Source organism: Podarcis tiliguerta, assembly GCF_965153285.1.
Source record: "Podarcis tiliguerta genome assembly, chromosome: 2".
Lineage (NCBI taxonomy): Eukaryota > Metazoa > Chordata > Lepidosauria > Squamata > Lacertidae > Podarcis > Podarcis tiliguerta.
The window spans coordinates 21,085,627-21,350,222 of NC_139535.1; the positions used below are offsets into that span (position 1 = coordinate 21,085,627).

The following is a 264,596-nucleotide window of genomic DNA, read 5'->3' on the forward strand; positions in this document are numbered from 1 at the left end:
CATTGCCCAACATATTAACTGCTCCAAGGGCCTTCCATACCACAAAACAGGTTTGGCAACAGCGGTGAAAGGAAGGGGGGCAAGCAGGGGGAGGGAAAATGGTTCGGGTTTCAGTACATCATTCCCCCCATTGTGTACTAATATGGTTCCTAGGATAGTGATAAGCCCCTGACTTACTTATTTCTGAGACTATTGGCTGACTTTTCACTCAAGAGTCCCAGGACGGGCAGTGCAAAAAATTAAAATCAGCAATATTTAAAACTAAGGTTGTTATATATTAGCTTATAGTTGATGCAATAATAATAATAATAATTTAATATTTATACCCTGCCCATCTGGCTGAGTTTCCCCAGCCTCTCTGGGCGGCTTCCAATCAAGTGTTAAAAACAGTACAGCGTTAAATATTAAAAACTTCCCTGAACAGGGCTGCCTTCAGATGTCTTTTAAAGATAGGATAGCTGCTTATTTCCTTCACATCTGAAGGGAGGGTGTTCCACAGGGCGGGTGCCACTACCGAGAAGGCCCTCTGTCTGGTTCCCTGTAACCTCAGTTCTCGCAATGAGGGAACTGCCAGAAGGCAATCAATATAATTCACTTGTTGTTAAGTCTTCTGCATGTCCATGGTGCATAATAGTAGTGAATTGCACTGGTAAGCAGGGTTTGTCAACGTGTTACTGGATTCCAGCTCCCGTCTCAACCAGCATGGCCAGTGTTCAGGGAAGAGAGGAGTTGCAGTTCTACCTAGAGGGCACCATATTGGCTACACTAGACGTAGAGAGCACTTAATGTAAACAAAAGCATTCAGAAGTTTGATTCAACCCATCTGGGCATGAACAGAGACTACAGTTTCCTGACCCACAATAGTTTGTGAATTAATTACTATTATTTTCTTTTGTGTTTCTATCTGACCTTTTCTTCCAAGCAGCTCAAGGTGGTGTACATGCTTCATTCTACCACTCCCCTCCACCTCCTCATTTGATCCCCTTAGAGATAGATTAAGCCATGGGTAGGCAAACTAAGGCCCGGGGGCTGGATGCGGCCCAATCGCCTTCTAAATCCGGCCCGCGGACAGTCAGGAAATCAGCGTGTTTTTACATGAGTAGAATGTATGCTTTTATTTAAAATGCATCTCTGGGTTATTTGTGGGGCATAGGAATTCGTTCATTCCCCCTGCCCCCCAAAAATGTAGTCCGGCCCCCCACAAGGTCTGATGGGCAGCGGACTGGCCCCCTGCTGAAAAAGCTTGCTGACCCCTGGTCCATGTTTATATCTGATGTTAGACGCCCTGAGCCCGGTCTTGGCCGGGATACAAATAAAAGTTTATTATTATTATTATTATTATTATTATTATTATTATTATTATACATAAATCCGCCCCACTGCCTGGCAGACGGCCATCCAACTGGGAAAGCCTCCGAGGAAGGAGCGCCTTCCAACGAGGGAGGCCGTTTCCACTGTGGATGGGGTTGTTCAAAGCGCAGCGAATCCTACAACCGTCGTCGTAGCACCGGATCCGATGCGGTTTCTGGGAAAGGGGTGGGGCTGGCTCCTGGTCACGCTTCTCCCTCTTTCCTCCTCCTCTTCTCGTAACGCTCCAGCCTCTTTTTTTTTTCCAGGCCGGAGTTGCTGAGGCCGGGAGCCCTTCGGGCTTTAAGACCCAGAGGAGGCCTCGCTGGCCGGCTGCGCTCGCTCCGGTGTTGACGGCGGAACCACCACCACCAGCGGCGGCGGCAGCAGCAAATCCTCCTCGGGGCTTGGCGGGCGAGGCGCCGCTCTCTCCTCCCCGTCTTCCCCACTTCAGCTCGGCATGGCCTTCATGGAGAAGCCGGCGGCGGGCAAAGTGCTGCTGGACGACACGGCGCCGCTGACAGCCGTGATCGAGGCCAGCCAGAGCCTCCATTCGCACACGGTATGCGGCTGGGGCAGGAAGAAGGGGGTCGCCGCGGGCAGCGCACAGGCCGGGCTGGCTGGGGTGGGAGGGTGGGTGGGGGGCGTATGCAGAGCCCGGCCGTGATGGCTGGGGGGCTCAGGGAAAGGGGGCTCGGCGGGTCGTGGGGGTTTGCTGGCTGCAACATGCTCTGGGGCTAAGTGGTCCTTCGAGGTGGCAAGAGCCTCTCTCCGCCTCCCTTCCTCCCCAGGAAGGATTTTGCACGTCGTGGGCTTGGGAGGGAGATGGGGCAGAAAGTGGAGAATAGGTGGAAAGTAAGTCTTAATTAAAATCATCATTATTATTATTTGCACCTCGCCCATCTGACTGGGTTGCCCCCAGTCACTCTACTACTACTACTTCTGCAGCTGCTGCTGTTATTAGGGCTAAGGGGTCAGCCTTGGGGTCTGTTGTCATTGCTAGGGTTGCTGATTTTTTTGGGGGGGGGGATAATTTTAATTTGTTTCACTTCGTAGCTTGCCTAAAACCGAGGGAACAGTTGCAACGGCAGAGGGAAATTGAAAAGATGGGGAAACTATAGAACAGGCATGTAGGATGAGTACATGGGTTAAAATAACAAAGTCCAAGGTTTTTGAGTACAGTGGTGCATGGGTTAAATTACAGGCATCCCCAAACTCGGTCCTCCAGATGTTTTGGGACTACAACTCCCATCATCCCTAGCTAACAGGACCAGTGGTCAGGGATGATGGGAATTGTAGTCCCAGATCATCTGGAGGGCCGAGTTTGGGGGTGCCTGGGTTAAAACAAGCAAGGAAAGGCCTTGGGTGTTATCTGCTTATCAGACTTGGGAGCCACAGTGTGGGGCTTAGGAGTTACAGTGGCTGGAGGAGAACTGGGGAGACGGGTTCGAGTCTCAACTCTGCCATGAACGTCATTGGATGAGGCTAACTGTCCCAAACGTATCTGGTTTTTTGTTGTTTTTGATGAAGATAAAACGTGAGGCAAGGCCATGCCATGTACACTGGCTGATTTGCGTTCTTGCCATAGCAGAATAGTTGGGTGAAATGTTACGGAAAAATACAACTCCAGAGAGTGTGAAGTGTGAATAGTTGGCAGCGCCCCTGAGTAGGTGCAGAGTGTATTTTTTCTGACTGCAGAGTAACGGAGAGTGTCATTGCGCTGTTGTGAATTGGAGGGAAGAGTTTTTCAGGAAAGAGGGTGTTTTGTTTCAAAGTGGATTTCAGCTGTGACTGGAAAATGGAGTACTGTATTGGTGTGAGATAATGTGCTCAGGTGCAGAGTTAGTGTGAATGTTTTTCTTTTAATTTTCATTTCATCCTTAATGAACGCTGCTGTACTCAAGGCAGTTTGTAAACGGAGAGACATGACAGAACATACAGCAAAAACCACACTGCCGTGCTATAGCAGTTCAGAACCACGTGACAACATTCAAGAGTCTCATTTTACATGTAGTGTTACAAAATAATGACAAAGTTAAAAATAAAGCTAAACCACTTTTGCCAATTGTAAGTAAATAATAATAATAATAATAATAATAATAATAATAATAATAAATAAACAGCTAAGAGGATAGATTGGAAAGTGGTGTTAGTGCATGATGGGGAACTGAGGTTATTTAGATTGGTGTGAGGTACTCCTTGGGTTTTGCATTAAAAGAAAACACTTCCATCCAACTAGAAACCATTCATCCAGACTGCCTCTGGGAAGGTCTCAACAGGATATGAAGGCAGTAGCAGTCACCATTTGTTTGCCCCTGGCATTCACAGGTATAATGCCTATGTTGATCGAGTGTAAAGGGCAAAAACAACATCAAAAGCCCAACCCTGCTTTATGTTGTGATCCATTACAGCCTAGATACTGACAAGTTGCTTCCTGGAAATAAAACTGATCAGCGATCATAGTCAGATGAAGTGCATCATGGTGTGATATGCTTAGATTAGCCAGTGTGGTAATTGTAGCTTATAGATGGATTTTTATCATTACTAAGAAATCATAGAAATGCATGTTTCTTTGCCTTCATCTGACTATGATCTCTGAACAGTTTTATTTCCAGGAAACAACTGTTGGTCACTTGCAGTGGGGCTAAGAGCAGGCAGCTTATTATCAAGAGTGATTTACTATATGGAACATACTTTGTTTTAAGTTGTTTGAAGGTCTGTGGGTTGCTGCTGCTTTGTGATCACCCTTCATTAAACTGATTGCATGATAATACGCAAGAATGATTGTTCGGTGATGGGTTATTTTTCTGAATGGGCCCTTATACCTACAGGGTAGGTGACACAATTATTCTGCACTCTGTGTGTGTGTGCACATGGTGCAATGTGAGAAAAGAGTTTTCAGTTTGGGTTTTGAGAGAAGATAAAACTGTGGATTGGATTACTGGTAAATCACCTTTGAGGTTCAGTGCTCTCTTTGGAAATCTAACTCAGGATCAACAGTTGTGCTGCCTGCTTTAGGAGCCTATTTGCATCCTCATGGCTCTGCCTGTGTAGTTATAAATAAAGCATATTTGCAGCAGAGTTCTCTAGTTATGGAAATATGGAACACTTTCTAAGTGTGTAATGAGAGAAATTGTTATATGGTTTATACCCCATAACAAATGAACTGAGAACTGTTGACTAGAAGGGTAGCCATGGCCTTGAATAGAGATTTGGGACTAAGTAGGCCTCATATTGGAATAAACTTGCTTTAGCCCTGGACCTGTTTAATGTTTATCTGCCAAAACTTCTCTGCAGCAGCTTCTGGTATCCTTCGTTGCTATGACCTGACTATCCTTCATGGTCATGTAACACAAAGCCAGGTTTACAACTAAGACATGAACAGTATAAGGAAATCAGAAACTTACCTGCACTAACCATCATCCCATCCCTTCTCCAAACACAGTTTTAAGAAGACTTTGCTAACTATTTACAAGCCAATAACTACTACTCTGTTGGCAAGTAACAATTGCCTCAAAACTAGGAAGGTATTGCCTCAGAACTAGGAAGGTATACTGGAAAATAATCTACTCTGTTTTTCTTTTCGGGCTGTGAGTTCTCCTTAAATGACAAGCACAAATATCATGTGTGGGCAAGTATACGAATGAAAATGTGTGAGGCCTGGTCCTTTTGTGGCCTTAAGTCACATGGCTCACATCTTTTAACATTCCTGCACAGCATTTTCTTGACAAACCAGATTTTATATTAAACCACATCACCTTTGTATCCCTTGGTTGCCTTGACATGCCCATTCTCTTGACTCTCCAACTAGCATGATGATGATAGAAGAAATTCCTCTCATCCTACTGTTCAGGAGTAGGTTTAAAGAAAATTGAAGGATTTTCAGTATTTCCTTGAGGTTTCCAAGTTACAGTATCTTCATTTGTTAACACGAACAAAATAGTTGGGGTCATATTTAGTGTTACAGGGGTACCTCGGGTTACATACGCCTCAGGTTACATACGCTTCCCTCCCTCCCTCCCTCCCTTTCCTTGGCCTACAGATTATAAACCAGAAAATGTGGATTTAAGCTAATGTAGTCCCATTGAAATGAACTGGATATGGTTTACATCGGCCACAGTCATCGGTGATCAGTTGTACAGTAGGTTTTGACTTTAGCTGGGTTGTGGATTGGGTTGTCTTCTAGAAAGACTACAATACTTCATTAAAACTTACACATGCTATATAATTCTTGCCATTATGTATATCTGATACATTTATTTTTATTCTAAAGAGCATAAAAGCAACCCAAAGGTTTTTGTGGTCTTGACATTCTGCCTTGGTTTCTATGGGTCTGTGGGGAGGTTGGCTCAAATTGGCAAAGGAAGAGTCAGGTCTGGCTCCCCATTGACAAACATTTCAAAGCAGGTTTTTCCAGCCAAATAGTGTGTCTTTCATATGTGGGAGTTGAAGAAACCAATTTTGTGAACCTTATCTTTGCATTTCCGTTTTGTTAATGCACACTGAGGAAAGTTCAAATAGAGGTTTGTTCTTTTAATCACATGTGTACTGTGAAGCAAGAGTCCTGCTGGGCTTTCTCAGTGATTTCAGAGCTGTATTTGGCCATTCTTAAACTTCTGTTTCATCTGTTAGGAGGCAGAGACAAAACAGTTGCACAAGGAGGCAAAAAGTGTGTTGACGTATTTTTTAAGAAAGAATATGATACATAGCTGTACTTAGTAGTTTGTCACAATGTTTCATTGGGTTTCCTGTTACATATCTGGAGTGAGAAGTAGGTCCTGTCCTTTGATGTAAGCATTTTCCTTTATAAATTAACATTTTAAAGTAACATCCTCTTGAGCTGGAGCAAGGAAACTCGAAGCTGTTCAGGGAAGTTTTTAATGTGTGACATTTTAGTGTATTTTTGGTCTCTGTGGATGCCGCCCAGAGTGGCTGGGGAAACCCAGCTAGAGGGGCGGGGTACAAATAATAAATTATTATTATTATTATTATTATTATTATTATTATTCGGCAAATCGCATTTTCCCTTTACCACCGCTCTAGCCCTCTTGACTAGACAGAACACTGAGAAAATGTCACAATGCTTCAAGGTGTTCGGAAGTCACTCCAAATCAATTGTTCCCAAATATCATACTTTTCCAACACGCTACCTGGGTGGGCTGGAAGAGGCTCAGTGCAGATAAGGCTGAATAGTTGATGGTGATTGGGCCTGTTAGCCTTGGGGCGGGTTATCCGTCTCTCAAAACAGTCCCAGAAATTTGCAGATTTTGGAGTGCCCTTGGATCCAGCTCTGCTTCTTAACTCTCAAGTGGTCAAAAAGAACAGGACTGCCCTTTCCCAACTTGGATGGTAAATAAGTAAAGGTAAAGGGACCCCTGACCATTAGGTCCAGTCGTGACTGACTCTGGGGTTGCGGCGCTCATCTCGCTTTACTGGCTGAGGGAGCCGGCGTATAACTTCCAGGTCATGTGGCCAGCATGACTAAGCCACTTCTAGCGAACCAGAGCAGCGCACGGAAACGCCGTTTACCTTCCCGCCAGAGCAGTACCTATTTATCTACTTGCACTTTGACGTGCTTTCGAACTGCTAGGTTGGCAGGAGCAGGGACTGAGCAACGGGAGCTCACCCCGTCGAGGGGATTCAAACCGCCGACCTTCTGATCGGCAAGCCCTAGGCTCTGTGGTTTAACCCACAGCGCCACCCGCGTCCCTTTGGATGGTAAATGGCACTGCCCCTTTTTTTGAGTGGGGGAAGTGTAGATCTAACTATTGCAGTATGTGCACCGGTAACCTGTAGGAACCTGAGGCCTTCCAGATGTTGTTGGACTCCAACTCTCATCGGCCCCAGCCAGCATTGCAACTTGTTGGGGATGATGGAGGGTTGCAGATTATAGATTTTCTTATTCTTAATTGGGTCGATTCACATTCTGTGGCCTTTCAAATGTGTTTGTGGGAAGGGAAATATTGGTTTGTTTTTGTTTTTATGGTGTATTTTGTGTTCTCATTTTGTATTTTTACGTTGCGAAACGGCCCTGTGATAGCTGGATGAAGGGCAGTACAAAATGAAAATAAATAAAATAAAATAATCACACTGTCCAGGTCCGTTCTAAATGGTCTGCACTAGTCACTGAACTTCTGAAGGAGCACTTAGTCTCATGTACACCCTCTCATGCCTTATTTCAGTGGTGGCCAAACTCGGCCCTCCAGATGTTTTGGGACTACTATTCCCATCACCCCTGACCACTGGTTCTGTTAGCTAGGGATGGTGGGAGTTGTAGTCTCAAAAACATCTGGAGGGCCGAGTTTGGCCATCACTGCCTTATTTGTAGGAAAGAGCCTGTTATGAGTGCCCTTGTCTTCTGAAGTGTTGAAGGTGTGGCAGCTGATCACAAGGCCTTTCCTCTGTTGTGTCCCTTCTTGCTCTTTGGGATGACTTTGTCCCACAGGGGCTCTGCTTGCCTGTTTCCCTTCTGGAATTTAAAATGCTGATCAAGACCTTGCTCAGTAGGAAAGCATTTTGACTTACCTGTTTCATGACTTGCACTCTTTCGGATTTTGTTGCTTCATTTTGCTGTGTGTGTTTTACTTTTCCTAATTGTCAGCTAGGCTGCCTTGGGGGGGGGGGGGTGGCTTTCTTGGCCTGGAAGCAGGGTGTGAAATGTAGGTTTAATGAAAAGTAGATCTGGGAGTGGCCTCTTCTGAGTGCAGAGAAGGGGAATAAGCATGCTTAAATCTTTCCCTGCCACCTGTTTTTTTCCCTTTCCAAAGGTCCCCCCCCCTTCCAGCTTCCATATGCATGTGTGGAACCTGGTGGTGTGGTATAACAAATGATTTTTATTTCTCTGTGTGGTTTTTTGGGGGTGGGGTGGGGAGTGGGGGGGTTCATTACTTGGGTGGTGGCAGGGATTAGAAAAGCCTGTTGTTCCAGTAGAGGCAAATTCTAGATTTGAATTTGGAATCCAGAGGCCTTTTGGAATTGTAAGAATTCTTGGTAATATATTTATCCCACATCTTTACTGGCAGGTTGACAAATTGGCACTGTAGCCAATTTGTGTGCCAGTGACATATCTTACTCAAAAAAGTTATGGCTAAACTAGTTTTGCTATAGTAATAGTGCATATCAGTATTCTTCAACCTTTCTGTTTCTTCCTTTCCTCTTCTTTCTTCACCTCCCTTTTTCCTGCACACAGAGTCTCTTGCTTTCCATCTGTCACTCTCCTTTGAAAAAACCCCAAAATGAAATATATCTGTGAGTGTGACCCACTTTAGATTAGGATACAACCCAGTTGTGGATCCTAAACCAGCAGTTGAAAAACTGATGAGTCCTAACCTTTAAATAGGGCCTTTTAAAAAAGGAATTTTCAGTGCGGCAGGAGTGAAAAGCATCTAAACCTGCATTTTGTTTTCCCCAAATGGAAACCGGGATCAGGCAAAATAAAAAGTGCACACAACTGGGGAATTTTTAATTGACCGGGTGATGGTGGAGGGTGCATGAGGAATGGAAGGGAATCCCCCCCCCCCATACTTTATATACTTTAAAATGTCCTGCCTTCAAGCACAGGCATTATTGGGCAATGTAATGCTTTCTATCTTGGCAGTTTCGTGTTCTGGGCTTGCAGCAGTGTTGAAACTGTACTTGTAGTTTTGTAAATATTGAAGCGGGGTGTGTGTGAGTGTTGCTTAAGCAATATTTCTGCTGTTCCAAAACATCCTGGGTTTTGTGAGAGCGTTTGGCTTGGGATCAAACAAGGCAGCAAAGACAGAGCTCCAGATACTATCTCACAAAACGATGATGATTGTTTATACTGCTGCACATTACGGTAAACAGGTGCTTTAATATTTCCTGATTTTGCAGGTTACATACATTAAAGTTCGGCTGGCGTTCTGAGGGAAGCATTGCTTTTGTGGGTGAATACTTTTCCCTACAGAGGGAGCGTGCTTGTTTGTTTTGCTTCTTTACACTCATTACATCAGCATTATCAGTGTCAAAGCCCCACAGGAGTAAAGCTGCTTTGGTGTCAGGGTTCATTCAGAGATGAGTGTCAATAAGGGGAGAGGGGAAAGAGAGGTTTTCTGCTAGACTAGAGTCCTTAAGCTGTGCACCACCATTAACCCTGAAGCATGAGGCACTGGAGGAATATGCGTAAACTGCAAATTTGTGTCAAGAGAGTGCAGTGATTAATTTCCAATTGTACCCTTGAGCAGAAGAGCATACCGTGGTACCTCTGGTTACATACGCTTCAGGTTACAGACTCTGCTAACCCAGAAATAGTACCTCGGGATAAGAACTTTGCTTCAGGATGAGAACAGAAATCGTGCTCTGGTGGCGTGGTGGCAGCGGGAGGCCCCATTAGCTAAAGTGGTGCTTCAGGTTAAGAACAGTTTCAGGTTAAGAATGGACCTCCGGAACGAATTAAGTACGTAACCAGAGGTACCACTGTATATGTGGTTGCTGCTCTGCTGCTAGAATCCCTGTGTGTCTACGAGGCTTTAAGGGAGCGGGTGGCCCTGTGGTCTAAACCACTGAGCCTCTTGGGCTTGCCAATCGGAAGGTTGGCGGTTCGAATCCCCGTGACGGGGTGAGCTCCCGTTGCTCTGTCCCTGCTCCTGCCAACCTAGCAGTCCAAAAACATACCAGTGCAAGTAAATAAATAGGTACTGCTGTGACAGTAAGGTAAACAGCGTTTTCGTGCGTTCTGGCTTCCTTCATGGTCCTCCGTGTGCCAGTAACAGCTTAGTCCTGCTGGCCACATGACCTGGAAAGCTGTCTGTGGACAAACGCCGGCTCTCTCAGCCTGAAGCAAGATGAGCCTTTGACTGGACTTAACTGTCCAGGGGTCCTTTACCTTTTTTTTTTTTTTAACCTACTTAGAGACTGTTTTACCATAGAGGTTTATTTTATTTTATTATTTTTTACAATCAAGCACTCTCTCTATATATACATATATAATGAAATAAATAAATGAATACCTCTTTATGACATACAGTAGTACCTCTGGATACGAATGGGATCTGTTCCGGAGCTCCGTTCGCATCCAGAAGCAAACGCAACCCGCGTCTGCGTGTGCACGGGTCGTGATTCGCCGCTTCCGCACATGTGCGTGATGTCATTTTGACCGTCTGCGCATGCGCGAGCAGCGAAACCCAGAAGTAGCGCGTTCCGTTACTTCTGGGTCGCTGCGGAGTGCAACCTGAAAGCGCTCAACCTGAAGCACATTTAACCCGAGGTATGACTGTACTGCTACAGGATTAGCTACCTTGTCCGTTTATTGCTGTTCATGATTTTACACTTTTGTTTGCATCTTCTTGTACGTTGTACGTTGTACCGGTAATTTATATTCTTTCTCTCCCTCCCTCCACTCCCAGTTTCTCCAGAGTTGAGCAGCGTAAACGGCAATGCTTGGTGTACATGTGTGTGCTTCAGAAAGCAAAACTGGTTTTCTTTCTGGTGGCTCTAACAATTTCTTGGGGGGCTTCTGGCTTTCAGCTCCCACAAGCGGTTCCTACAGCCAGCGTGAGCAAGGGCTTGAAGGCATTGTTGTTATTTTCAATGCAGCGGGCTACTACTTCACTTTCAGTAGGATACAGTAAAAACCTGGTTTTTAACAGGCCCAAGAGAGTTTTTGTGGCCCCAAGAGAGCTATTGATAGCTAGCTGAATAAAAGTGTGTTTCCTCAGTGTGTGGAAATCGGAAACTGAAAAGTGGATTCCCTCTTGCACAATACAGCATTTATTGGAAAACAAAGCATCAGGCAATTTTAACCCAGGCAGTCTAGAGCTGGATTAAACCATTACCTAAGTAGACTACATAAAAGGCCTCCAGTCTATGTAAACTGGCAGTTCCTCATGTGTGGATTATTATTATTAATAATATTCAACTTATTAGTTGCTTGTTACCTAAAAGGTATCCAAGCAATTTAGTTTTTTATATAAAAAAAAATGATTATACTATAGAGGTGAAAATTCATATTTCATACTTCTCTCTCTCTCTCTCTCTCTCTCTCTCTCTCTCTCTCACACACACACACACACCATAGAAAACACCCTCCCCAATTCAAGCCACAGCAGTAATTGATTGATTGATTGATTGATTGATTGCATTTATATACTGCCTTTTCTCCCAAGGCTCTCCTCCTCCCCATTCATCCTCACAGCAGCCCTGTGAGGCAGGTTAGGCTAAGAGATGACGGGTGGCCCAGGGTCACCCAGTGAGCTCCATGGCTGAGTGGGAATTCAAACCCTGACCTCCCAGCTCCTAGTCCAGCACTCTAACCATTATGCCACACTGGCCTGTATGCCAGTCTTGCTCCTGCCCCTCCTTTAGCTCTGAATGCAAGGCAACAGATCAGCTGCTTTGCAGCAGGGAGGTTGAGCATGGTGACTGTCACGAAGACTGGAATGCTTTGGAAGACTGAAGGGCAGGGAAGAATAGGATGAGCTGGGGTGTGTGGTTCGTGAGACTACATTTGTGGGAGCTTGCCTCCACTTGTGAAAGAGTACGTTATATAAATATGCTGGTTTACTGATAAGTGTGCCTGTTGTACAGCAGGGGTGGGCAGAAAGTAGATTGGAATCTACTGCTAGATCTCTGGCTGATTTTCAGCAGATTAGGAAGGGTTTCTGACTGCCTGTTTGTTCAGCAAGAAAAATTACTTTTCCCTCCTGAATTAGACTGCTGAAATGAAGTAGGGTAATCAGGAAGTGGATGTTACTAACAAACTAACAAACCCACTCCCCAAGAAATTGCTATACAGTGGTACCTCAGGTTAAGTACTTAATTTGTTCCGGAGGTCCATTCTTAACCTGAAACTGTTCTTAACCTGAAGCACCACTTTAGCTAATGGGGCCTCCCGCTGCTGCTGTGCTGCCGGAGCACAATTTCTGTTCTCATCCTGAAGCAAAGTTCTTAACCCGAGGTACTATTTCTGGGTTAGCGGAGTCTGTAACCTGAAGCGTATGTAATCTGAAGCGTATGTAACCCGAGGTACCATTGTACTGTACTCCTAGCCACTAGCCAGCAGAAAAAAATGAAAACTCAAACCATATTTTTTAATGTTCAGTGGTCTTTTGGTTTAAATCTCCCCCTTCCAGCAAGAAGTCCAGGGTCACACTGCTGTAAAGCAGTGTGTTTGTGTTTGTGTTTTTGTGTGATCCCACAGCTCCCTTCTCTTGCAGAGAAAGCAGCAGCAAATGCATAGCAAGAGAGAGCAAATTTCCCCCTCTGCCTTCAGTTGTTCTAGCTGTGCCTCCTCTTCTGTCTCTGCTTTGGGTCCAGAATAACCATGTGATAAAGCTGCTTTAAAACTTGCTCTAAAAAAACTCATTAATGAGCAATTTTGGGTAGAGATGTACCTTTTTGCGATTAAAGTCTCGAGTGTGCTCCGGGGATCTGTGTTTAAAATCTGAAACGAAAAATAAATGAAATGGGCAACCTGAGATTGCCCTGACGTAAGGAGGAGGCCGTAACATATAGAAATAAATGGCTTCTACAGTGGTACCTCAGGTTACATACGCTTCAGGCTACAGACTCCGCTAACCCAGAAATATTACCTCGGGTTAAGAACTTTGCTTCAGGATGAGAACAGAAATCGTGCTCCGGCGGCGCGACCGCAGCAGGAGGCCCCATTAGCTAAAGTGGTGCTTCAGGTTAAGAACAGTTTCAGGTTAAGAACGGACCTCCGGAACGAATTAAGTACTTAACCCGAGATACCACTGTACTTTAGTTCTCTGGAGAGCACTTTTCTTTCTTTTGCTATTCATGGCTTGGGTAGGATGTGTCTTGCTTTTTGGTTTACTGCGTAAACTTCAAACACTTAAGTAGTTAATAAATGTGTGCAATTCTCTTAGCGTAGAGATACTTGCATAGCTCCACTTCGTGGGAGTATTCTGGTACAGAAGGCGGAAATAACATGGTCCCTTTCTGCAGGACAGTGGCTGAGATAGTTTGGATGACTTGGTTTCTTGTTTTGCTGTTTTCAGCGTTTGTTTGACAAGAGAGGAGTGCAGCCGTCATTGAGTGGGGCGTAATGCAAAACATAAAAGAGTTTGTGAAGCAGGGAAACGAAATAAATCATATGGGGTGAAAGGGAAGCACAGAGAATAGAGAGCAAAATGCAGAGCTCTGCATAGCCTTGAAAAAACCGTATAGGTAATTTGACATGAGCCAACAGTGTGACGCGGCAGCTAAAAAAGCCAATGCAATGCTGGGCTGCATCAATAGGAGTATAGCATCTAGATCAAGGGAAGTAATAGTGCCACTGTATTCTGCTCTGGTCAGACCTCACCTGGAGTACCGTGTCCAGTTCTGGGCACCACAGTTCAAGAAGGACACTGACAAACTGGAACGTGTCCAGAGGAGGGCAACCAAAATGGTCAAAGGCTTGGAAACGATGCCTTATGAGAAACAGCTAAGGGAGCTGGGCATGTTTAGCCTGGAGAAGAGGAGGTTAAGGGGTGATATGATAGCCATGTTCAAATATATAAAAGGATGTCACATAGAGGAGGGAGAAAGGTTGTTTTCTGCTGCTCCAGACAAGCGGACACGGAGCAATGGATCCAAACTACAAGAAAGAAGATTCCACCTAAACATTAGGAAGAACTTCCTGACAGTAAGAGCTGTTCGACAGTGGAATTTGCTGCCAAGGAGTGTGGTGGAGTCTCCTCCTTTGGAGGTCTTTAAGCAGAGGCTTGACAACCATATGTCAGGAGTGCTCTGATGGTGTTTCCTGCTTGGCAGGGGGTTGGACTCGATGGCCCTTGTGGTCTCTTCCAACTCTATGATTCTATGATTCTAACAAGATATCGTTCATGGGGTGGGGGTGGGGGGCAGTGTGGTCTTACAACAAATGGGCCGATTTAGATTACAGTAAAAGCATGAATAGGTTTCAAATGGACAAATTGTCATGTGTGATCTCTGCTTTCTAATTGGGTTTTCTTCTCCTTCCTAGGAATACATCATTCGTGTGCAAAGAGGGATTTCCATGGAAAACAGTTGGCAGGTAACTTGTTCACCTCTGACATAAGGAAATGCATTTTGTTAATTGGATTTTACAGGGAACACAGTGAAAGGCTCCCTCGTCAATTGAGCACTGACAAGATGCTTCTATGCATAACTTTTTTTTTGGACGAAAGAAGCTATTCAGCAGCATGTGGGCTTGGTGAATTGTTCCTGTATGTTCTTTTCTGCATGCAGATTCTTCTTTGGTCTCATCCAGTTGGTTCAAATTAGACACATCAGTGTTTAGATCCTGAAAGTGCATCACTGTGATGCTTTCTTCTTCTTCTTCTTCTTCTTCTTCTTCTTCTTCTTCTTCTTCTTCTTCTTCTTCATGTTCATGAGACTGTAAAAAGGAGCCAAACTCATACTGATTTCCCACACGTACCCCATTTCAATCAATACTAAAGTATGCTGCAAGCGCAGAGAGCAAGTACCCCCATCGCTCAGCCAGCTGAGGTCCAGCGCCAAGGGCCTTCTAGCGGTTCCCTCCCTGTGAGGTTACAGGGAACCAGGCAGAGGGCCTTCTCAGTGGTGGCTCCCACCCTGTGGAATGCCCTCGCATCAGATGTCAAGGAAATAAACAACTATCTGACTTTTAGAAGACATCTGAAGGCAGCCCTGTTTAGGGAAGCTTTTAAGTGTTTGATTCTATTTTTAATATTCTGTTGGGAGCCACCCAGAGTGGCTGGAGAAACCCAGCCAGATGGGCGGGGTATAAATAAAGAAATAATAATAATAATAATTAGAATAGAAGGCACCAGAGATGACTCAAATCTCTTCTGAAGGAAGAGAGAAATGTAGGGGAGAGACCCTAAAACTGTGGCCTAGAAGGACATGGGCAGCTGCCAGATTTCCCCCTTACCAGCTGAAAAAGCTTATATGACTCTTTTCTTCTTTTCAGTCTGCTTGCATACTGTTAGCATGTGCTCTTAGGTGAGCATCCTTAAACATCCCAGTATGCAAGCTGGAGAAGTCTGGTTGGGTGTGACTCCTTAATGTGTGCATACCAAGGGGCTTAAGGACACAAGCCTGTTGTTCACACTCTGAATGTTGGTTGTGCGAAATGCTGTTGTACCCAGAATCGGAAGTGCTATTACCATTTAATGCGTGGAGCCCCTCCTGAAATTCCAAATTCCGTGATGTGAAGATTTCTGGAAAGAGCAATCTGTTTTTCCCTAAACCAGAAGCCGGCAATACTCAAAAGGGAAACACCTGTACGTTGAAACCTTAATAAAATTAGGCTCTTATTTATGTTCCTCCGCTGACAATTTATTTTTATGTAAGCCCAGATATAAGAAATATCACTACAAATCCATGCCGCTGGGACAGCCCAAGCCCCCGTAAACTTGTATACATGTAATGGAAGCAATGCTTTGCTCCTATAGAGTGATTGCAGCATGCCTAGAGAGAGATTTCTCTAGTTCTCCTTGGAGGTTTTGCATCTTTGTGATCCTGGCTCCTGCCACAATTGTACCCATAGACTGGGATTGTCGATACCCAGTTGTATTAGAGTGTGTGGTACTGGCACTAATTCTGTGTTGCTTTTGTAGATTATAAGAAGATACAGTGACTTCGATTTGCTGAATAATAGTTTGCAGGTAAGAGGTTTGTTTGTTTTTTGTTGCTGTATGAAAACTACAGTGGTACCTCGGGTTACATATGCTTCAGGTTACATACGCTTCAGGTTACAGACTCCGCTAACCCAGAAATAGTACCTTGGGTTAAGAACTTTGCTTCAGGATGAGAACAGAAATTGTGCTCTGGCGGCACAGCAGCAGCGGGAGGCCCCATTAGCTAAAGGGGTGCTTCAGGTTAAGAACAGTTTCAGGTTAATAACTGACCTCTGGAACAAATTAAGTACTTAACCCGAGGTACCACTTTGGAATTTAGGGCTAGAGAATTCAGTCTGTGTCTGTTCCCTGTCACCTCTGCTCGTCTCAGCCACAAATCTGTTTTGACATGTTTTCTGCATTAATCTGCATCAAAAGAAGAAGCAGCAGCTCTGCGCCAAAATCTGCATTTCAAAGTCATATTCAATATACGGATCTCGAAGAGTGTTTTGATACTTTTTTGAGCCAAGAAGCATGTTGGAAATTTGGGAAGTGTGAAATCCAGGGCCGGCGCAACCATTAGGTGGGGTAGGGCCACTGCCTCAGGCGGTGGCACCCCTGTGGGAACTCTGCCATCTCCACCAGCAGTGGGGAAGCAGTGCTGATTTTGGGCAGGATCTCAGCGGTCCCCAAACACCAAGATCTCACCCAAAATTGGTGCCGATGGCAGCACTGTTTCTTCCCCAGTAGTGGAGGCAGCAGGGTGGGCAGGTGGTGGTGGTAGTAGTGGCAGGGCAAGCGGCGGGTGCAGGTATGGCAGTGCTGGTGACCGCAGCAACCACGGGGCAGCACTTTCTGTTTTGCCTCAAGCAGCAAAGTGGGCTGGTGTTATCCAATGGACAGCTAAGTTTTTTGATCTTCGCATTAGTCCTGGAAGTGTGGATCAGGACAGTTCATTTGAGAAGTCACAAAGATCAAATTCCTCAAGTATCTGTTAGAATTCCTGCTCCGTGACTACAGTCATGGGATTTTTGTCTATCACATGACGGTGTATGTTTTGACTCCACAGAGTGGGAAGTGACGGAGACAGGATGTTTGTGTTACTGTGTTCCGTGAAGTGGGACTATTGTCCTTTGTTCTTTCTCTTTGCTGTCTGATGCTAGAGAGAGAGGGAGCCATGTTGCAGTGCTCCGTGTGTGTTTATATGTAAATAAAGTAGATTAGCCAAAATGCTGAGTTGCTGAGGTCTGTCATGCAAGCTGCGAAGACTCTGCGAATCCCTAAGTGTGCCGGTGTCTGTTGGCATCGGTCGCTGTGATGTTCAGGCTGAAGAAAGCTTTTGAAGCTCCCAAACGATCGACCAGGAGGGAGGGAACATGCCAGTCGGGCATGTGTCTCTGCCAGGGTCCTACTTGAGTGTAGGATGAGCTCCTGACTGTATCTTTACTGTGTGTTTTGTGAAGTCACTTTTGCATATGTGAATGGATGCCGTGTGTTTGCACGTTTGTTAAACAAGAGTTAATGTTTAACGGTGGTTTAACGGGAGTGAGTGGTATGCTGACGCCTGCTGCTCAGAGTTCCTGCTTTTCTCCTGGCTGCAGCACGCTGGGCGCAACAAAACCTTGGCTTGTCCTGTTGGTGATAGCCAGGTGTGTGGTTTGTTTGGAGAGATGTGAACCTTGCGCCCCAGGTTCAGACGATCTGATAAGCCAAAGCATTGCTGTTTCTGGCGTGGCATAGCCAAGAGCAGGGGAAGTTGAGGATTTTGGAGCAGCATGTTGCCAGCACATTGATCCATTAAACCATAGTTAAACAAGACAAATGAACCCGGCTAACGAAAAGACAAACGTTTGAACAGGCAAAGGTGTACGGACTGAAGAAACAGACCTGCTAATTCAAACTACAGTGGTACCTCGGGTTACAGATGCTTCAGGTTACAGACGCTTCAGGTTACAGACTCCGCTAACCCAGAAATAGTGCCTTGGGTTAAGAGCTTTGCTTCAGGATGAGAACAGAAATCGCACGGTGGCGGGGTGGTGGCAGCAGGAGCCCCCATTAGCTAAAATGGTACCTCAAGTTAAGAACAGTTTCAGGTTAAGAACGGACCTCCGGAACGAATTAAGTTCTTAACCCGAGGTACCACTGTACTAAAGTACTCTATGGAAAAAAACTGTTCCTAGTAATGTTTTGTGCAACCCGTTAAAGATGGGAAGAATGGCAGACACTCATTTTAACTTGATTCGTCTTCTGTGGTCAAAATGTCTATTTCTTACAAAAGCAGAAGTCATAATGTGCTTTAAAAAAAAAATGACGCAGTGTATGCAGTCGTTTTGTTCCTTTCCGAAGTACTTTCTGGTGCTGTCTTATCACGTGATGTATTTCCTTGCCGCTGAGTAGCATTCCTTCATTTTTCGAACACTGCAGCTACTGTGTGCTTGTGCTTTTCCAGAACATTGAATTCTTTTTAAGTGTGCGTGGGAAAGTACAGGGGAAGAGGATGTATGTTAAAGAACTGCTCAGTGACTTCTAGGCAGAAGAGGGAAGTTAGTGATTGCAGAATTTTGTCAAGTGGGTTTCAGCAGACCCTTTGGCTCTTCTCGCATTCTCTGTGAGATACAAATGGAGCAAGAATTCTGTTAAGGCAGTCTCGTGGACGGTAATATGCAAAACAAATGGCGCAGTTAAGTAATTTTGGCAGCATGGCATAATGATCTTATCGGGCCCTCCTCCTTTAGGGGGAAATTAAGTATTATTTTACATTGCTTCAAAACGTAGTAAGCCAGCTGTTCTATGTTTGGGGGTAGTCTTCATTCTGCAAAGTCCTACCCTGATGATTCCAACAAAACAAGCCAGTAGAACTACAATGACTACCTTGTGCCTGTTCTCTGTGTGTGGTGTACCAAATAGTGCAATAGACGATTGGAGAGAAGTCCATTCATTTTAAGTCCTTTAAATGGATTTCATATATATAAAAAATATTGATCCCCCCCCCATACTGATGTGAAGAGATGGTTTGTATTTCAAAAGTACTTCTGTCTCCAGGGTGGTTTTAAAGATCAGCACTGGGCATTTTCAAATTCAAGGATCGCTTTATTTACATTCATATCCTGTCTTTTGACACACTGTGGCTCAAGGCAGTTATAACAACGAACAAGATAAAATACAGCGTGGCTCAGTCCTATAAAACACAAAAGAAGATAAAACCAGCAATTTAACCACTGGTTAAAACAGTAATGGCAGTAGATTAAAAAAAAAGGAAAAAAATCTGTTTGACAAGGCAAAGTCTTCATTGCAAAGCAGACTGTAATATATGTGTCAGTTCAGCAGGATGTTGATAGTAAATCACTGGCTGAGAAGTGAATGAGCTCAGCAAAAGTTTTTCTGGGGAAGGAAGAAGCAATTCTGTGGTACTTACTAATGTTGTGAACCTTCCTTCCTGTTTCCTCCGTATGGACTGATAATTCTTCGAAAAACAGCACATGAAAAAAACAAGTTTAAACAAACAAAAAATAAGGGGGAACCACTTGGGCAACCGTTTAGGGCCCCCCCCCAACACCTTGCACTCCCCAGCAGCTTAAACTTGATGCTGATTCTGCTTAGGTGTCCTATACAAAATTTTGAATTATGTTCATCTTGGAGAGAACTTTTTTTTTTAAGCATCTGAGATACTTCCACTCCATTATAATTATTAGCCCTGACATTGTAAATGTTGCCACTGTCATTTATGCAGGCAGTGAAGTTATTCCTACATATTGCGCAGCATTGGGATGGCATAGATAGGTAGCAGTGCATTCTGACCTTCGCACTTCTTGTTTGCCCCGGGAATTGCCGGATCTTTGACCCTTTGCTTTTTGCACGAAGAGCAAGAATCCAATTCCGTTCAGGCCAGGAAGACGTTTTGTAATTTCCGTTGCAAAATGAAATGACGACTCTCGCAGTCCATCCTCTCTCTGTTTCCCGAGAAAGGTTTTGCCATTGAAATACCATGCTGTCAGTCTTAAAACTGTACTTTCTTTGGCTAGTGGATTATTATAAAGCTTTAATCAGAATCACTGACTTCTGTGTGTTGGGTCATCTTGTGGTGTGGCATTTCTTTTGCTGGACGTGGTTCAAACTCCTAGTAGCAAAGGACTACGAAACAGCAGGTGGTGAAACCTGTCCTCTTTTTTTCAGCCATTCTAGGAGAATTTAATTGTTCCAGCCACTGCTGTTGTCTGTTTGCCATTATGTTTGAGATGCTGATATTTTATCTTGTTGTGCTTATTTATGGATATTGGTAGACCAGTGGTTCTCAACCTGTGGGTCCCCAGATGTTGTTGGACTACAACTCCCTTCATCCCTGAGCTCTGGCCTTGCTAGCTAGGGGTGATGGGAGTTGTAGTTCAACAACATCTGGGGACCCACAGGTTCAGAAAGGCTGTTGTAGACTGTTCTACACTTCTTTGGCGTTATTGAGACTGAAAAGCTTTCTATATGTACACACACACACACACACACACACACACACACACAAAACTATATTTTGAATCCTGGTGGTGGTTGTGTCAGGCGGTTGGAGCAGGTAGCCAAGGTCTGTGCTCGGCTTACTGCTTGTGGTGTGTTTGTATGCAAGAAGCCATAAACCTGGGTTCAGACATCATGGCAAGCCAGAATTTGGCTTGTTTCTCTGCAGTCCTGCAGCAGTACGAGCATGGGACGAGCAGAGCAAGAACGTTTCAACAGCTTGCACAAGTGGGCTGCTCATTCGCATCAAACCATGGTTTGTTTTTAACTGTACTTTGACATCCAAACCAGGCCTTTTAGTGTATTTAGGAATAACATTTTGGAGGTCCCAGGTCGCAAGGTGGTTAGATTGGTCTCAACTAGGGCCAGGGCCTTTTCAGTACTGGCCCCGACTTGGTGGAAAGCTCTGTCACAAGAGACTAGGGCCCTGCGGGACTTGACATCTTTCTGCAGGGCCTGCAAGACAGAGCTGTTCCGCCTGGCCTTTGGTTTGGACTCAGTCTGACCGTTCTGTTTCCCCTCCCCTTATGGTTTTGATCTATGGGCTGCTTTTAAAATGAGGCTGCATTTCAAATTGCATTTTAACCTGTATTTTAAATTGCCCCCCCCTATTATGTTTTTACTGTAATTTTACTGGTGTTAGCCGCCTTGAGCCCGGCTCTGGCCGGGGAGGGCGGGGTATAAATAAAATTTATTATTTATTATTATTAACTAATCTGGGTACATACTCAGGTATTTCTGGGTACATACTCAGGATTGCTTAATTCCCTCTGGTTTGGGTTTGTTAATGACCAAATTTCAGTTACATGTCAGCGGTTGTGTTTGAATGTCATGATAAAAGCATCGCTCACTATAGCATACCACGAAGGGAGATCTTCTTTCCCTTCTTCTCCTCTGGCAATTCTTGGAGAAAAAAGGGCTTTTGCTTCTGTTTTTGACCAGCATTTCATCTGAGCTCAATAAACCCTGGTTAATCTGAATTATGGTTTGCATTAAACAAGCCAACTTCAAACAATGGGTTATGAAGCTGACGTGTTTCAACCAAGTATAGCCAAGATTAGGGTTCATACCTAGCCCTAAGCAGTGGTTAATCAAATATAGAAGTGAAAGTCTCTGTCGCTCCTCTGGGGGAAGGGAAGTACATGAGGCCGTTTAATTGAATGGAAACCGACTGCTTAATGGAATTTTTATAGTAACTACTGCAGTTCTCTTACACTGTACCTCTTCTGCAACTTTTGTTTTTGAAGATATCTGCTCTCAGTCTACCTCTTCCTCCCAAAAAGTTGATTGGAAATATGGATCGTGAATTCATAGCTGAAAGACAGAAAGGACTCCAGAACTATCTCAATGCAATTACTTCCAATCACATTCTGTCCAACTGTGAATCGGTCAAGAAATTTTTGGATCCAAACAATTACTCTGTAAACTACACTGGTAAGTAGGCTATTTTGGAAATTTCTTTGCTTGTTTTCATTGGAAAGTCCTTCAGCCCAACAGTTAAGGCAGGAGGACCTTCACCCTTCTTCTTTTTTGGGGTTGGAGGATCAATCCACATTGCCCACTATAGCTCCTAAGGAGTTATCCTCCTTCCAAAATGGTGCAAGGGCTTGAAACAGTTGTCTTCCGACTGAAATCTGTGTATCCTTGTCGAAGAGAGGAGGGGATAATACGGATGTAGGGAAGCTGAACTTACTGTCATGGACTGCAGTCTAGGGGTCCCAAGCTTGGGACACTGAAATTCTCTTCTTAAGGCTGGTACTTATTTAGTAGACACGCATCGGATTGCCTTGTAAAAGTGTTTAAAGCTGAGTGCAGGATTGCAGCCTCAGAATACTTGAGACATCCTTTGAATTCAGGAGACTGGGAACTTGAAAGTGGTGCATGTCAACAGCCTGGCAATATAGTTTTGATGTATTTCCTGGAGGAAGTGATGAGCAGTTCAAAGCAAAAGCATTTATACCTGCAGCTCTCTGTTTTAAAAAGAAAAGTGGCTTTAAAGTGAGGAGCTCTGTAAACAACAACAACAACCCCATAATGTTAGTACAATTCAGTATTTATTTAGCACATGGTTGCCCTGGATTTCAGCCCCTATTGGACCATAGCACTTTAGCTGATCGTTTTACAAGTCTGTATTTTGACACTGGAGCAGCTGAACCAATGGTTATAGGTCCTTCATGAAGCCATTGTATAAGAGTCTTGCACACCTAGGACCAGAGCGTTCAATAGGCCATTGAAGCAGATCAACCATTTGCATCAAAAAAGAGATGGTGAGGAGGAGGAGGAGGAGGAGGAGGAAGAGGATAATACTGCTGCATATATACTATGGTTTGAAGCTGGCTTATTTCCACCAACTAGAGAACAGATTTACCACAGTTGTTCCATGTAGGGATGACACAACAAGTGGCTGTTCATCTAAAGCATATTCAAAACCACAACTTTTGGCTTCTTGTGTCATCGGTTTGGCTACTGCCTGTCGTTTGTTAGGAGAGGAATAAACTATGAACCCTGGTTTGGACAACATGAAACATGGTTTATCGTAATGATATGTGAACCAGGACATTGTTTTCTTCAGCAAAAAAGGGCCTTCTGCAACACTGAGAAACTTCACCGGCAAATTGTCTTCTAAGTGTTATTGGGAGTCCTGTCTCTGCAACTCTTCTGCCCAAGATTTGCCCATCTTCTGTGGGTGTAAGCAGGCTTTGGGTATGGGTAGTATTTTGCATTTCATGATTAATTAGCCAGACTTTCACAGCTCCCCCCCCCCTCTTATTTATCTGAGGGAATATTAGGACTACAGCAAGAGACCCCCAAACATTTCAAATCTAAACTAAGGAACTGAAAAGCGTCCTGTTCTTTCTTCAGCCCACCAGCTCATGGACATGCCTGCTGCAGTAGCTGCCGTGTCCTTGTTAGGCTGTTCTGCTTAAACATTTCACAGTTCAAGGCCTCATCTCCCACTGCGCACTTCTTTCATCCTTAGAGATGAAACACCTGAGCACAGTGGGGCAACGTGAGAACGGAATGTTGTTTTTAACTTTTGATTTCCTCGGCTTCTCGCTGCCTACTGTGATGCAGCCTTCCGTGCTGATTCACAGAATATTTGTCTTCATAGAAAACTGTAAACTAGGCACATGGCCATTTTGTGCATGTGCACGAAAGGAAATGTAATGAATAGCAAATATTCCAGACAAATGACAGAGAATATCCTTTTTGTAGGCTGAACAATGTCCTTGTAGATGAGAGAGACTTCTAAAGAGATTATAGCATCCTTGGTTGACTCTTACTTCAGAGGTCAAATATTTTTTTTTTATCCAGCACATCTGATTCCACACATTATACAGATGCTTGTGTCCTTTTTTCAGACAAGGGCCAGTCAAGAAGGGTAGGGTTATTTGGCCAGAGCCTCAGATTTAGAAACTTGTTGACTTTGGGGCATTTGATAAGTTTCGCAACTTGTTTTTGTGAGCATCAGACACACACATGTTGTTTAGACCTGCAAATTTAAGCAAAAAAAGATGTGACAAAAAAACACTTTTTTGTTGTTGTTACTTGAAAAAGGTTTTATTAACATTTATGAATATTTAAAATCTATCTGTTCTAGTATTTTGGTGTCTTATTTTATTTCCATATGTCATGTTGTTGTTGTTGCGGCTAAGGACCTTAAAAGCCTGAAATGATCTAGGCCTCTCTGGACCTCTGAGAGGGCCTCACACGGAAAGCTACCAGGGTTGTTAGATGTTGACGATTAGGATTGCCGTTCCTGATTTCAACACCAGGCTACCTTGAGAGAAAAATTATTTTATCTAGGGCAGGGATGGGGAACCTGTGAGTCTCCAGATATTATTGAACTCCAGCTCCCACCATCCCTGTCAATCATCCATTCTCTCTGGGACTGATGGGAGTTGTAGTCCAACAGTAGCTAGAGGACCACAGGTTCCTCACTCCTGATCTAGGGATGCCTCTTCTTAAGTAGAGTGTTTTAGTCTTTGTTGAGTTTTGCCCTCATGGAAGCCTACCAACAGCCTCTTTTTGGTGGTGGGGTTGTCACCTGTTATACCCATATAAAATATTTACTTTGTGGTGCCTAGTACAGTGGTGCCTCGCAAGACGAAAAGAATCCGTTCCGCGAGTCTCTTCGTCTTGCGGTTTTTTCGTCTTGCGAAGCAAGCCCATTAGCGGATTAGCGCTATTAGCAGTTTAAGGGCTATTAACGGCTATTAAAGGCTTAAGGGATTAGCGGATTAGCTGCTAAAAGGCTATTAGCAGTTTAGCGCTTTAGAAAAAGGGGTTAGGGAGCGGAAAAAAACCTCAAGAATCGCAAGACATTTTCGTCTTGCGAAGCAAGCCCATAGGGAAATTCGTCTTGCGAAGCGCCTCTGAAAACGGAAAACCCTTTCGTCTTGTGGGTTTTCCGTCTTGCGAGGCATTCGTCTTGCGTGGCACCACTGTACTCTGATTTTAAATAAAATCCCAGGAAGTGTGTGCATTTAAGTTGAACCAGAGTGGAAAAGAACCCTCTGAGGAGAGGGTTTCGCTCTCTTGTGTGAAACGTTATAAGGTAACAGCTTCACCACTGACACTTGTTAATATGTGTACCTAACGGCCACCCAAAATTCTCTTTGCAGAGATTGCCTTACAGCACGTTTCAATGTTCTTTCGGTCAGAGCCAAAGTGGGAAGTGGTGGAACCTCTAAAGGATATCGGTAAGAGTTTTTTGCTCGCTAGGTAAAGCGATTGCGCCACAAACTACAGAAATGTGCTGTCGGCTTATCCAACCCAATTGAGTGTCCTCTGAATAGAGGCAGCAGCAGACATGATACCTAGACATGATACCTTCATGCAAATATCAGGAACGCAGAGGGATTTTGTTCTCTGCCGTGGTCCGATTGCACTAGTGGAAAAAACATTATTTGCAATGTAAACAAGGGGCAGAGGGCAGGGTTAAATTCCTCTACCCTTCCCTCCTAGTTTGATCCAGATTGCCCTCCTCTGCCTTCTGTTTACTTAAAAAATAATAATCATGCAGTTGCTAATTTAGTCCTCCTCTAGTTTAGCCTTCCATGAAAGCTTTTTCCAGCCTTTTAAGTGGTAATGGCAGAGACTGAATCTGGGCCCTTTTCATGTGCCAAGTCACCTTGACCAATAAGCCTCGACCGTTTAATACTTGTGTCATATATTAAGTTGGCGATGATGATCAAACCATAGCTGTCAACGATTCCCTTTTTTAAAGGGAAATTCCCTTATTCCTAATAGGATTCCTCGCAAGAAAAGGGAAAAGTTGACAGCTATGGATCAAACTGTGGACCCTGATGTGTTTCTGGATTGGTTCCCCCTGTTTACCAGACATTTACCGCTGTGTGTCAGAACACTGCTACAGTTTGAGGCCCTTTTCAAGAGACAGACTCTCCCCCTCCCTCTGTTATGCTTAAATTTTATTCAAATGCACATTCCATGCACACACCTCTATATTGACATTTAAAACTTGAAAATGAATTAGAAAGTTTGTTTCATGTAAACTTCCGGTTCTCTGTGTTTTCTGTTGTAGACAAGGAAAGTAAGGCTTGAAAGATAGTTTCCACAAGTGGCTTTTGAGAGGTGGAAGTGAGTTTATACATAGGCGTGTCCCACGTCAGACTATTTAGCGAGAACCAGTGCTTTTTTTCTTTAAATAAAATGTTTAGGGGTACTCAAGAAAATCACATTTTTTTCAAATCGGGGGGAAAAAATACAATAAATGGGCAGAAGCCCCCCCCCCAAAAGCGCTGGGGAGAACAGTCATGAATCAGCCCGTAACACAAGTAATCAAAATATTAATTTTTAAGGACCACCCACGTCCACACAATTTAATGCAATAGTGCATTTGTACAGTTGATAGTGAAAAGTCCCTTTCCTTTTCATTTGAGACAGTGAAACAATGAGGTCGTATTGGAACAGACTTTCCAAACTAATTGGTGTTTATAGAAAATGCAGAATTGCTGCAGGAGAATTGGGGTCATGTTGGGTGCACGCCTGGCCAATCTGCTTATCTGAAGGTGGCTTGTGTAGAAAATGAAAACCCTAATTTGGCAACTTCAGTCAAACTATTGGTGTGAGCCAGTGTGGTGTAGTGGTTGAGAGCAGTAGTCTTGTAATCTGGGGAACCGGGTTCGCGTCTCTGCTCCTCCACATGCAGCTGCTGGGTGACCTTGGGCCAGTCACACTTCCTTGAAGTCTCTCAGCCCCACTCACCTCACAGAGTGTTTGTTGTGGGGGAGGAAGGGAAAGGAAAATGTTAGCCGCTTTGAGACTCCTTAAAGGGAGTGAAAGGCGGGATATCAAATCCAAACTCTTCTTCTTCTAATCATGTGGCCGTTTTCTTTTTCAGGGTGGAGGATACGGAAGAAATATTTCTTAATGAAGATTAAAAATCAACCAAAGGAGCGGCTAGCGTTGAGCTGGGCAAGTTTCACTTTTGGGGAGTTCTGTCATCTCTTCCAAGCGGGTTGGATTTCTTCATTTTTCACCGCACTTATACATAATGCAGTTTTTAGTAACTGCCCACTTTGTCTGTAGCGAAGATGCTGTGAATCTGTAGGAGTATCACGACGTAAACTGGGCTAGAGCAGACAACCAGCATGAGACCCCAGCAGAGATCTCTACCAAGACTCATGCAATCTGCGACTCACACAGCCCGCCAGCCTCCGGGGGACAGCAAAACAAATCTTATAGGGTTAATACAGAGATTTCTTTCCGCTCTGGCCTTTTGCCTGGAATGTCCATCAATGGCTCAAGCAGCCTTGTAAGACTTTGAATCATGGAAGCAGTTATTCAGCACAGAAGCCAAGATGACACCCACCCACCGCACTCACATATGAAAACAAAGTCCACTGCAGCCAACCACAAATGAACACCCACACCCTAGGCCAACCCCAACCTCTCTCACCCCCAAAGGAACACAAGCAAACAGCAGAGAACCTGCACATCAAACCCTACATATATTAAGTAAAATAGAAACATCGCCACCCGACCCCCACCCCCACCCATCTTACCCCCCTCCCCCTCTTTCCCCCTTTTCTTCCCAATGTCTCAACAAATGAAACTGATTTGTAAAAATGTTACATGGAAAAAAATAATAATACGAGAAACATTGCACACACTTTTGTAAATCAAGAAAAACTTGATAAAAAAGGGGGGGGGAATGAGCAAACCAGTGATATTTTAGGGAGCAGGCTAGCATGCGGGGCCCATTTCTTATATCATAGGAGCCTACACAACACAAAACACTGTTGCTGTATGTAGGCTTTATTTTATTTGTTTTTATCTTATATTTTCTAAATGTACATCCAGCTTTTCCCCCCCTTTAATTTTTTTTGGGGGCCCCCAAGAGAGTGGGGCCCTAAGCTATAGCTTGTTTAGCTTATACTTAAATCTGGCACTGGCTGGGCCACTGGGGTGGAGTGGAGGGCAGGGCAGGGCAGGTGCTGTCGATAGGCCATGATGGATGAAGCTGGCTCGCTGATTTTAGCAAAAATAACCCCCCCCCTAAAAAAACCCCCCAACAACCTTGCAGAGCAGTTCTGACCCTGAATGCTGCCAGTGCCATTGCTATTTTTTGTGGGGCTGGTGGTTTCACATTGCATGGGCTCGTCAAGAGAAGTGGCTCCACTTTTGGAACCAGTGAGGATGCTTATGTAGGGATGCAGGTGGCACTGTGGTCTAAACCCTTGAGCCTAGGGCTTGCCAATCGGAAGGTCGGCGGTTCGAATCCCCGTGGCGGGGTGAGCTCCCGTTGCTCAGTCCCAGCTCCTGACAACTTAGCAGTTTAAAAGCACGCCAAAAAGTGCAAGTAGATAAATAGGTACCGCTCTGGCGGGAAGGTAAACAGCGTTTCCGTGCGCTGCTCTGGTTCGCCAGAAGCAACTTAGTCATGCTGGCCACATGAACCGAAAAAACTAACCGTGGACAATATATGCATAACTTAAGTGAAAAACAAATAACGCTTGTAAGCTTTAATGAAGCTCTGTAAAAATGAAATGTTAGAATTTGAGTGAAATAAGATTTAATTTATAAATAATAATAGGTGAGATTTCAGAAATGTGTAAGAAATTAAGAAGGGAAGGAGTACCAGCCAAGTTGAGGGAAGTAAAAAAAAGAGATTGGATGTTAAAAATTGTATGAACTGTATCAATTTGTTTTATTTGTAAACTGAATAAAATTTATATATATATATATATATATAAAACTGTCTGTGGACAAACGTCAGCTCCCTCAGCCAGTAAAGCGAGATGAGCGCTGCAACCCCAGAGTCGTCCGTGACTGGACTTAACTGTCAGGGGTCCTTTACCTTTATCCCTGCTGGTTAGAGTTCATAGGAGTTGGAAGTCCAATGACATCTGGAGGGTACTGTGTTGGCTGCCATTGTGGTGCTCCAATTACAGTGTGTGCCTGTTCTTTTAATCAGCGTGTGGTGTTTTGTTTGTTTTATTGTCATTTTGAGTAACGTAGTCATTGTATTTCTAGGCTGACCTGGGCCCTGACAAGTACCTGTCTGACAAAGATCTTCAGTGCGCTATGAAACTTCTTTCTTCTTGTTCTGTGAGTAGTTTCTTTAATTGTTACTTTTAATCCACATACTTTCCTTGGTCCAACACAAAACTTCACAAAAGTCAGTAGTGCACAGAGGTGACCGTATCCCATCTTGATTTCAAAGCCTGGCCCTTGGGCTACCTACCACCCATGCATCGTTCTTAAACTGGATGGGCGTTTAAAGTGCTTTTCATTAGCAGTGAATCTCCCTGTCACAGCCGGCTAGGAGTTTATTTTGAGCGTTCTCTTTTTGTTAAGTAAATAAAAGAAATACCGTATTTTTCGCTCTATAGGACACACTTTTTCCCCTTCAAAAATGAAGGGGAAATGTGTGTGCGTCCTATGGAGCGAAGAAGCCATAGCCCCGCGACCCTCTCCCGGCTGGAGAGGTGACGCACGACTATGGCAGCAGCCTCTCCGCTGCGCACCTTTCCGCTTCTCCCCGACCTGCTCTTTGGGGCTGGTGGTGGGCTTCCCCCCGCCAGCCCCAAAGAGCAGGTTGAAAGGAACCTGAAGCCTGGAGAGCGAGAGGGGTCGGTGCACACCGACCCCTCTCGCTCTCCAGACTTCCAAGGTAGCCGCCTGAAGGGCACCTTGTTTTAGAGGGGGAAAACAAAAGGGGGAAAATTCTCCCCCTCTCTGCGCAACACCTCCTGCCGCTTCGCTGAAGGGGTGCTGGGCAGAGAGGGGGAGATTTTTTTTTTCTTGTTTTCCCCCCTCTAAAACAAGGTGCGTCCTATTGTCCGGTGCGTCCTATAGAGCGAAAAATACGGTACATTTTATTGCAGGTTTTGTTTCTTGCGTTTTGTTTTTAAAATATGTTTTTATTGTAATATTTTCTTGGGTAACTGTAGAACAGGCTTCCTCCACCTCGGCCCTCCAGATGTTTTGAGACTACAATTCCCATCATCCCTGACCACTGGTCCTGCAAGCTAGGGATCATGGGAGTTGTAGGCCAAAAACATCTGGAGGGCTGAGGAAGCCTGCAGTAGAACATATAGAGTCTCTGTTTTCAAGTTGTAAACTCCATCATATTCGGAGAGTGAGACGTTTCTTTTATAGGCAATAAGGGGTTGAGGGAAAAGAGAATTCGGAAGAGAGAGGGGAGGAAGCGGGAGGCAGTAGAAGTTCATTGCTCTCCCCGTTTGGGATCCCCAGCAAGTGGCAATTCTGCCTTTCAGCAGTTAAGGTGAAACATAGCCATCTTGGCTAGTAGCCATTAAAAAAAGCTGCATTGAAGACTTGTGCATGCTTATTCAAAAGCAAGCCCCACTGTGTTAATGGGGATTTTAACTGTGTGGATTGGGTAAAATGAGGTGTGCAACCATAAGCTCTGCAGGAACAAAACAAGTTTATTTGTGAGCTAATTTGTGCAAACAAATGAACGACCCTCATGGTTTCATCCCAAACACCATGTGCAATAGTGACCTTGTATGCCCTTCTCTTTTATCGCTTTAGGCATTAGATACTTATTTACAATGCAATAGAAGCTCCTGAGAGTGTCGTTTGGTTTATTCCTGTAAGCAAACACATTTCAGAGTTGCCACAAAAAAACCTGATTGTCATTTTCAAAATTTAAACTATAGTAAAGGTCTCTGCTGGGAAATGCTAATCCTTTAAATGTGAGCAATTGGCCATGCACAAATTTCTCTAGAACACACAGCAGTGTTTTTGCCGGGACATCTCTCACTCTTTTGAGCAGGCTTTGGTGTTTGCTGCATACTGGGGGGAAAACTGACCATGCAACAATCTTCTTGAATTACCGTGTGCAGGTTGTGCCTGGAACTTGGTCATGTGAAGGAGTGAGTCATGTTTGGTACAATGAATGTTCAACAAAAACAGGGGTGTTTTATCGAGCGACAGACTGGCTGAGTAAAGCCCCGTTCGGATTGTCATCTTAATCATCCCTTTCCCTAACTTGGTGCCTTCCAGATGTTCTTAACCATGAGGTTGAAAGGACTCCATATTCCCCGTCACTGGTTTAGATCACTGTGAAGACTGTACTTGCACATTGAACTTGGTGGGAGTTCGGATCAGAATGTTTGAAAACTTAAATGTGTTCTCTCCCTTTTTTAAAAAAACAGCATCCCTATATTTACAAAGTCACTTTTGCAATGGCCAATGAATCTTCTGCACTGGTAATAAGACCCTTCAGCGAAAAAGGAACACTCAAAGACCTGATATATAAGGTAGGGTTAAGTATGCTCTCGGGGCGTAATGTTTTCAAGGTACATAAGTAACGTGGACTTGGTGTATTTGCAGAGCGTATTTTTTAGGTCTGCAACATTGAATAAATATAAAGAACCATTTTGCTTGCATGCTATATATATATCCCTAATAACTGGGCAGCAGATTTTTACAACATAGTATGGTGTATATATTCTTTTTAATGAAGTTCTTATAAGCACCAATCTAAGAGGCATTTTTGGCATTTTCAACTTTTCTTTCTCACACACAAGGTGGGTGGGGTGTTCCTCTTCTAAGATGTTGCCTGCTATAAGACCTGCATCTAAAATCAAGGAAAACGATGCCTTGCTTCAGAACTATTGTTTTACTCACATGCAAATGTGATTACTTAGGATTGTATCCAACTCAAGTTCTACTCGAGAGTGGATCCATTTAAATGATGCACCCAAGTTGGTTATGTCCATTAATTTCATTAGGTCTACTCTTAGCAGGACTTAGCAGGACTATCATTGGACACAACCCATAGACTGCAACTCATGTGATTAATAAAGATTTCTTTAATCAGGGACCTGCCCTAATATTTTCTTAGTGCACGCAAGGAAAAAAAACTTTTTAAGAATTGAAATGTCTTGCGCTGATGTGATAACTTCTGTGATGTTTGGGATTAAAAACAAAATTGCTGTTACGATTATTACAGGCGAAGCCAAAAGATCCATTTCTGAAGAAGTACTGCAACCCGAAGAAAATTCAGGGTCTTGAACTTCAGCAAATTAAAACGTTTGGCAGACAAATTCTAGAGGTACGGGATTTTTAAAAAAATTGTCTAAAATAGATTTGCTGTTAAGGCAGACAATCCACTTGAAGTTCTAAACAGTAACAAAAAGTGTATCTGAAACCCAGTTCAGCTGTGAATGTTTTTCCATGTGTGCTAGAAATGCCACATTGGAATGCAAAATCCGAATGAATTTTCCAGAGGAAAATGGGTGAGGTATGACTGTATGCATACAGGTAGAGGAGACTGTAGCCTTGCTTGCATTTTGTTCCTGTAAAATGTTCCTAGGGTACAAGTGCAAAGCACACCTTACCTGGGAAAGGGACCTATTTTTTGCCATGTGGAAGCCAATCTGTTTTGAAAGAAGCAGTCCCTCAATACATGCCTAAGATCAACGGCTTTCGGCTGTTTTGAGTCCACGACTCCCTTGACCAACTACATTCTTTCTGTGTCACCCTGTGGGGCTCATTCAGGAGCCCTGTTATGTCCCCCCTTGCCTGCAGAGCTGGCAGCCTCTCACCCTTTTTCAGACACCCTCCCTTGTGAGGTGTTCCCTCAGCCTCCTCTCCTTGGGAGTCCTCCGGGCAACTGCTGCTATCATCCCTGGTCTCTGATCTGCCCACCCCAAAGAGAGATGCCTCCTCACACTGCCCCACAGGGGCCTGGGACTTGTCTGTCCATTCCCAACGGCAAGGGTTGGCAGACTGGCTAGCTGCGCTCCCTCATCCACTTGCTTGCTTACTCTAAGGCCATCTCAGCTCCTCGTGACCAGCACCCCCTGGCCAGCCCCAGAGGCACCATTCTCCTGGGGAGCTTGTAGCCAGGGCAGCTGCAACAAACAGTTGTGGAAGCCTTGGGGAGGCAGAGACGCAAGAGGGCATCAGAGGAGGGAAGGAAGGAAAGAGGGCCAGTGTGGTGTAGTGGTTAAGAGCGGTAGACTCGTAATCTGGTGGACTGGGTTCGCTTCCCCGCTCCTCCACATGCAGCTGCTGGGTGACCTTGGGCTAGTCACACTTCTCTGAAGTCTCTCAGCCTCACTCACCTCACAGAGTGTTTGTTGTGGGGGAGGAAGGGAAAGGAGAATGTTAGCCGCTTTGAGACTCCTTCGGGTAGTCATAAAGCTGGATATCAAATCCAAACTCCTCCTCCTCCTCTGACCATCATTCACGGCACACTGATTGGAAACCAGTGCCTAAGATCATTGGAAGTGTGCTAGATGCAGTACGTGGCCAAAAATGCAAAATGTGTGGGAATGTTCAGGTTGGCAGGAGAGGATATATTGTTGATTCATATCCTTCCTAACGTGCGCTAGCAAGTTCCTTATGTAGCAGAGTTACATTCCCCTTTTCGCGCACAGCAGAAAGCTGGTTGCAGGCTCGTTAGAACCTCTTACTATTATGCCATTCAATCTGCCACAGATTGAATTGTACGTTCCTGGTAAGTTCCCTTGAATCCCTCTTAAAAGAATAAAGACACCACAATCCTATTCTTAGTCAACAAAAAGTAAGTTTACTCACATTCAGGCAGTACACAGTATCAATCCTGAAGGCAGACTTAAAGACTTAAACTTTCAAATAGCAACATGTGGATTTACCCCATATGGGGGAAAGTCCCTGCGCTGCTGTTGGCTGCAAGCCAACAGAGCAGTCCTAGCTGGAAGCAGCCTAAAGGAGAAAGAGAAAAAAGGGGGTGGGAACTTCGTGACTCGTCCTTTTGTTACCTGGACAGGTAAGGTCATGCCTACCTCTGGTCACATGCAAGAGGAAGGATGCTCCAGGCCAGGAGGAACAGGATGTTTCAACTGGCTGGACCAAACATTCCCTTGCATGTCCACTCCAGCATTACAGGGAATGTTGTACGTGACTGCTACCCGTGGATCACACCCCACAAAATGCAGGTGTGCAACTTGTGAGTTTGAGGTGGCTTGAGAAGGGAGGGACGGTATTTAAGCAAATTATTGACAGAATGGGAAGAAATTGAGATGTAGCATCTGAAAGGGGAGAGGAAGGGCTACTGGATAGTATTAACAGAAGCATCAAAGGTGTTGGGCAGGGGAAGTGTGAATAGGGCTTGTACCCATCACAGAACGAAAGCCCCCAATTAATGCCCTTTGGGATGTGTGGGAGGGTGTGGGATACATCCTTGGACAGGCATTTAATAGATCTTGGCAAGGGAATTAATTTCCTCAAACTGAAACATCTGTGTGCTTGGTCTCCCAGGTCTTAAAGTTTTTGCACGAAAAAGGATTTCCGTATGGCCACCTCCATGCTTCCAATGTCATGATGGACGGGGACACATGCAGGTTACTGGATCTGGAGAATTCGCTGCTGGGGCTCCCCTCCTTCTACCGGTCCTACTTCACACAGTTCCGCAAAATTAATGTACGTCGAGGCAAGCATCTTTGTGCGTGGGAATCCGTTATAGATGTCATACGTTGCAATAGTTGTTTTATTTAAAAAGAAAAGCTATTCAGTAATGCTACGAGAGAAGCTTAATAGAAAGATGTTTAAAGGATGTTTGGAAACACAGCAGTGTGTTTTTTTGGTTTTGTTACAAGAACTAGTTAACACTTATCTCTTTTTTGGAAGAAAGAGGAGGAGAATTGGAGGGTGGCACCAAAAACCAGAAGGGAGAAACCCCTGACTTGTTCTGGTTTTGTTTTCCTAGAGGGAGGAACGATAAGCCAACTCTGAAATGCCGAAACCTTGCAGTATGTAGTTGGCTTTTTCAGATAAATATTATATTGCACAATGAATGTACAGTTGCTACTCCTTTGCTAGTGTCTTTTCACCAAAGAAGGGCATTTGTGAATACCACATACAGTGGTACCTTGGAAGTCGAATGGAATCCGTTCCGGAAATCCGTTTGACTTCCAAATCGTTCGGAAACCAAGGCGCTGCTTCCGATTGGCTGCAGGAAGCTCCTGCAGCCAATCGGATATCGCGGAAGTCACGTCGGATGTTCGGGTTCCAGAGAACATTCAGAAACTGGAACAATCATGTCCAGTTTTCGATTGTTTGGGAGCCAAAACATTCACGTCCCAAGGCATTTGAAAACCAAGGTATGACTGTATTGTAGTACTGGTGCTGTAAACATGTGAGTAGAGTACCGATGGATTATCCTGGAGGGGGTGGAGTCTTGTTTTATCACTTGGAAAAGCTCCTCTCTCTATTATAATGTCAAACTTAACATCACTTATCTGATGGGATCTCTGCCATATTGGTAGTCCTGAAAATACCTTGTAGAACAAGTTGGATCTTGCTGCTTTCAAAAATTGTTACCTAGTTGTTTTGAGTTTGCTCGAGACGTGAGCTTGCAATATAAGCAGTCAGCAGAGAGGCTGTTTTGGGTCTGTCCCAAATCACAGTTCCCTAAACTTGCTAATCCTCCTGTGGCTCGATCTTAACCCATGCCTGCTGAGAAGTAAGTCCTGTTGCGTTCAATGGGACAGAATCCCAGGTAAGTGTGTAACCTTAATTAATGTAATTCATGCTTGCCCTTGGCTGTTATTCATTTTGCAGCAAGTACACGCAGGGAGTAAACATTTGTTACAAGCACAAGATCACTGATGCCAATCACATTGATATTTTAGCAAGCTGTCTCTCCCTCCCATTTCTTTTCGCAGACTTTAGAAAGTGTCGATGTGCATTGCTTTGGTCACTTACTGTACGAAATGACCTACGGGAGACCCCCAGACTCTGTTCCAGTGGACAGCTTTCCCCCCGCACCATCCGCATCTGTAGGTGAGTGAACTGCTCAAAGCAACATTTCAGCCTAGTTCAAGCGGAAACTTGGGTTGTTTGCATTTCTTTCGTGAGCTTTCTACATTTCTCACCTTCAACTTAACTTCTGTATTTCTCACCCCTTCAGTAACTGTACTGGAATCCATTATTTCTCCTGAAGCCATGAAGAACGGCATGCCAACAGTCTCCCGGCTCTTACAAATGCCGTAAGTCCCGATTTGTTCACCCTGTACAGGCTTGTCACTCCTAACTGGCTTCGAGTGACTCACTTGGTCATGGAAGCACATGTTTGAACATCCGCTGTATGTTTTTGAAAGTTGCTTTGTTCGCTGTGCGTTTGGATGCCATCACCACATTTTGTGTGGTGGTTCCTGGGATCACAGAGCAGGTTTTGTCTATCTGGTTTTTGTCTATACAGCTGGACGCCTTTTTGAGTCAGGGTGGTGGACTGAACCTTTTGAAATGGCACTGGTTTTGACCACTATTTTAAAAACTGCACTATTTTTTTCATTTCGTAGAATTTCTGAGCAACACTGTGTAGGAGGCTGCTGTCGCCTATATCACAACTAAGGCTGGCTCCTTGGAATTGAAGTCTCATGGTTTAGTCATTGCATGGCAAGCTATTTTTGCAAAGCAGCTCCTTACCTAGTTGTACTAGTTTCCGCTAAGCTGCTGAAGACTTGAGTTGAAAGGAGCTGCTTCACCCATATCTACCGTGCCATATGGAGCTTAACCCATTTAGCTGCAGTTCCTATAAGTCCAAGTGCAAAATAAAAAAATCCAGCAGTTAGGTAGGATGGTGCTTTCTGGCTGGCTTTTGAATGTGCATTTTCTGTTTGTTTTTTATTTCAGGTTATTCAGTGATGTCCTTTTAACAAATTCAGAAAAAACACAGTTTAAGGTACAGTTGAATTACATTGATGTCAATTTGCTTTTAATCGTGTATTTTATCTAACCGTCCCTTCCCAATTTTTCAGTCCTCGACACATTGCTAACTCTCCCTCCCCCTAAGCCCGACATACTTTTAGAGAATATCTGCATGAATGTCATGTTAGAAATATTAGTCTCTGTCACCAAGCTGTGGGCCTTTTTCTTTTTGCTTATCAGATCCCCACTAAATTAAAAGAAGCATTGAAGACTGCCAAAGAATGCATAGAGAAAAGACTAGTAGAAGAACAGAAACAGGTAAGTTTCCATTAGTGCTGATGGTTTCTCAGACAAATACTGCTAGTTATTATTATTATTTTGGGTAAATATTTTTATCATTGTTTCATTTTATAATGTATATAAAGCAGAGAGAACAATTACAACAACATCTAATGGGGAAATGGTTTTTGAATTGGTAAACATTTGTAATCCGCTTTGCCCCCTAAGTCCTTTTCTTCTTTCGTTAAAAGATTCATCAGCACAGAAGACTGACGAGAGCCCAATCTCATTATGGTTCAGAGGAAGAGAAAAAAAAGAGGAAGATCTTAGCACGAAAAGTAAGCAGCACTGGGATCTAAGATTAATAATAATAGTTCTCTCAGAATGGGTAAATAGTGTATATGCGACCATCCCATTTCAAACTGTATATAACAGGATACAAATGAGAGGAGCAGCAATATGTTAGACAGCTGTTCATCCCTGTTTAAAAACTTTATTAGTAAATATAATGGGAAAATAGTTGTATTTATTAATAATCTTTTAAAACAGGGATGGATAGCTGCCTAACACATTGTTGTTTATCTCATTTATATCTCTCTCTTCTGCCTAAGAACATAGTGTCTTGGGATCATTCCATTTCTGTACTTGCATCAACTCTGTGAGAGAAGCTAGAACTAGAATAAGAAGTTTTAGCTATACAGTGGTACCTCGGGTTAAGTACTTAATTCGTTCCAGAGGTCCTTTCTTAACCTGAAACTGTTCTTAACCTGAAGCATCACTTCAGTTAAAGGGGCCTCCTGCTGTCGCTGCACCGCCGGAGCATGATTTCTGTTCTTATCCTGAAGCACTATTTCTGGGTTAGCGGAGTCTGTAACCTGAAGCGTATGTAACCTGAGGTACCACTGTACTGAAACTTCCTGGCTAAGGGGATTTCAACCCAGCTGTTCCTGACCCAAGTCTAGCATTTTGTACACTACCTCACAATGTGGTAACTTGTGGTAGATCTGTACCAACTCTGTATGGGTGCTTGTGGAGATGGGTCTATGTCAAAAGACTTTGATGTGCACCCTACCCTCAAAAGTTCAGAATGTGACTGTCTGGCGGAAGACAAACACAGGCTGAAATCTACCTTGCACAAAGGACTACACTACTGGTTCAGTCTACATCCTGTCCACAACTGCGATGGCACATTTCTAAGCCAAATAGTCATTGCTTCTCGAGGTAGTTTCTCATGGGCAAAAATCTAAACTGGTGAGGGGAAGGTTCCGCTCATTTAAAGGACGTTGTTCTCCTCCGTCAGCATGTTGAGGCAGTCAGAAGAATGGTCCCAGCTAACGCAACGAGAGGGGAAGATTCCAGTTCATAGAATCATAGAATCATAGAGTTGGAAGAGACCACAAGGGCCATCGAGTCCAACCCCCTGCCAAGCAGGAAACACCATCAGAGCACTCCTGACATATGGTTGTCAAGCCTCTGCTTAAAGACCTCCAAAGAAGGAGACTCCACCACACTCCTTGGCAGCAAATTCCACTGTCGAACAGCTCTTACTGTCAGGAAGTTCTTCCTAATGTTTAGGTGGAATCTTCTTGTAGTTTGGATCCATTGCTCCATGTCCGCTTCTCTGGAGCAGCAGAAAACAACCTTTCTCCCTCCTCTATGTGACATCCTTTTATATATTTGAACATGGCTATCACCCCTTAACCTCCTCTTCTCCAGGCTAAACATGCCCAGTTCCAGGTCTCAACACTGCCTTTTGAAACTGTTGTCATGTTTCAACGATAGTAGTAGGCTCCAGTTGCCACTGTGCACTGAAGCTGTACCTGCAGTATTCCGAAAGGTGGTAATTGGTGAGGATTTGGGCGCTCTGCGTAAATGCTCTTGGCTCCTGCAGTTAAGATTTGTCCACCAGCGCTGCTGCCTGTCATGCAGTTGCCATGCTAATTCTCATGGGATTAATGCATGTGAAATGTGGAGGCCTGTTTGGAACTAGGAAAAAGAGTTGTGAAACTGCAATCAGCTAACCACTTGTGAACTGTTGAATCTCTTCCTTTTTGTGCCTGCAGAAGTCTAAACGTTCGTCCTTTGAGAGTGGAGAGGAACAAACGATGAAATACAGCAACTCTAACAATTCAGGTAACTAACTACACCCAGGGGTCAGCAAACATTTTCAGCAGGGGGCCAGTCCACTGTCCCTCAGACCTTGTGGGGGGCCATACTATATTTTGGAAAAAATAAATAAAAATGAACGAATTGCTATGCCCCACAAATAACCCAGAGATGCATTTTAGAAGACATCTGAAGGCAGCCCTGTTTAGGGAAGCTTTTAATGTTTAACAGACTATTGTATTTTAATATTTTGTTGGAAGCCGCCCAGAGTGGCTGGGGAAACCCAGCCAGATGGGCGGGGTATAAATAATAAATTATTATTATTACTACTACAACTCATGTAAAAACACCAGGCAGGCCCCACAAATAACCCAGAGATGCATTTTAAATAAAATGACATGTTCTACTCATGTAAAAACACGCGGATTCCTGACCGGGGGCCAGATTTAGAAGATGATTGGGCCGCATCCGGTCCCCGGGCCTTAGTTTGCCTACCCATGAATTACACCAAGATAGGAGCCTTGTTGTGACATATGAGGCACTGGATTTTTCCCCACGGAGTCTAATGAAGTGTATGTACAATTATCTCCTTGTTAAGCCATTTTCCATACGTGCACAAAGATTGGCACACCCTTGGGTTGGCACACCCTTGCCCTGGCTGTGGCAACTCTTTGTGGCAGCAACTGTTTCCTTATGGTGAACCTACGCTGAGACCAGAAGCTGGAGAAAGCACATCATCTCAGCGTGAATTCACCAATATTTCCCTTCTGCTTCTAGAATTGATTCACCAGGAAGGGAAGGGAAGCTGCCTGCATGAGAAGGGCGATAGGCCCTTGATACACCATTCTAAGCAGAGCATTTTAATTTTTTTAAAAGAGAGAGATGTGTTTATTAAGTTTTCAAACACAGCAACATCCAGACGAGACTTAAAGAATAAAGAACGAATATATAGAGCACAGAATAAAATTAATAGAAGGTTCTGCATACTTCTGCAGACCTCGTAATAAATCAGATTTCACCAAGGGAGATTTTGGAAGCATGGCTTATCAATAGCCTCGCCACATGGAGAGATGTGTGTTGCTCTGCAGCACTTAGCGGCCCAAATTAGATTGTGCACAGAGGATACATGAAGAAACCCATTGGGGTTGGTTGCTTTAAAACAGGCAACCCTGAAATTGAGCAATGGGAGGCTGTGGATTTGATCCGAGCAGTGGCTAGGAGGTAGACCGTGCTCCCCAGTGGGCTGTTCTTCAGAATGAAATTGGCCTTGTGTCTTCTTCCCAGTGTGTGGAGAAGAAGCAGGGGTTTGATCAGACAATAGGCCTGTGGAACAAGAGTTAAATGCACACAGACACACTCTGATCTGATCCATGGCCACTGCTGTCTGCTGCATTTCTCTCTCTCAAACCCAGCACTGGGAGACTTTTTGTCCAACTCTCATATATCCCCTAGTTTGGCCCTCAAGGATTTAGTAATTCATTACTTCCCAGAACTTTTTCATGGTGTTCAGTCTTGTTCATGACCAGGTGACGACAACATCCGCTGACCTGGCAAAACCCACCTGCAAATCCCCTTGTGTTTAGCTAAGAGTACAGTTGGTAAAGTTTCTTGCTGGAATTTTAATCCACCTCCAGGCAAGTTTGCACTAGTTGATCAGTGCTCCGAAAGATATACCATATTTTTCGCTCTATAAGACGCACCAGACCATAAGATGCACCTAGTTTTTGGTGTGCAGTGATAGCAGCAATCCCTCTTGCTGTTCTGGCTTCTGGGATAGCTGCGCAGCCTGCATTCGCTCCAAAGGACGCACACACATTTACTTTTTAGGAGGGAAAGAGTGAGTCTTAGAGAGCAAAAAATACGGTAATTAGTCTCTCTGAAACAGATAGAGTAGTGAAATTGTGCAGGGTTTGCCCTTCCCTGCTGCAAACTGCATGGCGTGACCCACCACAGAACACCCTGGCCTTGTTTCCATCCCATGCACTCATATTCTGCCTAGTTCCTCAGCTTAGCTACAGGGCCAAACTCTATCATGTTGAATGCGTCTTTGCATTCAGCATGGCTTATTTAAAACAAAAACAAAACAAAATAACAAAATAGCTGCCGGGGCGGGTCTTTGTTTAAAAGTCAGGACTGTGACAAGTGAGGAGAAATTTAAATCTTTTGCTTCCCAACAGGAAAAGACTGCCCCACTCCCCACCCCTGCCCGCCATTTTGTTTTGGAAGGAAAACTCTCATTGGCAGTAATAGAAGCTTTCCTCCTGATACTAATAGTATCAGTAGAGGGGAGGTGGGATTTTCACATGGACTGTGTCAGAGAATGAAATAGTTAAATTCCCCTTCCCCTCCTGCTGTGGTCCTGATCTTGAGTGTCTCCTACTGTATCTGCCTCGCAGCAAGATCATATTCACCCAATCCTATACCAGCTGCACTGGCTCCCGGTGGAGTACAGGATCAGGTTTAAGGCGCTGGTTTTAACCTTTAAAGCCCTATACAGCATAGGACCCACGTACCTACAGGACCGCCTCTCCTGGTATGCCCCACGGAGGACCTCACGGTCTGTAAATGACAACTCTCTGAAGATCCCGGGCCCCAGGGAAATTAGACTGGCCTCGACCAGAGCCAGGGCCTTTTCGGCTGTGGCCCCAGCCTGGTGGAACGCTCTCCCACAAGAGACCAGGGCCCTGCAGGATTTGACATCTTTCCGCAGGGCCTGCAAGACGGAGCTGTTCCGCCAGGCCTTTGGCCGGGGGGGCAGTCTGACCTATTTTCCTTTGTATAAGAACAAGCATGAAGGAGGCCTCCCAGCCTATTCACAGGCCCTTATATGATCACTGAAAACAGTTGATCCTGGCAAGTATTAACCGCTCTCAATCTTAACCTGGTAACTGCCATTTGCCCAGATTTTAATTTGTCTGAATTAATTTTAAGACGTATTTTAATGAATTGATGCCTGTTTTTATATATACTGTGTTATTTATATGATGTTAGCCGCTCTGACTATTATTATTTATTACTTGGTGTGTTGTTTTTTTAAAGTCACATTAAATGCTCCTCCACATATAACGTATAATGTGCAGTTGGCCCAGCCCCCTCCCTGTGTGTGTAGGTTTGCTGCTTATTTCAGCAAGCCTCATTTTAAGCAGCGAAGAGGATTTTGAAACTGCACCTTTTTAGCAACTCTGGGTGTTTCTTATTCAGCAGGCTCTGGAGCGAGTTCACCTCTGACGTCACCTTCTTCCCCTGTTCCACCTTGTACAGCAGGTGAGTTAAAGAGTTGACACGACGCCTGCCCATCTCTCTCTTGGGTTTTGTTGCCAAGCAGAAGAATAACTAATTTTGCTCTTTATGAGACAGGAAATAATACCACTTGCCTTAAAACGCATCTTGATAGCTTTTTGATTCTGCCTTATCACCATAGAAGAGAGTTCAGATTTTGTGTTTCTTCTTTGAATTTGGCAAACTGTTTTCAGCCTCCTTGTTTTATCAGCATAAACGTGAATTACTTGATGACTCCGTGCTTCATAGTTTGTACTTCCTTTAATCCTGCCTGCCTGGCCCCTTTGCTGATGCTAAATCTAAGTTATTCCCAGCCCATTGAGATGACTTCGTTTAAGCACCAAAGTAAAATAGTCTGTATAAGATATATTCATATGTTCAGGTTAATACCTCCTTGTTTTCCAGTGTGGTGAGTTCTTCTGTCCGCCTTCTTCCCTGTGCTTTTCCTTCCTGTTTGTTAGTTCAAATTTTCCTCTATCCAGTCTTGGGATTTTTGCAGGCTTCAGTCAAAGCCCCCTAAGTGGGTTTCTTTCACATGGAAGGGACAGGAAGGGAAACCAGAGAACTCTTTTGTGCTGTCTCTAAACTACTTGGCTCCACCATATGTTTGGGCCCTTTGGATGTTTGCCCGTACTGCACGACCAACCGTCTCACTACATGTCTATGTGTCACCCCCTTGCACCTTTTAACAGTTTGAAAAAGCGCTTGCTCCACTTTCAGATGACAAGACATACACATTGCTAGGCATCCTGAGCGGTGCATTTTCTTAATAGAATAAAACAAATTGGCATTTTAAAAAAACCCTTATTGAGCAGCCGATAACTCAAACGTGTACTTGTGGTGGATGAAACAGCCACGTGAGTGGTTTAAACTGTGTGTTTTGCATCGGAACAACTTCCACCAGAGTACATAATAAATGCATATTGTGTGTTTGTGTGGTGAGTGGCAGCTCAGAAGTGAAATGACTTAACGGATTTCCTTCCTCCTGCTTGGATACATTACTCCTTAATTTATTTAGATAGCGGCAGATATTGATCGTCACACAAACCTCTGTGGCTCTAGCCCTTCGGTAGATATAGTTTGGGCACAGTTGCTTGCTTGTTTTGATATTTTGTCGTGAGCTTACCAAATCCATATATAGCGGCTGAATTTACCTTGGAAGGCAGTGGACCATTTCAGGTCCGTTTTCTAGTGATGTCTTCTATACAAGACAAATGGGTTCTGAAAATGTATTTCAAGATTGCTGCTGCTTAGATTCTGGGGACAGGATTGTGAATAAGATACCTTGTCTAAAGGGACCTACTATCCACAGTGCTTGACATATGGGAGTCCATAGTTCAATAGACCACATACATGCCTTGCAGCAAGCCAGAGGTTCGATTCTTAGCTCCTGCAGTTAAATATTCCTAGGTAACAGGACTGCAAGATGCCTTTTTCTAAGAGCTTGGAAAGTTGCTTCCAATCCGAGTAGGCAATACAGGCTAGAGGAGTGAATCGTCTGATGCTATAAAACAGCTCCAGTCTCTGAAGTCTTTCAAACGGGGGGGGGGGGGGGAGTTTTTGTATGTGGTGTATGTACTACGATCTGGATCTGAATCTGGGCAATTGATTCTAGGCCAGTGGTTCCCAAACCTTCCCTCCCTGCCCATGGACCACGTGAAAATTGATGAAGGTCTCAGTAGACCGCTTAATGATTTTTCTGCATGTTGTAATTGTAAGGCACTCTGTTAGATGCTATATGATTTTTTTTTCATTGAACCAATATTAAACTTCTTAATTATAGCCTTGCATTAATTTAGCTGCTAATCCTCTCTGCTCCTTTTAAGAGCTTCCTCCCAATATCACTTCTGGTCCACCTAACTCACCCTCTGGGTTGATCACTGCATTCTAAGAGTGACAGAGGTTCACCGCTGCTTCTGCTGCTGTCACTCTTCACAGACAGGCCACAAACCACCTAAATGAAGCTTGCAGACAGCACCGGAGGTCCATGGACCACAGTTTGGGAACCCCAGTTTAAAGCCATAGAAAAACATGCCAGCAGGCCAGTTTGTCTAACCATTGTGTTCATAACTGTATTTAATAACAGATGTCTGTATCTCCTTATTGTTGTTGAATAGCCCTCTTAACATCAGAATACTGACTGTTTGTGCTCTTTTTCCTGTCTCTTTTCTTTCTCTCTCTCTCTCTCTCTTTCCTTTCCGCTGTCTTCAATAGAGCATGCGCCATTTTGAACGTGAATTCTTGGTAAAGTAATCTGATGTTGATGTTTAAAGATGTTTACCCAAAATGGAAAGCATTATTCACAAGTTACCTGTGCATTAAAAACAAACCAAAACACGCTTTGCCATCTCTCTTCAGCTTTTAGCTGGATGATTGCTTTATAAACATTTTTTCTTTATAATGTCCAAACCACAGTATCGATGTCTCTATGAAGATATTGATGAAAGGGCAAAGTGATACTCTTTGCTGACAGCAGTTAAGAAAAGAATATTTTCCTTTGCAGCCTTTTGAAATATGTAATACAGGGGGACACTCAAGGAATTGTAAGGGAAGGAGGCATGAAGGAAAATAAGAACTGGCCTTTGAAGGAACCCCCCCCCACACACAAAAATGACAAGCACAAGAGTGGGTGAAATGCAAGAGGCAGTCCAGTATATTTTGGTGCTAGCAGAACCCCCCAAAATTTATCCCCATGATGGTAAAAGTGTTACCTAAACTGAAATAAATTTGTGAGCCGATGTAGTCAAGTAGGCAGGTGGAATGCCTTGGCCAAGTTCAAACCACCTCTCAGCCATGAGACTCGCTAGTTGACCTTGGATCACTATCTACAGTTCCAGGAGAGATTGTAGGCAGTAATCAGTTGCCCTTCAATGGTAGCATGAATTATGTCACGTGAGAGTGGGCTGCTCATGTTTTTGCAGCCAGCAAGCTGACCCAGTGGCCTAGCGTGGGGGGTGCAGGGGGGGCCGGCCGCACCGGGCGCAACATCTGGGGGGGGGGCGCTCGCACTTGCAGCTCTCTGCCCCTACCTGGCTCACTCACTCTCTCTCACTGCAGGGGGCGCAAATTACTTGCCTTGCCCCGGGTGCTGACAACCCATGCTACGCCACTGAGTTGACCCGAAAGAGCTGAGCAGCCCCTTAGTTCTGTGGGGATATTCTATAGCATAAGGATGGGGCATCTGGTCCTACAGAAATTGTTGAGCAACAGTTCCTACCATCACTTTCCATTGGCCAAGCTGGTTGAGGCTAGCAACATCTGGAGGCCACAGATTTCCTCGCTGTCTTCCATAACAGCGCATGACTTGTTGGCAAGGGCAGGAGTGGTTATATTCCGCTAGTAGAGATCTTTCCCTACCCACCTGTCTTGGAATGCGGTAGTGGGAGATGTTACACACAGAGATTTCTCTAGAGCTAAAATAGCTTAAGCGTGAACAGGTTTGAACCGAGCTGGCTTTATTGATGGTATAGATGGAAAAAGACACAGTAGCCTTGGTTTTTTAGCTAGGTGCTGTTGGCTTCAGTTGGCTGTAATTACTGTATTTACTCGAATGTCATGCACACCTTTTATGGCCAAATTACATCGCGAAAATCAGGGTGCACATTAGATTTGATGGTGCATTTACATTCGCCAGAAAATACTTTATCGGTTTCAAGGTTTTGAAAATTGAGGTGCGGGTTAGATTTGATGGCGCATTAGATTCGCGTAAATGCGGTAATCTTTCATGCTGAAATGGGGGGGGGGACCTGCAAATTATTGGATGCAAACTAGAAAGATAAAGAACATCATTAGGTTCTTTTATCATCCTCTTTGATGCTAGGGAGTGTGGCTAGTTTGCCCTTCCGTTTTAGTCCTATAATTTATAACGGGGCAAATTCTAATAAGCAGTTAATGCTTTAGTTCAGGCATCCCCAAACGTGGCCCTCCAGATGTTTTGGGACTAGAATTCCCATCACCCCTGACCACTGGTCCTGTTGGCTAGGGATGATAGGAGTTGTAGTCCCAAAACATCTGGAGGGCCAAGTTTGGGGATGCCTGCTTTAGTTAATAGATGTGGGTTGAATTGGCTGAGGAACAGAAATTCTGCTGAACGCACCAGACCTCCTAGCCAGTATTACGATTCCTTTGCTTTTGCCAATCAACATATTCTTCCAAGTGAAATACTGCTTAATTAAAAAAAGGAGGAACAGCAAATGGCAATATCGGCAGATTTAACAGATTGAGCAATTAGTCTGCTCATATGAGTAGTGTGTAAAAGAACAAAGGAGGAAATTCTAGGAATTCAAGTGGAGATTTTTATGAGTGATGGTTCATATTGCCTGAGTCATGTAATTCCTCCACATGGAGGAAAGCATTTCTGCTATAGAAGTTGGGTGTATATGCTTTTAAGAGAGAGTAGGGAGGGGAGTGGTCTTTGCACCCTCTTAAATGGATATTATGGGCGCTCTTGACACTGGTGCAGCAAGACCCCACTCACAATTCCCTAGTGAAACAGAAGTCGGGCGTAAAGTCGGCAACAAGAATTAGGAGTATTTCATTCTAACAGACACGCAAGCTGGAAGAAGAATGTTTGGATCACCCCGCTCCATCCCCTATTTGCTATCTGAAAAGACAAATCAAGGCCAGAGAGTCTCTAATTGGAATTTCAAAATTATGTTCAGTGAAGCAACATAAGTACCCAGTGTAAAAGCCCAAGTCCTATTTCTAGTAACTGAGGGTGGTGACTTTGTGAATTCCTAAGTGTGGAAAGCTGCCTTTCATTGGACTGTTGGCATTTTCATCTGTCACTGTAATTGCAAGCAACGCGCCTTGGCATCCTTTTGCTTTTGATCTTTTGTTCCTAGCATCCTGCAACTAATTTTGCATTCTCAGTTGGTTCTTACGGTCGGTGCATTTTTACCTGTATGTATCTAGCTTTTTATACCTCCTTCTTTCACTTGGTTGTTTGGCTGAATGTTACTCGTCTTCGCAACCTACTGTGTTTAGATGTTTCAGGGATGGTTGAAAGACAAACCTGTATGTGCTTGTTTAGGATGCTGGTTTTGTTTTGTTTTTTTAAATAAACTCAATATGTATTTGCCGCTTGATCCTGCTCAGCTGGTAGCATGCTGCTGTTTCTCTCCATGTTCTTCCTTTGTCACCCCATCATGCATTTTTCGCCATGCTGTACATTTTATTTCCTGCAGCCTTCTTCGGTTCTCTCTGAGCTTGCTCCCTTCCCCCACCCCCAAGCATTAAACTGATTATCAACTGAATCAAAGCATTTAGAAATATTGTTGCTGGAGAAAGTGTTTCAAAGGGATTTCTCTATGAAGAATTTGAAACCACATCCCTCGCTGCCATTAGCATGTCAAAGATGGTGCCTACATGTGGCTTCTCTGGTTTTAAGCTGATCTGCCGTGAGATAGGGACTGTCAGGCTGGCTTTTGTCTCCTGAAAGGAGCAGGAGGATGAAAAAGCGATTGCACCTGGGAGAAGGACCTTAATACAGTGCTGCTTCTCCATGCCTGCTGTCATAAGCAGCAGCTCTGCCAACATTTTAGGCAGGATTTGGGTTTGGGTGCTGTTGTGGTGCAAATGTACACAGGGTGTTGTACAACGTTGCCAGCAACTGCGTTGGGTGTGGAAAGTTGATCTTGGCTTGCAGGCTACCTCTAACCTGCTAAAGCCTTTCCACTGTCGCCCTCTGCACTTGCCTAGGGGTTACCTGCTCTGTGGGAAAGGACTTGAGCTGCCAGGATGTTCTGTTTACCTGTAGTCTAGTTTGGTTACCTTTAGTTTCCCATGTCCATAAAAAATCTGGCTTTTCAAACATCTCTTATTCTGACAATCATAATACAGTGGACGCTCAGGTTGGGAACGCGATCCGTGCGGGATGCACGTTCGCAACCTGCAGCATTCGCAACCCACATCTGTGCACACGCAGGTTGCAATTCAGAGCTTCTGCGCATTCCCGACTGCCGAAACCTAGAAGTAACCCATTCCAGTACTTCCGGGTTTCGGCAACCTGAAGCATCTGTAACCCGAAGTATGACTGTATTTGATAAAACATTTTATTACATACATGGAGAAGATAAGGGCAATCCAACAAATGTGTGATTGCTAGGAGGAGGACCTTGTCTACCTTCTGTAGGAATTCCTGAAAACGCTCAGTATCAAGCAGACTCCAAAGTCTTCCACGTGCATTCTTCTCTTTGACTTCAGCAGGGGCACAAATGCTGGAGAGCAGCCCCATGTGAACTCTTTTGCCATTCAACCCTTATATGGCAGTGGTGGGAAACCCGTGGCCTTCCAGAAGTTGGGCTCCCAACTCCCTATCGGCCCAGCCAGCGTGGCCAATGCTCAGGGATAACTGTAGTCCAACCACATCTGGAGGGCCACAGACTCCTCACCCCTACTGTGTGGGTTTTCTCCATAGTACCAAGCTACTAAGAGGATACAATGACTTTTGTCTTTCAAGCCAGTGATAACAGTGAAGTCCTGAATAGGTACTAGTGCAGGCACCTATAAAAAAATAACATTTTGTTGCTTTTAATTGTGCTCTTTCCAGGGTGCCATTCTGCATTTCTAGATATGCTGGCCTGGTGCCTATACCCAAAGTATATTTTCGGGGGTGGGTGGGTGTATCATCGGTGTAGATTAAAACTGAAAAAGAAATTAGCCTTCTGGCTATCAGGTGCTGCAGTTACGTCTACCCCATTTCCCAAAGAGAGAATTTTAGCTATGGCAGCCTCTTAGCTCTGTTACGGCACTCTGTTCTTATCCTGGAAGAGCTAATCCTGAAATTGTTACTGCTGTGCTTGTCAGGGATAATGTATAACGTAGAGAGGAATGCCTGTTCTTATTTTGCACCGTGAACCAAAATGCCATTGTGTGCAATGCACATAAGGACCCTGCGCCTATCTAAGCAAGACTCACAACAGTGGTCCTTGCCTTAGCTGTGCATGAGAAGCGGGCACCAGCTTTCACTCAGCATTCATGTAAACTCAAAGATGGAGCGTGTTACTGAGTTAGGTGGTGGTCAGTTTGAGGCAGATGTTCCTTGCAATGCTTCTCTACTTGGCATCTAGAAATAACGTTGCTTGCTTTGCACAAGCTGAGCCAATGCTGTTTGGTTGCATCCCACAAGCTACGGGACGTAGGCAATATATCACTGGTCTACAGCCCAGCCCTGGAATGATAATTATTTCCTCTTCCAGTTTGCTTGTCCACATGACTATGCATTGCAAGGACCATAAAACATCTTAAGTGTGACTTACTTATCGTGCCTGCCCTTTTAATCTATTCTCATCCTTCTCCTGTATGCATGTATTCTTGTCCATTTTTTAATTATTATTTTTTAACCTGAAATCATCTTGGTTTTTTTGGTTTTTTTGCATGCTTTCCCACCGTGCTCTTTTCTTTTGTACATTGGGCAGTTTTCGCAGATGCGTCATTTTATCCAGCAGTATCTTGCTTTCATGGGTTTCGGCTTCTGACTGTTCCGTCTAATATCTTCCCAGCAGCAGGCGCCTCGACAATTCCTTCGCCGCCGCCGCCACCAGCAGCTCCCCCTCCTCCTCCTAATTTGGATGTGGCAACGCAGCCTGACCTGCGGCCTGTCAACAGCACAAGCCGGGGCGCCTTACTCAGCTCAATTCAGAATTTCCAGAAAGGAGGTCTGAAGAAAACAGAAACCTGTGACTACAGTGCTCCTAGAATCAGCTGAAACTGTTCATACCGACCCAGCTTGGGGTATTCCTTGTGTTCTAGGAACAAATCTTAAATAACTATTTGATATAGCCACTGCCTGGTGGCGTCTTGTTTTACAGCTGCTTGTTTAGAGCCATTTCAAGCTCCTCCCCACTCCCCCCCCCCCCTTAGCACAATCTCTTAACTGAGTAGCAGTACCGTGTCAAATTGCTTTGCCGTTTCGGAGGGTGAAGTGTCGATTCTGGTTTAAAGGAACCCTCCTTCTTTTTGGGGGGGGGGGGGAGATCTTGTTTTTGGCTATGTTGTATTCCTTCTAATAGAAATAAAAATAGCTCGACAACAGCAGTTCATTTTCTGAGACCTGCTTCTGAAAGTTTAAAACCCGGTACATCAGGATTCGATGCACTGAATTAGCTTTAATTATGCTAAACATTCACTCAGTCTGAAAGTTAACACTGGTGAGAGATTTAAGGCTTGATCTCCCTTTCTTCTCTGCTCTGTAAAGTCCTGAGCACTACTCTTAATACTATTGAAAGGCCTGTTAACCTAAGATGGCTCTGCTTTAAAAGAGGAGTAATTCAAGCAAGTAAGTTTTGTAATGAGCTTGCGTTACACTTAAATTGGGAGTTGCAGGGCGTTTCCATCAAACCAAAATTTACAGCAATGTGAGATGTGTTGTTGAAGTGGGTGTTAACAAAAGAGCTCCATAATTTAATGTTAGTGAAAAGATGCCCTTCTTGATTTGCTCAAACTCTTAAATTGCACTTTAAAGGATTATCGCTAGATTTTTAAAGTCGAGTATACACCAGTGTTTGTTACTATGCAGAGTGTCATTGTGTATAAGATTTCATGTAACCTATTATATTATTCAGTCATATTTTTATTAAAATAAATGTTAATGGAATTTCAATAATGCTGGGAGGGGAACACGCTTGAATGTTAATTGCCACCTCTGTGGTGAAAAATGTGAATGTCTTGGACGCTTTAAAATTCCATTTATCTATGTGGTTTTGGCAAAGATACTTTGCAGCACCTTCAGCCTTACATTAAAGGTAAAGGTAAAGGTACCCCTGCCCGTACGGGCCAGTCTTGACAGACTCTAGGGTTGTGCGCCCATCTCACTCAAAGAGGCCAGGGGCCAGCGCTGTCCGAAGACACTTCCGGGTCACGTGGCCAGCGTGACATCGCTGCTCTGGCGAGCCAGAGCCGCACACGGAAACGCTGTTTACCTTCCCGCTAGTAAGCGGTCCCTATTTATCTACTTGCACCCGAGAGTGCTTTCGAACTGCTAGGTTGGCAGGTGCTGGGACCGAACAGCGGGAGCGCACCCCGCTGCGGGGATTCGAACCGCTGACCTTTCGATCGGCAAGCCCTAGGCGCTGAGGCTTTAACCCACAGCGCCACCCACGTCCCTAGCCTTACATTAATATGCACTAATTTCTGAAAGGCGACAATTCAGCCTGTATCAAATGTTTCCTCACAGGCTGCTTCCATTTTGGACCATTTCACATCAGAAAGATACTTTCCTCTCCCTTTTTTGTTAATGTACTTTTATTTCCAAGCCTTGTAAGTTACAAAACGAGCAGGAGCAGCAAGAGACTGCTCCTCAGATACTAGAGCTCCTAATCAGAGCAAGCCTGATCACCGTGTACAATGATAAACAGAACACTTCATCTTGCAACGAGAGTTCTTTAGAGAATTACAATTATTACAATTTTAGGCCATCTGCATCTCCCTTGGGGAGGGAGTACATGCCTTGCAACAGACAACGTAGCTATTGCTCTTGCCCTGCCAGAGGCCTATATCCTATACAAGGCCAGCTATGTATACAATCGCTTGCAATATACATTCCACAAACTTTTTTTTTTTTTTTACTCCAGAAGAACAACACCCACATACAGCATATACACAGAACTAGATATTTAGCGTTTTCTTCACTGCGAGAATTATGTCTTTTACTTGAGGTATGCAGTTCTCCTCCAAGATCTTTGCATAAGGCATGGGAACGTCGGCCCCGGTGACACGCACGACGGGTGCGTCAAGGTGGTTGAAAGCAGGACCTGAAAGCAGAAAGGTTCATCTCTCAAAAGCTGAAGAAATCTCAGTCAGTACAAACTAAGATGTGGTGGGCGGGCAACATAGTCAGTGGCTGGGGTGAGACAGGTTACAGCCCACCCTGATAACTGCCTCTAGCTTAGAAAAAGGGCTATGAGGAGACAGTGAACCCAAAAATACCTACTAAGTCCCTGCCTAAGAAAAAGTACCTATTCTTGCTTTTCAGCAAGCAAGTAAAGGGAGCAGCAAGCTCAAAGATCATGTAGGCTTGTTTCATTTATAGCCCATTTTTCCTTCAAGCAGTGCAAGGTGGCACATTGAAAGAAGAAGAGAAGAGTTTGGATTTGATATCCCGCCTTTCACTCCCCTTCAGGAGTCTCAAAGTGGCTACCATTCTCCTTTCCCTTCCTCCCCCACAACAAACACTCTGTGAGGCGAGTGAGGCTGAGAGACTTCAAAGAAGTGTGACTGGCCCAAGGTCACCCAGCAGCTGCATGTGGAGGAGCGGAGACGCGAACCCGGTTCCCCAGATTACGAGTCTATCGCTCTTAATCACTACACCACACTGGCTCTCCAGTGTAGTTGTAGGGAACGTTGTAGGGAGAAGAACAGAAGATGCTTATTCCATGCAGTTTGTGGAATAGCCTACCTGCAATCTATAATGCAATAAACTCCATTGGGTTTGTACAGTAGGGTTTTATAAAGCTGTGGGCTCATGGATGACCCGCTGCTCTAAGAATACATTTTCCTTTTAAGTGGGAGAGAAGGCTGCTACTACAAATGGGATGGTCCTGCATTGCAGCAGATTAAATAATTGTACTTTGGGCAAAAAATTGGAGCAAATTCAATTCAAGGACCTAAACTTGGGACAGGGAGCCTGTGGCCCTCGAACTTGCCACCAGCCTCTGTCAGCATGAAGAGTGGTCACGGATAATGGGCGATGCAGTCCAGCCCCACCTGGAAGACTAGAGGTTCCTCACGTCTGATCTAATTTCTAGCTTCTCAAGAAAATAGCAACGTATTTTAAGAAGGTCAGACACAAGATAATCCCAAATACCTTCCATAATCCTGGCACAAATTTCAGCTCCTACCCCAAACTGGGGCCAGCCACCTTCCACTGTTACAAGATTATTTGTTTTCATGACACTGGATTCAATAGCTTCGATATCCATTGGCCTAATGGTGCGGAGGTTTATCACCTGGAGAGAGATTAGAGCAGGCTTGAGATCATTTCTGATTAAATTCAGCCTCGTCTGAGCAGAAAACAGGTTATGAAAAATAAACAAGCATAAAAACAGCCACCACCTGTCTAATAACAAAAGCCCTGATGGATCAAACCAAAGGCCCGTCTAGTCCAGCACCCTGTTCTCACAGTGGCCAATCGGGACATGAACGCAACAGTCCTCTTCCTATTTGCCATTCCTATCAACTGGTATTCTCCAATCTTGGACACCATGTAAGTCAACTGGTTGATTAAATCTGTACATATTTGCACATAGGGGACCCTCATCCCCCTTAAAACAGCACCTGTGATCTGCAGTTTTTAATAAGGAGCTATGTGGAAAAATAACTTTTAAAAAGATGTATTACCTGATTAAAACGGTGCCCCAAATTGAAAGTTTTAGCTCAGTGGCACTGTGCCAGCTTCAAGCCCCTGTGACCTCTTGTTAGAAAGAAAGAAAAAGATTTTGGTCTGCAGGGTCAAGAATAGACCTGAGTTCTTAGATAGCTGGTGGAGGTCATAGCAGACAACAACTGACTTGGGATAAGGCAGCTTCATATACTGAATTGGTATAATTTATACATATCAGATAGTTCAGCTTCTCAGTGCAAGGTTTGGATTTGACACAACCCTTCAACTCATGCAAGATGAATTGAAATTCAAGCAATCGCTCTCTTCTGCTGCCTGTAGCTAACTTGCCCCAGCTCTGCAAAGTTCACTGAAGAGAACTGCCAAAAAAACAGTGGAACCGATCTGTATTAAGTAGCTTACAGAACACTGCGATGCCACAACTTCGTTAGCTGTGGAGTAGAAGCTTAAGAGGGTTTCTTCAATGTGGATTGTAATCTCATGGAACGACAACACAAACACACATACCTCACAGTCCACCCCGTCTTTAGCAAGGACAGCAGCTGCTTCCAGACAGTGGCCGACGGGTCGTGAATGAGACACTATGGTAATGTGGGTTCCTGAAACACACAGGCTGGTGAGGATTGAGAATTACAACGTCGTTAACTTTAGCATGCAGACATATTCTTAAGAACAGAAGATTATCTAGCAGTCGCCACCCGGTTAACTTCTTTTAACAGCTTATGATCCTTTATAGAATGGTAAATGATTACAGCCATATATCAGCATGCAATAATGCATGTTAAATACCTTATTCCAGCAAGATATAAACAATTATCCAAACCAGGTCAAAACAGTAATTATGAAATTTATCCCATGAATTAGTAAAGGCTGCAGTAAAGAGTTGTGTTTTTTGGGGCCTTTTTAAAACCTACAAGGACAGATACCCCGCCTGATGCCCCATAGAATTGTGTTCCACAATAGTGGAGTCTCCACTGAAAACACCCTCATTCATATTAGTGCCAAGTAAGGCCAGAACACAGTGCTTTTTATTACTGTTAAACTTGAGTTATCCAAGCACTTGTGTACTTATTGAGAGCAAGGAAAAGTAGAATTCAAAAAAGCTAGTTTACTAGGCAAAAGAAATATTTGCCCTTCTGTGATTATTGAACCTTCTAAAATAAAAGGAGCGGGGAGAACGGCAATGAAAGACAGAAGGAATTCAGACACTGACAGGCCACCTGTGGCAAACAAATCTCCAAACCATGGAATTTGCATGTGCCTCACAAATCCAGAGAAAGCTGCTGGGCATAGAGGGTTGGGCTTACAATGTGATGTGACTGATCATCCTACAGTGCTATAGCCAAGGAAGAGCTTCACCATCGTCCCCTCAAAAAAAAGGCATAATCTCTTCTAAAGCCAACTCAGCTTCTGGATGGTCTTTTGGGTAGTGAGAAAACAAAAAAGGCATTCTCACTGAATCCCAATGTATAGAGAAACACACACTTTCACAGAGAAGAACTGGTAATTTCATATATATATATATATATATATATATGCTTTCGTAGATTTTCACGGGTACAGGAATGCAGGTTTTGGTGTCCTCGGGTGTCTTCCCGTGTAAAAGTTGGGGTGTCTAGGCGACGTTTCGACGAGGTCTCACTCGTCATCTTCAGGCTGGTGCTTTCGGCTTCTTGTTACTGGAACAGAGCAGGATCTCAGTGTTTGAGTTCCTATAAATACTGTTGAGGAGGTGTGGTGTATAGCCTCCAATGTTCTGGGCAGAGAGGAGGTTCCCAGGCTAGTGTGCCTTTTCTTCTTTTGTTCCTTAATTACTTGAGGGATATCTTGAGTGATTTCTTGAGTGATTTCCTGAATCCCACTTAGGTGGGTCATTAGGTGTGGATTAGTTGCTAAAGCCTTCGTGTCTTGAACTCTTGAACTTTGTGAAGAGTTTTTCTGAGAAGATGGCTGTACTGCACTTGGTTGTGCTCTGGCTTGGCTTCGTGTATAGGGGCGAGCTGTGGTTTTGTGGCCTGTGCCAGCCAGATCTGTGTAGGGATTGCAGGGGGGTGCAGCATCCGGAGGTGCCACCCTGGTTTAGCCCAACTTCTACACGGGAAGACACCCGAGGACACCAAAACCTGCATTCCTGTACCCGTGAAAATCTACGAAAGCAAATATATATATATATATATATATGATTAATGGAAATGCATCTGGGATGGGAAGAACACTGGGTAGCTTTGCACATAAAAGGATTGTGCTGCAAGCAAAAGAAACACATTTTAAGAAGAAAGCACAGTGTTTCTCTGATAGATACAGTAAAAGAACACAGCAGGGGCTTCCCTTGTTCAGTAAAAACAGCTAGTTTTACATACCTTGCTTTTCTACCTTCGCCTTTCCGATAGGAACAACAAAGTCCTTTGATAGGACTTCCTCCGACAATTCAAAGGGCACACCGTACATCAACTCGTTTTCCAACATTACAACTAGAAAGGCAATTTAAAAAATAGGTACATGTGAACTATATGATGCAGTTCTCCAAATCTCCAGTGAGCCACAATAATAAGTTTTGTGGTCAAAGACTCCTAGGACATGTCAGAAGAGAACACCCCCACATTCCAAGTTTGGTACTATGGAGAAGGGATTGGGTCTTGATCCAGCAGGTGCAACATGCCAAGGGAGAACTTGTCCTGCTTTAAGCAGCCTGTGCTGACGAGGCACACAGGATCCAAAGTCCTGAGGATGCCTAAGATATGCAAGTATTTTGACATCATCCATTATGCAGCTGACACCAATTTGAAATATCCAAGTCGAAGTTAAGGATGTGTGCATGGGAAAATGACCCAGCTCACTCTCCAATACCAACTTTATGCAGTCACCTGACCCATATCAGCTGATAAAAGCATGAATTGATAGCATGAACAGCCACAAATTTAGGAGAGGAAAAAAGAACTGGGCTCTGACTTTTCTTTCAGAGGAGGAAGTAGCTCATCTAGTTCAAATAGGGCTTTCAAAAAAAACAACAACCAGCCAAGCAAAGCTTTCTTCCAAATTGAAGCTGGCCAAATGAACAAAGGATATAAAATTCTGTAGTTCTCAGTACTTTGAGCTCACCCATTTTTATTTGTTTTTAACCCTTTGGGATAAAGTAGAATGCTTCCAAAATGTTGAGGGAGCAGCTGCTCAACGTTTAAAGCCAGAGCAGTGCTAAATTAGCAGATGGGAATGCCTTTGTCACCAGACATCATTCTTCACCTTTCTATATTGTAATCTAACCTCCTGTACCTGAAGTCCTAATCCATGAGCCGCACTGCTAGAGGGGACTGGGATCCAATGGACATCCCAGTCCGATGGCCTCCAATGTCCGGGCCCTGCTGCTGCAACGGCCCCCACTATAGTCATGGAAAGCCTGGTGAATGGAAGTGCTATCACTAGTGCTGTGCCTTTAGGCAGTAGCCAACCGGAAGCCCTCAATTTCAGAGGCAGAGCTGTGCCAACCACGGACGCACTAGATCATATGCTGGTCCAACTCCAGAGCTGGCACAGTAAAAAACAAAACCCAAATATGTAAACACAACACCAAGAACCACCACCCCTGCCTTGGGCTAGTGTTAAGTGTCAGAGCTTCAGTTATGACCACTGTGTTCTGTCCTGCTGCTCTCCCGGCAGAGCTAGGATTGCTCTACAATCGCCTCTAAGGCTGTTGTACCCATGCCAAGTCCTTTGAAGTCCCTTCCCTCCACTACTGCTATGAAATCATAATTCTGACCAAACCCAAAATATAGCATTTAAATGAATGTACACTATTTTGGTCTGTTCTGGCCTGCACAATGATAAACTGGCTGAGATCCAAAGAACTGATGAGGCTTACATCAGCAGCACACATGAGCCCAATCTAAGTTTAACTCCCCATAGTTTCTAAAGTAGTTTGATATGCTCCATGGGAGACTTCTGTTTATGAAAGGTACTTCTAGAGTTACCATGGAACTCGCTGCACAACTCTTTAGATCCTGGTCATTACAATATTATTTTTTTTGGAAGGGGGAGGAGAGAGCTGAAGATTTATTTCCAAATGCAACATCTGCAGCTCACACTTCAGCTCAAGCTGAACACCAGCTTGACTTGAAGGAACACTAATAGAAGAACAATTCCTCTAAAAGGGAGCAATTATGTTGTTCATTTGCTACCTTTGTACACAACACTGTAGCCATAATGGTTTCCAAGGCAAAACACACAACTTTATAGCTAAGAACAACCCGCGTCTTAAAACCAATGCAAAAGGAAATCATCCAAAAAGCAAAAATGTTTCCTTAATCTAGTATCTGAAAGGATACCCAAACTGTTTTCTTCTCCTCCTAGAAAGGGAATGAAAGATTGCACACTACCCCAGCTAAATATCGGACGCTCAACATGATGCAGACGCCACAAATTAGATTTGTTTCTGACACTCAAAGCCCTGTTTAATGCAAGTAAATAACCCAATAAGCTAACACTTTAGCATTACACCCGCACAGATATCTTGGCTTCATTTACCTGGATTATTATCCCGAATTGCAGCTTTAAGGAGACCTCTTGCATCCTCCGAATTCCAGGGGCTGACTACTTTCAGTCCAGGGCAGTGCCCATACCAGGACGCAAAACACTGGGAATGCTGGGCTGCAACACCTGCCGAGGCTCCGTTTGGGCCCCTGAAGACAATAGGGACAGGTACCAAGCCTGAAGACATGTAGTAGGTTTTGGCAGCTGAGTTTATAATCTGATCAATAGCTTGCATGGAGAAGTTGAAGGTCATGAATTCACAAACAGGTCTCAAGCCAGCCTGTGAAGACAAAGTAGCTATGTTAATAGCCATTCCCAAGTTGCTTTTTAAACGGTGAATTCGTGGCACTATTTTGTATTTAAGATGCTTTTTTTAATACACATATGGAAGGTACATACCATGGCAGCTCCTACAGCAATTCCAGTAAAGCCCATCTGGGGGGGGGGGGGGGAGAAAGAAAAAAGTGTGACGAAAACTAAAATTTAAATCATAACTATCTGAAAATATATTTCGTGAAAACTAGACGACTTATTGCACTTTTTTGGATTAAATACTAAAATAGAAAAAAATAAAATGTATTATGAATTCATACCTCTGATATAGGAGTATCTATTATCCTCTTATCACCATATTTCTTCCAAAGTCCTCTGCTAATCTGTAGGTTTAAAAAAAGGGTTGTGGTATTGCTATTTATAACTTTTTAAGAAATGCACTGATTATGCTGCCCTAATTACTGCATCATCTTCTTACCTTGTATGCCCCATCATACTGGGCAACTTCCTCCCCCAGCAGGAAAACCTTCTCATCCCTCTCTAACTCCTCATCCAAGGCCTGGTTTAAAGCATCACGGACAGTCACCTATTAATGAGAAAACATATTTAGGTCACAATCCACAAACCATTTCTCTTTGTTATTAAGGAACCTTGAGCTTTTTGGAAGAAAGGTAGGATATGATTTTTTCAAAAAAAAAATTGCTTTAGTGTAATCCCACAATAATCAAGGAGGAAATTTGGTTGGAAACTTCCATGGCTGAAAGCAAATGAATGTCTCGGGCTAACCTACGATCTCACGAAAGAAGTGGGAAATTTTAGGGTTAGGGTCACATTCGTATTTTCTGTCTGGCTAGGATGTTCCCAAGAGACACAGCATATTTGTGAGCTCCACGCTAGATCCTGAAAGCAGTTCCTGGAGATGAGATACCTGTTGACACTAAGCCAATTCTAAAGGACAATTCTAAACAGCCAGGTAGATTTCCTTTGGCTAAGCTGTCAGCAAAAAGAGATCATTAAGCGATTTAAATATCAAATCAAAGTCATCCCTTATAGATCAAGGAAGATTGTTTTCTTTACAAATTTCATGGCCCATGGCCATGTCAGCAGTAGCAATGCTTAACTGAAATTTGTAAAGAAAACCTCTGTTGCACCACATAGGATGTTGGTTGGATGGTGCAAAAATGTCCCTTTGTCCAGCACCAGACGGATCTCCAGAGTGATGCCAGAAGGCCTATTCTGCCTGCTGGTGCTTGCTAAGTATTGTCTACTTTCACTGGCAGTGACTCCTCTCAAGAGCCCTCATCCGTCAATGAACTCTGAGCAATCGATTAATCTGAGCATGGATCTGGGTGCTCACTGTGTGACAGCTGCATGACTGACTTTTGACATCTGAAGACAGCCCTGTTTAGGGAAGTTTTTAATATTTGATGCTTTATCAAGTTTTTAATATTCAGTTGGGAGCCGCTCAGAGTGGCTGGGGAAACTTATTATGATTGCAATAAAGAGGAGGGATGTGAGGATACGCCAGAGGCCTGGCTTTCGCCAGTAACTTCAATAGTATTTACCGGGGCGGGAAGAAGAGGACGTCAGAGAGCGTGTAGTCGTAAAAGGGGCAACAGTGTCTCTGAGCAGGTGCAGAGTGCCCCTTTTCTGCCTTTCACGGCTGGGATGCCAAGGCGCACCCGGGAGAAAGAGGACCTTCCGTTTCAAGCGCTAAAGCAGAGAGTGGGGCGGCGGGAAGGCGACGTATGAACAAATATATCATAATAATTCTGTCCGGCTACAGAAAGGGATGCGACCTCTGCTTTGCTGCAGCAGCAACTGCTCCGCTATAACCTTGCCCCGAAGGTCGCCTCAGTCCCCGCTCCCTCACGAGCGCCCGTACCTGAGCAGCGGCAACCGCAGAGCCGTGGAACCGCCGCCGCGGAAGTCCGGCGAAGCGCCCGGCCGCCACCAGCTGCGAGCAGCGCACCAGACCCCGCAGTGGCCCCGTTGCCGCCGCCATCTTGGATGTGCCCTCAACCCTGCGCGAGTCTCAGCGTAACCTTACGCGGCGCGCCCTATGCCAGCCTCGCTCGCCGTCGTCGTCGCCTAGCAACGAGAAAGCAGCACGGGACAGGGGGGGCTCTTCCGCGACGCTGCTTCGTGCCTCACTTCCGCCATGAGTTGAGAACGCTGGCGCCCATTGGCTAGACTCGACTTATAAGGCCGAGGCGGGCCCTGCCGTTTGATGGACGGCTCGTTGCGTCAATCCGTGCGCTTCATGGGTGACGTTGGTAGCAGCTTCATTAAGCTCAGGGATTGGCTGTCAAATGTCTTAGGGAGGGAAGGGGGTGCGTTTCATTCCACCCACCTGGCTAGGAACTAGTTAACTGTTAAGCCTTGTTTATTTATCACATTTATATCCCTCCTTTACTCCCAAGGAGCACAAGTTAGAGTACATGATTCTTTCCCCTCCCCATTTTAAATAATTAATTAATATAAATATAATAATAATAATAATAATAATAATAATCATCCTCACAACAACCCTTGAGGTAGTTTAAGTTGAGATGGTGACTGGCTCAAGGTCATTGCTGAGAAAAGGGATTTGAATCCTGGTCTTCCAAGCCCTGGTCTTGTAACCACTGCACCACAGTGGCTGCCTGAAAGCCTTTGAAGTACAGTGGTACCTCGGGTTACATACGCTTCAAGTTACAGACTCCACTAACCCAGAAATAGTGCTTCAGGTTAAGAACTTCGCTTCAGGATAAGAACAGAAATCGTGTTCCGGTGGCGCGGCGGCAGCAGGAGGCCCCATTAGCTAAAGTGGTGCTTCAGGTTAAGAACAGTTTCAGGTTAAGTATGGACCTCCGGAATGAATTAAGTACTTAACCTGAGGTACCACTGTATCTGAAATTTCTTCCACTGATGAAGCTTGCCTGTGTCTGCTATTAAAGGACCCTTGCAGTGGAGGGGGGGGGGTTCCATGTATTTAAGTAGGAGATATATATATGTGTGTGAATGGGTGATTTATGAGAGATTCAGAACAGACTAAAGGCCACATATTTCTTCACCGTTGGTTACCACAAGATGTAGTGATGGCCACAAACTTGAGTGGCTTTAAGGCATTAGATAAATGAGGATATGGTCATCAATAGCTGTAGCCTCCAGAGTCAGAGGCAACATGCATCTTCTGAACACGATTTGCTGTGGGAGAAGGTGCTTGTGTCCTGCTGTGGGTTTCCCCATAGACAACCGGTTAGTCATTGTAAGAACAGGGTGTTGGACGAAGAAGGGCCTTTGGTCTGATCCAGCAGGCTCTTTGTATGGGACAGGGTACAAGCCAAAAGCTGGAACGGAACAAAACCAGACCCAACAACCCCTTGGTAAAACAGCTGAATGTGTTAGAGACATTTCAGTATTATTATTTATGAGATTTCTGTACAGTACTGCCCTTCATCTGGTTTACACTTGAGAATGACAGAATGATACATATTTCAGAACTGAAACGGCCTCTGTATTATACTTTTATTAACACCCTCACACCCATAAACTACCTGTTCCAGGCAATAAACTCTGTTCCAGAAAAACACTTTGGAGTGTCTACTTCCAAGGTCAACATTACAACTAAGTAAGATGGGAATGATGTGTTAAATTACAATATTTCTACAGAACCCACATTCTATTGTTATTTTCAGGCAATCAGTGGTGTTGCTAGAAAACAGCATCAACTACTAAAGAAGCCAAACCAGCCCAGTTCACCAGCCAAGAAACTAGATACACTGCTGACCCAGGAAATTTGCACAAAATCCACATTCCAGTCATTGTTTCACATCTTCCGAGGCATAGGTGGACTGCAGTTGACACATCACAAGAAAAAACATGAAAAAAATTAAAATAAATATGCTGGTAAGGAAAGTCTTCTTTTTCTGTCTTTGTTTTTTTTTTCTAAACCAGAAACCTCACATTTTTAAAATACCTTTCAAAATGCTCATTAAAGGAATCAAATGGGGGAAAACAGCATGTTCCATGGGAATCCACAAGAGACTATTCATAAATAAAAAATGCAACCATACAAAGAGTCAACAACAATGTAGAAGATTTGAAGAACTGAATACTTGTAACTATAGGTTTCTGAGCAGAACTATCTTGCAGACTGTTAACATTACATCAGGGTGGATCATTCATGCACCTATCAGTTCAAAAGGCCTCTCCGGTTGGTGGCAGGCTCTCTGCTGGGCTGTTGCTTGGTGACTTCTTACACCAGGAACCGCCTTATGCTGTCTGTTCAGAGTGACACCCTCACATTCTCAAGTAGTTTCTCTTTAGGCACAGAAGAAAGCTTGCTGCAATCCGGTGCACAGCCATTTGGGACTAACTCCAACTGAACACAGGGGACTTACTTCTGTGTAAAAATGCATTGGAGTGGGCTGTGGACCTTTGAAAACAGTGGGACCATGCAGAAAGATAAATTTGAGCACCAATTAAGATGCCAGAACAAGAGAGCTTTTAGACAGTGAAAATGTAGTTATTACGTTTTGAAGCAATTGAATGAAAAACATGTCCTAGGACTTAATGCCTAACCCTTTTTCTATAAGAGTTTACTGTGAGACCCAATAAATTATCATGAGTTTAAATAACTGAGTGGGTCAATTTTGAGGCTGGTTGGCTGGCGCGCATTCTTTCTTGGAAATGTATGTTAGAATTTTGCATTATCCAGTCAAAAGGAGAAGTGACTTCATTTTTATCTTTTGAATTTGGCTTGAAAGGGGGAAGGAAAGGAAGAGGAAAGCAGCTGAAATAACTTTTTTTTAAGGCATGCAAATAGCTAATGATTAGATTATTCTAAGTGGGCTCATTAGCACAGCTAATAGTCAAGTGCAATTTGTACATATTGTGAACACGTAATACTCGAAGAGCAAATTGCAATGACCTTATTGGAGAGGTTATTAGCTAAATATAAACTCACATGTGAACTAAAATTATAGATGCCATTCACTGTGTATTTGAAAATGGTAACATTCTAGTGGCATAAAATAGGCATGGGCAGATTGAAGGCTTGTAGGATCTACTTTTCCCCATTTCTTTTTTCCCTGGGATGGAGCGGGGCACATTGCCAATTTGTGGCAGAGTCAGCTGTTTATTTATTTAGAGTATTTGTCCCCTATTCCTTAGCAAAAAAAAAAAAAAAAAAGTTCTCAAGAGTGGCTCACATACAACCAACTTAAACAAGACAGTCCCTGCCCACAGGCTTACAACCAATAAAAAAAAATCCCCATTACACAAAAGGGGAAAGGGATAAGGAGAGAAAATCATACTCAGGCAATCCTTAAGTAATTGTTTTTATAATGACATGCTTGCATAGTTCAGGGGTAAGGAGCTGGACTTTCAGCTAAACTGATGGAATGAGGCCTGCTTTCCATCTCTCTCACTTGTGGAAAAATATACTGTATATTACAAGTTACATCTGAGTTACTGCAAATCAATGTGGAGCCTGTTTGACAAAATGGTTAACATTCCAAATCAGGGCCAGAGGGCCTAAGCTTCAAATTCCTACTCAGCCGTGAAGCTCAGTGGGTGATATTGGGCCAGTTTCTTATCTCTCAGCCCAAGCTAGGTCTCAGCATTGTTGAGGGCTTAATGGGTGGCGAGAGGATCTTGAACACTGCACTGAGCTCCTTGGAAGGACGGCAGGATAAAGTGTTCAGGTGGGTATGTCTAAAGATCAGGGCCTTGCTGTGCAATCATATATGCATCTGCTCAGAGGGTGAGCCTACTCCCTGAGTAGAATTTCAGCCTCAGGCTTAAATCAGTGGCCCAAAGGTGGGGAATCTTTGGCCCTCTGTTTAAGAAATCAACAACAATGTTGCTGACTAGCAGTGACCAGAAGAGGAATGACCGCTGGGAGCACAGAAACGCCATGGTACACCTGCAACAGCACAACCGGACACCTTCATCTGCCCCACCTGCAACACAACATGTCTCTGCTGTACTGGTCTCTACAGCCACAGGAGGCGCTGTAACTCTCTTTACCCCCAAAGGTGCACTCCTCCATCGTCAATCCAAGACTGACGGATGCCCACCAGAATGCTGCTGAACTACAGCTCCCACCATCCTTGCCCATTGACCCAGCTTACTGGGGTTGATGGGAGTTGTAGTTCAGCAAATACCTTGAGTGCTAAAGGTTCCCAACCCTTGCATTTAAGCCCCTAATGTCTATTAAAGCATTTATGAGCAGCCCTATCAAAGATACTTATTCTTAAAAATGTGAAGGATTTCTGAATGAATGTGGCGGATGAATGAAGGGTTTAGAAGTTAAGACTGGCTCCCTCCTTCTCAACAATAGCATCAACAATAATAGCAGTAATAATAATAATCATAACGGCACTCTCTTCATCTCTAAAGCTCCGGTCCTCCATGTATGCTCTGAACTCGGCAGGACTTGCATCCGAATCAATATGCTTGGGAGGATGGGGATAGCTCGCTCTTGGCTCGCTTCGGAGAGACTGCTTAGGCCTCGCCAGACTCCGCTCCTCCTTTTCCTCTTCAGCCCTTCCCTTAGGAAGGCTTCCCCCTGCCCCTTGCACGAGGCCTCGCGGAGAAAGGCAGGCCCTGCAGGAGGAGGAGGCGGCGCCGGCGCCGGGGAGGAGCCAGCGACGCCGCCGGCCCGGGAGCAGCGCAGAGCGCGCGCGACAAGCCGAGAGACGGAGGGAGCTTCCCCGAGGCGCGCCTGTTCCCGAGTGAGTAGCGGCGGAGGTCGGGGCATCATAAAATGGCGGGAAGACACCGCCGGGAGGGCTGCCCAGGGGACGGCTGCGCCGCGGTTGTTGCACCCTCGGGACGCCCGGCTTCCTCGTCGATGCGGCGGCGAAGGGGAGGAGGGAGGGAGACCGGAACGCCCGGGTTTTTTACAAAGGAGCGGCGGGAGATGCATCCCGGACTCCTGGGTTCCTGTTCAGGAGAGGAGTAGCGGCAGGATATGTAAACTGGCAGGATGCTTGGGTCCCTTTTCAGGAGATGAGGCAGGGTCCCTTTTCAGGAGGGAAAGGAGAGTGGAAACAGGACACCTGGGTCCCTTTTCAGGCGAAGACGCCAGCAGGACGCCTGGGTCCCTTTTCAGGAGATGAGGCAGGGTCCCTTTTCAGGAGGAAAAGGAGAGTGAAAACAGGACACCTGGTGTGTGTGTGTGTGTGTGTGTGTGTGTGTTTAGAGATTTGTCTGGATGCCTGGCTTCTTATTAAGGGAGTAATCAGGATGTGCCTGAAGAGCCATGCTGGATCATTCGACATTGGGCAGCTACCACATAAATGTTACACAGTCCGTCCTTCTCACGGGAACAGCGGTTAAAGAGTGATCCTCTCTGCTATTGCAGTACAGTACATGCTAATGGGTAACATGGGCATACTTTTCTGTGTTAGCAGAGTCTGGTACAGAGTCTGGATATTGGACTTTGTTTTATTTCGGTCCCCCCCCCCCCGCCCCGGTTTTTTTTGCAGGCGCATGTGAATTATGTCATTAAGGCAGCAATCCTAATTACACTTAACCGGGAAATTAGTCCCACTGAGCAAAACATGCTTGGGATTAGAGTGCAAAACCCCTAAAGTTCTCTCTGTGTGTGTTGGCTTTGAAGGATGGATGATTTCCAGAATTACCTGTTTTTTGTTTTCATGTCTGTGCTGCCAGGTTTCTTGGATCCTTCTGTAGTTTCTGTAGGAAGATGGAATTCCTGGTATTATGTGTGACAGATTGAAGCATAGCCAGGACCTCTGCTTTTTGGTGGGGTTATTCCCCTGAAAGGTGGAGGGAAGCATGTGTTGAAGAAGGGTCCCTGTGCTGTTTTTGTTTTTTAAATTCAGTAGGATGATTCTTCCAGCCCATTGGGGTACCTGAGTAAGAGCCTCTCTGTGTTGTGGCTCTATGGCTTTCCCCTTCTGAAGGTAGTAGTGTTAGGAAATGAAGGTGAAGAAGATCCTTATTTAGATTGAAGGGTGGGGAGGAATTTTTAAATAGGGTTTCTTGTTTGGTCTTTTGCTGGTTCCGGCACAACGTGTTTTCATCCTTGCCAGTAATCCAGGGCTGCAAATACTGTTCTACTGTATATATCTTTCACTTTCTGTTCTGTAATTGTGCGGTGCCCTTCTGCTGTTAGTGAAATAATCAACATGTGCACCAACTTTAACCAAATCAGGTCCTCCTGGATTATAACCTATGGCAACCATGTCACTTTTGGTTCTTGGAATTTGGTTTAGCGAGCTCAGATGCATTGTTTCGTATAAGCAGAAGTCCAAATGATAGTCTGTGCCAGTCAGTCTGTTTTGCACATGGTCACATATTTCCACAGGGGGAACTGCTGTCAAAAAAGACCGCTTCCAGTCAAGAAACAGACCAAGATATTTTGAGGCCTGTGGCAGCCTGGCGTGTGAATTATAATAAGCCAAATAACTGATAATTTGATCGCCTTGTTCTCACAGTGGCTAACCAGATACCTATGGGAACCCTGCAAGGACATAAGCACAGCAACACTTTCTTTTTACTTGTGCTCACCAGCGACAACTGTTGAAAGCATCCTGCTTTCAACACTGGAAGCTTTTATGCAGCTTTCAGGGCTAGCTGGTATCCATGGATAGCCTTATTCCCTGTGTGAAAAGTAGATGCATCATGTTGTCGGTTGTGCTCACACTTCCCATGGAGACAGGAATAGAAAGTATTAATTAGGTTAGTGGGTTCTGTTGCTGGACGCTCTTCAAGTAGACCCGCCGTCAGAATTTGGAGGGTATGTCCCGGTGAAGGGTTAAGGGGTATGTCAAAGAAATGCTGACAAGAATGGAAAGCTGGTCTTTGGGAACCAGGTGAGTAGCAAATGCTTTCAGAGGTAGGAACAAACTGTGTCGCAATGCAGGAATCTCAGCTAGATCATACGTGACATTTTCCTGCAGTCCAGTTCAAGATCCTGGTGCTTTCCTTCTAAGCTGTAAATGTTCTAGTCCAGGCATCCCCAAACTTGGCCCTCCAGATGTTTTGGGACTACAACTCCCATCATCGCTGACCACTGGTCCTGTTAGCTAGGGGTGATGGGAGTTGTAGTCCCAAAACATCTGGATGGCCGAGTTTGGGGGTGCCTGCTTTAGTTAATAGATGTGGATTGAATTGGCTGAAGATTGCTGTTTCATCAAATAGTTATTCTAGGTCCTGCTTAACTAAGGGGGCTCCCTCTGTCTTTGTCTTCATTAGCCAAATTATCAGCTTTGCAGCCCTGCTTGCTCTGTAGTAGGATATTCATTGATTCATAGAATTGCAGAGTTGGAAGAGACCCCGAGGGACATCTAGTCCAAGCCCTTGAAATGCAGGAATCTCAACTAGATCATACATGACAGGTGGCCATCCAACCTCTGCTTAAAAACCTCCAAGGAAGGAGAGCCCACCACCTCCAGAGGGAGACAGTTCCACTGTCAGACAACTCTTACTGTCAGAAAGCTCTTCCTGATGTTTAGTCAAAATCTCCTTTCTTGTACTTGAAGCCATTGGTTTGGGTCCCAACTTCCGGAGCAGGGAAAAAAACAAGCTTGCTCCATCCTCCATGTGACAGCCCTTAGATATTTGAAGGTGGTTAGCACATGTCCTCTCACTTTCCTCTTTTTCAGGCTAAACGTACTCAGCTCCTTCAACCGTTCCTCATAAGGCCTGGTTTCCAGACCCTTGATCATCTTGGTTGCCTTCCTCTTCACATGTTCCAGTTTGTCAGCATCCTTCTTAAATTGTGCTGCCCAGAACTGGACACAATACTCCCAAGTGTGGTCTGACCAAGGCAGAACAGAGCGACACTATGACTTCCCTTGATCGGGACACTAGACTTCTCTTGATGCAGCCTAGAATAGCATTAGCTTATTTTTGCTAATCTATCACACTGTTGACTCATGTTAAGATTGTGTCCATATATGTTGTGATGGACAGATACCGCTGCATTAGACAGCAGGTGGATTTTCTGTGTAGCCACCAAATTAGTTCTACCTATTTATATATTTGGGGTAATCAAAGTGGCATCCTCCAGGTGGACTACAGCTTGCATCACCCCTGACCATTGTCCAAGCTGACAGGGACTGTTGGGAGTTAGAGTCCAAAGACATCTTGAAGGCACCGTGTTGGCTTAGCCGTGGTAGACTGCAATGGCTAGTAAATTAGACCCCATAGCATTTGGGAGGGCAAGGCACCGTCCACAGAACACTGCAGCTTCTCATCCTTTGTTCGTTAGAGTCTTCGGATGGTCTACATCAGGGGTTGACAAACTACGGCCCGCGGGCTGGATACGGCCCGAGGGGGTCGTTAAACCGGCCCCTGGCCCTTGCCGCCCACTCGGTCAGCCCCCGCGCAGAGCTAAACCGGCGTGGTGCTCAGCCACGGCTTCCTATTGGCTGCAGGAAGCTCCTGCAGCCAGTAGGAAGCCGCAGACACCTTCTCCTCCCCCGCCATGGCTCCAAAAGCCAGTGGGCATGTGCACATGCGCACGAGTGTGCGCGCTCCCATGAATGTGCCCACGCGCTCCTGCGTGCAGGCGATCCGGCCTGCCGCCGAAAAAGTTTGCCAACTTCTGGTCTCCGTAGTAGTATCATGATGCAAATGCCAGCATATGGCCTGAGTCTGGAATTCTGAACATTTCAAGCTTTCCCTGTTTTGGTGGGTAGATGGGAATGTGGCTTCTGTTTTTAAAGAACCCTTGTGGAACAGGGTAAGACCCACTTGCAGTGCAAGACTGTACACGTTTAGCAGGAAGTAAGTCCCGGGTAAGTATAGGATTGCACTGAAGTTAATGAACATAGAATACAGTGGTACCTCGGGTTACATACGTTTCAGGTTACATATGCTTCAGGTTACAGACCAGGTTACTAAACCAGAAATAGTACCTCGGGTTAAGAACTTTGCTTCCGGATGAGAACAGAAATCGTGCTCCGGCAGCGCGGTGGCAGCGGGAGGCCCCATTAGCTAAAGTGGTGCTTCAGATTAAGAACAGTTTCAAGTTAAGAACAGACCTCCGGAATGAATTAAGTACTTAACTCGAGGTACCACAGTAATAGAATCTTCAGTTTGGAAGGGACCCAAGGGTCATCTAGTCCAACCCCCTGCAATGCAGGAATCTCAGCTAAAGCATCCTGCAGGGTTAGGGAGGTATATAAATTCTAATCATCATCGTCCTCCATGTCTAAGCTAGGTTCATTACTTTCAGTAATGAGTAAAACTTAGCTGAATACCACTAGAGTAATATCTGAACCCTGCCCACATACTCAATAGGACAGGGCAATATATCGATATAACCTGTTCAAAGTCCATATTGTGATGCCGGTTTCATAGTTTTTGACATAGCAACATATTGTGAATTTTGTTTGTGTGGGTGTACACTATGAAAAAAATCACAATGTGGAGAAAAGCATGAAGCCAGCCAATGCCTCTACAAAGCTCCATCCTTATTTCAGACATTGTGATATATCGGTATATCGCGATGTTTAGCTGGTGATGATATAATGTTGAAAACCAGCCCTAACTGATGTTCAGCCTGCGACAGAAGGGAGAAAACCGTGCAGGGAAAGCAGCTACCCTTCCAGCTTCTTTGTGAAAACACCAACGCAGCCCATCAGTCTGAAACGGGATGAGATTGTAGTACAGTAGTTATCACCATAAAGGGCGTTAGGTAAACAAACTGAGGGCATGTGCTTAAAAATAATCAATACTAGAGTACAGTGGAACCTCGACCTACACCCGCCTCTTCTCACGGACGTTCCAAGTTGCGACCGCGGCAAACCCAGAAGTAAACACTGGGTTTGCCGCGATTCACACATGCGCGGAAGCAGCTTCTGCCATCTGCGCATGTGCACACGTGGCTGCCGCCTCTACACATGCACAGAAGTGCGCCGCCGCTGAATGCGCACACGCACAACGGCGCCTCTAGTAGCATCCGGTTTTGCGCAGCAGACAGGCCTCCGGAACGGATTATGATAGTAAGTGGAGGCTGTACTGTAGTTCTAAATAGTGGTGGGTCATTGAAAAAACTTGCATTTAAAGACCGCTCATTAAATGGTATCATTTTGTTGCTGTATTTTAAATGCTTTCTGACTTCTTATGCTGCCTAGGTTCCTTTGTAACTCTAATTTTTCTGAACATTTTCCTTTCCTTTTTAAAAACAAAAATGCTCATGCCCAATTATTTCCATGTTTCAGACAGGGAGATTCAGCAGAAATGCCGCTGTAGTTCTCCTTGGAGCTAGGACACATACTCCATCTGTTACATATATAAAATATCTTGGTGCCAGAGGCAGGGATCTTAGTATAATGGGATGCAATTGTCATTCTGCAAACAGCTTGAAAGACTGACAGCATGGAGTTGTGCAAGGAAAATTACAGCCGCCTCTTTAGTTAATTTTTTTTAAAAGCCCTTTCAAATTCCAATTTTTGTATTGTCTGTAAAATCTTCAAGGTTTTAAAAAGCCAAGGTACCTCTGAGTGGGACGCGGGTGGCGCTGTGGGTTAAACCACAGAGCCTAGGGCTTGCCGATCAGAAGGTCGGCGGTTCAAATCCCCGCGACGGGGTGAGCTCCCGTTGCTCAGTCCCAGCTCCTGCCAACCTAGCAGTTCAAAAGCACATCCAAGTGCAAGTAGATAAATAGGTACCGCTCCGGCGGGAAGGTAAACAGCGTTTCCCTGCGCTGTTCTGGTTCACCAGAAGCGGCTTCGTCATGCTGGCCACATGACCCGGAAGCTGTACGCCGGCTCCCTCGGCCAATAAAGCGAGATGAGCGCCGCAACCCCAGAGTCGTCCGCGACTGGACCTAATGGTCAGGGGTCCCTTTACCTTTACCTCTGAGTAGTTGTTCACACGGGTAGAACATCAGCCAGTTGCAATAATTTGGGAGCAGCCCACACACACAGTGTTAGGACACATGACTTTTTCCTAGGCTCAGCCTCTGGTGCCACCAGTTAAAAGGATCTTAGGTAAAAGACCGTGAGCTGGATGTTGCTGAACTGCAACTCTCAGAGGTTGATGATACAGCTGTAGCTGTGCTACACCCAGAAGGCCACCGGTTCCCTACCCCTGGGCTGGGCGGACCAGTGGTTTGACTCAGTATAATGCTGTGCTCTATCTCTGTAACTAACAGAAGTGATCACTCTAATCCTGTTTTCATTCTTTTTTATCCTTTCGAAAGGTTTTGCAGCGGCGTGTGAATCATTAGCTGACATTTACACAAGCTGGGCCTTGTGTAATGAAAACCACATAGGTATCACTTTAGGGGATCGTTGCAGAGGCATAATGCCATTGCTAAGCTTACCCATGTATCCTCCAACCTTTCCCTTTGAAAACAAAGCGAAGCACCAGCTCAGATTTCTAGACGCGAGCTTAAAATTATTTAGTCGACAGCTGGTCAGGATTGACCAGCCGTATTTCCATCTTCCAGGACTCATCTTCCCTCCTTCCTTTTAGGGTTGGGTATAGGTACGCTGGTTGCTTTGGGGAGCAGTAGGGCTTTTTCCCCCATGGCAATTTCCATGCTTGCAGTTTTCTCCGTGCAGCGTCCTGTGTCCAGGGTGGGATATTTGCTTGGCAGGCATGTAATGCCAGATTCAGGCTGCTCACAATCTACATGCTCTCTCTCTCTCTCTCTCTCTCTCTCTCTCTCTCTCTCCCCCCCCCCCCCCCAATTTCAGGCCATCTGTGCATTGCAAATAGCTGGTCCTCCATACGCTGTCATGCACAAAAGCGCACAGTTCGTCTGCCCCCCCAGCTGATCTGCGTAGATCTGTGGGGTCATCGTTCTCTCGCATCAGATAATCTATCCGATGGTCAGGAAGAGGACAATTTGTACCCCTAGCACTGTGCTTGATTTACATTTCTCGCCCCTTACCCGCTGCCATCAGAATTGGTGGACCCCTTGGGAAGCAGGAGAAACATTTGATCCTGGGGCAGGAAGACAGTGAACCCCCCCATCCCGGTTTTGTGGCTTTGTTTTCAGGGTTGCTGTTAGGGGTAGTAAAAAAGAAAGAAAAAAGAAGTACCGTATTTTTTGCTCTATAAGACTCACTTTTCCCTTCCCAAAAAGTAAGGGGAAATGTGTGTGCATCTTATGGAGCGAATGCAGGCTGCGCAGCTATCCCAGAAGCCAGAACAGCAAGAGGGATTGCTGCTTTCGCTGAGCAGCGATCCCTCTTGCTGTTCTGGCTTCTGGGATTCAGAATATTTTTTTTCTTGTTTTCCTCCTCCAAAAACTAGGTGCGTCTTGTGGTCTGGTGCGTCTTATAGAGTGAAAAATACAGTAGTAGATATTCATCCTGTTCCTGGATAATCTTATTTTGCCCACTGAGCAAAGTGAGCACAACTTTCTGAAAATAGTAAAATAAAAACAGTACTACTACTAATAATAACAATAACAAGCCATTTCTATAGAACAGGCATGTCCAACACACAAGAGACTGTCATCTACTCTCAGTATAAAAATTCTGGAAGTGATCTACCCATGAAGGGGGTGGGAAGCCAAAGTTGTTTCACCTTTTTTTAGGGGGGACCAAGCCAAGGTTGTTGAGCTTTTTTTTAGGGAGAGAGGGGAAAGATTAAAGTTCTTGACCTTTTGGGGGAACAGAGCCGCGGCCGGGGGGGCTGGGGCTTTCACTCACAGACTTGCTTATCACCAACGCTGATTGAGAGGGAGCCCGAGATCGTCCGGGGATCAACCTATTCATCGCGGTTGACAGGTTGGACATCCCTGCTATAGAACATATAACATCTGGTCATCAGCATTTTAAAAAATGAACCTGGTTGAAGAGCTGTGCAGGTTGGTAGGGCGACCGAAGGTGCTGCCATGGTCAGAGCAGGAAAAATTATCTCTAGTTGCAATTAAAAAATAAATAAAACAGGATCCAGCATCAGCATCTATGAAGCCAAACCTGGACATGGGTAGGGAAAGATGTCAAATAATGTTTTAGGTGCCACAGCGTTGCTTTTTGAGGCACGCTTGGGACTCTCACTTTGCTTCTGAGTTTTGTGCGTGCCGTAATATTGCCCCAGTTTGCACCAGCTTCTCTGGTCCTGCTCTTCTGCCCTGGGAATTGTCATCCTGTTATTTCTTGCAAGGAAACGTGGAGGACAATGGCCGAGCCTCCTATTGTTGCCCCCAGAAAACTTATGCGCTCGGGCGCATGAAATAAATCAGGGTGCGTGTTTTGTGGTTCCATCGAAATACAGCCCTCCAGTTTCCAGGCTAAGGTTGTTTGATGGAGTCAGCTTGTTTTAAAAAAGAAAAGGTGATGTTCTAACTGCTTGAGATAGTCTGTCACTGTGCATAACTTTGTTCCTTCCTTGAAGTGTTAACGTTTTCTAACCAGATTTCTAGATTGTTAGCGGTCCTGGAAACCTACACCAAATCAATGAGGCATCTGCTGTCTGCGCCTCCTTTTTGCCCGTGCAAACGGATGGGAAGAGGCTTGCCTGAGCTAATTGCTTTGATAAATTATTCATTCTGGTGCTACGCAGCAGGCTGGCGATCAAATGCTGTCTCTTTGGCCTGCGGAGGAGACAAGAAGATGTAAATCTTCCTTCCCCTGCAAAGAGCAGTGATTTAGGCATCTTTGAAGGCCTACGGGGTCAATAAAGGGAATGGAAATTGGTCACAAAAGCTGAGCTGGTTGATGCCGATTGACTTACTACTCTTCCTTTCTCAAAGCAAGAGACGGACATCCATTGGGTGTCACTGCACTTCGGAGACTGGAGAAAAATGCCCGCAACATCTGACTGTGGTTAATTTCCAATGGGATAGTTATTTATCTCCCCCTCTTGCCCGCAGTAAACTTTCACCTGCAGTGAATTCAACAAAAACTTTCAGTTTTGTTTCCCACAGTTGATGGTTTCACCATAAGCTGTGTTCTGAGAAAACGTTGTTTAGTCGTGTCCGACTCTTCATGAACCCATGGACCAGAGAACGCCAGGCACTCCTGTCTTCCACTGCCTCCCGCATTTTGGTCAAACTCATGCTGCTAGCTTCAAGAACACTGTCTAACCATCTCGTCCTCTGTCGTCCCCTTCTCCTTGTGCCCTCCATTTTTCCCAACATCAGGGTCTTTTCCAGGGAGTCTTCTCTTCTCATGAGGTGGCCAAAGTATTGGAGCCTCAGCTTCACGATCTGTTCTTCCAGTGAGCACTCGGGACTGATTTCCTTAAGAATGGATAGGTTTGATCTTCTTGCAGTCCATGGGAGTCTCCTCCAGCACCATAATTCAAAAGCATCAATTCTTCGGCGATCAGCCTTCTTTATGGTCCAGCTCTCACTTCCATACATCACTACTAGGAAAACCATGGCTTTAACTATACGGAACTATACGGACCTCAGAAAACATGGCTTTGGATAAAAATCTTGCTTAAACCTTCAAGCTGTTTCCTCCCTCCACCCCCTTCTCAACGTGAGGTCTTAGTGGGGAAAAGAGGAATAATAGATTCTTACAGGTACTGGTAGACTTTAAAGACAAGGTGCTTGGATTACGGTGGGCGAAGATGGAGATCTCTCTGTGAAATCCATTAGCTCCACACCCTCATGTTTGCTCCCCCTTTAGCTTTCTAAAAAACAGTTGCTCTCAGGTCTGAAGGTACGGATGCAGCTGGGAGCCCCTTTCTGTACATACCAGGTGATCTTATAATATGCAACCTTGCATGGTCCGGGTTCTCAGTCACACAGGGTTGGGAGTCCGTGTGTTGCTTAAGCCTCAGAGCTCTTGTAAGGAACTGAGGAACCAAGGCATCTGCACTTGCCTGGTTAACAGACTGGAGAACTCAATTCCCAAATCTAGAGGAGAGTCTGGCTGTGACAAATTAATCAAGGAGTTGACACCAGTCAGTTGCCTTCACTACACAGTTGTACCTTGGTTGACGAACACCTTACGACTCAAACGTTTTGGCTCCCGAAGAGAGCTGGAAGCGATTGTTCCGGTTTGTGAGCGTTCTTTGGAACCCGGACGTCCGACGTGGTGTCCACGGGTTCTGATTGGCTGCAGGACCTTCCAGCAGCCAATCAGAAGCCGCGCCTTGGTTTCCGAACGTTTTGGAAGTCGAATGGACTTCCGGAACGGATTCCATTCGACTTCCACGATACGACTGTACTATTGAAAACCTTTTTCTTTAAGCAAGCCTACCAAGCCTAGATAGGATATAAAAACAGCCAAACACTTAGAGGTTTTATTTATGGTGAAGTGGTATACAGTGGTACCTTGGGTTAAGTACTTTATTTGTTCCGGAGGTCCGTTCTTAACCTGAAACTGTTCTTAACCTGAAGCACCACTTTAGCTAATGGGGCCTCCTGCTGCCGCCGTGCCACCGGAACACGATTTCTGTTCTCATCCTGAAGCAAAGTTCTTAACCCGAGGTACTATTTCTGGGTTAGCGGAGTCTGTAACCTGAAGTGTATGTAACCTGAAGCGAATGTAACCCAAGGTACCACTGTATGTGTTTTGTTAAATAAATAAAATAAACATTTTCTGATGTTGACACAACTTCTGCGTGTTTTCAGTCCTACGTAGGTACGACCAATGGCATGGTCCGATTTGAATATGTCACACAGATTGTGGGCAAAGCTACTGCGCCGGAATGCCATTTTGCAATGTTAGTCTTAGCTTGGGGTGGCTTAGCCCCGGCCTGATCTGGACACCCCCCCTTCCAAACATTTATTTTCTGGTCTTCCCTGGCACCCCCAATATGGGTGGCAGCAGAAAAGGGGGGGGGTTTAAAAGTAGATCCAGTTCTATGATGAGGATGCAAATCACCAGTCGTCAGATCAATTGTTTGATGAGTAGAGTGGGGCCAATTATTTTTCTCTTAACTGATTCACACAGATTCTCTAGAGGAGAGAGTATTGTGTATGTTTTGTGTGTGCTCCTCTGCCCCTATTTTAGCTGCTTCCATTTTTTTTTTCTCTCTCTCTGCCCCCACTCCCAAACCTATCTGCCTATAAAAGAATGGTGAGCCAGTTATTTCAAAGCTGGAAATAAATATTGTTCCAACTAACGAGATGGATTTTTGCAGAGGGCGGCAGCAGCCCTGCTGTTTTCAGCCAAGCCTCGCATTGTTTTGTTTTTACTGTGGAGAATTCATGCTTGCGTGTGGAAATGTGGGTCGCCGTTTGGACCGGTTTGTAGTTAGCCGTTCCTGTGAGATCACAGAGCTTGTAAAGAAGCTGAGCACAATTGTACTGGAAGCCGCATTCTTCCACAGCACTCGCAAGGATCCCAGTTTGCCGTCCATTGAAGCTGAAGAGCAAATGCTTTTCCGGTTCTGAGCTCCCCATAGTTACGAAAGGCTCCAAGGACAAAACCGTGGTATTGTTGTGGTTGTGTGTGTTTTTTTTTAATCTTTGCTGCATGACTAGAGAGTAGGAAGAGATCAGACTGAAAAAATGTTTTTAATGCCAAATCGGTGGGAGTGGGGACTATCAATTTGCCCCAAATACAAAGCCTGGGCTGTGTGTTAAGATCAGCGAAGGGAGTCCTCATGGTTTTTCCACCACCCTCAGAAGCTGTGTGGGTAGGTGGCTTGGCAAGTGGGCATTCTCTGTGGCAGCCCCTAAGTTGCGGAAGGCCCCCTTCCCATGGCAGTGTGTCTGGCTTTTTCTCTGTACAGTGGTACCTCGGGTTAAGTACTTAATTCGTTCCGGAGGTCCATTCTTAACCTGAAACTGTTCTTAACCTGAGGTACCACTTTAGCTAACGGGGCCTCCTGCTGCTGCCGCGCCACCGGCACACGATTTCCGTTCTCATCCTGAGGTAAAGTTCTTAACCCAACGTACTATTTCTGGGTTAGCCGAGTCTGTAACCTGAAGCATCCGTAACCTGAAGCGTCTGTAACCCGGGGTACCACTGTACAGCTTTTGGAGAATGCTGAAGACTTTATCCTGGCCTCTGACACCTGAGATGTGTGTTTTCAGCACCCCACCCTGTTACTGTGAACATAATTTATGTTTTAACTTTTAAATTCTCCTTTCTTTTTTTTTTTTTAAATATAATTTTTATTCATTTTACAAATAAGACAAATTAATATAATTCAAACAATTTATAAAACCATTCTCTCATTTTTTTGACTTCCCTCAACTTGGCTGGTACTCCTTCCCTTCTCAATTTTCCACACATTTCTTAGTTCTTATCTGCTTCTTAAATTAGATCTGCTTTCAATCCATAATTTTAACTTTCTTTTTTACAAAGCTTCGCTAAACGTTACAAGCGTTATTTGTTTTTCACCTAAATTATGCATATATTCTGAAAATTTTTCCCATTCTTCAATAAATCTCTGATCTCGTCGATTCCTAATTCTTCCCGTCATTCTATCCAGTTCTGCAAAGTCCATCATTTTCATTCTCCATTCTTCCAGTGTTGGTAGTTCTTCTTGTTTCCATTTCTGGGCTAACAATATTCTCACTGCTGTTACTGCGTACAAAAATAATTTCCTATCTTTCTTGTTTATCTCATTTCTCACAATACCTAGCAGGAATGCTTCTGGCTTCTTAACAAATGTTTACTTAAACATTTTCTTCAATTCATTATATATCATTTCCCAATAATTTTTAATTTTCTTACATTCCCACCACATATGATAAAATGTACCTTCTTTATCTTTACATTTCCAACATTTGTTACATTAAATTCTCCTTTCTTAATGGTTGTAATCAGCCCTGGGACCTGCTGGCGAAGTCTGGGTGGTACTAAATAATAAAAGATTTTGAAGCTTATTGGCTAATAGTTATGTGTTGTTTTGTGTCTAGCCCATGGCAGTGGCTATTGCTGTTTGATTTTCAGTGTTGGCGCATTTCCAGTTTCCTTACTTTGATGAGCTCCTGTACAGGACACACATGGGTTAATGGCAAACCCTCCCCCATCCTGGAACCTTTCAGATGTTGCTGAACTTACATAATAATAATTTTATTATTTATACCCTGTCTATCTGGCTGGGTTGCCTCCCTTCATTGTCCATGCTGGCTGGGCATGATGGCTGTTGTAGTCCAAAACATCTAGATCAGGGTTTCCCAAACATGGGTCTCCAACTGGTTTTGGACTACAATTCCCATCATTCCTGACCCCCCTGGTCCAGCTAGCTAGGGATGATGGGAGTTGTAGTCCAAAAACAGCTGGAGACCCAAGTTTGGGGAAACCCAGCTTGGGGCAGGTGGATTTCGAGGTATATCCATGTCATTGATTCACATGTCCAGAGCGTTGTATGGGGCAACCTTTGAAAACCGCCTGTTTTCTCCCAGATAAAAACATGTGGACCATTTTTTAAAAGTGTGGCTCACCTTCAGAGACCAAGCGCTCATTATTTTAACTCAGGCGGCTGCGTAATGATTACTGTTCCCCCCCCCCCCCCGAGGCTCAGCGCCTCTCTACACCTGCAAAGGATGCAAGAAGGTCAGTGGTGGGAAGGTAATTTTTTTTTGCAGGTGATTGTACTTGAGTTTCTTTGTAGCTGGAATCGGAGGCGCAGGCAAAGAGCCTGCCTTTTGAAGGGGTAGAAACACCGCTCTCTTGTTCTTGCTCTTCTCCATCTTGAAAGTGCTCACAATCTGCTCTGCTTTTTTCTCTCTCCCACCCCCACCAGGGAGGAATAAGCCGTGAATTGCATAAACTTTCAAAAGACTTCCAATAAATCCAGGCTCACGCAGCTCGCGCATTGGAACAGATGGATAATGGAGACTGGGGATATATAGTAAGTATGCCGGCTAGGCTGTGGGGGCATGGCAAATTCTCCCAGGGGTTCTGTGTGTGTCTGCTGTGCACATGTGTTTAAATCTGCCTTCCTGTGCTCCTTTACAGCTGGCCCCATGCAAATGCTCCATTTCTTCCAGTCGTAATACCTTGTATGTGTTGTTGGCTACAGACCTACAGCCAAATATTTGGCCGGTAGATTTCCTCTGTCAGCTGCAGGCAAGGGTGGAGAACCTTCTTCCAGCCCGAATATCACATTCATTGGAGGCTTTTAAGCAGTGTTAGGAACTCAGATAATATAAGCTAGGCGCCAAATGGCTCCTTAAAGCAAGAATAAAGGTAAAGCACCCCTGACAGTTAAGTCCAGTCGCAGACGATTCTGGGGTTGCAGCGCTCATCTCGCTTTACAGGCTGAAGGAGCCGGCGTTTGTCCGCAGACAGTTTTTCCGGGTCATGTGGCCAGCATGACTAAGCCGCTTCTGGTGCAACGGAACACCGAAACCAGAGCAGCGCATGGAAACGCCGTTTACCTTCCCACCGGAGCAGTACCTATTTATGTACTTGCACTTTTTGGCGTGCTTTCAAACTGTTAGGTTGGCAGGAACTGGGACCGAGCAACGGGAGCTCACCCCGTCGTGGGGATTCGAACCACCGACCTTCTGATTGGCAAGCCGAAGAGGCTCAGTGGTTTAGACCACAGCGCCACCTGCGTCCCACTAAAAAGGAAAATTACAGCTGCCCAAATGGAATGCTTTGTTGGCATTTTGGGTAAGACTGCTCTAAAGTCTTATTTTTCAAAGGATGAACTGACTGTGATTGATCATCAGTTAAACATCTGACTAGTTCAGATGACAACCTTGAGCTGCAGGTTAAGAGCTTTGAGAACTTAAAGAACTTCCAAGGCTGCTTATAAGTAACATTTACTTCCTCCCAAGGCTGCTTATAAGTAACATTTACATTTCAAAACAAAACATGTTATATTACATAATGTTATATTATATAATGTTATATTAAGTCATTAAGTCATCAGGGTCTTTCACACAGGGCAGTTGGTGGTAGGTAGAAAGATCTTGGTTTGTGCAGGGGGGTGGGCAGGATACTGCAAACCCCAGGTGTCCTTTGCCTACATCCTAGAGACTATATTCATATCTGAGGAAGTTTTCACCTCTTCCTCTTTTCCTTTGAAAGAATGGGCAGTATCCGTCAATAGCTCCTAATGCACAAGAACAGCTGAAATCCCACTTAATAAGGCCTGCACAGGTGAATTTCCTAATGCCAAGCATCCTTTTCTAAAAACCATCCCGCAGGCAACGGACGAATTAGATGAGCATCTCACCTTGACTCAAAAGAACTCTATGTCCTGCTAGTTCGCTCATGAATCTGCCCCTGCATGATGCCACCTGGCCCAGAAGTGAATCTGCCTTGTTTTGTTTCCAGTGCAGTAGTCAAGAAGTCATTGATGTTTGCAGCCAGAAAGTTTTATCTCCAGCTTCAGTATAATATTTTAAAGGAGCCTTATTTTGCTATTTCTATTGACTCATCCTGGGGGGCTTCTCTGGGCAAATCACGCATTTCTCCTAATTGGCTCTTCATTTCAGCAGTTCATTTGTTATGTCGCTCTTTTATTTCGACCTAAAAGAGATCCTTACTCAAGTCTGATGCCACTGGTCCTCTTGGCATTGGTTTCTTTTTTGTTCAGCTGAGCTATTTCTAGTATATGTTGAATGTGCATAGAGTAAAGAGAGGCATTGTGCTTGAATTCAGACTCTGTAGCCTGCTGGGCTACACTGTAAAGGCTAAGCAGGTTCCCTCCCTTCCAGACACACTGTCACAAAAAAATCTCCAAAAGAGTTGTGCAGCATTGTGGACAAAGGCACACGGGGTGCCTAAGTGGGTGAAATTGGCCGCATGGAGCCATTTAGTGCAGCCTCCGGGGGGGGTACCATAATTGTATAAAGCCCAGTGGGGTTAATAGTAGACCAGTTGAAATGAATGAGCCTAAGCTAGCCATGGCCATGGATTTCAGTGGCTGTGCTCTGAGTAGAGCTAACATTGGGTGCAAACCAATGTGTTGTGTGTGCCAGGAGTGCCACAGGGAACAGTGGTTTGCGACTGACCCTGGGGTGCAAGTACCTTTTTTGCACCTCTTACTTTTTACAGCTTTGTAAATTAAGGCTGGGACACGGGTGGCGCTGTGGGTTAAACCACAGAGCCTAGGATTTGCCGATCAGAAGGTCGGCGGTTCGAATCCCCGCGATGGGGTGAGCTCCCGTTGCTCGGTCCCTGCTCCTGCCAACCTAGCAGTTCGAAAGCACCTCAAAGTGCAAGTAGATAAATAGGTACCACTCCAGCGGGAAGGTAAACGGTGTTTCCGTGCGCTGCTCTGGTTCGCCAGCAGCGGCTTAGTCATGCTAGCCACATGACCCGGAAGCTGTACGCCGGCTCCCTCGGCCAATAAAGCGAGATGAGCGCCGTAACCCCAGAGTCCGTCACAACTGGACCTAATGGTCAGGGGTCCCTTTACCTAAATTAAGGCTAAAGAGGCAGTCACGCCTCCCTTCACCTGGTTGCCCACCTTCCCCTCCTCTTTGGACAAGAGGTGGGGACACTTGTGCGCAGGGGTGACGGCACAGTAGAATAACTGCATGAGCGGCAGGGTCTGCACTGTGATCTCAAAAGGAAATGGCAGGTCAGGTGAGAACGGGACGCAGAGCCAGGGCATTGCAGGATGAGTCAGATGCTGCGCCACTGATAGGTGGCTGCATTTGGTCACCCGTCGGCAATTGTTCCTCGGCCCAAGAGAGCAGCTAATTATATGGCTAGATGAATGCTTCCCAGAGGATGGTACAGTTGTGTTCCAGATGGAATTGAAAGGCAGATTATGAATACTGTTCTGCCTTATCAGGGGAGGAGTCCAGTTGATGCCTTTGGGCTCAGCCGAGGACCTTTTGATTCAGGTGATGCCTCTACTAAGAGGACAGGCAATTTTTTTTGGGGGGGGGGTGTCCTCTCTCCCCTGCTCCCTCCTTGTGCCACCTGAAAATTGAGCTAGAGACCCTCCAGAACAGGGCGGCAGGTGGCAAGAGGGAGAGATGCAGGTGGAAGGGCAAATCAAGAAAACTCCCCTCCATTTCTGTTCTTCTGGATCACAAACCCTTCCGTGAGCGCAAGTTGGCTCTACCCTAATTAACTTTCGATAATAATGCCCCATGCTAAGGCACACAGGGGGAAAGTGCAGTTCTTATTGCTTGCTTGTTTGTACAAGCAGTAGTTTTTTTAATGGTCGTTTAAGGTACAGTGGTACCTCGGGTTAAGAACTTAATTCGTTCCGTAGGTCCATTCTCAACCTGAAACTGTTCTTAACCTGAAGCACCACTTTAGCTAATGGGGCCTCCTGCTGCTGCCACCCGATTTCTGTTCTCATCCTGAAGCAAAGTTCTTAACCCGAGGTACTATTTCTGGGTTAGCGGAGTCTGTAACCTGAAGCGTCTGTAACCTGAGGTACCACTGTACTTACAGGATATTCATATGTTGGCTTGTGAGAGCTCTGAAACTTCTCCTCTCCCCTTCTGCAGATGACTGAGCCGGTCACTCTGAATGTGGGTGGACATTTGTACACGACGTCGCTCACCACGCTCACGAGGTACCCCGATTCCATGCTGGGAGCCATGTTCCGGGGAGGCTTCCCCACCGCCAGGGACTCCCAGGGCAACTACTTCATTGACCGGGACGGGCCGCTTTTCCGGTACGTCCTCAACTTTTTACGGACGTCAGAGCTGACTCTGCCTCTGGACTTCAAGGAATTTGACCTGCTTCGTAAGGAAGCGGACTTCTACCAGATCGAACCCTTGATACAGTGTCTTAACGAGCCCAAACCTCTGTATCCCGTGGATACCTTTGAGGAAGTGGTGGAGCTCTCCAGCACTCGCAAACTCTCGAAATATTCCAACCCGGTAGCGGTGATCATAACGCAGCTGACCATCACGACCAAGGTCCACTCGTTGCTGGAAGGCATCTCCAACTATTTCACCAAGTGGAACAAGCATATGATGGACACGAGGGACTGCCAAGTTTCTTTCACGTTTGGGCCCTGCGATTACCACCAAGAAGTCTCCCTTCGGGTCCACCTGATGGAGTACATCACAAAGCAAGGCTTCGCCATCCGAAACACCAGGGTCCACCACATGAGCGAACGAGCCAATGAAAATACGGTGGAACATAACTGGACTTTCTGTAGGCTGGCACAGAAAACGGACGACTGATTTCGCCCCTTCTTTCCCCGTTTGTTTACTGTCCAGAAGCTATGTAGCAGCTTCTCAGAACAAGGTATTCAGAGACTTCCACTTAAAACAACATTGGAGAAAATCTCCGCATCTCTCTCTTTCTCCATATATACATAGATATATATATATATATTTGTTTTAAATATTTATTATGGATTCCTAAGGACCGGAGAATGGGCATGCTCCAGCCCCTAATCTTCCGTCATGTTGTGAGGAAATGTTTGCATGTGCCTGCTCATTCCATCAAAGAAACTTTTATTTTTTTTATTTTTGCAAAAGATGAAGCAAGAGGGCATCCTTGGAAGGACTGTGGAATAATTACATTTAGGACACGTTTTCCGTGGTGTTCACACCGTACAATGTAAAGTGCTAAAAATTGTCTCCTGGTTTTTAACCTGTGTTTAATCCGTCTAGTGCTATTACAAACCACTCCAGAGGCTCCAGTCCAGTGTGAATTGTCTCGTAAGCTACACCAAAACGAATTAAGAAACAGTACAAGAGAAGTTTGTGTAGGAGAAGTTCTCTCTGGGCTGTACCCAGATTTGTTAAAGTGCAGCTGGGGAGAGGAAAATCATGTAATCTAACCTAGTTTTCATAAATCGGTAAGCAAGCAGTATTAAAATAATTGAGGTGCCATCAGGGTTCTTCTGCCCCTGGTTTTATTGTCAGCAGTACAGCATTTTACAGTTATGAGAACTGCTTCTTTCCATGCATTATGAAACAAGCAACCAAATATTACCTATGGCGATAAAAATACAGTTAGAAGTATTTCCATTGGATTTGGAATGAAATAATAATAATAATAATCCCTGTGGCAGAGTTTTTTAAAAAATGCCTGGTGCAATGTTATTCCCAGGTGTAATGCTTGCCAGCAAGAAGCTAATAAAAAAATAGAAATTACAGAATTGGGTGGGGGTTTTTTTGCTCTCTTGAAATTATTCCAAGATGCATAGGAGTAAATGAAAATGAAGAAAGAAAACTTTTTAGAATCACCGGTTGGAATTTTGTAAGCAAAACAATGACAGCGCTGCAGTGAACGTCGTCAGGATTTAGGGATCTATATTACACATGGCAGCTGGGCTGGGCGAGAGGAATATAATTGGGAAGAATTGCATCTTCCCGTACAATAAGGCAGGCCAGCTGGCACGCTGCAGGCCAGATCTAGCCCTTGAAACAATTTGATCTGGTCCTTTGAGGCCCTACCAAATGCTTTTTGAATGGGGTTAAAAAAACAAATCTTGCTTTACAATTTTGTAAAGGGGAAGAAGTAGTGAGTCTGCACCTCTGTTTCATATGCATTTTATAGTATCGCTGTTGCATTTGCATTGTGGAGATGCAGAAACGCCACTGCTGATCTCCCATCGTTCGGGGATCTTTCACGAAGCCTTCCTACCCCTCCCAGGCTTATGACCTCATACCATCTGAGCGCTTGTGTTCTGCGTCTGCTTAGCGCTAATAGATGCCAGAACACCCTTTGCTCTCCCAGCCTCCAGATGAGCACTCGGGACAACAGAGGGTTCTCTTAAGAACACAGGAGCCGACCTTCTCTGCCATTAAAACAAACAAAAAGCTTGTTTCTCGTGGATGCAGATAAACGTGTTTTTTTTAGAAGTATTTAGAAATGTACAATGGCAGCAGTCTCTCTCGCTTTGTGTTTGTGCATGGGGCTTGTAGTAACAAAGATATAACCGGATTTCCCTTATACGATGAAATACACGAGGCCAAGAAACGTGAGAGGAACAGTATTATAAATATTACAACGTAAGATGCCTTTAAGGTCATGTTTTAGAGCTCTCACAGAAAGCAGTTCTGGAACACGGCATTCAGGTGCGTGTGTGTTTGTGTGCGTGTGTGTACCTACTCATTCAATAATTGTTGCAACCTTGCTTGCGAGCGGCCTGAAGGGTTTTTAATCAAAAAGTCATTAAGTCTTGCTTTTGCTTCTTTAGTGATGTCAGAGGGAGGGAGGGAGGTTTCTGCCTCGGGCAGATAAAGGAGGCTTGCGCCAGCGTGTTTTCCCCTACAGAGTTTGTTTATTTATTTTTTGCTCAGTTAAAGACCAAGAAAGAAATCTATATGAAAAGCAGTAAAAGCACAAAAAAGTTCAATAAAGTTTGTTTAAAACTTCGGGAAAGTTTAGGTAGAAAGGGTTTTTTAAAATTGGTTATGTTCTCAGCTGTTTTCAAGAATGTGTTCAAGTGTTGTAACCCATCCTGGAACCTTAGAAGAAGAGTTTGGATTTGATATCCCGCCTTTCACTCCCTTTAAGGAGTCTCAAAGCGACTAACATTCTCCTTTCCCTTCCTCCCCCACAACAAACACTCTGTGAGGTGAGTGGGGCTGAGAGACTTCAAAGAAGTGTGACTGGCCCAAGGTCACCCAGCAGCTGCATGTGGAGGAGCGGGGAAGCGAACCCGGTTCACCAGATTACAAGTCCACTGCTCTAACCACTACACCACACTGGCTCTCTAGAGTGAAGGGCGGGTGATAAATGACAATGGGCAGTGTGTAGGGAGGTCTTGGGCTGCCCAGACAACAAGACCGCCCTCTCGTCCTCACTGATGTGGTCCAAAGGAAAGCAGAGCAATACATTTGGCACCAGCTTGGCTGCAGGAGTTGCTGGAATAGTGGCAGAGGATTGTTAATGTATTTCGCTACTAAAGCGAAATAGCTCGCTTGTCCCTCTGCTTTGCAACAGCTGCCTGGTTACTACAAATAGGCTCATTAATTTTGTGAGACAACTTCGATAAGTAAGAGGCTGTTTCAGTGGACCTATATCAGCCGGCTGTTTTACCAAACTCTCCCAAATAAAATAATCCCAAAAGATAGAATGCAAGAAGGGGGAATGTGGAATTTGAAGACAACGGAGGTCTGCAAAATTTAACTCAAGACTAAAAACATTTCTAAACATCAAGCAGAGGCCCTGCTAGCTTCATCCAAGGTTCGCTTGATTCTTTACTCAAACCCTTTCCAGTATTTCAATCTGGTTAGCAGTAGATTTGGAGGGTTCCAGCACCAATAAATTCTGCACCCCTCCCCAAAAGCTCTTCTCTCCTCATATATGTCTCCACTGACAAACCAACAACACCGGTCGTTTCGATAACATGGCATCACATGTTTTATTTGCAATGGCTAGAATTGTTCAACAGACGAATAGCAGAATCTAAAAAAAATATTAAGTGGCACCATTTAAAAATAGAACATTGTGTGGGGAAGATAGACCCATCACCTCTTGGATTTCGAAGGAAACTATGCAAGGGCACCAGTATCACTTGCAAATGACACTTTCTTTTTGTTTAAAGTACTAATCTCAATGACGCCATGGAGCTACATTGATGTAGTGCATTAATGAGGTACAGATACAGCATGGTGGCTTAAGTGTGAGGAAATAAATCCTCTATTCAACTTGTAGCTCGATTACAAACTCATTAGGTGGCCTTTGTCAAGCTGTTACGATCCCTCCTTCGTCTTCACCTCAGCTTGAGGGTAAAAGGTAAAGGTAAAGGTACCCCTGCCCGTACGGGCCAGTCTTGACAGACTCTAGGGTTGTGCGCCCATCTCACTCAAAGAGGCCGAGGGCCAGCGCTGTCCGAAGACACTTCCAGGTCACGTGGCCAGCGTGACATCGCTGCTCTGGCGAGCCAGAGCCGCACACGGAAACGCCGTTTACCTTCCCGCCAGTAAGCGGTCCCTATTTATCTACTTGCACCCGGAGGTGCTTTCGAACTGCTAGGTTGGCAGGCGCTGGGACCGAACAACGGGAGCGCACCCCGCCGCGGGGATTCGAACCGCCGACCTTTCGATCGGCAAGCCCTAGGTGCTGAGGCTTTTAACCACAGCGCCACCCGCGTCCCATCCAGCTTGAGGGTATTCCCTTTTTATTCTGTGCCTTTCCTCCCTGACTTCAGGACTCCGTGGTTCTTTGCCTTCCACCCCCTTTGTACTTTAACCTAACAACAAAGGAGGCAGCTTAGGATGAGGGAAGGTGACAGCTCAAGGACCAACAAATGAGCTTCATGGCTGAGTGTAGATTTGAATCCAAGACTCCTCAGTCCTAGTTTTCACGTTCTAACCACAGTCGCACATGCAGCCTCTTGCTCTTAAACTTTAAACACCAGCAGAGGATTTCCCCCATTCCTTTACTGCGCTCCTTGTAATTTATTCACAAGATCATTATTTATTGTTCTTTGTTCCGCATCCTCCCCCCCCCCTTGTAGAAGCTCAAAGTGCTGCACAATAATCATAAAAATAAAATATGAATTAAAACCCTTATCAGCAATGAAATACAATTCAACAGACGGCGATACCTAGACTGCTGAACTCCAGTCCAGTCTGTACTAAAGTATGTTCTAAGTTTTCAAGAATGATAGTGGGGGTGGGGGTGGGGAGCCAGCTTTCCACCAGGATGGAATTCCACAACCAGGGAGACACCACCGAAAAGTCTCTGCTTTGCATCACGGCCCCACGTCTCTCCAAGGGACTACAAGCTCAGCCTCGCCATCTCAAAGCCTGAACTGGCAGAAACTGAGGAAGGCACTTGGTTTAAGTACTTGAGTATCAAGCCACTTGGGGTTTTGTACTGATCCCTTGAATCAGGCGGTTAGCTCATATGCAGCCCGTGCAGTGCTTTAAGGATTGGTGACACACGAGCCCCTCTTGCTGCCCCATGTGTTTACCTGGCAGCAGCAGTAGCGTCAGCTTTTGCACAGTCTTCAAGGTAAGTCCTGCATGGTGTGCATTGTAGTAGTCTATCACTAAAAAAGGGGGCGAGATACATATGTATCCCCTGCGTCCTCCAAGGAGCTTCACATGGCATACATAGCTTTCCTCACATTTTATCCTCATAACAATTCACTGTGGTAGGTGAGCAAAGGTGCCCGTGGATGATGCCTTTGTTCATTTTATAGGCAGGGAATGAACCCCACTTCGAAGCATCTGAATTGCTATTTATTTGCTTAAAAGTGCTCTTCCTAAATTGCACACTCTGATTAAATGGAAGCAATGCAGATTGAACTTGATCATTAGCTTAATTTCATCTTTGTGTGCTTCTGCCAGCCTGGTGCCTGTGTGAAATTAATTTAGAAGAAGAAGAAGAGTTTGGATTTGATATCCCGCCTTTCACTCCCCTTCAGGAGTCTCAAAGCGGCTCACATTCTCCTTTCCCTTCCTCCCCCACAACAAACACTCTGTGAGGTGAGTGGGGCTGAGAGACTTCAGAGAAGTGTGACTGGCCCAAGGTCACCCAGCAGGTGCATGTGGAGGAGCGGGGAAGCGAACCTGGTTCCCCAGATTACGAGACTACTGCTCTTAACCACTACACCACACTGGCTCTCATTTAAAACATCTATACCCCTGTCTTCCCTGCGCAGGATCTTTAATTTAGTGCAAGCTCTGTCACCACAGCGAGATTTTAAATTAGAGGTTGCGAGGTGGGTTTGAGAGACCTACAATTACATCCTAAGGGTCTGGTGGTTCTTAAAGGCATCTTGGAGAGTTTCTTTTTTTTAACTGGTTAGGCACTTGGAGAATAGGTACGTTTCCCTGAAAGTATTAAAAACAAGAATCGTCATGGACCATTCCATGCCTCTGCTTACATTAGTGCAGGCGAATTTCCACGCAGGAAACGTGTGTTAGAAAAGGGGGCGGAATCATTATTGGTTGGCTCCAGTTGCAGCCAGTCCTAGGTGGGCAAGCATGCCCCGCTGCCAGTCACCTGGAAATTGTATGACATCAAGTGGATCTGACCTGGCTGAAATGGTGCAGCTTGCATTCCGCTCCAGATTTACATTGCAAACCGTGCTTGCAAAAGGAACAACTGGGAGACCCAATCTAATATTCCCAGTTGCTCCTTTGCAGCCGCGGCTTTACCTGAGGTCATATGACATCAAGTGAGTGACAGGTGGGTGTGGCCAGGCCCTGAGAAGAGCCGTAGCAATCCCTTCTGCCATCACCAGAATTCTGCCATCAATAAAGTTGCTATAGGGAAGAAGAGTTTGATATCCCGCTTTATCACTACCCGAAGGAGTCTCAAAGCGGCTAGCAATCTCCCTTCCCTTCCTCCCCCACAACAAACACTCTGTGAGGTGAGTGAGGCTGAGAGACTTCAAAGAAGTGTGACTGGCCCAAGGTCACCCAGCAGCTGCATGTGGAGGAGCGGAGACGCGAACCCGGTTCACCAGATTACGAGTCCACTGCTCTTAACCACTACACCACACCGACTCTCTAGGGGGTTCTGTATAACTGTTACCCCCTTGGTCCTGGTCCGGATCCTAAAGCAAGGGAGGGAATTGTGATGCTCCTCCTAGTTCTGGTCAGCATGACCAATGGTCAAGGATGATGGGAGCTGTAATTCAGCTGTATCTGCAGGGCCACAGGTTCCCCAATCCCAGCCCGAAAACGGCTGGTGGACCGATCTCATGGCAGTAATTCCGGTGGACTGAGCTGGCACATACATGTCAGCAAGGGCTGCTGTGAACAGCGAAATAAAATAAAACTTGGCTTATTTGGTGAAGTTAAAAGGCATCACCCCACTTCCAAAGCAAATTGTTCAGATTCGCTGGCTTCCTTCCGCTTGCCAGGAAAACTCAAGAGAATGTTTTGATGGACAAAACTCAAAAGGCGGTCGGCCACTACATTTTATGGGTTTACATTAATCAATAAACGTTGGTGTTGCTTTGAGAGCAGCGGGGGGGGGGGGGGGGGCACGCGAAGGAGCTGCCTCTCTGCTTCATTTCCTCCTTTCACAGCTTGGAGAGGGCATTCCGGAAAAGCGGCTTCAAATACGTCTCAAAAATCCGGTTGTCCTGTTGGGGAGACAGAAAGTGAGTGTCAATCGCATAGACAGTCAGCTACTCAGGGCAGAAAACAGAAGCCATTGTGGAGGAGTCAATTTCCTGTCTAACCCTGTGCTTCCTTCTTTAGCGTCAAGACCGAACAGGGTAAAGGCAGGGCTTATGCGCTCTTGCCCAGCTGCAGAGTTCAGCAATGGAACCAGTATGAAGGTCATGTTTGGAAAAGGCGCTGTAGGAAGACGTGCTTATGCGCAGTGTGTTCCTGCAGTGGCTGAGATGCAGGCCACATACATCACCTAATAAAGCCTTGCAAATAAGTGCTGAGGAGGAATTAAAGAACCTATTAATGAAGGTGAAAGAGGAGAGCGCAAAATATGGTTTGAAGCTCAACATCAATAAAGCCTAGATCATGGCCACTGGTCCCATCACCTCCTGGCAATTAGAAGGTAAAGAAATGGAGGCAGTGAGAGATTTTACTTTCTTGGGCTCCATGATCACTGCAGGTGGTGACAGCAGTCATGAAATTAAAAGATGCCTGCTTCTTGGAAGAAAAGTGATGACAAACCTAGACAGCATCTTAAAAAGCAGAGACATTGCCAACAAAGGTCCGTATAGTTAAAGCTATGGTTTTCCCAGTAGTGATGTATGGAAGTGAGAGCTGGACCATGAAGAAGGCTGATCACCGAAGAATTGACGCTTGGTGCTGGAGGAGACTCTTGAGAGTCCCATGGACTGCAAGAAGATCAAACCTCTCCATTCTTAAGGAAATCAGCCCTGAGTGCTTACTGGAAGGACAGATTCTGAAGCTGAGGCTCCAATACTTTGGCCACCTCATGAGATGAGAAGACTCCCTGGAAAAGACACTGATGTTGGGAAAGATGGAGGGCACAAGGAGAAGGCGACAACAGAGGACAAGATGGTTGGACAGTGTTCTCGAAGCTACCAGCATGAGTTTGACCAAACTGCGGGAGGCAGTGGAAGACAGGAGTGCCTGGCGTGCTCTGGTCCATGGGGTCACGAAGAGTGGGACACGACTAAACAACTAAATAACAACAAAGTGCTGAGCATTATTTTGCCAAGACCAGCCCTTCCTGTACCTGCTAGCAAAGCAATTGCCTATTACTTATTTGCTGCTTTTCTCTTAAGGAGCTCAAGGTGGCATACGTGGTTCTGCCCCTCCTCATCTAATCCCCCACAACACCCCTGTGAGGTAGGTGAGGCTGAGAGGCGGTGACTGACTCCCAAGGTTACCCAGTGAGCTTCGTGGCCAAGTGGGGATTTGAACCCTGGTCTCCCAGGTCCTAGTCCAGCACTCGAACCACTACACAACACTGAAGCTCTCAAGCGGTGCTCTTTTAGACTACTGATGCCTCTTCCTGCTCTGTCTCTTTCTGCCACTAGGAGAATGTCACCTGTGTCCTCCTAAGGCCCTCAGGAGGAACACAGCTTTCAACTGCATCAGGGTCAGGCTGCATATAACAGTGGCGTAGCGTGGGGGGTGCAGGGGGGCCGTCCTCACCGGGCGCAACATCTGGGGGGGGGGCGCTCGCACTCGCAGCTCTCTGCCCCTACCTGGCTCACTCACTCTCTCTCACTGCAGTGCTGGCTGTGTGAATCCGATCCGAGCTGCCGGGTCGCTGCCCACTGTGGAGGGGAGGGTGCCAGGCGTGCGGTGCGGTGCGGAGAGAGAGCGAGGGACTATCTGGGGGAGGGACAGTGCAGCGGGGGGGGGGCACAAATTACTTGCCTTGCCCCGGGTGCTGACAACCCACGCTACGCCACTGGCATATAAGCAGGGCTCTGCACTGAGCTGTCTCATTCTCCCTTGCAGATATGCAAGAGAGAAACATGCCTGCATTTTACCGACATTACTAATACCTGTGCCCAAACTCTGCAGCAATAAAACCTGGATTCTATTAAGTGCACAGTTAAGCAAATCGTGCAGATGATTTCCCTGTTTTGCAGAATGTATCCTCAAGTTCTTGAATCATGGTTTCAGAAGAAGAAGAAGAGGAGTTTGGATTTGATATCCCGCTTTATCACTACCCTAAGGAGTCTCAAAGCGGCTAACATTCTCCTTTCCCTTCCTCCCCCACAACAGACACTCTGTGAGGTGAGTGAGGCTGAGAGACTTCAGAGAAGTGTGACTAGCCCAAGGTCACCCAGCAGCTGCACGTGGAGGAGCGAGGAATCAAACCCAGTTCACCAGATTACGAGTCCTCCGCTCTTAACCACTACACCACACTGGCTCTCAGGAAACCCACAACTGCTGCCCCATTTCTCCCTCTGATTTTAGTCAAGAGCTGTGCCCCTCTTTGGCTTCCCTGTGATTCTGGTTTTGCTGCTTGGGGAGAAATCCAAGGAACAGCTCGCCCTGTGGGCTGCTGGGTGTCCTATTAAGCTCCCACTGCGGCCCTGAAGATGATTAGATGCTGACAATGTACTTTCATGCTTCTCGCTGCAGTCGCCAGAGGTAGAAAATTGCCTTTCCTAAAAATAAATGTGCCCCATAGCAAATTTGGTGTGCCCCCTCACCTTTCTGCACAGCATTGTGGAGCGCACACAACTCTTTATATAAATGTGCCTTGACTCTCTTCCTGTTTCTCCATCTTTCTGTGTGTTAGATGATCTGTGTTCTTTTCACTCACCGCTCTTTTTTTGTGGCTAATGCCATATCACCCCTCAACTCTCCTTATTTCCCCCGCCTTCTCCAAAGCTCCAGTCAGCCCTCCCCTAAAAATAAAGCTTGCCGCGAACCACCCCAAACTCACTTCCCCCCCTGCACTTTTTGGCTCCAGTTAACACTTCCCTGCCCTGTTCCATCTACTGTTTACGATGCTCAGGGCTGCTTGTATTTTGGGCTAAATCTGTCACAACAGTCCAGAATTCTGCACTGTGCGAATCCAAACTATGCATTGTGGAATGCTAATATGCATTAAGTTATGCAAATTGAATGCAAATGTTTAATTTGTGCTCAGTCTGCATAGATTAAACACAAATGTGCTTCCCATAATTAAATTTTATTTCGGCTCAGTATGGAAAGCAGGCTTTGCTCTGCTCTAGTGCAGCATGACAGGGGACGCGGGTGGCACTGTGGGTTAAACCACAGAGCCTAGGACTTGCCGATCAGAAGGTCGGCAGTTCGAATCCCGCGACGGGGTGAGCTCCCGTTGCTCGGTCCCTGCTCCTGCCAACCTAGCAGTTAGAAAGCACGTCAAAGTGCAAGTTGATAAATACCATATTTTTTGCTCTATAAGACTCACTTTTCCCCTCCTAAAAAGTAAGGCGAAATGTGTGTGCGTCTTATGGAGCGAATGCAGGCTGCGCAGCTATCCCAGAAGCCAGAACAGCAAGAGGGATATTCAGAATATATTTTTTTCTTGTGGTCTGGTGTGTCTTATAGAGCGAAAAATACGGTAGGTACCGCTCCAGCGGGAAAGTAAACAGTGTTTCCGTGTGCTGCTCTGGTTCGCCAGAAGCAGCTCAGTCATGCTGGCCACATGACCCGGAAGCTGTACGCCGGCTCCCTTGGCCAATAAAGCGAGATGAGCGCCGCAACCCCAGAGTTGTCCACGACTGGACCTAATGGTCAGGGGTCCCTTTACCTTTAGTGCAGCATGACAATTAATTCACGTTAAACGGGGAAGCACTGATAGGCCTCTCCTTTAAGTTGTCTGGCTGCTTGTTGACTTTGGCATGCGCTGTTCTCACCTGATGGTTGGTTGGTGACTTCTTGGCCCACTCGTAAAGCCTCTGATAGGCTTGACCATCGTAGCAGCCAAGGGCTGAATTTAAATTTGCGTCTGAGAAATCAAATGCATCCACTAAGGGCACAGCATCTTTCCTGAAAAAGAGCAAAGGAATCTTAATGAGCCCCAATATACGAGTCACAATTTCTACTCCATAAAAACCAAATAAAACCCCTAATACTAGCTCTGTACCCTAGAAGTGCCAGAAAGTGTTTTTTTTTTGTTCCTTCTGCAGCATAAACATTAACTCTGTCCAGTTCTGGGCACCACAATTTAAGGAGGATATTGAAATGCTGCAATGTGTGCAGAGCAGGGTGACCAAATTGATCAATGAGAAACGGTTGAAGGAGCTGGGCATATTTAGCCTGGAAAAGAGGAGACTGAGAGGGGATAATAATAATGATATTATAAAAATTTATTATTTATGCCCCACCCATCTGGCTGGGTTTCTCCAGCCACTCTGGGCGGCTTCCAACAGAATATTAAAATACAATAGTCCACCAAACTTCCCTAAACAGCGCTGGTTTCAGATGTCTTCTAAAAGTCTGGTAGTTGTTTTTCTCTTTGACATCTGGTGGGAGGGCGTTCCACAGGGCAGGCGCCACTACTGAGAAGGCCCTCTGCCTGGTTCCCTGTAACTTGGCTTCTTGCAGCGAGGGAACCGTCAGAAGGCCCTCAACGCTGGACCTCAGTGTCCTGGCAGAATGGGATATGATGGCCATCTACAAATATCTAAAGGGCTGTCACATGGAAGATGGAGCAAGCTTGTTTTCTCCTCTCTGGAGAACCTCAACCAAAGGATTCAAGTTACAAGGAAGGAAGTTTGGTCTAAACATCACGAAGAACTTTCTGACAGTAAGAGCTGTTCAACAGTGGAACAGTTTCCCTCTGGAGGTGGTGGGCTCTCCTTCCTTGGAGGTTTTTAACCAGAGGTTGGATGGCCATCTGTCATGCTTGATCTAGCTGAGATTCCTGCATTTCAAGGGCTTGGACTAGATGTCCCTTGACGTCCCTTCCAACTCCGCAGTTCTAGGATTCTAGCAGTATCCTACTACAGCACGAGCAGGGCTGCAACGCTGATAATTTGGCTAATGAAGACAAAGACAGAAGGAGCCCTCTTTTTAAAGCAGGACCTAGAACATTTACAGCTTCGAAGGAAGTGCCAAGATCCAGAACTGGACTGCAGGCAAATTGGCCGTCAGTGCAAGTCAGCTAAAACTGGAGCGAGGTGCTTTCTCTTTTGTTCCCATAGTCATTTAGCACAAAGGTAAGCTTGTAGTCTGTAAAATCCGGGTGGCCCTGTGCTGGCTACCTGAGTGAAGTTTTCAAACAGCCTTCAAGGGCTGTTCCATGTAAAGTGCATTGCGGTAGTCTAGATCAAATGGCATTGTCAATCAGGGAGCACAGGTCTGTGGCCTGCCAGGTGTTGTTGGGCTCCCAGTTCCTATCAGCTCCAGCTAGGAGGGCCAATGGTTTGGGATAATAGGAACTGTGATTCAGCCACAGCAGGATGGCTATAAGTTTCCTACCCCTCTCATAAATGAACTACCGTATTTTCCCGTGTATAAGACACCCCCATGTATAAGACACCCCCTATTTTTAGGGACTCCAATTTAAGAAAATAGGGGGGGGGAGATTGCCCCTTGTATAAGACAACCCACAGTTTTCCACATAATTTTAAAGTAAAAAACCCTAGTCTTATACATGGAAAAGTACAGTCATTGTAGGCCAAAATATCTGGTAGGTTGGGTGGTCTGACAGGAGACTGTCCTTACTGCCTTCTTATTTACATCTTTTGGCTATATCTACCTCCATCGCTAGATAATCAATTTGCCTATTGACTGCACAAATAAATCTGTTCTCAGAGCTAGGTATGGAAGATACTATTTTGATATCCAGGGGCACCCGTTGCTTTGGGTTTTATAACCCAGAATAAACCCTGTAGTGTTATTCTATGCTGGGTAGATATATTGTGATCCCAGACAAATGAAAGGGGATACACATGGGATAATTGAAAATAATAAGAAAATGTAAGTTTCACAGGGGAGCCAGCAGAACAATTTACTTTACCATCTATCGGTTACAGATTGTGTCTCTTTAATTTCAATCCACCAAGGTAAACCCCGAAGATAATCCGTTAATGGCATGCAAACGATAGCTTTATCTTTTAATGCTTTTACGCTTCGTGGTGAAGTCATGACATCATAGTCACCCTCCTTATTGGAAGCAATTTGATAAAAGTATTTCGAGTAAATATTTCTGACTTCTTTAAAAAGCCCACGTAGCTGATTTTGAATCAAAACCACCCGACGGTGCTGAGGCATCCGCTTCCGTTGGGAAACGGAGAGGTCGCGGCTTCTGCGCTTTTCAAAATTTCAGAACCAGCAGGAACGCCAAGGCTTATTGCAATATCTTTATCTGATTGTTTTTTATTAAAAACAGACAAGATCTCAATAAGCCACAAGAGACGTCATCGGAATAGGAAACTGACCAAAAGGTCAAAGAGACATTTTCTATTTGACAGGTGAATAATGGCTTTGTAGCTTCAATGCCATTCAAGCATACCAAATTGACAAAGGCCACATACATTTAAAGCAATCCTAAACCACTTGAGCCTCAAAGAATCCTGGGAAGTGTAGTTTATTAAGGATGCTGATAGATGTTAAAGGTAAAGGTAAAGGTACCCCTGCCCGTACGGGCCAGTCTTGACAGACTCTAGGGTTGTGCACCCATCTCACTCAAGAGGCCGGGGGCCAGCGCTGTCCGAAGACACTTCCGGGTCACGTGGCCAGCGTGACATCGCTGCTCTGGCGAGCCAGAGCCGCACACGAAAACACCGTTTACTTTCCCGCCGGAGCGGTCCCTATTTATCTACTTGCACCCGGGAGTGCTTTTGAACTGCTAGGTTGGCAGGTGCTGGGACTGAACAACGGGAGCGCACCCCACTGTGGGGATTCGAACCGCCAACCTAGGTGCTGAGGCTTTTCCCACAGCGCCACCCACGATGTTAGGAAGACCCCTATTCCCTTCACGGAGCTGCAATTCTCAGAATGGTTAAGCATTCCATCCCTCTTCCCAGAAACTCTGGGAATTGTAGTTCTGCGAGTCTCCTTCTTCACCCATCCTAAAGATGGGCAGCTTGCTAGTTTCATATACAGTATTGTTTAATGGTTGTTACAACACAACGTAGGTTCCAAACATGGAAGCAATGGCATTAAGCCCTTAGAAGAAAAAGAGGATAACCTCACCGAACGACAGCCAGGAGATCCAGGTACGATTCGGTCACCATGTCAGATTGCTTTGTAGAAAGGTAGCCATCCTGCACAAAGTCTCCCAAGTCAGAAAAGATCCCATGCAGGGCATAGAGGTCGCAGAGATGCTTAAGGACCCCCTGGATGCCAGCCTCTTTTCCAAACGTCTCCAGCGCTTTGACAAATTTTTCCACCACGATGTATTGGCTGTGAGCCTGGCAAAGTAAAAACAACTAGAAGCAAGCACCATTCACCTCTGCGCGATAACTCGCCTTGGGGGGGGAAGTGTTGGCATTGTGGAACCGGGTTCCACTCCTGGGCTACGTGGTTTCTCATTTCAAGGTCACAGCTGCCAGGAATTGTCTCCAGCCTAATTGTTAGAGGTCACAGCACCGTTATAAAGTTAAAAAAGGTTAAGGATCCCTGGATGGTCAAGTCCAGTCAAAGGCGACTATGGGGTGAGGCGCTCATCTTGCTTTCAGGCCCAGGGAGCCGGTGTTTGTCCACAGACAGCTTTCCAGGTCATGTGGCCAGCAGGACTGAACTGCTTCTGGCACAACGGGACGGAAACCAGAACGCATGGAAATGCCATTTACCTTCCCGCCGCAGCAGTACCTACTTATCTACTTGCACTGATGTGCTTTCAAACTGCTAGGTTGGCAGGAGCTGGGACCGAGCAATGGGAGCTCACCCCATCGTGGGGATTCGAACATGGTTCTGTGAGAGGTCTCCTAACAACTCTCAGCATACGACAGATCCCAGGTTTGTTTGTGGGAAGAGGGCTTTAAATGCCTGGTGCGGATATGACCCCAATATCAAGGTGATCGCAGTGCCTTTCAGACTCAGCCCCCAGCTGAGTGGGAGCTGATTCTCTCTAGTGTGCTCCCACATGACTGGGGGCCCTGTCTGGCATGCCTGTTTCTCCACAGCAAAGGCATAAGCCTGCAAATACGTTCCTCACTCCTTTCCCAAAACCTCCACTCCACTACTCTGTCTATTATGGGGTCTTGCTTCCACAACTCTTAAAAGAAATCCTGAGCTGGGTTAGGTGGACTGAATGTATGCGTCGCTCCCCACAGCAGAAAGTCCCGAAACGATTTACAGTGAGACAAAATGATCTCTCGTCAGTTCTTTCTACTGTTCATCATCACACACACCCATTTAGGGAAAGTTGTAGCTCAGGGGAAGATCACCTGAGGGCCCCAGCTTCAATCCTTGGCATCTCCAGGCAAGGTTATTTTTATTTATCCGTTTCATAAAATGTATAGACTACAGTGGTGCCTCGCAAGACGAAAAGAACCCGTTCCGCGAGTCTTTTCGTCTTGCGGTTTTTTCCGCAAGCCCATTGGCGGATTAGCGCTATTAGCGCTATTGACAATTTAAGGGCTAAAAACGGCTTTTTAAGGCTTAAGGGATTAGCGGTTTTGCTGCTAAAATGCTTTTAGCAGCTTAGCGCTTCAGAAAAAGGGGTTTTGGAGCGGAAAAAAAAATTCAGAATTTTTCATCAATTTTCGTCTTGCGAAGCAAGCCCACAGGGAAATTCGTCTTGCGAAGCGCCTCTGCAAACGGAAAACCCTTTCGTCTTGCGGGTTTTCCGTCTTGCGAGGCATTCGTCTTGCGGGGCACCACTGTATTGGATTGTTAAAAAATAAAAAACCCTCAAAGCGGTTTACGAAAAGACTCCCCCAGAATTTGCTGGATTCTAACTCCTATCAGTCCCTGCCAGAATGATCAGTTGCCAGGGATTATGGGAGATGAAGTCCAGCAAGATCTTGAGGGTCAAAGGTTAGCCACTCCTCCTTTAACAAGGTGCTTCTTAGATCTAGAAACATCAGCATCATGTTCTTATACAAAACAGGGCTTTTAAAAAATGGGATCTGGATGCAACACAACACATCAGTACAGTGGTACCTCAGGTTACATACTCTTCAGGTTACATATGCTTCAGGTTACAGACTCCGCTAACCCAGAAATAGTGCTTCAGGTTAAGAACTTTGCTTCAGGACGAGAAAAGAAATCATGCTCCGGCGGCGAGGCAGCAACAGGAGGCCCCATTAGTTAAAGTGGTGCTTCAGGTTAAGAACAGTTTCAGGTTAAGTACGGACCTCCGGATTGAATTAAGTACTTAACCTGAGGTACCACTGTACTGATGATGATGATTATTATTATTGGCTTAGTTTTTCAAGTGCAGTTTACGAGACAGGATTCCTGGCAGAAGAGCCAGTAGTGGGTGAAGCTACAAAGTTTTTACCAACCATGGCAGCCTGGGCAAGTTGGACAGAGCACCTGTTCCAAGCGTCGTGCTGTGCCATTCCCTGCTGAACCAAACCCTGGAGTTTGACAGCTACGTTTCTTGCAACTCTGTAGGGAAAGATTAAAATAATAATAGTAATTTATTATTTATACCCCACCCAGCTGGCTGGGTTTCCCCAGCCACTCTGGGCAGCTCCCAACAGAATATTAAAAACACAGCAAAACATCAAACATTAAAAACTTCCCTAAACAGGGCTTCCTTCAGATGTCTTCTAAAAGTCAGATAGTTGTTTATTTCCTTGAAATCTGATGGGAGGGCATTTCACAGGGCGGGCGCCACCACCGAGAAGGCCTTCTGCCTGGTTCCCTGTAACCTCACTTCTCGCAGTGAGGGAACCGCCAAAAGGCCCTCGGAGCTGGACCTCCATGTCCGGGCTGAATGATGGGGGTGGAGACGCTCCTTCAGTAGCTATTATAGACACCCAAAAAACTGTCACAATTTTGCAAATATTTATGGCTATTTTTAAAAAATGCACCTAAATGGCAGAAACAAAGGTCTGGTCTGCACATGGGGGAGAATGAAGGTGACAGAAATCTGGGCTTTATCATGCAGGTGTCTTCACCAGTTTTGAATAGTCCATGATGTAAAACACAAAAACAACTCCATGCAAATTAAAACAGCTCTTAGAAAAAAATGTTGGAGCTTTCCCCCCAAAAAAGTCATGTGGCCTAAAGTGATGGCAATCCCTACTACTACCACCTAAGAACTCTACCACCCTGTTTTGATGAATGTATAGCTTGGGCAATATGCACATGTACCAGCCTCACTCCACAGTAGCTCTTACCCCGCTTCTATATTTTTTGCTCTATAAGAAGCACTTTTTCCCCTTCTAAAAAGTAAGGGGAAATGTGTGTGCGTCTTATGGAGTGAATGCAGGCTGCGCAGCTATCCCAGAAGCCAGAACAGCAAGAGGGATTGCTGCACAGGGATTTAGAATATTTTATTTCTTGTTTTCCTCCTCCGAAAACTAGGTGCGTCTTATAGAGCGAAAAATACGGTACAAATAAGTCCCCTGTTATATGATGAATTTATCCTGCGTTCAGAACATTTGCATCTTGCTCTTAAACTGCATTTTATTGCATTGCCCGTTTGCACCCCATAGATTTGAAATTGTAACAAGATAAAATACAACATAAGAAGCAAAAGAAGCAATAAAAACACAATTAAAAAAATAATATGTTTTTAATGCAGCCATGACACAAACTCCCTGAAAGAAACTCGCAATTCACTGGTGGGGCACAGACTACAGTTCGAGAATCCCAGATATAAACCATTTTAAAAAGCATTCTAAAAACAGTTAACACATTCAACTAGTAATTTCAGGGTCGCGGGGAACAGTATCTTTCAGCCTTCAAACAGGGCTTATGTAATCAGCCCTTCATCAAGGGAGTTTTGGGGAGCAATTTTTTTTTTTTTTAAGAAGAGTTTGGATTTGATATCCCGCCTTTCACTCCCTTTAAGGAGTCTCAAAGCGGCTAACATTCTCCTTTCCCTTCCTCCCCCACAACAAACACTCTGTGAGGTGAGTGGGGCTGAGAGACTTCAGAGAAGTGTGACTGGCCCAAGGTCACCCAGCAGCTGCATGTGGAGGAGCGGAGACACGAACCCGGTTCCCCAGATTACGAGTCTACCGCTCTTAACCACTACACCACACTGGGTCTCAGGAGCAATTGTAATATCACAAAACAACCCCGTGAGGTAGGTTAGACTGATACAACTTGGCCCACAGCCTTCCCTGATCACGATTACACCTTATTTGATCTCCTGTTGTTTATCACCCTATGCCTTTAAGATGAGACATGCAAGAAATCCCCCCCCTAAAAAAACACACCACCCAAGCAAAACTGTTGGGTTCCAGGATCTCTGTGCCAACCTGAATGCTCTGTGCCTGTAAGCTTCAGTGTAAACGTCCGGATTGAGGAAGTCTCTCTTTTCCTGGGCTTGGCACTTTCCAAAGCTTTCAGAAGTCAGGTAAGCAACTGATGAAGGAAGAGGCTGGCCGCTTTGTGCCATCCCAAGGCACTTGATCAGAAACCTAATGACAAAGAAAATGAAAACTGAGCCACATCCTCATCCCAGAGGCATTTGCTCAACTACACAACTTGTTTCCAAACACTTATTTTTCAGCGGTTCAAAAGCAAGGCCACAGATAAGGCAACGTTCCTGTATGATTCGTGATACAAATAACTGGAAAACAGGATAGTTAATAGGCAGGGGGAGAAAGATATTTAAGAACATAAAGGTAAAGGGACCCCTGACCATTAGGTCCACTCGCGGCTGACTCTGGGGTTGCGGCGCTCATCTCGCTTTACTGGCCGAGGGAGCTGACGTTTGTCCGCAGACATTTTTCCCCGGTCATGTGACCAGCATGACTAAGCCACTTCTGGCAAACCATTGCAACGCACGGAAATGCCGTTTACCTTCCTGCCAGAGCAGTACCTATTTATCTACTTGCACTTTGAGGTGCTTTTGAACTGCTAGGTTGGCAGGAGCAGGGACTGAGCAACAGGAGCTCACCCCATTGCGGGGATTCGAACCGCCGACCTTCTGATCGGCAAGTCCTAGGCTCTGTGGTTTAACCCACAGCGCCACCCGTGTCCCATTTAAGAACATGCATCATGGCTATATCTCAGGATATTGACTCTGCTGCAGAATCTTCAGCAATTCCTATCTTGCATTCTTAAGTGTGCTGGGTTTGCAACCCTACTTGTTGCAGAGAAAACACAAAAAATATATTTGTCAGGATCACTATTCCAGAGTCTCCTAAAAGGCCCACCCCCAGGAGGTCACTAGATTAGTCACTCAAAGACTCCACTGAATACAGACTTCCCACAAAATACCTGCTGCCACCAGCAGGCCTCTCCCTTTATATTCTTACCCAAATACATCTGCACAAGCCACGTGGGATGAGATGTATGGACCTTAGAATCCATCCAGACCAGAACACAGTTTAAATGCTAAGCAGACAATTGATTAAGGAACACAACATCCAGAACAAGCAGTTATTGCATACAGAATATTCAATGGTATTTCAAAAACAGCTATCCTCTTTTACAGTGGCTTGCTCTCTGTCTTCCTATCTCTTTCATCTCATTCTCCATTTCTTCCTGTCTCTTGCAGTCAGTCAACTGTCATTTTCCAATCAACGCTCAATTCGCTTAAGTGATTTCTAATCCCACTCTTCATTAAAAATAATCCTAGAGTGGTGTTATCTGCCTATCACTCACTCATAGCTCCACCCAACATTTGACTCCATTCCTCCACTGTCAATCATTCTTCCACTAATTCTTCTGCCAGTCAGAGTCTGCAGAACAGAAAAGAGTTACACTGGCACACTTGAGCACTGCATACTCTGATTTTCGGACCATAACATCTCACACACCACTATCTTTCCTTAATCCTTATCTTAGTCCCCAAGCACAACAACAACCAAATTATGTAATCCTTCCATTTTCTAAAATTTGGAAATCCTGTTTCTTGAGTCTGCAAGAGGTTTTAGTTCTGGCCCAAATGACAACTTTCCCTTCCCTCACAGAAGGTTGACTGCAAAATACGCTTCAATAGCATTGACTGATGAGCAATTGGAATGTGCCCTGAATTGGAATGTACAGTTCGCTACATGAGAACTGTTAAACACCTAAAAAAGGATGCAACGCAGGTCAGTTTTTCCCAGTTGCCGAATTTGGAGCTTGTTGTTTCAGAATTTTGGAGTGTCAAGCACTCCCTTAAATAAATCCGCATGAAGTTGCTTGGGACACAACAACTTTGGCTGCCTAGTTTCAAGTAGGCTTTTTTAGGTGTTTTCAGTTCTCATGTAGAGAACTGTACTTTCCAAATTTCAGAAAATGGACCAGTGACATATGAAATGTCTGTACTCTGTGGTAGAGTTTAAAGGTACAGTCCAAAGTAACAATACAAATACAAGGAGATTGGGATGGATGCGGGTGGCGCTGTGGGTTAAACCGCAGAGCCTAGGACTTTCCAATCAGAAGGTCAGGGGTTCGAATCCCCATGACGGGGTGAGCTCCCGTTGCTCGGTCCCTGCTCCTGCCAACCTAGCAGTTCGAAAACACGTCAAAGTACAAGTAGATAAATAGGTACTGCTCCAGCAGGAAGGTAAACGGTGTTTCCGTGCGCTGCTCTGATTCGCCAGAAGCGGCTTAGTCATGCTGGCCACATGACCCGGAAGCTGTACGCCGGCTCCCTCAGCCAATAAAGCAAGATGAGCGCCGCAACCCCAGAATCAGTCATGAATGGACCTAATGGTCAGGGGTCCCTTTACCTTTACCTTACAAAGTAACAGACAAAATACAAATAATCAGATTAAACAATTAAGGTCTAACTCAGAGTTCAGACCCCCCTGTATAAATGGTTTAAATCATGAAAATAAACCGTGAAACGTATTGTGGAAAAGCTTCTGATATCTAAAGTGGCTTTGGCAAGGGCCTCGGAAGCAAGATGGAAGACAGATTTGGATAGGTTTTCAGTGCAGCTACCTGGCTGTCTGTAGGAGGAGGACAGTGTTTTCCCCCTCATAGGTGCAACCAGCCACCTGCCTGGTGAATAAGGAAGGCAGGCCGCTGAGAAGAGAGTAGCCGTGCCCCCCACAAGCCTTCCGACAAATCTCGACTCCGGCCGAGCAGTAGTCTGTAGCGATGACTTTAATTCCTGCCGCAAGAGCATGAAGCTGCAAATTAAGGCAGAAAGAAGAGCGTTAAGAGAGGACACTTCTGCATTTCCCATTCTACAGAACAGCATCTCTGGACCAGTGACATATGAAATGTCTGTCGGTTTATATCCTTTCCTATTATCCTCCTCCTCAGCTTAAATTCATAGGTCATCTTTTATGGCCGCGGGAGTGCTACCTGTCCTAAATTCTTGGGATAGGTTACAAAACTTATTTGCAATCAGACCAAAGCATAAGCATGACAATGCTCTACAGCGGCTAGAGCAAGCTTTGTTGATTCCTGTGAGAGTCAGTTAAAACCAATTAAGACCTTTTACTGGACACCAGCAAGGCCTTAAAAGTGCTGGATTTTGTGCAACGTCAGAAACTCTGGTTTGTATTTATGGAATTAGCCACATTATCAATGATACTGGGGATATCCAACATGGCGGCCTCTGGATGTTGGTGGATTCTGGCTCCCCTCAGACCCAGACAGGCATGGTCAATGGTCAGGAATGTCCAACGGCATCTGGAGGGCATCAAGGTGACTGTCCCTGAACTAAACCCTGAAACTGCAGATTCAAATTCACTTAACAGATAATTCAATCACGAGGACAGCACTGAATACATGCTCCCCTGAAACTCTACCATTTCAAGATGGCAAGTGTGTTTGTAATGTGGTGACGCATGTTTGAATGAACCCTGCATGTGAAAAGGGAAGTACCTCAGGAGCAAAGGTTTCCGTCTAGCTTTCCACGTCTAGTGAGTGTTGTTTTTGGAAATGTGGGAGAGGCACTCGGCTTGGCCAACACCCAGAGCTTGAAACAGCACAGTTTGAAGGGAATGTAACACTTGTGTTTCCTGAATATCTAAAATCAGCTCCAACAGCCAGGTTTTTACAAGCAGGTTTGTCAGTTGAGGGGGGGGGGGAAGATACATCGGTTGAGGAGGGAAAGCCTGCAGCAGCCATACCACTTGTGTCACTTTTAAAATAAACTGTTACTTTTTCTTAGTCTGTTTTATTCTTGTGGGTTGTTTTTAGTATTGTTTTACTAATATTCTATATGGAGGGGGAGAGTTTTTAATAATAATAATAAAAATAATAATATTTATTTATTTATTTATTTTTGTAAACTGCTTTGGGTGGGCTTTGCATGTAAATAATTTTTTTAAAGTAAATGTAGATAAATATCACCTCACACATCTGATTGCAAACCAAGCGATGCAGATATATGTATGACGTAGCCCTCTTCCTGATTCTTCTTTTCTTTTCTTTTTTAAAAAAGATTTCAAAATCTTCTGGGTTTCTTCTTCTGATCATTTGTTTGTTTTATTACACACCTTTCAGAAGTTTAAAGGTTTCTAAGGGAAGGCTTGAAGGGATATTGCTTATCTTTCTTCATGTTACCTCAGGGAGCAAGTCAAACTTTCCTTCTTTGGTTTCCATGTAGCCCCTGTCAAAGAAGTCCCGCAGATATTTAGCAACGAAGTAAAAGGCATAGGCGGTTGCCAACTGAGGGAGAAGTTTCTGTTGCTGGGTCTGATAGTCAAGAATCTTTGCCTCCCGGTCACTGAGGGGGGAGAAAATGTTGCAGATTATCCAAAACGAACGGCAAATGAATAGCCTCCAATTACCCGAAGGGGTTTCCATTTTGCATTTCCTCTTTCATTCTGGGAAGCCAGCGCAGGGTGGCCAATTTCTGTCTCACGAACTGACCCAACCACTTGCCCCAAAAACATCCACTCACAGGTGGTGACCGGCTTAGCAGTGAGATCTTATTCCAATGTTAACAGGACAGCATTTTTCACCTGACTAGCTTAGGGGGCCAGCGGTGGCCATGCGGCAGGTAGAGGGGCTGATTCAAGTAAGTTTTTGCGCTAGTGGAAGCCACAGAAATGAGTCCCATTCCAGGAAACATCCCTTGTCGAAATACATGGAGGTAACTTTAAGTCTGCACGTGCACATTCTAACACCTTTAAAATAAAGATAATGGTAGTGAACCAGATTTAAGCAGAGGTTGTTTTTGATAGCCTTAATGTACACACGGAGACAATCCTGGGTTCCCTCTATGTTTTGTCTTTCCTGACCTGAAATAAATTCTGAGCCAGCATGAAATTACAGCCAGGTATCTGTGGTCACAGAAGGAGGAAGAACATATTGAGACAGAGAGACACGGTCACCCCAACTGTTTGGGAAACAGCGTCCCCTTCCAAAATAATAATAATAATAATTTATTTGTACCCCAACCATCTGGCCAGCCACTCTGGGTGGCTTCCAACAAAGATTAAAAATACATTAAAATGTCACACATTAAAAACTTCCCCAAAAAGGGCTGCCTTCAGATGTCTTCTAAAAGTTGTATCGTTATTTATCTCCTTGACATCTGAAGGGAGGGTGTTCCACAGGGAGGGTGCCACCACCGAGAAGGCCCTCTGCCTGGTTCCCTGTAACGTCGCTTCTTGCAGTGAGGGAACCTCCAGAAGGCCCTCGGCGCTGGACCTCTGTGTCCGGGCTGAATGATGGGGGTGGAGATGCTCCTTCAGGTATACAGGGCCAAGGCTGTTTAGGGTTTTAAAGGTCAGCACCAACACTTTGAATTGTGCTCGGAAACATACTGGGAGCCAATGTAGGTCTTTCAGGACCCTTGGGGCACCTGGTCCCTCACACTAGTTTCCCAACCCCCCTTTTTCTGCCCCCCCCCCCACTCCTGGCTCCATCAGCTTCACTGCCTCTTCAACATTTGCAAATTCATCTGCTTGCTTAATAGTTTAAGTAGCTGTATCAAGAAAACAAGGGGTGGGGATTAGGGGCCGGAGTACCGAGAGTTGGTGTGAAAAGAGGAAAGCAATAATAAAAATAGTCAACAGAAGAGCAGGACATTTAATGCATCCCTGCCTGGTACCAGGCCCTCAATTCCCGCCATACCCGGGCTTTAACTCAGACTGCCGGCGCACTGCGGAATATCGGATTGCGATGGTGCATGCCTTCATCAGATTGGGGACAACTTCATTCTGAAGCATGAGGACACGGACCACAATCATAGTAAGGTAGTTAATTTGCGCAGATCCTTTTTTCATATACCGGCCATCTGGCAGGACCTGGAAATTGTGAAATAAATAAAAAAAGGAGGTGTGTGTTAGCAGAAACAAAATTTAAGTCCAGGACTCAGAACTCTGAAGCATTTACAGACTCTGCAAATGTCTTTCAGACAGTGGTTTCCCCCCCCCCTTCCTGTCACTGGTTTCTCTGTCACCTCTTTTTTTGCTGCCCATGGCAGCCATTTTGTGCTATCGCCCACAGCACTTTTATCAAAATACTGGCCCCTCATTTTTTAAAAACAACAACAACAACAACCCTGAAAAAGCACTGTTTTCAAATATTCCCCGATCACCATTTCTATTCTCTTGAAAAAAATGAAATAAGAGAATGAAAGTTCATGGAGATTCTTGACATTCTGTCTTTACCACCTGATAGATTCCATATGGCATTCCACACATGAGAGAATAACTAGAGGCCCTTTTGCTATGGTGCAACTGATGAAGCCTGTTTGATATCCAGAGCTACGTTTACCTGAGAGAACTTGGCCAGCATGTTTTCCCTCGGAATCCGAACATTCTTCAGCAGGAGAAAGCCATTGTCAACATTTTCAAAGCTCATTTTGGGACCAATATCCCCTGCCGTTACTCCTACGGAGCAAAACAAGCAAGGATTCAGACAGGCACATAGGTTTAAAAGATTGTGAAGACTGAAGTCTCTTTTGGAAATCAGGATACATAACCCAGCATTCTGCACAGTGATGTGGTTAGGTAACAATAGACTCTGGACATAATGGTCTTATGCCCACCACTGAAAGCACACGTTTCTTCTGCCCAACAGAAAGCACTGGAAAATCTATGAACTCTTTTTTATTAGACGGCAGTATGTACTACTTCACTTACAGTGCAAGTCTATGCATGGCAACTCAGCAGAATACCCCATTGAGACAAATGGGGCTTTACTCCCAAGTAAGCACAGACATTACCTTCAAATGGTGGTAAGCCGGACACCCTTTCCCCCTAAATGTTATTCCTTATTCTGTCCACCTCCTTTGCACCCCCTCATTTTTTGCACCTGTCAATAGTATTTTAATACTTTAATAGATTGGCTAATGTATTTCTGTATGTAATGGTGTCTGATGAACTCTGCTATTCTTCTCTCCATTATTATTATTATTATTATTATTATTATTATTATTATTATTATGGCACAGCCCCAAAAGTGATGAATATGACAACATGACAACATGAAAGCATTTTTCTGAGCTTAAAAATAATGTTGGAAGCCAGATTTATTTTTGCATTTAGAGGCCCCTTTGCTCATTCTGATGAGAGGCGCCCGAGATTGCAATTGCAAGGAGTTGAACTAGATTGAACCTTAGGATTCCTTTCAACTCTCCAGTTCTATGTTTCTATCTCCCAAGATGGCACCACTGATTTCAAGGCACCCCTGTTTCTGACGGTCGAAGCCCAGCATTGGCGGGCTTGAAACAGATAGAAAAACACCACCCAGCAGAATTGTCTCGGGACCCTCTGGAGTAAGTCACCTGGTTCCAGAGAATGATCTCGGAGGCTGCGGATCTGCACCATGAAGGGATGCATCCCATACGACTTTCCTTTCAGGTAAAGCTGAGCAAAGACCACAGCGTGAGTCGCCGTTCGTCCTACTGTAAGGGTGAATGGAGGGTGAGTAAAATAAGTCATCAATTCTTCAAAAAGTTAAGCAGCATTTTCAGAACATAAGAACAGCCCTGTTCAAAGTGTTGGTGCTGACCTTTAAAGCCCTAAACAGCCTTGGCCCTGTATACCTGAAGGAGTGTCTCCACCCCCATCATTCAGCCCGGACACAGAGGTCCAGCGCCGAGGGCCTTCTGGCAGTTCCCTCACTGTGAGAAGCGAGGTTACGGGGAACCAGGCAGAGGGCCTTCTCGGTGGTGGCACCTGCCCTGTGGAACACCCTCCCATCAGTTGTCAAGGAGATAAACAACTATCTGACTTCTAGAAGACATCTGAAGGAAGCCCTGTTTAGGGAAGTTTTTAACGTTTGATGTTTTGTTATGCTTTTAATGTTCTGTTGGAAACCGTCCAGAGTAGCTGGGGAGGCCCAGCAGGATGGGTGGGGTATAAATAATATTATTATTGGATGAGGCCAAAGGCCTGTGAGCTCAAGAGCAATTCTCCCCACCTGCCATTCCCAGCTACAGTGACATGAGAACATAGCCTATGTAGCTAGGAACTACTGAGAGTCTTATTCTCCATGAATTTCTCTAAACCTCTTTTAAAGAGAAAACTTTTCTCTTATCTGCTTTCTCCACATTATACATAATGCTACGCACAGCTAGGCTGCTCCCTGCTATTTGATTTCTTTCTAAACTAAAAATGTTGCAACTTTTCCTCACAGGAAAACCTGCTCCCATCCCCCCAATCATTTTGGTTGCCCTTTCCAGCTACACAATCTCCTTGTTGTTGTTGTTGTTAAATCATTTTTATTATTTTCCAATAAAAAACATCCAATTAACATATCAAATCATAATCCGATTAAACTAAAAAAGCTAAAACAAAAAAGACCAAATTATCATCCAAATTATAATTATTAATTTTTTGGGACTTCCCATAATCTAGACCTTGAAGCATACAGTGGTACCTCAGGTTAAGTACTTAATTCGTTCTGGAAGTCCGTTCTTAACCTGAAACTGTTCTTAACCTGAAGCACCAGTTTAGCTAATGGGGCCTCCTGCCGCTGCTGCGCCACTGGAGCACGATTTCTGTTCTCATCCTGAAGCAAAGTTCTTAACCCAATGTACTATTTCTGGGTTAGCAGAGTCTGTAACCTGAAGCATATGCAACCTGAAGCTTATGTAACCCGAGGTACCACTGTATCTCCAAATCTCAGTCCTGCCTCTCCTTGTTGTTTCCGTATTTTTCACATCTTGATTTTAACGCTCACAATCTCCTTTTTCAGGTAGGGTGACTGGAATCGTACACAGTATTCCAAGTGCGGTTGCACCATAGATCTGTATAATGGTACTACGATACCTTTATATTCCAGCATTGATCATATTCAAAGCTGCAATTAAAAATGCAGATTGGGAAGACAAGTAACCAGGGGTTTGGGAAGGGATTCTGGGTTCATCTGGACTTCCTGCATGTCTAGACACAAATCTGGGATTTAAAGCTCTGTGCCCAAGCAATGGTTTTTTGTTTTGTTTTCTGTCCTGGCGCTTACCCCAGGAAAACCAGTGTTTTCCTGCTGAAATGCAGCAAATGGAAAGCAGGTTTTCCTCTGTACATTTCCCAAGTGGATTCATTCATAGTGTTCCACTTACACTTTTAAAACACACAGCTATAATACACCCTTTAAAGATTTCGGAAACAACTAAAGCACAGAACGAACGAAAAGGCCCCACTCCTGAGTGTGTTTGCTACCTACAATCTCCCGGCCACCACTTCATGGCAGATATGCTTGGCGTGTTGAGAACAAACTCCTGTGTCGCAGCATCAAAGGTGGCTGTTGTCTCCAATCCTCGAAGGTAAGTTCCTTTAATAACAAAGAACACGGTTCCTCAGAGCATCGCAAGACCACCAGCAGATTCCACATTCACTAGTCAGCTGTGCTGTTCTCAAGACTGGGTCCAACTTCTCCTTTTTTTGTAAGCAAGCTCCACCCTCACAGGCAACTCAATTTTTAATTTGGGGCTTCCTTGACTCAGGGTCAGTGTAGCCTGTGCTATTTTTCTAGAAAAACAGGTGCCAAAAATCACCATGGACGCCTTCCTTGTTCTCTTATAATGGCAATTGCGCCCACCTGAGGGTTGCCGGAACCGAGTTCCGGCAAGTTCCGGCTGGGGGGGGGGGGGAAGCCCTGAGTGTGGCTAACCCCATTTCCCCATGACCTCTATTCTCCAGCTGTCTTTTAAAAAATGAAAACAAAAAATAGGGCTCTTCCCTGCAATCAAAACTCATGTGTTGAACTTGACAGTTTTAGACTACCAGCCATTTTCCTCTTGTGACCTTCAGGGACCAGAGCCCCTATAGCACTGCCAGACAATTGCCAATGGTTGGAGTCCTCTGGGCGGTCAGCTGCCCACTATGCTGCAAGGTAAAATGCCAGCTGGAGCTGCCTGGACTCAGACCTGGGGGGTTGACAGCAAAAGTTCCCCACAACTGCTCTGGAGCAATTGCTACATTAGGTCCCCATTGGCACAGTGGAATTTGACATTGTGGCATTTGGATGGATTCTGGCCCTAAGAGCCACAATAAGCTGGGAAACTTACCGTGACCCAGTTCGGTCTGGGCATAGGTCCCTACGATGTAAAATTTTTCTGCCAAAGGGAGCCACTTGGCAAGCTGTTCGTCTGTGGCCAACCCCATAAGGCTCTTAACAAAGACCACATGGACGTTGAATGCCAGGTTGGCATGAAGAGCCCTGCAGAAGGATATACAATTCCTGTCATCTCCTTGACGTTAGTCCCTAAGTGTATGATCCCTGCGCAGAAATGCAAAATTGCAAAGCGCAGGGCGATTACATCCATGGAGAACGTGACATTTCAGCGGGGCGTTTAGCTTCACAACAGGGGCATGACACCTGTCTTCCTCCTTGTGCCGTACTGCTCCCTGGTAGATACGGCTAATAAAAAGCACATTTTGTCCAAAATTTAACCCAATCTTTGTATTCATAACCTAAATCTTGTTCCCACCTTAACATATTCTTACTTTTAATTTCTTGATCTATTTGTATATTATTTAATAATTTATACATTTTTTGTAAGTATCTTTTGTTTATTCTGTAAAATTTCTTTATCTAGCTTTTTTAGATCAAGTTAGAAAAGCACATTTTGAAATAGCCAGTCAACATGGCCTAACATTACTCGTTCGTTCGGTTTGCCCACAAAAGCCGCTGACAACCCTCGCTAACTCATTCCCACAGCGGCTTCTGCCCTTTCCCTTCTGCTGTATAAATCCAAGGGGCTCCCACAAATACAGAACAATATATATTTGACCTCACTGGCTTCTACAGTACAGTTCTACACTGCCGTCCAATGCAAACGGGACTTACAGTAAGTGTGCACAGAAAGGGGACAGGGGGCTTTTTTCAGCTTGAGGGTTAGGTGCCAGTGGTGAGCATTGCCAGCAACACAAACACACACACACACACACACACAATGGGTGGAGCAGTGGATGGAACTTTCACCTGTATGCAGTAGGCTACATGCCAATTATGCAGATGTCTGAGCTCTTTACAACCAGTAAAGGCAATTAAGAGGTATTAGCATAGTTGAAGGACATGTTCTAACCTGGCAACCACAGAAGGTATGGAGCAGAGTCAGTGAAGGGGGTGGGCTAGGGAAAATCCCAAGAGTAGGGAAGGGGGGAGTTTTGGCCTTGTATACGTGAAGGAGCACCTCCACCCCCATCGTTCAGCCCAGATACTGAGGGTCCACCTCCGAGCGGTTCCCTCACCGCAAGAAATGTGGTTGCAGGGAAGCCAGAAGAGGGCCTTCTTGTTAGTGGTGTCCCCCGCCCTGTGGAACACCCTCCTGTCAGCTGTCAAACAAACAAGCAACTACAGTCATACCTTGCATAACAGATGTTTCAGGTTGTGTTTTTTCAGGTTACAGACTGCTGAAACCCGGAAGTACCAGAACGGGTTACTTCCGGCTTTCGGTGGTCACGCATGCACAGAAGCACCAAATCGTGACCCGTGCGTGCGCAGATGCGTCGCTGTGGGTTGCGGATGCTGCGGCTTGTGAACGTGCTTCCCGCATGGAAGCCCGTGACTTTTAGAAGACACTTGAAGCCATCCCTGTAAAGGGAGGTTTTTAATGTTTGATGTTTTACTGTGGTTTTATGGTTTGTCGGAAGCCACTCATATAAAGTGGCATATAAAGTTGTTGTTGTGGTTGTTGTTGTTAGAGAGGGAGGGCTGGAAGCTGTCCTTTGGGTTTCCCATCCCTAGCTAACCATGTGTGCTCAAAAGTAAGTCCCTATTTAATTCAACAAGGTGTACTTCCAAGTAAGCAAACTTAAGGCTGCAACCTTACTTTCTGTTCATGTGCTTAAATTTATACACCACCCTGATTGCAACTAGAACCTCTTAGTGGGTTACGAAAAACAAAACGGTAATGAAGTAAAAGCAAGTAAAAGCAGGTGTTTTCTTTTTTTAAAAAAAGAATTAAATAGAATTAAAATCAATAATTAAGCTAAACATAGATTGAAGTACATGTCAGCTTTTAGGTGTCCAGATAGGCTTGCCTGAACAAAAATGTCCTTAGCAAACACCGAAAAGGATAGTGAAGGAGGCTGCCTGATGTTCAACTGGCAGGGAGTTCCAATGTGCAGGTGCTGCCACGCTAGGAGATAGACTTATTGCAAGTATAGGTCTAATATTGCATAGAACCTGCAACAGTGCCCATTCTGAGGAATGAAGGGGTCCAGTGGGCTTATATGGGTTAAGGTGACCCATCAAGTAAGCTGATCCTAAGCTGTTATGGCCTTTATATGCTAATACTAACACACTGAACCCGGCCCAGTAACCAATCAGCATCCAGTGCAGTTTTCTGAACAGCCAGGTGACATGCTGACAGGGTCTCACTCTCGCTCACTTTCTGCACTGATTGCCGTTTCCAGATCAAGAGCAAGGGAATCCCTACATCGCACTATGCCGATGTTGAAGTCACAGGTGCCTGAACTACTGTGCTCAAGCTCTCCCCCCATACATTTCCTTCCCCCCTGTGCTTTTTGAACCTGAATCCAAAACCTTTCATTCTACGGCTGCCCAGAACGAGGCAATATGGTCCTAACTGCTCCTTTGTGTATTTAGAAACATTGACACGTTGCTTGATTGTAACCGAACGAAACCTCGCAGCAGCTTACAAAAATAATAAAATTATAGGCAAATTTTCAAATCAGATGTGGCGTCCTCTCAACTCTGAAAAGGTGTAGGATCCACAACAGTCAATTTTGTCTGCCACATATTCGCACACTCTCTCGGAAGCCAGAGATTTCCCTTGACTGTAGCAGGCCGCCTCACCTAGCTTAGGTGAAAGCAGGCACTTTTTTTAGACAGCTAATACAATTCTAGCGGCATTTTATTGTTTTCAATTCACCTGTGGCAGTAAGCCAGTTCAGGCCCGCCTGTTGCCCATCCCATTTTGGCCGCCATCTTCGAGAGGTGAACAGACTTCCTGACAGCGTCTTCGTATCTTTCATTCTGGCTCATGAAGTACTGGTTTTCTAGGCTGAACACCGGATCACTCTGGATCATGGCTTCTGCAGAGTAGACAACGATCCTTTAAGCAGGCCGAGGCACAGGAATCACACACAGGAAAACCAAGCTGCAATTACACTCATTCACTACGAGATTTACAGAAGAAAATGCAGTTCTGGCAGTGAAGCATGTATAGCAGGCTTCCTCAACCTCAGCCCTCCAGATGTTTTTGGCCTACAACTCCCATGATCCCTAGCTAGCAGGACCAGTGGTCAGGGATGATGGGAATTGTAGTCTCAAAACATCTGGAGGGCCGAGGTTGAGGAAGCCTGATCTATAGCATTTTACAATGCAGCAGAAAGCTCCATGATGGGAAGTTTTGCTTCTGCACATGAGTTTGACAAACTGTTCTGAGCTGAAGCATTCCGTGCTCACCCACCCTAGAATGTTCGGTTCATATTGAGTTCATGAAACATTGTACCTTGTCCTGTTCTTAATGCATGGTTGACCACATCTATGAAGGCGATGGTTATGCCCTTTTAAGTTTCCCCACATCAATCATTAGTAATAGTTAATAGGGAGGTTTTCATACCTGTCCAACTCTGTGTTCCTTTCCCAACCTTTAATCTATTGATGATTAATGTCTATATGCTACCCTTGCATATGATTTGAAACAAGCACATACGTGGCAATGCTGTAATATTCAATAAAAGGGACTCTCTGAGACATGCCTGAGAGATGCCTCCCGTTTGACACTTGTCACTCGTCTGTCGTTTATTTCAACCCAACATCTCCAGGCCATTCACATTAGCCTAAGGTACTTCTTCACAAAATCGCTGAGTCGGGGGTGACCCAAAAGAGGCCATCTTAGTCCAGCCTGCTGACAACTTGTATGAAATCCACCATCATTTAATACATACAAGTAGATGGGGGACAGACTGCTGCCAGCATGTTAATTCCAGCGCTTAAAAGCTTGTGCTAGCTGTTCATACATTACTGGACCAGGTTCAAGGTTCTTGCACAACCACTGTTTTAGCTTTTGCACAAACTTAATCAGGATGAATGTGCAACGAACAAGTCATTCTGGAAGAGCCTCTTTAAAATCAATCATCTCACCAGTCCAGTTTCTGAAGACTGCAAAAAATACAATTGGTTTGGCTACGCCTTTTGTTGCAAACCAAATTATCCAGCTCCAAAAATTGTTTTTAAGCGCTGCGAAGGAGGATACACCGAAAGGCAAACGATGCATAGTTGGGGAAGCATTTAAAATAGCGTATCGTCAACGTTAAAAATAACACAAATACCGGTACTTATTTCCATGTGGACGACTTACCCACTGTCCTCCGCATCTGTGTCTTTTCAGCACCTCCATCCAGGATATTGGTCAGTCGTTCAACACTGAAGGAGGCCGTTTTTCTTTCAATGTCAAGGTCAGGGTTCACAATTTGTCTAGTGGAATTCTGGATGTTTTTATTTGCATTCCACGATGCCATTCTAAACGTTGGTGGAATGCTGAAGAGACAGAGGAAATTAGTTACTGAGCATTTGCAGAAGTCTTATAATGAAGTTGTGGGGTTTTATATTCTTGTCTGCAGAACTGATGCTTCTTTAAGACGGCCCTTGAACGGCTATCAACACAGCCCCATGTGCACTTTACATCTGAGTAAATGTGCACAGGATTGCGCTCTGTGAGCACACCTTTCAATCAATTGGCACCACCTTGAGAATATGCTAATCTGGGAAGAGCCTGCTCATAATTATAATCATGGGTAGGCAAACTAAGGCCCGGGGGGTTGGATCCGGCCCAATCGCCTTCTCAATCCGGCCTGCGGACGGTCCGGGAATTGGTGTGTTTTTACATAAGTAGAATGTGTCCTTTTATTTAAAATACATCTCTGGGGTATTTGTGGGGCCTGCCTGGTGTTTTTATATGAGTGGAATGTGTGCTTTTATTTAAAATGCATCTCGGGTATTTGTGGGGCATAGGAATTCATTCATTCCCCCCCCAAAAAATACAGTCCGCCCCCCACCTGGTCTGAGGGACAGTGGACTAGCCCCCTGCTGAAAAAGTTTGCTGACCCCTGTTTATAATCATAGAATCATAGAATCATAGAATCATAGAGTTGGAAGAGACCACAAGGGTCATCGAGTCCAACCCCCTGCCAAGCAGGAAACACCATCAGAGCACTCCTGACATATGGTTGTCAAGCCTCTGCTTAAAGACCTCCAAAGAAGGAGACTCCACCACACTCCTTGGCAGCAAATTCCACTGTCGAACAGCTCTTACTGTCAGGAAGTTCTTCCTAATGTTTAGGTGGAATCTTCTTTCTTGTAGTTTGGATCCATTGCTCCGTGTCCGCTTCTCTGGAGCAGCAGAAAACAACCTTTCTCCCTCCTCTATGTGACATCCTTTTATATATTTGAACATGGCTATCATATCACCCCTTAACCTCCTCTTCTCCAGGCTAAACATGCCCAGCTCCCTTAGCCGTTCCTCATAAGGCATCGTTTCCAGGCCTTTGACCATTTTGGTTGCCCTCCTCTGGACACGTTCCAGTTTGTCAGTGTCCTTCTTGAACTGTGGTGCCCAGAACTGGACACAGTACTCCAGGTGAGGTCTGACCAGAGCAGAATACAGTGGCACTATAACTTCCCTTGATCTAGATGCTATACTCCTATTGATGCAGCCCAGAATTGCATTGGCTTTTTTAGCTGCCGCGTCACACTGTTGGCTCATGTCAAGTTTGTGGTCAACCAACACTCCTAGATCCTTTTCACATGTACTGCTCTCAAGCCAGGTGTCACCCATCTTGTATTTGTGCCTAATCATTGGCTGAAACACTGAGATCCATTGAACGTGTGCCCAACTGCAGAAATCACCAATGAGCTACTGGCCACTAGGTTTGAAAGGGGACTGGAAAAATTCATGGGTACTAGCAGCTGTTAGTTATGAAGTTTATTATGTTTTAATATTCTGTTGGGAGTTGCACAGAGTGGTTGGGGAAACCCAGCCAAGTGGGCGGGGTATAAATAATAAAATTGTTGTTGTTGTTGTTGATAATAATAATAATAATAATAATAATAATAATATTCTTATTATTAAATATGCCACCACTGGGATCATAGGCCTCCATGGCTCTCATTACCATTTGCAGGAGAATAACGGAACTCAAAGATCCAACAACTGCTACCAGGTGCAAAACAGTGGCAAGGAGAGAGAGACTTGAGTACCACGGTGCCTCTGAGCATATGTTCAGCCCAGGAATTTGTTTTCAGAACCGGAACTGATTTTCCAGTCCTCTCACACACAAAAAATGATTGCTGGTCCACAACCTTCATTTCATCAACCTTTTTTTTGGGGGGGGGGGAGATTTTTGCTGTTGCAGCTATTAAACAATTGGCAGTCAGAATCCTTGCTGATCTATTGCAAGTCAAAGATCTGCCAGTAGATCACAATCTACTTTCTGCAAACCCTATTTTAAGCTGTTGTGAATTAATTGTTCCTGGGGGCTGGGGACATCTGTCCTCTTTATGAAGCCAAGTGTACTTACTTTGCCTCCCTCCCCCGCCCCCATTTCCTTGGCACGGTGCATTAAACCTCTGCTTTGTACCTAAGGACACAGGAGCTATTGCAAAACTTCAAAGTTTGTGCTGATCGCAGCTGTAGATCTCACACTGTACCCTCTTGCACAACAAATTCAATGCCTGTGCTTGCACATCCCAAGGTACGTGTTTTTCCTTCTGCGCACGCCGAACACGGGTTAAACATTTTCAAAGCTGCGAATTATTATTTTGCAATAGTAAGCCTTTCCTTAAAATCGCACTTTCTGTAAAGCTGATAGGGGAATTTCCCTACCTCTGATCTCAAAAGAAACGTCTCAGACAGGAACAACCCGGGCGATATCCAGCGAAGACCCTCGTGGTACCTTTAAAGTTGAACAAATTTATACTGTATAGGCATGCTTGGACTAAATCGCCCTCCATCAGATGCATGCAACGTCATCCCGAGTTGCAGGTGTGGGTTTTTGAGCGTTGCTGGGTTGTAAAAACAGGGAGGCAGGGAGGAAATGTCGTGCGGAAAAGCACAGGCGGTGATAACTGTGTGGCCGTTCACGCTCACCATCAGAAATTAATAGAACGGTAGAGTTGGAGGGGGGACCCTGGCGGTCATCTAGTCCAGCCCCCTGCAATGCACGCATCTCAACTAAAGCACCCGTGACAGATGCTTAAAAACCTCTTGCTTAAAAATCTCCTGTGAAACCTCTGCTGTTTCCGACGGGCAAAGTGAACTCAGCCGGGAGAGTCTACCGAAAAGTTAAAGTCCCACCGAATTCGGGGGGGAGGGGTGGGGTGTGGGGATTTAACTCCCGGGAAAGTGAGTCGAGCTCCAGCCAGCTTCCCCTCATAGCTGTCAACTTTTCTTGCGAGGAATCCTACTGGGAAAAAGGGAATTTCCCTTTTTAAAAAAAGGAATTTTTGACAGCTCTGCCCCCCCCCCACACGTGGGTCGTGCAAAGTGACTTACCGCCCTTCGCAAAGGGGAACCCTCGCAAGGCTATTTCCTACTAATCCGAGCGGCGGACGGAAAGACTTCCACTGCCGAGCGCCTTGCTAAGTTTGAATGCCCTTTTTTCTCCTTCTTTGCATATGCGCGTCTATGGTGTTTTCTCCCCCGACTCTATCGTACTGGCTGAGCGGACAGACGCGTGTCGCCACCGCCTTCTCCTGGCCGGAATGCCGAGCTGCTCCCGGGAACAGAGGAAGAACGCCAAGAAAGCTCTCTCTCTCTTTTTTTGGCCTTCTCAGATCAGAGGGGTTGTCTCTGTTAACAGGATCAGAGTTCATCCTCATGTAGCAGATGATGAAATCAAGGCTTTAGGCTTAACTCCATCCTCTCCTAAACGCCCTCAACCAAGCAGTGCTGGATTTATGTATAATAATAATAATAATAATAATAATAATAATAATAATAATAATATATTTATACCCCTCCCATCTGGATGGGTTTCCCCAGCCAATCTGGGCGGCTTCCAACAGAATATTAAAATACAATAGTCTGTCAAACATTAAAAGCTTCCCTAAGCAGGGCTGCCTTCAGATGTCTTCTAAAAGTCTAGTAGTTGTTCTTCTCTTTGACAGCTGGTGGGAGGGCGTTCCATAGGGCGGGTGCCACTACCGAGAAGGCCCTCTGCCTGGTTCCCTGTAACTTGGCTTCTCACAGTGAGAGAACCGGCAGAAGGCCCTCGGAGCTGGACCTCAGTATAAGCTAAACAAGCTATTTCTTAGGGCCCCACTCTCTTGGGGGGCCCCAAAACAATTAAAGGGGGAAAAAACAGGATGTACATTTCCAAAATATAAGATAAAAAACAAATAAGATAAAACCTACATACAACAACAGTGTTTTGTGTTGTGTAGGCTCCTATGATATAAGTAACGGGCCTAGCCTGCTCCCTAAAATATCACTGGTTTGCTCATTTCTATATATAGGGTGCCTATATATAGAAATTCTGCATGGACTGGTTGCAGGGCATCATGTGCAAATGGCTTTAGATACCTGTTAGGTCCATAAATTACCATATAGCATATATCCAACACTAAAAACAGCGACAATTTGTTGTTGACAAAGGACAGCTGAACATACAAAGGGCCACATTACCTTCAGTAGCTTAGGGCCTCATCAAACCTAAATCTGGCCCTGGCTCTCACCCAAGGGCCACGTGTTGAGATGTCTGGACTAGATGTCCCTCAAGGGACCCTTCCAACTACAATTTTATATTTTTTTAAATATTAAGAATACTGTACGAATAATAAGAATAAGAATAATTTATTATTTATACCATGTCCATCTGGCTGGGTTTCTCCAGCCACTCTGGGTGGCTCCCAACAGAATATTAAAAATACGAAAAAACATCAGACATTAAGAACTTTCATCACCTCCACTATTTATTATTATTATTATTATTATTATTATTATTATTATTATTCACACCCCACCTTTCCACTGCAAAATTGGTGCTCAGGGCAGCTTGCAGCAGTTTTTTAAAAAGCAAAGCAAAACTTTTCCCTATATTGGAATGAGTACCATCAGGGTGACTCACGAGATGCAGAAGGTAATGTAAAGACTCACAGAGAAAGGCACATTCGATGAAATTCGTGGTTTCCATTTATTTCATATATAAAAAGAGGCAAAAGGATCCTCATTGCACCTGAGGCACAAGAAGGTTTCTGGAGAGGATTTGTGAATTTGTGATTTGCTTATGCACAACCATGGATGCATTATTGCACCAAATTAAGCTGTGCCATTGCCGTCGTAATCTGCAGACTGGACTCTAGTTCTGTTTTCCTGTTAAACCCCTTTTTATTGAAAAACCAATATTGGGGGGGAAACACATTTTTTTTAAAAAAAATTAAAAATTACGTGTTACTGAAGAGTTTCTTTTTAAATCCACCTGCTGTTGGATTCATCCGCGTGTGTTTTTAAAAAGTGGTTTTTATTGGGTTTGTGTGTGTGTTTGGATTCATTTGTTCTCTGCTCACTTCAAAAGACGAGAGGGTGATGTTCCTTGGGGTTTTAAGTTGCACTGGGAAAACAATAAGGCATCAACAGCGGTGCAAAACATATACCTCAGCAGCTGGAGTATGTGAAATTGCGCCTTAGGCTATTGTCCTTGGGGAAAAGACTATATAGCTCAGTGGTAAATCACATGTTTTTCACAGAACTGCCCTGCCGCCGCCCCAAATCAATTCCTTGCTTCTTCGAGTTGGGCTGGAAACAGATTGGCCAGATTTTTCTTTTAAAAGGGCCAGGGATCTTTCACCAGTTAATAGGTGCAGAATAGGAGTGGGGAACCCTTTTCACCCTGAGGGGAGGCAATGTCTGGAGGGACATATGAGCAGGGCCAGAATCAAAATATTTCCTTCAAAGGCTGGACAAGGTTACATTTAAGATCCCTTCCAACTCTAGGATTGATCAACATGAGCAGGTAAACTATTTGGACTGTTCCGCAATTGCATCCCACCAGAATCTTGGAAGAACTAGGCCTTCAAGGATTATAGAATGGGCACCAGGCAAATATGCTTGCAGAGGGCATTCTGCAATAAGAGAAAGCACTGTCCTTTAGTGGCCTTCCATCTCATATCTGAAATGCAGATGATGATGATAATAATAATAATAATAATTGTAATAATAATAATTGTAATAATTTTATTATTTATACCCCATCCATCTGGCTAGGTTTCCCCAGCCACTCTGGGCGGCTCCCAACAGAACACTAAGAACAGAATAAAACTTCAAACATTAAAAACTTCCCTAAGCAGGGCTGCCTTCAGATGTCCTCTAAAAGTCAGATAGTTGTTTATTTCCTTGACATTTGATGGGAGGGTGTTCCACAGAGCGGGCGCCACCACCGAGAAGGCCCTCTGCCTGGTTCCCTGTAACCTCACTTCTTGCAGGTGTTGTAAACAAAAATTGCCCTTTTCCTTTATGGGGTATCCAAGAGCCCATATAGAGTCCTTACATAGGTTCCCTATTGGTAGGAGAAAATAACAGAGGCCAACCAGAGAATATTGAGAAGCAAAGGAGCTAGTAAGCTTGATCTTTATTGATCTGTTGCAACAGGGTGCTCCCCTCACCCGCAGGAGAGGAGGAGGAACCCAGAACAATGGCACGCAAGGGCTTATAAAGACTTTTGAAATTGACACCCTGTAGATCAAAACCACCCCCGGAAACATCATACATACATCAAAGAAGGGGTGTAAGCTAAGACCACCCCTCAGATCCATCGCACCTACATCACAGAAAAGGCGGTCTAAAATAGAAATTTGAATGTTGTTTTTCTCCTGTCATTGTTTATCTCCTATCTGGCAGGTTACTTGATTGGATTGCCTGGGGAGCCCGGCCATTCTTTTGTAGTGATAAATACTTATTTCCTGGGCCAGGTCACAGGCTCACACCCTATTCATATCTTAAATGTGCCCTTAAGACAGGATTTGTGAGGAAAGAGACAATGGGAGGTTTCCCACTTTGACCTTGCAGAGAAAACATTTGGTCAGTTTAGGAATCAAAATGGTTCCAGGTCGGTCTTCCTGTGCTGATCTATGTACTTGCTTGGTTGGTACTCTTATCAACATTACCATATATCTTAGATTTCAAAATTCCTATCACACAGGGAGGGAACCGCCAGAAGCCCCTCAGAGCTGGACCTCAGTGTCTGGGCTTAACAACCAGCATATGCCTGGGATCAGATGGGAATTGCTTATGCAATCCCCACCATTGCATCCCCATGTTAGGAAAAAGATGCACCGCTGAATTTTTTGCCTGTTGTGCAGTTGTTCCAGAGACCCAGCTCGGGCAGAGAGGGGTTAAAGAAAGGTTGCAACAGTTTGGCCTTTGGGCATGTGACTGCTTTATCAGCCCGGAAACTGGAACAGCAGCAGGGGGCTGAAGTTCCTTAACAGCGTGGAGGTTTATTGCTGGGTAGCTCAGTTGGAAGAACTTAATCTCAGGGTCGTGGGTTCAAGCATTGCAGAGGGTTGGACTAGATGACCCTCAGGATCCCTTCCAACCCTACAATTCTCTGATTCAGTTTCACATTGATATACCTGCCACATTTTCTTCTCAAGGAGCTCAAGGTGGCATACATGGTTCTTCTGCTCCTCATCTTTCCGCAGGGCCTGTAAGACAGAGCTGTTCCACCAGGCCTTTGGTCAGGGCGCAGCCTGACCCCCTCCTCTGGCAATCTGCACAGAATCTTGCATAATGGTTGCCATCAATTTGATTTTAATTAATTTTATAATGAAAGGTTTTTAGAATGTTGGATTGTTTTGATTGTTGTTAGCCGCCCTGAGCCCAGCTCAGGGCGGAGGGCGGGGTATAAATAAAATTTATTATTATTATTATTATTATTATTATTATTATTATTATTATTATTTCATCCTCGCAACAACTGGGTGAGGTAGGTTAGGCTGAGAGAGGTATGTATGGCCCAACATCACCTGGTGATCTTCATAGCTGTGTGGGGATTCAAACCCAGGTTTCCCAACACTCTAATCATTACACCACACTGGCTGACAAAGGAAGGCCGACAAACACTGCAAATTCCTGCTAGTTTCCCTAAGACCGGTTTATACAAATTTGATGGGGTTAGGGTTTCGCAAGGCCTTCGTTTCCCCTTAGGCACAGTTTCAACGCAGAGGGAAGGGAAACATTACTCCTTTCTTGAGACAATTTTTTTCTACACGGGTAATCTAACCCACTTCATAAGAAGGCAAAGGATTGATACTGTTTTATAACTGGATTTGGATGAAACAAATGCCCTTTAATTATCAGGCTCAGCAAGGACAGAAAGTGTGGTTAATAGTTTCTGAACTCTGCCCACAGCACCGTAACTTTCACCTGTTAAAAACCTGCTATAAAATCTTTATGAACCAGCTTAAATGGAAGTTGCTTCTGGCAAGTGGTTTCCAAACTCCCCCCATCAGGACCACTTGAAGATCGCTAAGGGTCTTGCTAGACCACTTAGCGATTCTTCTGCCTGCTGTAGCCACTATAATGCACTGTGCTAGTTGCCGCATGATTTTTAATGGCATTTTTACTGCTTCTTTTATTATTTCTTGCATTTCATTGTAGAATTCAAATTGCAATACAATGTAAGAAATAAAAGAAGCAATAAAAACGCAGTTAAAAACCAATAGACATATTTAATGCGACGGATGTGCCGTCAACCTGCCTTCAACCGCAAATCAGGAAACATGCTGCAAACCACCTAAATGAAGTTCACTGGCCAATAATCAATAATCAGCATCTGTGGATTTTCTTGGGTGTGTGTTGTGCTGGGGAAAGATCAAACTTCAGTGGCAGAGCACATGCTGCAATACCCAGCTTTTCCAGCAAAAAACAAGAACAGATCAGGCAGCAGTTGATGGGAGAGACCTCTGCCTGAGACTCCACAGAGTTGCTGCCAGCCCTGGTGGGAAATACTGGGTTAGATGCAGAAATCGTCTGACGTGGACCGTATGTTTAAAACACCGTGATGCCCTACTACTTTAATATCCCCCTCCTCCTCCACCATCGCCACCTTAATGCTGAGATTAAGGTAAATCCTTTATTGCGTTTTCTGCAAGGATTGTCCAGGTGTTTCTCAGATTAGTCTTAAGACATTCCACCTCTCCACCCTCTTAAGCTGGTTGCAGGAATTGCAGTTTCCCAAGCAAAATGACACTTCACTTCTGAGTTACGCAGGCCACATGTATCGGGGCATCTGTAGCAACACTCAACTTCCCCGGCCATCGGCCATGCTCGCCGGAGCAGGTGGGAGGTGTGGTTCACCGACATCTGGAGGGCCAAAGTTTCTCCATACCTGTACCGGGGATGAATTTACATGCGTATTTTGGAGCAAGGGTCGGAAGCCTGCCACCCTTGGAATACTGATGGACTACAATGCCCATCATCCATGCTCACTGGCCACACTGGCAATAGGACAGTAGCCCGACAACATATGTAGGCCCGCAGGTTTCTCAACCCTGAGCTAGAGTAAACTTTGTGCTACTTCTTCTCAGAATATTGTATAAAAGCACCCCCCAGTGGTGAAATTATGTTTCTGAGCCTGCAGTAGGTAGATACTGGATGTAAGTAGACATATTTATTAGTATATTCTGCGCCATTTTTGAGCACGGTGCTTTGCAGTGTACCAGAGGAGCAGAGGGAAAATGACTGGGTTGAGAGTTAATTAAAAAAAAGATTTGATGGGGGGGGGCAGGGTGCACCCTAACACTTTGGGAATCTTTCTTTCTCTTTTTTGGTATTATTCTCTATGGCATGGGTTATAAACCACTTTGAGGTGTTTGTTTGTTTTACAATCAAGCAGTGTATAAATTTTAGGTAAAGGTAAAGGAACCTCTGACCATTAGGTCCAGTCGTGGCCGACTCTGGGGTTGCGGCGCTCATCTCGCTTTACTGGCCCAGGGAGCCAGCGTACAGCCTCCGGGTCATGTGGCCAGCATGACTAAGCTGCTTCTGGCGAAGCAGAGCAGCGCATGGAAACCCTGTTTACCTTCCCACTGGAGCGATACCTATTTATCTACTTGCACTCTGATGTGCTTTTGAACTTCTAGGTTGGCAGGAGCAGGGACCGAGCAACGGGAGCTCACCCTGTTGCAGGGATTCGAACCGCTGACCTTCTGTTCAGCAAGCCCTAGGCTCTGTGGTTTAACCCACAGCGCCACCCGGAAACAATAAAACAACAAATAGGGGAGCAGCTTTCTTGTATTGTTGTCTATGACAGATTTCCAAATGTGAATGTAGGTCCAAAGAATAAGGGTATTTTTGGGTCTAGTCAAGAAGTTAGGACAGGGAAGTTAAGAGAGCTGGGAATTGTGTGCATGTGTGAACTGGTGGTCGGGCGGGAAATTATAGTTCATTGAGATTAGTGCAGTGAATATATATATATATATATATATATATATATATATAGTTACTCAGTCCCTTTGAGTTAATGGGATCTGCTTGTCAAATAAATGAAACATCCCAGTACCATTGTAAAGTTGAGGGGGTGGTAGGAGCAAACTGACAACTGAAGTAAGGATGAGCCTTTCAGAAGGAAGGGAGTCATGTCTGAACATATGCACAACTCAGGTAAGTTATGTGTCTGTGTCTGTTTCTCAGACTCATTCAACAGGGTGGAAATATTGTAGGGCTATTTTATCACTATTGCAGCAGAGCTAGCCTAAACACCAGCTAGTGCCACAAAGTGTAAATAGAAGGTGGGAGAATCTTGTGGGTTTTTTTTAGCCAATCCAGACACAGAGAGAGAGCAGGAAATCCTGACAAGGGGAATACTTTCAATTTTTCAATTTAAGAGCTTCTCTGTGTGGAGGAGATTTGCACACAGAATCTGGCGACCATCCAGGTCGTACTCAGAAATAAATGGGTCTATTTTATCCAACCCACAGCTTTATGGGCTTTTCAAGGGAGGTGGTTCAAAGTTGATTTAAGTAGCTTTAAAAGGGAGGGGAGGTTTAAAAGTCCACCCGACAGCTCCCGGAGTCCTTTACTGATAAAAGTTGGCAGATATTTTCAAAGGTTGAGCCTTTTTATCAGGGTAATTTGATCATTAGAGCTCCTACTCACTCAGCAGAGACTCAGCTGAGACTTGACCCGGCGCCATCTTGTTCCTGAATCTAACTCGAGGAATACTTTTGTCCATTATTGATCCTGGCTCCTACTTTTGGAAGATGGCTCCCAGTTCTGGACCAGATTTGTCTATGCCTGTAAATTATATATAATGGGATTTAAATTCCTCCCCCCTTAGAAAATGATAGGTTATGTCTGGCAGCATCATAGCTGTCAACAGATTTGAAAATAAGGGATCAGCAGCCAAAATAAGGGATTTTAGACAACCAGCTGAAATACGAAGTTAAAAGGGACCAGATAATTTGGGAGAGCAGCGCCGCTTTTTAGCCCTTCGTTTCCAGAGGTTGCTGCTCAAGACACCAGCTGATGAAACACTGCAATTAAATAACTACAAGCAGCAACCACTTTTCGTGCAAAACGAAGTCCAAGCTACGAAGATGCTGCTGCAGTTCTGTATCTTTTCTCTCGTGCTCCATCTGCAGCTCTCAGTTCCATCAGGCGGGACGGGAGGAAGGGGGGGGGAATAGCGCCTGAAGTAAACCCGTAGATCAGACCATCTATGCTCTTCTACCACTACAAATCTATGGGAGAAGCGCTTGCAGTCCTTCCTCAGCTTTCCCCCTCTATGGTTAGCCCTTGGAACACCTGCCCGCGCCTGTGCCTGTGCCTCCGCCTCCTCCTCCTCTCTCTGATCTGCTTTCTCTATGGTTGCCCTCGCTCTCCTCTCAAGGCTCCTCATCAATTCATAGGCCGTGCCAGGCTGCCCATCTCATTTGGGTCCTTCGGCAGCGCAGCCGCAGTACAGCCTAGCGGGAGCGGCGGTGATGGGCAGAGGGGAGGCCCCAGGCAGAGACGCTCAGTTCGGCGGCCGCGAGGACGGTGGCGGCGGAAGGGCCCGAGGCTCCTGCCAGTCCCGGTGGGGAGGGGCTCCTGGGGGCCGAGGCTGGTGAGAGGAGGCTGGAGGGGGGCGGGCCGGGCAGCCAAGCAACACAGTTGGAGCCTCCCTCCTCCCTGGCTGGCTGGCAGGGAGGGAGGGGAGCTGCTTCCTTTGAAACCTAGGAAATTTAAGGGACATCATCAATAAGGGACAGCAGCAGGACACGGCGCTGGGATAAGGGAGTTTCCCACCAAATAAAGGACGGTTGACAGCTATGGGCAGCATCGACCTCACTATGTGGGAATCCCTTGCAGACGACCGCAGTGCCTAGAGACAGACAGCCAGGACGTTTATCCATAGCCTTGACCAAGGTAGGAATGACTTCTGGGAGGAGTGCAGAGAGAAGAAATGCCATGGTGCAGCTGCAGTAGCGCAACCAGAAACCTTCATCTGCCCTAGCTGCAACAAAACATGTCTCTCCCTTATTGATCTTTATAGCCACAGCAGATGTTGCAACCTTCCAACAGTTCAACTCATCCCTCCATGGTCTCCCGAGACAGATGGATGCCAACCAATGTGTTTAGTGGTTTAAACATTTTTGTCAGGCTCAGTCTAGACCAAAGCCTTGTGCAACTTCACACTGAAGCGCTGCGAATGTAACTATACTTGTATTAACTGTTACGTATTGAAGTTTTCACCCTGTAGATAGTTTTCACTCAGGTCCACATATGCAAATAAGGAACTGAAAGTGACGTTCAGTGATTGGATAGTTACAGAAAGTGGTTACTGTTGCATCGTAGTAGAGCTCTATATAAGCAGGCTGGCTGAACCCTTCAGCTCAGTTCTGTTCTGGCCTGTGAATAAACAAGAGCTGTTTGAAGAATCGCTGTGTCGTCTGATATGCTCACCCACAAGTTAACATTAACTGCAGGTGCACTTGCTATAGCCAAACACTAGAAGACAGCAGACCCGAAGCAGTTCTGGCAGCAGTGACACTAGAACTTGTCCTTGGTGCAAGAGTGCAAAACAAACCATGATCCTGGGTTTGGATGCTGTGCTAAACTAGCTTCCTCGTGGTTCATTTACATGCTCAGGTGAAGGTGGGTTGAAGTGGGAGGGCTTGGGCTGTGGGCATCGATATGCAACTCGTACACAGGGCAGGCTTGCCTGGGGATGTCGAAACCTCTTTGATCCAGGGCAGGCTTTGCTTTTGTCTTCTTTGCCAACACAAGGTGTTCTAAGGATAATTGGCATCCTTGCCAAATGGCTGTTATGAAATGAGGACAGATTGAGCAAGGATCGCCAACGCTCTCAGGTATTCATGGGACCCCATTAATTAAGTATCTCAGCCACAGGGTGAATACAGTGGTACCTCGGGTTACATAGGATTCAGGTTACATACACTTCAGGTTACAGACTCCGCTAACCCAGAAACATTGCTTCAGGTTAAGAACTTTGCTTCAGGATGAGAACAGAAAGAGTGCTCCATTAATGAAGCTCCATTAGCTAAAGTGGTGCTTCAGGTTAAGAACAGTTTCAGGTTAAGTATGGACCTCCGGAACGAATTAAGTACTTAACCCGAGGTACCACTGTATTGTGAACAACGAACGGGTGAGACACATCAAAGGATTTTCCCTCCCAAAATTAATAATGGGGAAGTGAATTAGCTTAATCTCGCGATCTTATTCTCCTTTTGAGATTCTGCATCGTTCAAAGATTCTAAATATCATCACCATCATTATTAATGCATTTGTATCCTATCTGGCTTCTGAAAAGCAAGGTGGAAGCGTTCATGAGGTCCCCAGGCACTCTTTTATCCAGACGTTGGCCAAATCCAGACCTGCTGTTTCGTTACAGACAGCTGGCTGCATTATACATCCTTGGATTGTGTAGTACTCTAATAGATTTCATGATTTCCACCGAGCGACTTGGAAATAGCGAAGGTGGCATTGCTTTGTGAATTCTTTGCAGGGCTGGGGCCTTGGAAGTAGCTCCACAATGTTGCTGACCGGAACCTGACCCATAAGTGACTAGAGGCTAATATACCTGACCAGAGTAATGAGGGCAGCTGTTTGCTTGGGTTTAGCATCTTTCCAGCAACAGTATATGGGTTCCCTCGAGGAATGATCTTTGGGCTCAAGCTCAAGCTACATTAGTAAAAGAAAAAGAAGTTATAAATGTGTTTTAACATCAGGTGGTGGTGTAGAGCTGAAATAAGAACGCTATGAAATTTTCCATTGCGAGCTTTAAAATGGTTTTCTCTAGAGCATTTTTTTTAAAAAAGAGCTGTGTAGATGCAGCCACTTTTCTGCCTCGCACACACACAAACAGAAAGGGAATTAGACAAAGGCTGCTTTTACACCACACATTGAAAGCCACTTTCCGAGCACAATTCAAAGTGTTGGTGCTGACCTTTAAAGCCCTAAACGGCCTCGGTCCAGAATACCTGAAGGAGCATCTCCACCCCCATCGTTCTGTTCGGACACTGAAGTCCAGTGCCGAGGGCCTTCCGGCGGTTCCCTCGCTGCAAGAAGCCAAGTTACAGGGAGCCAGGCAGAGGGTCTTCTTGGTAGTGGCACCCGCCCTGTGGAACACCCTCCCAATAGATGTCAAAGAGAAAAACAACTACCAGACTTTTAGAAGGCATCTGAAGGCAGCCCTGTTTAGGGAAGCTTTTAATGTTTAATAGACTATTGTATTTTAATATTCTGTTGGAAGCCGCCCAGAGTGGCTGGGGAATAATTAACAACAACAACAACTTTAAAAATTTGTGGCTTTTCCGCACAGAATTCTGGGAGCTGTAGTTTGTTAAGCTGCCCTTGGTTAGAGTTGGTTAGAAGCCCCTCTTTCCCTCACAGAGGCTACAGTTCTCAGATTTCCTCTTGAAGATGCATTGATTGATTACACTCCGGTAATTGTAGCTCTGTGAGGGGCACAGGGGCCCTGCTGCATAGAAACTAGCCAACTATATGAAGATAAAAGCTACATTTTTGCTCTGTCCACTTTCTTCTCTGTTTGTGTCCACCGCCAGCAGAACATTGCCCAGAAAGGAATGTGGTTCCTGGTCTCCTTCTCTATGCTTTCTTTCTTCCTAGATGGGTCCTGGGAGGAGATCCCAGTGTGCAACTCTTAATTTAAAGGAGGTCACCTGGGGGGAAGACCACAAAAGTGGAAGCACCTGCCTTGATTAAGCCTGAAGTTGTAGATTTAAAAGATCACCCATTCCTTAGAAAAACGAAATCAGTTTATTTTGGCTGCCGGCTGTTTTGATTCATAGAATATCTAGCAAAATATACAATTACTCATCAATTCAGGTTTTGTTCTGGTTTTTTTTCTTGATAAAATGTTCTCTCCCCAAGAAAGCAATGGTGGCAGTTAAGTTGTTAATATGAACGTGTGCAATAATATACATGCAGCAGGTGCACAGATATCACTATGTTTATATAGCACAGTATACCTAAGTAGGGTACAGAATGAGTTTCTTTGGGGTAAAAATAAGAATATGTGCTTTCGAGGAAAAGTAACAGACATTTTGGGAAGCACAATTTCCGGTACCTCTGTATAGGCTGAATTATGACTCATATAGTACAAGATCCCTAGGAGCTGTTAAAACACTACCCAAGAAAGATCTCTGCATAGCGTTCAGATGTGGTGCCCCTGGCTTGTTCCAGAACATTTGGAATGGCGAGCCCCAGTGTTTATACACGCAAATTCCTAATATCTACCAGGAGGTTGTATTATGGATTAATTGGTACCAAGCCAAGCCTTCCTGTGTGAAGGCACTTTGAGGCTGTCTTTGAACCAACTTCTCATTACTATTCTAATTTTTTTCCGTGGGGGAAATATTTCTCAACTTTTGTTTCTTGCTTTAAGAAGAATTCCCCACCCAATTCACGTTGTACCACTGAGGGGGAAAGGAACTACGATCTGTCAGCTGGAAGGGACCTACTTTTTTAAAACAAAGAAATAAAGATAAGGGAATTACTTTTATGTGCACTAGAACTGCTCCTTCTTCATGCAGTGCAGTTAAGCCATGAAGCTCCCTCACACGGGAGTCAGCAACAGCCACTAACTCAGAAGCTTTTAATAGAGGATCCAGCAGATTCGTGGTGAAGGCTACAAGCCACAATAGCTATCTGTCTCCACGGTCTGAGGCAGTACGGCTCCTGAAAGTCTGTGGCGGGGAAACCACGGGAGAAGAGAGCACTCTTGAACTCGGGTCCTGCCTAAGGCATCTGATTGGCCACTGTGAGAACAGGGCGCTGGACTAGTTAGGGCAGGCATGGCCAAACTTGGCCCTCCAGCTGTTTGGGGACTACAACTCCCATCATCCCTAGCTAACAGGACCAATGGTCAGGGATGATGGGAATTGTAGTCCCCAAACAGCTGGAGGGCCAAGTTTGGCCATGCCTGAGTTAGGCCATTGACCTGAGTCCACACACAAGCCTCTGTGTGGCCCTATCACCCTCTCTATGCAGCTGATGTGATTCTTATTAGGCCACCACTTCCCGTCTCTCTGAGACCGCCATTTTCTTCCTCCATATACTGAAAGCAACGCATTTGTAGGCATGGTTGCTTATTCCTTCCACACAGCTCCTAAAGGCCCCTTCTGGAATACGATCCCTGCTCCCCATGTCAGAGCACGAGGGTTGAGAAGTTTTTGCATCCGACCGCATGATATAACCCGGGCCTCCTCTTTCCGTAGTAACATGTTAAGTTGCAGAAAGAAACGCCAGTGCTATTTTACGACTGAATCTAAGAAAGGACCAATACATCCTCATAGACACTAAGAGACACCACATGCTTCCACCACCATCTCAGCGGTGCAATACATAGGAGGCTTGCCTTATCGTGAGTCAGACCATTGGCTTGTCACTCAGTACTGTCTACACAGGCCAGCCGTGGCTTTCTGAGGTTTCAAGTGGGGGTTTTGACCTGGGAGCCTGTCACGAACTTCAAGTGAAGTACAGAAACTCACACGCTTATTGACATGGGGGGGTGGGTGTTGCTTCGACACAGCAGAAAGTGACAAAAGCGTAGCTGAGTGAGCTCTAGCGGTTAGCTGGCGCTGATAGCCTCTTCCCTTTTTCGTTTCTTTCGTTTTTGGCCCCGTTCTCTGGGTTTCCAACAAGCTACTCCAAAGATTAGCTTGACTGAGCCTGAAATTTATTACAACCATTAGTTTCTGCTGCTGAGCATCTTGAAGCCCTGGCATTGATATCGCGGCCTAGTCTTCATAGACCATCGCCCACACGTTGCATCTCCAAGGTTTAAGCCCAGAGCTAACAAGGGATGGAATAGGGCATCAACATTGCCTGTTTACTCGAGAGGAAGGCTCAGGGCCATTATTATTACTCCCCACCCAAGCGCTTCTACTAGCATAGCATCACAAACTTTCCCAGCCCCCCACACACCGATGTTATTCCTTCCTAGATGTACAGCAAAAGCCCATGTTTGGGAGTTTCTACCGGAGCAAGCGTTAATAAACAGTAAGCAGCCCCAAAGACGTAACTGTGAATGTCCACCATATAAGAAGATGTCAGCATGTAGGTATTCAAGCGAGCAGAGAAGGTCCTCCTCTTCCATTCTGGTCTCAGCTGCTCCCATCTGCTAGGCGACCTTCTCCGCCCCAGTTAGTGTTGATGTCCTCCTCAGGTTCTCTTTTACTTTAATAAACTCTGGCTCATTTTCTTCTTGCTTCTCTTGCTCCCTCTCCAACTGATGGGAGAAGAAAGGAAGGATATATACGTGAATAAACTGTGTATGTGTTTGTGTGTTGAGAGGGGGGGGAGGGGAGGGAGACCTCAGGCTGGGATGGTGGAAATGCAGCTCTCCATGTCTCTCCATCAGGCCCCCAGCTCTCTCTCTATTATTATCTATTTAAAGATATTTTAATCCCGCTCTTCATCCAAAAAAGATTTGCAGAGCAGCATACCTTAAAAAGCAGAGACATCACTTTGCTGACAAAGGTCCGTATAGTTAAAGCTATGGTTTTCCCAGTAGTGAGGTATGGAAGTGAGAGCTGGACCATAAAGAAGGCTGATCGCTGAAGAATTGATGCTTTTGAACTATGGTGCTGGAGGAGACTCTTGAGAGTCCCATGGACTGCAAGAAGATCAAACCTATCCATTCTGAAGGAAATCAGCCCTGAGTGCTCACTGGAAGGACAGACCCTGATGGTGGGAAACATTGAGGGAACAAGGAGAAGGGGACAGCAGAGGATGAGATGGTTGGACAGTGTTCTCGAAGCTACCAACATGAGTTTGACCAAACTGCGGGCAGTGGAAGACAGGAGTGCCTGGTGTGCTCTGGTCCATGGGGTCACTGTACAAGCAGGCTACATTCCAGTCGGAGGTTTCTACAAACAGGAGGTTCATTGGTGGGGAGTGGGGGATGGCTTTGCAGGGGTGGCCCTCCTTGCCAGCCTATGCCAAAACAATCCCCTTCTCTGATTTGAGAAAGACAGGATGTAGAATGGGAAGGAAGGCTGATTAGCAGCACGAACCTCCTTGGAATGTTGCCACACTTCTAGCGGAGGAAACATAGGAAGTCTCATACGGAATCAGACCCATTGGTCCACCTTGCTTAGTACGGTATACGCTCACTGGCAGACCCTCTCCAGCCTAGGGGTCAGACTAGGGTCTCTCTCTGCCCTACCTGGAGATGCCAGGGACTGACCATTGGACCTTCTGCAAGTATAGCAGATGCTAAGTTACGGGGAGAATGCATTTTGATCTCCTCCCATTCAAAGTCCTGCTGTTGCACCACCTACACTCCCCCCCCCCCCCTTTTTCTAATGAAAGGCAGCTGCTAAAAGCTTTAAGTGGAGGGGAAAAAGGGATGCTCGGATCATGTATTTTGCCTGTCTAGCAAATAGCTTTAATCGCAAATAAGCCAGAATAATTAGGAAATTGCTGAAATCAGGTTGAGTTGAGACAATAGTAATTAATAATCATAATAATCAGGAGGCTTTAAAATAAAATAAAAGGAGTTAAGAACTCTTAATTAAATGCTTGAGGAGGAGAGTATTTCGTTTAAATTGTATTGGGGTATGTGTTGTTTTTTTAAAAAAACAACAACAAAAAAATAAAAGAGCTTAATTAGAGCAGATTTCCAGCTAAGCTCACGCTACGCGTTTTCCAAGCCATGGAACATCCAATAAGCGATGTCTGCAATTACCAGCTAGCGTGAGAGAAGGGAGCAGCCTTGTGTTAATGAAAACAAGAAGGATGAACGTGGCAACATGTTGATAATTGTGCCTTCAAGAGATGTGTGCGGCGCTCTGCCGAAAATTTAATTAAGATCTCTATCCGGTAAGAGTGCAACGCGCAATGTTTTGGTTGCCTTCCCTGTTTCGCCAGGCTGGTTTAAAGATTTTGAAATCCTGAACTGGTGTTTACAAGCTTAGAGCTCTCAGTGACTTCAAGGGGATTGAAGGGCTTGTAAGTGGTGTTAAAATCTGGGGATTAAAGCCAGGATAGAAAAACAGCTGCTCTGCTGCCGGGGCAGGAGGCTTAGGCGGCCTGGTGGCTGCAATCCCATTACGGACGGCAGAACCTGGATCGAAAGGGTTTATCCAGATCATCAGGTGAAAGCTTGAGGCATATTCCTGTGAGTCCTGAGCAAAGGTAAATTGCACGATGTCAAGTCAAGGACTGGGGAGTAGGGGTTTGGCCCTTTGCCAATGAAGGCCAGTTGCTCCAGTGAACGGGGCCCCTGCCACACCAACCCCAGACTGCCCTCTCTGTCAGTCTTCTTACTTACAAAGTAGCAGAAGGCATGACCTTTCTGCTTAGACCTTCCTCTTGCTTAGTCTCAGCAAAGGCACAAAACTAGAATTAGCTGGGTCTGCTTGCCATTGGCTCCGACAACAAGATTTGCAGACTGAACTTCACAGGTGATAACGCTGATCTTCCCATGCCACGAAAAGTGTCACCTGGCAAACTCATTGGTTGTTATCCTACTGTTGGTTGGGAGTCTGGGCTGCTCCCCTTGCTTTTGCAAAAGGGGCTGGCGTGCATCCCAGCACAACAACAAGGCAAAGAGCTGAGTGCTAGGTGCTTGTTTAAGAATAAAAATGGATTCGATTGGTGGCAAAGCACAGTTCAATCTTGGCAGCCCGTTCAGTTAAAGTGTGGGTTAAGGAGGATACAAAGAAGCCACCTTAAGCTCCTTGGAGGAAAAAGTGAGGTACAAATATAATAATAAAGCCAATAAAAATTAACAATAATAGTAATAATAATAGTAATAATAATTTATTATTTATACCCCACCCATCTGGCTGGGTTTCCCCAGCCACTCTGGGCGGCTTCCAACCAAACATTAAAAACAATACAGTAAAATTGTTGTTTATTGCCTTGACACCTGCTGGGAGGGCGTTCCACAGGGCAGGTGCCACTACCGAGAAGGCCCTCTGCCTGGTTCCCTGTAACCTCACTTCTCTGATCTAATTCTGCGGTTCACAATCTGGGTGGTATAAGCCTCCAGGGGGCAGGCAGTGGGATTAGGTAGTGGGGTGCTAAGAATCAAAGGCATGGCAGGGGGGCACTGGAGGTGCAAATGACTGAATCATCCATTTTTTGTTGAATCAGTTAAACTAAATCGTTTTAAGTGGATACTGCATAAATTCTCACTTATTTGTTACTGATTTAAATTCTTCTTGTGTAAGCCTTTTCCTGAGCGGGTCATGCAGACTGCTGTTCTGAGTAGCACTTCTTGTAGGGTTGGGGCCACTGGGGATGAGTTTATGGAACAAAGGGGGTGGTGGACCAAAAATGTTCGGGAGCCACCGATCTAATCGATCGTTTGATGAGTGGGGAGGGAGACATGGGTTGGCTGCATGCCTCTGTGTGTCTTGTGTGGGCATGCATGTGAGAAGGTGGCACAATCGCACCCACTTTTGGCCACACTCACTGCTGGCCTGGGGTGCCCAGAGGGATGGCTAAGGATGGATACAGCCCTCTAGTCACAAAACATTAGTCGCTGATGGCTTACCTGCTCTGGTATGAAGCTCAACAGCAGCACTTGCACATAAAAACCCACAGATCCTTCCCCTAACCTACCAATGCAGAGTTGTTTGTGAAAAGACTGAAGAGCGCCATGTGATTGTTTAGAGTAAGTACAGGGTGCACTTCTGATGCGGTTTATTGCAGCAAGACTTCAGAGCTGCGTCCTACCTGGTCCAGCTTCTGTTGCCTCTTCAGGAGCTCTTGCTCGAAGGGAGATTTCAACTTCTTCGCCTCTTCCTCTTCTTTCCTCTGCCTGATCAGCTGGTTCCGCCGCCGATGCTCCAGAACTCGCTGCAGTTCTGGTTTGCTCTCGACTCCCAAGCCTCTGTGAAACGAGGAGGGGAAAGGGGCAGGTGAATTAAGGCTGAGCTGCCAAGTGCAAATGGTTGCATTCTGGAGGGAAACAAACAGGGCAACCCTGCTCAAAAGTAATCCCCAGAATTCAATGGTGCTTACTACAAGAAAAGTGGGCAAAGAATCGCATCCTTGTGTTGCAATCCTACACATGTCTACTGATAAGAAGGACATCGCATTGAGTTCAATGGGACTTACTCCCAGGTAGGTGTGTAAAGGACTGCCAGTTGAAGTTAAATCCTTCGAAGACAGAGGTCCTTTGGCTGGCTTGGGACGATATGGGATTGGGGGGGCAACTCCCATCTCTTGTGGGGGCGCAATTAGTGCCAGCACCGTCCGTTAAAAGTTTGGGTGTAATCCTCGACACCTCCCTTTCCATGGAGGCGCAGATTGCAGCTGTAACAAAGGCGGCATTTTTTCATCTCCGCCAAGCTAAGCAGTTGGCTCCTTACCTCTCTCGCCCTGACCTAGCCACTGTGATCCACGCAATGGTCACCTCCAGACTGGATTATTGTAACTCTACGTGGGGCTGCCCTTGAGACTGACCCAGAAACTCCATTGGGTGCAGAATGCTGCAGCGAAACTCCTTACGGAGTCCTCGCTGCAAGATCACATTCACCCGGTGCTATACCAGCTGCACTGGCTCCCAGTGGAGTACAGGATCAGGTTTAAGGTGCTGGTTTTAACCTTTAAAGCCCTATACAGCCTAGGACCCTCGTACCTACGGGACCGCCTCTCCTGGTATGTCCCACAGAGGAATTTACGGTCATCAAACAAAAACATCTTGGAGGTCCCAGGCCACAGAAAGGTTAGGCTGGCCTCAACCCGAGCCAGGGCTTTTTCGGCTGTGGCTCCGATCTGGTGGAACACTCTGTCACAAGAGACTAGGGCCCTGCGGGACTTGACATCTTTCTGCAGGGCCTGCAAGACAGAGCTGTTCCACCAGGCCTTTGGCCAGGGCACAGCCTGACCCCCTCCTTTGGCAATCCTCACAGAACTCTAGCCCAATTGGTTGCCATTAATCTGATTTGAATTAATTTTATAATTAATTTCAGTTTCAGGTCAAGAACGGACCTCCAGAACGAATTAAGTTCTTTACCCGAGATACCACTGTACTGTTTTGTGGATTGTAAGCACTTTGTGAACTTTATAATATGACTTTTCTCGGGGTTGGGCTGTTATCTATTTTTTTAACGTTGTTTTGTTAATGTTTTATAGGAGGTGGTCACTTTATTGATGACTTGGTAATTTGTATATCATCTGTGTTGCAACTGCGACGTTCTGCTATGTTGTTATTTATCATATATAAGCCGCTTTGTGACTCATGAGAGTAAAAAGCAGCATAGAAATATAAGAAATGAATGAATGGGAAAAGGAAAGTTACAGACTCCTGGAGGTCCCACTTCATGACAATGGAAAATATTTGAGAATACTGTATTTGATCAGTGAGGCAACTTTATGTATGACAAATCATGCATCAGCGCAAAAGCTTTATCCAAAATTATCCCCTGCCCCACTACTCTCTGTGATCAACTGGGTGTACCCTTAAAATTGTATGGAAAAAGTGTAAAAAGAAATGTTTTAATTAAGCATGACATTTCCAAGTTTGACCAACTTAAAAAAATAATAATAAATCTCAGCCACTTTACCATCTACCAGCAGGGGGAGTAATTCAACCAATAATCTTACACCAGAATACCTCTGGCAGTTTTTGCTGCAAATAGTTCCTGCACCAATTGATCTGAGAGTCAGTGCGGTGTTGTGGTTAAGAGCGGTATATTTGTAATCTGGGGAACCGGGTTCGCGTCTCCACTCCTCCACATGCAGCTGCTGGGTGACCTTGGGCCAGTCACACTTCTCTGAAGTCTCTCAAAGACTTCAAAGGAAGGGAAAGGAGAATGTTAGCCGCTTTGAGACTCCTGAAGGGGAGTGAAAGGCGGGATATCAAATCCAAACTCTTCTTCTTCTTCTTCTTCTTCTTCTTCTTCTTCTTCTTCTTCTTCTTCTTAAGTTCAGTACTGTAAGCAGTGGCCACTGCCCTTCATACTGACTTGAGCAAAGTTGGGTCAGGATTCAATGGCTGTTAATGTGGCATAAGAGTGCTATAACTGCATGGTGCGGATGTGTGGCCTTAGTCAGTGTGGTGTGTTTGAATGGGTTTTTTGCTCTAATGCTACTGTTTACATTCTTTGACCTTTTGGTCACCCTGCTCAGATGACGTCTCTTGAAGCTTATCAAGATCTTGACTGTTTTTAACAACAACAACAACAACAACAACAACAACAACAAACATCAAATGTAAAGTATTTCACTTGGGCAAAAAAAATGAGAGGCACAAATACAAGATGGGCGACACCTGGCTTGAGAGCAGTACGTGTGAAAAGGATCTAGGAGTCTTGGTTGACCACAAACTTGACATGAGCCAACAGTGTGACGCGGCAGCTAAAAAAGCCAATGCAATTCTGGGCTGCATCAATAGGAGTATAGCATCTAGATCAAGGGAAGTAATAGTGCCACTGTATTCTGCTCTGGTCAGACCTCACCTGGAGTACTGTGTCCAGTTCTGGGCACCACAGTTCAAGAAGGACACTGACAAACTGGAACGTGTCCAGAGGAGGGCAACCAAAATGGTCAAAGGCCTGGAAACGATGCCTTATGAGGAATGGCTAAGGGAGCTGGGCATGTTTAGCCTGGAGAAGAGGAGGTTAAGGGGTGATATGATAGCCATGTTCAAATATATAAAAGGATGTCACATAGAGGAGGGAGAAAGGTTGTTTTCTGCTGCTCCAGAGAAGCGGACATGGAGCAATGGATCCAAACTACAAGAAAGAAGATTCCACCTAAACATTAGGAAGAACTTCCTGACAGTAAGAGCTGTTCAACAGTGGAATTTGCTGCCAAGGAGTGTGGTGGAGTCTCCTTCTTTGGAGGTCTTTAAGCAGAGGCTTGACAACCATATGTCAGGAGTGCTCTGATGGTGTTTCCTGCTTGGCAGGGGGTTGGACTCGAAGGCCCTTGTGGTCTCTTCCAACTCTATGATTCTATGAATTGGCAGAGAGCTTGGAGAACATGGTCAATCATGTCTGGACTGGAGGGACCAATGGTCTCTCTGTATAAGGCAACATCTGCACTCTATAGTCGTGCCTCCTCCCCACTCCAGAACTAACCCTGGGGATTGTGGTTTGTTCCCTAGGAAGATGAGTTGACTGTTAAACCACTGCAACTCTGTGAGGCAAACAGGCAAACTCACAGCACCCTTAACAAGTGACAGATGCCAGGATTCTTCAGAGAAAGCCCTGACTGGATAAAGAGGTATGATACGGTTTTTAAAGTATAGTGTAGATGGGATTCTTAGAGAGGCCCCCTTCTATGTCCAAGCTTGTGAAATAAATATATACAGTGGTACCTTGGTTTTCAAACACCTTGGTTCTCAAACACCAAAAGCCCGGAAGTAAGTGTTCCGGTTTTCAAACATTTTTTGGAAGCTGAACGTCCGATGCGGCTGTTGTTTCCAGGGCACCTGCACCAATCAGAAGCTGAGCCTTGGTTTTTGAACATTTTGGACGTCAAACAGACTTCCGGAACGGATTAAGTTTGGTGCTTTTGTTTTTGCTATTTATTTTGCGTTTTTGTTTTTGAGGCTTTTCCGGTTAATTTGTTTTTGTGACTGTGTGGAACCCAGTTCAGCTACCGTTTGATTGATTGTGTGTCTGTGGAAATGGATAAAAAACCCCCATCCAAACAATGACTATCATCAGTACAGGCAAGGGAAAAAAACCTGTAATTTTTATCATCTACAATATTATCTTATTTATTTTATAGTACAGCACATTGATTATTGCTTTCATTTTATGGATCAATGGTCTCGTTAGATAGTAAAATTCATGTTAAATTGCTGTTTTAGGGGTTGTATTTAAAAGTCTGGAACGGATTAATCCGTTTTGCATTACTTTCTATGGGAAAGCGTGCCTTGGTTTTGGAACGCTTTGGTTTTGGAACGGACTTCTGGAACGGATTAAGTTTGAGAACCAAGGTACCACTGTACAGCTAAAAACAAGTGCTGAAGACCCACAGAAGAGGAGAGCAAAAATCTGCTCCTAAGTAGAGGGCACCCAATAACTTGCCTTGGATTCTCAACCTGGAGATAGGAATCAGATTCCTTCAGATCTGCAGATTCCTTCAGATCTGGTATGTTGCCTGCTGAGGCAACCGCAGATCTCCAAGATCTCTGCTGTATTTAGATGGGCACTAAATATGCTTCAGGCCTGAGACCGTTTCGAAGATGTTGCGACAATTAAACTGGTATTCAAACCAATACGCTTCCAGCACAGGTAGGTATTAAGATTGTGAAGATGATGAATTCTGTTGCAGATCCTAATCTTGTCAGATGGAAGCAGGCAGGATACACACAGCATGGAATAAAAGGTGCTCCTGGCTCCACAGGTAAGCATGCTACCATTATTAGCTGCTGCCATTATTATCTGGTTTTGGGGGCTGTCTTAATTGTATCTACAGAGGAACATAGGAAGCTGCCTTAAATTGAGCCAGGCCATTGGTCCATCATCTACAGGGCTGTCTTAAGTATATGCGGTGCCGGGCTGCAAAGATCCACCTGGCACCCCCCCCCAGGTTCCCCAGTCCCAGGCGCGCAGGAGGGAGGAGCTGGCTGGCCGCCTCAGCATCTTGCTGGCTCGGTTGCCCCCGAACTCGTGGGGCAGAGTTTGAGCCTACCGCGGTGCCCCAACTGACGGGTGGGCTCTTCCCTGGGCTCAACTTTTGGGCCCGGGACTCTCAGTCTGGTGCCGCTGAGACAGAGCTGTCAACCGTCCCTTATTTGGCGGGAAAGACCCTTATCCCAGCCCCATGTCCCGCTGCTGTCCCTTATTGATGATGTCCCTTAAATTTCCCGGGTTTCAAAGGAAGCAGCTCCTCTCCCTCCCTCCCTGCCGGCCAAGAAGGAGGGAGGCTCCAACTGTGTTGCTTGGCTGCATTGCTCACCCAATAAGGAGTCTAAGAACGACTGGGGAGGTGGAGCTTGCATGCCTTGTGCTGATCAAATCGGCCGCGTTGCCTGGGGACTCGCCTTTGCTCAGCGCTTCCCAGCGGAGAGGTGACGGTGGTTTTCCTTGCTGCACCCCCTTTGCCGGGCTGCTGCGCTGTGGGAACCACTGCTTGAGGCTTCGTTTGGCTGCCAGCTGAGCTTTCTGCCTTTGGCTTGGAGGGGCTCAGAAGTTGAACATACCTGTGCCCTGAAAGTCCCTTATTTTCGCTGCTGATCCCTTATTTTCGAGGCTGCTGGTCCCTTATTTTCAAATCTGTAAGTTGACAGCTATGCCCTGAGAGCCCAACGCCCGGGTGCCCTGCACCCCTAGTGCCTAAGGGTAAGACGACCCTGATAATCTAGCTCAATACTTTGCCTACATTGACTGCCAGCAGCTCTCCAGAGTTTTAGGCAGGAATGCCAGGGACAGAACCAGGAATCTTCTGCATTCAAAGCAGACCCACTGCCTCTAAGCTACAGCTCTAAGCTACTACCCACTGCTTCTAAGCTACACCCACCCACCACAAATGATTGTTTTAGTTCTAAGCCAGCTAGGGAGGGTGTTGTTGTTTTTTTGCCCTGAAAGGTGGAATACAAATTTATAAATGGACGAATGCATGAATAAATACCGTATTTTTTGCCCTATAAGACTCACTTTTTCCCTCCTAAAAAGTAAGGGGAAATGTGTGTGCGTCTTATGGAGCGAATGCAGGCTGCGCAGCTATCCCAGAAGCCAGAACAGCAAGAGGGATTGCTGCTTTCACTGCGTAGCGATCCCTCTTGTTGTTCTGGCTTCTGAGATTCAGAATAATTTTTTTCTTGTTTTCCGCCTCCAAAAACTAGGTGCGTCTTGTGGTCTGGTGCGTCTTATAGAGCGAAAAATACGGTACATATGCTAATGATCCAGCTCACTCCATAGCCTAACTGCCCCCTGCCTGCCCTTTTCAAACAAGATGCATGCTTCATAAAACAAACAATGCTAGCGGATGTGGCTTGGAAGCGGACAGGATATTTACCAGCTCTTCTGCTTCCTTTTATCTAGGAGGACCTTTACAAGCAACCCTGTCTTCCTTTCATCTATAAATATATGTACCTCTTCGGAGAGTTTGGGGAAATCTCGGGCGGGAGCTGACGTTCTTCTGGCTCTATTGACGCCGCAAGAACCCAAGGCGAGATTACAAAACGTGACTTGAATTGTGTGCAGGCTTCTCTGGTGTAGGAGTGCGTGTCCACTCAGACTTTGTGATTTTAAATAATGATATATTTATTTATTTTAAAAGAGAAACAAAAGAGCTACCGACATTGTCATACAATGGACCAGCAGGTGAATGTTAAAAGGGGGGGGGGGGACGAAAGAGTAAAGATGGATAAATTTTAAAAGGAAAGGCCTGCCTGTGCTAATTGGAATAGTTATGGAGACATTCACATTGATTCCAGGGCTAGAATTCCAGAATCTGGCATGGATTATCAGAAGCCTGGCCGGTCCATCGATTTCCCCATCGTGCTGCATGACTAGCAGGGGCAGACCTGTGGAGGAGCCAGTTGCTACCTGATCCTTTAAAGCGGGGGCGCCAGGGAATTTCTTCATATAAACATTATAAAGCACATGCCCTACTGCTCAGCTATGGTCTACTATCCTAATTGCTCCCGATATACCTGAAGGAGCGTCTCCACCCCCATCGTTCTGCCCAGACGCTGAGTTCCAGCACCGAGGGCCTTCTGGCAGTTCCCTCACTGTGAGAAGCAAAGCTAAAGGGAAGCAGGCAGAGGGCCTTCTCGGTAGTGGCACCCACACTGTGGAACGCCCTCCCATCAGATGTCAAAGAGATAAACAACTACCTGACATTTAGAAGACGTCTGAAGGAAGCCCTGTTCAGGGAAGTTTTCAATGTGTGACATTTTAATGTATTTTTAATCTTTGTTGGAAGCCAACAAATTAATAATAATAATTATATTATTATTAATAATAATAATAATAATAATAATAATAATAATAATAATAATAAACTGTTCAAAATGACTATATAGCTCTGTTCTAGCACGGATGTGGGTGCGTGGAGGCTTCTGTGCTTAAAATGTCAGCTTTCCTTTTCATTCAACAGAGCAACTTCCTAGTCATCGTGGCTTGTGGGGAAAAAAGCTACAAAAGGTGCCATTTCCCAATGAGACTCATGCTAATTAGAGGGAAGGATCTATTTGCTTCACACCAATCCCTGCCCTTTATTATGACTCCTGGCCTCTATTCTGCAATTATTATTTTTTTACAAAAAAAAATAAGGCTCTAAGAAGGACTCTTAAAATCTATTCCCCCCCCCCAACCCCCAGCTCACAGGCCAAAGGCCTGGAGGGGGGAAAAATCCATAGTCTGGGATGTGGAAGGACATGGCATATTCCAGTTTTCACAAGTAGAATAAACTATGCAGGTCAGCGGTACAATTGTCCATAGACACGGGGCCTGCTTCTTCTTCCTAGTTCATAATTCTACTCACTTTGAGGTTAGGGTGCAGTAAACAGCTGTGCTGGATCTTTTTCCTCACCTCTTGTGATTCATAAGCAGCTCCCTATGAAGTTCTTGATGGCTTTTCGAGGCTCTGACAGGGTTGAGCAGCTTTTTAGGTTTGATAAGGTCAGGGTTTCCGTCAATGTAATCTGGATGAGTCATGATATTCCCAATATCTGGCCTCTCTCTCTGTATTTCAGTATACATAGATGCTAGGAGGGGGAAAGAGGGGGGAGGGGGAGGAGAGAAAGAAAGAAAGAAGGCCTCTGGGTTATTATTATTATTTTTTTCTTCTTCACGATATATACTGTATATATGAATCATCTCAAGTCTGTGCCCTTCCGGATTACAAAGACTACCTGAGCAATGTCATTTCATGACAGTAAGTAAGCAGTTTGCACTGGACCTCTTGCATGGCGTTTGAGCTGAGCTCTCTAAGCTTTTGGAGGACTAACTCATGTTTTGACTCTGTGTGTGGAGAGTTCCACACAGATCCCCTCACCTCTTGAAAGAATGTGCCGGAACTCACTACAAACGCCTCCCTTGTTCTCTTATAATGGCAATGGCGTCCACCTGAGAGGTGGCAGAACTGAGTTCTGGCTGAAAAAAAAGCTCTCTCTCTCTGTGTGTGTGTGTGTGATTTATAATTGCTGTGTATCCTGGCATTGCAGGGACGCGGGTGGTGCTGTGGTCTAAACCACTGAGCCTAGGGCTTGCCGATCAGAAGGTCGGCGGTTTGAATCCCTGCAATGGGGTCAGCTCCCGTTGCTCGGTCCCTGCTCCTGCCAACCTAGCAGTTCGAAAGCCGCCAGTGCGAGTAGATAAATAGGTACCACTCCGGCGGGAAGGTAAACGGCGTTTTCATGCACTGCTCTGGTTCGCCAGAAGTGGTTTAGTCATGCTGGCCACATGACCCGGAAGCAAGATGAGCGCCCCAACCCCAGAGTCGGCCACAACTGGACCTAATGGTCAGGGCTCCCTTTACCTTTATCCTGGCATTGCACACATGAGCCACACTGCTCACCAACCATCCCTGCGCATAGAGCTCCACAACCCCTGCCCCCATACAAGGGGGATGGGAATCCTGATTGGTCCAGGATTCCCCCTTGCATGGAAGAGATTCATCCGTGGCTACTAACCATGATGGCTATGTTCCACTGTCAGAGGTAATGCGCTTCCGAAGGCCAGTGGCTGGGAATTGCAGATAGGCAGAGGGCTGTTGAGCTCATGCCATGCTCCCTGACTTCCCATAGGCACAGGAGAACAGGATGCTCGACATTGACCTGATCAAGAAGGCTTCTTCTTATGTTCTTAGGTCCTCCTTTTGTGCACTGGGCCCCACATCCCTAGAGCTGGTCGGCAATGTGGGTGCTGCAGAAGTGGGTCTGGCAGGCTCAACGCCACTCCCTTCCTCAATGCATGAGTGGTGGTCCTTTGAGTGACCCTCCAGCAAGGTAGGCCACGACATGGTACCCTGCAAATGCCGGGGCTACAACTCCTAGGGTTGCCATCTTTCAAAAAGTAAAAAACCAGGACACCCTGAAAGTTGTTGAGCTCTTCATTAGTAAGACCCCAGAATTGTTGAGCTTAAAACAGCCCGAAATTGTTGAGCTTTCCGGAAATTCCCCCTGGATGTCACTTCCGCCTTTGAAATCTCGGCAATGTCTGGAAAAATCCGGATGTATTTCAGCCCCAACGACTCCCATCATCCTTGACCATGCTGCCTAAAATATTCAGCTTGAACTCCATTTCCCCCCACCTTTCTGCCCCATTCCTCCACTTCTGTGACTGCCTACGCCCTGCATGCCAGAGTGATATTGCCGGACTTGTACCAAACGTTGGAAATGTCAGAGTGAGAGCAGAGAAGAAGAAGCAGAGCAGCGTTAAGTGAATTACGACCTGATAGAACCCATATACATGAAAAACAGAATTCACAGTGCTGAAGCCGCTTCCTGCTGCATCGCATGCTAACTGGGCCAGTGTCCCACCGGGGTGGGGCAGGGGGGGTCAAGGGAAGGGGAGAAAAATAAATCACAACTGATTACATCAGCATAATTGGGGCGAAAAGTTCAATGCTGCAATTAAACGCTGCAGGGTAGCGGATCCAGCCGCTCCGTGCACCAAATTGTTTTGCATCTGTCGCAAACCCCATTCGGCTAGCAGGGAGAGAGAGGCTGGCTAGTTTTGTCCAGCTTGGCCACCGTTGTTGAGACAAAGACCTGCGACTCACCCTGACCTCTTATGAAACAAGAAACAGCTGCTGTACTCAAGAAAGTGCAGCTCCACATCTAGGAATGATCCTTGTTGGAACTGCTCCTTCCTTTGTAAAACTTTTTCAGAAACAGTGTGTGTGGTTTTTAAATGCTTCTTCCACCGCTTTGGAAGCAAGAATCTTGGGGTGCTTCCAGAATCCAGACTGTCACTATTTTCAGGTGGGGTTCAGCCACATGCCAGCAAATTTGGGTTGACTGAGAGGTTTTTGCACAGCAAACTAATTTCCCCAAAAGGCTGGGTTTCATTTCGTTTTTGCGATAAGCAAAGCGATGGGGAAATGAACTTGCTTTGGTGCAGCGCTGTCTAACATCTCCACCAGTAAGTCAGAATGGATGCTCACTGAATAGCCAACTTCATCTGAACTCCCTGCCAAAACAGTTTAGGATGAATGTTCAATGAACAGATCACCTGGAAGCATCCTTGCAGGGTATATGGCAATACTACAAGCCAGGTAGTGGAGGGAGAGATGTGGGGCCAGGACATAGGAGATCCTTGAACAAGACCGGTCCTGAAAGACCTACATTGGCTCCCAGTATGTTTCCGAGCACAATTCAAAATGTTGGTACTGACCTTTAAAGCCCTAAACCAGGCTTCCTCAAATTCGGCCCTTCAGATGTTTTTGAGACTACAATTCCCATCATCCCTGACGACTGGTCCTGCTAGCTAGGGACCATGGGAGTTGTAGGCCAAAAACATCTGGAGGGCCGAGTTTGAGGAAGCTTGCCCTAAACGGCCTTGGCCCAGTATACCTGAAGGAGCGTCTCCATTGCCATTGTTCTGCCCAGACACTGAGATCCAGTGCCAAGGGCCTTCTGGCAGTTCCCTCACTGTGAGAAGCGAAGTTACCGGGAACGAGGCAGAGGGCTTTCTTCGTGGTGGCGCCCTCTATGTGGAATGCCCTCCCATCAGATGTCAATGAAATAAACAACTACCTGACTTTTAGAAGACATCTGAAGTCGGCCCTGTATAGGGAAGTTTTTAATGTTTGATGTTGTATCGTGTTTTTAATATTCTGTTGGGAGCCGCTCAGAGTGGCTGGCGAAACCCAGCCAGATGGGTGGGGTATAAATAATAAATTATTATTATTAACGAGACCTTGCTTTCTGCATTATGTTGCTATCTCCAGCCTGAGTTTCTCATCTGTAAGATGGTCATAAGATTGACCTACCCCACAAGTTTTGATAATGATTGCAAAATGACTACCAACTTGCCAGCAATGGTCCTGGATGTGGTGCTGATAATGTCAAGGTTGCTGGTTCAATTCCCCATAAAGGGAATATTCCTGCATTGCAGAGGTTTGGACTAGATGATCCTCAGAGTCGCTTCCAACTCTATGATTCTAAGGGAAGGATGTTTCCATCATGGGTGAGGTGAGATCAAGCACCTCAGTCCCACTTTCTTCCCTCAGAGGATTTTGTTGGGAGCTGCTACAAAACCAGGGAAGAACCTAGAGCCTGTTCGTTGCCAGATCGATACAGTGGTACCTCGGGTTACAGACACTTCAGGTTACAGACGCTTCAGGTTACAGACTCCGCTAACCCAGAAATAGTACCTCGGGTTAAGAACTTTACCTCAGGATGAGAACAGAAATCATGCGGCGGCAGCGGGAGGCCCCATTAGCTGAAGTGTTGCCTCAGGTTAAGAACAGTTTCAGGTTCAGAACGGAACTCCAGAACGAATTAAGTATCACTGTATGTGGTTAAAACATTTATATCCCACCTTTGTTCCAAGGAAAAGGTGACACACATGGTCAGAGCATCAGCAAAAGGGCCCAGGTCTAGTCCTTGGCACCTCCAGGTGGGGTTTAGAATCATAGAATCATAGAGTTGGAAGAGACCACAAGGGCCATCGAGTCCAACCCCCTGCCAAGCAGGAAACACCACCAGAGCACTCCTGACATATGGTTGTCAAGCCTCTGCTTAAAGACCTCCAAAGAAGGAGACTCCACCACACTCCTTGGCAGCAAATTCCACTGTCGAACAGCTCTTACTGTCAGGAAGTTTTTCCTAATGTTTAGGTGGAATCTTCTTTCTTGTAGTTTGGATCCATTGCTCCGTGTCCGCTTCTCTGGAGCAGCAGAAAACAACCTTTCTCCCTCCTCTATGTGACATCCTTTTATATATTTGAACATGGCTATCATATCACCCCTTAACCTCCTCTTCTCCAGGCTAAACATGCCCAGCTCCCTTAGCCGTTCCTCATAAGGCATCGTTTCCAGGCCTTTGACCATTTTGGTTGCCCTCCAGTTTGTCAGTGTCCTTCTTGAACTGTGGTGCCCAGAACTGGACACAGTACTCCAGGTGAGGTCTGACCAGAGCAGAATACAGTGGCACTATTACTTCCCTTGATCTAGATGCTATACTCCGATTGATGCAGCCCAGAATTGCATTGGCTTTTTTAGCTGCTGCGTCACACTGCTGGCTCATGTCAAGTTTATGGTGAACCAAGACTCCTAGATCCTTTTCACATGTACTGCTCTCAAGCCAGGTGTCTGTTTAGACAGACCCCTGTCTGAAACCCTGCAGAGCCTCTGCCAGCCAGTGTAGACAATACTGGGGTCGGTGGACTAATGGTCTGACTCATCATAAGGCAGCTCCCTGTGTTCCTAAGTCTCCCCACCCCTCACTTTTACCCCCTGAGGTAGGTTGAGTTGAGATGTGTGATAGGGCCAAAGCCGCTCAGTGAGCTTCATGGCTGAGTAGGGATCTGGACCAAGTTTCTGCCACTCAGAGTCTGATGCACCAATCACTACACCACACTGCCTCTCTAGTTTATGAAAGTCAAATAAAATGCTCTTGCTGAAGTCATACACTGGCTTTGATATCCAATGGTTGTTGACTCCCACAAAAAACTCTCCACTTGTCCATTGAAATGCATTTTTTGAAACGTTGGAGGGGAAGAAAGAAACAACCTTGAAAACCTATTTAATTTGCCCTCTAAAGTAAAGGAAAATGAGAAGCTGGAGAGCCTTTTGTTTTGCGATCCCTCGGCCTTTGTGACAAACAAGTGTTCCCACTTGGATATATGAGTGTAAAATGAGAGGAGCAGGGAGACGCCAGTTCCTGGGCAATCTGTCAGGAGAAAGGAACAGCCTCCAGTTGTTATTCATCCCTCTCGCTCTTACATAACCCCTGAGCTCCTCACTGAAGAGGGCTGGACTTTGTTCTCGCAAAGAGAGGCTGAATTAATCTGACGACATCCCAGAAGGTTCGAAACCAAAGAAATCGATGGCAATGAGTGGACAGGAAGGTATCAAGACTGAGGTCGGGAGCTCCTCCTTGCTCTGGCCAAAAACGGAAACAAAAGGCTTGTTCACACATTACACTGAATGCAGGCACAAGCCGTCTTAACACATGTACAAGGGCTTGTGTGAAAGCGTGCACACTTTTCAACACTTGCTGAAAGCCACTCCTGTGCTCTTTGCATGCTGCTTCCGAAACATCTGACAGATGGCTGGCAAATCTCCTTGCTCTAGAAGAAGAAGAAGAAGAAGAGTTTGGATTTGATATCCCGCCTTTCACTCCCTTTAAGGAGTCTCAAAGCGGCTAACATTCTCCTTTCCCTTCCTCCCCCACAACAAACACTCTGTGAGGTGAGTGGGGCTGAGAGACTTCAAAGAAGTGTGACTGGCCCAAGGTCACCCAGCAGCTGCATGTGGAGGAGCGGAGACGCGAACCCGGTTCCCCAGATTACGAGACTACCGCTCTTAACCACTACACCACACTGGCTCTCTATGGTTTGTAAGTGCCTGAAAACCAAGGCACTGCCAGGCCCTTGGGAAGAGCCGAGCAAGGGGCTTTGATTGGACAAACCACCTGCCAATATTGTGCTGACATCAAGTGATTGCTGGTGGATTGTCCTGCCCATCTGCCAGAATTGGCCTATGGGGGGTGGAGGTGGGGCAGATAAGGATCAGGCTTGCTGGACTAAAGAAGTTTCCCACCCCGGCCTGTGAGAATAATAGCGGCTTTTGTCTTGTGCAGCAGTACCAGGGCTGGCTCAAGACATTTTGCCGCCTGTGGCAAAAGGCAAGATGGCGCCCTTCCTCCTATTCCATGTACAGAAGCCGACAGGACGGCCGGTTGAATCTTATTTCAATGCTGGTAACAGGACAGCATATCTCCCACCATACCTGAGGGCAGCAGGCTGGCTTAGAGGGTGCAGACAGTCTGCGTGGAAAAAACAGACCTGTCCCCCAACACCCTCAACACTGCCTTGCTCCCCAACACCTGCTGCCTGAGGGGGCCACCTCATCCTGCCCGATAGTAGGGCCGGCACTGAGCAGCATGCAGAGCACGGTGCACTTGCAAACATTACCAGGTGCCTGGCTTGACAGAGAACAGAATCTTGACCCGGAGACAGCTCAGAAGGATTGCCAGAAAGATTGTATGGATCAGTGCAGAGCTCAGAGTGACTGAAGCATGAACATACTTCAACAAGCCGAGTGAGTTTCAGACAAATATTTACAAAAAGGAGAGGTATAGCAGGTTTTTGCTGGACCTCACCTTGCAGAAGCACGAGCTTCGTAAGGAATGTGTGGTTCTCTCTGGAAACAAAGGGAGCAGTTTCTGAATATTGACGTGGCAAAGCTAACAGGACACGTAGCACTCAATAACTAGGATCTTGGCATTTTTTTCCTGTAGTCATCAACATTTTGAATCTTACACCTAGATCCGGAACTTCCTCCTGATCAGTGGCGTAGCGTGGGGGGTGCAGGGGGGGGCCCCGGCCGCACCGGGTGCAACATCTGGGGGTTAGGGGGCGCAAATCCACGGGTTAAAAGGTAAAGGTAAAGGTACCCCTGCCCGTACGGGCCAGTCTTGCCAGACTCTAGGGTTGTGCGCTCATCTCACTCCATAGGCCGGGAGCCAGCGCTGTCCGCAGACACTTCCGGGTCACGTGGCCAGCGTGACAAGCTGCATCTGGCGAGCCAGCGCAGCACACGGAACGCCGTTTACCTTCCCACTGGTAAGTGGTCCCTATTTATCTACTTGCACCCAAGGGTGCTTTCGAACTGCTAGGTTGGCAGGCGCTGGGACCGAACGACGGGAGCGCACCCCGCCGTGGGGATTCGAACCGCCGACCTTTCGATCGGCAAGTCCTAGGTGCTGAGGCTTTAACCCACAGCGCCACCCGCGTCCCGTCAATCCACGGGTTAGGGGGCACAAATTACTTGCCTTGCCCCGGGTGCTGACAACCCACGCTACGCCACTGCTCCTGATAGCTTCTGCCCTTAACCACAAGGCAACATCATTAGGCCATGGAGTAGTGGGGCATTTTGAAGTGCACAAGGAGAGTCCAGAAGTGCCGCTAGCTCTGTTGGTCTACCGTATGTATATGTACACACATACACCACAGAGTAGCAGTACACAATAATACCCCATTTATTAGGATCAGCGTGGCTGTAATCCTATGCACAACTCCCTTGAAGTCAGCTTCAATGATTTCATAGGTTCAGCTTGCAAACATACTGAGCTTCAGCACACGACCTTTGGGCTGATAAAATGCAACGTTTAGCTTTAGAATGCAGACGATCTTGCAAAGAAACAGCTAGCATGAAGTAGGAACGCCCAACAAAGAAAAGGGAAGCTGCGTCCAATCTCTGCTTGATTGTTTTCCTCTTTCTCTGATTTCCCCTCTTCTGATCACTTACCGACAAACTTGAAAACCTTGTTGTTCCCTCGTTCACTTTTGCTTTTCAAAAGGAGCAACGTTATTCCTGCTACAGCACTGTTCAGTGTACAAAGCATTCTGCAGTTTGGGGTGGGATCTACACACACGTTAAAAACATTGTGAAATGTTTTTTTATAAAAAAACCGTTTTGAAAAATTCATTGAATTTGCTATAACTCACATTCGCCATCTGGTGTCACAATTGTATATTGCACTTTACGACGCATTCAAAACTTTTCATTTGCAGTTGTATAGCCGAGTCCCTTATTTCCTAATATAACAGCCCTACCTTCCTTTTCACCAATGAATGTTAAATCCAATAACAGATCTATCAATGACGTCTCTTACTTGGCATCTCGTGGTCTCTCGGACCAAGATGGCAGCAACACCTTCTTGTTACACACCTGTCTCATAAGAGTAAAATCAGGGCAGCTGGCGATGCTGATCTCTATGCCGAGAGATAGCCAAAACCATTGCAGTTCAAACTAGTCTTAAGACCACATCTGACAGAATTAGATTAGTCACACTGGCAATCATTTACAATCTGTTTGGGGTATTTGGTAATGTTTTAGACTCCATGGCAACTGGAGGAGAAGCGGGGGTGGGGTGGGAAGCATTTTAAAATGGGAACAATCTCTGCTAGGGAAGGGTTATCTGAGAAGGAGGGTCAGACTAATACAGATTGATGCAGGTCGATACAGGGGTAGGTTATCTTTTAGGTAACCTGGTCCCAAAGCTGCTCAGGGCTTTTTATTTGTTAGCAACAAGGCCCGGAACATGGCCCAATAGCTGATTGGCAGCCAATGCAGTTCTCTCAGCACATGTGCACATCCAAGTGCTTTGGACAAGAAACACTCAGTGTGCCCGAGTCTTTGGGGAAATCCAACCTGTGCTGAGTTTTCAGCAAAATCAGACCATGGCAAGGCAGTTGAACACTGCCTATATAGGTAAAAATGGTAAAAGACGCCTGGATGGTTAAATCCAATCAAAGGCAACTATGGGGTTGTGGCATTCATCTTGCTTTTCAGGCCGAGGGAGCTGGTGTTTGTCCACAGACAGCTTTCCGGGTCATGTGGCCAGCAGGAATAAACCGCTTCTGACACAATGGAACACTGTGACAGAAACCAGAGTGCATAGAAACGCCGTTTAGCATCCCACCACAGTGGTACCTATGTATCTACTTGCACTGGCGTGCTTTCAAACTGCTAGGTTGGCAGGAACTGGGACAGAGCAATAGGAGCTCACTCCGTCGTACGGACTCGAACCGCTGACCTTCCGATCAGCAAGCCCAAGAGGCTCAGTGGTTTAGACCACAGCGCCACCCACGTCCCTACATATTTATATACTGAGGCATTAGAAGGGTTGTGCTCAAACCCAACTCATGAGTGATGATGTCACAGCAACTGCTTCTCCACAGTTGTGAGGAACAGCCCAGGATGCTATGTTGCTGATGGCAGACTGGCAGCAGATAATTCAATTAAAAAATAAATAAATTAGAACCTATTTTTTTCCAGCCTTCTAAAAAGAAGCATCACGCTAAAAAGGCCACTTCCATGTTTTGTGGCAAGATAAAAATAGGCTGCATAGAGAAGCATTGTCATTTGCTTAAAGCTGTTGCCTATTAATTCTATTAAGTGAGCGCAAGTTCTTGTGCTTTGACAGAGGATGAAAAATGTTCCCTAAGCAAATTTTCTACATCATTCTTTTTTAAAAGAAATAAATACAATTTTTATTAAATTTTCTGTTTTACAATTTCAGATAAATTTTTTACATACTTAAGATATCAGTGACCTCCCTTCTTCTCTTTCCATGGTTCATTTTGCATATCTTATATCCCTGCATATTTTACAAAAACTATACCAACTGGTTTTCCATTATTACACAACTTATTTACACTGTTGAATTTAATGCTGCCAGCATTTTCAGCTGTACACAATTATTTCCCATATATTCAATAAACGTTTTCCAATCTTCTTTAAACGCATGTTCTTCTTGTTCTCTTATTCTATATGTTAAGTCTGTTAAATCTGCAAGTTGTGCGTATTCTGTCAACTTGAAGTTTCCATTCTTCTTTAGTTGGGGCCTCGCTCATTTTCCATTTGGGGGCTAATGAAACACGGGCCGTAGTTGTTGCATACATAAATAACCTTTTCCTGATACCTGGGAATTTAATTCTTGATCTCCTAAATCTTTCATATCCATCAATAGATGTTTTTTATCCAAGCTAAAAGACCACTTCTTTAAATCTTTCTTAATTAGGAGGACGATCAATTCCTCTGATACTTTCAGCCTACATACTGCCTACAGCTCTGCTAATATCTTTAGAAATGTGCTGTCGACCAGGATTTTGCACTGTGGTACGAAGGTGGCTTCAACACTAACCTTTTCTCTGGAAGTGCTATATTTTGCTTACTCACCTTTTTTAACGGAGAATCCAGAACACATCATAGCCGTCAAATTGCATTTCCACTGCTTTAGGAGCGTAGGATGCTGTCTTATGTCATACTGGCGATCCCTTTAGCTCAGTACTGTCTACCCCCAACCTGCGGTTCTCCAGATGTTTTGGCCTACAACTCCCATGATCCATTTGTGGCTTAGGGGGTCCATGAATAACCATAGTTTAGAGGTGCCGGGCCCTAAGGAAGTCAGACTATCCTCCACCAGGGCCAGGGCCTTTTCAGTGATGGCTCCGACCTGGTGGAATGCTCTGTCCCATGAGACTAGGGCCCTTCAGGATTCAACCTCCTTCCATCGGGCCTGTAAGACAATGCTATTCCGCCTGGCCTTTAATTTGAATTCAGCCTGATCTTTTATTTCCCTTCCCTTCCCTCCCCCTCCCCTTTTATGAAGATCACCTGCTCTGAGACACCACAGCTAATTCTCCCCTGGTCTCCTCGCTGGCCCAAGTAGGACCAATTCAGCCAGCTAGCCCTGGGGATTATCTAATGCTTATTTCCCCTGAATTGATTTTTGAATTTTATCGTTATTCATGTTTTTATACAGTATTTTATGCTGCTTTTATAATTAAGTGTTTTAAATTTGTTGTTAGCCGCCCTGGGCCCGGTTTTTGAATAAAATAAATAAATAAAATATTATTATTATTATTATTATTAGCTAACAGGACCAGAAGTCAGGGATGATGGGAATTGTAGTCCAAAACATCTGGATGGCCGAAGGTTGGGGATGCCTAGTCTACACTGACTGGCAGCTTTCTTCCCAGTCCTTCCTGAGGAAGCCGGGCATTGAACCTGGGACCTTCTGGATGCAAAGCAACTGCTCTATCCCTGAGCTACAGCTCTTCCCACAATGTATCCTTTCCTTCCATGTTTGTCCCACAACAAAATGTAATTGCAACCCAGCCTGTCCAGTATCAAAGCACTGCTGACTGTTTTATTTATTTATGAATTCATAAGAGTACAAAATACAGAACTGGAGAAGAAACAATAGATACATTATTCTATTCAATCCATTATTCTATTCCATCGACTTCCTGTCCATCCTTCCATGGCTCCCTAAATTTCCCATTCCTGCTTCATATTCTATTTTTTCTAACTATTTAAACATTCAAATTCTTCTCATTACAGTGGTACCTCGGGTTACATACGCTTCAGGTTACATACGCTTCAGGTTACAGACTCTGCTAACCCAGAAATAGTGCTTCAGGTTAAGAACTTTGCTTCAGGGTGAGAACAGAAATCGGGCTCCGGTGGCGCGGCAGCAGCAGGAGACCCCATTAGCTAAAGTGGTGCTTCAGGTTAAGAACAGTTTCAGGTTAAATACGGACCTCCGGAACAAATTAAGTACTTAACCCGAGGTACCACTGTATATATAACTGCTGAGCTTACTCCAAACCGACTAAAGCTCTAACATTTTTACAATGGTATTTTAGGTAGTCTACAAATGGCTTCCATTCCTCTTTAAATCTTTCCTCTTCTTGCTAATTCTGCTAATTTCATCTGCCACTCCTCCTTTGTAGGTACGATCTCCTCTCTCCGTTTTCGTGCATATAGTATTCTCGCTGCTGTAGTGGCACACATAAACAAATTTGTTTGTTTACTTGGTACCTTGGACCTCATTATTCCTAACAGGATAGCATCTATGGAAAAGTCTTCCGAAACAATTTTTTCAATTCATTTTATATCATTTCCCGATATTATTTAAGTACTCTACAGGTCCACCACATGTGACAAAAGGTTCCATCTGTACCTGTACACTTCCAATATTTACCTGAGTCTGACTTATACATTTTCACTAATTCATTTGGCGACAGGTGCCACCTGTAAATCATTTCCCAATAATTTTCCTTAAGAGCCATAGCACGCCGTAGCTTCCCCCACAAATCTAACTCCATATTTGTGGCCCACATCTATAGCCCAATTGATCATTGCCGTTTTCACCATTTCATCCTTTGTCTCTCATGCTAGCATTTTTTAGGGCAGACTTTTCTTTAGTTAAAAGCTTGGTTTCTGCTCCTTTAATTGTTTCCTGTTCAGCATAGCTGGGCGATAAGTGACTAACTGCTCCTTAATTAGGCAGGTTCTGTTCACTGCAGGGAAAAGCTTTAACGGCTGGCTTTCTTTTATTACATGTTGTTTTCTTTCTTTTGTAGCAAAATTATATTGTTTTAGCTACCTAAGAAAAGGGGGAAATGGAAGATGATGTAGTCAAAGGTCTACCGGAGTGGAGGAGCTTATTAATTAAGAGGTACTTAATCATTATTCCTCACAGTCATACTGAACAGGAAGCAACAGAATGGCAAGAAGCTACAAAGAGGAAGCTATTAATTAATTTTTCAGGGGACCTTGGCTGAACAGAGCTTATTTGTGACTGAACAATGCTGAAGGGTTTTGGCCACAGCGTAGGGTGTTGCTGGGTAACTCAGCGCTATATGCTGTGTTGCCTGAAGCCACAATTTAAATTAGCGCTAAACTAAAGTAATTGGACAGCGATTTTTTAATGCCTTCAGGAGGGTGAAGCAAAAGTAGCCCTCAAAGGCGAAATTCTAACGTTGGAGTGAATTACCATATTGGAGGGAGTGGATTTACCACATCAAATGAAACAACAGACTATTTCACAGTTTTTCTTACTTAAAAAAAAAGCTGCAACCAAAATAAGTAGCCAGGGCTGTGGTGCTCCTCATTTGCCAAGAGAATTACCCAGTGCAAACAGTGCTATGACAGAGCATCTTCCCCATTATTTGCAAGAAGAGAAAGAAAGGGAAAAGGACTTCCCCCGCTGAGAGGCGATACACCACCACTGGACAATAATCAAGACCATTTCATTTGATTTAACTTAAATTGGAAGTCGGTCCCCTTAAAATCTTGTTGCACAACTTTGTCAATGAACTTCTTGAATGCAGTCCGTTAATTTTTAGTTTATTTTCATGTCTCCAGTAGTCCCTGTCCCTCCACTGATATCCTGTATACTAGGGATGGGGAACTATCATCCCACAGGCCGGTCCTTACCCAAGAATGGGTCCAATTTTGCCTGCAAGGCCATTTCCCCCAAACCACACCCACCTGCCCACTAGCTGACATCACTGGTCAGTTTATGGGTGGGAGGTCAGGGTTTAGTCCTGCATTAGCTGCATACCATGTTCCCAGCAGGAAACAGCCAAGGCAGCAGAATTTTACCCCTACTCATCGGCGTTAAAGCTCTTTGCAAAAGCACTCTTTGAAGCAGCTCTGCTTTAAGCAAGTGGGTAGGTGGGTGACAAGAGAGGAGAAAGGAGCCTTCTCTCCCCCACCATCAGTACCTGCCTGCTCTCTTAAGGGAGAAGCCTGGGACTGCTTCAAATACCATTTTTGCTAAGGCCTTTAAGACAATTCCCCATGCTCCTGTTTCAGTCTCCGGAGGCTGAAAAGGGCGTGTGGATGCTGTCGTAAAGCCCTTTGCAATAGTGCTTTCTGAAACAGCCGCCCCAGTTCTCCTTTAACAGCAAACTGAAGCTCTCAGGTTACTTTCCAGAGAAAGGGGCATTACTTCAAGTACAGAGACAATATAAGTCCCTGAGAAGTGAGACTTGGAATCTTTTCTCCTTGACTAACACAGTTGGTGTTTCCAAGAAGCTGACATTACAGTGGGCCATTAAAGAAAAGTAGCATTTTGCCTGCCAAAGTACAGATATTAAATACAAAAGGGTTTCCATGCCAACTTGAACTCTCCCTCCTCCTTTTCAAGGTTTCGGTGACCAAATCTGATATTTTCCGAACTCTGTCAAAAAAGCCTTGTCCAAATAAAATGGATTTTAGAAATAAAGAGAGAGAGTGAGTGAGTGAGTGAGTGAGAGAGAGAAAGAGAATGAAGGACAGTGCCTCACCCCCACTTGAAAAGCAGGAATACCAAGCACTGTGGAGATTTTGAAGGTGCAGAAGAATATCCCTGTTTTACAAGTCTGCTGAAGCCCAACTCAGTTACAGTACAATCGGGAATGGCTGACTTACAGCACAAATCCTAACTAACCACGTATACTTAGAAGTAAATCCCATTGAATTCAATGGAGCTTACTCCTAATTGGTTTAATTAGCAGCTCAATCTCACACTCCATGGTATGGGTAGATCAGGATCTACTGACTGATCTCTAAAGGATTTGCAGTAGATTAGCAAATTGGATTGTTTAAATATCAACCACCTCGGGCCCTACAACTATCAGGAGAGGCCCTCTTGGGGGTGATGCCTCAAGTTACGGCCTGGATGGATTTCTTCTGCAACAGGGTCTTCTTGGCAGTAGCTCCAAGTGGTTGTTAAAAACATTCCTGTTTACCCAGGCATTTGACGGCTGTTAGACACTGGCCATGGCAACCGTGAAATTCATAACGGTGGAGGTATACGATTGTTTCTAAACGTTCATAGATGTTCTAAATATTTTAAATATGTTTTATTTTTAACTATACTCTGTTTTAATTGCCTTCAGCTCTGAGGCTTGCCAGCCTGGGATCCTTTGATGGAAATTTAATGAATGAATAAAGGGAGAGATGGCCAAAATGAAAAAGGGCAGTCTCCCCCCCCCCCCCCTTTAAAATTAAGACGGTGAGGATTTCATTCTGGTCCGTCACCCAAGCCTTGCCTCTCTGGCCAATGATTGGCCAACCTGAATTCCAGCTGATGGCGGGCTGTCCTGCCCTCCTTTGCGGCCAGTCGGGGGAATTCCCAAATAGCCCGGCCTAGGATGGAGAGGCCTTTCCCCCCATGGAGCCAAGGCCCTTACATAACAGGCTGCAACTAGGTAAGAGGCCAGTTTGGTTGTAAAATCAAATTTTGAGTATGTGGTCAAAGGCACGATCCTGGTTCTTAATTCCACATTTCGTGGTCAGGCAAGTGGGTTACTGTGGGGGGCTGGTGATAAAAACCCATATGATTTTGGGGGCACCAAGTTCCTCTGGACTCTTATGACATGCTTCCAAGTCTGCAAACAGGATACACATTCCACTGTGTCAAAAAGCCAAATGCCAAGAGATAGTTTTCATGCGGCTGAGGAGTGGCTGATAATTTATTTCATTTCCATTCTGCAAGCTGACACAAAAGAGGCGAAACTTCACAGCACACAATCCCCCCCATTGTTTCTGAAGGTTCTGCTTTGCAGTTTCCACAGTGCAAGCTAATGTGCTTTGTACAATGGGGCCTACGGCCTAGTAAAACGTGTTTAGGATTGCAGCCTTATTGTATTCGCAGACCAGCAAAGAAGAGAGTTGGATTTCTGAAAGATTAGGGCTAGGGTAGTTTGCCAACTGAAGAGTCGATTAATCCCCTTGCTTTTAAAGTTACCATAATGCCCAAACCTCAATATTAATGCCTTTTTGAGAATACTGAAGACGAGAAATATGAAATAATCTGCAATCTAGGCAACCTCCCTCCCGCCCAGCCTCATTGTTAGATTGAACCTGTGTACAAACCATACTTTTAAGCACATTTAAAGCCCATCTCCACAAGCTATCCTGGGAACGGTAGTTTTTTAAGGGTGTTGGGAATTATAGCTCTGGGAGGACTACAGTTCCCAGTATTTTGGGGGGGACGCCATGTGCTCTAAAGGTAGGGTGTGTATGCCACCAGAGACATACTTTATATTCTGTGCTTGATTTAGTGCCTCAGTAACACACCTGTCTTAGGGACGTGGGTGGCGCTGTGGGTTAAAGCCTCAGTGCCTAGGACTTGCCGATCGAAAGATCGGCGGTTCGAATCCCCGCGGCGGGGTGCGCTCCCGCTGTTCGGTCCCAGCGCCTGCCAACCTAGCAGTTCGAAAGCACCCCTGGGTGCAAGTAGATAAATAGGGACCGCTTACTAGCGGGAAGGTAAACGGCGTTTCCGTGTGCGGCTCTGGCTCGCCAGAGCAGCGATGTCACGCTTGCCATGTGACCCGGAAGTGTCTGCGGACAGCGCTGGCCCTTGGCCTCTTTGAGTGAGATGGGCGCACAACCCTAGAGTCTGTCAAGACTGGCCCGTACGGGCAGGGGTACCTTTACCTTTAACACACCTGTCTTAGGCATACTAATAGAAATGTGCCACAGCCTTCTTCAAACTGGTGCCCTCCAGATTTCGTTGAACTTCAACTCCGACTCAGAGCCGTCTTAAGCATACGCGGCGCCGGGGTGCAAAGATCCGCCCTGCGCCCCAGGTTGCTGTTCGCCTGCTGCCTCACCCTCCCCTGCTGCATAGCGGCTGTTTCGGCTGCGCGCACAGCACCCAGAGCACCGTGTAACATTGTGGGCTCTGCGCGACGCATCCTGTTGTGTGCGCCAAGCTGCGGGTTCCTTTGCTGGCTTTTCTGCTGTCTGCGCATGCTCCCAGCGCCACCCCACGTGGGGTGCCAGCGCAGAACGATGGGGAACGCAAGTGGCAGTGGAGGAAAGATCTCTGGACAGGATCTGCGTGCTCCTATTCGTTGCTGCCGTCGGCACTGTTGGCGTGCAGCAGATCTCGTCTGGAGATGTTTCCTCCGCTGCCACTTGCATTCTCACGCTGGCACCCCACATTGGGTGGCGCTGGGAGAGTGCGCCGACAGTGGGAAAGCCAGCAAAGGAACCCACAGCTTGGCGCATGCAACAGGATGTGCCACGCAGCGTCCACAACGTTCTACATTTCGGCACTGAAATAGTTAGCCGCCATGCAGCTGGGGCAAGAGCCAACAGCCCAGCCAAGCAGAGCCCATCAGAGTGCCGCAGGCTCTTCTGCTGTGGGCGGCTCGACGTGGCAAGTGTTGGAGTCCAGGAAAGAGCCGCCCGCAGCGATGCTCTGACGGGCTCAACTCCACTCAGCCGTCGGCAGCTTTTCCCTGGACTCCAACACTCGGCCCCGGACTCTCAGCCTGGCGCCTGGGTGCTGGGCACCCCTAGCACCAACGGTTAAGACGGCCCTGCTCCCAGCATGGCCAATGCTCAGGAATGATGGGAGTTGTAGTCCCTGGAGGGCACCAGTGGACCTTTTAAAGCAAAGGCTGAGGATAAGTGTTTCTTTACCTCAGACGGCGAATGCGCTGAACAGCGGAACTAATGCACACCACAGGCCAAGACATTCTGCTGCAGCCTCCTTCCCTTGACCCTGTTCTTCCCCCACTTCTGCTTATCACCACATTATCTGATTAGGGCTGCCACCTGAAGGTCTTAACATGATCTTAACATACAAAGGAAAAGGGACAATTCCCCCCACATCATTAAAAGTAGCAAAACAAACAAACAAAAACAATAAAAGCCCCATCCCTAGGGTGACATGGCAGATATCCCTTGATCTGCATGGCGAGCCGCTAATACCTGAAGAAGCATCTCCACCCCTATTGTTCATCCCAGAGACTGAGGTCCAGCTCCGAGGGCCTTCTGGCGGTTCCCTCACTATGAGAAGCAAAGCTACAGGGAACCAGGCAGAGGGCCTTCTTGGTAGTGGCACCCGCCTTGTGGAAAACCCTCCCATCAGATGTCAAGGAAATAAACAACTATCTGGCTTTTAGAAGACATTTGAAGGCAGCCCTGTTTAGGGAAGTTTTTAATGTGTGACATTTTAATGTATTTTAAATCTTTGTTGGAAGCTGCTCAGAGTGGCTGGGGAAGGCCAGCTAGATGGACAGGGTACCAATAAATTATTATTACTATTATTATTATTATTATTATTATTATTATTATTATTAACGTGGAAATATTTTATACAGACTGTGTGGCTCAGTGGTACAGCATTTGCCTTGCATGAAAAAGGTTCAGTCCCTGGCATCTCCAGGTGAGGAAGTCTGGGGAAATCCTGGCTGGATCCCTGGAAAGCTGCCTAATAATAATAAGAATAATAATAAGAATAATTTATTATTGGTACCCCGTCCATCTGGCTGAGTTTCCCCAGCCACTCTGGGCGGCTTCCAATCAAGTGTTAAAAACAATACAGCATTAAATATTAAAAACTTCCCTTCAGATGTCGTTTAAAGAGAAGATAGCTGTTTATTTCCTTCACATCTGAAGGGAGGGTGTTCCACAGGGCGGGTGCCACTAACGAGAAGGCCTTCTGTCTGGTTCCCTGTAACCTCACTTCTCGCAATGAGGGAACCGCCAGGAGGCCCTCGGCGCTGGACCTCAGTGTCCGGGCTGAATGTTGGGGGTGGAGATGCTCCTTCAGGTATGCCCACTGCCAGTCAGCATGGGCAATATTGAGCTATAAGGCAACGTCTGACGTTGCCCTGTTTCCTTCAAATTAATGTACAGAATTTGCTGCTGGTGGTGACTAGCTTGGATGGCTATAAAGGGGGATAAGACACATGAGTGGTGGAGGAGGAGAAGGATGGGTCTATTGGTGGCTGTCAGTCGCGGTGGCAAAATGGAACCTCCATTTTCAGAGGTAGCATATCACTCAGTGGGAAGCAACGGCCGGCAAGAGCGCTGCTGGAGGGCTTCCCAGCGGTATCTAATCGGCAACAGTGTGGGAACTGTACTGTGGAATTGATGGGCCTTTCGTATGATCCAGAAACGGGGCCCTTTTTAGTTTCTTAATTAGGCTGCATGCAATGGACGCAACCTTTGCAACCAGACCTCTGGCAGCTGGATGCCCCGTGGTCCTGTTTTGGAAACGGAGATATAGAAGATCGCAGGGCTGTGCTGGAGAGAGGCAGGGAGCTGGTAGGAGGTTTGGAGCACGGGTGGGGAACCGTTGTATTCTGCGAGCAAAAGAATCTGTGAACACGGAGGAGTTTGCAAATGCTCAAAAGTTACGAAAAGTTAGGCATCAGGTGAAAATACTGCTTTTCATGCAGGGCCTTGGCTGATTAAATCATATATGGCCTCTTAAATGTGTTTGTGGGTGGGGGTTGTTGTTATTATGCTATGTATTTTGTATTTTTTTTATGTTTTAAACTGTCCTGTGATCTTCAGAGGAAAGGCGGTATACAAATTTAATAAATGATGATGATGATGATGATGATGATGAACAGAATTGCAACCTGGAGTTTTTGTCCCCAATAAATTTTGCAAATTAAGAACACTTGCATAAATTTGCTTCTTCTTTTGTTTACTTACCTTGTTGCACAGCCAACATTTTGAGCTTTTTTATTTATTTTGAAAAGCAATGGGATGAATGCATGAGGTCTGAGGTAATTTGCCACTATGACCTATGGGGAGAGTTTGTTAAGGGTGATCGGAGTTGTAGCTCTGCGAGGGATAAACTACAGCTCCCATGATTCTTTGGGGGGGGGGAGATACATGTGCTTTAAATGTACCTTGTATATTCAGCCTGATAAAGGACTAGGAGAAACTGTTAATGCCTTGTCTCCTAAGGTACATTCCTACTCTAATTTTGGAGTATTTGCTAATCAAATACAGTTGGTACCTCGGGTTACATACGCTTCAGGTTACATACGCTTCAGGTTACAGACTCCACTAACCCAGAAATAGTACCTCGGGTTAAGAACTTTGCTTCAGGATGAGAACAGAAATCGCGCAGCGACAGCGGGAGGCCCCATTAGCTAAAGTGGTGCTTCAGGTTAAGAACAGTTTCAGGTTAAGAATGGACCTCCGGAATGAATTAAGTACTTAACCTGAGGTACCACTGTACCATGCCCAAGATTTATTTGCAATCATGAGGTCTAGGACCTTGATTCTTTTTCTTTTTTAAAAAAAACACCAAAAAACCAAAGCTTTGATTTTCAGGACAGATACTGAATGAGGAACCAGATTCCACGCTTGTGAACTGAGCTACATGGACTCCAGGCCAAAGCTTTATGTGTTTTTCAGTGTGTACAGAAGAGTTCCTACATGCAGAGGTTTCCCTGACCACTTCAATTCCAGGGCAGCCCTGTGCAAGTACATTCACTCCTCTTCCTAATTCCCTGAATAAGGAATTTCTTGTAGGCATGGAGTCGCATGAGTTTGGGGATTAGGTAGGCTGATGCCAACCTTGGTGACCCTTAATTCTTTTCAACCAATTGTCTCTGCAATTAACTGCCTATCCAATCATCTCCAAACTTCTCGCACGATATGCCCATTTAAGCCAACAGTGACTCTGAGCTATTCCTTTAATCACTGAGCTTTTGCTTCGGCAGCTTGTGGGAGTTTGGCTTGCGCAGAGATTCCCACACCATGCCTGTTATCTGCCAGCAAAAAAAACTGAGCATAACTTTTGACGGGGCACCATTTGCTCTCTCGTCACTCACCCGAATGTCAGGCAATGCCCTTTTTTCCAGGAACAAAAGCTCCCAAAGGAAGGGCCGAGCCCCCTTTGTGTGGTCCGCATGTGAAACATTAAATAATTAACCACATCTAATTTGCCCGTATTCATAATGCAGCAAGGCGTCTGGAAACTGAGGCTGGGTCATCGTCCTTACTCCTTATCAGGTCTCGAGGTAAAGGAAGATTAAACCCTATTGCACCACGCACCTGGCTAAACCAGGTTTTGCACATGGGAACCCACCCTTAGCTAATACAGGTGCAATCCAACTTCCTATTTCTCTGGGGAAAGAAAGGTCTAAAAGACTGCAGTCATATAAATACGCCAAGTTACATATTTCTCCTTCCCCTGATGAGTTAACACAGCGAATGATTTTAAATGCCTCTCTGAAATGTCAAGCATGCTGCTGTTCACCAAAACCACTCCAGTAGCCAGCAATATTTTTCTAAAAATATAATTGCAAAGAAGCAGTGCAGCAATATTGATTCCCCACCTCTAAAGAGTTATAAAACGAATCTCTCCAGTCCTGCTGATACGATATACTCAATATGAAGAAATACTATGTAATCTAAATGATCAAAACAACTATTTACTTTTGCTAAGTAAGCAGTGACGGGTGTCCGGGAACAATACAAAAACTACCGATTTGCATCACCACGTCATCATTAATTAGATAATTAACTAGACACCTCGCAGAAACAGGGTTCACTCCCTCAGCTGACAGCGCAGAGCGAATTGTCACAGAAAGTTCAGCAAGGGTTTATTTGCTGGCAGTCTTCCAAAAAGAAAGAAAGAAAGAAAGAAAGAAAGAAAGAAAGAAAGAAAGAAAATATATTTCTAAATGCAATTAGCCTTACAAGTTTTCAAGTTGTGTAATGCTACAACTATGCACAGCGAAATCTTCTGCAGCTGAGAAAGATTTAAAAGAATCTGCCACCAAAATCGGACATCTCAGGATAGCGAAATTCAGTCGGAAAAACAAAAGGGGGACCCATTCGTATACAAGAGGGATTCTGCAAGCCAAGAGAGAAATTCCTAGGCAGTGTTAGATCTACAATCCCTGTTGTCAAAGAAAAATAGGTGTGGGTGTGCGCCTGCTCTGCTACAAACCCAGTGTCATATAGATATCTTGCACTGCGCTGCTCAGAAAGCACCCTCATGTTTGCACTTACCTGATTTGACTAGCATTGCTCTGTAAAGTCCAGTCGCCCCAGGTGGGATCCTCACCTGGTCTTCCATCCTCTGGCTCATTATTCAGGTCTTGGTCGCTCTCTCTCCCTCAGCTCCCTGGCACTGCCTTAAGCCTCTCCCTCTTTCCCGCACCTCGGCATGTTTCTAAGCGTGCATGACTTTTTGGCAGTATACTGCTAAGCTCTTTCACTTCTGCAAAGACCTTTTCAGAGGCAACGAGAATAAGCGGTCACGTGACCCTGCGAGCGGCTCTATAGTTGCGGCCCTCCCCTGCTGACAAGCACATTCTGCTCTAACAAAAACCGTTTCCCTCAGATCCTGTGATATATTACATTACTTACTGTGCAAAAAAAGAGAAAGCACATCAGCCCACACCTCTTAAGACTCCCTTTTGCACTATGTTTGTTGTCCATGCTGTGAACTTTGTCAGTGCTAAAAAAGAATATTTTGTGTTTATTATTTCAGGAAATACACACACATATTGGGAGGTGGAAAGTAAATTAGCAAGTGGGCAGCGTGGTGGGAAACAATGAGTTATAGAAGCCAGCTTTCAAGGAGCTGAGGAGTTGCTAGAATGGCAATTTAGACAGCTTTCCTCCTACGCCTGGAATAGCAGGTGCCAGTGTCAGAATTAGCACCCAGGTCACAGCAGAGAGAGAGAGAGAGAGAGAGAGAGAGAGAGAGAGAGAGACCAAGTTGTTGGGCAAAGCCATAGGGGCACATGAAGTTTACCTCATCCTGACTCAGGCTGCTGGCCCATCTAAGCTCACTATTGTCTACACTGAGTGACAGCGGCTTTGCAGGGCTCCAAATAGCAGGAGCTGCTCCCAGCCCAACCTGGAGATGGTGGGGTATAAATAAATCAGGGACATTCTGCACGCAAAACAGGTGCTTTGGCATTGAACCGCAGTCCTTTCCAGCGTTTCTCAAACCCCAACTATGTTTGGACTACCACTCCCATCATCCCTAGCTAGCAGGGCCAGCGGTCAGGGATGATGGGAGTTGTAGTTCCACAACTGCTGGGGACCCAAGTTTGAGAAACACTGGAAGCTGATGGTTCCCTACAGTCCTCAGTCAAAATAAGCTAAGTGACGATGAGTCCTTGTTTCTGGGTCACAGCCCGCTCACCACTGAGGAGGAGAGCTGCTAGGTGCTTAAAAGACTTTGGGTACACACAGGCCCATAACACAATGTGCCACATGATAATGTATATGTGCAAATATATAAGGGGGGAGAGACAAACTCTGGCTGCCAAGGCTTACTGGGAATTATTATGTGCCGACAGAATTTTCCAGGCCCGGTGCCCTGGATTGGGCCCTCCGCCCTACCTGCAACCCTTTGGCAAGAACTGCTGCCTCATGTGCCCATTAAAGGTAAAACAAGTGCCTCTGGGCATATTAAGAGGGCATTGTGTAGCTTGTCTGGTCCCCCGTAAGCAAAATCCATTATTTATTTTTTTAAACATCTTAACTTTTCTGGTTATTCTTTTCTGCAAGCTGCTCTGGGTACTTTATAGGAGAAGGGCAGGTATAAATGCTAATTAATGACCAAGAACAACAACAACAGGTGAGGAAAGTGGCGGGCTGATGCTAGGTCCCAATCACTGAGGTAATTCGGCAGGGTAGGGCCTTTTCTTAGGGTTGCCAAAAATCCAGGTTTTCCCGGACATGGCCTCTTTTAGGGGCCCATCATGCCCCTCTGGGAGGATTTTTGTATTTTACATTAAATAACTTTTTATTTTTTAAATTTTTTGGGCCGTGCTAGGTCTGGTGATGACTCCTCTGGACTCCAGGCCTTGCACGGGCCTCCAGCCTCCCATCGTCTGGAGACACAGTGTCTCATGAGCACGAGGGCAAAGACAGCAAAGGTAAGAGAGGGGAGGGGAAGGTGCAAGCAGGTGGGCGAGGAAGGGGTCAGCGGCGGCGGGGGGGGGGCAAGCGACGGAGATGCAGGATGGTGAGGTGTGTGTGCGTGCCCCAGATGTGTCCAGGTTTTTGCGCTTTGGAATATGGCAATCCCGCTTTTCTGTCTTAGCTTCTGTTGGGTCACATGTTGTACAGGGTACAAATTCCAGGTTCTTCCCAAACTTTCACCGTTTAGTAGCAATAGTAAGCAATGTAACTTACAACTATGGATGGATTAATCGATCGGTTTTGGTTTCTCCCAGTTTCCTATTTCTCCTGTTTTTTAAGTTCTAATCACCACATTTCCACACCCGTCTGCATTCTGTTTGTTCCTTACCGTCCACGTGAAAATTCATCAGCATCTTGTGCGGATTTCTCCTAGTACACATCTTTTGAGTGGTGTCTTTAGGATTCATGGTTTATTTATTTATATATGGTTTATATGCAACCTGAGCCTACAGTGGAGGGGCCTGCAGCATTAACACCCCAAGAAGACTTTGCTTCTCCCATAGCCATATGTGCCAGTTTGTGAGGTCACACACGTTCAATGGGCCTCCCCAATGTTGGGTGCAACCTTGTGCCTCTTGGTGCTAGCAATGACTTACATAGCCCTCTGTATTTTCCTGTGTTGCTTCTTAGCTTGAACAGTAGCTTAGCATCATGCTCTGGACCAATGACTACCCTCCACTTAACCTGAAAAGAAGTGTGTTAACAGCTGCTGCATAGGTGTTGCATTGCAGAGTGGAAGTGAGATGAGCTTAATAAGGATCTTTTTATCATGTTCTCTGTTAATTTACGCCTACAAGTGAAGATGACACTTTGCAATACCTCACATGCCACGTGAATGGCCAAGGGACATTTAAAGATCAGCTCCTACACGGAAGCATCCTTCATTCCCCCTTCACTGACAAAAACATTTGGAAGCTGCAACTGGCGCTAAGTTTAGCTGCCATCGTTCTTACGAGAGTGAAGCAGTCGTTCCCCAGCTGGTGGCCTCCAGATATTGCTGAACTACAGTGTCCACCATCCATTACTGTATTTATTATTATTATTATTATTATTATTATTATTATTATTATTATTCCCCGCCCATCTGGCTGGGTTTCCCCAGCCACTCTGGGCGGCTCCCAATCGAATATTAAAAAATTGCCTTGACATCTGATGAGAGGGCATTCCACAGGGTGGGTGCCACTATCAGGAAAGCCCTCTGCTGGTTCCCTGTAACCTCAATTCTTGCAGCGAGAGAACCGTCAGAAGGCCCTCGGTGCTGGACCTCAGTGTCCGGGCTGAACAATGGGGGTGGAGACACTCATTCAGGTATACTGGGCTGAGGCCATTTAGGGCTTTAAAGGTCAGCAACAACACTTGGAATTGTGCTCAGAAACGTACTGGGAGGCAATGTAGGTCTTTCAGGACTGGTGTTATATGGTCTCAGCAGCTACTCCCAGTCACCAGTCTAACTGCCACATTCTGGATTAGTTGCAGTTTCCGAGTCACCTTCAAAGGTAGCTCCACATAGAGTGCATTGCAGTAGATAAGTAGCGGGAGATAACTAGAGAATACACCACTCTGGTGAGTCAGTCTGTTGGTCATGTTGGCTGGGACTGATAGGAGTTGTAGTCCAAAAGTTTGGGAGGGCACAAGTTTGGGAAAGGCTGGGTGAGGATGTCAGCAACATAAGATATAAATGCTTCTGTACCAGCTATGTTAACATTAAAGGTAAAGGTAAAGGTACCCCTGCCCGTACGGGCCAGTCTTGCCAGACTCTAGGGTTGTGCGCTCATCTCACTCTATAGGCCGGGAGCCAGCGCTGTCCGAAGACACTTCCGGGTCACGTGGCCAGCGTGACAAGCTGCATCTGGCGAGCCAGCGCAGCACACGGAACACCGTTTACCTTCCCGCTGGTAAGCGGTCCCTATTTATCTACTTGCGCCCGGAAGTGCTTTCGAACTGCTAGGTTGGCAGGCGCTGTGACCGAACGATGGGAGCGCACCCCGCCGTGGGGATTCGAACCGCCGACCTTTCAATCGGCAAGTCCTAGGTGCTGAGGCTTTAACCCACAGCGCCACCCGTGTCCCTATGTTAACATTACCTGCCTGCTAACTATGAAGCTTCCATTCCGAAGGAAATCAGCCCTGAGTGCTACTGGAAGGAAAGAACCTGAAGCTGAGGCTCCAATAATTTGGCCACCTCATGAGAAGAGAAGACTCCCTGGAAAAGACCCTGATGTTGGGAAAGATGGAGGGCACAAGGAGAAGGGGACAACAGAGGATGAGATGGTTAGACAGTGTTCTCGAAGCTACTAACATGAGTTTGACCAAACTGCGGAAGGCAGTGGAAGACAGGAGTGCCTGGCGTGTTCTGGTCCATGGGGTCACGAAGAGTCGGACACGACTAAACAACTAAACAACAATAAACTATGAAGCTCTGTTGCCATGCTGGTGATGAACTACAAAGCACTATGTGGCCTCAGCTCTCCACATCTGAGGACACATATTTCGTCTATGGCAGAGTTGGCTAACCTTTGGTCCTACAAACCCTGCTGTACTACGACTCCCACTATCACTAACTCTTCGCTATGCTGCCTGGTAGAAGCCATTCTCAGCTATTGAGGTCACCTGGGCCTCTGGCAGCAGAGATGGACCCAGGAGTTACAGAACTGTTTCCTCAAAAGAGGCTCACTTTAACTCATCCTCTGCCTGCTTCTGGAACACAATAGTCCAAAGTGAGGCCCTTTGGCCCCAGCTCTCACGCTGCCTTCACAAAGCTGGGTAAGCAAGGCACTGGGCTTTGGGGTAGGAGGCTCTGACAGGGTCCTAGAGTTCCCCCCATCTCCTTCCCAAAGCCTTTTGTTGTTTACTCGTTTAGTCGTGTTTGAGTCTCCGTGACCCCATGGACCAAAGCACGCCAGGCACTCCTGTCTTCCACTGCCTCCCGCAGTTTGGTCAAACTCATGTTGGTAGCTTCGAGAACACTGTCCAATCATCTTGTCCTCTATCGTCTCCTTCTCCTTGTGCCCTCCATCTTTCCCAGCATCAGGGTCTTTTCCAGGGAGTCTTCTCTTCTCATGAGGTGGCCAAAATATTGGAGCCTCAGCTTCACAATCTGCCCTTCCAGTGAGCACTCAGGGCTGATTTCCTTCAGAATGGATAGGTTTGATCTTCTTGCAGTCCATGGGATTCTCAAGAGTCTCCTCCAGCACCATAATTCAAAAGCATCAATTCTTCGGTGATCAGCCTTCTTTATGGTCCAGCTTTCACCTCCATACATCACTACTGGGAAAACCATAGCTTTAACTATACGGACCTTTGTTGGCAAGGTGATGTCTCTGCTTTTTAAGATGCTGCCTAGGTTTGTCATTGCTAGTCCCAAAGCCTAGTTAGTGCTTTCCCAGCTTTGAAAAGGAGATGTGAGGGCTCTAGGGCCCCACCAGAGCCTTATACCTCCTACCCAAAGCTAGGTGCTGTGCTTAGATGGCTTTGGGAAGGCAGTTCCAGGGCTGGGGGTGGTGTGTCAAATTTTGCCCTCGCTCCCACCCACTGCACAGCAAGGCAGTCTTCAGCCTGCGGGTTCTGTGTTAAAGTATTCTTGTGGCCTACTTGGTATGAAAAGTTGGGCTTCCCTGTTCTAGAAAACACTGAACACCATTTGTATTTCAAGTTTTGTTTTTTTTGGAAGAAAGATAAAATGTGGATTTCTTACTGTGGCTTTATTGTTGTTGACATTACTTTTATGCATGTGTGCAAGCCTCGTTGATCATTCCAAGAAAAGCAGAGCATGAAATGTCTTAAAATCAACAGAAGCATTTGTTGGCAGAGTGAGGTCATGATACTACAAGGTTCAAGAAACTCCCCAATGGACTTCCAGCACCAAAGCTCAACATTTAATGTTCCGCAGCGAAAGTCAGTAGTTGCCTATGAAGAGATGACGCCGTCTTTTCCAAGTTAGACCAATGTTCCATTGCCTGCCCTAACAAGTAGCAGCTCCAAGGTTTCAGGAAGTTCACAGCACCTGAGACCTGAGAACTTTCTGGGGAACCTGGGTCCTTCTGCATGCAGCCAGCCTTTTCAGATAGAAAGCGAGTTTATTCTCACACTAATCGGCAGTGAGGCACTTCTGTATCGATCAGCTTGTTGCATCCCTGGGGATTAAACCACTGCCGGCGTTTCTGTGTTTGCCTCTACGTTGAAAGAAACAGAAAATGAAAATGTTGCCTATCATACATCATGGAGGACTTTGACTTTGGAAAGGCTGCTCTGCTGCGGTTGCTTGCACTCTGCCCTGAAGCTGAACGCTGGAAGATTCAGCGCAGATAAAAGAAAGCACATCTTCATGCACAGCACCTAGTTATACTATGGAACTCAGTTTCCATTGGAGGCAGTGATGGCCACCAACCGAAGGTAAAGGTAAAGGGACCCCTGACCATTAGGTCCAGTCGCGGACGACTCTGGGGTTGCGGCGCTCATCTCACTTTATTGGCCAAGCGAGCCGGCCTACAGCTTCCGGGTCATGTGGCCAGCATGACTAAGCCACTTCTGGCGAACCAGAGCAGCGCACGGAAATGCCATTTACCTCCCCGCCGGAGCGGTACCTATTTATCTACTTGCACTTGGATGTGCTTTTGAACTGCTAGGTGGGCAGGAGCTGGGACTGAGCAACGGGAGCTCACCCCATCGCGGGAATTCGAACCGCCGACCTTCTGATCAGCAAGTCCTAGGCTCTGTGGTTTAACCCACAGCGCCACCCGCGTCAGCCACCAACCTAGATGGCTTTAAAAGAGGATTAGAGGAAAGGGCTACTAGCCACGATCTCTGCCTTCATAGTTGGGGCAGTAATGCTTCCGAATACCAGTTGCAGTGGAGAGTGCTCTTGTGCTCGGATCCTGCATGTGAGTTTGCTACAGGCATCTGGTTGGCCTCTGAAAGAACAGGGTGCTGGACTAGATGGGGCACTGGCCCAACCCAGTAGAAATCTTCTAATTCCTGGATCCAGCAAGGGTTAAACTCTAATTGAGGACTCCACTGTTGAAGTAGCCAAGCCAGCTTCTTGGTAATGGCCCTATGTATGGATCGCTGGTAAAAAAAAGGAAGGGAAAATGGGTGGGCCTCCCTCCCGTGCCTGGCTGGTAGTGAGAAAGACAAAAGGCAGTGTGAGAGAGCTGGACAGGCTGCAGGAAGAAGCGTGAGAAGGAGAGACATGCTTGATTGTTGCTTGAATCCAAGGCTGTGGCTATGGGAGAAGCAGGGCCTTCTTGGGGCGTTAATGCTGTGAGCCCTTCCACTGTAGGCTCAGGTTCTGTTATGTACTAACCTTGGATCCTAGAACAATAGGCAAGTAGGATCCTAGAATGCAACAACTGATTGGCTTGCAGGAAAAGACCAGTCAGGCTCCAGGAAGAAGTTAATCAGCCTATTAGGCTGGTAGGATCGTAGAATGCAACAACCGATTGGCCTGCAGGAAAAGACCAATCAGGCTCCAGGAGGGAAGCAGAATCAGCCAATCAGACGGGACTCATTGTGTAAATAATGTATATAAAAGCCTGAGGTTTGGGGGGCAATTCAATCACTGTTTTACAAACTTCAAAAAAGAGCGTGAAATCACTACAGGACTCTGAGTATATTTCAGGTTATTGGTATAAATAAACCAGATATTCCAAAAGACACCACAGTCTCTGCTGTCCCTCATTCTGAGGAGACCCATCCCTGGGTACACGTCTGGAACCCCCGGAATCTCACACCATTCGGAGATTGAGGAGGCGTTCAGCATTATGTTCTCAAACCTTGGCGAGGCCACTGCTAGTCAGGGTTGACAATGCTCAGCTAGATGGAACAATGGTCTAGCTCAGTATAACACTACATCCAAAGTTCTGAAGGGGGCAGGACACTTATGTGAAGAAAAAGTCTCAGAAATTTTGTCCCAGCTACAGAAGCAGTCCCCATCACCTGGGCTCGTAGTTATCTCAAACACTCACCTGAGCCATTGATAACATGATTCCCGTTTTCCTTGTGACACTTGGGCTGGAGGGAGTATTCTTTCTAGGAAAAAGGGAAAGAATTTGTTTATTGTTTAATTTACATTTATTTAAACCTTTGAATTGTAGCCTCCTCCTTGTATTGTTATGGTAAGGTAAAGGGACCCCTGACCATTGGGTCCAGTCGTGACCGACATCTCGCTTTATTGGCCGAGGGAGACGGCGTACAGCTTCTGGGTCATGTGGCCAGCATGACTAAGCCACTTCTGGCGAACCAGAGTAGCGCACGGATATGCTGTTTACCTTCCCGCCGGAGCGGTACGTACTTGCGGTATCTACCTGCACTTTAACGTGCTTTCGAACTGTTAGGTTGGCAGGAGCAAGGACCGAGCAACGGGAGCGGGGATTTGAACCGCCGACCTTCTGATCGCCAAGTCCTAGGCTCTGTGGTTTAACCCACAGCGCCACCCGCGTCCACCCGCGTTATCCAAATGTATAACCCACATTTCTTTCAATATCTAAGAATTTTGGGGGGACATAATGGGGAGGTGGGGAAAGGAAAGCTACCTAAAAGACCGTACCCCCTCAAATGAGTCTGCCTTGGTAGGCACACTTGGTAGGGACAAGGAACAGGGCCTTCTCGATGGCTGCTCCCAGATTTGGAACTCCCTCCCTAGAGATGCTAGACTGGCTCCCTCCTTGTTGCCCTTGCACCAGCAGCTAAAGTTGTTCTTATTTCATCAGGCTTTTGAGAACCAGCTGCTTTTAATGAAAGGACTGGTGCCACGCTGTTTTGTATGATTTTAATAGATTTTATATATGTATATAGTTTTAAGTCTATCAATGTATAATTGTTTTTTAATGATTGCTTTTTCTGTGTTTTATTATTATAAATCAGGCTCTAACATCTGCAGGGCCATGTAGGACTTTACAGGGCTTTCATTCAAGTGAATCAAAAGTTGAAACCCTAATTCAGGAGTAGTAAGTGTAGTGATCTCCAGCTGTTGGACTTCTACTCTCAACATCTGGAGATCACAACACTGACTACCCCTGCCCTAAGGTATACAAATGAAGTATCTGCTATTCTAAGTGTGCATTCTGAGTTGTGAATGAAAGTTATGCACCTGAGTTAAAGTGCACTAGTAAACATGTTGACTCAGAGGTTGCACTCTGGTCGGTGCGGTTTAGTCTCCTATGGGTGAGTTGAGAATCACAGCTTCATAGTGTAATCCTATGCATGTTTGCTCAGAAGTACATCTTGCTGCGTTCAACGGGCGTACTGCCTAGCAAGTTTGTTTAGGATTGCAGCTTTTATTTTTGCAAAAATTCCCTGGCATGGAACCAAAATATTAGGAAGAAGCTAATATTAGGAAGAAGCTAATATATTCCCATGTGCCTATTTTTTTTTTTTTTACTTAAAAGCTTTCATATACCTCTTAATATTCTTTTTTTAAAAAACAAACAAACAGCTAAGCAGTGCACAGTCTAAAACAAACAATTTAACAGTGAAACAAAAACAAAACTGAAAACCAGTAAAATATAGATACACATTTAAAACATATAAAAGCCAGAGGAATCAAACATGTACAGAAACATCTAACCTTATGGGGCAGGGAAAGCCTGGGCCCAATGAGATGGCCAAACAGCACCATCCACACACAAGAAAAGTATTTGGGAAGTAGAGAAGTCTTGGGAGGAAAGAAGGCCCAAGGGGGGAACCCTCCCAACAGCCCAAATGGGGAATCAGCATGTTCAGAAGTCACAGAACATGTGTGTGTCTCTGTGAAGGAAGAGGAACAGAAAACAGGGATGGCGGAATAGCGGAATGGAATGGAGTGATCTGAAAAAAGGGATTGGCTGGTTGAGAGGAAACGAACAGGCACACTCCATGCTGCAGTATTTTGTTGTAGGCCCAACTTCTTGTACTAAGAAGTCTTTGCTTACTTAACCCAAAACTAGTGTACTATCAAATGGAGGGCTTTCTGTTTATAACGTTCCCAGGTGTGTGTGGTGGTGTGTGTCCCCCCCCCCTGTAAATGTGATTATTGGGGTGTGGAGCTGGCGTGAACAATATCTATATCTCACCAGATGTGTTGGTCACCCACAGCCCCCGTCAGTAACATGAGAAAGAGGAAGCTTTAATTCTCATCCTTCCATAGGTAAAGGTAAAGGTACCCCTGCCCGTACGGGCCAGTCTTGACAGACTCTAGGGTTGTGCGCTCATCTCACTCTATAGGCCGGGAGCCAGCGCTGTCCGCAGACACTTCCGGGTCACATGGCCAGCGTGACAAGCTGCATCTGGCGAGCCAGCGCAGCACACGGAACGCCGTTTACCTTCCCGCTGGTAAGCGGTCCCTATTTATCTACTTGCACCCGGAGGTGCTTTCGAACTGCTAGGTTGGCAGGCACTGGGACCGAACGACGGGAGCGCACCCCGCTGCGGGGATTCGAACCGCCGACCATGCGATCGGCAAGTCCTAGGCGCTGAGGTTTTACCCACAGCGCCACCCGCGTCCCTCATCCTTCCATACACTAGATTAATCACACTAGATTAATTCTACTTATTTACACGGGATAACCACTTCAAAGCGAGGAATGTTACCTCAACCCGTTTAACCCCGAGCAGAGAGTTTAACAGGGGTGGGTTTCCACATCAAAAACCAGTTTTTTTTCCAGAAGTTGTGCGAGCTAAGACCCCAATTTGGCACCTAAATTAGGAAAATAATCCCAACCTATGCTCTTAAAGGCTTCTGCACAAAAAGCCTTTGTGTTTCTCCAGGGCTCCCTGAAGGTTACTGTGTGTCAGCGCTGCTGGTTGCTAGGTGATGTTTATCTGGTGCTGCTCCTTCGGACAATGCTTTTCATAGTCAGAGGACTTCTCCTTCCTGCGATAGTACTTGAGAGACTGGGATTCTTGCATTTGATATCCTGAGACGCTGTAACATGAATACTGCACGGTCCCAAGATGGCAGCAGCAGCAACCTTGGCCAAACTCCCCTCCACCCTTTCTCCTTGCTGATTTGCCAGGCATGGAACGTTCCATAAAAGTTTCTTTTCAAATCGGAGGAATTATGCGAGCTAACGTCACAGGCGCAGAGCGCTCTTCTTATCTGGTGGTACGAAGGGAACTCATAGGTAACTTCTGCGTGAGGGAACACACACCAGAAAGCCAGTGTGGTGCATTGGTTAAGAACAACAGGGATAGGCAAATTAAGGCCCGTGAACTGGATGTGGCCCAATCGCCTTCTCAATCCAGCCCATGGACGGTCCGGGAATCAGCGTGTTTTTACATGAGCAGAATGTGTCCTTTTATTTAAAATGCACCTCTGGGTTATTTGTGGGGCCTGCCTGGTGTTTTTACATGAGTAGAATATGTGCTTTTATTTAAAATGCATCTCTGGGTTATTTGTGGGGCACAGGAATTCGTTCAATTATTTCTTTCAAAATATAGTCCGGCCCACCACATGGTCTGAGGGACGGTGGACCGGCCCACGGGTGAAAAAGTGGTTAAGAGTGTCAGACTGGGACCTGGGTTCAAATCCCCACTCAGGGACCTTGTGCCAGTCACTCTCTCTTAGCCAAACCTACCTCACGCAGGGTTGTTGTGAGGACAAAATGGGGGGAGAGAACACTACCCTGAGCTCCTTGGAGGACAAATGTGGTGTTATAAATGTGATAAGTAAATGGGTAGGCCTGGTCCTCGACAGTTGCGGAGCTCTGGAAGACAGTTCCTAGCTTGTTTCAACACTCGACCGCCTCCTCTCTCCCTCTTTATTCCCCCCCTTACTTTCTCACTGCTCCTTCAAGCCTGAGGCCTCTTCTTCTGAGGCTGGATTAAGTAGGCTGGAACTAACTGCACGGCCTGGGAATAAACCCCCTGCCCACGGGAAACACCTGTAAAAGGAACTAGAAAGCAGAGGTTGGCATTTGGGTGATGCTCACTTATGCACTGCCATAAAATAACTCTTTTTTCTGATGCTTCGCTAAAAACTGAGAGCCCCAATTTGCATAAATTCTGTGTGTGCTAGTATAGAAGTAAATGTAGAAATTATTACTATAATTCAAATCAAAATACAATGCATCTCACCATAGTGGGGAAGACTAGGTGACTGTGCTGACTGCTGTCCAGGTGCTAAGTGATAATTGGTTGCTTTAGCATCTCTGTCTTCCTTCTTATGGTCCTTTGATTGATATTTGGACTAGACAGACCTTCAAATAGAGGACTCCCCTCTCTAACGTAGGCTCATGGCCATCCTAGGTCAGACACTCTGCTATTGCATTATATTCCACTCCACTATTCTTACGAGGAACTTAAGGTCTATTCTTTTTAATCTAGTATTTTTCATGGTTGAGGGGAGGTTTCAACTTGGGCTCCCCATTCCTAGTCCAACACTCTAACCACTATGCTACCTTGTCTCTATATAAGGTATAATGCTGAATCTGCCCAGATTGTTTTCTCCATGGCTTTGCCTTGCTCCTGCCTCTTCTGTGAGCTCCTTCCTGATCCTGCAATTCCTTTGTGTCTTTACTTGCTCCCTGTCTGTTTGCTTCTACTTAGTTAGTTAAAACATTCCTATCCAGTCCCTCTCAATTCAAAATTTCCAGGGTCAGTAACTATTTTTTTCTCAGAGTGGTATTTTGAGAAGGACGTGGATGCTGATGGGCCAAAACACCCCAAGTCTCACTCACTCCTGCAGAGTTTATTATCCATAGCTGTCAACTTTTCCCTTTCCTTGCGAGGAATCCTATTCGGAATAAGGGAATTTCCCTTAAAAAAAGGGAAACGTTGACAGCTATGTTATTATCTACTCTCCTCCTGACGTCCCAGGACGGAAGCACATGTACACCAAAATAAAAATTAAAAATCAAGCGAGTACCATTGTGAAAATCTGCAATGAAACAGCAGATTATTAAAACACCACAAGGCCAACTGCATCAGAAGTAGTGGTTAAGAGGGGTGCACTCATAATCTGGTGAACTGGGTTCGCATCCCCGCTCCTCCACACGCAGCTGCTGGGTGACCTTGGGCTAGTCACACTTCTCTGAAGTCTCACAGCCTCACTCATCTCACAGAGTGTTTGTTGTGGGGGAGGAAGGGAAAGGAGATTGTGAGCCGCTTTGAGACTCTTTCGGGTAGTGATAAAGTGGGATATCAAATCCAAACTCTTCAAACAATACACTCTCATTCCATCCGTGCACCAAAGGCCTGGGCAGAAAGGTGTGTCCTCACTTGCAGGTGAAGCAGAAGCAGTGTTGTGGTAAGACACATCTCAGAAGGGAGGTCATTCCATTGCTACACTGCCTCTACTTCAATATCCCCTCTTTTGTTTTTAATGACAGCCAGTGCTTTTTTTCTGGCGGTACGCATGCCCTGAAACATTTTATGAATCTAAGTTTGGCTTCATTGAGGGGCAATACTTCAATATGAGTAAGAAAATGAGAATACCCCTAAACATTTAAATTTTTAAAGGAAAAACAGCACTGATGACAGCAACTGGAGTCGATGCAGCAACACTTAGTGGGTAGGAGGTGGATTTGGCCCCAAGGTCTCCTAGTTCCTGACTATGGATATTTGTGATATAAAAAACGATCACCAAATGTTGTGACAAAGCAGATGGACACTTTCCCTTTGTTCAGACTTTTTCTTTCTGCCCACAAGTAGAATGCAGCGTCTCACTTAGCTCGTCAAATAATGCTTGTTGGCTAAAAGGCACACTGCGTACTGCTTCTGTCCCTGTTTGTATCTATATTAAATATCTCAGCACAATGAGAACAGCTGCTTCCGTGGAGGAGGACATCTCACGGCCATTTCCTTTTTATCTGTTTCAGACCACATATTGAAAGGAAATATACACATTGCTTGCAAAAAGCACACACACACAAAAACGCCTTTCTGCAACATAGAAACTAATCTTGTTTATGTAAATGAAGGTCACATCCACACCATTAACACTTCCCCCAAAGAACTTTGGGAACCGCTAGCATATCCTCCAACATTTCTCCAATGAAAATTTGTTGTCACTTAGTCGTGTCCAACTCTTCGTGACCCCATGGACCAGAACACGCCAGGCACTCCTGTCTTCCATTGCCTCCCGCAGTTTGGTCAAACTCATGCTAGTAGCTTCGAGAACACTGTCCAACCATCTCGTCCTCTGTCGTCCCCTTCTCCTTGTGCCCTCCATCTTTCCCAACATCAGGTTCTTTCCCAGGGAGTCTTCTCTTCTCATGAGGTGGCCAAAGTATTGGAGCCTCAGCTTCAGGATCTGTCCTTCCAGTGAGCACTCAGGGCTGATTTCCTTAAGAATGGATAGGTTTGATCTTCTTGCAGTCCATGGGACTCTCAAGAGTCTCCTCCAGCACCATAATTCAAAAGCATCAATTCTTTGACAATCAGCCTTCTTTATGGTCCAGCTCTCACTTCCATACATCACTACTGGGAAAACCATAGCTTTAACAATACGGACCTTTGTCAGCAAGGTGATGTCTCTGCTTTTTAAGAGGCTGTCAATGAAAATAGGGATGTTCTATTGAACAACGACAATTTTATTATTCAAACCCCACCCATCTGACTGGGTTGCTCCAACCACTTTGGGCAACTTCCAACATATTAAAAAACAAAACCAAAAAACCCCCCATCAAACATTTGCCCACACAGGGTTGCGTTCAGGTGTCTTCTAAAGGTTGTATTTCATCTCCTTGGCTCAGGGGTCACATAATTCCAAAATTTCTCTGATGAAAATAGGGACGTCTGGGGATTTCAACTAAAACTCCATCTCTTAGACAAACCGTAAAGGGAGCTCCATCCTTGTTTACATCTGGTTATAGATCCATTTTTGATTTGCAATTAAGTAATCAGTTAATTATCCAAACTAATTAAACCAATTGGTATTTACATCTCTGGTATGTATTACTGCAAAGCTGGGACCAACAGGTGGAATCATATCTTACCAATTCTTAAACAGCTGGTTACTAAAGTGGCCGTGTGTGGCCTACATAGGAGAGTCCTCTGTTTGAAGGGCTGCCTGGTCCAATTCTGGTTTAAACCCAAAATAAACACCAGAAGTGAAGTTGCCCATCAACAGTTATGAACCTGGGCAGCTGGGTAGGCACACAGGCCATTTAAAGCCCTAAACGGCCTTGTCCCAGTATACCTGAAGGAGCGTCTCCACCCCCATCGTTCTGCCCGGACACTGAAGTCCAGCGCCGAGGGCCTTCTGGCGGTTCCCTCATTGCGAGAAGCAAAGCTACAGGGAACCAGGCAGAGGGCTTTCTCAGTAGTAGCGCCCACCTGTGGAATGCCCTCCCATCAGATGTCAAAGAGATAAACAACTACCTGACATTCAGAAGACATCTTAAGGCAGCCCTGCTCAGGGAAGTTTTTAATGTGTGACATCTTATTGTATTTTTGGTCTTTGTGGAAGCTGCCCAGAGTGGCTGGGGAAACCCAGCCAGATGGGTGGCGTACAAATAATAAATTATTATTATTGTTATTATTATTCAGTCACAGTCTTCCCCACTATGGTGGAATATACAGTGGTGCCTCGCAAGACGAAATTAATTCGTTCTGCGAGTCTCTTCGTCTAGCGGTTTTTTCGTCTTGCGAAGCAACCCTATTAGCGGCTTAGCGGATTAGCGCTATTAGCGGTTTAGTGGCTATTAGCGGCTATTAGCGGCTATTAAAGGCTTAAGGGATTAGCAGATTAGCTGCTAAAAGGCTATTAGCGGTTTAGCGGCTTAGAAAAAGTGGGTGGGGAGCGAAAAAAAATCTCAAGACTTGCAAGACATTTTCGTCTTGCGAAGCAAGCCCATAGTGAAATCCGTCCTGCGAAGCGCATCGAAAAACGGAAAACCCTTTCGTCTAGCGGGTTTTCCGTCTTGCGAGGCATTCGTTTTGCGGGGTACCACTGTACTGAACTGCTATCTGAATTACTGTATGATGAGGTTTGTGTTCAGCATTTGGCAAAAACTACACAATAGAGGTGCCAGCTGTGGGGAGGGAACTGCACAATTTAGGAGCTACCTCAGACCTATTGAAATTAATAGACACGGCAAACTAAGATTTATCAGTTTTAGTGGGTTTACTCTGAGTAGGAGTGAGTTCAATACAACCCTGGGAGTATAGGATTGCTAGGCATTATAGGGGGAAAGATGTGCTGCTGAGTCATCCTGCTCAATGCCCCTGCCTTTGCCTTGTGGTCAAAGAAATGAAATATAAACCAAATCCACCCCCCTCACACACACACACTGCTGCAAGCTTGCTAAGGAGGTATGGATGGCTTGCTTGGTTCCTTGAAAGAGAGAAGATACCACAACAAAGGAACTTTCAAACAAAGGCTTTCTGGTTGATTTAATAATTTGTATGTTGAAAAATGAGGGGGGCAGAGAATATGTAAGAGGAGTCCGGCCGCCTAGCTCCCCTGTGAAAGCGTTTCTCTGAGTGCTCCTTCTGCCACAAGTGAGGTGGGTGATATCTGAGGAAAGGGACTTCTTAGTTTTGGCTCCCTCTTAATGAAATTCTGCCCCCTGGAAGACTTGCCTGATGCAGGTGAAGGTCATACTTTATCAGGCTTTTAAACTGTTAAAACTGTGATGATTTTATTGCTGCAAATTACCGTATTTTTCGCTCTATAATACGCACCCAACCATAGGACGCACCCAGTTTTAGAGGAGGAGAACAAGAAAAAAAATATTCTCTCCCTCCCTGCGCATCGCCTCTCCAGCAAAGCAGGAGGAGAAATGGAAAGGGCTCCATTTCTCCTGCCGCTTCGCTGAAGGAGCCCCTTCCATTTCTCCTCCCGCTTTGCGCAGCCCCTTCAGCGAAGGACCTAAGCGTGGCTATCCCGCTGCGATCAAGAGGCTTTGCGTGGCTATCCCTGAAGCCAGGAGAGCAAGAGGGATCGGTGCGCACCGATCCCTCTTGCTCTCCTGGCTTCAGCAATAGCTGTGCAGCCTGCATTTGCTCCATAAGACACACACACATTTCCCCTTACTTTTTAGGAGGAGAAAAGTGCGTCTTATAGAGAGAGAAATACGGTGGTAGTAGCAGTGGTAGTACCCTGCCCATCTGACTGGGTTGGCCCAGCCACTCTGGGTGGCTTTCAACAAATATAAAAGCATCTATCTATCTATCTATCTATCTATCTATCTATCTATCTATCTATCATCTATCTATCATCTATCTATCTATCTATATCTATCATCTATCTATCTATCATCTATATCTATCTATCTATCTATCTATCTATCTATCTATCTATCTATCTATCTATCTATCTATCATCATCTATCTATCTATCATCTATCTATCTATCTATCTATCTGTCTGTCTGTCTGTCTATCATCTATCTATCTAATCTCTATTTTTTATCTTTCTGGCCGCATAAATGTGGAAGGGTGGCATAGATTTTTAAAAAGATACTAACAGGGCTGACCTATGGCAGAGCTACTAAAGCACAGGGAAAATGGTGTGTGCAGGGAGCAGTTTGCCATTTTATGATTCACTTCTATCAAATCGATCTTGCGACTTGTTTTTCTGAGAGCTAACATTTCAAATTTCCTGTGGAGAGAAATACAGCGTGACGTGAGGTGGCGTGACACCACCGAGTCATCTGGTTAAAACCGTTGCACTGAATCATAGCCGGCTCGTCATTCTCAGGAGCAAGTTAATTAACTAGCATCAAATCAGGATATTACACTGAATCTAATAAAATATACTCCTAGGATATGTATCTTATGTGTGTGTGAAAGTGTACTGAATGTATTTCCTGCTAAGGGGAGATGAACAATATCTTATGTTTGAGGTAAATATTTTAACCTCACAGCTTTTGTGCTTGGAAATTGACTTATTATATAATGGTAACTATTGGAGCATTTTATTAGAGGTGAGCCTCTTCCTACTTTAATGGTTAACAAACTCTTTCCAGGCTTAATTCAAGATTATGGGGGTTGTTTTTTTACAGCACGATCCTGTCCACGTTTTCTCTGAAATTGTACCTAAATGGCAGAATTACTCCTTAGTCAGGGTGCTTCGGATCATGACCCTAAGTAATCTGGGACCAAATATATATAGTTATATCCCGCTTGGACTACTGCAATGCGCTCTACGTTGGGCTACCCTTGAAGGTCACCTGGAAACTGCAATTAATCCAGAATGCGGCAGCTAGACTGGTGACTGGGAGCAGCCACTGCGACCACATAACACCAGTCCTGAGAGATCTGCATTGGCTCCTAGTACATTTCCGAGCACAATTCAAAGTGTTAGTGCTGACCTTTAAAGCCCTAAACAGCCTTGGCCCAGTATACCTGAAGGAGCGTCTCCACCCCCATCATTCAGGCCGGACACTGAGATCCAGTGCCGAGGGCCTTCTGGCGGTTCCCTCATTGCGAGAAGTGAGGTTACAGGGAACCAGGCATAGGGCCTTCTCGGTAGTGGCGCCCACCCTGTGGAATGCCCTTCGATCAGATGTCAAGGAAATAAGCAGCTATCTAATTTTTAAAAGACATCTGAAAGGCAGCCCTGTTCAGAGACGTTTTTAATATTTAATGGTGTATTGTTTTTAACACTCGATTGGGAGCCACCCAGAGTGGCTGGGTGAACTCAGCCAGATGGGCAGGGCATAAATAAATAAATAATTATATAAGCCTGCCTGTCCAACCATTGAAGATTAGTGTCTTGTCTCCCTGCCGCCTGCAATGTGGCAAGTGTGTATGAAAGACAGGGCCAGCCCTACATTTAGGTAGAGTGAGGCACCTGCCTCAGGCAGCAGATGCCAGGGGAGGTAGCAGTATCCTCACCATTTCTCCCGTATAGCTCAGCAGTAGAGCACCTGCTTCACAGAATCATAGAATTACAAGGGTCACCTAATCCAACCCCTTACAATGCAGGAATCTCAACTAAAGTATCCATGAGAGATGGCCATCCAACCTCTGCTTAAAATCCTCCAAGGAAGGAAAGTCCACAACCTGCTGAGGGAGTCCATTCCACCCTCAAAAAAGCTCTCGCCATCGAAAAGTTCTTCCTGATGTTTAGTCAGAATCTCCTTTTTTTGGTAACTTGAACCCACTGGTTTGAGCTTGCTCACTCTTCCATGTGACAGCTCTTAAGATACTTGAAGATGGCTATCATATCTCCTCTTATGCAGGCTAAACATACCCAGCTCCTTCAACCGTTCCTCATAAGGATTGGTTTTCCAGACCCTTGATCATATTGGTTGCCCTCCTCTGCACACAGGAGAAGGCAGAGGGTCCCATATTCAATTTCCAGGTCTGGCTGGGAATTTCCCCTGTCTGAAATTATCAAGAGCCGCAGCCAATCAGTGTTGACAATACTGAGTTAGGAGGTCCAATGGTCTGACTTGGTAGAATACAGCTTCCTAAGTTCCTATCAGGTGTAAGGAATATTGTACCAGCAGACTTTTCAATAGCTCATATTCCTTTGCCAGCAAATTGTGTGTATGCATCTCTCTCTCTCTCTCTCTCTCTCTCTCTCTCTCTCTCTCTCTGTGTGTGTGTGTGTGTGTGTGTGTTATGAGAGTTTTATAAGCATCTCTAGATTTGTTTTTGCTTTCTGAAATTTGCTGAAATTTCATTTCAGTTCTGTTTCGGTAGTGGATCAGCAGAAGCGCATGTTTGGCAACATTTCTCTCTCTCCATTTGTCTTTTCCCTGCCGCTACGTTTTTGCCAGTGGCAAAATGTGCGTTCCACACAGGTTCCTTGCTTTATGGCTCTCCTGAAAGAGAGCATGCCATGCCATTGTCAAAGCTTTATGCCTGCTCTGCTCTCCTACGCTAAGTATTAATCATATGATAATTGTCCCACACCTGGCTGGCGTAGAGTCACCTTTCAACGGAATGAATGCCGCCAGTAATCTCTGGTTGCATTCTTGCTTTGATTGAGGCGCTTTCGATGAAGCCAGCTGCCAGCCCTCACATAATCTAAGTACCAATAATGCGAACTTAATTGCTCCATGGCAGGAGTGCCTTTGAATAGATTCAGGTCTGCATAAAATAATGTTGCCATCACTGTGTATATTATGCTGTTCCAAATCTGATCTCATGAACTGGGGCAAGACTGCGGTGATAAGAAATCTTAAGATGTATAAACACAGCAATCCTATGCATGCCTACTAAGTAAATCCTATTTTGTTCAATGGGACTTATTTCTGGATTGGTGGGTGTAGGATTGCACCTTAAATTACCAGTCAGAAAGAGATTTAAGATACAATCCTAAATTAAGGTTACCAGACGTCCCCGTTTCCCGGGGACAGTCCCCGGATTTACACATCAGTCCCCATACAAAATCCACTGAAGTTGAAAAGTATCCCTGGATTCATTGAAAAAAATCTGGTAACCTTATCCTAAGTCCACATACCTTGAAGAACGCCCAATTGAATTCAGTAGGACTTACGAGTAAACATGACTGGGATTGCACTGCATAGGTTACAATCCTTTGCATACTTACATGGGCCAAAAACACTCTGAACTCAGTGGCACTTACTTCTAAGTAGACCTCTACAGGATTACTCCACATTGTGGACTATTTCTGCGAGCAGCAAAATCATTAATAGTGGGGCATTTAGCTGAATACTCTTGGGTGAGGAGGTGGAATTTTCCAACAGCTTTTCCTCAGAAAAACCCTCTTTTGAAAAAAATTCAGCTCACTTAACGTTGAATGAAATTCTAATGTTGGTTCACGCTGGCTGATTGAAAGAAGGAGTGGGAGGAGGGGCTGGAAACTGGTAGGAGTAGTGGGGACAAACCCATTGTTTCCTTCAGTGATTTTAAAATAAAATTGAACAGTACTAAAAACTGGATCCTCATTGTGTCCAAAATTCATGGATGAAGAACTTTGGAAAGCCATTTTGCAAAAAATAGTGAGAACAGGATTTTGGGCCTGATCCAACAGAGCTCTTAGGTTCCCACCCCCCTTATATTCTCCAGGGCAGGACTTGAATTTTCCTTCAGAAGCGACTTGACAAAAGTTCTTAGTTCCACCACCCTCAGAAGTACAGCCTGGGAGACAGACGGCTTTCTCTGTGGCACCCCATAAATTGTGGCACTCCCTCCTCACAGATCCACATCTAGCATTTTCACTGCACAGCTTCTGCCATATGCTGAAGACACACCTCTTTACCCTGACCTTTGGCAGTTAGAATATTTTGAGTTTCTTCTGGGGACCCATTAATTTTGCTGAATTTACAATGTTCCGTTTTGGTAGGAACACACTGCACTTGTTTTCGTAACTATGTATTATATCATTGGGACCTTATGGTGAAGGGCCAGCGAGAAAGCTTATAAATAAATAAAAGGGAACACTCTTTTCCAAAAATTTGACAGAAAATATATCCTGATTAATTTTGGCTTAGTCGTATTTGAAAGAAATCAAGGATGTTTCTCTCTTGATATCAGGTCTTGGATGATTTCCCAGAATGCACTGCTAGACAAGGCCACAGAGAAGACAAGCGTCTCATGGGTGTCAGGCTAAGAACATGTGAAGTCCGTTGCGTGAGTCTCCTCACCCGAGAATTGGCAAGCGGCTCTGAAGCACTCTAAAATACAAGGGCTATTATGCTGCTGTCACAGGCTTCAAAGGAGGTCATTTTTGGTGGCGATTTTTAAGCCAGAGGAGCCATCAGTCTTTGGCAGCAAGATCTGTCGGCTGGTGCTTAGCCAAAAGGCTAAGATCATTGACTGCTGTCTCTCACTCAGCTGCTTTAAGTTCCCTTCAGCTTTATAAAGAATGGCAAGCGCATGGTTTCATGTCACAGCAAAGATAAGGATGAGGCATCCTGAGCACACAGGATGGGGGGGGGCAAAAGAAGAGAGATGAGAACGATGCTAATGGAAAGGAAGGCAGCTCAAAGCATAGAAAGCAAGAAGGGCAGGCAACAGCCTTGGCTTCCCAACAGGGCTCACTCTTTCTAGGGTATACTGTCCACAGTGAGCTAGGTCCCAAACCAGACAACACAATAAAGCAGCGTCTTTAACCTCCGCCCCCCCCCCCAGCTCCCAAGTGCTACAGGTTGTTTGGGTACCAACTCCAAAATGGATTCCCATCAAATTGTGTTAAATGTAAGACTAAGTGTCTTGCTGGATCAGACCTGCAGCCTGCTCCCACAGTGGTCACCCAGATGCCTTTAGGAAACTCACAAGCAGGACCTGAATGCTATAGGTCCTGTATACCTGAAGGAGCGTCTCAACCTCCATCGTTCAGCCCGGACACTGAGATCCAGCGCCAAGGGCCTTCTGGCGGTTTCCTCATTGCAAGAAGTGAGATTACAGGTGACCAGACAGAGGGCCTTCTCGGTACAGTGGTACCTCAGGTTAAGTACTTAATTCGTTCCGGAGGTCCGTACTTAACCTGAAACTGTTCTTAACCTGAAGCACCACTTTATCTAATGCGGCCTCCTGCTGCTGTCGCGCCGCCGGAGCACGATTTCTGTTCTCATCCTGAAGCAAAGTTCTTAACCTGATGCACTATTTCTGGGTTAGCGGAGTCTGTAACCTGAAGCGTATATAACCTGAGGTACCACTGTAGTGGCGCCCACCCTGTGGAACACCCTCCGTTCAGATGTGAAGGAAATAAGCAGCTATCCTATCTTTAAAAGACATCTGAAGGCAGCCCTGTTTAGGGAAGTTTTTAATATTTAATGCTGTACTGTTTCTAACATTTGATTGGGAGCCGCCAAGAGTGGCTGGGGAAACTCAGCCAGATGAGTGGGGTATGTATGTATAAATAAATAAATAAATAAATAAATAAATAAATAAATAAATAAATAAAATAATTGGAACCTGCCCTACTACAGTTTCTGGCAACTGGAGTTCAGAATCAAGCTGCGTTGAGCAATGGCAGTAGGCCCTAGCCATTGTGACAAGTAGCCATTGATAGCCTTTTCCATGAATTTGTCTAATCCAAGTGGTTGGCCATCACCGCCTTTAAGGTATGCTTGTTTCTTCGGTTTCTGGTTTTAAGGCATTCATTCCAGGCCAGAGGTTGCCATTTGTGGCACCTTGGATACAATGGCGTCTTTGAGATCTTCCCCCTGGTGCCCACAATGCCAATATCGTCACCATCACTGAAGGCAAAATAAAGGTGGTTGGTTTTCTGCCCCTTCCAGTCCTTGTCTTTAGGCCCATGGCTTCCATAAGGACATCAGAAGAGGCTGTTGGATGAGGCCAATGGCCCATCGGGTCCAGCATCATGTTCTCACGGTTGCTGGTAGGAACCAGATGCCTGTGAGAAACCTGCAAGTGGGAACTGAGCACAAGAGCCCTCTCCACCACAGTCCAGCAACTAGTATTCAGAAGTTTTACTTCTTTCGACTGTGGAGGCAAAGCACAGCATGTTCTTATCCTTTACTAGACTGGAGACTGGGAGTGGCCGCTGAGACCATATTACACCGATCCTGGAAGACCGACATTGGCTCCAAGTATGTTTCCGAGCACAATTCAAAGTGTTGGTGCTGACCTTTAAAGCCCTAAACAGCCTTGGCCCTGTATACCTGAAGGAGCGTCTCCACCCCCATCGTTCAGCCCAGACACTGAGGTCCAGCTCTGAGGGCCTTCTGGCAATTCCCTCACTGCGAGAAGTGAGGTTACAGGGAACCAGGCAGAGGGCCTTCTCAGTATGGCGCCGGCCCTGTGGAACACCCTCCCGTCAGATATCAAGGAAATAAACAACCACCTGACTTTTAGAAGACATCAGAAGGCAGCCCTGTTTAGGGAAGTTTTTAATGTTTGATGTTTTATTGTGTTTTTAATATTCTGTTGGGAACTGCCCAAAGGGGCTAGGGAGACCCATCCAAATGGGCGGGGTATAAATAAATATAATAATAGTAATAATAAAAAACTTATCACAGAGTTTAATTCAATATGAAAAGTAATTTTGCAGAGTACAGTTGTCTGAGAAAACGGTAGGAAAAATTCACCTTCCCCACAATAATTTGCAGTGAAACCCATCTACCCCCCCCCAGCCCCCATTTCACTGTCCTGCATGTAGCATGAAGAGTTTGGAGGAGACCTTTTTTGCTCTTCCATGTATTGTCTTAGTTTTCTTCACATTGACTTATAGCCCCAGAACTCAAAGATTTTTTTGCTCATCCCTTTGTCAGCTTGCCAAAGTGTCTCCTGTTTTGTCCTTCCTGTCTCCTGCTTCACGGGCAAAGAAGTGTAAAGTGAGGCATCTGCTTATTTTTTGAGTAACACAGAAACATTATATTACCTTTATTCCCTGACCTCAGCACACAATAGTTTTCAACTAGTATCATATGACACAGTGCTCTTCAGAGCCATGAGTGCTTGTCGCTGTAATGTTGCATTATCTATCTTTGAGGGAGAGAAATTCCTAATTTCTATGCCGCGAAGGAGCTGGACAAGTTCAAGAGAGGACAAGCTGGGAATAGTCCTACGAAGTTTCTGGCTGAGCTTTGCAAAATGAACAACAACCCTGATGGGTTTTTAATAGCAGGGAAGTTATGATTTCATATTGACACCAGGCACAATGCCTCATTAATAGGCTTTATCACAGTGTCCTGTTGCCATGGTGTCATGGCAGGCTCCATGACAAACGGCCAAGTGGTCCCATCGCCAGTTTATCCTCTTTCACTCTTCATGTTGGTTGCCAGACCAGCAGAATACAAGTATTTTGGGTATTAGTTTGGCAAAAGTTGACTAAAGCACACTGCACAGTGAAAGAAAAGGGATATATCTGCCCATGGTCTGTAATTTATATAAACGTCGCCTGGAAAAGAGGAGGCTGAGAGGAGATATGAGAGCCAACTTGAAAGATCTGAAGGGCTCTCACATGGAAGATGGAGCAAGCACTCCCTGGTCTCTGTTTCAGCCATCTGCTTTATAGTGGTACCTCAGGTTAAGTACTTAATTCGTTCTGGAGGTCTGTTCTTAACCTGAAACTGTTCTTAACCTGAAGCACCACTCTAGCTAATGGGGCCTCCTGCTGCTGCCGCCGCGCCGCTGCTGCACGATTTCTATTCTCATGCTGAAGCAAAGTTCTTAACCTGAGGTAATATTTCTGGGCTAGCGGAGTCTGTAACCTGAAGCGTATGTAACCTGAGGTACCACTGTATTTGCAAGCATGCCTCACTACAATCAGTGGGGCTTGCTCCCATCCATGTAAATGTGTATAGGATCTGTTAAGTACTGAAGTTCTCACCCTGGGCCAGCAGGGGGATACTGTAGATAGTTTTCACTCAGGTCCACGTCAGTTATTTTAGGCGGGAAACCCTGGGTTGTTGTTGCTACAATGTTGACAGCCGGCTGCCTATAAAAGCAGGCCGGCTGAGCTGTTTGCTGTTCAGTTCTGTTCCAGCTTACAAAATAAAGAGCTGCTTTGGAGAAATCGCTGTGTCGTCTGCCATGTCTACCCACTATTCAACAGGATCACAGCTTAAGAGTATATATTCTTGCTTTGTGAATTTAAAACATGCTTGTGTGTCACGTGGGACCTGTTTCTCGATACCTGTATCCTTCTGGTCACGGCCAGACCTGTAGGCAGGGATAGTCTTCAGACTAAACTTCCCTTCTTGGTAACGACATGGTGTAACTCCTCCTCCTGACTGGGATTACTGGGATTCCATCTTGCACAGACCCAAGGATTCCTCTGGGGTGGGACATCAACACCTTTTATCATGTTAACAGCCTCTATCCCAGCTGAGGCCCTGGCCTGGAAAGGGAGCTTAGCCTGTGTTTTCCCACTGGCCTGGAATCTTCCCTCCAATATGCCAAATGCTATCTAAATACTACTGTTCATTAATGCCAACCATTTGCTAACGGACTTTGGTACCCTAGATCTATAACAACATTACTATTATTATTCATTGCATTTACTGCCCTTCATCCAAGGATCACAGGGCGCTTTACAATCTGCGTGGGGTTATGCTGCGCTAAAGGCCTAGCTAATCAGTGACCCCGAGAATCTGCTCTTGCTCCAAACAGTAAACAGGCCAAAGTCCATCAATCCAACATTCTTTGCAAGGAGCCCAGCACACTTGGTTGGCTGCTGCTCACCTCTGATATATGGCTTGTTAACTACTGCTTTTGCCTATCAGGGCACTCCTATTTAAGCTTCAGGGGGGAGGGAGAAGTGAAAGAGGTCCTCTTTGCCTGCGTGATGCCTCAGCAGTTTAGTTGTTAATAACTTGATCTACAGGTAGGTGCAGAAATGTGCAACAGCTGCACATTTCACAATAGGATGTCCCTTATTTTCATTGGAGAAATGCTGGAGCATATAACGCTGTCATTTGGGCTACCTCTTTGGCCTACAAAGGTTCCCTCAGAATTATAGTTCCAGATAACTGCCATACAAAGTAAGTGTATGTCTGTCAGTTTTGGGGGTTTATGTGTGACTCCAGGAAGTCCCATAAGGCTCTCTTCTGTTTCTATACCTGAGGGATTCCCAGCTAGTTGACACTTTTTACAGCATGGGTCTGCAAACTAAGGCCTGTGGGCCGGATCAGGCCCATTTGCCTTCTGGATCCAGCCTGCGGATGGTCTGGGAATCCCTCTCCCTTCCATGGCCACGGCACCAGTGCCTCCTCCCTCCCTCCTCCTGGCTTCTCCCCGCCCTGCCTAGAGGAGGAAGGGGACTGGACTTTATTGGTGCCAGCAGCAGCAGCGCTTGAGCGGCCGCCATTTTAAGCAGCCCCTCTCCAGAACCCTTTTGTGCGCCATTCATTGTCCCCCTTCCTCTGCTGCCATCAGCCCCTGCTGCTCACAAGACACAAGTAAGCAGCCACTGGGGCTCGTAGTGCTCTTGCATCACCCCCCCCCCAAAAATATAGTCCGGCCCCCCACAAAGTCTGAGGGACAGTGAACCGGCCCCCTGCTGACAAAGTTTGCTGACCCCTGTTTTACAGCATCTGCATCTGGCCATACCAGCAGACATATGGAAACAATAACATTATTGCACTGCCACCTGCTGGCCACACAGCCAGCCAGCTGGCCCTCAGAAGTAGCAGCGGATAAATGATTAAACTTTTTGTTTCATGCCTGCCATAGAGACCGTTAGTGGGCTCGCACAGTGAGGCTTTTGTCTCTCCTTTCCCCCACAGCAGGACTTTGTGCACCCTGAATAGCAATTCTGGAAGAACTGGGAACCCTCTGGAACTGCAAGGGGCTGCATTTACAGGGAAGGGGGATCAGCAGAAATCTGAGATACATTATTCAAAATGGGAAATGTCAGCAACTTGGATTTATTGGCATATGAAAAACCACAGGGTGAAGTCAAATTGCTACGTTAGCAGTGCTGGAGTGACCTTCCTGGGGCGCAAGCCTTGGCAGTGTGTATGGAGGTCCTGAGCTGCCCAGGTGACAAGACACCCCTGTCAGCCTCATTGATGTGGTCCAAAAGAAAGCAGAGAAACACGTTTGGGACCTGCTTGGCTTCAGGAATTGCCGGCAGGAGGCGTACAAGGTGCTATCTGACCGTCTTAGGGATTCCACTCTGGATTTGTGTAGGGCTTACTCCTTAGCAGGGCCGTCTTAAGCTCCATGGTTCAAAGATCCCTCCGCCCCCCCCCCCCATTTCCCAGAGTCGTCGACCTTTCTCCAAGTCTCTGTGGGGATCGCTCTCCTCCCACGGAGGCATGGGAAGGAAGCTGCACGCCCGCCAGCCATATAGTTGGCAGGGCGCAGCTTCCACCCTAAGCCTCTACCAGGAGCGCTCTCCTCCTGCAGAGGCTTGGGAGGCAAGCTGCACGCCCACCAGCCATACGGTTGACGGGGCATAGCTGGCGGGCATGCAGGGAAAGGGGAGGCCGCCGGCAAAGCCGCACAGCTCCCCCACTTGCTGGGGTGCCCCTGAGAGGCCAGCGCCCTGGCGCAATGCACCAGTAAGCCCAATAGGAAAGACGGCTCTGCTCCTTAGCCCTTTCTCCTTCTGAAGACATCCCACAATGCAGCAGAGGTTTAAGAGCAGAGGTTCCCTTCTCCTAGATGGGCTACCTTCCCAGGGTGATGAGCCCCATCGGCCCCTCACTTCCCTCTAAAAACACGTGCAGAAACTGCCTTCTAGGACCCACTCTTGGTCTCGTCTGTTCAGTCCACCTGAAACTGTCTTCGTAAGGAACGGAAGCCCACTTGTTGTTGTTTAGTCGTTCAGTCGTGTCCGACTCTTCATGACTCCATGGACCAGAGCACGCCAGTCACTCCTGTCTTTCACTGCCTCCCACAGTTTGGTCAAAGTCAAGCTGACAATGGACTGAGCCAGTGTTCCACCCAATGGAATGCACTCTTGCTAATCCAGTGGGAGAAACTGGCCAACCAGTGAAATGTGTGCATTTCTCAGAACTACGAAGTCTGAGCTTATCTGACCCAGGCCTGCCGGCTCTTGTCTCAAAATTGCTGCAACTACTTGTTTCAGCCCCACTACCACACAGAGAGATTATTGGTGCAGGGATTCAAACTCAGATCCTACACTGACACTCTGACCACCATACCACATAGACTTGTCCGTGGGAAGGGGTCTAGACAGAGGCGACAGAGGCCAAATCTATCACAAACTTTTCCATGTAGTGCCATGACCTGCTATGGTTGCTGTTGTTGTTTAGTCGTTTAGTCGTGTCCGACTCTTCGTGACCCCATGGACCAGAGCACGCCAGGCACTCCTGTCTTCCACTGCCTCCCACAGTTTGGTCAAAGTCATGCTGGTAGCTTTGAGAACACTGTCCAACCATCTCGTCCTCTGTCGTTCCCTTCTTCTTGTGCCCTCCATCTTTCCCAACATCAGGGTCTTTTCCAGGGAGTCTTCTCTTCTCATGAGGTGGACAAAGTATTGGAGCCTCAGCTTCAGGATCTGTCCTTCCAGTGAGCTCTCAGGGCTGATTTCCTTCAGAATGGATAGGTTTGATCTTCTTGCAGTCCATGGGACTCTCAAGAGTCTCCTCCAGCACCATAATTCAAAAGCATCAAATCTTCGGCGATCAGCCTTCTTTATGGTCCAGCTCTCATTTCCATACATCACTACTGGGAAAACATCACTACTAGTGCACTATTATTGTGTTGCAGTATCCACCCATGACACCTGCCCCCACAAAGCCACCCTTCCGGAGGGGTCCTAATTCCACGCCAGCATTCATTAAACAGTGCCACACAAAATTCCCAAGTGATACACCATGTGGGCCTCTCTTCTCCTATAACTTTCTAGAGGAAAACACAAAATGGAGCTCTCCCTCTGGCTGGCAGCAGGTAGTGGACCAGGCCCCTTTGCAGCCTAAAAACTCTGGGCGCATGCCCACATTGCCCAGCTCCTGGTTTGGCCCTCTAACTGTTGCTATGCCACAGCAATAATATCTCCACCGTGCCAAATGCTCCTCACAAACCAAGCAGGTCTGCACAAGTTGAAAATCGATTCTGAGCCCACCTTCCTGCCCCACTGGCGGAGCTCTTTCCCCATTGTTCGCCTTTGCTTTCCAGATGAGAAACGTATAAAAGTAAGTTAAGAGAAGGGCATGTGAATGGCTCAGCCTTTTAAGCGACGGCACCTCTCTCCCTTTCTCTTTAAAGTAGATGCCGGCCCTGGAACTCTGGCACAAGCACATGACCCAGCTGCCTAAGTAGCTGGCATTACATGCTAATCCCCTGGAAACATTGAGGGTTCTCCTTCGCCTGCTCCTCTGAATGAAAAGAGGCCTTTCCCTTTCACGCTCTAAAGCTGCCCTCTGCTTGGCAGGCCACAAACACTGATCTCTTGTCTGCTTTTCCTACCCCTGCTTCTTTTTACCCATTACAAATTGAGGAACATGCATTCTTGTAGTTGGGATGAAAAATGTTCAACTAGGGTTGCCATATTTCAAAAAGGACTCCCTGAAAGTTGTTGAGCTTTTTTTTTTTCTTTCCACAAAAACGCAAAAAAACCCCAAAACAAAAACATTTCCGTCCTTTGGAAATTCTTCTTGGACTCGTTTAAGGTGACCAATCCCACTCCCCATTAAATATGATGATAAAGGGGAATAGCAGATCCTCCAATTGAAGTGTCTCTATTTTCCAGTGAAAGTCCCAGATTTATGGAAGTTGTTCTGGTTTCTGATTTGATCCCAGAATGTCCCCCTTTTCTTTAGGACATCCCTATTTTCATCAGAGAAATGTTAGTGGATATGGTAAAGGTAAATGACCCCTGACAGTTAAGTCCAGTCGCAAATGACTCTGGGGTTGCGGCGCTCATCTCGCTTTACTGGCTGAGGGAGCCGACATTTGTCCGCAGACTGTTTTTCTGGGTCATGTGGCCAGCATGACTAAGCCGCTCCTGGCGAAACCAGAGCAGTACACAGAAATGCCGTTTACCTTCCTGCCACAGCGGTACCTATTTATCTGCTTGCACTTTAACGTGCTTTTGAACTGCTAGGTTGGCAGGAGCAGGGATCGAACAACAGGAGCTCACCCCATCACGGGGAATCAAACTGCTGACCTTCTGATAGGCAAGCCCTAGGCTCTGTGGTTTACACCACAGCGCCACCTGCGTACCTAGTGGATATGGTAGGATGTCCCTATTTTCATTCGATAAACGTTGTAAAGTATCGAGTTATGAGACCCCCAAGCCATATGAAGGCTGTATAGGGAAGTTTTTTAATGTTTAATGTTTAATCATGTTTTTATATATGTCTTATATACCGTATTTTTTGCTCTATACGATGCACCTTTTCCCCTCCAAAAATGAAGGGGAAATGTGTGTGCGTCCTATGGAGCGAATGCAGGCTTTCAGGCAGCTATCTGCAAGCCTTCGGAGCGCTCCCCGGGCTTCAGGCAGGTATCCACAAGCCTTCTGAGCTCAGAAGGCTTGTGGATACCTGCCCCAGCCCCGCGGCTAAAAACAAAGCCACGCACAGCCTCTCCTGGCTGGAGAGGTTGCATGTGGCTAAAGAGGAAGCCAAGACAGCCAGCGGGATGGATCCTGCTTGCTGTCTTGGCTTCTTTGCTCTTTGGGGCTGGGGGGGATAATTTTTTTCCTTTATTTCCCCCCTAAAAACTAAATGTGCCCTATGGTCTGGTGTGCCCTATGGAGCGAAAAATACGGTATATGTTTTATATATGTATGTATATGTATATGTTTTATACATCCCTATTTTCATCAGAGAAATGTTGGAGGGTAGGGGATAGGGTGCTGTATGACCGAGAATAAGCAGGAGAAATGAAGCACAAATTCCCATCACCTCTGACCATTGGGCTAAACCAGCTGGGGATGATGGGAGTTGTAGTCCGACAACATCTAGGGACCCAAGGGTGAAGAACACTGACTTCAAGAAAATAACACTGGAGTGAGTGTGGTCAAAGAAGTTAGGGCTGGATGAATCTGTCAGTTAGGGCTTTCTCCCAAGTAAGTGCGCATAGGATTGCATTCTAAGATGCATAGATATGAGAGAGTTTAGTGTGCTGGGTTATCTTAAAAGTCTAATGCAGCATACAATTCTCTGTTATCGACCCCCAGATCCACACCATACTCCACAAACTATACAGTTCTCCGTGGAAGGGGAGAATGACTACAAAACAGTTTCAGTATGTATGAGGGTGGAACTTGTGGATATTGCTACATGCACCACAATCTCTGAGCAGTGATATGTTTCTGGGGTTGCAGCATCTACAGTGGAACTGATTTTATTATAAAGTCACAGGAGACTGAAGTTACTGCACAGTTCCAGAAAAGAAGCATCACCTGCTTATTAACAATGCTTCCTTGACAACATGCTGATATGTCTAGTTTAAGTTGGTAAAGTTGATCCAGAAAACAAAACACTAGTTAAATAACAATATTAAAGATGAGAGTTACAAACTGAAATATAAATAAGAATATAATAAACATCAGAAATGACGAACACTGGTGGAGGGAAGTCACGTAGGTGTAACATTTATGTTTGTATTTTTGTATTGTTGGTATTTGAATGGTTGCAGTTGTAATGTTGTGTGTGCATTGTATATAATAAAATATTTTTAAAAAACAAAAACAAAACAATGCTTCCTTGATCTCCTGCCCAGTGGCCACATGAACTGCAGAGCATGACGACAGCCTTAGATTTTTATGTATAGGGGAAGAAATGTTGCACACACCCAGCAAAACTATCTCCCTCCCCCTTCCCTTCAGCAGTAGCGTTCAACACCTTGCAAGCCTCTTCTTCAGGGTTTGAAGGCTTACACATTCGATTTCACCTGTTCAAGGGTGAACATCTGCCCCCCTTAAAGCAAACAAACCAAAAAGGAGTCAGCAGCAGTACAAATATCACCGGAGTCTCTTCTCTATAGTCTTCCCTCTCTCCCAATCAGCTTATATGTCAATTGTAATTGAAAAAAGAATTTGCAGCGGCTTCGCACAAGGGCTAAGGCACTTGATGCACTGAGAGAACATGAAGGTCCTTGACAGGTAAACAGTATTAAGAAAGAACGAAGACACCAGACAATGGGATTAGGTCAAATTGGGATGGCAGGCCGTCCTAATAGGCTTTTGTTTAAAATAACTCTCTCCTTCAAAGTGAAAAAAAGGAGGGAAGCTGAATAAAGATAAGGGACTAGTAGGAGATTTTTAACACAGAGAGATCAAAGGCATTCTCAATCCATGTGGAGCTGCACCCAGAATACCTCACTATTCAGGGAAGGTAAAGGTAAAGGGACCCCTGACCATTAGGTCCAGTCGTGGCCAACTCTGGGATTACGGCGCTCATCTCGCTTTATTGGCCGAGGGAGCCGGCGTACAGCTTCCGGGTCATGTGGCCAGCATGACTAAGCCACTTCTGGCGAACCAGAGCAGCGCATGGAAATGCCGTTTACCTTCCCACCAGAGCAGTACCTATTTATCTACTTGTACTTTGACATGCTTTCGAACTGCTAGGTTGGCAGGAGCAGGGACCGAGCAACGGGAGCTCACCCAGTTGCGGGGATTCAAACCGCCGATCGTCTGATCGGCAAGCCCTAGGCTCTGTAGTTTAACCCACAGCGCCACCCGGAAGTGGTAAGCAAATAGCAATACAGTACTTACTGGCGGACGTAGGTGGGGGCAGGGGGAGCGGTCCGCCCTGGGTGCCATGCCTTGGTAGTTTTTTTGACAAAATCCCCCCGGGGCAGATCGGCGTTGTGGCACTCATACCCCTGGCTCTGGCTGCCGGGGATGCACCCCCCAGCGGGTGGCGTTCGTACCCACCCGGCAGGCGGCACTCGCATCCCTGGGATGATTGGCGCGCCGCAAATGGCACTCCCGGGGTGGATTGCCCTGCCTCTGTGGGCGGATCGCCCTGCCCCCAAGTGTGTGTCATATTTGCCGCTCCGGGTGCCCCAGCGGCTTCCTCCACCACTGACAGTACTTAAAAAGAGAGAGGAAATAGCAAGGTCCTGTCCATTGGCTTGACCAGGACTAATTTGCTTGTTGCTCCACTGTTTCTGGAATTGTCTCCATTAGCAGCTATTTCATCAGGCTGGGCAGAGAGAGTAGTGAGACTGGAAAAACCTCTCTTCCTGTGCTTGGCCAGTCAGGTAAAGGTAAAGGGACCCCTGACCATTAGGTCCAGTTGTGACCGACTCTGGGGTTGTGGCGCTCATCTCGCTTTATTGGCCGAGGGAGCTGGTGTACAGCTTCCGGGTCATGTGGCCAGCATGACTAAGCCGCTTCTGGCGAGACAGAGCAGCACACGGAAACGCCGTTTACCTTCCCGCCGGAGCAGTACCTATTTGTCTACTTGCACTTTGACGTGCTTTCAAACTGCTAGGTTGGCAGGAGCAGGGACTGAGCAACGAGAGCTCACCCCGTCGCGGGGATTTGAACCGCTGACCTTCTGATCGGCAAGTCCCAGGCTCTGTGGTTTAACCCACAGCGCCACCCACGTCCCGTTCTCTTGGCCAGTACCAGTAGCCAAATGGCTTTCCTCTCCTGAAGTGCCTCCATCAGTGGCCAGGGAACCTGGATTTCCCTTATTTCCCTCCTTCCTTCCCATCACTTTCCCTCTTTTATGTTGTGTAACAGACACTCTTTCTTTCTTTCTTTCTTTCTTTCTTTCTTTCTTTCTTAAAATCAATTTGTCATAAAGATACGTACAAACTAACAGATAGCCATGTAAACATTAGGAGAGCCACACACAGGGCATATTCAGTATAGCTAATGTAGGCACTATTTTAAACTATAAGTGCATTAGCAGAAAAAGTAGTAATAATGAAATAATAAATCCAAATAATAAATGTAAGTGAGGGAGGAGCGACCTGTGGCCCTCCAGCTGTGGTTGGACTCCAACTCCCATCAGCCAATGTTCAGGGATGATGGGAGTTGTAGTTCAACAGTGTTTAGCAAGCACAATGAAAGTAAATACACATTTCTATTCAAGGCAGTTGAGTTCAGAATTCACCCCCCCCCGCCCACCCTCCTGAAACTAATTCCAATTTGATTAAACCTGACCAAAAAGGAACGCGGGTGGCACTGTGGGTTAAAGCCTCAGTGCCTAGGGCTTGCCGATCGAAAGGTCGGCGGTTCGAATCCCCGCGGCGGGGTGCGCTCCCGTTGTTCGGTCCCAGCGCCTGCCAACCTAGCAGTTCAAAAGCACTCTCGGGTGCAAGTAGATAAATAGGGACCGCTTACTAGCGGGAAGGTAAACAGCGTTTCTGTGTGCGGCTCTGGCTCGCCAGATGCAGCTTGTCACGCTGGCCACGTGACCCGGAAGTGTCTGCGGACAGCGCTGGCCCCCGGCCTCTTTGAGTGAGATGGGCACACAACCCTAGAGTCTGTCAAGACTGGCCCATACGGGCAGGGGTACCTTTAACCAAAAAGAATCCCATGAGACTAAAATTAATGGGAAACCATTTGTGAGTATGCTATTTAGGTGTTGTTTGTGTTTAAATGTGTTGCTGTTGTTGTTTGGATGAAAGTATTCATGGGAATACCCCTGGGACCATCTTTTCAACATGACCCCAATACTTGCAGCATTCCAGATTGGCCAATGGAGTCCTGCTCTCTTCGTTGGCTTTGTGAATCATAGAATCATAGAACTATAGAGTTGGAAGGGACCACGAGGGTCAGCCCCCTGCAATGCAGGAACATTTGCCCAATGTGGGGTTTGAACCCATGACCATGAGATTAAGAGTCTCATGCTCTACTGACTGAACTATCACAGCTACTCCCTGCCCCCTGAAAGATCGATGTTTTATCCATCTGATTAATTGCAAGGGGTTGCCCATGTATTTTGCAACAGGTTATGGATGCAGAATATAAATTAAAGGTAAACGGACCCCTGACTATTAGGTCCAGTCGTGACTGACTCTGGGGTTGGGGCGCTCATCTCACTTTATTGGCCGAGGGAGCCAGCGTACAGCTTCCGGGTCATGTGGCCAGCATGACTAAGCTGCTTCTGGTGAACCAGAGCAGCGCACGGAAATGCCATTTACCTTCCCGCTGGAGCGGTACCTATTTATCTACTTGCACTTTGACGTGTTTTTTAACTGCTAGGTTGGCAGGAGCAGGGACCAAGCAACAGGAGCTCACCCCATCGCAGGGATTCAAACCGTCGACCTTCTGATTGGCAAGTCCTAGGCTCTGTGGTTTAACCCACAGTGCCACCTGCGTCCCAGAATATAACTTAGCAGTGGATTAATACTTGATCATCCACACATCATTCCCCATTACAGTATTAGTTGTTCTGTGATGCTTCCCCAATGTTGTACCACTATTGCCATCTGGAGGGCACTGTGTAGCGCAGCAATCGTGGACATCTGGAACGTGAAATAAACTGGAACATCTGTGGTATGCAAAGTTACAGAACTTCAGAAGGAAGTTATGGAACATGCACCAACTGGAAGCAAAGCAGTATATCTTCCCCAAATCTTTTGATGGCACAAGCAACATTGAAAACAGGATCACGTACAACTGCCCCGATCCCATCATGAGCATGAATAATCATGGATGTACAATAAAAAAGGATGTGCGGAGGGGTCCTAGGTGGGATCAGATTCCACAGAGTGGCTGCTTCTTAAGGCCACGCTACATGTTACACTAACCGTGTACTGCTCACTTACAGTCTGGATAGCTCAATTGGTTAGAGCATGGCACTGATAATAACAAGGTTTCAGATTCGATCCCCATGTGGGACAGCTGTGTATTCCTGCATTGCACGGGGTTGGACTAGATGATCCCTGGGTCCCCTTCCAACTCTCTGATTCTATGATCTGTGCCTTTTCTTTAAGTACATGTGTGGAGGGTGTGTGTGTGTGCTATCAGGACAGGACTGCAGCACCCAGGGAGGGGAGCCTTATCCTGACCCCTTCCAACCATGATCCAGACAAAATCCCCCCTCCAGGACCAGGCGTCTTGGGGGAAGGAATGCTCCCTTTGGTGCAAACGGGAGCTTTCACCCTAAGCTTCATAGTTGTGGTGTGTGGGGCAGGTGCAGGGAGGGACATTCATCTGGGTCACTGTTGCGGAGGAGAGGGAAGGGACAAACCTCTCCTCCTCGTGAACCTGATGACAGCCACCTCCTTTACACCTGCCATTATTATTATTATTATTATTATTATTATTATTATTAAGCCCTGTCTTCTGTGCAATCAAAGTAACATCCAGTTTGGCACGTAAGCCACCCCGATACATCTATCTCAGCTGGTTAATTCCAGTAATGGCTAGCTAGGCAGTGCCGTCTCATCCACAGCGGAAACACATAGCGAAAAAGCATTACCTTTTTCCCATGAGCAGCTCCCATGATTTTAAGGAGTTCAGTGCCTTCCCTGCAGTGGTTTCGATTTAACTCTCCTGGCTTTGGCAATGCGTGTCAGAGAAAAGGCACAACACCGGCCCCCTTTTGAGAAACGGATCTTTCTTATTCTGCCCCGCTGTGCCTGCCACTATGTGCGGACAGACGCCTTCTGCATCCTGCCCTGGAGAAAGGGCTGGTGGCACGCAGCTCCTTGCACTCCCATTCTACTCTCCGAGTAAGAGGGGCAGAGGAGCATCGGGGACAGCAGGCTCTTCAAGGTGATGAGCTGGAAAGTTTTCCCTTGATGGCTTCCCCTGGCATGTAAAGAATTCATTCCCCCCTTCCCTCTCCCCCTTATATACCTAACTACTGCCAGGGGCTACACACAAAGGCAGCTTTCATGCTGTCAGTGCCCAGCTTCTAAGCAGAGTCCCTTCTTGTGGTGTGGGGGAAAAGCCTGTAGAAGATTAGAGTAATCAGACTTGACACAGCAAGATGTCACAGAACGCAGAGCCAAGCTGAGAAGGAATTCAACCTGCGCAGCGCAGCTGGGCCTCAGCACTCTGAGCTCCTTCCTTGCCTAGAGGTTTTGTGCCACCCGGGGGTCTTCTCTTCCTCTATCCGTATCCCCACGGCCTTCTTACCTTTGGTGAGAGAGCTTTGGGAAAGGAGCACACGGAGACCCGCTTCTGGAGGAACAAGGTGGCGGGTTTCTGCTGGGATCAAGCCTTCTGCGCCACTGAGATCAGGAACAGCCAGGCGGTCCCTGATCTCTCTCCCCATCCCGCACCCCCCAAATTCTTGCTGCTGCCCACAGAGAAGAAGCTTAACCCATGACGTTGCATAACGTGAAGGCAGCAAGCCATAACCAGGGAGCAAATCAGCCCTGAGCGGACAGGCGCAGCCCTCTACTTAATGTGGTTCTGTGCTGTTTCAATGGGACAATCCTATGCATTGTCTTTCGTACAGCTAACACAGTGGTTTAACTTGACCCCAGGAGGCGCACTCCATTGTTCCTCAAGACGGACAGAGGCCAACAGCGCCTACCATCCCCAGCTGCTGTGGCTAATGGTCAGAAAGGATAGGAGGCACCTCCTTGGCTACCCCTAATCTATTTTTTTGAATGCTAGTTTTAAAAACATATATATCTGAACTTTATGGTTCAGAAGGAGCAGCAAAGGTGGATTAATTGCAATTTTGCAGAAGCAGCGATGCCAAAATCAGGGAGCCAAGAACAGCACCGAAAAAACATTATCGGTTACATACAATGAAAGCCTGCCAGAATAAAATGGTCTTTAGCAACCGAGGGAATAGGCTGGTGGTAATTCATGGGGCAAAGGGATTCCATAATTCAGGTGCAGCCACTGGGAAGCGCTTTTCTCTTGTCCCAATCAAAACAAGAGGCCCAGCGAATGGCCTCCCCTTCAGTGGGCTGCGTGTTATTGAAGGAGGCAGTGAAACTAAAACCTCTAACACAACCACACCATAGAGTATCCAAAGAAACTTGGAGACTGTTCTTTAACCTATGCTGTCTTGGGCAAGAAAGCTAGTGACTTTTTAAATTTTTAAGAGAAGTTTCTATTCACCAACGACAAGGCCTAACATTTTTTCTGCTCCTATTCCTTTATCAAGGGGAGATTTCCACCTGCTGGTTAGAAGATAAAACTGTGTCGTCGTTGAACGATTGCCACCACAGCATAGTAGAATTGTTTTTATCTTCGGTGCGGAGGATAGGAATATTTGTCACCGAGAGCATTCAATCCAGTTCCAAGTCGCTTTAGTTATTTCCACAGAAGCAGTCTATGGCCGTGAGGCAGAAGTAGGTGTACAGCCAGAGCTTTGTTTGATGCTGCTGTCTCAAGGAAAACCCGCAGAAATGAACACCTGCAATAGCTCAAACCTTTGCCAAAATATATTTCAGGCGCACCCACGTCAACAAACACGAGGAACAGGTCTACCTTGTCAGCAAAAGGAAATGGAGTGGGGTATATGCGTGAGGATTGCACAATGGGGCTTCCCCTATTCTTTTCCTGCCGTACCCCCATGTGCCCCCAAAACAGTCCTGAGGTTTCCGTCAACATCCCAGAGCAAATGTAGGAGGCTGCCGGCGGGGGGTAGGGGAGGGGAATTCCTGTTGCACAAGAAGGCCTCATTTTGTGCTCATAGCAACTTAGTTTAATTCCACCCCTGGTATGACACCCGCTGTCATTGCTGGATCCAATTTCCAAAGGTCTTCGGGGGCAAGATGCTCCCATTTCTCCCCTGCCTCCCGTTGGAGTGCCAGCACCTCTTCCTCTTCCTTATTTTTTGTTTTATTTATTTCATAAAATGTATTGACCACTTGATATACTTTTTAAGGTCTTCATAGTGGTTGCTATGAAGGCCACTGCCTATTTGAAGTGGTTGCTATGAAGGCCACTGCAGAAGCCAAAGGATGCACCGGCTATTCTTCCTTGTCCTTGCCTATGCAAAGGGATAGTCCGAGTAAACTGGCAACAAGGATGAGTAGGAGAAGGATCAGGAGGCTCCAGGGATTGGAAGTGGCTCCCTTGCAGCGGTGTGGGCCTTGGCAAGTCCCTGTCAACTACGTTGTCAGGGGTGGAGTCAGGCGTAGGTCAGCAATAAAACAATAAATCACCTGAGGCTCATCAACCCCCTTGCTGAGATGGCACCATGGCCAGCCCAAGACATTTGCGTACCTGAGGCGAACCACAAAATGGCAGCCCCACACACACCAGGGAAGAAGAGGCGGGAGGAGCCCAGCAGCAGCTGTAAAGGTGGCATTGTGGGGAGCTGCTGAGGAAGAGGCAGATCTGGTCTTCAAACAGCGCATTGAAAACCATCACAGCATATTTTGTTGGAAGCCACCCAGAGTGTCTGGGGCAACCTAGTCAGATAGGCAGGGTATCATTACCATTATCATGACTGCCATCTGTTAGAATTCCTGCTCCATGATTGCAGTCATAGGATTTTTGTCTTTCACATGACGGTGTATGTTTTGACTCCACAGAGTGGGAAGTGACGGAGACAGGATGTTTGTGTTACTATTGTCCTTTGTTCTTTTTCTCTTTGCTGTCTGATGCTAGAGAGAGAGGGAGCCATGTTGCAGTGCTCAGTGTGTGTTTATATGTAAATAAAAGTAGATTAGCCAAAATGCTGAGTTGCTGAGGTCTGTCACGCAAGATGTACAAACTCTGCGGATCCCTAAGTGTGCTGGTGTTGGTGATGTTTGGGCAGAAGAAAGCTTTTGAAGCTCCTGAATGATCGACCAAGAGGGAGGGAGCATGCCAGTCGGGCATGTGTCTCTACCAGGGTCCTACTCGTGTGTAGGTAGTGGTGGAGGCACAGCCCCTGTGAGTGGGCCGGCCCTGGCCACCACAGAAAGAGGATGGGCTCCTCTTGGCTTGGTCAGGCCCAGCTGCTGCAGGCTACTACTGCAAGGGGCAGGGGTACCTATGGCCTTCTAGCTGTTGCCGGGCAACAACTCCCCTCACCTGCTCATCACTGACCCAAGTGCCAGGAACTGATGGGAATGGGAGTCTAATAACAGCTAGAGGGCTTCAAGTCCCCCCCCCCCCTTCTGCTAATGTAAACAAAAGCTTAGAAGAAGCAGAAATTACCAGCAATACCACTAGTAGTAAACATAGACAAACAAATGAAGGATTTTATGAAAGGAGGGTATAACAGAACAAACATTTCATAGGAAAGCTAAACACAAGAAAAACTAAAATTATAAAAAGGACTTACTTTTATTGTTAAGCTACAACCCAAAAATTGGAGTGATTTAACCGTATAATGAAAGAACTACATGAAGACTGAAGACACACATACCATACAGAGAGCTCAGTCTTCTCAGATTCCCATGTTTATATAATATCTGGCAATATGGCCTATCAGGGAACCAAATGCTGATAAGACAGCCTTCTCCCTTCCCTGCTCACTTACCCACACAGTATTGTATCTAATACAAGTCCTACCTTCAGAGTAGATTCACTGAGATTAATAGACCTAAGTTAATCATGTGCATTGATTTCATTGGGCCTGCTTTGAGTGGGACTCACATTAGACACAACCCAGTATCACTGAGGACTTGTTGGTTGTGCTGCCATTGGAGGCTGCCTGGTTGGCGCTGACCCATGGCAGGGCCCTTTCGGTGGTGGCTCCCCGGTTGTGGAATGCCCTCGCTAGTGAGGTACACCTGTTTTCATCACTATTAACTTGAATTTGAAACTCCTGTTTGCTCTGGAGTTGGGTGTCTGAAGAACACTCTTCCTGGCAACTTGGGGGGAAGTATGTCTTTAATCACAACTGCTTTTAGAATGTTTTAAGACTGTAATTTGTGTGTGTATTTTAATATTGTTTCAAAACATTTTCCTCAAAAAAAAGGTTCTGTATCTGTTGCTGCCCTGGGCTCATTGTGGAGAAACTGCGGGATATTTAATAAAATAAATAAATCACTACTTTGAAACAAAGGAACCTATGCCCAGGGGGCTGTGATGGAAGCTGCACAACCATGCCGTTGTGTGTGCTTTGTTTCTGAGCAGCAACAGCCACTGGCAGCGCAAGAGCTCCATGTTTGAGGGAGCCCTCAGCCAAGAGCCTTTTAATGCTCACCTGGCTGTGGGCTGTGACAGCAGCAGTCGCACTCTGCTCCGCGGCGGACAGCTGCCAATTCCATATCCCACACTGCCCCTGGTGTTGTGCTGCTTTGGGGCACTATGGGAGAACAAAATGGCCGCTGACAGAAGGGCTGACATATGTCCAAGTTTTGAATTTGCAAAACGTCTGGGGAAAGCCGGTTGTATGGCAAGTAGGGTGGTTATTTTTTAATGCTTTAAAGATCCAAAAAAGCCCCAAAACTTTATTTTTTGGGGGATATGTTCCCCCCCAAAAGCTCAACAGCTGTGCTCCCCCCATAAAAAAACTCAACAACTTTGCCAGGATTTTCACTTTTAGGAATATGTTGTACCCTAGAGGTACAACAATATAAAAACAGGCCTCACAGCATATCCACAGTGCAGAGGACTCTTTCTCTATAAATATACATACTTGTGTGTAAATATTATGTGTGTCTTCAGTTCAAAGAACTCTTCTCAAGCTGTTTGCTGTTGCTGTTTGAGGGTCCTGGCTGATTCCAAAGGCATTACATAAACCGATTGCTGAATACCTTTCACAGATCCACTTCTTCACCTCTGTGGAATCTATTATTAATACAACACAACGGTGCACTGAAATCCTGCTGGCCCTGTGCTGAAATGAAGCCCTCTGTGTTCAAAACCCCACAGGGCAGAGGGTTGAGTCTGTTCGAATTGGTTCCACCATATCTGAGGCAAAGTGAAAAGTCTGTCAGCTGGGGGCCACCGGTAGCTGTTCTGAATTTAGCTCATTGTCATTCCATCTTCTTAGGTACACAGCCCTCCATTTCCAGAAGCTCAGGCCAGCCGTCATACTTGTTTGTCTCCTTATCATTTTTTAGGTGCTGTGGAAAGTAAAATGGAGAGACACCGTCAACTATATGCAATGAACTTGGTGCATAAGAATTCCGCTTTATGCTTTTTGCATATGATTGTCAACTGCTGGAGAGCTACACATACGGCTATGCCTTATACTGAATCGAACCATTGGTCCCTCAACCTCCATACAGTGGTACCTTGGTTTACGAACTTAATCCGTTCCAGAAGTCTGTTCTTAAACCAAAGCGTTCTTAAACCAAGGCGTGCTTTCCCATAGCAGCGGGGGACTCAATTTACAAATGGAACACACTCAAGAGGAAGTGGAACATGTTCTGCTTCCATGGCAAAGTTCATAAACCAAAACACCTACTTCCGGGTTTGCAGCGTTCTTAATCCAAGTTGTTCGTAAACTAAGCTGTTCTTAAACCAAGGTACTACTGTGTTTCATTTCTATTCTCACTTCCCCGTTCCGGCTTCCCAAAAAGATCCTTTAACTGGAGATGTTGAGGGTTAAACCTGGGACTTTCAGGGCACTTCCAAACTGCTGTTTGTGCAATTTAACATTAATCTAGGAATATGGGAAATAGAACCTGCCAAAGAGAGGTGCGAAGTTGTGTAGGTTCTGTGCAATAGACTTGTGTTCTCGACTGTCACTTGCAGTGACCCAGCCCCAGCCTGCCCAGCCTGCTCCAAACTACCGCCTGAGGCAGTCTGCCCAACTGCCCAAGTGTGCATACTGTCAAGGAAGCTTATCCTAATGTACAGTGGTGCCTCGCAAGACGAAAAGAATCTGTTCCGCGAGTCTCTTCGTCTTGCGGTTTTTTTGTCTTGCGAAGCAAGCCCATTAGCAGATTAGCGCTATTAGCGCTATTAGCAGTTTAGCGGCTATTAGCGGCTATTAAAGGCTTAAGGGATTAGCGGATTAGCTGCTAAAAGGCTATTAGCGGCTTAGATCAGCTGATAAGCGGCTTAGATCAGCTCTTAAGCGGCTTAGCGAACAGCTGTTAAGCGACTTAGGGGCTTGGGAAAAAAGGGGGGGGGAGGGAAAAAAACCCCAGGAATCGCAATACTTTTTCATCTTGCGAAGCAAGCCCATAGCAAATTCGTTTTGCGAAGCACCTCCAAAACGGAAAACCCCTTTGTCTAGCGGGTTTTCTGTCTTGCGAGGCATTCGTCTTGTGGGGCACCACTGTATTGCCAAAACCCGTATCCCTGTAATTTCCACCCTAACTTAAGAGAAAGGGAGCAGCATTTGGCCACTATTCTCCCTGTAGGCTCTGTACTTCATGTCCACTATATTTTTCCTTGCATCACAAGTTGACTTGTGATTAAGTATAGGCAAATCAGCCAGTCTGGGTTTCTCTCAGTTTCTTGTTTCTCCAAACTTAAATTCAGTCCTTCACATCTCTGCATCAATTTGTGATTATTATCATAATTTAAAAGAAATCCTCATGAAATTTCACCAGCATTTAGTACTAAGTTCTCCTAATAAACGCTTTTTTTTATATGTAGTCTCTCTCTCTCTCTCTCTCTCTCTCTCTCTCTCTCTCTCTCTGATTGGCCAGAATATGATGCATTTTTGTATGTTATTTTCACAAACATTTTTATGCACCCTTTCCCTGAAATAAATGCATTTCTGTAGCTTTTTTAAAAAAATAAAATAAAATTGGAGAGCTGCATTGCAAAATTCGGAGAAGGGTGAATTTTGAAGGACAGCCGTGATTCAGTTTACATAAAGGTTCGAGAAGTGTGAATTAGTTAGTTTCTCATAAAAATGCAAACAAAATCAAATTTCTGCCCTATCCCTACTCACCATATCCTAGAACAGTTTTTAACAGTGCCAGGATACAGTGAGGTTGACATAAGGCAGAACAGGAATGAAGACTAAATACTTGTATTATTAGCAGAGTGTGTACATGCAGAATGATTTCCCCATTTGAGTGTGTGGAATATGGAGGAGGATGGTTCAGAACACCCTCTGCTTCAGAATAAATGGCTGCCATGCTACCTGTCCATTGATGCTCAGAGGGGCATCAATGAGAAGGTGCCAAATGGCCACATCTCTCTCACTAGGTTTTCTCTTGAGCAGCTGCTGACCCCATCTGCTCCACAAATAGCTCATTGGTGCAGTGGATGTGCAGGAGGTTATAATGACCACTGCAGTGGTACCTTGGTTCTCAAACTCCTTGGTTCTCAAACAACTTGGAACCCAAACACTGCAAACCCGGAAGTAAATGTTCCGGTTTGCAAACGTTTTTTGGAAGCCGAATGTGCTCCGTTTTGAGGGTTATGCTTCCGATTTGAGTATTACATTGAGGAGTGTCTGTTTTTGCTATTTATTTTGCGTTTTTGTTTTTTCCGGTTCTTTTTGTTTTGTTTTTGTGACTGTGTGGAAGAACCCAGTTCAGCTACTGATTGCTTGATTGCTTAACTGCAGTACATTGTTTATTGCTTTCATTTTATGGATCAATGGCCTCGTTAGATAGTAAAATTCATGTTAAATGGCTGTTTTAGGGGTTGTTTTTAAAAGTCTGGAACAGATTAATCCATTTTGCATTACTTTCTATGGGAAAGCGCGCCTTGGTTTTGGAACACTTTGGTTTTGGAACCGACTTCCAGAATAGATTCAGTTTGAGAACCAAGGTACTACTGTATGAGGAAGCAGTTCTCCCAGTTGTGCATCTTTTACTTAAGGAAAAGTGTACTGATTAGGGCTGCGCACTGGGATTTGGCCGAGGCCAGAGCCAAATGGGGCATATCTGGAGGAACTCAAGAATTGGACGAGCCAGGGAAAGACAGCCCCAGATTGGGTTGGATGGGCCAGAGTGCTGCTGTTGGGGGGGCGGGGCATCAGGCAGGAAGGAGAGGCAGGCATCCTATGGGAAAACACGTGACCATTAGGAGAAGGAAGGAGCTCACTTCCTGTACGGTGCAGGTTGCTTCCCTGCAGAGAAGCCACTTGCAAAGGAGCAGGATTGCCGTGAGAGAAGGAAGGTTCACAAATGTGAATCCAAATATTTGGATTGCAGCCGCTGTTCACAAGAAGGTACCTGCTCAAAGGGGCTTTTGTTTTTGAGCCCCTTCCCTCCAAGAAACACCCAGTTGTCTCGAAACCCCAGCTTGGTAGCGTGGCTGCTTCCCAGTTCAGCAAACAACTTCCGTGCTTCATCGTTCAGCCTGGAGAGACGGGAAATATTTATTCATTTGTTATACTTTGCATTCCCTTTAAAATTCCAAAGACTTGTAAAGGTAAAGGGACCCCTGACCATTAGGTCCAGTCGTGGCCGACTCTGGGGTTGCGGTGCGCATCTCGCTTTACTGGCCGAGGGAGCCGGCGTACAGCTTCCGGGTCATGTGGCCAGCATGACTAAGCCGCTTCTGGAGAACCAGAGCAGCGCATGGAAACGCCGTTTTCCTTCCCGCTGGAGTGGTACCTATTTATCTACTTGCACTTTGACGTGCTTTCGAACTGCTAGGTTGGCAGGAGCAGGGACCAAGCAATGGGAACTCACCCCGTCACGGGAATTCGAACCGCCGACCTTCTGATGGGCAAGCCCTAGGCTCTGTGGTTTAACCCACAGCGCCACCTGCGTCCCTATCCAAAGAGGTGTACAAAGCTTAAAACACCTAAGACTTTATTTTTGGACAAAATAAGAATGGTGGGGGGAAAGCAGCAGCAAAATGACGGATCCAGGTGAGATGAAGAGCAACAGGCCAGTGATTTTCTGAGGCCATCAAATGGATTTGCAGGGAGATTTGGAAATCGGGATCTCTCAGTTGAAGAGCTCAGCTGGCAGTATATCAGTTATACACCAAAGACCCCAGAAATCCAAGCCACACACATCGGTAGTTCACTCACTTTGTTGCTGGGTCATCATAGGAAGCTACGAGCACGATGGTACCTGCGCTAATTGCTTTCAGGAAATCCAAGAGATGCTTGACATCTAACAGGGAAATCAAAGAGAAATTGTGAGGCTTGCTCTTTTCTTATCCTGCCATCTAGTGGTCTCTCAAGATACATGCAGAACAAGGAGACACCATTGAATACCGTATTTTTTGCTCTATAAGACTCAGTTTTCCCCTCCTAAAAAGTAAGGGGAAATGTGTGTGCGTCTTATGGAGCGAATGCAGGCTGCACAGCTGTCCCAGAAGCCAGAACAGCAAGAGGGATTGCTGCTTTCACTGCGCAGCGATCCCTCTTGCTCTTCTGGCTTCTGAGATTCAGAATATTTATTTTCTTGCTTTCCTCCTCCAAAACATAGGTGCGTCTTGTGGTCTTATAGAGCGAAAAATACGGTAGTTAACACCAACAAGGACTGGACATATATATATGGTGCTTTCTGAGGTGATTCAGTACACATACACACACACACTCCAGAACCTACTGCAGATTAAGAAAGAGAGAACACTATTTTTCAGAGGTTCTTAAAGAAAAAGAAGTCCCACATAGAATCATTATCATTACCACATTTATACACCACATTACGCCCAAGGAGCTCAATCTGGGCTCCATGGTTTTCCTTGCTGCCCCATTTAATGACCCCAACAACCCTGTATGGTAAGTTGGGGCGAGAGACCTACGACTGGCCCAAGAGAACCCAATGAGTTTCATGGCTGAGTGGAGATATGAACGAGTGTCTCCTCAGTCCTAGTCCTACATTATAACCACTATGCCATGCTGCCTCCCAAACTTTAACAATAAATATATATGTGTGTGTGTATGTGTGTTATATACCATATGTCATGCAAAAAGGGTCCTTATGCTACGCTTTGGGAAACATCAGCTGCCTGAAAGGAAAATAAAACCTGAAAAACAGTACAGTGGTACCTCGGGTTACAGATGCTTCAGGTTACAGACTCCACCAACCCAGAAATAGTACCTCGGGTTAAGAACTTTGCTTCAGGATGAGAACAGAAATTGTGCGGCGGTGGCATGGTGACAGTGGGAGGCCCCATTAGCTAAAGTGGTACCTCAGGTTAAGAACAGTTTCAGGTTAAGAATGGACCTTACCCGAACAAATTAAGTTCTTAACCCGAAGTACCACTGTATCTCCATCTTAAAGAATCCTCTCTGCTTGATGGCAACAGATATAAAGGCCTTAAGTTGGCCAGGAATGCCACGGTCCAGTGGGACCCAGGTGTCTGTAAGTTCGATAGTTTCAGTGCAGAAAAGGCTAGGTTTTGCTTCCATGGATTCATCAGTCAATATACACATTTTTTTGTATGTTATTTTCACGAGCACCTGCTCTTTACACCCTAGCATATGTGCACTGCACATTGCTTGCCTGAAGGACAACATTGCAGAATCCTCAGCAGTGCAAATTTGGAAGAATTGCTGTGTTTCGTTGCACATATTATTCCAAAAAGTGCAAACAAGGAAGCTTCACCTCTGAACGCAAACGGAACCTAATTTCTTCCCTTTTCCTATGAGAAAGACACAAATTCTTTCTTTCAGCTCTTCCACCCACATGTTGCCACTCAAAGCTGGTCCATTCATTCTGCCGGTTGGCACTCTACAGTCAATATAGTCAACTCTGTGGTTGGCGCTCTGTGGTTGACCTACCTCCAGAATACATGTCAAAGGCGGCCGTCTTGAGAAGCTGTCCACTGCTTCCTAGATATTGGAATGGAAAAAACAGCTTTGAAGGTAGCATGCTTATATATAGACACGTTCTTCAGATATAGTAGAGCAGAGGAATAAATAATAAAATATTCCCTGGTTTCAATTAACTATTGCACTTAAAAAAAGAGAGAGATTTCTGGATTTTAATCTGGATTATCCTAGTATGCAGAAAACATCTAATCCAACCTGCTTCTTGATGCAAGAAAGATACAGCAACTGTGGGTCTCACATTGATGTTGGACTACATCATCCCTGACCTCTGACCCCAACAACATCTGGGGACCCAAGATTGGGAAGGGCTGAACTAGAGCATCGCCAATGGAGGGCTGTCCACATCTTGAACTCAGAAGCGGCTCACCTGACAGAGCAGAGTCCCAACACTAGCTTCCTGGCAGGTGTGTCACTACTGTTTACCAGAAAGAGGGGTGAGGAGGCAGAGAAATCGGTACAATGCAGATGCACCGGCTGAGGCAATCCAGAATGTCCACCAGTGGAACCGCCCTGCATTGGCCTCACAGCTTCACCCTCTCCCTCCCGGTAAGCAGTTGAGACACATCTGCCAGGAAGCAAGCGTCGTAGTTCTTATGCTCCACCAGGTGAGCCTCTTCTGACCACGACAGCTCAGAGCCCCCACTGCTCAAAGTAACACGCACCACTGTTTGAACTGCTCTTAGCATTAGACGTCCCTCTTAACATTCACTTTACCACTTCAGCTGTCACAGCTTCGCCCAAAGAATCCAGGAAACAATGGTTTGCTAAGAGTGCTGGGAACCGTAGCTCTGGGTAAACGAAGTGCTCCCAAGATTCTTTGGGGGATGCGGTGTTTTTAAATGCACAGTTTGCACGCAGCCAATGTCAGCGTGGCAATCTTCAAAGACACTGCTTTACTGTGCTCTCATCCTCCCCTGTTCCCTGTGATATGGGTTATTTTGCAACCTCAAAGCACCAAACAAAGGACCTTCTGTCTCCATTCCAATCTTCAAGAGCAAGTAGTGTTTTATTTTTTAAGTTTACTGGCTGCTTGACAGGAGGCTTTGACTTTTCTTAGTCTGACTACTTGGTGTTTTGTCTTTGTTGCTGCTGTTGCTTTGTTTGCTGCTGCTGGTTTTAATGTACTGTTTGTTTGATGCAATATTGACACACTGTTGTGTTGCTTTATTAAACTGTCAAGAGGACTTGTTGACCTATAATGCATTAAACGGCTCAGGACCGCAATACCTCAAGGACAGCCTCTTTCCATATGAACCTACCCGGACCCTGACATCATCTTCTGAGGCCCTCATTCGTGTGCCTCCTCCTCGAGAGGTCCAGAGAGTGGTAGCACAAGAATGGGCCTTCTCTGCAGTGGCTCCCTGTCTGTGGAATGCTCTCCCCAGGGAAGTTCACCTGGCACCTTCATTATATACCTTTAGATGCCAGGCAAAAACATTCCTCTTCAACCAGGCCTTTGGTTGATTTGATTGACATCCTATGCCCTTCTAAAATGTGTTTAGTAAAAGGTAAAGGGACCCCTGACCATTAGGTCCAGTCGTGACCAACTCTGGGGTTGCGGCGCTCATCTTGCTTTATTGGCTGAGGGAGCCGGCGTACAGCTTCCGGGTCATGTGGCCAGCATGACTAAGCCACTTTTGGCGAACCAGAGCAGCGCATGGAAACGCTGTTTAGCTTCCTGCTGGAGTGGTACCTATTTATCTACTTGCACTTTGATGTGCTTTCGAACTGCTAGGTTGGCAGGAGCAGGGACTGAGCAACGGGAGCTCACCCCGTTGTGGGGATTCAAACCACCAACCTTCTGATCGGCAAGTCCTAGGCTCTGTGGTTTAACCCACAGTGCATCCCGCCAAAATGTGTTTGGGGGGGGGAGTTATTGGGTTGTTGTTTTTATTTTGATCATGTGCTTTGTGGTTTTATATTCTATGATCCACCCTCAGACCTGCGGGTTTAGGGCGGTATATAAATTCAATTACAGTAATCATCATCATCATCACCATCCTCAATGCTGCATATCAATAAATAAATGAAAGTCATGCATGCGATGACTCTCCTGTTAGCCTTTGTAACAGGGTTGGGGAAACCCCTGGCCCAAGGCCAGACTTAGAATAATAGAATCGTAGAAGCACAGAGTTTGAAGGGACTCCAAGAGTAATCTAGTCCAATGCAGGCAGTCTGTATGTGGATCAAACTCATGACCTTGGCGTAATCAGCACCATGCCCTAACCACCTGAGCTAGGCAGCTTGGCCCACCTTGCCTCCCCATTTGGCCCACCAGGCCTTTCCCCCTAAATCATACCCACCCACCCCACAACTGATATCGTATGTGAGTTCAGGCCTGGGGCAGGAACAAATATGACTATGAAGCTTGACATTCTGCAAGTCTCCCCACTGTTTTAGCAACGGTTTCGGGTGGCGCTGTAGGTTAAACCACAGAGCCTACGACTTGCCGATCAGAAGGTCGGCAGTTCGAATCCCTGCGACGGGCTGAGCTCCCGTTGCTCAGTCCCTGCTCCTGCCAACCTAGCAGTTCGAAAGCATGTCAAAGTGCAAGTAGATAAATAGGTACCACTCCGGCGGGAAGGTAAACGGCATTTCCGTGCGCTGCTCTGGTTCGCCAGAAGCGGCTTAGTCAAGCTGGCTACATGACCCAGAAGCTGTATGACCCTCTCAGCCAATAAAGTGAGATGAGAGTCGCAACCCCAGTTGGCCACGACTGGACCTAATGGTCAGGGGTCCCTTTACCTTTACCTTCAGTGCAAACTGCTTGGTGCTCCAGGAGCAGGAAAGCCTCTCACGCTGCGGTTCCCAAGCGCCTGGAAAGTGTTGTGCAATGGATTTTGACATGTGGGCGAGGGAATCCACCAGTCCGGTGATTGACAGATGGGCACCTCTCAAAGTTGCCAAAGGGCCCACAGGATGCAGGATAGTATATACCTGCTTGACCACTTCGATCTGCAGAACCGGTACTGTTAAACACATCACCTAATGCCCCTTCTGCATTTGTAAGAAATCCATCTCTGAGTGCGCATCACCCACACTTTAGAACTCCCTGCCTGGGGACATCAGGCGACTGCCATTGCTGTATTATCTCTGGTGACTGTTTAAAACATTTTTGTTCGGGCAAGTGATATGTGTTTTATTTCATTTTAGTGACTGTTGGTTTTAACCATCTTTTGAACGCTTTAAATACCTGTTTTTAAACTGGACTTTCATTGGTCATTTCCCCATGTTTTATTTTATATTGTTGTAAACCAATGAGAGGGCTCCCCACCAACACCATCAAGCAGTATGCATGTTTTATCGAATAAATAAATACAATAAGGATCTGGCCCACAGGGCAGAGTTCCCCTGCTCTATCCTCTCAGCAGGAGGACTGCCCCGGGGGGTCTTGACTTTCGAGAAGCAGCCATTGCTAGCCAGGTTCAAGGAGAGCTGTCTACTGAAACTCAATAAATGGATGAACAGGAAAGAAATCATTATAACCAGGGCAACCCAAGGTCCAAAAAGGTAAAGGTAAAGGGACCCCTGACAATTAGGTCCAGTCGTGACCAGTCGGTTGCGACTCTCATCTCGCTTTACTGGCCAAGGGAGCCGGCGTACAGCTTCCGGGTCATGTGGCCAGCATGACTAAGCCGCTTCTGGCGAACCAGAACAGTGCATGGAAACGCCGTTTACCTTCCCGCCGGAGCGGTTCCTATTTATCTACTTGCACTTCGACGTGCTTTCGAACTGCTAGGTTGGCAGGAGCTGTGACTGAGCAACGGGAGCTCACCCCGTCACAGGGATTCGAACTGCCGACCTTCTGATCGGCAAGTCCTAGGCTCTGTGGTTTAACCCACAGCGCCACCCGCATCCCTAAGGTCCAAAAAGGATGGTCTAAAAAGCGTTCCCCTTTACATTAACAGCATTTGCAGTTGCCTCTCGTGGCCTGCCTGCTGCTTCCTTTGTGCAAAGTACACAATGCCAAGTAACACACAGAAGGGTGTTTGTGTTAGCTGCAGCTCACTGGACACGTTTTCCTTCAGACCTGAATGGTGCCCACTTCCCATTGCGCCTGCCAGATGCCATGCCATTTTCTCAAGGTCAAAGCACTTATCTTTAAATTTTATGAGACGAAGGGATCGGCTCAGTTTTATTGCAGAATAAAGGAGAGGCATGCTTCCATCCGTGTTCCAGTGCTCGACTTCCACATCAGCCTAGATTGGAAAAGGGTGTGTGGAGTGGAGCGTCATTGTGGACCACCCAGATGGAACGCAAACCATTCACTCCAGAGTGAGAAGGGACAATGAAATAGTTTGGACTGATTTATTTTAATTTTTTTTGCTCCAGGAACTGAGAACTGCAAACAAGAAGACTGGAGCTTCTTGAAAACCGGTTTCACACTGAGCCGCCAGACACCAAAAACATTGTTCACCTTCTGGATACCAAACCCCACCTTATCCCAGCATCAGTCAACTGCCTGGCAGCTGAGGCTGCAGAGATCCCCAGGTACAGTTACGGACTTTCCCCTACTGCATGTGCCTGCAGATCAAGCTAAAGTAACATTCAATATATTCAGCTTTTAGAATATGTGTTCTACCCCTCCCCTCAAAAAAATGTGTAAAGGAGGGTTCTTCTGAAAAGATGCAAAATGTCATTAAAAATAATAATATTGGCCTGCTTTGGGCTAGAGGACAGGGTTTCCATATCAGAAGGCCAGTGGCATAGCGTGGGTTGTCAGCACCCGTGGCAGGCAAGCCGCTGCCGCAGTGCCCTCTCCCCCGGAGCCAAGCGGGGCTGTGCTGTGCTGCCTGCCCACACAGGGGGGAGCCCAGCCAGCCACTGTGGTCCTTAAAATCCCCTCCGTACCTACTGAGAGGAGCAGTGGGCCGGGCTACACTGGGGTTAGGCGTTGCTCACCTCCCTCTGTCTGGGCCCACTCATTGTGGGCCTGTGCTGCTCTGCTGCCTTCGCCGGGCCAGGGCAGGGATCTCTGTGTGGGGGAGCTGAGTTGCACCCCCTCAGAATTTTGTGCCCGGGGCCCCTGCCCCTCCTGGTCCCTGCTACACTATGCCACTGCAGGCCATTTAGATGGGCTGAATCCCTGGGAAATACCCTGTTTCCTAATTAAGCCTGGACCACCACAATTGGTCATTAGTAAACACCCTTGCTTTACAGCAGGAATAAAGTGCCGGTGGCCCTTTAGATAACACCGGACTAGAACTCCCATCATCCCTGGTTGTTGGCTGTGCTGGTTGGGACCAACGGGAGTTGGAATCCGGCAGCGCGAGAATGGGGACACGTAAAGGGTTAGAACCTACTGCTTTTTGCGGACAGGAAACGGACTTGGTCCTCTTACAACGCTCTAAGAGAGCCAATGTCAAGAAATGGTTTCCAGCTACATGGTGGCTCTGATGTGGAGGCACGTTCAAGCAGGCAATCTCCCCATGGTTTGAGAGGTGGTACAGCCCGACAAGGACCGTGCTGTGTGCCATTGCTAAACAGGTCCAGTCTGTAGGATCTGAATGTGCTTTGCACCACTTTAACACTTCCATCAAAGAATCTGGAGAATTGCAATTGCATGGAGTGCTTAGCACCCTCTGTTAAAGATCCCTACCACTCCTCTCCCTGCAAAACTACAATTTCCACTTCTGAAGTTAACAGGTATCCCAGAGATACACCTGAGTTCCTGATACAGTAGGAAGTGTCAGGTCACATTGACACCAAGAAGTTGAAGCACTCTTCTGCCACTTTAACAGTCCTGGCTTCCTCCCAAAGAACCCTGGGAAGGGTCGTTTGTTAAGGGTGCTGGAAATTGTTAGGCGACCCGCCTCACAGAGCTGCATATCCCAGCACCCTTAACAAACTACAATTCCCAGGATTCCGTGGGGGGAAGCTGGAACTGTTAAAGTGGTATAAGAGCGCTTTAAATGCACGGTGCGGATGTGACGTTTGTGCAGTCATTGCAAAAATAAGCATTAAAAAGGAACCCAAAGAACAGGGGGCGAATGCGTGAAAGGTTGACCCCTAAAAGAACAACAACTCACCATTGATAAGCGCAATGTTTAAACCCCGACCAACGTTATTTTTTATGCTGCTTAACACCCTGTAAAAGAAGAAGAAGAGGGAGAAAGGGAGAGGGAATTAGGCATATAGGGCTATACAGAAAAGTTCTGCTGGGTTGTATACTCAAGGGGGCAGTAGATGGTTGATGGAGAGCCCTGGGTGGGAGGAGGGGAAGTGTCAGTCATCTAGGATGAGAGGCTGGGAGGAGAAAGGAAATATCCCAGGTGAGCTCCTCCCTTCGGTGGGTGGCAGGGCCTAAGAACTACCCTTAAGAGAGGACTCCACCTTCTGTTTGTTCTACCTGTATTTTTTGTAGCTCTTATCTTTTTGCAGTATGGGAAACTTTAATAAAAATCTTATTACTGGAAGAAAAGCTCTGCTGGGTCAGGTAGGTTTGCCATGTTTCAAAAAGTGAAAATGCGGAGACAAAAGTTGTTGCGCTTTGTGGGGGGGGGGGCAAAGCTGTTGAGCTTACGAAGAAGAGGAAGAAGAGTTTGGATTTGATATCCCGCTTTATCACTACCCGAAGAAGTCTCCAAGCGGCTAACATTCTCCTTTCCCTTCCTCCCCCACAACAAACACTCTGTGAGGTGAGTGGGGCTGAGAGACTTCGGAGAAGTGTGACTGGCCCAAGGTCACCCAGCAGCTGCATGTGGAGGAGCGGAGACGCGAACCCGGTTCCCCAGATTACGAGACTACCGCTCTTAACCACTACACCACACTGGCTCTCTCTTGTATTCCAGCTATGCCCAGGAAATTCCGGGCGTATGGCAATCCGAGGTCAGGCCAAAGGTCCATCTGGCTCACTATCCTGTTCTCACAGTGTCTGGTGCCCATTAAAAAACCACCTGGGATTTCCATCAACTGGCATTCAGACTGGCGGTGTTATGTACTGAGTTGAATAGGATCCAAACTGCAGCAGTCTGATTGGTCCTAGAACAATAGGATTCAGAATGCAGCAGTCTTATTGGTCCTAGAACAATAGGATTCAGAATGCAGCAGTCTGATTGGTCCTAGAACAATGCAGCAGTATGATTGGTTGGCAGCAACCACCCAATCATGCTCCAGATAGAAGTGAATCCACAACCTGATTGGCTTACAGTAGAATTCCGGAATTAGCCAATCATGTGCAGCCCATTGTGTAAATAATGTATATAAGGCAGATACTTTGAGGGGACATTCATTCATTCCTCCTCACCACTATGAGCTGAATAAAGAGCATGAAATCACTTTGCGACTCTGAGTATATTTCAGGCATGCTGCCTCTCACGGTGAGGGCAGAAGACAGCCTTCTCTTCCATGAATTTGCCCCACCCTCTTTTAAAGCCACCCAGGCCAGTACAGGCTACTTCATGACACATGGGCACATGGTGGTGCGTAATGTGCTGCACCTTTGCACAGAACTTACTTAACATCGTCGAAGCACATGGAAGGTCCGACCACATTGGCTGCGCCGCTAGTGATTCTGAAGGCGAAACTATGGCTGGGGCAGGGTCTTTGGTTGCCGCATTTATGCCGGACAATGTGCTTTTCTGACAAGGAAAAAGAAAATCCAGCCTGCAGTTTGCATCACAGCACTAATATCATTTTTTTAAAAAAATATTTTTTAATGTGCATATTTAGCAGAGGAAAGGAAGGGGTGAGGGGATTATTAGAAACAAATAAAAATGAAGAATACTAATAGTCAGGGGGAAAACACCATTTGTTCCCATTGCAGACAGAGTAACTATGAGTAAATGCATCTGAAGTTAAACATATACGTAAGTCCTCAATGTCCAGCTAGGCATCCACATGAAATTGACTTATATATGGTTATGTACTTTGCTGTACATAGTCTTGAGACTGTTGTATATATTCATCCGTCACCCTGAGTTCCAGAGAACTGTTAATAAATATCAGGTTATACAACGGAGTTGAACACAAAGGCAGTGTACTCACTGGTCGGCTTCACTCCGCTACCTGCAGAGATGGCAAGGAAACAAAAGCAGAATGAAAAGTCTTGGTTGTTTCATGCAGATATTTATACAAGGTAGGAATAAATGTGTGACGAGGAAAGAAAAGGCCCCCCCCCAAGTCTTCCTTGCTGGTTTCCTTGAACACTCAAGTGTACTCATCATGAATTTGGCACAATAATGCTTGCCGTTGCTGGCTTAGCCTTGTTCTAGGCCAGGTGTGGGGAAATGTTGGCCCTCGAGGTGTTCTGAACTACAACTCCCAACAGCCCCAGCAAGCATGGCCAATGGCCAGGGATGATGGGAAGTGTAGTTCGGTAATATCCGGAGGCCCAAATGTCCCCCACGTCTGTTCTTGGCCCTTACGCACAATCCTCTGGGGAATTATCTTATGGAAGACACACTGAAATGAATGGGACCAGGGGAAGAGCCGCAACCGGCCCCATTCATTTTAGCTGGGACCTGGTAGGGCCAGGGTGGCGCATCCCGTTTCGCCACCTGAGGTGAGATGGGAAGGTGCTGCCCCACTGCCAACCCCTTATCAGGGTCATATGGTGGTGCTTGCAAAAGTAATGATGACGACAGCAGGTTCTGGTGAGATCTCGCAGAATGTGTGAGATCTTGTGAGATTTCAGTGAGCGCTCCTGAGAGCTCAGCAGAAACGGCAGCTGCCCCAGCCTTGCCTCGTGGACAAGCCTGCTTTGTGTAGGACAGGGAAATATACTCGGAGTCGAGAGTGGATTTCATGCTCTTTATTCAGCTCATAGTGGTGAGGAGGAATGGAAGTTCCCCCAGAATGTCTGCTTTATATACATTATTTACACAATGGGCCCCACGTGATTGGCTAATTCTGGGGTTCTCCTGTAGGCCAATCAGGTTGCGGATTCACTTCCACCTAGAGCTGGATTGGGTGGCTCCTGCAGACCAATCAGACTGCTCCCTTCTGGATCCTATTGTTCTAGGACCAATCGGACTGCTGCATTCTGAATCCTATTGTTCTAGGACCAACCAGACTGCTGCATTTTGGATCCTATTCAACTCAGTACATAACAGACAGCTTCCACCAATCCAGTACTCTGGCTGGGGCTGCTGGGAAGATGCCCCCAAAGACAAAAACCCCACCTGAATTCTGCTTTGTGGCTGTCAAAGGAGACCACGTAAGTGGATCCTTTGGGTTGTGACCTGGCAACCCCACAGAGCTATCAGGTGAGGATCTTGGGCCTGCTTCTAATTTTGGGTGTGTGGGAAGCTGCAAGAGAGATCCTTGCCCTCTGGCTGCTCTCTCAGGTGTAAAGGAAGGAAAGCTCAGCGGGACGAGAGAGGGGAAAAAGTTCTCTGGTTACAATCACAACTTACTCACCCAGCCAGCTCCTCAAGCTGATGGATTTCATGCCAGTGTGATTGAAATAGGTGTTGACAAAAAGCCAAGTGGTTGCCAAGGTGAACAGCACGGCCAGGATTCGCAGCAAACCTGAGTCAGAAGGGAGACGGGGGGGTCAGGTGAAAGGTAGGAGCAGAGCAGGTGGACAGACTGTTGGCAGCAAGGATGAGGCCGGGCGCGTTCCTGAGCAAACAAGCAAAGAGCCCAACCCCAAGTCTGCAAATCAGTCCAGCTTTAAAAGCTGGATGACAGCGCAAGTCTTCATAAGATGGTAGTCATTCAGAAGTCATCGCCTACTGGACCAGCTAGTTCCCACTCTCTGGGTGGGTCTCAAAAGCCGAGACAATGAACTAAATCAAGGAGCCACCACTCACAATGAGGAGCTTGCTGGGGCACATTCCTGTTGCAGAGGAGGTTTGATTTAACGAAGGATTTATATTTGCCCATTGTGAAATCGTAAAGGGCCCTAACTAGGCAAGAAGTCACACTTCATCTGCAGCTACAGAGGCAAGAATGTTATTTGCTCAAAAATGGAAAGAAGAAGAAATCCCGACGAAAGAAGGAATGGCTACAAAAACTTTTGGAATATGCAGAAATGGCGAAACTTACCGGAAAAATAAGAAATCAAGATAACTTTTTTTTTTAAATAGAAGAATGGAAATGGTTTATTCAATATTTACAAACAAATTGTAAGCAGATAAGAACATTGACAGGATTACTGTAATAAAAGAGGGGGAAGAAAGCCGAGTTTTGAAATCTTAAAATGATTGTAAAATGATTGAAATGTATAAAATTGAAAATCATAAATAATTTTTTTAAAAAGAAGAAGTGATACTTTGTCCACAAGGGCATTCTCCTCCTCCTCCTTCTTCTTATTAATAATAATTTATTCCCCACCCATTTGACTGGGTTTCCCCAGCCACTCTGGGCTTCCAACGTAATATAAAACCTAAACGCTATGCACAATGGGCATTTAGATCCACCACAACGCCCAGACGATGGTTTGATGGAGATTTGAAGTTTGTAGTAATGGATGGAGCGCTGACCTCTTTGGAGAACGAAATGGTGCCTTGGCTATAAAGGCTGCATTTTCTAGAGGGTGGCGGGTTTGTTTGTTTTTTCTGGCCATCTGCGCATGTCCCCACGGCTAGATGTAGCTGGCTTTCAACATAATAAGAACATGATAAGAATTCTCCTGGGTCAGGCTCAATGCCCATCTAGTCTAGCATCTTATTCTCAAAATGGCCAGCCCAGTGCCCATGGAAAGCATGCAAGCAGGCCATGAGTGGAACAGTGCTTTCCCCGCTTGTGAGTCCCAGCACCTGGTTTTGTGATGGTGTTTCAGGGCCTAGTACAAGAGCACTCCTCCCTCCTGTGGTTTCCAGCAACTGATGTTTGGAAGCATTACTGCCTCTTGACTATGGCATTGCCTTCCTGGTTATTCATATGTGCCATAATAATAATAGTAGTAGTAGTAGTAGTAGTAGTAGTAGTAGTAGTTTATTTATACCTTGCCCATCTGGCTGGGTCTCCCCAGCCACTCTGGGTGGCTTCCAACAAAACACTAAAATACAATAACTTCTAAAAGTTTGGTAGTTATTTTTCTCTTTGACATCTGGTGGGAGGGCATTTCACAGGGTGGGTGCCACTACTGAGAAGGCCCTCTGCCTGGTTCCCTGTAACTTGGCTTCTTGCAGTGAGGGAACCGCCAGAAGGCCCTTGGACCTCAGTGTCCAGGCAGAACGATGGAGGTGGAGGCGCTCCTTCAGGTATACTGGACCGAGAAGAATCATAGAAGCTTAGAGTTGGAAGGGACCCAACTCTAGTCCAACCTTCTGCAATGTAGGAATTTCTGCTAATTCGTCCAATTCTCCTTTAAAGCCATGGAAGTTGTTGACCATCACAACCGCTTGCTGGAGCAGATTCTATAGTTTATCTATGCACTGTGTGAAGAGATGCTTTCTTTTGTCTGCTTATCTGTCCTAAATCTTCCAACATTTGTGGGGTTGCCCTGGAGATGGTGTTACCTGCCCCCACCCCATTTTCCTTGCTGAGCTTTCTGCTATGTTGTACCTGACAACGGGTGAGAAACTGACACCAAGGTGAGGTATGTGAGAATATAAAGAAAATGTCCTGAGGCATTTTTGCCTCAGGGGGGAAAAAGGGCTTCTTTTCTTACCTGTCACTCTCATCCTTTCGTTCCAACGTAACGAAATACGTACAGAAGCTTGTCAAATGTCGCGAGCCGACCTGTTGAAAGCAAAAAATGGTCAGTGGTCTTGATTTAACAAGACATCTAATTGAACGATAAAAATAGCAGCTGTAGAGCAGGGAGAGGGAAAGATTAAGCCACTTTGCACTTTAAAGCAAATTCACGCAGTTTATACTTCCTCAACCTGTGTGAACCAAACACACACCTAACCCTTTGAAATTCACATCGTGTAGTTCTCCAACAAACACATGTGCCCTGAAATGCATGTATTTGTGACAATGCTGTACAAACACTACATTATATTAGAGAAAACTGCTCACCGAATGCGTATTTTAGGCAAAATCACGCACAACACTTGCATGTAGTAGGAGAAATTTGCATGAAACTACATACGAATTTTCATGCAGACTTTGAAAAGAACAAATAATGAAATGATGCGCAAATGGGATGAGGTTGGGAAGATGAAAAATTGAGAGCTCTAGAGCCAAGTACTATAAATAAGAGGATTTTCGGTTGCTGTTTATCTTTGCGAGACAGAGACAGAGAGAAGGACATTATTTTGCTGTGTGAATGACTCTTGAGTGGCAAACAATGGGGAAGTGAGTTTATTATGATTGTATTGATTTCCCACCCTTTCTCTTAGAAGCTCAAGGTGACAGCTATAATTATCTATTCCACTGTAATCTTCAAACAATCCAGAATGATACATTAAGCTGAGAATGAGTGACTAGTCCCAGGTTGCCCAGTGAACTTCATGGCTGAGTAGGGATTCAAACCTGGGTTTCCTGAGTCCTAGCCTGACATTCTAACCACCACACCTTTGTCTCTACAGTGCCATACTTCTCAAAACAGGATGCCTACCAAGCTGCATCTCTGCTCACATCCGGTCCCTTGTTGTTTAGTCGTTTAGTCATGTCTGACACTTCGTCACCCCATGGACCAGAGCACGCCAGGCACTCCTGTCTTCCACTGCCTCCCACAGTTTGGTCAGATTCATGCTGGTAGCTTGGAGAACACTATCCAACCATCTCGTCCTCTGTCATCCCCTTCTCCTTGTGCCCTCCATCTTTTCCAACATCAGGGGCTTTTCCAGGGAGTCTTCTCTTCTCATGAGGTGGCCAAAGTACTGGAGCCTCATCTTCAGGATCTGTCCTTCCAGTGAGCACTCAGGGCTGATTTCCTTCAGAATGGATAGGTTTGATCTTCTTGCAGTCCATGGGACTCTCAAGAGTCTCCTCCAGCACCATAATTCAAAAGCATCAATTCTTCGGCGATCAGCCTTCTTTATGGTCCAGCTCTCACTTCCATACATTAGACAAAGGTGACTGCCTCAGGCAGCCAGTTTTAGGGGTCATGAAAGGGACAGCAAAAGGTTTCTTATTTTAAATTTATTATTGCTGAACTTTTACTCCCAAGGAGTGACACTTGTGGGATTTTCTGTCTCAGGTTGCGAAATAATGTGGTCACGCTGGGTGTGGTGTGTGTGTTATATATTTATTGTTCTTTTTAATAATTCAGATTGCACATAATCCCATGGTTTCTCATTTATTGATTTATTTAAACGTCTTATTAAATGCAAAACAGCCGAGGGCTAAATTCCTCTCTCTGCAGGTATATAAATGCTATATAAAGATTAAAATACATTCAACATTAGTTGTGAAATACATTCCCCCCTCCTGCCATCCCCAGAAGCAGAGCCTTCCTCTACTATCATACCGTTCCAAAACAGGAGCACTTGGCTGTCCTTAATTTTTTTTAAAAAAATATGATTTTGAAGCTCGATTTTAAACTAATCCATCTTTAAAATGCATCAGCAAGGGTATCCTGTATTGCCTTGCTGCTTTGTAATCTGTCTGATCTTCCTCTCTTTCTCCTGGAAAGCTGTGTGTTCCTCCCTTCTTCTTCTTCTTCTTCTTCTATTACTCATAGCTGAGTAAGATTGTCTTCCATGAACACATGAGTCCGTAAGCGAATGTGGAGGCCAATTCTGGATCCACACGTCTTTCCACAGTGGGGACATAAGCCTTCCTCTTAGCACGTTTCTCCCTTTTGTACTTAGTTCTCCAATTGTAGCACTTCCAGGCCAGTGTTTCCCAGTTGTCAGTGTTTATACTACATTTTTAAAGCTTTGCCTTGAGAGAGTCTTTAAACCTCTTTGTGTTCCTCCCAAAAATAGTAGAAGAGCCCTGCTGGATCACTCCAAAGGTCGATCTAATCCAGATCCTATTTTTCTCTACAGGACCCAAACAGCACTTAATCCTCCCCAGCACTAAACCACATCACTGCCCTATTACTTTTGCCAAGGCGCAAACGGTAATGTGGTTTTTGGCTCGCACAGTGAGGCCCGTCTTCGTCCCATCCATTGCCAACGGGCTTAGTACAGTGTTGTCACGGCTAAGCTGAGAATCCGGAAGCCCTCAATTCAAGAAAGTTCACCTCTATCAGAAACTTAGGAGGTGGTCTTAACAGATGCCACTGTTTTCTCAGCTTCACTCGCCCCACAATCTCCCGCAAACAATTTTACAGTCAGCAAGGGGGTGAGGAGAGGGGAGGTGGAAGAGCAGTCGTTGGCCACCTCATAATGAAAGCACAGGCAACTCCCAATTACGTTCCAAGTCACCACACTGTTAAGTGAAATGGCATATACAGTGGTACCTCGGGTTACATACGCTTCAGGTTACAGACTCCGCTAACCCAGAAATATTACCTCAGGTTAAGAACTTTGCTTCAGGATGAGAACAGAAATCATGCTCCGGCGGCGCGGCAACAGCAACCCCATTAGCTAAAGTGGTGCTTCAGGTTAAGAACAGTTTCAGGTTAAGAACGGACCTCCGGAATAAATTAAGTACTTAACCCGAGGTACCACTGTATTTTAAACACCATTGAAAAAGCCTGCAAACGCCCTATTCTGCCCCGCCCCACCCTTTTCTGTGACATTGTTGGGCCACTTCCGAGTTCGGCGCAATGTGCATGTGTGCGGTTGAGCACCCATCAGATGTGCCTGAAATGGTCGCTGTTTGTAAAAGTCGTTCTCCTTCTTTCACAGCACTGGAACTTGTAGACATCTAATATGAATGGTGTAAGATTGAGGACACAGACACCCTTTACGCAGAACATAGTTAATCTATGGAACTCACTCCTGCAGGGATAGCCATTTACTTGGATGGCTTCAAAAGAGGATTAGGCAAGGATAAAGCTATCAATGGCTACTAGCCATGACACCTGTGCTCTGCCTCCAAATAATAATAATAATAATAATAATAATAATAATAATAATAATAATAATTTATTCATACCCCACCCATCTGGCTGGGGTTCCCCAGCCACTCTAGGCACCTCCCAACTGAACACAATAAAGCATCAAACATTAAAAACTTCCCTAAACAGGGCTGCCTTCAGATGTCTTCTAAAAGTCAGATAGTTGTTTATTTCCTTGACATCTGATGGGAGGGCATTCCAGTGTGGTATAGTGGTTAAGAGTGGTGGTCTCGTAATCTGGGGAACCGGGTTCGCTTCTCCGCTCCTTCACATGCAGCTGCTGGGTGACCTTAGGCTAGTCACACTTCTCTGAAGTCTCTCAGCCCCACTCACCTCACAGAGTGTTTGTTGTGGGGGAGGAAGGGAAAGGAGATTGCTAGCTGCTTTCAGACTCCTTAGGGTAGTGAAATCCAAACTCTTCTTCCACAGGGCGGGCGCCACTACCGAGAAGGCCCTCCAGTTGGAGGCAGCAATGATTGTGAATACAGTGGTACCTCTAGTTACGAACTTAATTCATTCCGGAGGTCCGTTCTTAACCTGAAACTGTTCTTAACTAGAGGCGTGCTTTCGCTAATGGGGCCTCTTGCTGCTGCTCTGCCGCCGGCACACAATTTCCATTCTCATCCTGAGGCAAAGTTCTCAATTTGAGGTAATTCTTCCAGGTTAGCGGAGTTTGTAACCTGAAGAGTTTATAACCTGAGGCGTTTGTAACTCGAGGGACCACTGTACTGGTTTCTGGAAACCACAGGGAGGGAGAGTGCTCTTACGCGTGAACCTTGCTGGTGGGGAGGTGATAGTTTTGAGGGGTAACTGCACCTGTTATTTTGGTCATAATGGCATTTCTGTAAAGGTAAAGGTAAAGGGACCCCTGACCGTTAGGTCCAGTTGCAGACGACTCTGGGGTTGTGCGCTCATCTCGCTTTATTGGCCGAGGGAGCCGGTGTACAGTTTCCGGGTCATGTGGCCAGCATGACTAAGCTGCTTCTGGCGAACTAGAGCAGTGCACAGAAACACCGTTTAACTCCCACCGGAGCGGTACCTATTTATCTACTTACACTTTGATGTGTTTTCAAACTGCTAGGTTGGCAGGAGCTGGGACTGAGCAACGGGAGCTCACCCCGTCACAGGGACTCGAACTGCCGACCTTCTGATCGGCGAGCCCTAGGCTTTGTGGTTTAGACCACAGTGCCACCCGTGTCCCATAATGGTATCTCTGTAGCTGCCCCATATTCTTCTGCAAAGGTGCAAACAGTAGTACAGTGGTACCTCGGGTTACATACGCTTCAGGTTACAGATGCTTCAGGTTACAGACTCTGCTAACCCAGAAATAGTACTTCGGGTTAAGAACTTTGCTTCAGGATGAGAACAGAAATCTTGCAGTGGCAGCAGGAGGCCCCATTAGCTAGAGTGGTGCTTCAGGTTAGGAACAGTTTCAGGTTAAGAATGGACCTCCAGAACAAGTTAAGTTCTTAACCCGAGGTACCACTGTACAATGCTTCTTTCGCACAGCTGGGCGGTCTTCATTGCATCCATTCCATACAAGCTGAGTGTTGCAGAGACTGACAGGCAAAAACAGGCCTTTCCCGATCTGGTCCTGGACCACAACATCCCATTAGCCCAAAGCATCATGACCAATGGTCAGAGATGGCAGAACTACACTCCAAAACATCTGCAGAGCACCCAGGATTGTTTGGGGGAATCCATGTGTGTTTGAGGTGGCATGACACTGCTTTAAATGTACATCGCAGACAGAATACTGATACACATTTATTATCTGATTCTTAGCATTTTTAAAAAAATTAAGAAACTAGTTTAATACTGTAGAAGTCAGATCCTGATTACAGTTTCCAGTTCTACCTAAGATAGAATTCAGTTTTGAAAATAAAGAATTACCTATGCGGGTAAATTCTTCTTTTTCCTCCCAGGCAGTTCATACCACATGCAAATCCCTCGAACAAACAAAGCACTGAAAGGTGACATTAAACGTTGTCATGGGACGCTTGGGCTTGGCATTCACACAATGGGTAGAAGAGTCTTTCTGTTTCCTTGCTTCCTGCTTGGGAATGTGCAAAGATCCAAAGTCCACGGCTTGGGGCCAAATCAAACATGATGCTGTAGACCTGCGACTGGTCTCCGCACTGCTGTGGAAATTAAAATTTAGCTTTGAGGGGCTGCACGTTTGATCAGCCATAAAGAAGGCTGATTGCCGAAGAATTGACGCTTTTGAATTATGGTGCTGGAGGAGACTCTTGAGAGTCCCATGGACTGCAAGAAGATCAAACGCATCCATTCTGAAGGAAATCAGCCCTGAGTGCTCACTGGAAGGACAGATTGTGAAGCTGAGGCTCCAATACCTCGTCCACCTCATGAGAAGAGAAGACTCAGTGGAAAAGACCCTGATGTTGGGAAAGATGGAGGGCACAAGGAGAAGGGGACGACAGAGGACGAGATGGTTGGACAGTGTTTTCGAAGCTACCAGCATGAGTTTGACCAAACTGCGGGAGGCAGTGGAAGACAGGAGTGCCTGGTGTGCTCTGGTCCATGGGGTCACGAAGAGTCGGACACGACTGAACGACTAAACAACAACACCACATTTGATCAGAGGAGTGGTGCACCCTCCCCACCCACTGCCCCAATCAAAATCCAGCAGTGGAGGCAAACCACGGCCACTGATCCTCATCCTCATCTCTAGCCCTCTTTTTAAAGCCATCCTAGTTGGCAGCCATCACTAGGGGAGCACTTTTCCATCACTGAACTATGCGCGGCGCCTTGAATCTTCCAACACACAGATTCATTGGATGTCAACGGGTTCTAGTGTTATGAATCATAGAATCGTAGAGGGAATCTCGACTAAATCATCCATGGCAGATGGCTATCCAACTTCTTACACACACACACACACACACACACACACACACACGATAGATGATAGATAGATAGATAGAAAAGAGAAAAGAAAAAGAGACAGAAACGAAGAAAAAAGTGTTAAAGTTCCATCCACATGTCTTGCACATTCATGTATCAAGATTGCTCTGAATCTCCTGACTTCCCCTCATCCCATTGATGGGTCTTCTTACTATCGTTTTCATCTGTATTTCAGTACTTCCCCCAAATTTTCATCTTCCTAAGTTATCTGTAATTTCTAGTACATTAAAAGTGCACTTAAAATCCTGCTAATGTTTACAATAATTTTGTATATACATTACAGTGGTACCTCGGGTTAAGTACTCAATTCGTTCCGGAGGTCCGTACTTAACCTGAAACTGTTCTTAACCTGAAGACCACTTTAGCTAATGGGGCCTACTGCTGCCGCTGTACCGCCAGAGCACGATTTCTGTTCTCATCCTGAAGCAAAGTTCTTAACCTGAGGCACTATTCCTGGCTTAGTGGAGTCTGTAATCTGAAGCGTATGCAACCTGAAGCGTATGTAACCTGAGGTACCACTGTATAAACATTTCGCATTCTTTTCTTTTTAAATTTTATTTCATGTCTTCTTGGTTCCTGAGCTTCCCAGTTAATTTTGCCATTTCAGCATAGTCCATCAACCTGATCTGCCATTCTGGCTATCCAACCTTTTTCCATCTAAGGAGAGAGGGAGAAAAACATATCTCTATCCACTTTCTCTATGCCATGCATAACTTTATAAACTTCTATCATGTAGCCTCTCGCTGCTGTCCCCCCCCCACTAGTCCTAAACGCCCCAACCATCTCTTCAATCATATTTTTTGTCCTTTCCTGAGCCCCTTTGAACTCTGCAATATCCTTTTTGAGGTGAGGCAGCCAGAAATGCACTCAATGTTCCAAATTCGGTCGCATAAAGAACCTGACGGGGGGAGACATGCAGCGTCTTTGAATTTGTCAATCAACAGTGACAACCTGAGCAGCAGACTGAGCTGGCAAAGAGGGTCTCCTGGTCACAGTCTTCCCAGCTACGGGAAGATGAGCTTCACTTCTATTTAAATAATAGTAGTTATTTCTTTTTTTTAAAAAAAAGTAGAGACATCACCTTGCCAACAAAAGTCCATATAGTAAAAGCTATGGTTTTCCCAGTAGTGATGTATGGAAGTGAGAGCTGGACCATAAAGAAGGCTGATCGCCGAAGAATTGATGCTTTTGAATTATGGTGCTGGAGGAGACTCTTGAGAGTCCCATGGACTGCAAGGAGATCAAACCTCTCCATTCTGAAGGAAATCAGCCCTGAGGGCTCACTGGAAGGACAGATCCTGAAGCTGAGGCTCCAATACTTTGGTCACCTCATGAGAAGAGAAGACTCCCTGGAAAAGACCCTGATGTTGGGAAAGATGGAGGGCACAAGGAGAAGGGGATGACAGAGGACGAGATGGTTGGACAGTGTTCTCGAAGCTACCAGCATGAGTTTGACCAAACTGCGGGAGGCAGTGGAAGACAGGAGTGCCTGGCGTGCTCTGGTCCATGGGGTCACGAAGAGTCGGACACGACTAAGTGACAACAAATTTTCATTGGAGAAAGGTTGGAGGATATGCTAGCGGTTCCCAAAGTTCTTTGGGGGAAGTGTTAATTGTGTGGATGTGACCTTCATTTACATAAACAAGATTAGTTTCTATGTTGCAGAAAGGCGTTTTTGTGTGTGTATGTGTGCTTTTTGCAAGCAATGTGTATATTTCCTTTCAATATGTGGTCTGAAACAGATAAAAAGGAAATGACTAAACGACTAAACAACAACAATTACTTCTAAAAGTGCACCTCTACATAGAAATCGGCACATTCTAATTCTCTGCAAACCTGCATCTTCTCGTTTAGTGATGCATAAGTGTAATTTGTCAACATGCAGGCCTGAATGGTTCTCCACAACCGGAACTCGCCGGAACTCATTATTGTTTTTTGTTGTATTTTATCCTTTCATTTTTGAAATGTAGGTCCTGCCTTTTGACAGCCAGGTGGCTCCGAGGCAGGTCAGAACAATTTAAAACAATTTGTCCAGTAAGATATGATGATAAATAGTTAGTGGTTAAAGGCAGACGTTTAAATCTACGCATTGCACAAGACCAGTGGGAAAGCGGTAATTATAACAAGCCAAAAGCCTGGTGACAGAGTAATGTCTTCAGTGCTCCCCTGAAGGCAAAAAACCAGGGAGTCAGCCAAGCTTCCTGAGGGAAGGAATTCCACAAGTTTACACCTTGCCTCATATATTTCCGCCTGGCAACTGCACTCCTTTTCTAAGTGGTTACAGATGGACTGTTTAATTATCTGTTCTAGGATCTTTCCTGGTATTTATGTCAAGCTCACCGGCTGGTAGCTACCTGGATCTCCCACTGCCCTTTTTAAAAATGGCATTTACCCGCCTCCAGTCTTCAGGAAAGGGACGCGGGTGGTGCTGTGGGTTAAACCACAGAGCCTAGGACTTGCCGATCAGAAGGTTGGCAGTTCGAATCCCTGTGATGGGGTGAGCTCCCGTTGCTCGGTCCCAGCTCCTGCCAACCTAGCAGTTCAAAAGCACGTCAAAGTGCAAGTAGATAAATAGGTACCACTCCGGCAGGAAGGTAAACGGCGTTTCCGTGCGCTGCTCTGGTTCGCCAGAAGTGGCTTAGTTATGCTGGCCACATGACCTGGAAGCTGTACGCCGGCTCCCTCGGCCAATAAAGCGAGATGAGCGCACAACCCCAGAGTCGGCCACGACTGGACGTAATGGTCAGGGGTCCCTACATTCTGACCTATAAAGCTCTTCATGGTTTGGGACCAGTTTGACCACTTTCAGCTATGGACCTGGCACTTTTACAAGTGCCACATAATGTTCATTCTGCATTTGCAAGGATTCTGTCTTTTAGTGCGCTGTGAATCTCTCTGCCTACTAACATGAGGCAGGTGCTTTCACTAGATGCCTGCTGAAAACCTTATATTAGCGAAGATAACATAAAAAAACCACATTGTACTAGGGGGAATTGTTTTGCAGGAATGTATTATATTAAGCAAAACTGCACACACAAATGTGTATAGTAGGAAAAATTCACACGAAAACGCAGATGAATTTTCATGAGGACTTTTTTCCCCCAAAAAATGTTGAAATCTTGAAAGGTGAACTTAACGTTAGGAAAATGAGAAACTGAAATTGACATAATACTGAACACATTACAGTAGAAGCCCATGTGTTTTTATTCAGAAGTAAAAATGCACATAGACTGTTCAATGGCGCTTACTTCCAGGTAAATGTGCACATGATAGGATTTCAACTGCAGTGTAGAAGCACAGCAGAACTACCTTAAACTCAAAAAAGAAACACACACAGAGCATTGCATTGTGCTTTACTCTGTTTTTTAATGACGCTTTCGGTTTTTTACTTAATTTATCTCATGGTGTACCCTGTTCCCAGAGTCTTGAGCATGCCTGATTTGGAATAACAGAATTACGCCCTAAGATATATCTTAATATATATGCACACACAATGGATAAGCACATACCTAAATGCAAATATCAATTCATCTTATTCCAATTACGTACATCCAGAAATAAAATTAATGGGCCATATCTCTAATGTGCAAGCCAATGCAACTATGTACATTTCCTGGGGATGAATGTTTGGCTCGCTGCCTTTTTGCTGAATAGGAAAATATATGTTTGCTTGAAAACTATTATAGCTGTTGTGCTCAGGATGGAGATTAAAAACGCAATGTCGGCTGCTGGCTTCAAAAACAGCCACCTATTAATAGGAATGAATAGGAAAATTATCCTGTGCTCAGGTTCCCCCATTGTTGGAATGACAGGCTGAAACAGGATGGATTCTCTACTATCTGCTTCCCATTAAGCAAAAGAAACACTGCATAAAGATGAGCTGGAGCCAATCTTTTTCTCTTTTTTTAGCATTTAAAGAAGGTAATTTGATAGAGACATCGTTCCTTGATGCATCCACCCTTTTGTTTGCTCTACTATTATGTTCTGGAGAAACAGGTTTTGCTTGTACTTCTCTGTCTTCCTTCTAAAAGAAAAAAAACCTGAATCTTGATTACATGGGTGGGGGACCTCGGGACAAGGGGTCAAATGTGGTCCCCTTTAAGACGTTGTCTGACTCTCAGAACATTCCCCAGGACTCACCCCCTTCTCAGCCACACCCCCTTTTCAACCACGCCTCTCACCAGCACTGCTTCAGATCCCCCTTGAGTCCTTTGGCCTGGCTGGAATGCATCCCTGAGCTCTGTTATTAGAGTTATTAGAACTCTGTTCAATAATAGGGAGCATAAGGTAAAGGTAAAGGGACCCCTGACCATTAGGTCCAGTTGTGGCCGACTCTGGGGTTGCGGTGCTCATCTCGCTTTATTGGCTGAGGGAGCCAGCGTACAGCTTCCGGGTCATGTGGCCAGCATGATTAAGCCGCTTCTGGCGAACCAGAGCAGTGCATGGAAACGCCGTTTACCTTCCCGCCGGAGTGGTACCTATTTATCTACTTGCACTGTGTGCTTTCAAACTGCTAGGTAGGCAGGAGCAAGGACAGAGCAACGGGAGCTCACCCCATTGTGGGGATTTGAACCGCCAACCTTCTGATCGGCAAGTCCTAGGCTCTGTGGTTTAACCCACAGCGCCATATAGGGACTTGTTAATTGTTAATGCAGTTAATAAATGCTTTTAAATAAAAATAAGTTAGAGAAGGATGTGTTTGTGTTGTGTGTGCAGAAACTAGGCAAAATTTACACCCCCCACTTCACACACTCGTGCCCCTGGCTCTCTCTGCCCCTGGCATGTGGCCCTTAGTGGGCTGCCCAGATGCAGATACGGCCCTCAGCCTGTAATAATTTCCCCACTCCTGCTCTAGAAAGAGAGGATTTTGAGATCTTAGATATAAGACCTAAGTATCCCATGGAATTAATTTGGAAGACAACACTTAATTTCTACCTAGCAGCCCTTTATTTTCCCGCAACCCTTCGTTGTCATTATGGGATGGGAAGCCTGTGGCGCTCTAGACGTTGTTGGGTTGCGACTGCTGCTCTCATCACCCCTGGGCATTGGCCATGCTGGCTGGGGCTGATGGGAGTTGGAGTCCAGCAACATCAGGAGGGCCAGCAGTTCTCTGTTCCCAATATTGAGACCTTCCATCCTCACCAAATCGTGCTAAGCGGCAAATTACCACACCATGTTAGTTTGAGCATGAGCTTCAAGAGTCGATGGCTGCAACACCCGGTGAAGACGTCAGAGGAGCATTGGGTTGTCTCCAACTAAGTTAGCCTAAAAACAAAAGTAGAGCCTGAGGCCAGTGGCCTGTCATGTCCAATGTTTTGTTGTCACAGTAGCCACCCAGATGCCTGTGGGAAACCTCATGCAGTACCTGAGCACAAGCGCACTCTCCTTTCGTGTGGTTCCCATCAACTGAGCTACAGAAACATTAGTGCCTCCAACCATGGAAGGCAGAACATAGCTTCCATCTTGGCCATTGACCACCATAGTGTCCATGAGTCTGACTACTCCTGTTTTAAAGCCATCCAAGTTGGTGGCCACCACTGCCTGTCCCACAATTTAATTACCTGTTGCATGGACTACTCTGCAGTTTACTCAGAGTTCTCTACCCATTGAAACAATGAACCTAAGTTAGTCATGCCCCATAACTTCAATGAATCTGCTCTGAGCATTGAATTCAACCCATTGCCTTTGAAACCCGCCCTAAGGAATTGCTGGCACTTTTTTCTAGCCTAGATTTGGTGTGTGGTTAACCTTAGTCTCTCCTAGCCCTCTAGTTGCTGGACAGCTCAATCGGTAGAGTATGAGGACTCTGAATCTCATGGTTGTGGGTTGGGCAAAAGATTCCTGCGTTGCAGGGCTTAGACCCTGGTGATCCCTCCCAACTCTGCAATTCTAGGATTCCTCCTTGATTCCACGATTCCCTCCTAGCTGAGACAATTTAACTAGATCTGCCAGAGACAGAATCTGAGATCTAACACAGCTAAAACACACACTCTTCCACTGAGCTGTGGCCCTCTACCAGCATATATTTGGTTCCTTCCTGCTGTAAGAGAGAGTTAGAGGTTTTCTCAAGCTTCCACCAAGAACAGGTGCTGCTGCTACGTACTAATAAGAATGTAAGAAAAGGCCGGCTGGATCAGGCCATTGGACCATCTGTTCCAGCACCCTGTACTTACAGTGGCCAACCAGATGTCTATGAGAAGTCCTAAATCAGACCTGAAAGCAACAGCTTCTCCCCTCACTCATGATTCCTAGCAACCTGGTATCCAAAGGCTCATGACAGTGGAGGTAGAACACAGCCTCTGCTTGACATTTTATGATGTTTTTATATGTGGTGGAACCCGATAGCTTTATCCCCCACAAATCAATACCAATGGACTGTAACAATTTTAACATACCACACAACTGAGACCCAGAGCTTCTAACAACACTCAGTTGACTTACCAATAACCCAAGCAACAACCAGAGTGCAATATTCAATGATCCATTCCTTGATCCAAACCAGGATTCCAGAATGCTCCAGGTTTAAGCATAGACCAGTCCACTAGACCAGTGGTTCCCAATTAGCTAAGTACTGCAGGCCCCCTGTTCTTCAAATGCCAAACCATGGATCCCTTACCTTTTGAACATTTTGATATCTTTGGGGTAGGTTTTGTTATCTGAATGGTGCCCCAGATTTCCTGGGTGGGTTACGCAGAATTCCTCGGGGTCCATGGACCCCCAGTTAGGGACAACTGCACTAGGCGGGTGGGGCAGGGGATTCCAGAAGAATGAACACCACTAGTCTGCATGAGGCTGTAAGCAAGGAAGGAACGCTAATCGTTTTTTCTTTCAATGCTGATTCTGGAAGGCAGGTGGCCCCTGATAGCATTATCAGCTCTTCACTCTGTTGCAGGCAGTCCCCCCCCCCCACTTTTCCTTTGTCCATTCCAGGGGCCCTGCCACTCAGGAAGCTGATAACAATCTCCCGAGAGTACAGTGCGGTGAGTGGTTTCCCAGGATGTCCGGCTGAATTATGACAAATTCATGGTTATCTTTGGTAAACAGGCACTCAAGGAACTGGGGCCAAAATGAAATGCAGCCTTACTGACCACAAGTCCGGGGCACTTACCTTGTCCAAACAAGGATGCTGGAATGTTAGGAACCAGTGAATAATGGTGCTTTAATTTAACCGCGTTCAGTCAAATAATTTATGATCCATCTGCACTATTTAGCTAAAGCAACACCATGCAACTTTAGGCAGTCATGGCTTTCTCCAACGAACTTGGGAACTTTTGTTTGTTAAGGGTGGTTAGGAGACCCCACTACATAACATATGCTTAGATCAGGAGTGGAAAACTTGTGGCCCTTCATATGTGGTGAAACTACAACAGCCATTATCCTTGTACATCAGCAATGACGGCTGAGGCTGATGGGAGTTGTAGTCCAACAGCCTCTGAAGGACCACAGGTTCCACATCCCTGCCTTGGACTATATCCTAGGAGTTGTGTCCTTCCCGCCTTGCCTAAAACCATCTAGGAGATTCATGGATGAGACATGATTCAAAGCTGGTATTTCCCGGCACACAAATCATTTCTCTTAGGTATCATATCGCAGCCGCCTAGTTATTTGGAACAGATGCAAACAGAGATAAGAGGCAAGAATAAGTGACAGGCACCTAAACCTGCGTCACACTGTCAGAATCGAACGGTATTTAGATACTAGCTGCTGTGAAAAGGACAAATTCCATTTTAGGGAACATTACTGCAAGTAAAGATACCAATAGCATGATTGGTATGTATGGCACAGCTGGTTTTGGAGTACAGTGGTACTTCTACTTACGTTCGCCTCCGGTTATATCTCCTTCAGGATACGTATGCGGCAAACCCGCAAGTATTTTTCTGGGTTTCGCCCCACGCGCATCCGCAGAAGCACTCTACACATGTGCAGAAGCAGTCCCACTGGTTGCGGAAACCTCGGGATCCGACTGGAGCTCCGGAACGGATCCTGTCCGCAACCGGAGGTACCACTGTATTGTGTACAGTCCTGGTTGCCTCACCTAACAAAGGGCTAAAAACGTCTCCATAAACGGCAATCAAAATGGCCAAGGAGCTGGAGCAACTCACAATGAGGAAAGATTTATGTTCTTCATCTGCTGGTCTATTAAGCTCACAGTCTTTCCTCCATCACAGACAAGGCACATAAATGGTCCATATAGACAGCAGGCCCCCCAAACAAGAAGACAAAGTTTTCCTTTATTTTAAACTCCATTGATGATATTATTACTATTACTATTATTATTATTATTTAAAAAATAGTATGAGGGATTGGATGGTGCAAGTGTCATCCACTAACAGCTACTTATCTGAAGCACCCAGTTTAAATTGGAGATTTAATTTTTTCAGGATGCAAGATGTAAGCCAATTTCCTACAGAAATCCAACCTCCATCAGGATTTTAATGGGATGCCTTTGGCTTTCACATCAGCTGTGGTTCCCCTCACCCAAAGCCCAAGGACAGTCAATTAAGCTAACGGGGCTCTTCAAACAAGGAACAGCTATCTTGGAATCTCTTTGAAGCTGGCTGAACAGCCATTAATTAGGAGAGGTGCTTGCAGAACAGTGGAGCCAAAGAATGGCCATACCAACTTAGCAAAGCTAAACCTCAAATGAGTAATAAAGGAAGGGGGAAATGTCCAGTTAATGTGGTTTAAATCCAAGTTCACCTGCAGCAGAATGCTTAGGTACCATGTTGATGGGAAAGACCCGTACCAGGAACCCAGCCAAGTGGAATGCTAGAAGATTCAAAGCAAGAGGAATACCTCTTTGCGCAATGCAAAGTCACACTGTGGAATTTTCTGCTATAAAAGGTGGTGATGGGCAACAAACAGCTTTAAAGAAGGATCAGGCAAATTTGCAGAAGATAAGGCTATGCCTCCTAGTCATCACATTACCACCCAGGATCTTCTGAAACCATGTCCCTGGTGAAGAACAGCAGCAGAGAGCTTTTGCACCCAAGCTATAGTTGGAGAGCTTCCCATAAGAATCTGGTTGGATGTTGGACTGTTTGCCCCAATCTAGCAGGTCTCTTATTATGTCCTTGGGGGCAGTCAGAATAGGCAAGCCTACCTCAACCTGGTGCTTACTAGAGGTTGTCGGATTACAACTACCATCTGCCCCAGTCAGCATAACCAATGATGTGGGGGATTATGGGAATTGTAGTGGGAAACATCTGGAAGACACAGGGCTGGGGAAGACAATATTTGGCTAGATGGATCAATGGTCTGACTCAGCATGAGAGATCATGTTCTTTTAGAGCAGCAGTTTTCAACCTGTGGGTCCCCAGATGTTGTTTTATGGGTCCCCAGATGTTGTCAGATGTTGTTTGATGGTGATGGGAGTTGTAGTTCAACAACATCTGGGGTCCCACAGGTTGAGAAAGGCTGCTTTAGAGGCTTCCTTCCTATTGCAGCTGTATGGAAGATTTGATATGGAGTAAGCTTTGGTAAGTAAGTTATGGTAAGTAAGATATGCAGGGACGCGGGTGGCGCTGTGGGTTAAACCACAGAGCCTAGGACTTGCCAATCAGAAGGTTGGTGGTTTGAATCCCCACAACGGGGTGAGCTCCCGTTGCTCGGTCCCTGCTCCTGCCAACCTAGCAGTTCGAAAGCACATCAAACTGCAAGTAGATAAAAAGGTACTGCTCCGGCGGGAACGTAAATGGCATTTCCGTGTGCTGCTCTGGTTTGCCAGAAGTGGCTTAGTCATGCTAGCCACATGACCCGGAAGTTGTACGCCGGCTCCCTCAGTCAATAAAGCGAGACGAGTGCCACAACCCCAGAGTCAGTCACGACTGGACCTAATGGTCAGCGGTCCCTCTACCTTTACCTTTAAGCTTTGTATATCTTCTTATAGCACTGGACCATCATGCTTCCTGTCAAACGGATTGTCTGTTGATTTCTCATCGCTTTGTCAAAGGCTTAAGAGCCTCTGTCCACCTCAAGGAGGCCTGGCAACAATCTTAGCTGTGTTGCAAACACCAGTGGGGTTGTGTATACAGCATGGCTCTATTCCGCTGGGTCCTGAGGCTTCTCCCATGGCAGAGGGACCTTTTCACAGTGGAATGGATTTAACGCCCATTGTTCATTATGAAAGAATCCAATAAAAAGAGAACCCACCTGGCCTGCTGCAATTATTGTCCTCCTACAGATGTATTTCGTAGCACATGAGGGATATGCCTGCTTCAGCAAAGGGAATGTTTTCTAATAATGCAATACTTCACAGTAACAGGAAAAAAAGGAGTGGCTTACAGATCCCATAAAACACACACACACACACACACACCATTTTTAAACAACCTGTTATGAGCAAATGCATTCACAGAGGGTTAGCGGAACTGAGGAAGTGGGGTGGGGAGGAGAGAACAGGAATTTTCACTTGAGGAGCAACTCAACTATAGCTCAGAAAAGCTACAACTTCCTCCTTATTGATAATAAGGTTGTAGCTAAGAAATTAAGCACAAGCCCCAGGGCAGGGCCAGCCCAGCCCATGGCATTTTGCCGCTTGAGGCAAACCAGAAAAGGTGTCCCCTGCCCTTCTACCTCCTTATCCACTGTGACCTGTGGCGACTGGAGGTAACCTGGGGAAGTCCTGCTGACGGTGTCAGAGGAGAAGGAAGGAGGATGGAGAGGAGCTGGCGGTGATGGGGGTCAGTGCTGGGGGTGGCGGCAGCAGAGGAGGTGGCGGGTGCAGGTGCCAAGAAGAAGAAGAGTTTGGATTTGATATCCCACTTTATCACTACCCGAAGGAGTCTCAAAGTGGCTAACATTCTCCTTTCCCTTCCTCCCCCACAACAAACACTTTGTGAGGTGAGTGAGGCTGAGAGACTTCAAAGAAGTGTGACTGGCCCAAGGTCACCCAGCAGCCGCATGTGGAGGAGCGGAGACGTGAACCCGGTTCACCAGATTATGAGTCTATCGCTCTTAACCACTATACCACACTGGCACACCAAGCGCAGAATGTGGCAAGTGGCACTCTCCTCCTCCCTGCTGTCCCCAGCCTGCCACCTGAGGCAATTGCCTCACTAAGTCTCATAAGCCAGCCGGCTGGCCCTGCCTCAGGGACACCAAAAGGCTGTGGGAAAGGAAGGCACTAATATTGTTCAACAGCAACAATCCTTACATCTGAGAGACTAAGCGATCTTCAAAACATGAAGATTATTCACTGTAGTTTAGGGGGGAAATGGAGCAAAGGACATCTATCATTTACAGTTACACAAGTTTAAATAAATCTCTTCTGGCTTTTGCTCAAAGTACCACAGCTGTTCTGCTTCTAAGGGGAGCGTTCCTTGCTTTTGACTTTTAAAGGTAAAAAGGTAAAGGTAAAGGACCCCTGACCATTAGGTCCAGTCGCAGATGACTCTGGGGTTGTGGCACTCATCTCACTTTACAGGCTGAGGGAGCCGGCGTTTGTCCGTAAACAGTTTTTCCAGGTCATGTGGACTAAGTCACTTCTGGTGCAATGGAACACTGAAACCAGAACAGCTCACAGAAATGCCATTTATCTTCCCACTGGAGCAGTACCTATTTATCTACTTGCACTTTTTGGCATGCTTTCGAACTGCTAGGTTGGCAGGAGCTGGGACAAAGCAACGGGAGCTCACCCTGTTGTGGGAATTCAAACTGCCGACCTTCTGATCGGCAAGCTCAAGAGGCTCAGTGGTTTAGACCACAGCACCACCTGTGTCCCTTCTTTTGATTTTTACCGGACTTTTATTCAGACAAAAACAAGTTCTGAAGCCTCAGCAACAGAGGTTGGACCCGTAAAAAAATGCAGGAGTCCAGGAATGGGCAATCTTGTCCCCCCCACCCCGCCATCAAGGCCTGAATGCCCTTGGGGGCACATGCCGTTGCTGGAGGTGGGGCGGAAGCCATTCCACACATTCTCTCAAAGTCTCTCTTAAGATAAAAACATCATTCTGCACTGGGTTCTCCCTTTTCTTCCTTTTAAGGATCTCAAATACAAGGTAGAGGGGGAAGAGAGAGATAGAAAAGGTGGTGATGATCTTAATTTTCCTCCTCAGGGCTACCTGTATGGAAAAGCCCCATGAAATTAGGCTCATGGGTCACAGGCTGACCACCGCTGCTGCATCCTAAGGCTCCTAAGCTGTTAGCTTGATCTGTGGACATCAGCCGGTGACGATGTTTGCCAAGTTGCTGTTAAAGGCATAGAAGCAGGCAGGGTTATTTTCCCAGATCATGTGGCAACTTTCTTGAGCCCTCCGTGAATTGAGTTCAAACCAGCCCCTGTGCAGCTCTGCTCTTAAAAGCAGCTTGTTAGGCAGGAGTCAGCAGGTGAACATATCCTCAGCACATGGATAAATGTTATCCCTCCGCTGCAAATCGTGGCGCAGCAACACAGGCCGGTTGAAAGGTTGGCAAACCCTTTGCCGTGCTCAGCGCCCGCAGCCACAGACCATACCTTGCATGTGAGAAACAGCCAATCGCGGATCAGACATCGAAATGGAGAACTGACATTGCCTCAAAAGAAAAATGCTGTCAAATATCACATGCATGTGGGGATCAATGCCCTTAGATTAAAGCAGAGAGCACCCAGGGGAAATCAGTAAGTTTGAACTGGCATAGAGCCATGTGCCAAACATCATTTTGCCCAACCACCCAGAATTCTACCTGCTTTTCTGTGTCCTTGCTGTTCCGTCCCCTCAGTCTGGAGTCTCCTGTGCAAAGGCCCTGCAGGTGTCTTTCTTCCTTGGCAGTTGTTGCCAAACGGAGCACAGTTATCTGAGAGTGGGAGAGGAAAGCGAGGGAGAAGGGAGGGGCTGGACAACTTTATGACTAAGCCGCAAATCCAGTGAAATAGAAGGCTAAATCCATTGCCAAACCCAGCCTTTCTGTCTCTCTGAGTCACAGGCCAAACAAACACCTCCCAGCCCCACAGCTTGTGCGGCTGCCCTTGCAAATGTTAAACAAACCGAGTTGTGCTTATATTAGAATGAGGAAGCATTATTGCAGTTGCCCAGAAGGAAGCCCAGCTCAGCTCTCAACAAGGGCCTTCGCATCAGTAGCAAATGCTCATATCAACTTCAGAAATATCCAAAGCTGCCTTATATATCGAGTCAGTCCATTGGCTCAATATGGTCAGCATTGATTGAAAGTGGCTTTCCGGGGTTTCAGACAGGGACCTCTTTTGCAGGCATAGGATCATTGAGTTGGAAGGGTGATCTCAACTAAAGCATCCACGAGACATGGCCATCCAACCTCTGCTTAAAAACCTCCCATGAAGGAGAGTCCACCACCTCTTGTGGGAGTTTGTTCCATGAGCAGCTCTTACTGCCAGGAATCCATTGTTTCAAGTTCTACAACAACAACAACAACAACAACAACAACAACAACAACAATAATAATAATAATAATAATTTATTATTTGTATCCCGCCCATGTGGCCGGGCCTCCCCAGCCACTGTGGGCGGCTTCCAACAAAGATTAAAAATACATTAAAATGTCACACATTAAAAACTTCCCTGAACAGGGCTGCCTTCAGATATCTTCTAAATGTCAGGTAGTTGTTTATCTCTTTGACATCTAATGGGAGGGCGTTCCACAGGGCGGGTGCCACTGCCTGGTTCCCTGTAGCTTTGCTTCTCGCAGCGAGGGAACCACCAGAAGGCCCTCGGCGCTGGACCTCAGCATCCGGGCTGAATGAAGGGGTGGAGACACTCCTTCAGGTCTACTGGGCCAAGGCCGTTTAGAGCTTTAAATGTCAATACCAACATTTTGAATTGTGCTTAGAAACGTACTACCCTCCAAAGCAGAAGAAAACAAGCTTGCTCCATCTTCCATGTGACAGCCCTTAAGATATTTGAAGATGGCTATAATTCTTCCTCTCAGTCTTCTCCTCTTTTCCAGGCTAAACTTACCCAGCTCATTAAACCGTTCCTCATAAGGCTTGGTTTCCAGACCTTTGATCATCTTGGTTGTCCTCCTCTGCACACATTCCAGCTTGTCAACATCCTTCTTAAATTGTGGTACCCAGAACTGGACCCAGTATTCCAGGTGTGGCCTGACCAAGGCGGAACAGAGTAGTATAGAATCCTAACTGGAAATGCTGGAAACCAAAGCTGGGAGAACCTTCTGCATTCAATTCAGATGTTCTGCCACTGGACTAAAGCATTTTATTTCTCACACATCAGCCATTCTCCATTCTATGTGTGATCGATTCTCTGTTTTGCTTCCTTCCCTCGCTTTTTTCTCTTTTTTTGGTCAGGAGTATGTGTTGATTTTCTTGGCGTTTCAACCACCTGTTCCCTCTTTGCTTTCAAAAAAAGACTTGACACTGTAGCACAAGGTAGGTACACAATGCGTAAGTACTGCAAAGTAAACCAATTCAGCTTCCTTTTGGTAAAGAACACTGGCGTATGGTAAACAGTGACAAGTGAGCTATTGTGAGCTCTTAGAGATAAAGTGACATTTGAAGTCCCACAAGCACAGGTGCCAACAGGATTTCCTGGGATTAACAGTATATTAATAAATAGTAGACCAGCGATGACAAAACTGTAGCATGTGGGACATGGAAAATGGGTATGTGTCACTGCAATATCACTTTCCCCCTCTGCAGAAGTAAAAAGGAAACCTCATTTGTTTCGAGCGAATTTGTTGTTGTTGTTTAGTCATTTAGTCGTGTCCAACTCTTCGTGACCCCATGGACCAGAGCACGCCAGGCACTCCTGTCTTCCACTGCCTCCCGCAGTTTGGTCAGACTCAAGTTGGTAGCTTCGGAGAACACTCTCCAACCATCTTGTCCTCTGTCGTCCCCTTCTCCTTGTGCCCTCCATCTTTCCCAACATCAGGGTCTTTTCCAGGGAGTCTTCTCTTCTCATGAGGTGACCAAAGTATTGGAGCCTCAGCTTCAGGATCTGTCCTTCCAGTGAGCACTCGGGGCTGATTTCCTTCAGAATGGAGAGGTTTGATCTTCTTGCAGTCCATGGGACTCTCAAGAGTCTCCTCCAGCACCATAATTCAAAAGCGTCAATTCTTCGGCGATCAGCCTTCTTTATGGCTGATCAAATGTGCAGCCCCTCAAAGCTAAATTTTAATTTCCACAGCGGTGCGAAGACCAGTAGCAGGTATTGGACCCTCAGCTTCCAGTGAGCACTCAGGGCTGATTTCCTTCAGAATGGATAGGTCTGATCTTCTTGCAGTCCATGGGACTCTCAAGAGTCTCCTCCAGACCATAATTCAAAAGCATCTATTCTTCAGCGATCAGCCTTCTTTATGGCCCAGCTCTCACTTCCATACATCACTGCTGGGAAAACCATAGCTTTAACTATACGGACCTCTGTTGGCAAGGTGATGTCCTTTGTTGATTACTTCCGGTGCTTTATTCTGTAAAGGCAACACATTTGGGGAGTGAATGAAATCATGTGGACATAAGGGAAACACTGTAAGAAATGTCCCCCAGTATCCTCCTCCAACCAGCTTTTCCTGTTTTTTTTAATACTGCTCTCAGAGGCCTGCCTTCCAAGTCCAAGGTGAGGATGCTAAACTTCCTTCCTCTCATTGCTTAACAACAGTGATTAAGTGATTTCTAAGTTTGTCATCTTTCCAATCTTGAGTTCACTACTCCACATATATACACCGGTTTGCAATCTTTTTTTTTTTAAAAAAAAGGAAAAAGGAATCGAAAGAATTTGTCAAAATTCTTCAGCATGTTAGTGCGTGTTTCTCCAAGACAGACATCATTTTATATGCACTTTCGCCAAATATACGCATTTTCAATGCAATTCCGCCTAATGTAATGCATTTTCACTGTGTTCTTTTAAATAACACAATATGTGATTTTTATGCACTCTTTAACCTCGTGTACAATTTTGTTTTGTTTCGTACGCATGCCTGGAGAACTGCATTGCAGAATTCAGAGAGGTGTAAATTTCAAAGGACCCACGTGTTTCAGTTTGTGTATTATTCCAGAATTCTGTTGGGGCAGAATTTGGTTTTTTGCTCACTTTGCTTCAGCAAGTGCAAATTGGGTAGGCTCGCACGAAAATGTGGACCACTGAATTCCTCCCTCTGCCATCCGTTGTGGATGTTAGCTCAGAAGAGTAATGAGAGGCAGTGTGGTCTAATGGTCAGAGGGTTGGACTAGGACCTGAGAGACCACTCAGCCATTCAGGGGCAGTGAATGTCTCTCAGCTAATCTACCTGCGTGTTTGTTTTTGTGGCTCCTTTTTTGTTTGTTTTTGTGACTGTGTGGAACCCAGTTGAGCTACTGATTAATTGATTGTGTGACAGCAGGACATTGTTTATTGCTTTCATTTGATGGATCAATGTTCTCATTAGATAGTAAAATTCATGTTAAGTTGCTGTTTTAGGGGTTGTTTTTAAAAGTCTGGAACGGATTCATCCATTCTGCATTACTTTCTATGGGAAAGCGCGCCTTGGTTTTGGAACGCTTTGGTTTTGGAACGGACTTCTGGAACTTCTGGAACGGATTAAGTTTGAAAACCAAGGGACCAGTGTAATGGGAATTTCACTAAGAGGTAGCTAGAATGCTGCTGCTATAAAGAAGTAAAATATGCAGGAAAACCTTTCTGTAAAAGGAACTCTCCTGCAGAAAGAAATGAAAACCCAAGAGTAGATTCTCACTCACCAACATGACAAAACAGCGACACTCCCCCCCAAACCCTTGAAATGGGGAATATCTCTTTAATGTCACTACTTTGAACTGAGTACCATCTGGAAGAACCTCCTTGACTGTTTCTGTTTGTTTTTCCACACTGGTTGTTCCGAAAGCAAAAGGCAAAATAACTTTTAAGTTTTGATATTTTTTTGGGTACCCCGGGTCGAAAATTTAGCTGCAGTGAGGAAGATCTCAGTTTGAATAAGGACCAGAGGCCTGCATGTCTCTGGGGAAATATCCTTGCTATTAGTTTGCTTAGCTGCTGGTAAAAACGGGCTCAGCTCAATAACAAAAAGCCTCAGTGCTTCAGGGCTGCGTTGCTGTCCATGGAGGCAGAGATGCTTGCTGGTTTGGGGAACAGTAATTACCGCTTCCTAGCTCAGCCCAGGTTGCCTTTGCTTGAGCCTAGAGCTCTTCTCCATCTCAGCAATAACATATTGCACTGCTTTGATATGAGTCTCGTTGGTTACAGGGGCACTTGCTTCAGCCATAGGAGCCCTGTGCTTCTTGCTACGAACGCAAGCAGGCTCTTCCGGGCTTGATTAGAACCTTTTGGCAGCGTTTCCATTTAGGTCCGAAAGGAAGAGAAGGTGGCCACAAGCGTGATGACAAAATTGGGGGAGAGGGAACTGGGACGATAGGGGAACCGAACTGCTGGACCCACAAACTGGAGGTCTCTGATTCTTTTGGACCACATCAACCCATTGGACTGATGGGACTTGCAATCCAAAACACCTGGAAGGTTGTTGCCGACGTCCACTAGAGCTCATCAACATTTCTGTTAAGAGAAAAACCCTGAAAACTTTTCAAAGTTGCTTTTGGTTAAGGTAAGCAAAGGGTAGCTGGGGATCCTCTGCTGGGGACGAGAGACCGGCTGTGCTGCTTTTTTGTGGGTTTGCTATCTGCTGCTTAATGAGCGGTATTCTACTGACATGTCACAACTTTTTCTGCTTGTGCAAAGGAACTTTCCTCTCCTCCATCACCCATGCGTGAGCAGGGCCCTCTGCAAATCTGCTTCAGAGAGGTTTTTTTGGGGGGAAACCTCTATAACAAACTTAGGGGCCATGCAGGAAAGGGTGGAACATTCCATTGCACAAAGAGAAATCCTTGCACTGGTGGAACGAGATACTTAGTGTTGTGTTGAAACCCATCCAGTTTCCCCCCCCCTTGGTGTGTTCAAGGGTATGCAGTACCAGCACCTCCCCCCCCCCAATTCTTAAAAGTGTGGCAATTACTATAACAACTTCATGGTGAGTACCGGTAACACACACACACACACACACAAACCCCAATCTCTGGGCTCTGAGAGAATCCAAGGATTCTAGGTGCTTACACAGGTTCAGTTTTCTCAAGGTGAAGGTCAATGGGGACCATGCTGTCTTTGGGATAAAAAGGTAAAGGTAAAGGGACCCCTGACCGTCAAGTCCAGTCGCGAACAATTCTGGGGTTGCGGTGCTCATCTCGCTTTACTGGCTGAGGGACAGTTTTTCCAGGTCATGTGGCCAGCAGGACTAAGCCACTTCCGGCGAAACCAGAGCAGCACATGGAAACGCCGTTTACCTTCCCGCTGGAGCGGTACCTATTTATCTACTTGCACTTTTTGGCGTGCTTTCGAACTGCTAGGTGGGCAGGAGCTGGGACTGAGCAGTGGGAGCTCACCCCGTTGTGAGGATTCGAACCGCTGACCTTCCGATCGCCTTTAGGATAGATGGCTTTAATTACATATACAGTGGTACCTCGGGTTAAGAACTTAATTCGTTCTGGAGGTCCGTTCTTAACCTGAAACTGTTCTTAACCTGAGGTACCCCTTTAGCTAATGGGGCCTCCCGCTGCCACCACACCGCCGCTGCACAATTTCTATTCTCATCCTGAAGCAAAGTTCTTAATCTGAAGCACTATTTCTGGGTTAGCGGAGTCTGTAACCTGAAGTGTTTGTAACCTGAGGTGTTTGTAACCCGAGGTACCACTGCATATACAACCTGAGAGTCGAATGGAGTGGCTCACAGCACTGACACCCCAGAATATCTTGCTTCTCCGTTAGTCACAACTTTGGATCCATCACAGAGCAAGCATGTCTCTGTGTCTCCACCTTCCAGTCTGCTCCCAGCTCAGCTTTGGCATAACGCTCTGGCTATTGTTTACCTAAGTAGCACTTAGGGGGAAGGTCCACCCAATTGTTTCGTGATGTTTATCTAGTCATCCAAAACCATTACCTAGACAAAGGGACTGGTTTGGCAAGCTTGCTCTCATAAACCCTACCCCCACAGAGACAGAATTCCAATAACTGTAAGGGGCATCATGCAGACTGACCCCACTCCCAGCTCAAAACAATACAGTGGTGCCCCGCAAGACGAATGCCTCGCAAGACGGAAAACCCGCTAGACGAAAGGGTTTTCCGTTTTGGAGGTGCTTCACAGGACGAATTTGCTATGGGCTTGCTTCGCAAGACGAAAATGTATTGCGATTCCTGGGTTTCCCCCCCCTCCCCCCTTTTCCCCAAGCCCCTAAGCCGCTTAACAGCTGTTCGCTAAGCCGCTTAACAGCTGATCGCTAAGCCGCTTAACAGCTGATCTAAGCTGCTTATCAGCTGATCTAAGCCGCTAATAGCCTTTTAGCAGCTAATCCGCTAATCCCTTAAGCCTTTAATAGCCGCTAATAGCCTTTTAGCAGCTAATCCGCTAATCCCTTAAGCCTTTAATAGCCGCTAATAGCCGTTAAACCGCTAATAGCGCTAATCCGCTAATGGGCTTGCTTCGCAAGACGAAAAAAACCGCAAGACGAAGAGACTCGCGGAACGGATTCTTTACATCTTGCGAGGCACCACTGTATAACTTTATTCTATTGCATTGCTATGGTATGCCTTTCGAGACAGACGGACGCCAACAACAAAGTTTACCATTGATTTATTTATTTCATTTGAAAACCCAAAAGTGGTTTACCACACACAAACACACACACACCCACACCCATAAAAGTATCAATAAAAAATATTTCCAACCATAATTTTAAACTTTTTTTTTTTTAAAAAAAATCAAAATCAGCAATAAAGTGAAAATGGTCGAAAGCTCACATCCACTCTCTAAATATCTGGATGGGCTTGACTAAAGAAAAATGTCTTTTTTAAATAATAATTTTTACTAATTTTAACATATAAATTATAATACCACAAAACTTCATCATTTATACAATCTTTTTTGGACTTCCCCCAGCCCCTCTGATGATCCACCGTTTTAACCACTTCTTATGCATTTCTTAAATTCTTATTACCTCCTCCCCCTTATCTATTTTTGCAATAATTCCAATAATACTCCTCAGAAAACGTCTTGCAAGCCTACAAACGTAGTCTGGTCATCACAAATACTTTTCAGATAATCTGTAAATTTACTCCAGTCTTCTGTGAATTTCTGGTCCCACCGATTTCAAATCCTTCCTGTTAGTTTGTCCGGTTCTGCATAGCTCATTAATTTCATCTTCCATTCTTCTTTTGTCGGTAATTCTTCTTGCTTCCATTTTTGGGCCACGTCTAAAGAAAAATGTCTTAAGCAGGCACTGAAAAGAGTAAAGCGAAGGCGCCTGTACGATGTCAACAGGCAGGGAGTTCCAATGATGTAGGTTCTTCCATTGCAGAATAGGCTTTATGCAGTACCTATACCAGTGCCATTTCCATTGAGTCCATTTCCCAGGTCATAGCATCCCTCTCCCTCTGCCACTAGGAGGACAGTCTGATCCTAAGTCTGGACAAAGGTCCTAGAGCTTCCTTCTTATTTTATAATTACAAATCTTCGCTACAATTCTTGCAAGAATATGTGTTGATCATTAGCGTGCATTTCACAGCAGGCAATATTTGTGATAATTTTTTCTACCGCTGCTTTTTGGTGTGTGTAATTTGTTATGTGCCAAACTTTCCCACACAGCTCCCTGAGGGATCGGCTTCCTGCCCTTTCGCCAGTTTATTTGCTATAATAGTTTTAGCACCTGGCGACAGGTTTCCAAGAATTTTCTAGGTTTCTTTTTACAAGTTTTCTTTTATTATTTAACAAGATGACCTGCTACACAGGCATAAATTTATTCCCTGCTATGATTTCCCAAATGACTTCAGTACCAAATTCTAATAGCTTTTTAATAACTTTACGGAGCCTTTAGATATGCAAGAAACTAGTGTCTTTAGCCCGATCCCTTCCAGCATCTTCTCCTGGTGGTATTGTTATGAGTCTGGCAGTCTCGATTAGCATAAATTACCATGGGTGGAATTCCATGTTTCACTAAGGCAAATGTTCCATCAGCTCAAGCATTTCTGCTCGCCAGATGGAATTATCTATCTACTCCTTCACCTATGCACCGTTCTGGAGGTTCTCCCAACCCCCTAGAACCAATTTGAGGGGGTCAAGGGGGGGTCAGTGAGGGGGAGAAAGCCCCATTGTGCTAGCAACCAAAATGGTCAAAGGCCTGGAAACGATGCATCAATAGGAGTATAGCATCTAGATCAAGGGAAGTAATAGTGCCACTGTATTCTGCTCTGGTCAGACCTCACCTGGAGTACTGTGTCCAGTTCTGGGCACCACAGTTCAAGAAGGACACTGACAAACTGGAACGTGTCCAGAGGAGGGCAACCAAAATGGTCAAAGGCCTGGAAACGATGCCTTATGAGGAACAGCTAAGGGAGCTGGGCATGTTTAGCCTGGAGAAGAGGAGGTTAAGGGGTGATATGATAGCCATGTTCAAATATATAAAAGGATGTCACATAGAGGAGGGAGAAAGGTTGTTTTCTGCTGCTCCAGAGAAGCGGACACGGAGCAATGGATCCAAACTACAAGAAAGAAGATTCCACCTAAGCATTAGGAAGAACTTCCTGACAGTAAGAGCTGTTCGACAGTGGAATTTGCTGCCAAGGAGTGTGGTGGAGTCTCCTTCTTTGGAGGTCTTTAAGCAGAGGCTTGACAACCATATGTCAGGAGTGCTCTGAAGGTGTTTCCTGCTTGGCAGGGGGTTGGACTCGATGGCCCTTGTGGTCTCTTCCAACTCTATGATTCTATGATTCTATGACTCATTGTGCTGGCTCCTGCTAGCTGTCCAGCTGAATCATTTCACTCTGGTTTCCCTTACATGTTGCCTGATGCAAATCAGAACAATATCGTTCCCTGGTGGCTGGAACTCTCTTTACTTCCATTGGAATGTGTTAAGTTGTGGGTGAACATATCAGACGACACAGCGATTCTTCAAACAGCTCTTGTTTATTCACGGGCCCAGAACAGAACTGGGCTGAAGGGTTCAGCCAACCTGCTTATATAGAGCTCCACTACAAAGCAACAGTAACAACTTTCTGTAACTATCCAATCATTGAATGTCACTTTCAATTCCTTATTTGCATATGTGGACCTGAGTGAAAACTATCTACAGTATCTCCCTGCTGGTCCAGGGTGAGAACTTCAGTACATAACAGAATGGGATACCCAACAAAGTTTAGAAGAGGGAAACAGCTAGAAAGAGCTGCAGTCTGAATTGAGACAGAGACTGAGGGTGTGGAAGTGAGTGAGCTAAGAGTTTAGCTGGAGTGAAAGCAGTCTAGGGAGCAGGAAAGGTCCATACTATCACTTTAGGATATCTGTTGTAGGCATTGCCCACCACCGGAGTCATTTTGCTTCATTTGTCTCTCTGCTTATATTTGGTATAGAAGAGAAACATTTTTTTATTTCAATTTGTATTATTTATAGCCTGCTTTTTTTAAAAAAAAAAATCATTTCCCCAAAGTGGCTTACAAACCAAAATTCTGCAAAATCACCGAGCTGTTTCCAACATGAAGCCAACATGAAGCAGATCCAAGCTTTTTCCACCCAGCTAGAACTCACCAGAACTCAGTTCCGGCGCCTCTCAGGTGGGCGCCATTATAAGAGAACACGGGAGGTGTTCAAGATGAGATCCAGCACCTCTTTTTTGAGAAAAATAGCACTGCCTGTAGATGCACTGAAATGAATGGACGTCCATTTATTTCAGTAGGTCTATGCTGAGTAGGAGTAAAGCTGGATAGAACCTGAGGAATCCGTTTGTGCTGATAGTCAGGCAACTTTTTTTGTGGTAGACAGAAATTGTCATGTGCGGAAGGTTCAAAATGGGTGTCAGCATGGGCGTAGTCAGGTTTTATGGGGGGGGGAGGCTTTATGTTGTGGGGGGTAGAACCTAGCTGTTAGTAAGGTAAAGGTACCCCTGCCCGTACGGGCCAGTCTTGACAGACTCTAGGGTTGTGCGCCCATCTCACTCAAGAGGCCGGGGGCCAGCGCTGTCCGGAGACACTTCCAGGTCACGTGGCCAGCGTGACATCGCTGCTCTGGCGAGCCAGAGCCGCACACGGAAACACCGTTTACCTTCCCGCTTGTAAGCGGTCCCTATTTATCTACTTGTACCCGGGGGTGCTTTCGAACTGCTAGGTTGGCAGGCGCTGGGACCGAACAATGGGAGCGCACTCCGCCGCGGGGATTCGAACTGCCGACCTTTCAATCGGCAAGCCCTAGGCGCTGAGGCTTTTACCCACAGCGCCACCCGCGTCCCTGTTAGTTAAATATTTTTATTTATTTATTTGATTTAGTGAGGCAGCTGCCCCTCCCTGCCCCCCCCCGGCTATGCCCATGGGTGCCACGATGTGTAGATCAGTTATGGGAGATCTTCATTCCCTGCCTTTCTCTTAAATAGAACGAATTGTGGAATAGATCTGTTTGCCTGTGTGTGAGGGTGTGGGGTCATTCGCATGCTATTTTTAATTTTGTGTGTGTGTGCATATTTTCTCCTATACCATGTACTAACATAGAACAAATCAGTCAATCGATATAAACAAAAGTATGTATAATCAGTGCTTTTTTTCTTTAAAAAATATGTTTAGGGGTACTCCCATTTTCCTACTCCTATTGAAATGTTGTTGTTTAGTCGTTTAGTTGTGTCCGAATCTTCGTGACCCCATGGACCAGAGCACGCCAGGCACTCCTGTCTTCCACTGCCTCCTGCAGTTTGGTCAAACTCATGTTTGTAGCTTCGAGAACACCGTCCAACCATCTCGTCCTCCTCTGTCGTCCCCTTCTCCTTGTGCCCTCCATCTTTCCCAACATCAGGGTCTTTTGCGGGGAGGCTTGTCTTCTCATGAGGTGGCCAAAGTATTGGAGCCTCAGCTTCAGCATCATATTGAAATACTGCCCCTCAATGAGGCCAAACTTAGATTCACAAAAAGTTTAGGGGTATGCGTACCCCTGTGTCCCCCCCCAAAAAGCTCTGCGTATAATACTAGTGAAATTTTCTGTTCAGTAAATGTTCGCCAGCCACTATATTTGAAAGGGTCTACTGTGCCATAGGAACGCTGGAAGCTGCCTTGTACCAAGTCCAGAGGATGTTTTAGGGTAGCATGGATGGTTCATCCGTACCAGGCGCCACGCCACAGGTGGTACCACAATGTTGCAGAATGGAGCACGCAAGAGGCCACCAAATATTAGTGTTGCACAGGGCACCACTGAAATTTTAGAGCCCTAAGTCTGCCACTGCGGTACACTGTGGTACAAAGGGTTCAGCCAGGTGAGTACTGTCTAATTGGCTAGCAGTTGCTCTACAGGGTTTTAGACAAGGAGTCTCTCCTATCCCTATCTGGAGATACCGAGGATTGAACCGGCGACCTTCCTCATGCAAGGCAGATGCTCTAGCCAATGAGCTATGGCCCTGCCCATCCGTGAGCCTGAGCTGCCTGCTCAACCACTTAGGCGTGTCTTCTTCCATTTCCCCTGCTCTGGTTTCCATAGCCCAAGCCCTGCTCTCAATCACAACAAACTGTTGTGCCGAACGCTATTAAAATGACACAAGACGTTGCTCGACGATAAATTAATGCATCAAAACTCTGAAACAGATAATTAACTCGATCACAACGGAGTAAGCAATAAACTATTAGTGGTGCAATAATATCACATCCATCACAACTTGTCATCTCTCCAATTGCAGGGTGTAATTTCCATCAGCTTCACTGGGATAAGGGCCCCCCCCCGCCTCCACGTGCAAAATTACCTTCGATATTGAAAAGGCCCGAGGCAGGTGAATAATATGCAATTAAAAAAAGCTAAAAGCTGTTCTCCGTGCATTCTCATTAGAGGTCCCATCCTGTTCCCTTTGGAGACAGAAGCTCTGTTCAAGTCATAGAATCAGAGGGTTGTCGAGTTGGAAGGAATCACTGCTAAAGAATCCCTGACTGATGACCACCCAGCCTTTGCTTCAAAACCGCCAGTGGAGGAGAGTCCACCACTTTCTGAGGGAATCCGTTCCACAGTCAAACAGAATCAGAATGCTCCCCCTAATGTTTAATGGTTCAGGTCATTGGAGCAGCAAAAAACATGCTTGCTCCATCTTCCATCAGACAGCGCTTCAAATATTTGAAGATGGCTATATCTCCTCTCAGCCCAGAGCTGGCCCACCCATGAGGCAAGGTGAGGTGTCTGCCTCAGGCAGCAACATCCACCAGGACAGCAGATCCCAATATTGATATTTCTTCCCCTCTTGCTCCTGTTGTAGATCTTCCCTCATTCCTTCTTCCCTGGCAGGAAGTGGGGTGTCATTGTGGGGTCCACTTCAGGTGCTAAAATGTCTTGGACCAGCCCTGTCTCGGTCTCCTCTTCTCCGGACACTGAGGTCCAGCACCGAGGGGCTTCTGGTGGTTCCCACGCTGCGAGAAGCCCAAGTTACAGGGAACCAGGCAGAGGGCCTTCTTGGTAGTGGTACCCGCCCTGTGGAACGCCCTTCCACCAGATGTCAAAGAGAAAATTAACTACCAAACTTTTAGAAGACATCTGAAGGCAGCCCTGTTTAGGGAAGCTTTTAATGTTTAATAGGTTATTGTATTTTAGTGTTCCGTTGGAAGCCACACAGAGTGGCTGGGGAAACCAGATGGGAGGCATATAAATAATAAATTATTATTATAAGATTATTATTATTATTCTAGGCTAAACATACCCAACTTTTACATATATACAGTGGTACTTTGGTTCTCGAACTTAATCCATTCCAGGAGTCCGTTTGACTCCCAAAACCATTCAAAAACCAAGACGCGGCTTCCAATTGGAGATAGGAACTTCTTGCACTCAAGTGGAAGCCATGTCGGACATTCGGCTTCTAAAAAACGTTCGCAAACCGGAACAGTTACTTCCGGGTTTGTGGCATTCAGGAGCCAATTTGTCTGAAAGCCAAGTCATTTGAGAACCAAAGTACCACTGTAAAGTTAATTCCCTTTAACATTTATTTTTCACTAGTGGCCTCATACCAGGTGTTGTTTGGGAATTCTAAGAAACTAAAAAGATCAGTGCAGTTTTGAAATAAATCTGTGACTGAAATTAGTGCACCTTTGACTGAGTCTGCCCACCATCTTGATTCAAAATGGCGTCCAATTGTATCCAGCCAAAGATGAAAATCTTATCCTCGATCTCAGGAACCATCATGCAAAATTTGGGCACGATCACTTAAAGAGATGTCCAAATGCCTGGCGAACAAAACAGCTTTCCAAAATATATAGTAGATGATTAAGTACTTTGTAAAAACAGCAGATGGTAGGCGCCATTTTCCCCTCGCAGACAGAAAGGAGCGCCTCATTTAAGATGGTGCCTGCAGTGACACAGGCACACAACTTCTCAGCGCAGCCGCCGTCTCCCCTCCCAAACTGCTGTTTTGCTCTTACGCAAATATATGCAAACGTTAAGCGATTAATGGGTTCAACATGATGAATCTGTTAAGATTTCCCTGAGCTGGGTGACAGCGCTGCTTTTAAAATAACGGCAATAATAGTAATAATGAGTGTGAGCAGGATTTTTTTTTAAAAAAGAGTCGGGGCTGCAAACGTTTAAAATAAACAAATCTATTTGGTAGCCGTCTTTGAAGACGGCTTGAATGAAGATGCAGAATTCTGCAAGGAATTTTGTGGCAGTGCTATAAGGAAGGTGGGGGAAAAAATCCCCCAACCCACTAACTCACGCCACTTGGCTGCCTGTGCTGGGGACGTTAATTGACAGACAGTTCACCAAAGGTCCGCCTGCTGTCCTCAGAACTGCGATAATTAATGCTCCTGATTGCCACTTCCTGGGCTGGGTGTGAAGATGCTCCATTATGGAAAGGAACAGCATTTAGCCCCCTCCTCTGCACACTTTGGCAATTGGCAAAACAGAAGTATTAATTGAGCTAAAGGACGAGGCGCATTAGCGAGCTGATTACGCATTCAACAGGCTTTGCCACAACGTGGCGCAAATGGCTTTTCGCATTAAGGTTTGTCGCCCAAAACAAAACAAAACAAAACCCACACCACCGACACCCCGCAATGGTTCAGGGGGACGATGAGAGTGGAAATGTGTTCCCGAGACTGCCTTGTGGGCAAAACAGAGATGGGGCTGCAAACTCCCTGGACGTATAGATCATAGGAGACGAGCCAGGGTTGCAAATGATGATGCAGGCAATGGAGAATAAAAGGAAAGATGAGGCTTGTGTTCTTAAACAGCCAAGATAACAGTATTGGGGCTTTGCCTGTAGGTGGTGCTGTTGTGCAGCGCATGGCCTTGCTAGCGGTTCCCCTGGCCATAATGTGCTATGGGAGAGGAGGAAAAACTGACACTGCTTTTGCCATGAGAGAGGAAGGGAGGGGGGGTGGACTCAGTCCACACACGTTTTTAAAGCTCACAATACAGGGTCCTCATCAAACTCACTAGCAATTTACTTTTATTATTTCCTCGCAGGTCCCTGGAACCAAAGGATGATGCACACACTAAGTGTTTAAGAGGAGGGTAATTATTTCACATTAGCCAGATTCACAGAGTATAGACACAGAAAATAGGCATCCACTGATTATCCCGAATGTGGCATTTGTAACATTTTTCAAATGCAGTAATTAGACCTATTCTAGAAAATTAGTTTTGGTTGCACTTTGTCAAAGCCTCATTCATCACCCACTACTTATTATATACCACGCTATTGCCCAAAAGGTTATGTTTCGTGCTACAGACTGGATGTTCAAAATATGCACGTGGAACATTTGTGCCTTGGAGGGCAACAGAGAGGATGCTTTTCATAACAGGATGGCATAATAGAATTGTAGGGTCGGAAGGAATCCCAAAGGTCATCTAGCCCGACCCCGAGCAACGTAGGAATCAGAATTCCTGACAGATGACCATCCAATCTCCACTTAAGAACCTCCAACGAAGGAGAGCCCACCACCTTCCAAGGGAGTCTGTCAAACACCAATTACCATCAAAACATTCTTCATAATGTACACATGGAATTTCCTTTCTTTTAATTCGAATCCATTGGTTTGGGGTTCCTACCCTCCGGAGCAGCAGAAAACAAGCTTGCTCCGTCTTTCACGATCTCTCCATCTTCTTGAGAAGCTGGCGCCTCTGCCAAGGGCATTGCATCCCTTTCCCTACCAAATATTTTCAAGAAAAGTTTGGGGAAGCATTTGGGAAGGGACACCAAGAGGATGAAATGCTTCAGGGCTGCAGGTAAGCGAGATGAGCTGCTAGGTGTCCAGTTGGAAATCTGCATTCCCATGTTTCGACTGCATCTCCCCCCCTTTTTAAAAAATACTGCACTCCCCTGCATGTTTGCTGAACTCCTCAGCCTACAAGATGGTCCACCATCTTTGGAACGTTTTCTGAACACATGCCTGGGTATTAAACTGACACATGTACGGTCCTTTGCAAATTACAAGGGGATAATATTATCTCCATGCCACTTTCTAGAATAACTCCCTAAGGACCTCTGGTCAGACCTCACCTGGAGTACTGTGTCCAGTTCTGGGCACCACAGTTCAAGAAGGACACTGACAAACTGGAACGTGTCCAGAGGAGGGCAACCAAAATGGTCAAAGGCCTGGAAACGCTGCCTTATGAGGAACGGCTAAGGGAGCTGGGCATGTTTAGCCTGGAGAAGAGGAGGTGAAGGGGTGATATGATAGCCATGTTCAAATCTATAAAAGGATGTCACATAGAGGAGGGAGAAAGGTTGTTTTCTGCTGCTCCAGAGAAGCGGACACGGAGCAATGGATCCAAACTACAAGAAAGAAGATTCCACCTAAACATTAGGAAGAACTTCCTGACAGTAAGAGCTGTTCGACAGTGGAATTTGCTGCCAAGGAGTGTGGTGGAGTCTCCTTCTTTGGAGGTCTTTAAGCAGAGGCTTGACAACCATATGTCAGGAGTGCTCGGATGGTGTTTCCTGCTTGGCAGGGGGTTGGACTCGATGGCCCTTGTGGTCTCTTCCAACTCTATGATTCTATGATTCTATGACACAAATCAAGAAAACAGCAAGGGACGCAGCCTGAGACTACAACTGCAGCCTGAGACCACAACAGTTTTAGTTTTTCGCTGTGCAAAGGAAGCAGGATTGGGCTGAGGCGAGCTAACAGCGAAGTAGCTTGGCATCGCTGTGTACGGTCCGCAGCAGCTTAATATCCATTTGCTCTTTTGACAGCTATAACACTTGCTATCTATTTCCCATCGTCAGCCATCATCCCCAGTACCGGGCTCTTGATGGCAAAAAAAAGGAAAAAAAAGAAGAAGCTCTGAAGTGCTGGTCTCCATTCAGATGTCCACAGACCCTTAGTGTGTGTTCACATACTCTGGCTTGGGAAGGTGGGCCAATTTGATAGCCCCCCCCCCAAGAGGTATGCCCTACCCCTGTGGCTCTTTCAGTCTTGCTGCAAATGTGAGAGGAAAAATAACCTTCTTGCCACCTTCCTGCTCCCCACTCCAGCTGGTATTTGAAAGCAGAATGATGCTGCAGTTAAGCAGGACTGGCCCTACCATTAGGCAAAGTGAGACAGCTGCCTCAGGCAGCAGGAGATGGAGGGCAAGGGGCAGTGGATAGGCCCTGGAGGTCAGGACTGGGTGCTCTGCAGTCTGTCCCATGACAGGGACAGGGACGATTGATTCTCTCTTTTTTTTACCCTTTATTTTTTACTTTTCCTCCCCCTAAGTTAGCCTGTTGCATCTCTTGAGTAAGAAGAGCCTTCCTAGATTTATCGAAAAGCCTATCTAGTCTAGCATCCTGGCCTCACAGTGGACTACAAGATGCCTAGCCCTCTCCCTATTTGTGAACCCTATACATACATACATACATACATACATACATACATACATACATACATACAGTGGTACCTCAGGTTAACTACTTAATTCATTCCGGAGGTCTGTACTTAACCTGAAACTGTTCTTAATCTGAAGCACCACTTTAGCTAATGGGGCCTCCTGCTGCTGCCGCACCGCCAGAACCCAATTTCTGTTCTTATCCTGAAGCAAAGTTCTTAACCTGAAGCAGTATTTCTGGGTTAGCGGAGTGTGTAACCTGAAGCGCATGTAACCTGAAGCGCATGTAACCTGAAGCGTATGTAACCCGAGGTACCAATGTACATAATTTTTTTTGTAGGCCGCCTTTCTACAGTTCAAACTATGCTCAAGGTGGCTTATAACATGAAAAACATAAGCAACTATAACAAAAGTCATATAGAACATGACAAAAGACACAACCAAACTGAACAATTTCCACATACCGTAAATTGCAACAAATCAAAATACAAAAATCAACAGAAACACCGCAAAACAAAAACCACTAAACCACACCCCAGCCCAAGAGTCCGTTCAGGAGCCTCAGATTTTGTAGCTGGAGTCAGTCAAGGCCTCGCCCTCCCAGGCCAGGCAGGAAAAGGCCTGCAAGGCAGAGATCAGGTCTTCCAGGATTCACAGCCAAGGTGGTTTCTGGCCTTTTCGGCAACCTCAGCTTTTGCAGCTGGAGTCAGTCCAGGCCCAGCAATGGTATTCAGAAGTATACTGCCTCCAACAGTGGAGATAAAACTCAGCCATCATGGCTTAAGGGTGTGTGAAGGATAAAGGGGTCACTTCTGGAACTGTGACTGTCACTTGAGGCTCAAGTGGCTTTGGCGACATGAAGTCACTTCCATCAGCTTTGGCTGGTGGCCCAACTACACCCCTATCTGGCCAGATATTGCCTCACTTCTTTTGTCTACACACACACACACAGTGCATTTTAGGTTGGTTTACCCTTGTATTTAATATTCATTTTTGTAAGTCACTTTGAGCGAATAAAAAAGTGACTAATAAATATAAGAAAACAAACAAACAGATAAAACAAGGGTGTTGAAGTAAGATTCAGGTCCAGTCAGCTTCTGTATGTGAAATCTGCGGTGTCTACTGAAAGCGGTTCATGTGTACACCTTAAAATGTAAATCGGCCCCTCTCCGTGGGTCTAAAATAACTAGAAAACAAATGGACAAATCTTTACTGTTGATGGTTACTGTGCTTCCAAAACCACTGAGGGAAGTCGTTGTGGTGAGGTGTCGCCTTAGGGATGACCAGCTTTCTCTCAAGCGCACAGGAAGGGTGCATTTGCATCTTATTTCCTTGCCCCTCGCCTCACGGGAGATATAGTGATGTCCCTCAGAGAATTATTCTGTGCACAGGCAGGATAAATATTGTAAGACACTGTTCATATTTTAGAAGTCTTACATAAGAGCTAAAAATAGAGCGCAGGCTCCAAGGAAGAACAGCTTCGCAAAGGGCCTTATATTGGCAAGAAAATCTTTGAGGAACATCCTGAGACCAAACTCTGGACTTTGTTCAACAGTTGGAGGTCAGGTAGGGTGAGCCCCTACCCATAAACACACACACACACACACACACACACACACACACAGAGAGAGAGAGAGAGAGAGAGAGAGAGAGAGAGAGAGAGAGAGATATGCTGCCTTCACAGCACACATTTGAAGCACATTAAAACAACACACACACTCAAAAGTCCTGGGAATCGTAGTTTGTCATGGGTGCTGAGATTCTCGGGTGTGCATGCACATGGTTTAAATTTATGGTGCGTATGCAACCTTGGTGACAGTCCTGAAAATGTAGTGGTCAGGCACGTTTTGACATTTTGTCTCCTTCAGTGGCCCAACAATTATTGTTTAAGACGGAAATAAATACAACCCTTGTTGTTGTTTAGTCGTTTAGTCGTGTCCGACTCTTCGTGACCCCATGGACCAGAGCACGCCAGGCACTCCTGTCTTCCACTGCCTCCCGCAGTTTGGTCAAACTCATGCTGGTAGCTTCGAGAACACTGTCCAACCATCTCGTCCTCTGTCGTCCCCTTCTCCTTGTGCCCTCCATCTTTCCCAACATCAGGGTCTTTTCCAGGGAGTCTTTTCATCTCAGGAGGTGGCCAAAGTATTGGAGCCTCAGCTTCACAATCTGTCCTTCCAGTGAGCACTCAGGGCTGATTTCCTTAAGAATCGATAGGTTTGATCTTCTTGTAGTCCATGGGACTCTCAAGAGTCTCCTCTAGCACCATACAACCCTATGCCTTTTCCCCCAAGGAATATTATTTTGTTTTAGATAATAATTATTGGGCCACTGAAGAAGACTAAATGTTGAAATGTGCTCAGCCATATTTTTTTAATTGGCAGTTACTTGCAAGGGATAAGAAGTGCTTTCCTTCTACTTCTGTTCATTTATACTGTTCATTTTATGGAATATCAAAAATCCACGTTTATACATGGCCTAAAGCACGTCACCCTCACAGAGACATCTCTGAGAGGATTGTTACTCACCCCGTACTAGCCAAAAAGGAGGGCATATGCATATGGTAATTCAAATGCACAGACACCAACTCAGAAATAATTACTATCCTGTGAACATAAATATATTACATGTCACTGTTGTGGGGTGTTAGAAGTGGGCCTGAGACCCTCAAAATAAAATCTTAACAAAATCGGTGAAGCAGCAAAGAGTTTATTGACTACAATACATTTTTGCAAGAGTGGGTGTCCAGAAAGTAAGCACACCCAAGAATTAACAAATCATAAGCTTTTATTCTCTATACCGAATGCAAGTTCCCTCCCTTGTCTCCCCATTGGCTGGGGCACAGCAAGGTTTATGGCCTATCACGACTGCCTAGTTACCCTATGCAATTATTTGCTAAGCCAAACAAAAATACCTGGAAATAAATGTGAATTAATTTCTATCCTTTCCGGTGCTGCATCTTGACCACCAGCAGGTGCCAGCAAGTTCTATGATTGCTGACGCCTGCTAATCAAAACTTTCCAAAAATTATCTAGTGTTACAGCCAGCCTTGTAGCCCACGGAAGAAGAAAAGCTACATTTTGCCTGAAGGAGTCTAGTAACTATGGCATTGAGCGAGGCAACATTATGCCTTAGAATTGTCTAATAGCTGCGGTCCTTGTGGCTTTTATATGAAAGAACATTTCATTTCTTTTGCAGTTCATTTTCTTATGTTTTTACACATTGACTCAAGCGATAAAGCCTAAACCACCAGTGGGTGAAAATGAGTTCTGTATCAGTCAAAGCATACAATGGAAGCATACAATAAACAGCAAAACAGCCCTACCTATGAGTATCCTAACCACAGACTGTACTAAAGATACGCCCTATAACTAAGTCTGTGATTACCTAGCCGTTTGCAAGCTTATGGCTTTTCTTTTTGAAAAAGCAATGTTTATTATTCCTCACATGGGGTCTGTGGGTGACTGTGACCAATT

At 45.7% G+C, this 264,596-nt stretch overlaps 6 protein-coding genes and 1 long non-coding RNA gene across 19 annotated transcripts; 3 read left to right on the forward strand and 4 right to left on the reverse strand.

Moving 5' to 3' along the window:
• The first annotated feature begins 1,537 nt into the window (after positions 1 to 1,537).
• On the forward strand, positions 1,538 to 50,799 carry PXK (PX domain containing serine/threonine kinase like). 6 transcript variants are annotated; one of them, XM_083425657.1, is made up of 18 exons: positions 1,538 to 1,909; positions 14,294 to 14,344; positions 15,894 to 15,941; positions 21,644 to 21,830; positions 25,022 to 25,099; positions 26,761 to 26,834; positions 28,896 to 28,970; positions 31,046 to 31,150; positions 31,846 to 31,947; positions 34,140 to 34,301; positions 35,546 to 35,663; positions 35,791 to 35,869; positions 36,516 to 36,564; positions 36,771 to 36,848; positions 37,061 to 37,147; positions 38,873 to 38,942; positions 42,117 to 42,179; positions 49,697 to 50,799. In XM_083425657.1, exons 1-18 carry the CDS (start codon positions 1,808 to 1,810, stop codon positions 49,900 to 49,902), a joined length of 1,734 nt encoding a protein of 577 aa, XP_083281783.1. In that variant the 5' UTR covers positions 1,538 to 1,807; the 3' UTR covers positions 49,903 to 50,799. The 6 variants fall into 6 exon arrangements, with proteins under 6 accessions (XP_083281783.1, XP_083281784.1, XP_083281785.1 ...); XM_083425658.1 differs by having other exon boundaries at positions 49,700 to 50,799; XM_083425659.1 differs by having other exon boundaries at positions 42,120 to 42,179.
• On the reverse strand, positions 50,161 to 60,429 carry PDHB (pyruvate dehydrogenase E1 subunit beta). Its single transcript, XM_083426424.1, has 10 exons — positions 60,215 to 60,429; positions 58,808 to 58,915; positions 58,650 to 58,712; positions 58,456 to 58,491; positions 58,051 to 58,336; positions 55,893 to 56,003; positions 54,040 to 54,131; positions 52,999 to 53,140; positions 51,304 to 51,946; positions 50,161 to 50,926 (listed from the first exon to the last, which is right to left on the reverse strand). Exons 1-9 carry the CDS (start codon positions 60,332 to 60,334, stop codon positions 51,801 to 51,803), a joined length of 1,104 nt encoding a protein of 367 aa, XP_083282550.1. The 5' UTR covers positions 60,335 to 60,429; the 3' UTR covers positions 50,161 to 50,926; positions 51,304 to 51,800.
• A 4,396-nt stretch (positions 60,430 to 64,825) lies between these two features.
• KCTD6 (potassium channel tetramerization domain containing 6) lies at positions 64,826 to 85,235 on the forward strand. 3 transcript variants are annotated; one of them, XM_083426707.1, is made up of 4 exons: positions 64,928 to 65,051; positions 78,572 to 78,722; positions 78,913 to 79,020; positions 82,595 to 85,235. In XM_083426707.1, exons 3-4 carry the CDS (start codon positions 78,994 to 78,996, stop codon positions 83,279 to 83,281), a joined length of 714 nt encoding a protein of 237 aa, XP_083282833.1. In that variant the 5' UTR covers positions 64,928 to 65,051; positions 78,572 to 78,722; positions 78,913 to 78,993; the 3' UTR covers positions 83,282 to 85,235. The 3 variants fall into 3 exon arrangements, with proteins under 3 accessions (XP_083282834.1, XP_083282832.1, XP_083282833.1); XM_083426706.1 differs by lacking the exon at positions 78,572 to 78,722 and having other exon boundaries at positions 64,900 to 65,051; XM_083426708.1 differs by lacking the exons at positions 78,572 to 78,722; positions 78,913 to 79,020 and having other exon boundaries at positions 64,826 to 65,051.
• Positions 85,236 to 89,919: 4,684 nt separating this feature from the next.
• Positions 89,920 to 119,120, reverse strand: ACOX2 (acyl-CoA oxidase 2). Of its 3 annotated transcripts, none has more exons than XM_083425382.1 (16): positions 118,842 to 119,120; positions 118,173 to 118,242; positions 115,650 to 115,828; positions 114,216 to 114,378; positions 111,384 to 111,535; positions 110,540 to 110,647; positions 108,657 to 108,776; positions 107,645 to 107,760; positions 107,000 to 107,172; positions 105,482 to 105,644; positions 103,904 to 104,094; positions 101,281 to 101,442; positions 99,349 to 99,454; positions 97,091 to 97,308; positions 93,805 to 93,937; positions 89,920 to 90,105 (listed from the first exon to the last, which is right to left on the reverse strand). In XM_083425382.1, exons 3-16 carry the CDS (start codon positions 115,807 to 115,809, stop codon positions 90,043 to 90,045), a joined length of 2,028 nt encoding a protein of 675 aa, XP_083281508.1. In that variant the 5' UTR covers positions 115,810 to 115,828; positions 118,173 to 118,242; positions 118,842 to 119,120; the 3' UTR covers positions 89,920 to 90,042. The 3 variants fall into 3 exon arrangements, with proteins under 3 accessions (XP_083281508.1, XP_083281509.1, XP_083281510.1); XM_083425383.1 differs by having other exon boundaries at positions 115,650 to 115,810; positions 118,842 to 119,055; XM_083425384.1 differs by lacking the exon at positions 118,173 to 118,242 and having other exon boundaries at positions 118,842 to 119,055.
• A 7,379-nt stretch (positions 119,121 to 126,499) lies between these two features.
• Positions 126,500 to 191,221, forward strand: LOC310671210. Its single transcript, XR_014507898.1, has 2 exons — positions 126,500 to 128,031; positions 191,046 to 191,221. It is a non-coding gene; the product is annotated as an uncharacterized lncRNA (long non-coding RNA).
• Positions 130,550 to 166,282, reverse strand: FAM107A (family with sequence similarity 107 member A). Of its 4 annotated transcripts, none has more exons than XR_014507650.1 (5): positions 165,972 to 166,262; positions 144,264 to 144,438; positions 136,500 to 136,656; positions 131,764 to 133,041; positions 130,550 to 131,627 (listed from the first exon to the last, which is right to left on the reverse strand). XR_014507650.1 is itself a non-coding variant. In XM_083426825.1 (4 exons), exons 1-4 carry the CDS (start codon positions 166,048 to 166,050, stop codon positions 132,934 to 132,936), a joined length of 519 nt encoding a protein of 172 aa, XP_083282951.1. In that variant the 5' UTR covers positions 166,051 to 166,282; the 3' UTR covers positions 130,550 to 132,933. The 4 variants fall into 4 exon arrangements, 1 of the variants encoding a protein (XP_083282951.1); XR_014507651.1 differs by having other exon boundaries at positions 130,550 to 131,614; positions 131,752 to 133,041; XR_014507652.1 differs by having other exon boundaries at positions 130,550 to 131,614; positions 131,745 to 133,041.
• Positions 191,222 to 207,266: 16,045 nt separating the features above from the next.
• On the reverse strand, positions 207,267 to 245,511 carry FAM3D (FAM3 metabolism regulating signaling molecule D). The gene is made up of 11 exons (XM_083426746.1): positions 245,283 to 245,511; positions 244,036 to 244,146; positions 225,157 to 225,227; positions 222,957 to 223,067; positions 221,583 to 221,603; positions 221,053 to 221,176; positions 219,626 to 219,684; positions 213,546 to 213,596; positions 211,842 to 211,926; positions 211,033 to 211,159; positions 207,267 to 208,008 (listed from the first exon to the last, which is right to left on the reverse strand). Exons 3-11 carry the CDS (start codon positions 225,167 to 225,169, stop codon positions 207,919 to 207,921), a joined length of 681 nt encoding a protein of 226 aa, XP_083282872.1. The 5' UTR covers positions 225,170 to 225,227; positions 244,036 to 244,146; positions 245,283 to 245,511; the 3' UTR covers positions 207,267 to 207,918.
• Positions 245,512 to 264,596: the final 19,085 nt, after the last annotated feature.

Bases quoted from the DNA above. Each gene is read 5' to 3' on its own strand.
- KCTD6 (XM_083426706.1), top strand. From the start codon at position 78,994: ATGGATAATGGAGACTGGGGATATATA. The intron at 79,021-82,594 runs GTAAGTATGCCG...CCCCTTCTGCAG, and splicing joins ATGGAGACTGGGGATATATA to ATGACTGAGCCGGTCACTCT.
- ACOX2 (XM_083425382.1), bottom strand. From the start codon at position 115,809: ATGGCATCGTGGAATGCAAATAAAAACATCCAGAATTCCACTAGACAA. The intron at 99,455-101,280 runs GTTGGCACAGAG...CTTTCCCTACAG, and splicing joins TACAGGCACAGAGCATTCAG to AGTTGCAAGAAACGTAGCTG. The intron at 97,309-99,348 runs GTTGGTAAAAAC...TTACTTTGCCAG, and splicing joins AACTTGCCCAGGCTGCCATG to GCTCACAGCCAATACATCGT.
- PDHB (XM_083426424.1), bottom strand. From the start codon at position 60,334: ATGGCGGCGGCAACGGGGCCACTGCGGGGTCTGGTGCGCTGCTCGCAG. The intron at 58,713-58,807 runs GTAAGAAGATGA...TTAAACCTACAG, and splicing joins AGTATGATGGGGCATACAAG to ATTAGCAGAGGACTTTGGAA. The intron at 58,492-58,649 runs GTATGAATTCAT...CCCCCCCCCCAG, and splicing joins TAGATACTCCTATATCAGAG to ATGGGCTTTACTGGAATTGC.
- FAM3D (XM_083426746.1), bottom strand. The intron at 221,177-221,582 runs GTGAGTACACTG...TTTCCTTGTCAG, and splicing joins TAGCGGAGTGAAGCCGACCA to AAAAGCACATTGTCCGGCAT. The intron at 219,685-221,052 runs GTAAGTTCTGTG...CTTCTTTTACAG, and splicing joins ATGTGCTTCGACGATGTTAA to GGTGTTAAGCAGCATAAAAA.
- FAM107A (XM_083426825.1), bottom strand. From the start codon at position 166,050: ATGAGCCAGAGGATGGAAGACCAGGTGAGGATCCCACCTGGGGCGACT. The intron at 136,657-144,263 runs GTGAGGAAAAAG...CTCGTTTCACAG, and splicing joins CTGCTTATGAATCACAAGAG to AGGCTTGGGAGTCGAGAGCA. The intron at 133,042-136,499 runs GTAGGACGCAGC...TTCTCCCATCAG, and splicing joins GGCAACAGAAGCTGGACCAG to TTGGAGAGGGAGCAAGAGAA.
- PXK (XM_083425657.1), top strand. From the start codon at position 1,808: ATGGCCTTCATGGAGAAGCCGGCGGCGGGCAAAGTGCTGCTGGACGAC. The intron at 26,835-28,895 runs GCAAGTTTCACT...TTGTATTTCTAG, and splicing joins AGCGGCTAGCGTTGAGCTGG to GCTGACCTGGGCCCTGACAA. The intron at 28,971-31,045 runs GTGAGTAGTTTC...TTAAAAAAACAG, and splicing joins AACTTCTTTCTTCTTGTTCT to CATCCCTATATTTACAAAGT.